The 288,358-nt window shown below is 35.5% G+C and overlaps 4 protein-coding genes and 1 pseudogene across 8 annotated transcripts; 3 read left to right on the plus strand and 2 right to left on the minus strand.

The window, feature by feature from the left end:
* Positions 1–33,274: 33,274 nt before the first annotated feature.
* On the minus strand, positions 33,275–195,914 carry LOC149786937 (uncharacterized). 2 transcript variants are annotated; one of them, XM_089977467.1, is made up of 18 exons: positions 195,666–195,914; positions 189,819–189,918; positions 187,632–187,739; positions 181,277–181,379; positions 172,135–172,227; positions 170,478–170,737; positions 169,181–169,451; positions 164,379–164,447; positions 156,855–156,908; positions 128,337–128,403; positions 124,467–124,620; positions 97,836–97,967; positions 78,982–79,114; positions 76,504–76,656; positions 75,805–76,022; positions 68,208–68,331; positions 53,748–53,917; positions 33,275–41,185 (listed from the first exon to the last, which is right to left on the minus strand). In XM_089977467.1, the coding sequence occupies exons 1-18, from the start codon at positions 195,683–195,685 to the stop codon at positions 40,778–40,780; spliced, it is 2,637 nt and encodes an 878-aa protein (XP_089833593.1). In that variant the 5' UTR covers positions 195,686–195,914; the 3' UTR covers positions 33,275–40,777. The 2 variants fall into 2 exon arrangements, with proteins under 2 accessions (XP_089833593.1, XP_089833594.1); XM_089977468.1 differs by lacking the exon at positions 187,632–187,739.
* LOC149786938 (uncharacterized) lies at positions 93,312–95,320 on the minus strand (annotated as a pseudogene).
* On the plus strand, positions 195,443–230,183 carry LOC149786939 (uncharacterized). 3 transcript variants are annotated; one of them, XM_089977470.1, is made up of 5 exons: positions 195,443–195,610; positions 201,660–201,774; positions 226,435–226,597; positions 228,626–228,795; positions 229,251–230,183. In XM_089977470.1, the coding sequence occupies exons 3-5, from the start codon at positions 226,472–226,474 to the stop codon at positions 229,300–229,302; spliced, it is 348 nt and encodes a 115-aa protein (XP_089833596.1). In that variant the 5' UTR covers positions 195,443–195,610; positions 201,660–201,774; positions 226,435–226,471; the 3' UTR covers positions 229,303–230,183. The 3 variants fall into 3 exon arrangements, with proteins under 3 accessions (XP_089833596.1, XP_089833597.1, XP_089833595.1); XM_089977471.1 differs by lacking the exon at positions 201,660–201,774; XM_089977469.1 differs by lacking the exons at positions 195,443–195,610; positions 201,660–201,774 and having other exon boundaries at positions 225,002–226,597.
* A 28,552-nt stretch (positions 230,184–258,735) lies between these two features.
* LOC149786940 (uncharacterized) lies at positions 258,736–264,348 on the plus strand. Of its 2 annotated transcripts, XR_016425237.1 has the most exons (3): positions 258,736–259,028; positions 259,475–259,652; positions 261,866–264,348. XR_016425237.1 is itself a non-coding variant. In XM_089978301.1 (2 exons), the coding sequence occupies exons 1-2, from the start codon at positions 260,989–260,991 to the stop codon at positions 262,076–262,078; spliced, it is 348 nt and encodes a 115-aa protein (XP_089834427.1). In that variant the 5' UTR covers positions 260,486–260,988; the 3' UTR covers positions 262,079–264,348. The 2 variants fall into 2 exon arrangements, 1 of the variants encoding a protein (XP_089834427.1); XM_089978301.1 differs by lacking the exons at positions 258,736–259,028; positions 259,475–259,652 and adding an exon at positions 260,486–261,123.
* A 10,440-nt stretch (positions 264,349–274,788) lies between these two features.
* Positions 274,789–277,884, plus strand: LOC149786941 (uncharacterized). The gene is made up of 3 exons (XM_089976000.1): positions 274,789–275,400; positions 275,578–277,124; positions 277,762–277,884. Exons 1-3 carry the CDS (start codon positions 274,789–274,791, stop codon positions 277,778–277,780), a joined length of 2,178 nt encoding a protein of 725 aa, XP_089832126.1. The 3' UTR covers positions 277,781–277,884.
* Positions 277,885–288,358: the final 10,474 nt, after the last annotated feature.

Below are 288,358 nucleotides of genomic sequence, written 5' to 3' on the forward strand. Positions count from 1 at the left end.
AGCCTATCATCAGATAACGGCTATTAATTTTCTTCGGTCACGCATTCATTTACATTGAAATACTAGTACGTACTTGTATGGTGACACAACGTCGCAAGAAAAGCACGGTATCAATTGTTTCTCATACCTACATTATTAAATTGCATCACGGAGTATATATTCCTAATCACATCATACTAAACAATATCACATCAGTCAGATGCATTTCTTTATATTTCAAATCATACACAGTACACAGATATTTAAATGTCCATGCTCTTATATATCCATACATCCATATTAACTAATCTTACGCAGTTCAACCATTTTCCAGATTCACAATTCAAGTATGTGTAAAATCTAACATATCACATGAATAAATGCACTAGATTGCCACGAAGTAACCTTATAGCGAATTACAAAATTATTCTGACCACAAGCTAACAATCTACATAATTCTCTACATAATACTGAAGCTCATTTCTCAAATACGCATGTAAATTAAACACTACAAAGGTAATTCGAAGTACTAAACGATCCTAGTAATTAAGTATACATACTACACATAATTACAATTACAATGCCGTAATACTCTGCAAAAATTGAGCAAATAACTTACTGACCTTTACGAAGCATTTTCTTTCCTTAGAATCTCCTCTCTAAGTTTTATTGCCAAATTATGAGTGGCTTCCTCGGAGTAACCCTATACTGATCATCAATCTTCCTAGGCGAGACTACATCTTCGCTTTGCTAGTTAGAACTTATAATTCGTATCGAAATTGTTATCACACCCTCTATCTCAATTCCGATTGGGTGTCGCTTTGACCAGATCCAATAAAACTTATAGGACAATGTCCTTATCATTTTATGTCCACGTGGGGACGGATTTAGAACACGCCCCGGTCCATCGTGGGTTCCTTTGATCTTAGGACTGATCTGTAACACATAGGTGGGAATTTGTGCGATCCAACGCCTGTGCCGATTCAAGATGTCGGGTCTTCTCTCTGGTCACGGTAACCTTGCGTAAGAGATTAATTCTAGCTTGCGACAATGTTTATACATAAAACCATGGCTTGTAATGATACTTTAGTTTATACACGACTTACTAACTGGGGCTGACGAAACGTGACACCTACATACACATACATCACGCTTAGTGTGTGTACATGCTGCAACGGAGTCATCTGGATTACTAGCGTGGATACCATTCTTATGTTCAGGCGGTGAATACATTTCATGTATCCAATTTAATTGATTGTCTGTAACGATAACAACGTAAACGAGATGGGTGGGGATGGGGTGTCGCTTCCTTTGGGGCGAGTGCCACTTGCTATTTTTGTACAAAGATGGTACCCCATTTTACGTGGCTCCCGTTACTTTAACTCTGTTTTGGGTAAGGGGAAAATTTTACTTCATAACCTGCATAAAGGGAACCATTTGGCTTCTCTTTTAAACTATACATTATGAAATAGGGAATGAATAACAGAACAGATCTGTATCTACATTTTCTGTAAACTCTTGTGGGCCAAATATGTCGCAGGAGGAGATGGAGTCGCTTGACATTCAAAGATAGTGTATTTCAGCAATGTTTGCCTAGATGAATGTACAAAATCTGACACTGACAGTTTGGCAGTTAAAAAAACTTAGAACTGTCACACCTTCGTTTACATTTTCATATTAATGAATGAATGCATGAATCATTTCTTAGATTCATGCTTTAAAAATATCATTAACTATCTATGCATCTGTTGCTATAATCATTATTCTCCTATTCTATAAAAACACTCATTACGGTAGTATTTCTTCAGAAGTAACTTACAGAGTTGCACTAATAGATTTCTTTACATACTGGCAAGGGCAGAAAAGTTGGTACGGAACCACATTTTACAGTACGCATGTTAATCAGCTAATCTCATCAGTGCAAAGTTTATCACTTTTAAATAGAGTGGAGAAAAGTATAATTGTAAGCAATACGTTAGGGTAAGAGAATTAAAAATGAATGAAATTCTGCCCTTTACAGGATCTGCATTTGCAATGGACAGCGTCACAAGTGAACACCATGACACTATAGTTTGTTTCATACAGCATCACTAATTTTATCCTATCTGTAACTCAGCAAACTATTAAGTCAGCATGATTAATTGTGGCTAAAAGGACCTAATTCATTTCACACAAAGCATTTAAAATGAATTCAGTGATGGCTTCATTTAATGAAGCTGACCTGAAAATCTACTGATTTTACTGAATAAAACTTGCGGTCCTATGTGGATTCCATTTCGTCAGTTTCAATCAGCAACGTAATCAATACATAGCTACCAACTTTGGTTTGGAGTTAACTCATAAAGTACAGTTCAAGTGTTTCCATGCACCACACGGAATGTTTAGTTTTAATGGCTTGGCGTGAGTGAAAGCTTCCTACTTCGGCATGGCTAGATCACATGATTTACAGTCATCTACAAGGAGAAACCTGCAAAATCCAAACCAAGCCAAACACGAAAATGTGTTTATTAATTTATTTTGAACAAGCAGAAATAAAAGCACCAATGAGATAAAAAGAAACAAAACCCTAAACTCCATAATGAAGAAATATTTTGATATTTAGCATTTATACCACAACTCAAAGGTGGTTTTTATGCCCCAGTGCAACAGATTAAGTGTCAGTGCCGACACATGGAATTGAAATATGTAATTGCTTATTGAAGTGAAAACCACTGATTTCTTAAGTTCTTTGCACTAGTTTGTGATTTCTGCATGCTTGAATATTGAATTATGTGCCTTAGAAGGCGTTATAGCCTTTGAAGAGTAATCCTTTGAAACAGGAACGTTATGTTTGTCTTCATCTGCAGAACTTGTACTTGGACCTGGGATAAATTTATCATTCATATTTTTCTAATTAAAAAATGAACTTATCAGCTGCAACACCATGATTATAGATTCTACGAAGCAAACGGAATGAAGATGACAGTGACTGTTTGGATTAACGTATATGAAACAGAGGAGTGCTTTAATAGCATTGTGTTATCTTAAAACAAATATCAATCCCTTGCAAATCGATCAAGAATTACCATATATATATGCAAGTTGAGTCTAAATGGAAATTACACAGACCCAGATCCGACCTTGCTTATTGACCCAGCAGACCAGGGTGTCTGTTGTTTGCTCTTCTGACAACTTCTAATCAAATGTATGGACTCCGCGCATTCTGGGATGGCATATCTTGGTACAGATGGCAGTTAGACTCGCCTCGAGTCAGAATGTATGACAGCATGCACAGAGGCGTATAATATATTCATTGCAACCATTATATCAGTTTTACATACTACGTAACGTACTTAAAACCTCTGTAATGAACCTCTCTGTACCAGTGTTCAGTGTTTTGAACTCGTGACTGAAAGAGAGCCGGTTCAAATTCTAACATCGGATTATCCTGGGTTGACTACTGTGTTGTGTTATCGGACAAAACACTTGATTTGATTGTCCTGGTGGTATTTAATGCACACATTGTAAAAATCAATACGAGCCACTATTAACATCATATTAAACAGCAACGAAATGACAACAAAAAAGTGTATGGCATCTCAATTACTAGACTATCAGATTATTTAAGGACATGGTAACACTGTAACATCGGTGTATATGAGGTATTCAAATGACACTTTGCAGCAAGTTATTTTTCTGACATTACACTCTCCTCAAGAGACAGATGGAATATATATATATATATATATATATATATATATATATATATATATATATATATATATATATATATATATAAGTAATGAACCTAGTGCGTTGGCTACGATGTCACATATACTATAGAACCTGTCTAGACTTGGTGTGGTTCTGAATACAAATCCCAATTTTGGTGTGAATATTATACCTGTGACAAGCACATATCAAAAGCTCTATCTGCACTACCTAAGCAGTGTTGGGGCATATGTGTCCTGCATTTGCATCAAAATTTGCACAAACGTATACATTCTTGAGGTTGTATTCAATTTAATTTATCTTTTCTTGAATATTCTTGCATTGCTTTGACTTTCATTTATAAGAATACTGGTATGACATTTGCCCACCAGGCCTCACATTGGTTAAATTGATTCTAACCTGTCAAGTGGATTTTAAGTCTATGTAATAAAGTAGAGGAAGAGAGTATGCATTTCGATGAGATTGCAAAAGGTGTGCTTCTTCAAGTCTTTGAATATTACCTCCCACCTGACTGCCTAACGCAAAACAGAATTCTCCTTGTATTTACTATTTATTGTGTTTTCAGATTCAGAACAGGTGTCTCAACTGCGGTGCCATGTTAGAGTCCTGGATGAGAAACAGTCAACATGGGGCAAGGTTCCTGATGAGGAACTCCTTGTGCTTCTTCCACAAGGAGACACAACTGATAGCATAATCTCTCCACATGAATACATAAATTTTAAGAATGATTTAGATACACATACGAAACAAGACTTTGTCCAAGATGTTTCATTTACTCCTAGACAAAAAGAAGAATCCACGTCGGATTTAGATCAGAGAAAGCTCATCTAGTCTAAAACAAACATCTTTCCAATGTTACAATTGTTACAATTGTTACAAGAAAATGATAATAAGTTAAAACAAGATTCGGGCAAAGTTGCAAAACTGACAATGTGGAAATTTGCAGGGCAGTATGCCTTTTATACAACACACCAGCCATATACCTCTTGCTTTCAGATGTCAGCAAACAGCTTACTGATCTTGTTGCTGATGAATGTTATTTTGATAGCAAAGGGATAATAAAGTGCAAAGTTCATGGTGAGCTTTGATCATTTACAACTCTGACAAAATAAAATAATACACTGCTTATTATTTCTTACTGATACAATAAGACACAGTAAGAACAGCTTTATTCCCCAGAGGAAAGAAGAGATAAGAGAAGATAAAACATGGCAATTATAAACCATTCTTTGTCATACCTGCTTTTGCTGCACCTTGACATGGCAATTACCTTAGCATTAATGTGCATAAATGTAAGGCCTTCCATATCCATGATTAACCTCGACATTTCTTTTTACTTACGTTTCATTCAGTACTTTTTAGAATTGACTGATGTTGCAGCATCCGCCTATCTTTATCCATGTCATGTTTAAGTGCAGAGGCTAGATTGACATCCAGGGTCATGGTCAACTTCTTGTTTCAAGAAAGAATTATGCAATGTAACTATGAACATGACTAACATACTGCATTTTTGCCTGCTTAATAAACTGTCTGTCAGCTCTATTGACTTGTATAGCACTAAGGTTGACACTATAGAATTTGAAATCATTTAAAGGTATTTTCCTGAAATATATTCAAATATTTCAAGAACATATGTTGTGTCAAAGGTATAGACACCTATTTGACTATTAGAGAAACTTGTAAGGTTAATTTATATGCGCCCACTATAAGGTGGAGTGTACCTTGACATCGTGCTGTCTGACAATCTTTATGTTTTCAGCTTGTTTTCCACGTATTAAATTGAGTTGTTCATCACCTACATTTCCCAACTTCGGTCATGGCATGCATTTTGGCAAGACCGAATACAAATGGTTTCCACGAATGTACTTAAGTTCTGCAGCATATACAGTTACTAGGCTTTCCCTGTACCTGTAGTAAGAAAGACAGCTTTAATAATTTTAAGCTGAAGAGATTAAAAGGGAAAGTCAATGTGACGAAAATATAAAATAAATAGTTTTCCTCAAAATAATTTGCATTTTTCATCATCTATAGTTACCAAACATGAACTGGTAATAATCCTATTAATTTGACGTCAGATGCGAAAGACTAATGTCACTGTGATTGAAAGAATAAGAATGGTTTCTATACAATTATATTTGATTTTACATTATGTACCTCAATCAGATTTTGTGAAAGGCTTATCTTTGGGGTAATGAAAACAACTGTCAGATTTTGAGTTAATGTCAAAGTCAATCCACTCTGAAAACAAAAAAGAACCCTGGCAATATTGGCATTAGAACAATCAAATTTAAAGGTTTTGCTACTGAAAGAAGAACATTTATTTCTGCACACAAAAATATAATTTATCTGCACAGAAAGTTTTTTAATATGAACCGGGTGTATACTGTGCCATTCACACGATTCTGGTTTGTGCATTATTTTCAGAACTGATTGAGGTTTGGCGCTCTCCATACATTCTTGTGCACCATCTCCTAAAGCCAGTATCCCTCCAGTAATTTTGGTTGGAACACATGTGGATAAAATGTTACAGGTAAAAATTAAGGTCACTAACATCAAATGTTTTGCCAAGTTTTCCTGTATTTTTGTTAGCATTTGATAGGAAATTTATGTGTGATGTATGTGCTTTTCATACTTGTAAAGTTCCACATCTATAAAAAATCTCGTGAAAGCTCAATAGAACTTGAACATAGATCATTTTTAAAATACAATATATGAAAATATTTCCTGGAAAACGTTTCTAATAAATGAACATAAATATTTTTTTTCAGCTTTCATGCTTCTAAGCGTTAATTCATAATTAATGAAAACTGAACATTATTTTGTTTGGTATCATTGACACTTCATACGACATATTGACTGTATTGTTCCACGGAAATGTGAATGAAAAGCGACAGCCGACTTTGTGGGGCCCTTGAATTGCGAGTTATACAATTTTGCTACCTTGACTCCTTATTGCTGGGCAAGATTACAATGGCTGAGTCTCACACTTCCGAGACACTCATTAAAGTTATTGATAAACATGAAATTCTAAAATAAGGTGACTCAGTATCAAACTTTGTGTGATAACTAATGCCAGAAATCAATGGCAAAGTTGTTGGCTTTGGCTAAAGTGTCAAGGAATTTCTATATACGGTTGACTGGCATGATGACTGCTTAGTAGCAACATGTTTTCTGGAATCTTTAAGAGTTATTTTGGACATGCTATTATTTTAACAAAGAGCATATAGCACATTTTATGTTTCAATAATATGTATATATTACAAAACCTTTATTTCTTGGTGAGTAGTTATTCCTGTAAAACTAGTTTTCAAGGCGATGCAGGACGGAAACTATGATAATTCTGAGCTACTATTCATCTGCATATATATTGTTTCAAAATCATTCCATATATATATATATATATATATATATATATATATATATATGGAATGATTTTGAAACAAAATTCTCTAGACAGGCTGAACAGTATTTAATAATACCTGATTGCAGCATTAAGCTTATAGCACACTGCTATTTCAAGGCAAATATGCCAATCAAATACCTTTTTGTACCATTATTTTACTGATTTTATATTATATAACCATACCTGATGATATGATACATATCGTAATACTTTGGTGTTGATACAGTGCATACCTTAGTATCATATGTAGTTAGCAGGTTATACAATACACATTGAGTTTGTATGTAAATGTTATGCTGCTATGATGACCTTATAATCATATGCCAAGGCCATTCCTATTATATGAATGTATTAATCATTTTGGAATGGTTGATTGTAGGAATATTTAGCTCTTAAAAGCGAAGATAATTTGAGATGGGAGCCATAAAACAGGAGAGCAGTTATGTTTGTGAAAAGCATTATCCGATCACACTTTTGTCGGCATAGACATTTAGTATACAAGGTTTTATACTTGAATTAGTAAATTTAAAATAATTGTTTGAATTTATTTGTCACTTTACATATCAATATCTTACTGAACCTTGTTATGATGTTTTCTCCGAGGGAAGCAGTCAACTACTCCCGATAAAAGGTACATTAATCAAGTACCAAAACTAGTTAAAAAATCATGAAAAATCATACTTAAGTTTCTTTTGAAATTCCTGTTACGGGTGACATCATAAAAGAGCATTTGTTCAAATTAGTTGGAACAAGTCTGACCATGTATTAATTGTACAGTAATGATTCAAAATGGACTGATAGCAAATGAAATATTTTTAACGGTACATGACTTCTCTCTGCTGCACTTACCCATTTGTTCTAAAACTATTTATAAGATTAGGTCACAGCTAAAAGTAGTATAGGGGGACGATATACGGACAAGATTTATACGGACAATGGTAATTAACATTGCATTACTCCCTGGGACGATATACGGACAAAGAATATACGGACAAAAGGTTGGGACTGTATACGGACAAGGAAAAGTGGGGTTGTTGTATAGGGACAATAGGAATGGTACAGGTGAGGTGACGTCACGATACAGAAGATTGATAACAATGTTGCAATAATGTCGGAACAGGTGAGGTGACGTCAATCTGACCAGAGAGCGGGAGGAAAAAACTAGAACGCTTGATGGGAACGGGACTGGCGGGACATATACATATATAACACATACAACATATAGACATAGATGGATGAACATTAATCTATCACATAAACAACTATACAACCAACTAAAAAATTGTAGGCATGAAGGCAGATCTTTTCGAGGCATGAGTGGCCCTGAAATGGCCTTCGGTTTTATGGCAACATCATTCCGTTAACATAGAGGGCATTGCATATGTCTTCTTCTCTTCCTCAAACTTCTTCTGACTTCTACACAGTAGATGAGGACACTCTTTAAACAGCACTGTCTCTCCACATGGAATCTTTTTTTTTTTTTTTTTTTTTTTTTTTTTATAAACGCTCGTATCGGTGATCCGGATAATTGTCCATGACGATTTGACATACACGGGTAAGCCAGTACGGAAAAGCATCGACGATACGAGAGTAGATGATTCAACATTATTCCACATCTTGTAACGAGAACAGGTGAAGGGAATGAAATGAACCGCTGTTATTTATAGTGAAAGAGCGGATCAAACGGATTGAGTGTTTTCACCAATCCAAACACGTGTTACAATATTCAGTCATCGTGCGGAGACTGTCTTCCAATCTGAAGAGAGCTGACTTTGGAGTCACCTTCCCTATATAGATTTGCTAGCGTCTGTGAGCAGTGAATCCATGCGACAGAGTTTTCAAACATGACGGAAACAAAGCAGACGATGAATTGGGGTGCACCGGCCGTGGAAATGAGAAGCGATGTTATAGCAACGGCTACCAAAGTTAACACAGTCTTACTTTCAGAAGAGACTAATTTTAATTGAGATTTAGTCGATTTTCTTTCTTCTTGGCAAGAATTTGTTCCGGTACCAGTACCTTCGCCACTTTCTCCTTCTTTACCACACGTCGATGATTTTCAACAGAGACAGAAAGGAGAATTGGAAAAAATTTTCAACAGCAGAAAGAAATAGAACAAGATTTTCTCTTTCAACAGCAACAGCGAGAAGAAGAAGAGGTAAGAAGAAAACGAAAGGAAGAAGCAGCAGAGAAGAAACAATATCTAAGAGAGAAGGAGGACAGTGAAAGTCAAACGGTGACGGTACTCTTAGATATTTTGGCAGAGTAAAGGAGTCTGACACAAATGTATCAGACTTCTTTATTACTACCCAAGAGAAAAACAGCCTAACCCTGTTGCTACACATGAGACACCACCCCTAGTGATTTCTACCAAATCATTGACAGGAGCAAGTCCAGAGGTAGGCCTTGGCCGTGGCAAAGAATTAGGGCAGTTAAAGCGGATTACTTCCCGTTCCTGAGTTGTTATTTTTTTTTTAAAAAAGCACTCAACGGTCCTTTATCGGGCCACCCACTTCTCTAGAAAAGAGATGCCATTCATTTTGTCAAAATCAGTTAAAACTCAAAATCCCTTTATCGCCCCATGATGTACGTGTGTTAATCCGTGAATGTAGGTCCATATTCTAGGAATCAAAACTAAGAGACACTTACGTATTCCATCTGGTTTATTCTGGTACAAATTTTACAATCCAATTCACAACACAACACTTTAGAAAGATCATAGACTTGTTCTGTGTCTTTGATCACTCTCTGTTTTTTTTTTTTTTTTTTTTTTTGTTTTTTTTTTGTTTTTGTTCTTTTATATATTTTTTTATATATTTTTTAATTTTTTTTGAATTTCTTCACATTAACAGGTGTTTATTCTTTTTCTTCCTCAATTTTTCCTCGTCCTCTTTTCTTCCCTTTTTTCTTTTTCTTTTTCTGCACGTGTCTGGGTTCTTCTTTTGGGGAGGGTCCCTCTTCTTCCTGTTCTGATCCGCTCTCTTCTTTTTGCTCCTGATGTTTTTAGAGCATTCTGAAGACCAATGTCCTTTCTCTTGACAATGATAATATATATCTTGACTTTTATCTCTTTTGACAACTGTCTTGCTTTTCTCAATGTCTGGACACTCTGTAGCCCAATGCCCTTTCTTCTTACAGATATAGCAAGTATCTTGACTTTTATCTCGAAGGGGGGGGGGGAGTAGTCCGTCGGCTTGTCTGAAGAAAACTTTCGTATGATACACAGTTCGATCTGTGTGGGCTCTTCCATCGTTCTGGTCGGTTTGTTTATATATACGCTGGTCTGACATGGATATAAAGGGACGCATGGCGTTTAAAATGTAATCATTTGACTTTTTCAGTCAAGATGAAACGATCGCATCATTTCGTAGAGAAAGGAGAAGAAAGTAAGAGGCAGAAACGTGATTTATCGCCTCGCACAGTAGCTGAAGTCTTGGCTCAAATTAATGCCAGCGATTTTGAAGATGACATGAGTGAGTCAGAATCCGGACCCAGAGAGTCTACACCCAACCAAAGTCCACCACCATTAACCCATCAAAACTAGTACCACTAAACAAACAATCCTCATGCCGAAAACTGCTTATCGAAAGGAAACTCACTAGCTGGAAGCATGTATACATATGTGTGTGTTTGTGTGTATGTGTGTGTGTGTGTTGATCGCTAACATAGGCTCGCCAATCTTCGTACATCCCTCTGTGGAAAGTTCGTTTCTCCAATCACAGGAGTAGTTAGAAAGCATAGGGTTTTGACTTTTCGAAACCATTTTGGGCACTTCCAACCGGATGAGACCTTACCTAACATGACTGGCTCACTCGCGTCACAGGTGCGCAAACACCCCTGCGGAGAAAATTAAAAGCGATCAACAGACAACGCTCGCGTGTGGACTAAATTTTCATGGGGAGTTGAGATGAGTGCAGGTGTTTCTGGAGTTGGTGTCTGGATTTGGTTTTCCTATTTTAGTCTTTGTGTTTAGGATTTTTGGATGTGGTTACTGCACCCTCGCGGACAAAGTTAAAAGTGATGAACATGCTTGTTCGTGTGTGGATTTGTGTTCGTGGACCTGTTGTCAATCTGGTAGTAACAAGAAAATCGGCAGTTTCATGCTACTCCATCTTAGCATTTTGAATGCTGGATAATGGAAAATGTGAAACGTATCTTTCTTGTATGTCTAATAAATACGTATTCTCTTCACAAACTAGCAATGTTTTATATCATCCTTTTTTCAAAACGACGTACTTTTGTCATTGTCATTTTTCTAACATATTTTCTTGTCCTCTCCATTTTATTCTCTCTCTCTCTCTCTCTCTCTCTCTCTCTCTCTCTCTCTCTCTCTCTCTCTTCATCCATTGGGTTAAACCTATTCATTTGGAAAAATTTTGAATAAGCTTTGTTGTTGTTATACACCCATATTTTCTTTTTCTATGTTCATTTATATTTTCTTCGGAAATTGCGTACATGGATAATCTTTCATATTTTTATTCTGTGAGAATTGAAAAATTCTCCTAAAATCAAATGGATTGTATCTTCGTTGGTTACATGTCATGCGTTGTTGTGCAAGCAAAGTATAATTTGATTTAGTCCTCATTATTATTATTAGTATTATTTTGAAGTGCCTTTGTTGAGTCTTTGTTGAAGTGGGTGCACTTTTTTCTAAATTAGCATTGTACCGTGTGCGAGACGCAGTTATCTGCAAAAGTTAACCAGCTCAGTGGGAGGCATGCTAGTGCTTGGGTTTTTGACTTTAATTTGATTTATTTTGGTATATAATTTGTTATGGCCAAGGCATTGGAAAGGGACTAAATAGTGAATGTATGAATTGGTGAACAGGTGTGGCATTGGATAGATATGTGTTGAATGGTGGGTAGTTGATATTTTCTATTGATGCTATACAAATTAGTATAATAAATATTCAGCATGCCAAAAGTCGTCAGATCACTTTACTGAGATGCAAATATGTTTCGTTATAAGTTTTGTGTGTTTTCTTTCCTCATTGGATGTAGAAAAGGAAAACTAAAAAATAAACATTTACTTTTTATGTAGTTGTCTACCTATTTTCTGTTTGTTCCATTGTTCTTGCCATTATGCATTACTTTTGTTGCGGATGATAGTATTTATTATATTTCTTAACGCAGTAGGCAATGTTTTTGCAAGGGGTTCATTAAGATTCTTTCTCGCCTCTGTGTCTGCTTTTTCGTTACGCGGAATTATAGGAGAGAATGGATCCATACAAATTTTATTTTTTTATTAATTTTCCATATTTATTTGAATAGATATTTTGCTTGGTTTCTCATGGTAGGTCTACACTTTGATTGGTTGGATACCAAGGATAGGAGGACACTGTGCAGGTCTCTCAGAAATACTGTTTCAGTTATTGTGTTGGTTTTGATGCAATTTGTTTTATTTTGTTTTCTGGGTGGGGCGCACCAGATAGATGAGCCCCATTTTAAAAAAATATAAAAAAGTATTTTATGTTTGTGTGTTTCCCCTCAGATGTGTTGTACGTTTTATTTTTTTTTTAAATTTGTATCAAAGTTTTAATTTGAATTTTTGATGGGGTATTTATTTTCCCTAGTGATAATCTATAAGGTTGTTCGTCTGAGCCTGGATTTATTCACCTTGTTCGATGTCCCTTCCCTTGATAATGTTGTGACCTTTGCTAGAGGTCTCCTAAGTCTCAGTGTTTGATATGTGTATTAGTGCTATATTGTGTGTATGCTATATTTTCTTTCTGTTTGAGACAGTAAGTATAAATCATTTTTTTTCTTCTTCTCCCAGTTGTCTTATTTCAATTCTTTGGATTTAAAACCCATTATAATATATTTTATGTTATTTGTCCGTTAATTTATTCTCGTATTTTGGCGATCGGAACGGTGTCCTATATGAGGTTATGAGAAAAGGGTCTATTGTTTTATTCGAGTGCTAATCTGTGTCGTTCCTTGCACTAAATTATATAATTAGAAATAGGTAGGCTGTGTTCGATTCAAGATCCACACTTTTTTTTATTCTCCTTGTACTTATCCTGGATCGAATTTGGCCTCCTTTTATTATTTCAACTATTTCTTTAGAAATTTCCAAATTCGTTTATATCCCTACAAGATTGTAGGTTGGTCAACCATACAGTACGGGAGCTGTATTGTTGTAGAAAAAGAAACGAGTCAGTGGGGTTGTACTATGTATTATACTCTGTATTTGTGTTTGTGTTTTGTCTGTTTATGTTCTATATAGGGTGTTTTTCCATGACTCTTTCATAGGCCTGTCCACTTCGCGTAGCGCCATGTCGCGTAGCCCCACGATGTCATCGCCTTGTACTTTCCCCATATATATTCCCTGTGGATTCCCTGTAGTATTTCATATAAGAATATTTTAGAATTTTCCAATATGTAGCGTCATAGGAATCTTTAGGAAGTTCAAATGATATTTGAGATTCACAATAAGTTTGGGTTTTTATAAAAGCCTTATTTTAATTTAGGATTTTTTAAATTATACATACTTTTTGAAATTTTCAATTTTTCAGATTATTAAAAAAATGTACAATTCAATTTATATGTAATTTATATTAGATTGGGATTCCTATTTAATTATTATTTTAATTTAAGATTAAAAAGACCTATCTTGATATTTGGAAGCTTGAAATTGGATCATAGGGTTTGGTGGAGCTCATGTCTGGGTCGGGGGATGAGTTGGAGGCTCTGGCCTGCGCTCTGACAGTATCACACCCCTAGTGGATAGCCAACCAAAGCGCTTCCTCCCATCCCCCTCCACTTTATGTTTACCCCTCACCCAATTACCAATTTCTTAACAAGTTATTTCATAGTTATCTACCTATCACTATCATTTGCCCACAGGCCCTCATTGTTCCAACAATATAATCCATAATTTTATAAAGTGTATTTTTGTCAAATTTCCCATCTAAAAATAAAATGTTTTCTCTTTTGTATTTGTCCTTTTTGCATGGTTCCCCAATTAGCTTTAGACTTTCTTCTTTTTTTCTTTTCACATTGCGTCATGGTATGGTATTTACTAAAAGGGGCGTTTTTACACAGTGGACATTTTGTCCATACGCTGATCATGTGCCGTCTCACTGCCACCTCTCCTGTCAACCATGCATTGTGCATGTATTTGAAATAGAGGCTCTGAATTTTAAGTGATCCTAATTTGTTCCAGTGCTTCCAGGCTCTTTCCCAATTTACTCTTAAATTTTCTTGTTCTACTTTACTCCTACTTTTTTGTTGTTGTACCTTCTCTTGCCCATTGGTATGTACCTTTTTCATCCTTCTCCCATAACTGTGTTTTATCGCGATATTTAATTAGTAATTCTTTAATATGCCTGAACTTTCTGGGTATTTCTAATTTTTTTTAAATTTAATATTTTGATATATTTCCCTCCTATTCGTCATCGTAATGCAGTACCAGTATATATATATATATATATATATATATATATATATATATATATATATATATATATATATATATATCCCTTCCAACGGTAGGGGTTGGGTTCCGATTTTAATCTTTTAAATCTATTTAAAATGTTGGCATATTTAATTAAAATAGGATTAAGTAATGCTAATATCCCTCCCCCCTTCTCTCGCTCTATATTACGTTTCTTTATTTATGTAGTAGATTTTATAATCCCATATATAATTAATAATATCATTTTCTATTTTTTTTAATGCGTCATTTTCAATATCTGTAGATTTTATGATATAGTTTATGTTAGAGTACATGTATGTTTTGGCCACCTGGGCCCGTTCCATAATTCATAATGGCGTTAGAGCCCAGATATTCACATGTTCTTCTATTTTCCTAGTCATGTTTTTACAGTTTTCCTGTTCATCTCTTCTCCCGAAGTATTCTCCCAATGCTTTAAACCGATCTTTGATTAGATTGGGTGGCTGTCCGGGGTGGTTGCACCACCAGTTCCCTAGTTTTAATATTTCTGATTTTTCGTGGTTGATTTTAGACCTTGAAGCCTTACCAAATTTTTCAGATTCCTTTTCCAGGTGTTTGAAGGAGTTTGGGTCTTTTATAAAGTTAGTATGTTTTAGCATCTTAATTTCATCCTTTATATTTGGAACTTTTATACCTTCAATTTTACTGTTAAGTCTTATTCTTATACTTAGGATCTCAATTGATATTACATATAATAGCATGGATAGTGGGCATCCTTTCCTCAATGATCTTTGGATGTCAAATTTTCCCGTGTTCGCACCATTGACCTGTACACTTGATGTTATTTTGTTGTACAAGATTTTAGTCCACTTTTGAAAGTTATTGCCAAATCCAAATATTTCTAAAACATTTTGCATATAGTTGTATTCTAATCTGTCAAATGCTTTTTCCTGGTCAAAAAGTACCATAGCACCTTTTAGCCCACATTCCTGTATATAATCTATAATTGTTTTGATACTTAAAATGTTATTCTGAATGTCCCTCCCCTTGGCCCCACATGTTTGATTTATGTTTATGATTTTATTCATTCCCTTTTTAATTCTTTCTGCTAATATTTTACTTAATAATTTATAATCCGTATTTAGGAGGGAGATGGTCCTCCAATTTGTTAGATCTTCCCTATCTCCCTTCCCTTTGTATATTAGTGTTATAATCCCTTCCCTCACGCTTTCTGTCATAGTATCATTTCTCAAATGATTATTGTTGTATAGCCAGTCCAAGAATTGGCGATAACTCGCCGCGGAATTTCATATAAACATCCGCGGTGAGTCCATCTCTACCTGGGGATTTTCGTTTAGTCAAATTATTTATAATATTTAAAATTTCTTCTCTTGAGATGAAATCATCACACAAGTTCTTGTGTTCTGATGATATCATCTCGCATTCTATTCCTTGTAAGTACTCCTATATAGTGCTATTATTAATTTGCTGTGATGTATACAACTTATAAAAGTCTTCAAATGTTTTAAAATTTGTTTTTTGTCGGATACCTTTCCCTCATTAATTTTTTAAGTTTCAATACATTTTTCACCCCCTCCTTAATTCTCTTCTTTTATATAGGCCCTCTGATTTTTTTATATATTGTGGTAAATTTTCCCTTCCCTTATTTCTCTCCCTTTGTTTTCTTCATCTAACATCTGATTTAATTTCCTTTTAAGTATTTTTTCTCTCTCATTTGTATTAATGTTTTCTAGCTGTCTTTTAATCGCGTCTTTTTCCATTTTTTTTGTTTTTCCTTCCTAGTTATTCAATATTTAATAGCTTTCTTTTTAAATAAAGTTTTTAATTTATCCCATTCTTTTAAAATATCTATGTTCCCCTTTTCTATATATTTTTTTATTTCTAATGTAATTTCTTCGATAAAACCTTTCTCATCTAAAATCTTGTTATTCAGTTTCCAGTTTCCTTTACCCCATTTACATTTATTTTTCAATTCTATTTCTAAATATACTAACTTGTGATCTGAAACTTTAAAATCCGTAATACCTGCTTCTTTATATATCTATTTTTTTTTCATAATTGGAACAATACAATTTATCTAATCTACTCCCTTTGTTTATTTTGTATGCATACGTGTATTCCCTCCTAAGTAAATTTAATTTCCTTTATACGTCTACCATTTTGTGTTTGTTTAAGAAAACCTCCAGCTCTGGTTTAAATCTTACGTTATTTGTAGTTAATCCCCCACTCTATTTATATATTCCCCCACCCAGTTAAAATCTCCCACTAGAATTAAATTTTCCGTGGTAAATTTGTCCATGTATTTGGATGGATTTTATAGGAAGTGTTGCTTATGGTATTTGTTGGCAGGCATGTGTACATTTAAAAAGAGCATATCTTCTATTATAACATGGATCATTCTCCCTTTAAAAAATTCCCCTTCATTTTCCCTTTTCCAGTGTACTCCCCTTTTATTTTTAAAAATGTTGCTAACCCCACCCCCACATCTTTCCCCTTAAGATCACTTAATATCAGCACTCCATTCATTTTCTCCTCACATAATGGCATTAACTCTTTACTGAAACCATTATATGCTTCTTATATAAATAGAATGTCATTATTGGTTTCATTACATAATTTAATTAGTTTATCCTTATTAATCCCATTTACATTTATAGATGAAACACGGAAGTTTTTTCCTTCCATTTTTAATGATCCTTCCATGTTGCCGCATTTCGGTTATACAATGAGTATTATTTAAAATACAGTTATAAATGTATAATAATTATTTTGGTTAATTAAAAAATTAATTTGTGACTGTTTGAGGGGGCACTGGATCCCCCCTGTAGTACTATATGTTGGAGTAACTTCCTCCGTTGTGTTATTTTCTGTCATGTCTATACTCGTTTGGTTTGTTGTGTTTTCTGTGTCCATTTCCGTTTCATTGTCATTTTCCGTTTCTTTTGAGTCAGTTCTGTTTTCCGTTCCTGTCATAAAGTCGTTCTCACTTTTCTCCGTCTCTGGCACTGTCCTTGTCATTGTCTCTGTTGCTTTGGTCTTCACTGTCACTTCAATGTTAGTGTCTTAATTTTTTCTTTCCCCCAATCTTATCTTCATTGTTTTCATATATTGTATGTGGAGTGTCGTTCTCCTTGTCACTATTGCCTCTCTCCGGGGACGAACTCGACCTGGATAGGGCTTTCCTTTTCTTAAGTCTCATACTTGGTAAGGGAGTAGAGGTCAGGTGCTTTAGTCTCACCTCTGACTCCTCACCTTCCGTTTTTTCTTCCTCCTCTCCCAAGCAGTTTTCCTCCTCTTGTAGGTGAGAAAATATATTAGTCAGTGTGACTGGGTTCCTCTCCTTATAAGGAGTTTGTAATTTTCGTTGTATCTGGGCCTAGAATTTTCTCCCATTCTAGGGTTGGTGAGCTATCTCTTGTCTCTGTCACATCTATCTCTGGCAGCGTCGTAAGTTCGTTATTGACTGAGTTTTCAATTTTATCTTCCCTTAATTTCCATCTTTCCTTATCTCTTGTATTAGTTTGCTTAACTGAGTAAATATGTCACTGTTTGGGCTTGGTACATTGCTAGCTACTTTGTTAGCATATGTTGTTGTTACTGTTGGTGCGTGCTGGTTTGTGCATTATTTGGGGCTGTGCCCTGTCTGTTCAAATTTATGGCACTTCCTGTATGTCTCACACCCCCTAAACCAGCTTTTTAGCCTGAACCCCATAACATAAAAGAATGTTGGGATTTTTGGGGCGTCCTCTTTTGCCACAAGGAGGATTCGTACTCCTGTTTTAACATTTCCGAATCCCCATCTGTGGTCATTTTTGTTGTACTGACTTTTGTTTTTAATTTCCACTCTACTTTGTTAACTACTTCAATAGTCTCTACTTCCAGAGGGAGGCCTGAGATGAAAACATCTATTATCTTGGCCTCTATCTCTCTGGATAAAGGCGCATTTTTGTTTACGATTGCCTTAATCCCCTTTACTTCAATGTCTCTTGCATCTATCAACGGTGTATCATAATCTTTTGGGTAGATGGCATATTTATTGAAACCTGCATTATGCATGCCATTTACTTTCTCTATGTCAATCCCCATTACTTTTAGGGCTGTCAATATCTCAGCTTGCCTAGGTGCGCTGGCCACCTGTCCGAAATCTAGTGTTTGACACCCGGGGGGTGGGGGTGGAATGCTATGAGCACCCTGTCTTCTACTTTAGTCTTTAAATAAGTACTTAGTTTGGTCCCACCGGGCTGCACATAATTTGGCACCATTTCTGTTGCTACTTCCATTTTTGAACTGAGCAAATTTTACTAAATCTCCGATCTATATTTGGGTCTCACGTCACTATTAACAAATAGCTACAAATTTATTAATAATTTCTACCAAAACAAGGCGGTGATTACTATTCCAAAATGTGTGCAGTTTTTATGGTAAATTGAATAAAGTGAATTTCCCTACTGGGACAAAAGCCAAATGAAAAAGGAAAAGGTAAATTCAATGCAATTGCACTGAGACAGTAGTGTTTATACCTGATGTGTCGTGAGTAATCCTCAACTTGATTGTTTGTGCGGCATTGTACTGTGCTGTAATGTGCTGTACTGTATTACACTATTGAATGTAATTTAGCGCTGCTTGTATCGCACTGAATTCTTCAGTGCATACTGCACATTCGTCCAATACTCTTTCCCCAAACGAGGTACTACTTCTGGTTTAGTCTTTTGTATACGCCAGTGGCAACAATCGTTCGAAGTGTTTTGAGTAAATCGGTTGAAATAAGTATCATCTACATGTTGTTGCTCTATATCACTTTCGCAGATCATTGTTTATAACAAAATTAAGCCATCATAGAAAATATGTTTCATTCCAGGCAACTTTTTCTTCCATTACTGTGTTATACAGGGTCATGTAGAATGAAGTAGTTTGGATGTTTCATTGCTACTGTGTAATCAAATGTGTCGGAATTTTCTGAACTCATTTATTGCTTACCTCCCCGTTTATATTCCAGCTCGACAGGAATATAAAATTAATTAGCTTTCATCACAAAAGCGTGACTTAAACCAGTAGTTCCCAAACTTGATTGAGCCACCTCGGTCATCTTGATTGAGCCACCTTTGTCATCTTTAGTGCCTCCTACCTTAACCCGTAAAATGCATTATCTCGCATTAGCACCCCCCTTTGGCGGTACCGCCCACTTTGAGAACCACTGATATAAACTCATTCACATAAAAGGCCCTGACCATAATCCACATTATTTTCGTATGAAGACTCTATGTTTGCTGTCTAGGTCTAGGGTTTCATTCTCAAATGGAATATGTGCTACACTTCAAATCCATCCGTTCGTCGACCTACTGATTCACATATACGTCAGTTCATATATCTTTCCATTCATCGATCCATCCATGCATTTGTCCTCTCATCTGCTGGTCACGTCATAATATACATATCTTGACAATATCTACCCTAACGGTACGGATGGAGCTGCATTAGCCCTTACAAAGTTCTTCGTGGTGTTGTGTACAAGAGAGAAATATACAAAACTCATCTTTCTTTGTGTGTGTAACGCTTGCAAAAAAAAGAGGTCGCGAGTCCGAAATTAGCGGCGGCAGCCTAAATCTTTTGTATATTCTTTTTGTATTTTTATCTTCAAACTTTCTTTTCATCTTGTAATCCCATTTATTATACTTTTTCTAATTCTCGTCCTAGGACTGGCAATTAACCTAGTATTCAAAATAAAAGACATTCTATGGTATAACGTGCATCTTGTTGAGACGATTTACTTTAGCAGATAATTAAGTTGTGTATGTATTAGAACGATATGTAAATACTCAGTTACACTCGATTTAAGCGTGTATCATTCATAACAGGAAAGAGTTGAATGTATTCGAAAAGAAATTATAATGTAAATCTGAGCAAATTGCCTTAAGTAAATAACATAAACCCTGGTGTTTGAATTATGTTGAATTTGAAATCAATTTTTGACATCAATTGGTGATAGACATGCTTTTGATATTATCGATATTGAATGAGTTTCACGAAAGCAAGTCATAATTTCCACATACTACATATTTTATTTTAACTAACGACCCATACACTAAGGATTAATTTTCGAAATATGTGTTTCACATAACACACTATAACTTGCTATTATTGAACTATCACGTTTTGGAACTCTTCTTAGATAGAAATAATTAAAAACAGAAGGAAAAGAAATATGAAAATATTCAACGAAAATTATGACTAGATAAGAACATAAAGCCAGTCAATCTCTCTTTCTCTCCCTCTCATATTTGATCTGATGAGAGAGAGAGAGAGAGAGAGAGAGAGAGAGAGAGAGAGAGAGAACCTAAAGAAGGAATAGAAAGAAAACATTGTCGGAAATACATGAAATATATCTATCTGGAGAAAGGCAGAAAAAAAAAGCTGTTTCAAATAATGAATACGAGTCTATCGCCGTGTAAAGAGGTTAGTTTGGATATAAAGCTGGTCTTCACTATGTGAGTAGTGACACAGTCGTGTACTGGTTCCGTGTTCCATGATTCTTTCATCGGCTTCTGCATACGTAATGGTAAAGTGGCTGATCATCCAAGGTTGGAAGTTTCCTTTGGGTTCTATGGCTTCCTCCACCACAAAAAAAGAACAACGTTCGCCCTATGATCCGTCAATAATGCTTAGTATGCTGTTACAACTCAGTCGTCTTAAACTCTTGCTTAGTATATATGCTGTGAAAATAAATCGTAAAGTACATTTGCTTATAAAGTTGAAACATGCGAGGAATTTAACGGGTTAATAGATTATGCGTATTCTCTATAGAATTTGGCGACTCGCTAGGCTATCACAATCAATGATTTGTTGATTCGTACTGCAACAACAATAAATAATTTATTATATATTGTCTGCAAGAGTAGGCATACTTTCACGCATTGTTTTATGCACAAAAGTTCTTACGCAGAAGATATGTGGCTGCAGACACAAAATAAAAAGTTCTCATGTGCAAATTATAACCATTGTGTTACCATTGTTGTGTATACCGTATACACCAATACTTATTAGTTGGTCTAACATATAAAAGACTATATAAATGATAATCTTATTTATATATTAATTTCATTACATATTCTGGAGTTTAGGCTTCATTGCCTTAAAGTAAAGCTGTACCGATGTCACTTTTTGCCGATTATGCCGATACCACGTATAGCCGATCATTAAAATTGTAGATACTGATTATGAGACCGATTATTTCATTATTGTTTTATGATAATGACTGGTTCAGAAACATAAACCTTTTAGTGTATTGCAAGCAGGTATTTTGTTGTGTGAGTTAGAACAAGGTTGTTTATGCGGCAAGTGAATCTAAACATAATTCATATGAAGTGTACAAAATAACAGAAAAATCCTGATTGGGTCCCTGGTGATCTTTTGGCTATTAGCTAAACATACGTTCAAAGACCAGATAAAATGACACGTAAAAAATGCGTTTGTAAACTTTTAGTTTTGTTTTTTCTTCTTCTACTTCGTAAATTATTCATCTATTATTGAAAACTCGTAATTTGCGAAACAGGTCCATGTGACGGTTCTGTAAAGTTATGACTATTCTTTAAGCAAAGAATTCAGTCAAAGAAAACCTGGAGTTCCGAATGTTAGCATCATAATAATATTTTCACTTATCTCCTGTGTCACAATTTATCCGATACTTTGTAGAAAATGCATATTAAATACATAAATCCATCAAATAAGAATGCAGCATGTATAGGGTGGAAATAAGGATCGATCTCAGGACCATTAACACCAAATTCAGGCACTATGACCAAGAAATTAATAGATCTCGACTAGTTCGGTTTGTGATTTTACATAAAGTGACCACTCTACTTTCGCACCTAACAACCTTAACATCCAGCCCCAAAATGTAGTGTGGCTTGTATTCACTGTTTGTGGAAATATAAAACATTCAGCCCTAAAATATATGGAGTTTTGGTTGCATTTACTAGCAGTGGTAGCAGAAGACGAAGTTGATAGCAGTAGCAATAATAGAAGTAAAACATTTGGTTTTGATGTCATCAGTAGCATTCTTAGCAGCAGCAATAGTAGAAGACATTCTTAGTAACGGTAGTAATATAAGAAATAATGCCACTAATAATAATCATTGTAGTAGTAGCCGATTAATTTAAAGTTAGTGGCAGCAATAATATTTAAAAACAATGTTGCTAGTAGTAATAGTAGTATCAGCAGGAATAGTGGAAGTAGAAGACAAAGAAGTTGGTAGTAGTAGTAATAGTAGTAGCAGTAGAAGCAATAACACTAGTAGTAGCAACAGCATTAGCACTAGCAGTAGCTGAAAAAGATAATGTTATTTGTTGTGATAATAGTAGAATTAATAGCCATAGTAGTAAAGCAGTAGTGACATCATCATCATCGGTAGTAGTAGAACCGGTGTAAGGACAAGTACCAGTAAAAAATTAGGTAGACGAAGTAATTATATTTGTTAACCTGGAAGCAGCGCCAGAGCGACAGATGTACAGTTTGGATGACATTTATGGAGGCATTGAGATTTAACATCACAGTAATGTATCGTTTATGTTTCTCAGTAAGGTCTACCCATCTGAATTATAATGTAATAGGCTAATCACATAAACTAGATGCACCTCTTTTAGGCTAACACTTTACGTTTGCTCAAAACGTCCTCCACTACTAAGACTAAAATCTGACTGGGATAGATCAAGATTATTCTGTTTTTTCTCTAACACAACTAGTTCCTATGTATTTACAAATGCTGTGCAGTGATCGGTCATTGTATTTATAACAAGGCGACATTTTGTCGATTTAGCTACGTCATGTGTTCTTGCAAAGGTTTACGCAGTAGTTAGTCGTTGTGTTTATCTAACATAAGACCCTATCTAGGCAAATAAGATAAGTAGCTCTACATCGAAGGGAGTACACAAATTAATTCGAGAAGCTAACATTTTAAGGGATTTATATAAATTTTATAAGTATCCGTTTTCTATATAGTTTTACAACCTAGTATTATATGGCATATTTGTAAAACTTATGCATTTTGTATTACATGTACACACATATGAATTAAAACTGAAGTGACTTTCTACTTAGTAGGTACAGCCAAACCTGAAATTCTGCAGACAGAAGAAAATGTTGTATTATCTAAATTCCATATAAGATGTGCATCCTTATTTAACAAAATAACAGTTGTAATGAGGCTTTGTGATCTGGCAATGCTTATCCTGCCACGACCAAACCAGGAGGCTGTCTTTGTGCGTCTCTAAGTGAAATAACATGTGTTTGTGACAACAAATTAGTGCTTTGTATTGTATCAGTGGCAGATAAAACAGACTGCCGACTTCACTTAGCTAAACACGGCTGCGGTGGACTAAGTGGTTAGAGCGTCCGAGTTGGATGTGGGAGAACACGGGTTAGAAACCCCTTCCGAGACATATCAAAAACTTATAAAAGTGGTAATAACATCTCCCTCGTTAGGCGTTCAGTGTTAAGGGATTAGTGTTAGGACTGGTTGGTCTGGTATCAGGATAATGTGACTGTGGGACATGATGCTCTATATCTACAGCATGTTGACCCAGTGCTAGACATCACTATAAACTGCCACACCGCAGATATAGTAGCTATATGACCACAAAATTGTTAAATCTACATTAAAAATCCATCTCTCTCTCTCTCTCTCTCTCTCTCTCTCTCACACACACACACACACACACACACACACTTAGCTAAACACCAGCCAGCATTGCCCTTGATTAATTGAGAATGGAATAACATTGCATTTAACATTAACCGGATAAATACATTTTGTTATGCTGCTAATGTCATCTTGTCAATTCTTGCACGAATTAGTGTCACGTTGCCTGACCGCGATTACATAAGTCAAGAACAAAGGAACTGGTTAGAAGCCATGTGTATATGTTAGACCCCGCGGCTATACTGGTCCTGTTCTGAATTGTTACGAGAGCCCAGCTTGTTGGGTGTCAAAAATCACACGTGGACGTTGAAAGCTTTGTTCAAGAACAAAGGACCCTTATTGGCATCGTAAATCTCACCACGTTGACAGACGGCCGGAGCATTGTCTGCTAAGTTGAATAGAACAGGGTAGAATCGATATCCAGTCGGAACTGAGAGAGTGTATGGTCACCATTTCAACCCGAATTTAACTGAATACGGTAGACTAGATACCCTATAGTCATTGTGAAACATCGTGCTGAGAAGTTGTAGCAATAACTCCGGGAAGCCACCCGTGAATTGGCGGGACAGCTTAGGAAATTCAACGGAAAGACAAAGCTTCGTAAAGGAAGCTTTATGGGGACGGACTTCCGGTGTGGTTAGTCCCGAGTCTCTAGGAGAGAGACGGAATAGAGACTAGCGGAGAAGTCGATTGCGAATAAAAGCTAGTCGGAGGTGACCTCCTCTTCATCCAACTGAGAGAGCTTGCAGGTCTGATAGGAGACTTCAATCGAGCTGTTTCTACCTCAAATTCCTAATAGTCAACAAAGATAGATAATGCATAATCACATACAGACATGATTTTAGTCCCCCATAAGAAAAATCTGATGGGAGATTTGGGGGTCCACCTCCAAGAGGGTTTTGAGGGGCAATGCTGCTGATCCTGAGGTCCAGTGGATCAAAGGCCCCCAGCCAAAAATGCATTTTGCATTCATAAAAAAAGACTTATAGTAGACCTTATCGTTAGTATTAAACAAAATAATCATTTGAAAATTTCACCAACTTACCAAAATTTTCAACTTTACTTGAAATATATCACAATATTCATTGTCACATCAAACTGTTTTTCAATAATATTGGTGTTAAAATTATTCCATGTGCATGTCTCACATAGTAATTCAGCCACAATCATTGGTCAATTTTTGCAGCAAATATTATATTACATTTTTCCTATTTTCAAAAAAACATATAATATAAGCACCCACAAATAATCAATTATATTACAAATAATTACATATATTCAATTGTCCCTTCCCCAATGGACAAAATATGTTGATATTATTATGCTAGCCCTTGCACTTTTTTTTAGCCTTGATGGAAATTTATTTTGCATTCCTTGTTGTCACCACTTATATTTTTGGCGCAGTGTTCACTCTTTTCTTGTTTTTCTCAACATATGTTTGTTTTTTTTCCTTTCAAACACCTCTATGCATTGACTATAACTTGTGCTTCTGATTTTCAATATGCAGCTTCTCTTGACTGCTGCCTGTTACTAGTATTAGTACCCTTAATACTACCACATTGAGGCTGCGACACTGTAACAAGCTGGTGCTCCAGTATTTAAAAACCACAAGTAACGTAATTCAAATCTTTCTCGCAAAGATCACAAACTTTCAGTTCTTATGAACTCACCAACTACATTTGCATCAAATTTCCTTTTGAGCTATTCCCATTTCAACACATTTTTCAAAACCTTTATACAAACATTTTGGAGTCCTGTTTTAACTCAAAATGCGAGATACAATGTTTTGCAAGCACGCTTCCTTCTTTTTATTTCCATCAGTTTCCATCTCACAAAGAGTCATTCAATGAGTCTAAACTTTTGACCAATCAGATTAGTATTTACAATGATCATTTTACAAGATATGGAATGAATATTTAACAAGGATCATTGCGGAATGGCACCGGATATGACCTAAAAATGGACTACATTGAGAATTTCATTTTTCTCATCAGCAGAAAAGTGGGAATTCCTCTTTAAAACAGAAAAAGTCATGTCTCCTTCTAGAAAACACCAAGCAGGGATGTGGCTGGATAGCACTATATCCTTCAAAAGGAGTGACACAGGAGCACACTGTGCCATTTTCCATACTTGTTCATCATGATGAGTAGAGGCTTTATGTGTTCTACAAGTTCCTGTCTTTTGTGGCTGATGATATGCCTCCAGCCTTCCTGGTATATTCAACCTGATGATTAGGCAATGGCAAGACATGAGCCGAGGTATCAGGCAATGGCAAGACATGAGCTGAGGTATTGCTTCTACTCTGAATCCAAGGTCCAGTAGGCAAAGGAAGTATAAGGGACAAATTATCCTGTGACTGAGGGCATCATGTCCCATATGAATTTACTGGAATGATAGGAAACTAGCAGATACAGATCTCGTCCCCTTTCCATGACTGGACAAGTAGGGCAGACTCTCAATACCTCAATCATCTATAGGGTATGATGGTTGATTGGGCAGAGGGGGAATCTTAGTATGATCCTTATCGCTCTATCATGAGGCCCCTGTGTGATCAGTGTAAAATCAAGAACCAGCAAGAAATGACTGGTGGTCAGTGACCGGTATGACGTGATCTGACAATGACATGTGACTGGTCACCAGTTTGCAACCAGACATATGTCAGAGCCTTGTTTGTCTTTATCTCTCAAGGTGTGGTGCTGCTCATCACATTTGGGAGGTGCAGATCTTCCCCCTCTGTAGGGTACAAGACACTACCCTGAGATGAGTAGTGTACTTCCTTTCTCGAGGAAGGCAGCATCACAATACGGTGACTGTCAAGATGTTTTCAATGTCTCCCTTTTCGGAAGAAGCAATCTACTCCTTGAACATTCACTCCCTCCTACAAAAACGGCCTTACCTAGATCTGATGAGACTGATCCCACAAGCTGTTAGGACCCCAGAGTGTTCTTCCAAGCTGAAAAGCTAGTCTTTATGCATTGTGTTCCTTCGTGAGGCTCTGTAAGAGAAAAACCTGAAAATTCAGATGAGGAGGATTGAAGTTTCTCCCAACCTTCAAACACATGTCTTGAATCAGTTAGATTCCAGATCTGATTGGTCCATGTGGCGCAAAAGGAGCAATTCTTACTTGACTAGACCATTCCATTACTAACTACTGAAAAAGAACAGGGGTTGCCAGTATAAGAACAGATCAGATGGATGAATGAAGCATTAAACGAAATTTAACTGAAGCTAGAACCTGAGGCTTAAACTTGCTACATTGAAAAGGCAATTTTTCCTGGTCAGAATCTTCAAAGAACCATTAACATGGCATCCTGGAAAAAGATGACCGTTTCGGCACAATGAATAAAAGCGTGAACCTTGACTTACTCACAAATCTCCACTGTGTGAGAGGATGTATTCATATTAAATAGACAAGATATTTCAACACCAAAAATTATTGAGCCAGGGTTCATACAGAATTTTAAAGGATAAATTCAAAGGCTTTTCCCAAAAAGACCACAAACATAGATTTCCAAGACCTATTTTCACTAACAATTTGTATTCAATTTATGTTATATGAGAAAACAATGAATGCAGAATACTACAATATTGTTTAATGATGAAATTTAAACTAGAATTAATTTCCTTAAATTGCTTTATAATGATCTGGAAATAGGTTAACATATATTGTTATTTCAGAAATATTTAACTTATGCATAAGATTTAATACAAAATAAATTGTTCTCTTAACAGACATCACCACTGCTTGAAAAGCATTATTATAGTTGCCGTTTTTTTCTCTTCAATCATTTTGGAAAGAGAAGCTACCGCTGTCACCTTTGCCTCTTCTTTTCTCATATGAGCATTTGACTGTGACAAGCACAATGAGTCATTTTAACTCTGCTTCTCCTGCCTTATGAACTGAGAAAGAATGTAATCTGGCAATGACAGCTTCAAGACATAGCTTTTTGGTTTTAATTTCTTCCACTTCACCCATGACTAACTCCTGTTTCTTTCCTTTTCTGATTTTCTCCTCATGCTCCGCCTTTGCTTTCTTCTTATCCAGATAGGCATGGTAGTTATGTCTTGCAGAGGAGGCGTATGTCATCATTTCAATGCTAATGATGATTTCCAATGGTCCGCCTGATTTTCTCATTGTGTCCATGATTAGCCTTTGAGCTTTGAGGCATTGTCTCCTGAGGTTCTCAACAGATATGTGTATGTTGACAGCAAATCCTCTCTCCACTGTTGCCTGCCATGTGATATTTTCTGAAGAACATTCCAAAGTTCAACATACTCCGTTCTTTTGGAAAGGACGGAATAAAACGCTTCATCAAGGTTGTCATTTGTTCTACTGGCGCATTTCAAGGTATGATTGTCTGAGTGGATAACCTCATCCACTAATTTTCCATACTGAGTAAATATTAAATCAAACACAATTCTGAGGACCCTACATAGTTTTGCGTGTCCCTTTCCCTTATCTGATTCTGATTGCATAAGTCTAGGATCAGCCCAGGACATGTTTTTCACCAAGGGATATTTCAGAGGTGATTTCTCAAACAGCTTCTTTAACATTGCAATCATCAAGTCTCTGCAAACTGTTCTGAAAGCAAATATATCCCTGTCTGAAGCTCCTGCCTTTAACAATGCTTGTGAAGCTGAAATGCCAGCATTACTGAAAACGTACATCGACTGAACAAATTTTGAATCATCGAGCGTGTGTTACTTTCACCAACTTTCTACATAGAGTGAGCGAATGTTCAATGTAAACAATGTATAGCTTACAGAAGCTTCAGAGTTAGGTGTTGCATTCTTAAACAACCCTGGAACACTTTTTGTTAAAACAAGCCTTGGATGAGACATTAAAATTCAGTGGACTTTGGTGAATAAAAATAATAATTAGTAAATGTAATTGTTATACTATTCTCCCTTGAACCCTCAGTATGAAACAATTATTTTAAAGGTGAGAACAATTACAAGAAAAAAGAGATAAAAAAATAGTAAATCATGCTTAAATGCATTAAGTATAAATGCACAAGAAGTATATGAAATGCATCAACATAATGATTTAGTTTACATGCGTTTCAAAATTTTAAATGTCTTTCAAGATAGTCATGTGATTTTGCTTTCAACACATTTAGCTTTGTATTTTTGGAACTGATTCCACATAATAGCACTGGATTAAGGAAATGATTTTGTGAAAGTATTTGTTTTTGGAAATGTGTTTTGCAATGGTCATTTGTTACTGAAGGCTGTTCCATTAAAACAAGCATGTGACCCAGAGAAGGCACTTTTAGAAACATATATGCCATATTAGTTTGGTTTCAAAATTCCTTCTGTCCCAGATTGTTTATTCAATAAAATCACTTCAACAGGTGGTTGAAATAACTGGCTCTGGAGGTTTGTCTAAAGGTGCAAGCTAAACGTAATAAAAAGCAGCCAATTTAATATAGACATCCCATTATCAAATTTTATTTGGTTATGTCTGCTGTATTTCCATTTCAATTACATGGATTGGCCATAGATTATACAACGTTCTCATTGATCAGCTATTAATAGGTTGGGGAAAGACTACCACATGACGCTACATTTATAGTTTTACTAATCATAAAAAAGTGACAATCTATGCCATTATTTTCTTAACCATAAGGAAAACTATCAGATTTCTGAATAAATCCACTTACAAAGTGAAAGTATAAATTCTGCAGCCACATTAATGTTTGTCTTGTGAGTCTTGGTATGCATCTTTTGGGTCCGATACAATGCATGCTGCGAAAATAACCGAAAGTAGCTGGATTGTGAAAGTGATGGTATGGTCTAGTTCCCTGCTTCGTATGCCTTGCATTGTACTCTCTTATATGGAATCAGGCTACAAATAATAGTTTTGGTTCAGTACCCATGAATATAGTCCCAGTCTGTTTTTAGAGCATTTTTTCTGGTCTCCTTTTGTTGTTGATACAAGAGTTAGATTTAGGCATTCTTGGTATTGATTTAAAGGCAATTATTTCTTCTTTAGAATATGAGCGTATGGTGTGGTTGTCTGTGTGGGTTTCAGCGGCAGTGTACAGTGAGTAATAAGGTCTTGATGATGATCCGGAAGTGAAATTTGTGTTCCACTGCACGCTGGTTTACAGTCCAGCCTTTCAAAAAAATGATGGTGTACCTTTTTTTCACAGGAACTTCATCGTGAAGTCATATTTGAAGGTATTTTTTATTAACATAGGATTTGTATTGATTATCACGCAGTGGAATGTTCAGTACTGAGAAACAAACATAGAAAATATATAGTAAAATTAATTGTGTTCTATGTTCATGCTAGGTCAGGTGAGCACTGACGCCATATTGTCATGTGATCAAAACAAGTGGCCTGGTATGGAGAGATATAGTTAATGCAACCATGGCACATCTATTCATTTCATATTATTTTTGTTAGTGACACAATCTGAACTTTACTAATATTTTTGATCTGAACTATAGCAGTCGTCATATTGTGTTCAAGCTTAACCACCAATAATTCGGTCATGTAATTATTTTTACAAATATTGTTACTACTAGGCAAAGATGACGGAAAAGGTTACACACAACGATATTTTGTTAATATAGCACACACAGCATTATCTCAAAAATTAATTCTCCAATCGATTTCTTGATACATTTTACATCAAAACTGATATGAGGTGATGTACGACAGATTAAATACAGCCAAAGATTCAGACGAAAATATCACCCCTCTTTTACAAGGGAGTGAGGGTAACGATTGTTTTGCATATATTGCACATTTCAAACCACGTCATCTAAAATACTGTAGTCGCAATACATTCCATCATCAATTTTATATCGATAATGATATCTCGTTGTGCATGACACCTCAGGTTTTTCCAAACATTAGGATCGACACAGTAACCCTATTCCACGAAGGGGTAAATATGAAAGTATCAGTAATGTTCATATTGTGTCACTAACTAACATAATATTAAGGAATAAATGTGCCACAGTTAGATTAACTAGCTCTCTCCATACAAGGCCACATGTTCTGATCACGTGACAATATGGCATCGGCGTCCAACTGACTTCGTATTGTGTAGTGCAATGCAGGGATCATACAAAGCAGCGAACCGGATTATTGATGGAGATGAGACATAGTTCTGACCATGGAATAGGTCAGTATTTGGTTGAGAAAGCACAGCCTAGAGAAATATTTGACCACCTTAGAGGTCAGTTCTGTTATCTGTTTAGCAAGCTGATCAAGAAGTGGTAAAAGACTAGTAAAATTCCATTTATTCAATCATTACGAAGGTTGTTGTCATAGCGACTCGTTTCTGGCAGTCAAAAACAATTATAACAACATGTACTGCTCTTCATCCAATCAATTCAAGATGATCGACACACACAGAAGCGAGGGGACAGATTTCACTTTAGTTACCATGTGTTAATTGGCTGAAGTGGTGTTTGTCCGTTTTTTGGTGTTTTTTGTTTCTTTTTTTGTTTTCTTTGTTTCTGACAGAAACGAATGCCTACATGTAATGGAGTATCCATTGCTGTTTTTAACTCCAACATGCAATCATTCCAAGTCCAGTTCCATTAGATAATTCCAATGTTTTTGAATACAGCTTCACAAAATGTGACTCTAATGGTTATCCAAGGAAAAATCTGACAGGTGCTTCAAGTTGGAATGGAAGAAGTGCAGAGCATAATACCATTGGCATTACAATGGTATGTTTGTATTAAGTATCTTATGTGACACTTTAAATGAACTAGTTGGATTCAGCTGCATTGATTTTGTTTAATTATTGTGACAGTTTACATGAAATCTTGGAACTATTGTAATAAATGGCAGAATATGGAAAGGAAGTTAAAGTCATAGAACACAGTTAAGAAAATTATCTCGAAACCATTGAGTTGGTGAATAATAAATCATTGTTCACTCAATCTTCCAATAATTTTTGCATAGGAAAGATAATATACATACCTAATTAAAAAGTAACTTTGGGTGATCGAAGTCAAAATGTGTTGGGGGGTTTTCAGTGATGTTTCAGATTCTTAATAGGTAACAGTTCTTATTTTCATTGGTGGTGGTCATAACCAGTGTTGCCACTCCTTGGTTTTTCCACCTAGATGTAGGTTTTTTTGGCACAATCTAGGTGTCTAGGTTTTTTATGTTATAATCTAGGGTTTTTTAATCGAAATCATGTTTGAATTTTTTAACAACTGTAAAATAGCTTCATCGTTTTCATTTAGTAGGTTCGAACTGTACAAATGATAAATTTTGTGCAGCTTCAAATTATATATTATTATTCACCTAAATTTTTCATGTTTGGACTATGATTACATCGGCTTTTTACTATTTTGGGCTTCTTTTACTTCTCAGCCATGGCAACCGACTGGTTTGGCACTTTGGCGTGTGGGCCGTGTGGCAGTCTGGCAGTGGCCATTTTTATTTTAGTGTATTGTGTTGCTAAGTGCTAAAATTGGCTATTATATTAGACTTATTAATGCATTTTGTAGGCCTAATAATATCATGCACTATGTATTATTACACAACAGTCTACAGGATTTAAAACAATTTATTATGTATACGTGTATGGCATACCCAATTAAACGTGTGACGCATCTAGGTTTTTTTTTTTGGTGAATGGTCTAGGTTTCTCCAAAACGTTAGAGTGGCAACACTGGTCATAACCATGCAAGTATTTAGTAAGAACATGGTCAGTTGTGGCTTATATACAAAATTTAAATACATACAGCGGTCAAACTAGTCCAAGGTTCCTCTGACCAATGCCACCCCATTTGGACACTTATGATGGTGTGTAGGATGTGAGTCCACTCCCTATCGAAAAATTGGAATTCACCAACACCAAATGGTGTCGGCATAGGATATATGTTTTCTAGCCTGCTTAGCAAACTTAAAAGACTTTTCATTGAGATATACCTGCATGAAATCGATGGGAATACGATTTATTTTCTCAAAACTCTTGATCATAGCATTCGTCATGTCTTTAATCCGCTTGTCACACAAGACAAAAGTACATTGTTGCTGAAATTTGCCCTGGATCTCGCCATTTGCATTCTAGGTTACATGACTACAAATCTCGCAATAAGCAATACTTTATTTTCAAGTTGAAAAATCTGTTATATTTTTATTACCAATGCATGTTGTATGTGTATGAAAATTATTATATTCATACCCATTGTATGCATACTTGTAGTCATATATGTATGTTTGGATTAATGGTAAATGCAGTGTATTTTGGCCATATGACTTAAAAAAACACAGCAGAAACTACATTTTAGTTAATTTTAACTTATAGAAGTAACAAGATTAGAGTCTCGTAATTGCAAGTCGGTAAAAATGTTTTTTTAACCTTCCAGTTGATTTTTTAAAATTCTATTTTCTTAAAGTTTCGTGTAAATTTGCTGTCAAAAGATTCATTGAAACAACTCATAAAACATATATACACAAGTGACTTCAAACAATACCCTTCGTCTTGATTTCATTGTTCCCAATAAAACACTGCTGTAACTATTCATAGCAAACACTGGAGCATTAAAGTCAATATATTATTGAACTAGACCCTTTTGCCAACCAAACAAATTCAAGAACACATATAGTGCCATGTGTGAACATTTTTAGAAAGAAGGATTTTCTAAATATAACCACTCATTTTCTAGCTTAGTTACAAAAATCCATTAATATGATTGCATATTTATGGTTTTATTTTTGCCTACATATTGGTAGTAACAAAATGCATTGGTTAAATAGTATTTGCTTCTGTATATTTTTTGCAATTTCATGAAAATGAATGGATTCAGAAAACCGTGACTTTACAGCATTTTTTCGAATTCCACAACAGAGACTATTAACACTGTCCAATGACTGATCTACATAGTTAAATATTTTGGCTAAATCTTCTAACATATAATATGTAAACTCTGTTTTCATTGAATTATATATTTTCCTTAATCTATTTGCCCAATTATTTACGAATACAGACAATCTTATGAAGTCGTATTTAATAGATGCAGCAATGTCTTATGGTTTCAAACTGACATTATAAAGAAAATAACACAAACACAGCAGTTAAAATCTCCATTTAAAAAAAATATATTAGAAAATGCACTTCATCAATTATATCGAAAAACAAGTATATAAAACAAAATGTTAGTCAGAAACTGTACAAGAATTTTGCCTCATTTGTAATGCTATAAATTTGATAATGGGTAATCCCTTGCAGTATTTATTTAATCACTATACATGTCCTCACACCAAGCTGTTATGTCTCTGGCACACACACACACACACACACACGAATATATACATATGTGTGTGTATATATATATATATATTACTTGAGGTTAAGTTAAAAGTCCTTTACCCCACCCCACCCATGCCAACATGGGCAAGGCGCTTTATTACAATGTCCTGGTGCTAAATCAATAAATAACCAAACAGTTTCACTACTCAGAAGTGAAATAGAAGAAATAGTTTTAGATTCTTAGAAATTGTTATTGGTCAGTAGAGTTGGCTTCTCTTTGAAAGACATTTTCAAAACTTTCAAAATATAGCTGCTCCTTCCGTCTTAACTTAGATGATATTTTATTGCTTTTTTATTCAGATATATCCAATAAAGTGTCAGTACTCTCATATCAAGCAACATTGCGGTGGACAAATTGGTGACTTGACTACAAACCAAATTCTAATCATGTTGACAAATAAGATACAGAAGTTGAACTTAGGGTTACTGAGGAAGAAACTTTCATTAACGATGCAAGTGCAGCTCTTGAAAAAGGCCATCAAATAGAGTTCAGTACTTGATGTAGAATAGAGTAATACAGAAATTAGCCAATATGTACAAACAGTGGATGTTTTATTTAGGTGATATTAATAAATTGTACAAAATATCACAAGTTTTCTTTTGAAGGGTTTCCTGTTAAAAATTTAAAATAAAAAATGGTATTTGTATACATCTCAACAAAAGTCTGTATAGTGTTAGTCTGATTACACTACAAATCCAGTTAATGAGGGGATTCATTTTTATAATACAAAGGTGTTCACATAGTTTCCTTCAACAGCAGGTAGATTTAAAGCCAAGCAGCTTGTACATTTACATGTTATGTCACATGTAGATAAATTGCAATGAAGTGTACGTTATTTGACATATATTTTAGTATCTCATTCACTTCTGCTGAAATGTGGGGGTCCCATTTTGATATCACAACATAAAATACATAGTTACAACACTGGTAACCATTATAGAGCACTGACTGATCAGAATTTAAGTATGTGTGTCTTGGGGTTATCTCATTTAGTTTAAATTTTTAATAGTACTTAAACCAGTTATTTTCTTATTTTCCAGGTATCAACATCTGTATTCAAAGGTTGAAGTTTAATTTTCATGGCCGAATTCCTAATTGTTATATATTCCAAAGTCTTTGCTTTAATTTCCTTTGTTACCAGTTTTAATTGGTTTTGAGTTTGTGTGGTCCATTAGAGACAATAAGCTCAAATTATAATATTTTTATCACCTGACATGTCCAAACCAGGTAAACAATGATCCATCCAAATAAATAAAGGATACATTTTCTTGTCATAAATGTACTGAACAGAGATGTTTCGACACAAAAGTAATTATTATGACACACCAGCTTGTACATATACATGTATGTTGACACTTTCAGCAGATAATAAAACTTGGTGGCTTATAGTATTATTCATAATGACCTTTTTGAAAAATATTTGAAAATTAAATTACAATTACAAATTTAAAAAAAAAAAACTACAAAGGAATAAAGTGTTTAATACATGATATATAAAGTCAGCAAGACAGAGATGTACAAAATTTTGTGAAAAATAAATATTAAATTGTAAGATAATCTGGTAATCTTTTCTCAACCGTAATGTTATAAAGCAATCCACATTTTCACTGAATCATTTATAAATAATAATAATAATAATAATAATAATAATAATATTATTATTATTATTATTAATAATGCTTTATTTATAGAGGGTGACTCATTAGTCAAGGACTATTTTCCCTTGAGCCCCTCTTAAGGAGAGTATAACAATGCCAATTATATGAAGATGGCAATAATTACTGTATATTTTAACATGTTTAGTACTAAAATACTAAATCCCATTATCTATTAGAAGCACATACATGCTCATGATATCTCTTTCTAAATACTGAAATACTTTCAGCAGATTTTACATGTAGTGGAAGCGTGTTCCACAGAACTGTACCAGAATATTGGAAGCTCTTTCTATATTGCTCTGTTCTTGGTTTTGGTGCTAGAAGGTTTCCATGTGATATTAATTTCAACTGCCAGTGTGTTGAAAAAGGCCTTAACAAGCTATGATGCAGTTCCCTGAAGACATTTATATAAAAAAAACTGCCCTGTGAAAATCTATCCTGTTATATCTTGTGACCCACCTGAGTTTTGTAAACAATGCTTTTGAGGGATGATCAATACATGCATCTAAAATTATGCTTGCTGCTAGTTTCTGAAGTTTATAAATCCTGTCAAACTCAGATTTAGCACAGTTTCCCCAGACATTTGAACAATAATCCACTGTTGGAAGAATATATGATTTGTAGTATTGATTGTATTGTATTTTACTGATTGCATGTTTCATAGGTAAACATTTCTTGATTCTGCTGAGTACGGCAATTTTGGATGACAGTGTTTTACAAAGCTTGTCAATATGGTCGTCCCATAATAAATTATCTATGGACACACCTACAAGCTTTTCATGTTTGACATTATTTAACGGATGATTGTTTATTGCAAGAGATAGTTCTGGGTTCCTGGATTTGTGTAGCTTTTGTGATGTCCCCAAAATCATACATTTTGTTTTACCTTCATTAATTACCATCCTATTTTGTTGTGCCCAGTTTTGGACTAAGTTCCAAGTTTAATCTCATTTGGACAACTTCAGTATCACAACTAGATGTAAGGTTGCATAATCTGCAAACAAATGTGTAATTTTGTGGATTCATTATTTAATGTAGATCATTGATATAGACAAGGGAGAGGATGGCCTAAAACTGAGTCTTGAGGGACATTTGAATGAATAGTGCAAGTCTGAGAGCTAATATTGCCAATGCCTACTTGTTGAGACCTTTGGTTTAGGTATGATTAAAACCAGTTTAAAGAAGGATTGTCAAGCCTGTAACAGTTCAACGTTTGCAGCACAATTTCATGTCAAAAAAGGAGTGCAAACAATTTTGACCTGACAACTTAAATTCCACAACATAGCACTGACCCATTTGTTGCGACCTACATTACATAATTTCAGTACTATGCTAAATCATGAATAACATAGCATTTAGACTTTGCTTTCTATGCGTTGAATATTTTCCTTAATATATTTGCCCAAATTTTTACGAAAAAAGACAAACTAACAGACTATAATTTCCATAGCAATGTCCACCATTTCGAAACACAAATTTGTATGTTTTTATCATCAAATGAATTCAGCCAATGATAGTTGCTATAACCAGAGACATATAGGACCTATCGTATATCTCTGCCATCACTTCCTTGGTAAAGGGTTTATGGTCAATCAGTAACACTGGAAATAACTGGCTACGGCAAGGGAGCATCTCAAATTGACAGTCACTCAATATACATCCAAAAAATCAGAGGGCTATGTCTTTGTCACTTTCCTAAAGGAAACAGGTAAATTTTCATTTTTTTATGCAACTAGGTTACACATTTGACCTGGTAGCATGATCCCTGTAATATATATATATATATATATATATATATATATATATATATATATATATATATATATATATATATATATATATATATATATATATATATATATATATATATATATATATGTATGTATATATAGTAATAAATCTGGAGTATGCGCATCTGGTTATAGCGCCCGTTTTAAGGAATTCTTAGATTGTTGTGATTACTTGTCTGATTATTGGAATTTGCTGCAATAGAGATATTCCTTTGCCTAAAATAATTAGCCAATTATTAAGAGCAAACATAAAATGTTAGTAAGTTTCCACGATGCCATGGTTCACTAGTAGTGAATTCAGGTCCAAACCGAATGAGTGTCCATGGAATAATACAGTCCCTACTAAAATCTAGTGTTCACTGGTGGTGTAACGGCAATGGCAGTATTTACGGTAGGAAACTGGTAAATTACACAATGAAATCATTAGGAAGGGACTTGACAGACACCGTTTATGTCGCAATGGTGGCAAATGTTGTACAGTTATACTGTCAGAAAGTGCATGGAAACCATAGTTTGGCCTAAGGTGGTGTAGTTAAAAGTTTTTTGTATTAAGGGACACTTGCATAGTTTCTATGGCGAGAACTGATGGCAGTACGGAAACCTAACAAAGAGAGACTGTGTGGATGTGCAGATGGGGGATATTTGGCAGGTTGTGAGATCTGTGATCTTGCATTGATTAGAGTAAAAGTTATGTATATGAGATATGTGAATAGTTATGTGATTGGGTTGAAAGTAATTTGTTTTTATTATGTATAGAACAGACTATTCCTTTGCAATTTGAAAAGAAAGACGTGTCCTATAAAATTACAAAATAATATTAATGATACAGCACCTTTAAATTTTGCATTTTAGTTTTGCGACATTTAGTCTGCGAAAGTAGATATATTTATTTGCTCTTAAGAAAATATTTCATTTGACTGCTTTATGTCCATTCAAGACTGAATATTTATCTCGGATGTAAAATACACCCTTAATATGGAGAAGAAAGTGAAATTGATGAGAGTAGCACACAGATGCAAAACAAAAGGTCAGAGTGAGAAGATCATGTTACATTTTGGACATGGAAAACAGAATTGTGCAAAATGATTGACAATCCTTGCCAGATAACATAGCTGGAATGATCTAACAACATCGGAATTATTGACCATGATGTCCTGGACAGGCCAGATTTATGAATTTGGTTGCATCTTTTTTTAAATTAACAAGAAAAGAATCACTAACGAATAACGCGTGTTTGATAATACACCCACCCCCCTTCCCATATTGTGTTCAGTTCATAAGCTTCATACTGAATTTGATGGAATTCCATAATGGATTTGGCAGTAAGAATAAAAACAATAACAACAACAACACCTTCACACGTTTTCTTGTGATTTGGATACGCTAAACATAAAACAGAATTTATTGAAATTCCATAACAGAATTGTCAATAACAAAAACAACAACAATAACAAAATCAAATACCTCTACATCTGTTTTAAATAGCAAGGGGCAGTTGTCAAGTTCCTTACAAAGTACAAAGTAATAGGGAATACTGAAGGGGAATTATTATAAATTATTAAAATGGCTACAGGCAGAGGTACACTTACCTCTTTAATCGATATGCTTTTACCACAGTCTGTTCATTTGGCGACTCTTGTTGCCATTGCCGCCTACTGGTGCGAGGCAGATAAAACTTGTGGATGTGGACAGTAACATCCACTTACTAGCTGTTAATGGTGAGTGCCTAGCAAGGCAGCTGTTATTACCATTTTTGTAAGTCTTTGGTATGACATGGCCGAGGTTCAAACCAATGACCTCCCTCTTCCAAGGTGGACACACTAACCCCTAGGCACCAGAGCGATTCTCTAATTTGATTCTGAGTTAGTTATGTGATAGTAGATGCTTTTCAATGTCGAAAAATTTATGGGATTGATCATGTGCAATGTTAAGTCAGGAAAATGTTTACAACTTCTTGTTTGCTGAGTAGAAGCAGATCTCCTAAATTAGAATGTTTTTTGGTTTGTGCTGTAAGAGAAGCAAAGGTCCTACCCTTAGAGTTAGCTATTAATATTAGGAGGTAAAATGATCTTAACTGTTAAGCCTTTTCCTTTAAAAATTTTGTTATTTTGTAGACAGTACTTTGCAATATGCATGTATCACCCTGAATGTACATTCATGCCGTTTGTAGCAAATATAAACCAGTTTTAAATATGAATGCTTGTTGAACATGCTCTTAATATGATTTAAGAATTGGAGTGTTATCATTGCCAATATGTTCCAATCTGTTATTTTATATAGATGAAACGTGTTTCAGTAAATGGAATGTTAATTTGTAGTTATAGAATAGTTAGAATAAAAAGGTAATAGATTGTATGTAACTCATACTGCAAGTACCTTACAAATTGTTGTACATTTAGAAATAATATATATTCTTTCATCCAAATTATTTATTTCAGCTATGTCAATTTACTGGTTAGGTTCAGCTGTGTGATGAAACAATGTTTGTCCAAGCTTAATTTTGACATATTTCATAATGATCTTAAGTCATATATAAAGAGATACTGATACAGTTACAGAACTTAAGATTGATGATCATGTGCAATCTAACTGAACAATGCATATTTTCGTTAAATTTATTCGAAAGCAATGGGTGACATTTTCAAGGTGACAAAGGTAACAGGAACATAATTTACTGTCGTTTTAGTTTGTTTATTGCTGTGTGGTAAATCTTTTCATGCCAAAAGTTAATCTCTCCTGGGGGTTGATTTTCAGGAAACCATTACTCATGTCTTGACTTCATTAGGGTTGGTGTTGGAATCATCATCATGGATGAAGATGGAAGAGAGTCGTGTTATGTCTCTTTGTTTAGTTCATCTATTGCTGCGTAGTGAATGCTATTCATGGCATTAACTAGTATTTCCTGTTGGTTGATTTCTTGGCAACCATTACCTGGGTACAGCTCATTAGTTCTGACACCTGTTGAATTATGATTAGGGCTGATGTTGGAATTATCATCTGAGCTGAAGTCTGAGAGGCAATTATAGTACTCGGTATCATAGTTCTCGGAGATGTTTGATTCGGAATCATCGTCCGAGTTTGGGTTGATGTCATCATCACCATCAGCAGACTCCAACTCATCATTGGAGTCATCTGAATGGACCACAGTATCTGCATTGAGGCCACAAGCTACATTCTCTTGATGGTCCATCTCCCAGAAGTCGGGCTCCTCCGGTAAAGTAGGTAACTTAACACGTTTACTCTGGAAAGCAACAAAAAAATAAGTTCCTATTATTAGTGAATGTATATTCCTGTAATTGTGAAATTAAATCATGTGCAACTGTTTATATGAACAAATAAACTGTAATACAACCGATGTTAAAATTATGTATGTGTTATGTGTGCTGTAATTTGATGTGTACTATGCAACCAGACCATAACAATTCAATCTAAATTACTGAGTCATTAAAAATTAAAATGGGATGATCCCTATGGCAGACCTGCCAACCCTGACGAGTCCATCTCAGTAAGCCAGTTTATTTTTTTCGCAACATTGACCAGTTTTCAGTAAGGTATAGCAAAATATCAATAACTGCTCTTGTAAAGCTGGAAAACGTAATTAAAAGTTTGACGCATCGACGATAAACATTACATTCAACTAAAAAAGTTTGTAAAGTAGGCGTAAACTTTATTTACCACTAGTACAGTTACACAGACTCTAGTTCCAAACCCTATGTAGCTCAATGGCTTGTTCCTATCTCTCAACTTGACGTAATTCTTTGAAATTCTTTACCATTTCACATGACGGCAATCATATCTCCCAAATTGAGACATACTCAAATTGGCATGTGATGTTTAATAAACGTAAATGTGTCCTTTCCAGCTTTTATTCAAAAGAATCTGAATACTCCTTTTTATTCTTCTGCGGTGATTATTAACACTTTTCTAGTAACTTATTTTTCCTTTCGTATTAAACATGCATCGTTTTTTGGACACCATTTTATACAATTCTAAAATCAACAAGAAGATCATGATGTACAATTTAAATCATCTGGATGCGGCTGTAAAGTCAGTCTGGTTACCTGACTAATTTCACTAATTCCAAGATGAAACCCGGATCCAAATAAAACACGGATGAACCAATTATCCGGATTTTTCTGCAATTTTAATTCTTCTGTTGTTTTAGCTAGTATGCCTTATGTCCATATTTTAAGTGTAATTTTCATAAGACTTACGGCAAAATTGTAAGAGTTGGCAGGTCTGCTATGGGATTGTGCACTTCACTTGTCTCATCTTTATTTTTTCCCAGACAAATCCTGCAAAAGTGACCAATACTGCCTGGTTACAACGGTTGTGCTGTATAAGTGAGGTTGGGGGGTGGTGTGTGTACTGTTTGTGCAGCTACCACTAGCCTGGTGAAATTGGGTTCTCTCCTTTGCATACCAGCCAACTGTGCCGCTGTCTTCACTGGAAACATTTCAGTTGAATGCCAGGCTAATGAAAACTGAATGCCAGGCTAATGAAAATTGCTCATAGTTTGTAAACCAAAACTTTCAAGAGCAATTCTGTTGCTGAGAAAGGTAATGAAAACTGATTGTACAGCTCCCTGTAATCAAGTGTCCAGCACTCATGGTTTCATAACTCACTTTCCAGACTTGATGGCAACCATGAAGCTAGGTTATGTCATTATGACAAATGATCGGTTGGGATGGATCTGAATGTAGTTCAGGTCCATGGAGAGAGGATGTAGCTCAATAACTCTGCATACGGAGACAAACACTATCAAAAAGTCAGTCTTATATGATAGATGATTGATGTATGTGGATGACAGGGGCTCAAGCTGGTATGAGTTAATTTAAGTCAATACCTAGGGTATATTTCATTTTGAGAATAGTGCAAATATGTGGTGGGGAATAGATCAAATTTAGCCATCAATTCAGCAAGGTCATTGTTGTGTCCAATATTGTTTTGTCCATGATCTTGGAACATGTCCATGATCATGGACCAGTATTTCTTCATTGTGATGTGGGCCTAACTTCTTGACATCAAAGAGAAAAGAAAGAAGTTGGTCAGTAAAGAATGGAAGTAGAGAGTGGTGTTATGCCTTTTTTAATGTGCAGTTATCAATTAGCAGATCTCTCTGCTCTTGCACACTGATCATAATAAAAGATGTGTGTAGACCTTACAACTCTAAATGAAGTGCTAACTATTTTTACCATAAGTTGCACCAGTTTTCGGTAAAGGTTTAATGCAAAATGAGATACTGTTATGGTTGTCTTCGAAAATTTAGCTTTTTGGGGTGTGTGTGGAAGGACACATGTTAATGATGCATTACTACTCACTATTGTATAGATTCCATTTTCCAGTATTCCCTTGTGAATGCCAGATGTAACATCCTCTTATTATAAAGAATTCTCAGAACATGTACACTGACCAAGGCAATGCCATTTGTCACATACCTATGTGAACTGGCACCTTGAACTTCTTTTTTACCATGAGTGATTATAACTATCAGCATGAAGAGGGAGCAGGGCATCTGCCAAGTATTGCCATCACTAAGATTAATTTTATTCCACCAAAAAATGCACTTAAAAATCAGCAAAAATACTGTATAGCTAAATTTGCCAGAAAAGTGGGAGGTCGATGACCTTGAAATAATAACTGTTTATTCCAATTACTCAACTCTGAGAATCCCCCTGCGGGTCCGGGGTTGTAGAATTGGCCTGACGTGCCTCACTTCTAGTTGTAAAAGGCGACTAAGTAGAGGCAATCTGTTTGCCGTGGGTTGCATCCCGTGTCGGGGGAGGAAAGGATCCTGGTAGTTGAGCAGAGGCTTTCCATGCAATACACTACTTTGGCTTCTATTTCTTCTAGACCGGTGGTTAGGATGGGCCTGGTCTCGACAAATCGGCTGGTCACGCAGAGCCCTAGGAAGTCTTTATTTACTCCCTCACCTTCTGTATCTTTCTCCCTGTATCTCTCTTGATACCACCGTTGCCCCTATAGTCTACTCCTTTATCTTTCCCTTTCCCAAGTCTTGGAAGACTTCCTAGAAGGCGGTGGCTTAACGGGTCAATCAGGAGGTAATTTTACTGACCCTAGGAGGTGGTGACTTCATGGGTCGATCAATGGTAATTTTATCAACTGAGTATGGCATCTGTGTATCCCTGGGACTTGAAAAGTGTCCCCTTGTTGGGCTCCATGATGGGCGGGGAGCATGGTTGCTGAAATTTCAATAAAACCAACATGGAAAATAAAATAACAAATCTTAACAAACGTACCAAAACTGGATCAGAGTCGGATGATTAACCATATAGTGTGGAATCCTTTCCTTGCTTCATGGTCATCCAATCAAAAGTCAAATTGAAACCACTTGCTGCACTATCGCCATTTATAGTCAAAAAACTATTCTTGGATTAGTCGGCAAGCCAAAGAGTGTCAAAAAACTAAAATCAGGTGGCCTACTTGTAGAGTGTGAGCGAAAAGCACATACTGAAAATATCCTAAAAATTAAGACCTTCCATGATACTCCAGTAACCTGTTTCTCCCACTCTACACTTAATGTATCAAAAGGCGTCATTCGTTGCTGTGACTTAGCTGGAGCCAGCTACAAAGAAATCATCGAGGGTATGAAAAATGAAGGTGTCACTGCAGTCCATAGAAATCGTATCAAACGAAACAACAATCTGCAGAACACCAACACCATTATACTCGCCTTCAACAAGCCAACAGTACCTAAAGTGGTCAAAGTTGGATTGCTACAAGTTACGGTTTGAGATACCAAATCCCCTCCAACGCTACAAAGGTCAAAAATATGGCCATCATGAAGACCGATGCTCCAGAAGCCAAATATGTGGTCGATGTGGAGACCCCTCTCATCGGGAATCCGATTGCAAAGCCACTCTGCATTGCATCAACTGTGGAAAGGAACACCATGCTAATTCAAAAGAATGCGACACATGGAATCAGGAGAAGGAGATAAAGAGGATTAAATACACATCCATCATTCCCTAACCAGAGGCCAGGAAGCTTGTACAAGCTAGAACATCACTCCCCGGCCCGTCCTTCTCAACTGTAGTGAAAAGCAACCAAAAGGCAATGAAAGATGCCCAAACCCAAACAAACCCACTTGAATCCCCTTCCAGCTCGAACATTCTGCATTGCAAACCCCTGAAAAACTTAATATCTACTCAAACAACATTCAACAACACCAAACAGTTAAAAAAGTCGCAAACAAATAGGCAGCAAAAGGGGTCTGATGACCCCATTAAGCAGCACAATATGTTTGGAGACTTTGAGGATATGGATGCAGAAGAAACTGCTCTATGTCCTCAAGGTGGCTCCAGACCTAACAATAAAAAATACACCCCTGTACTTCCTCCAGATAAATAACCAAACAGATTGCCTCTGCAAAAGGTCTAACCTAGCTCCAGAATTTTCAGTAAAAACTTGTAATGAAGAACACCATCAAACAATGGAACTGTAGAAGACTTAAAGCCAACTACAAACCTGCCAACATTGAAAAAAATCAAAATCAGGAAAATCACCATTAAAAATCAGGAGGCAGGGTAAAAAATCAGGAGGTACAAGAGTAAGGTGTATATATCATGATAACGTATATTTTTTTATTTCAGCCCACTGAATGTTGCAGATTTGCATTTCTGCAAAAGTTCATCATTTATTTGTCCTTGGGTGCCAAATTTGCTAACAAGAATAGCTTCCAGGGTTGATGCTAACAGGCTGGCTCTTTGACTAGTTCTGTTTTTTTCTGACCATTGAGAATGCTATCTCAGCATTGCTGTTGCTGTGCGGTATTGGAAGTACTGATAGCATTACTCTCCCTAGGGTTGGAAACAGTTGGCCAGATCCATCCTTTTTTTTTCCAAGAGCAACCCACTGATGATCTGCTCTTTCCATATTCAATTCTGTGTCTAAATTGTAGCTTTGGTACAGCTGAAACTCTCTATGTAGATCATCAGTGTTGATTCCTTCCATTCGTCTGGAGAAAAAGGCCAGGTCCTTAAATGATGCTAGAGATCGTTTAGCCACATCTGCAATGCTTGCATGAATGGGTAGGTAATTCTTTAATGGAAATTTTCCTTCACGTACTACAGTGATTTGATCAGAAATGCCATACAGTGCATTCTTGTCTGTAACTGTGCTTCATTATTCATCTTCTCTAAGTCTGTTGGTTGCCTCACCCAAGTTCAAGTCCTGAGAACGAGTGTACAAACTTTCATCTTTTACTTCGATTGCTGTGATGTTGTCTTATCAATAATGTACTTTGGCTTAATAACAACAGAAAGGAATTCTCAATACATAGATAGTAGAATGTCTCTTGTCTTTTGAATTAGGGGCTTGTCATGCTGTAGAGCTTGGTTAGTTCTGTCAAAACTGTTCTGAATCCAGCTTAAAAACTGGTGGATGAAAACCGGAAATAATCCAAATCAAGCCAGATATGGTAGAGTACTAAGAAACATACCAGCATACCAGACACAGAAAAACCAGATACAGAAACAGGGAAATGCAAAATGCCATTTTTGTAATCAAAAAATAGATTTTTTTTTTTTCTCGAGGAGCTGAAAAATCGGGAGTTTTTCTTAAAAATCGTGGAATCGGGAGATAGGTCCAAAAATCGGGATTTTCCCAATTTTTTTCAGTAGGGTTGGCAGGTCTGCAACTACCATGATATTCTTCTGCTTTTAAACAAACTTGATCCTGTAGTACTATGTCTTCAGGAAACATTCTACAATGGAATATAAAGAAGGGCAACTGGGCTCTATAAAACTAGGCTGAATGAGGATAGTTTTCAATGTTAATGATCCTATTCAGCATTTTACATCTATTTTAACCGAGATTGCAGAAGAAGCTATCCCCAAGTCCTCACCAAACTGTAAAAGAACCCCAAAACCTTGGATCACTAAGGAATGTAAGGAAGCCATTTGACAACGCCAAGAAGCATAAAAAAAAATTAATAATCGTCCGATGCCCGAAAATTTAAGTAAATGTCGTATTCTCCGGGCCAAAGCTCGCCGCACAATCAAAGAAAGTAAACGAGCATCATGGAAGAAATATGTTTCTTCATTAAACTCTTGTTCCTCAATTAAGAAAGTTTGGAACATGATCCGCAAAATAAACGGAAAGAGAAAACACAATTCTCTCCGACATCTGAAACGGAACAATAACAATTTTAGTTCAAAATGTGAGATAGTAAATATTCTTGCTAACACATTCTCTAAAAATTTCTCATCACCTTATTATTGAGAAGCCTTCCAAAAAATTGAAAACTCAAAAGGAAAGTCACGTTCAAAATTCACATCCAACAATTCTGAATGTTATAACCAACTGTTCTCATTATCAGAGCTTATGGAGGCTTAAGACAAGGCCCATGATACATCTGCTGGGCCTGAAGAAATACATTACCAATTTTTAAAACACCTTCCAGAATCATCATTAACATCTCTTTTGAAACTCTTCAATGATTTATGGATTACTGGTAATCTACCTAAGATACAGAAAGAAGCAACAGTAATACCAGTTTCCAGACCGGGTAAAGATAGTGAAGATCCTACCAACTATCAACCTAGTGTACTCACAAGCTGCATGTGAAAAAAATGGAACGAATGATCAATTCTCGGCTTGTATGGTACCTGGAAACTAACAATTTAATATCTTCTTTCCACAGTGGCTTTCGTTATGGGCAGAGCACCAATGATCATCTGGTTAGACTGGAAACATTTGTTCGCGACGCATTTATCAAGAAAGAACATTTAGTAGCAATTATCTTTGATTCAGAAAAGGCCTATGACACAACATGGCAGTATGGGATACTAAAATGACCTGCACAATATGGGTCTAAAAGGCTGTCTGCCCTCTTTCATATCCAACTTTCTCTCAGACAGAATTCAAGGTACGAGTGGGCTCTACTCTCAGATCTGCATGAACAAGAGATGGGTGTGCCCTGGGGCAGTACTTTATCTGTGATGCTTTTCAATATCAAAACCAATGGCATCACCAAGTGTTTGACTCCTGGAGTGGATTGCTCGCTATATGTTGATGATTTTCTAATATGTTATCGATCAAAGCACATGCATACACTTGAACAACAACTACAGCAAAATATAAACAAGATTCAAAATTGGGCTAGTACGAACAGCTTCAAATTCTCGAAATCAAAAACGATACGTATGCATTTCTGTCAGTTACGATGACACAACAATGAACCTAAACTCACGCTGGGCTGAACACCTATTCCAGTTGTTGAGGTAACAAAATTTTTAGGCATTATCTTTGACAGAAAACTTACTTTTATTCCACACCTAGAAAACTTGAAAGCTAAATGCTTAAAAGCACCTGACCTACTTCAAGTAGTAGCACACACTGACTGGGGTGCTGATAGGAAAGTCATCCTGAATTTATAAAGAACGTTTATTTGCTCCAAACTGGACTATGGTTGCGTTGTGTATGGTTCAGCCAGAAAGTCTTATCTTATAGTGCTTGATCCAGTTCATAATCAGGGAATAAGGCTGGCTCTGGGAGCGTTTAAAACATCTCCGTGTGAAAGCCAACTAGCTGAAGCGAACGAACCACAGTTATTACATCGTAGAGAAATGCTTTCCACACAGTATGCTCTCAAATTAAAATCAAACTCTCTGAATCCTGCTTTTTTGGCTGTTTTTTTAACCCAATTACAAAACCTCATATGAAAATAAACCAACGCCATACCTTCCTTTGGCATTAGAATATCATTCAGCCTTGACAGTACAAAAATAGATCTTTCTAAAATTCAGAAAACGTCCATCTCCGAAACATCACCCTGGCTACTTAAACAAACAAAAGTACTTTTTATGCTACACGATGGAAAAAATCCGAGACAAATCCTTCTGTCTTCCACAACTCTTACCATGAACTCCTCACCTAATTTAAAAACTACACAAGAATTTACACCGATGGATCAAAGGATGAGGAAAAGGCTGCTGCAGCCTTCGTTTGTGGAAATCACACAAAGCAAGTTCGCTTACCAAATGGCACATCAATTTTTTCAGCCGATATCAGAGCAATAGACCTTGCTCTGCAACATACAGAAAACCAACGTATTTTAAACAGCATCATTTTCTCTGACTCACTATCAGTACTTAAGTCACTACAAAATAGAAAACTGGAGAATTAATTACTGAAAAACATACTCGTTAAAAATACCAAACTGAGTGTCTCCCACAATATAATATACTGTTGGTTACCTAGCCATATTGGTATTAAAGGTAACGAAAAAGAAGATTGCACTGCTAAAATGGCCCTTACTCAAGAACCATGTGATTTTAAAATACTGTATACTCATTTTAAACCCAGTGTTAGAAAGTCCTTACATCAGAAGTGTCAGGCACCATGGAATGTTGCAGTGAATAACAAACTTCATGCAGCCAAGAGAATGGACTCCTTCCTACGGAACCATGCGTAGGGAGGAGGTAGTCATTGCAAGAATCTGAATTGGTCATACATTAATTACACGTATTTGGACACCAATTTTTGATCTCGGACGCAGAAAATCACTGAGGCGGGTATCTTCCGTACGCATGTAATACGTGCGAGGGAAAATTCAAACATTTGTCGGTCCTGTTTCAGACACCTGCTTTGTGGGAAAATGTGTTGGTCATTTGACTGCGCTGATATTTACAATGACAGAAATCAGTGACTGAAAGGCTCTGTGATGTACTGTTGCCATTTTATAAAAAAAAAAAAAAAGAAATGATGCAACAGCTAGGCGGCTAGTTCAAAGGCTTTGACTGGCGGCCGAGTGAGAAAAGGTACTGATATTTAGTGATTGAATTCAGAGGCAGAAAGACCCAGTTTTAAAATCCTAGCGAGACCTCTGTTTAAAGATATCATATATTATGTAAGTTTTTGTGATAAATAGTTGTCAGCATACTGTAAACAAACAGTCTGGTGAAATTGCAATCAATGAAAACTTCTGGTAAATGCTAACAGGTGGCAACAGAGAATGAAATAAACACCAATTAAACATCTTCCTGTCTGAAAGTCACATTCTAATCCTTTAATTCCATTTCAGTGTAAACGTTATAATCACAACATATTCTGTTCATTGAAAACATGAAAAGAGTCAATTGACCGTCACATCGAAACCTTTGAGTACTTCTGTGAGAACCTAATTACATGTACATGCCGGCTTTGTTTTGATCAACACCTTGGGGAAGTGTTTGTTGCATTAAAAAAAATCGATTACAAGAGACCTGGGGTGCTGGATTAATGGTCTTGGAGCTGCCTTTGACGTAAAGCAAAACAGTAACAGAGGCAACGACGATGATAGTGACTTCGAATGTTTCAGTGAAACTGATGTCATTAATGCCGAGGCTGTTTTGGAGAAATTTGTACAAACTCATGGTCCTGAGATGGGCATTTCTCTTGATGATATGGAGGAGTGGATTTGTACTGACAATGATTGCCCCACAGCCGAAACTATAATTAATTATATAACGAACAAATTTGCAGCAGAAGACGATTCTAACTGGAGTAATACAAGTGTTGAAAGTGATGCAGACGCAGATGTTGCACCCCCACTCCTCTGCACAGGAAGCAATCAAATATTTTGATATTGCCATAAGGTGGCTGGAGACCCAAAATGTTGATTACGTAAAGCTCATGCAGTTGAGAAATCTGAGGGATTTTGCTCGGCAGCAGAGAAACCAAGAAGTAACACACACAAAAAAGATTAACTGATTTTTTCAAAAAGTGAATTGATATTTGTCAAGCGTGGCACAAACGGCAACTATTAACTTGTTCTAATTTACGTTGTTTTAAATTTGTAGACCAATTAAATATGTTAGTACTGATTAGCCCTTGTTTTTTTTGTTATCCATTTTACTTCTATCGCATTCAAATCTATCGTTCGATCGACAGTTTCTCGAAGAGAATCGATCTTTTTGTATATAAAAAACGTCTAATTTGGATCAAACAATAACACTAGAATGTATCCAATTCAACATAAAAATTAGTGACGTAGTACACATGTGTGAAGTGGTACACATGTTAAGCGAACGGAAACCACGTGGAATGTTTTCGATGATCGCCTCAATATTCTGTAATTTATCTTGAAATTAATGTTGTCCTATGAGGAAATAATAAAGTACACCGTTATGAAGAGATATTTATTCACAGTTAATCTCAGAATGATTATAAAGTGAGTATTCAACAGTATAATCTGCCTACCCCCCCCCCCCTTATTTTTCCGTTATGTCGTCAATCACTTTATTGGTTTTGGGCTTATTTTATAGGTCCCTCGATAACTCGCGCCTCACTTATAGTGCGGTCGATGTTTCTGGAGGGAGTGGTGTATTTATATCACCCATTCCACATACATACCCACCAGAGTGTGTTTCTTGCAATGAACCTTTCACTGTTAAGCACTTTTTGATAGTGTTTTGACCTGCAACATATGCACACTCAGTATTACAATGTGCATGACATGAAGGAACTTTTTGATACTATAAACATCACTCGTTTTGTAGAGTTCCTGAAAGCAGTGAATATTTACTCTAAACTTTTATGCTATCACCTTGTGCAGTGTTATGCAATATATATACCGTCCCTTTTTTAATACCTTTTCATCATTCTTCATTAACATACACCATTTACATCCCCTGTTGATCGGAAAGCCTTATTTTTCACCGTTACCATCTTATCGTTTTAATTTCAACTATTTGTTTTTTATATTGCTGGTCGATATGAGACTTCTTATAATTTTTAAAAGATTATACATATAACATTTTGTTTGGCGCTCAATCGCCTGACAGTGCTGATGCGCTGTTAAAATACAAATAAACAAACAAACAAACTCTGTGAACAGCCACTCTGCTACTAATGCAAAACAATATACTGGGTTACTGATATAACACTATCAGAACCATACTCTTGCTCTGAGGTAAAGAAAGGTCATATGAGACAGCTACACTGTTGCTTTCAAAATATCATTTAAAGATGAATAAATGAAATATGCCCTAACTTCATAGGCTTTAGTTTCATAAAGGAAAGGCCACTCTCCATGAGGGGTAAGCTCTCCTAACAAGTACAATCCATCTAGAAATAGCTGGTGCTGAAATATCAACCAAACAAGGAGACATAACTTACCCTTCCACCAAACTTTTGAAGATGCTAAATAGAATGCAAGTGCCCAAACTCCAAACTGGACTAAAAAATCTATGTTGATTGTTCCTAACACAGATTCATCTAAGATCAGGGATTTGTTTGTTTTTTTCAGGGATGGAATATGAGAGGTGAAGTTGGTCTTTTGATGTAAGAGGGAAACCAAAAATCTTAATTCCCATTACACCTTAAACATCCCTCATTGAAAGAAATGACAAGTACCTCACTACAACTTACAGTTGAAACTAAGCCTAGTAGGAACACACAATTACATGTATGATTTTCAAAAGGAGACCTTGCTCAAAGATTTATAAGGGGATTTTGCAACAAAGAACGCACACAAAAATATAAATTCTTTACATCAGAAAGTGAGACACAGCATTTGAAGCTCAAAATAATTTATGATATATGCTAAATGACCATTGAAGCCAAGGGATGAACCACTTGAAAATTAAGTGTTCAAAATTGCTGACCTATAACCTTTGATAGTAGAGACCAACCATAAAATCTCCACAACAATAACAGAAGATTCTCCACAAGGCATCACATACCTTGAAATTAGACCATCTCCAAGCATAGAATATACAGTCTGCAATCTCTGTTATAGAACTGCATGGCTGATGGATCACTTGATATGAATCAAAAGTGAAGGTCAAGAATCTGAAGGTTTTTATGAAGAGGTGTCCCCCTGTGTTGTGACAAAAGATTCTTAAATTGACATTGCAAGATCTATCAATAGGTGGTTGAACCATAACTGTTGAGGCCACAAGGGTGCTATCAGAATGAGTCTTGAAGGCTGTGGATGACTGAACATTTTTAAGCACTCACAGAATCAGCCTGAAGGGTGGGAACAGCCAACAGTGAATCTGTGACAGCATAATGATGGCTGCTGTCTAGTGTCCATTATATTGGTAAGCAAGGATCGAGAACAATGACAAAATCCCAGTGTATGGTGATTGGTGCAAAGAATGGCTTCTAGTGGATATTGCTCAATGGAAGGTAAATGGTACCCTCTAACAAGTGGCAGGTCCATGACTGGCCACCTGAACCCAAAGGTGAAGTAGATTTAGGAAATAATATCTCACCAGAGTCACCAGAGCTGGAATGTTGCATGTCCCTCTTGAGGTTACACAAAGCACTCAACACTGTCAATGGGTTTCAGGTACTTAGAAAATATTAGGTAGAGGAAGCAGGAGTGTGGTGAACTCGATCCCAGCACTGAGCCTTATCCCTGTCATTAAATCTAGGTTAGTGTTTCTGTACCCTCTTGTATGCAGAAGAGCAAGTTCAATTTCAATATTAAACTAAGACTTAACTGTTTCTAATTATTTCAGGGGAGGTTATATCCTTTCCTCTTGTAATCGTGGGAATGCACTCAATCCAAAATGAAGATTTCCCCTAGATGCAGATGGAGCAGAATGAATTTCTCTTCTCCATTTGTAAGTTTATTTTTTTCCCCCATTAAGTCCCATCTATTATCCAACCATAAACAACAGGTAGTACAAACATCCAGAGCAACCGAATGTTCAAATAACAATGCTGTTTAATAACTAGTTGTGCTATCACTATTGGTTATTCTGCTAAAACATACAAGTGTAGACTCATGACTAATCTTGGCTTTTGTTCACCACTGGTACAGTAAAAAAATAGAAATCTGTAAAACATACCTCTACTAAACACAGTATATATTCCATAGCTGCCTCATGATACTTGTACTTTTCCAGAGCTTCATTAAATTCTTTATCTGTTGGACAGTAATGTCTCAAACATTTCATCAGAACTTTTAAATCTGGATTCAGCATCGGTATTATCATCTTCAACTTATCCGTCTGTACCGCTGAAGCAGAAAAAATATTCAAATGATATTACAAGTATTTTTTTATATATGTTTTCAAAGGTGAACAGCATCAAGAAGTTTCTATTCCAAAGTAACAAAGAGCCACACTGAGATTAATGATTCCTTATTATAGACATATACAAACTGTTATCTCCCAGTTAAATGCATAATGGTAAACTAATAAAATGCAGTCATTTTTATAAGTCGTATTTTACAGCTGCTAATGACTCACGTCCCAATTTTATTCGAAAATGAAGCCCTATACTGTCCACATCTTAAAAATGTCAAATGTATTTGCACAGCAAATTGTTACATACAATTGTTAAACAACAAAGCGGCTTAATGACACTTTTAATTTAATTACCATATGTTATGTCAAAAAACGTGGAAGATTTGATCCCAGTGTGTTCATTTAACTATTAACACCCCCGTCGGCGACTAGCTAAAACAGGTATTGTTTATACAATCGCTGGTTACAATATGGTCATGCTACTTAGTTATTGATAGTGGCCATAGATTCTCAAGGGCTTCACTACTGTGTTTTATGTATTATTCTTCTGATTGTATTTTCACATACGATTTTTCGAATTTTCTTATTTTTGGACAGATTATTTCCGGATTATCGAGACAAGTTTTAATGTAATTTTACACTTTGGTCCCCAATTTTGATTTCCGGATCCGGAACTAGGATTTCTTGAGCAAATTAACGTTTAGGAATTCCGTTCCCGTTGAATTATGTCCGGATAGCGAGGTTTCCGGATAAACGGAGTCCGGATTAACATGGCTCCACTGTATATAACTGAGTCTTTAACTTTAAAGCATTAATACAACAAGAATTCCTATGAACCCCAGGTGGAGAATTGGTTTAAGGTGCTCAGTTGTACAGATCACTGACATCCCACCACTGTCCTCCTGGGTTGGAGTCTTAGGCTTAGGCAGCATGAGTATATCAGAAAGCTGGTCAATAGATTCCCTTGGGACTGTGTTTCTTCTTCCACCATACATACTGTTATGTATAGCTATCATGAGCTGAAAAATGGCCTTAAACCCAACAAATCAGCAAGAGTTCCTAGATGGGACCAATGCCCTATTGGTTGAAAAGAATTTCCAAACAATCAAGACAATTTATTACTATTTTTAACATGTGTATGCTTTGAATGATGCAAACGTGGTTTTGCATCATTTCATTCATGCTGCAGTATGGTGGCCAGGTAATCAGTGAATATCATTATTCATTCAACTAAATACTTAAATGCTTTTGTTAAAGCCTCACTGTGACTGAAGCTTTTAAATATTGTATAATTTGTTGAAAATACTTAAGAGTGTTCTGCATACAAATAAAATGCTAGTAATTCTAATTATGTAAATACTGTAAACAATTTTAAATGGATCCAGTTTATTTGAGTTCATTGGAGTCACACAGGATGGTATTCACAATGTGGAAGTAAATTCTTACATAATAGTGATATCACATTTTATCCACATCAAAAATGATGAACACAGTATCCTTATCCATGTCAGGAACACATCATCACTGAACAAATTAATTTCCAACTCTACAAATACTCAAAACAACATGGGTAGATGTCAAAAATTGCTACATCACATTAAGTTATGGCAACTGCGATTCTATTCCAAGGCACTGGATGCTTGGCTTATAATACATTTCTTGAACATAAAGAAAGATCTAACAGCAGCACTGTGTCACAACAGCCATCCTCAGCTTGGCCCATAACCTGCACTCCTATCAGTGCCTGCCAGGCAAGGCCACAATTAATTACAAACTTCAACATTGTACATTAGAAACCAGCCATTGGAACAAAACTGAAATTATATCTTTCTTGAAGTGTAAATTCTCAGTCAGGCTAAAATCCTAATATGCTGATTAAAATGCACACTGGTATGATTGCATCTAATTTTGTTTTATTTTCACTTCTGGCTATGTGTGTATGTAGAATGCATAATATCTGAGATGAAAAGGAAATAACTGAAACAAGTTATTGTTTAAAAGCAGTCCCTATGAAAATACTTTGGTTAAATGATGTGACATCTTAAAAGTAATTATTGTTGAAGAAGGGATTAAACAGAAAAGATGGTTACTGATTTTAGTTAAATTTAAAAGTTATAACGCCATATATAAAAATTATGGACATGTTGCAGAAAAGGAAGTTACTTTATCAAATTTAAAATTTCTCTCAACCTTGATCAGCTGATTTAAAGACTAGTATTTTTTAACAATTTTGGTGCAGTATACATGTTGAATGCATCCTAACAACTGAGTTAAAAAATCGGATGAAATAGGTTATTTTTTAAAAGCAGGCCGTCTGAATTTAATTTGGCTGAATGCATATCTGAGATCTTTAAATTAACTGAAGTAATGTTTAAAATAGGGATTAGAACTACTTTGTAATAAAAAGTTAGTAATTCATTTAATTAAATTTCAAATTAAATATCATTTGTTAGATTAAAATAGTGTTGTAAAAAAACTTTCAAGATACAGTAGATGTGATGTGATTTTTCATTTTAAACGTAGCTTTAATAATTTTTCAGTCATATTGCTACGATGTCTGCAATGTGGCAGTTTATAGTGATGTCTAGCACTGGGGCATCATGCCGCAGACATGTAGCATGATGTCCCACCCGGTCACATTATCCTGACACCAGGCCGACCAGTCCTAACTCTAACCTCTTAATGCTGAATGCCAAGCGAGGCAGCTGTTAGTACCATTTTTTAAAGTCTCTGGTATGACTCGGCCGGGGATCGAACCCACGACCTCCCGCATCCGAGGCGGACGCTCTAACCACTAGGCCACCGGAGCGGTTAGATACAGTAGAACCCAGCCATTACAAGAAGAAAGGAAGTTATATGTTTTATCAAGTGCAGAATTCGCAGAATCAGGCTATAATCCTAATCAGTTGATTAAAAAATGCAGACTGATATGTTTTCATTTTTTTTTTCTTCTTCTGGCAATGTGTATATTTGGAATTCATATTATCAGACTGAAATGAAAATAAAAGTTATTTTTGAAAATCAGTCCTTCTGAAAATAATTTGGTTAAGAAAAAATATGGCATCAAAAAAATAATTAATGTTGAAGATGGGATTAGAACTATCTTGCAAAATAAAGATGGTTACTGGCTTTAATTAAATTAAAACTTAAGAACAACATATATTAAGAATCTGTCCATGTTACAACAAAAAGAAATTGTATTTTATGCATTTAATTTTTTTCTCAACTTTCGCAGTTGATTGAAAGCAGACAAATATTTTCTTTTAACTTGTGGTAGAGTATACATGCTGAATACATGGCAAAAAGACTGAAGAAAAGGTAACTGGAATTGATTATTTTTTAAAAGCAGACCCTTTGAATATAATATGGTTGAGTGCAGCTCTGAGATCTTTAAATTAATTGAAGTAATGTTTCCAGAAGGATTAGAACTAAGTTGCAACAAAAGGTCAGAAATTAATTACATTTCAAATTTCAAAATAATACAATAGATGTGAACAGTGTTGTACCAAAACTTTCAACATCATACATTAGAAGCATGGTACTGGAACAAAAAGGAAGTTATATGCTTTATCAAGTGCAGAATTCTCAGAACCAGGATAGAATCCTTATCAGTTGATTGAAATGCAGACTGATATGTTTTCATCTTTTTGTGTTTCTTTTTATTGATAGAACTATGCTGCATGAGAAAAATTAAGTGTAAAATGTATATTAAAATCACTTTAGAATCTTGATCTGCTGATTGAAATGCAGACTGGTATGTTTAAGGATTTCCTATTTACTTCTGGCAATCTGTACATGCAGAATGCATCCATCAGACTGTAAACAAAAACATAACTGGTGTTATGTTTGAAAAGCAGTTATCTGAGAGTAACTTGGTTAAAAAGAGATCTAATATCTTAAAATAAATTCAAGCATTGTTCCAAGCAGAGGGCTAGCAATATGTTGGATTAGAAAAGAAGTTTAAATTTTACATTAAAAGTGTGATCATGTTGTAAGAAAAGGATGTTATATTTTAATATAATTTTTAACGTATCTCAAAAAAAGCTAGAATATTGATTAGCTGATTAAAATGCAGGCTGGCTTAATCTTTTTATAAATTAGGGCAAAGTCTATATATAGATCGCACTTAGCAGATTTGAAAAAAAATATAACTTAAGTATGTTATTTTTCAATAAGGTCATTGAAAGTTTTAACTTAGTTAAGAAAAGATATGACACTTAAAATAAATTCAAGCTATATTTGAAAAGGAAGTAGACTATGTTGCATGAGGTAATTTAATATTATTAAATTTAAAATCATACAATAAATTCTAATCATGTTGCAACAAAAAGATCTTATACTTTTTATGAAATTTTAAAGTTATCAAAAATCAGAATATAATGAAGATCAGCTGATTCAGACACATTTTCTAAATTCATATAAAGTGTACATGTAGAATGTATCTAAGCAGAATCAGAAAAGATAAAAGGAACTAAAAAAATATATTTCTGAAATGAACACCCTTTTAAATTAAGTAGGTTCAGTCCAGCTTTGAGATGATCGAAGTAATGTTTGAAAAATGATTAGAAGCAAAGATCTGACATCTTAAAATTAATTAACATTTGATAAAGGGGTTAGAAAAAAAGTAATATTTTTTAATTAAATCTAAAATTTAAATGCCATACAATAAAAATCTGGCCATGTTGCAATAAAAAGAAGTTATTTTTAATGCAATTTAAAAACTGTCATTATCTGCTGGTTGAAAGCAGACAAGCAATTTTTTAAAATAATTTATGGTACAGTATCTATCATGTGAATGCTGAATTCACCATAACAAACAGAGAACATAACTGAAATAGGTTATATTTGAAAAGCAGATGCTTTGAACAACTGAATATATATTAGTTGAGTGTAGTTCCAAGATGTACAAGTTAACTTTTTTTAAAGAATGGACTAGTACTATATTATAAACAATTTGGAAATTCGGTTAATTAAATTTCAAATTTTAAAATCATACGTTAGAATCAAATCGAATAGTATTGTAACAAAGGTTTAAACACTGTCCATTATAACCCTGGCTGTTGTGGAGCAAAAAAAATAAATCATTTTTTATGAAGAGTAAAAGTTATCACAAAATCAGGTTAGAATCCTTATCAACTGCTTGAAATGATGATGTATGGTTTCATTGTATTTCTTTTAATTCTGGCATTGTGTGCATTTAGAATGCATCTTATCACAAAAGAAAGATTACTCAAAACAGTTATTTTTGAAAAGCAGCCCATTTAAAAATAACTTGGGAACAGAACTATGTTTCATGAAAAGTAGGTTTGATTTATTAAATCTATTATTAGTACATGATAGGCCATAAATGAAGGACAGCATATTTGGAAAAACTCCAGCAACATCAATGGAAGAACCATCAGCCCACAGGAAGCTACTGGCAAGCATTCTAACATGCCCATGTTGGCAAACCTAAGACAAAGGTGAGATGAAGTGATCTTTAAAGGTGAGCACCACAGACCATTCAATCACCCTGGACCCCAAATGAAAACAGGATGGTAGTTTTGTTCAAACTTTTCCTTAGATTGTTTCTTAAATATTTTCTGAACAATGAAAATGATATATCTGCATTTGCACCTCCACCACCACCAATAAAAGCAAGATTGTGTTGCTATGCTTATGGCATATACATATGGGACTGACAATTTCATCCTCTAACTAGTCTCTTTTTAATTTTAAATTTATACCTTTTATCAATCCAACTGACCAATATCATGGATAGACATACTGTAATTGCACACCAGATGATTTTTGAAAGCTATGTGGTACTTGTATAGTTTTTGACCAAAGGAATTACCAAACCCTACCTCACAAAACTGCCTGATCATAACTATAGTAACTAAAGTATGAACAAATAAATATAAATCCCCCTTAAATGAGTTTCAAAGAGTCAATCTGTTCATATGTCAACCAGGAATTATTTGAGTTTTGCAGGTCTGTACTCCATTTACAGATAGTTCTATCCCTGGATGAAAGCTGCAGTTGAACATTTCTCTTGAGCTCTGAAATCTCTCTTGTACTAAAACACTGACAAAATAATAATGTGTCATATATGCACTGCACTTCTACAAGAAAAATAAAAGCAAAGAACATTGGCACTGATTGCATAGCCAATAACGTTTGAAAAAAAACAAACATCTTAAACATTTTTGTTCGAGGCAGCGATGTGTAACTAATTTTGTTTCAACAGCACACACACAAATAATAACACTATATTTTTAGTGTGACCCTACTTCAGATACTAAAAGGAATGTTGCTACTAATTGCAAAATAACCAAAAACATTATTGCGAAAAATACGTATGTGAAAAAAAAAATACCCCTCTACCAAGTTTCATAAAATCAAACTCCATTAACAGGTCTCTATTCAATTTTGAAATTTCTTGTCTACTTTATCTGATGAAATAAAAATTTTGTACATATGTCATGCACTAAAAGAAAAAAACAAAGAATCAAAGAAGGTTGCCGCTGATCACAAAATAATGAGTTTATAAAAGATGTCTCAACATTTTCTTTCACGGTAGCGATGTGTAACAAATTTTACTTCTACAAGACACGTATTGTCCATTTACATACAGTATTTACCTAACATCAAATGAACTTGTCTACCTTTACCTATGTAAATTAACATAATGGGCTATTCCTAAACAATTATTGAATTATTTGTGATCTGATAATACAAAGCATTCAGCTACACTATTGACTGCCTGCACACTCGAATGTCCACACAAGACTATAAGATCAGATTTTGCCAGTCTGTGTCAAGATAGTTATAAAATTAGCACCATACCGACAATTATGTGCCAAGGAGCTATTATACACTAATACAAAGGAATGCATTTACAAACCCATATACAATTATATGTAAAACTGCCCAGTGGTCTTCTTTTCTATGATCACTAATTTATATAAGCTACACGCACATACTGTGGTGCCAATAACTCCTCTCTCTCCCTCTCCATCTGTTTTTATCTGATATGCAGTGAAAATTTATCCAATATCGATATTCAGGCAGCAGATAAATCATTTGCAGACTTGCCAAATTAAGGTAAGGATGTCAGAGTTGAAGTAGCTTTGCATGATACTGTGCAGGATAAGATCGTAAAGAACATATATTATTTTTAAAAGATCCCTGTGCAAATAAAGCCACATGTGCCTCAATTCAATCTCAATGCACCCATGTAGGAATGGTTGAAATGGAAACTGGGAACACCAGTTTTTCTTTTACCCTTATTTGCGCTTCAGAGACCCCCACATTTTTAATTTGACCCCCAGTTTTGATACCAAAGTTTGTTTTTTACTCAGTCTGACCCCCAGTTTTGACACCAAGGAGATTTTTTACTCTCACTGCACCCCTAGAGGATACACTGAACACTGAAGTGCTTGGAAAAATGTGTATTTCTGCACGAAAAATCTCTCCTCTTTTACAAATCCCAATTAACATCGTAAATTTTAACCATACAAAGTAGGTGAAATAATGACCCAAAAAGTGAAATGAACTTGTATTTTCTCCTTCTTCCTGTTAAATGTTCTCTGGTGAGAAATAGCAAATTACCTTTGTGTTATGAGGTCCATGTGGCATAATCAATGTGGGAAGTACACAAAAATGGCACAATAACGTTGGTTTTGAAATGGTAGAAATAACATCAATAAGGTATTTTGAAAGTTACTTGATGTCTGTTGAAATAATGTGAAGAAGTTATTTTAAAAATCACTTGCTCATGTTAGACCCTTGATTGTCTGAGGATAACATACAAACTTGTATTGCATTTCAAAATTTAAACAATAGTATGTAAATAATAAATTGTATATAATATGAAGAAAAAATCAGTGATCGGAATGATTGTATTGAAAATGATAAATAATTACGGATTTACTTTGGTTTCCATAGCAACCAAAAATGATGTTACTGTTTGAAAGGTTTAAAAGACTTTTAAAATAATCTTGTTGGCAGAATCTTTTATCCAACTAAATACAGCACTCATTTTTCAAAGAACTCAATGTGATCAAGCTGCTTTAATTATGATGGTAAAGTACTAGTTATCATAATGTCAAGAAAAGTAGAACAATTATATTTCACGTTTTAGTGTACAACAAATACTGTTTATGCAATGTAGTCAAATTAATGGAAAACAAGTTTTCTCACTTGAAAATTGTTGAAAGGCAGATGTCTTAAAAAGATGTTTATGTAAACACATATATAAGCAATTTCTATTGCTTGCACAAATAAATTTGACGAATACAACTCTATGCATGTGACAACTGACACAAAATCCATCTGAAGGATTCATCACATCAAGTAAAATGAAACAAATAATTTTTTCAAAATAAAAAATACTGATGAAAAAGTTAGGAATTCATTCATGGATTAACAACTTTTAAGCCTATTTCTAGACTTGTACAACATAAATTTTTATTTTTTCCAGCTTCACTACATCTTATGCATGTCTTAACTTTCCTTTACTATCTATTACCATGCAAACTATCTACACCACTCCCTCGATAACTCGCGCACATCGGGGTCCAGAAACATCGACCGCACTATAAGCGAGGAGCGAGTTATCGAGGGACCTATAAAATAAGCCCAAAACCAATAAAGTAATTGACGACATAACGGAAAAATAAGGGGGGGGGGTAGGCAGATTATACTGTTGAATACTCACTTTATAATCGTTCTGAAATTAACTGTTAATAAATATCTCTTCATAACGGTGTACTTTATTATTTTCTCATAGGACAACATTAAAAATTTCAGGATAAATTACAGTATATTGAGGCGATCATCGAAAACATTATTCCACGTGGTTTCCGTTCGCTGAACATGTGTACCACTTCACACACTGTGTACTACGTCACTAAGTTTTATGTTGAATTGTATACATTCTAGTTTTATTGTTTCAGCCAAATTAGAAGTTTTTTATACACAAAAGATCGACTCTTTTCGAGAAACAGTGTCGATCGAACGATAGATAGATAGATTTGAATGCGATAGAAGTAAAATGGAAAACAAAAAAACAAGAGTTAATCAATACTGACATATTTAATTGGTCTACAAATTTAAAACAACGTAAATTAGAACAAGTTAATACTTGCCGTTTGTGCCACGCTTGACAAATATCAATTCACCTTTTGAAAAAATCAGTTAATTTTTTTGTGTGTGTTACTCCTTGGTTTCTCTGCCGCCGAGCAAAATCCCTCAGATTTCTCAACTGCATGAGCTTTTACGTAGTCAACATTTTGGGTCTCTAGCCACCTTATGGCAATATCAAAATATTTGCTTCCTGTGTAGAGGGGTGGGGGTGCAACATCTGTGTCTGCATCACTTTCAACACTTGTGTTACTCCAGTTAGAATCGTCCTCTGCTGCAAATTTGTTCGCTATAGAAATAATTATAGTTTCATCTGACATGTATTCGGCTGTAGGGCAATCATTGTCAGCACAAATCCACTCCTCCATCAAGAGAAACGCCCATCTCAGGACCATGAGTCTGTACTAATTTCTCCCAAACAGCCTCGGCATTAATGGCATCAGTTTCACTGAAACATTCGAAGTCACTATCGTCGTCGTTGTCTCTGTTACTGTTTTGCTTTACGTCAAAGGCAGCTCCAAGACCCTTAATCCAGCACCCGAGGTCTCTTGTAATCGATTTTTTTGTTTAATGCAACAAACACTTCCCCAAGTTGTTGATCAAAACAAAGCCGGCATGTACATGTAATTAGGTTCTCACAGAAGTACTCACGGGTTTCGATGTGACGGTCGATCGACTCTTTTCATGTTTTCAATTAACAGACTATGTTGTGATTATAATGTTTACAATGAAACGGAATTAAAGGATTAGAACGTGACTTTCACACAGGAAGTCGTTTAATTGGTGTTTATTTCATTCTCTGTTGCCACCTGTTAACATTTACCAGAAGTTTTTTTTCATTGATCGCTATTTCACCAGACTGTTTATTTACAGTATAATGACAACTATTTATCCTAAAAACTTACATAATATATGATATCTTTAAACAGAGGTCTCGCTAGGATTTTAAATCACTAAATAACAGTATATTTTCTCACTCGGCCACCAAGTCAAAGCCTTTGAACTAGCCGCCTAGCTGTTGCATCATGTTCTTTTTTTTTTTAATGTACTCTTATGAAATAGCAACAGTACATCAAAGAGTCTTTCAGTCACTGAATTCTGTCATTGTAAATATCAGCACAGTAAACTGATCAACACATCTTCCCACAAAGCAGGTGGCTGAAACAGGACCGGCAAATCTTTGAATTTTCCCGCGCACCTATTACATGCGTACGGAGGACTCCCGCCTCAGTGATTTTCTGCGTCCCAGGTCAGAAATTGGCGTCCAAATACGCGTAATTAAGCGTTTTCGAGATCTCTGAAATTAATTCTTCTCTAGAACTTGCAAATTGCAAAATATGGATTATATTTTTACGGGCATTAATCACCATTTTCGGTGATAAAACGAGCAATGTATCAAGGTTTAATTTATCAATTCTTATCGTAATTTTTTTCATGTTCAGCATATTTTAAAGATATTTTAAATACATTTTGTCTGGAAAAAATCGGGAGCCAAGACGGACACCGCGTTATAAGCGGGATCGCGAGTTATCCGGGCGCGAGTTATCGAGGGAGCGGTGTATTATCATGCAAACTGAATGTGTATCATTAGCATCGATTATGTTATATCTTTGATTTCTTTGAATAGCTTTTATAATTAATGTGTTCTTTAATATATAACAGTACATATAGTTTTAAACCACTGTGTTTACAACTTAAGTTGCTTTAAAATCTTATTTTTAATACATGTTCTGATGTTCAGCATGTTTGAGCACAACTGTCAATGGCCTATCAAATAGACATATTTAATTATATGTCTACATCTGAATGACTTTAATGTTTTATCATCAGGTAGGGCAATATTATCACAGCCATTAGTTTGGGTCTTCTCTCAACACAATCGACTAATGTACTATTTTTCTGTTATATATTGTATGAAACATCATCTGAGAAATGGTACAAGTGTTACCCAGCCAAGTGAGCTCTTTGTTTTTTTACTGCGAAGTGTGGCAGAAACAAACAACAGTATGAACACTGAGATGTGAGTTTACAACTTTGTATGTGAGCTCTTGTGTCCAGTACAAATGTATGATAGTGACATTGGTTGTCAGGTATTATTGTGAGCGGAATTGTGGATTTGAGAGGCCTGAAAGTCATTATTACCAAAATTTAACAAATATTTCTCACTGATTATAAATTACAGAGCAAACGTTGTGAGGTTTTCAGTGATAATTAATAATTGCAACTTGCCAAAAATATATGAAATAAAATAGATTTCTCAGCAACACTCTTAACATATTATAAAGTCTAAGTTGTTAAACGTTTGAGGAAAAAAAAAATAACCACCAGAAAAAAAAGGTATATATGTTCACTGAACTAACTCTGATGCTAACTCTATACAAACCCAAACAAAACGAAACTGATGAAGAAGAAAGGAAAGAAAGATTTCAACCAGGTTTAAAGTTCAGCAATTAGTTTCACACAGTCACATACATTGCACATTGCTGTCATAGGAGTGGGTTAATTAAGAAATATCTTTCTATCTCTCTTTCTTCCATTTCCTTTCAACTTGTCTGTTGAGAGAGAGAGGGAAGCAGAGCAAAATTAACTTTATAGTACAAGAAGAGCATCATGCATTGCATTATTAAAAAAAAAGAAAGAATTTTTTTTAAAAAGTCTGATAGGCAAGGAAAGGAATTCCTTGGTGTCAATATCTGACTCTCCCGATGGCCCTTCAAGCTGATACAGATCTCACCCTTGATACCAAGTATCCCCCAATATAAGAAAAAGCTCTGTACATGACAGACTCGTATATAAACTTGTCCACTAGCTTAAGTTCGATTTAGTGGAACTTAAAGCTATTACTGTATTGTATGGCCATGTCACAGCTCTTGTATATCAACACGTGATAATGTTGGTCAGTGAGCACTTTCATATCAACATGTGGTGTATTCCTGCAGAAAATTAATTCTCAAATTTGGAAAACTCTGCAAATTGCAATTTATTCCTCAACACTTTCACACAAAGCCCTAATGAACTTTATTGTAATTTGGACTATAACATACATACATATGGTAAATAGCAGCAACTGGCTATAAGACAGCTGCGAGACTGCAACTTCTTCACAGCTACCATATTGTTTACATCAACGTCCACTGCTGACAACAGACTTTCCTGGGCAAATAAGTCTGTTTGAGTATTTGTTTCACTGATGTTCTGTTATAGTGATGCAGAGCCGTGATCTTTGAGACAATTACATATGCTATCTCCCTGTTATTATTATCACACAATTAACGACTGGCCTCGATTGGGCGTCCGTAGACATCACTGTCCTATCCCATAAAAATATGGTATCTGCACACAGAGCTAGGTGACGTCTGACCATAAATATATGTTGTTGTTGTTCTAGGGTTTAATGCCATTTTTCAGCACAAGATAGGCTATACATGGCGGCCAGTAGAACTGGTGGAGGAAGAACCCTGGAAAACCCAGGGAAGAAAAACCGACCCACGAGAAGCTCCTGGCAGGCTTTCCCACGTACCCACGCTAGCCGAGCCTTGGACTCGAACCCACGCAGACAGAGGTGAGATGGCAGTGATCCGGAACGGTCAGCGCTTAAGACCACTCGGCCACTCGGGGCCCCTGACCATAAATATAAGGTTCCCGCATGCAAAGCCAGGTGATGTCATCCATAAATATATGGCTCCCATACTACCAGGGCTAAGGTGAAACCTGCTAGAATTCTATGGATGCCTTCAACAAAATGTTTCAGTGAAGCATGTGATTATGCACTTAATTGATGGATTGCCATTCAACAGTTCACCATTCATAATTTACATCATGCCTGAAAAAAAACCATCATATTTAGCCTGATTTTTGAGTGCTAAATTCATATTCTAATGATAAAATTTATTAATTATGTACAATAAACAAGATCAAGTAGTCTTGAAAGTATTTTAACAGTCAAGTGATCATTATGCCTCAAGTCTATTTAAGAATTAGGAATATCCAACTGGACTTACAAGTTGGGTGGTAGTACTAATATTAGTACTCTTACTCTTACCTCGTGGACTGGGTACTAACATGAGCATATATGTGTCAATGGAGCAAGCTCTTTTAGCCTGATATCAACAATTTGAACTTATTCCTTGTATACAATCCAATAAATTGAGTAGTCCTCTTATTTAATACCGGAAGTATCGAAAATCTTTGTTGAAACTTTTGTAAAATCTCCTTTACCTTTTTAATCCGACATTTTTATTGAAATTGTCCGCCATATTAGTTCAAATAATAATAACTTCCATTCTCAGCCTCGTTTGTTTGTGTGCCATGTAATGACATTGAGGCCTTATTTGGAAACATAAACAAATTGTAGTAAAAATATGGCATGGTTAAAGTCAGAAATTCTGCACATTAAAAGTAAACATGGTTTATCAGCAACTTTGAAATTCCACCAAGAAGCCATTATTCGCCACCTGATTGATAATATCATAGTGTAGAATATCCAAATATGGTCTGGCAAGCCTTACGTAGAAAAGGGGCCATGGCGAGTGTCTTGTGTGATCTGTCATGGTGGACACGGTGAGGTTAGTGTAAACATGCCAATTTATTTTATTGTGTTAGGGCATAATAAAATCAAAATAAGCCAAACTTTTTTCACAACATGATTATCCTTATGTAGTAGATTTCTACACTGTTTGTTTTTCTGACTTTGTGATGATTTTATTTGCTCCATTACATGATATGGGGTCAGTTCGTAGCCTCAACCCCAACAAATCAAGTTGAGGCTACGACATCGCAGAAAGTTGGGTGGAAACACTTTTAGTGTTATCATCAATATTATGTCTTGAGACTTTTGAAACAGACAATGGTTCGGCAATAAGATTTTTATATCTGCGATCTTACAATGTTCTTAAGAGGCTAAATAAAAATTTTGCATCTATTTAAGATTTTAAAATAAGAATAATGTCTGTTTTATTGATTGATGTGTATAATATATTTTAACATTATTCATGTGTATAACGGTATATGTTCACAATACTGATTTATATATTACATTTTCACAATAGAAATAATAATTTTTAAATTTCCTATGAGGTGAAACTCTTGTATAGGCCTGTAATTACAATAAGCAGCATTTGCTTTTTCATAAATTAAGACTCAGTTTTATCATACCTTTTTTACATGCTTCCTTTATTGCTCGGCGAAAGTTTTTAATATCTTCAGGGTCATTGATATTAAGAACTTTGTTAACATGGGCACAGATGTTATCTTTAGCAACTTGATCGTCTCCTTTCATCTGAAAGTACAAAACATATTGGGTACTTTATACTGCTTTCTCAAAACTACATAAAATGGATCAATTATAATAGCAGACCTGCCAAATCTAATGCCTTCTCAATATGGTAGTTTATTTTCTTCAGTAAGTTGGACCACCTTTCAAAAAGGTATAACACCATGTCACAAACTGCTATTGTCACACTGGAAGAAAAACATGCATTTGAAAGTCCACTAGTATGATTCAAAACTCAGGTAGCTACAACAAACATTGTTTTCAACCCAAAAGTATCTCAAGTTTATTTGAACCTTATTTACCCCCAGCAATGTTTCACAAATTGTCATTCTGAACCCTACTGAGCTCAATGGCTACTTGTAATCTCTCAAATTGATGTGGTCCTTTAAAACAATCACATGGACCATGCAGTCATACAATGTAAGACACCACATATTTTTGTGTAGGGGGGCTCAGACCTCCAGCAAAAATATCAGGCAAGGTGCCATACATTGCAGGACAGATGGGCTAAGGCAATGGAAATAATATTTCCAACCATGTGACAAACCCAAGCCAAAACATATTCACTATACCTAATTGGTGCAGTTCCTGGCTTTTCCCCAACAATCTCAACATTCCATTTTATTCTTCTATATTATTAAAACATTTAAAAGGTATACTGTTCCTTTTGTCCTGACATGTCATCTGTTGGATGCCATTAAAAGAAAACCAACAGTTTGATGATGCAGATGCATTGCATTACAGAATACACACAGTGCAGTCATTATCTACAGTTTTTGCACAAAAACCCAACATCTTCAGTAAAGCTTGTGCGAATGCTCAGAATCTCATGTATCGCAGCAGACCTACCAACCCTAACAAAGACAGTCAATTTTTTTTTCCATTAAGATGGACAAGTTTTCAGTAAGATCTAACAAATAATCATGTACTGCTGTTGTCCAGCTGGAAAAGGTGCATTTAGAAAGTCCAAAAGTATGATTCAAGACTGATACACCAGAAGAAAGTATTGTGTTTAACTCAAAAGTTTGTAAAATTTACCTTCATGTACAGTTTCACAAACTGCAATTTCAAATCCTATGGAGCTCAACTTGAGGGATTCCTTAAGAAAACCAATTCATGTAGGCTGTGGTGATGGCAATCATTTTTATGATCATGTGACATACTAAAATCAACACATGATGTCCACTTGGAAGCCATTTAAATAAAAAGCAACAGCTTGATCATGCAGCTCTTTTGCATCACACGATATGTGTAGTTTAAAGAGCCAGGTGTTCTAGTAAAGTTAGTCTGGGTCACTGAAAAATTCCACTGAGTCCAACATGAAACCTCCATCCAAAAAATACAGAGAAGCCAGTATCCAAATTTGACCACAAACAACCATATTTCCATAATTTGTGCTTTTATTCTGGAAATCCATACTTTAAACGTCTTTTCCATCGGACTTCCAGCAAAATCATAAGGGTTGGAAGGTCTGTCATGGTGGGGGACTTCATCCGACCGCGTTTGCTCCACAAAGCAATAAATACCTAAAGATCATCACCGTGCCTCAACTGGCATGCGACCATCATCTCCACTGTAGAGGGGCTTGGGAACTTTATGAATTAACATTTGAACAGCCAATGAATGAAGACGATCTATGGAAACATCAAGATGTCATGAATAATTTACGATCAGATACCATTTCAACAATCAGTGATCTTATTTAGCTTATATATATCGACAATAACAAATAGTTCAAAAGTCATATATTCAGTACATTTAGAAAATGTTGACTTCTTTTACAAGAAGTTAATACCTTTGCTGTATTCAAATAAACCTAAACAAACACACACTGATTTGATGTGAGACACAACTTACTGAGCTTCACTTGAACAGCATAAATTTATTCTACTGATCAGACATGAAAAGTAATCCTCTGAATTAAATTCTTGATAGTAACTGATTCTGTTTAAAAATAAAAACAACAAAACAAAATCACTCAATTTACACTTAAATGTGAACCACTTGTTTAATCCATAAGAAGTCTTTGTTCAAGAATTCTGTATGAGCACTCAAATATTTCCAGGAAAAAGCAGTGTTCAGACTTTTGTTGCATTTTTTTTTTTTTTTAATTTCATCCTGACAAAGTTATAAAGACTGGTATTTCGAATATTTTGATAATTTTCATGTGGAATCAACATAAAGGCATAGATTGATTTAAAGCTACCAACCATGTGACCTGCACCCTTTAAATTATGTGTACTTCTTGCATTCAGACAATTGCTATGTATAGTATAGAGTTGCCAATGGCATTTGATGCTCCAGTAACATGGACAGTTGCAGGAAAGGGTGTGAAAACAGTTGCAGTTATATATGTATTCTGATTTATAACCTGTACAAATTTTCATGCTGGTTGGAAAAATAATGTTAAAAATTTAATTTGCATCACCCCACTGTTAAATGTAATGCATCTGTCTGGTTACATGATGATCAATGACTTGCCCTGTCATAATAATTTCACTAAATAGATGTTCATTGTGGATTCATTTAATATTGTAGTCAAATTTAGAAATTCTTTCTTGATAAAAACAAATGTGAACTAGAATCATCTTAGTCACAGTGTTATTTACATGAAAGCTTCAAGATAGCTCTTGGACAAGTCTACAAAACTATTTAGTGGCTCTCTCTTCTGGTGCAATTTTATGCCGTAACTGGCCCTGCACTGTATACATTCTGTTATAGATATGATGTTCAAATAAAGAAAACTTAAATTCTTTTACATATATTCAATATCTGACAAATTTATGAATTTATAGACAAACTGTCATGTCTGTCTACATTCACCATTATGTGAGTAAATTTTTAGGTTATATCTTTTACGAAACCCCAAACACTTACATGACATTCATTATTCACATGGCCCCTATGCTATCCTGTTGTGAAACACCATCATGGAACCGATCAGAGGATGTTTACAGTTGTCAAGGATGCTTGCTAATGATGTCCATAAAGATGTTACATGACCGTTTTATGAACTGACATGTCACATGATATGTGACAAAATAAGAGCATTCTTTAAACAGATAGCAAATATACTTTATATAAATTGTAGGACCTGCACTAACAGGTAAAAGGGCAACAAAATCGCCAGAAAAATATAAAGTTTCACCTGCTTCTGTTAGGAAAGCAAAAACGACTTCAGCTTCATATTTTTTAGATGTACAATGACAGTAGTTTAGAACCTTTGAGATGCTACCTCGCTGTGGCCAGGATTTTCTGACAGTGTTTTGTTTGCATGTGTGTGTGTGTGATTTGGATTCTTAACATAGCTTTAGCAATTTCTCAGTCATATCACCATGATGTCTGCAGTGTGCCAGTTTATAGAAATGTGTAGCATTGGACCATCATGCCGCAGACATGCAGCATAATGTCCCACACAGGACATAATCCTGATGCCAGGCCAACCAGTCCTAACATAACCTCTTAATGCTGAGTGCCTAGCAAGGCAACTGTCAGTACTATTTTTAGAAGTCTTTGTATGACTTGACCAGGGTTCAAGCCCATGAGCTCCTGCATCCAATGCGGATGCTCTAATCACTAGGCCACTCGAGTGGTTTGATGTTTGTAGCTGAATGCAAAATGTATAGCATGCAACGCCGATACCAATGATGTCAACAAACTCTTGCAGGTTTGCATGCCTGTTTTAATATCTAACTAACCATTAACCCTTTCCCGAGCAAAATATCACTGCTTGATTCCTAAAGTTAGGACTAGTGTACTATTTGGCAATTAAAAAGTACCAATGTCTGTTTCAAAGTTAAAACATCAAAATGTAAATAGTAATTTTTTCAAAGTATATAATCGGTACAGAAACCATTCTTATTTTTTTATATAATTAAAATGAAGATTTTAACTGCCACATTTGCATTATTTTTGTATTAAATCAATTTGAAATCATAAGTGAACCTGCAATGATGGACATCAATGTGTCAATGAAACAGCACATAAATTATGTTTTCAAAAATAATTAGGCAAAAAGATTAAAGATATAAAATTCAAAGAAAACAATTCTAAATATTATGTGATAGCACATTTAGCCTAAATATATAATCATGTACATCAGTAACATATTGAAAAATCCTATGTTGTAGAATTCGAAAAACTGCTGTTACGGTCAAGGTTGTTTTCTTATGTCATTCAATTTTGTGAAAATATGAAAAAGACAGTGAAACAGATATTATTTAACCAGCGTAGGTTGTTATTACCAATATGTAAGCAAAAAAAACCCATAATTTTGCAATCCTATCAATGGAATGTTGTAACGAAAATTCAGTGGTTATACAAACAAAATCACTCCTTCTAAAAACAGATGCATTCACATTGTGCAATACATGTTCTTGGTGATGTTGATTTGGTTGGAAAGAAGGGTCTAGTTCAGTCCAACAGGGACACCAGAAAAAATTCAAACTAAATATGGATAATAAAACTGAATGAATTATATATGACCATTTCAATCTGCATATATGAATATTGTCAGTTGAAAGCAGACTGCTGATCAAAATGGCTGATCCCATATACTCAAAAATAATTAAAGAATATTAACTTAAGTAGTTTTTAAAATGGGTTAACACATTTTATCTGAGAATGCAAAATCAGCTTCTTAAAGTGCAATAAATTATTTGGATGCTAAAAGATTAATTCTTTTTCTTAGAAATATCTGAGTACTCATAAAGAATTATAGAACAAAGACATTTATTTAAATTTTATTCTGAAATTCAAACATTGGAAATATTACTGACTGTGGAATAACAAAGGACTGTACACATCAACTCTATACTGATTACATTATACGTCACCGCCTTCCATCTTGGATTCTTCATCGGGATTCAAACTTGAATTCATTAGAACATTTCATTATTTGCACTGCAACATTTTATTTGTGGATTATTCTTGGATTATTTTTGGATTTGATTCTTAAAACTAAGTTCTTTATTTTTTCAACTTTTACAGTGATTTTTCAAGGGAAATAAATTGCTTGTTAAATTTTTTAAAGCTTGTTGTTTTCACTCTTTGTTACTGTTTATTTGAGCCTAAACATGTAATAATTCCTTGAAGCAACTGATGCTCTAATTGATTAAAAGTCAAGAGCATTTCTTCCTTTTAATGCCTCAGTATTGGAACCATCACTCAAGTGATAAAACGAATTTAAATTAGCTGCTGTGTATATAATGGATGTTAGATTGTCATTGTTTTCATTTATGATCAACAAGACATCATAAAACGTCTACTGGTGGAAACCCCATTTTAATCTGACTACTTGTTTTGAAGAAGTTACGATAACAAGAATTTCAAAATGGGTGCCATGGTGGCCATATTGGATATCAGATTGGCCCTATTTCCAATCGGTATCAACTAGATATCAAATTAGTCTTTTCATAAGAGCACTATGTTAAATGTCACTCTAACATTCCTTTCTATGACAGTGTGTGAGATGCATGCTGAAGCAGAACAGAAGGTATATTTATTCACCAAAGAATAGCAATGAGGTCCCATGGCCATACCTTTTCGATCAGAAGGAATAATGATAAGATTTTCAAGATGGCCACATTTGACATCAGATCAACACTATTTTTGTTTAGAACCAACTAGACGCTATAAGAATTCTTCTGAGGAAAACCCCACAGTAATATTACTTTTCATACAGGTGGAGTAGTTATAAGAAGTTCAACTTGGAAACTCTAGTAGCAATCAGATTAGCAGATATATCATACAAGACCAACTAGACCTTATCAGAAGTCTTCTGGTGAAAACTCCAAGTCAATACAACTTTATATTCTGGAGCAGTAGATATAACATATTTATCAAGGTGGCCACTGTGGTGGCCATACTGGATGTCCAAGCATCACCATTTTCTTTCTGGATAAACCATGGGATAAATATAGGTGTAAAGATTTATGGCAATTCTCTAAGTAGTTTAGAAGTAGTTGTTGTTGTAGGGTTTACCGCCATTTTTCAGCACACAATAGGCTATGCATGGCGGCCGGTATTAATGGTGGAGGAAGAACCTGGGAAAACCACGGAAAGAACCACCGACCCACAAGAAGCTACTGGCAAGCTTTCTCACATACCCACATTGGCTGAATCCGAGACTCGAACCCACGCAGACAGAGGTGAGATGGCAGTGATCCGTAATGGACAGCGCTTTAGACCACTCGGGGCCCCCAGTTTAGACGTAGTTACCTTGGGCTAACAGATGGATGAAAGAGAACGGGGGGTGGGGGCGGGACCAACCAACAGTCCACAATCTCTTCTGGTCTATAACCAGTAGACTGAAAAAAAGTGTGGTTAGGTCACAAGCCCAATGCAAAAACTAAACCTAAGCCACTAAAATGTGAAATATAGGTAACTGTGATTCTCATTTTTGGTATAAGTGTGGTACCGAGAGCGATAGATACAATTATCTAGTCTGACCATTCTACCATGAATAAATGTTTGGAAATAAATTTAAAAAAAAAAATCCTTCCCTAATGTCTCTTAAGTATGAAATATTGGTCAATCACCATTTTTCGTATGTGTAGTACAAGCACAGATGTGCAGAATCATCAAGCAAAATGAATCAAGCACAAACAATAAAAAAGCTGCATTGAACCAATGTTAGTGAAATATTAACCATGGGCTAAATGACCTATGTTTGTGACAAGTTTCATCAATCTATGTGTAACAGTCCATGGTACAAAAATACTTTTTAATGCGCTAAATGGAATAATTTAACCTAAGCCACCAAAATGTAAAATGTATGTCACACCAAAAGTTCAAGTATCCTTTGACCACGTGAGCTGAAAATGATGTAATTCAAACAAGACTACAGTGAAGCACATTATATAACCATTCCACTTTTAACAGCCATACATGAATTCTTGTGCAGAAAATATTTTTCTTCTTTCAGTCACAATGATTTTGACCTTGGACCTTTTTAGTTCCAAACTCAACATGGTTCTTCTTTGCACTAAGAGCTAACTCTCCACAAAGTATGATACCTGTAGATGGTGAAGAACTAAAGGTATTGTGCAGAAAACATATTTTCAGTCTTTTCTGCCCTTTGACCTTTCCACTCTGAAACTAATAGGATTCTTCCTTATCCTAAGTGGAAGCTACCCACCAAATTTTGTAACTACAGACAAAAGCAAATATGTGGAAACCATTTGTTTCTATTTCAATTACAGAGACCTTTACCACTGAGTGTGTGAGCCTGAAACCATTAGATTCTTCCTTACCCCCAAGTGCAATAATCCACAATAGGTGTTAACTGTATACTGTACATAAACCACAGTTATTGTGAGGAAACCAAACTGGTAACATATGGACAGAACGATGGATGGGTGGACACCACAAAATAGCTTGATTAACCTTATGGTAGGCATAGTGAAAGGAATATGGTGCTATAGTTCTAAATTATTTTCAAGTTTTGTTCCTTTGGAACACAACATATACTCAACTTACCTGTGGCAAATCTCTCTCCCAACCACTTACTAATCTGGCAGGATCATCACCAAAAGTGTTATCACAGAGCATGTCAATGGCAACAATCATACACATAAGATAATCATTTTTTTCATCTTCAAAGTTGTGATCTCCTTGAATTCTGATAGCTGAACCAAAATCGATAATGTGGATACTGAAACTGCCATCTTTTTCAACCTGCATAAGCAAATTGTTTCCTGCAGAAAGAAAATTTCTCTATTTGCTTTCATATTTTATGTTATCTGTTATCCATTTTGGGTCACTCAACTCATTTTACTGCTTTTGTTTTAAACAAAAAAATTCCCATTACCATTTCATAACTGCCTCCAATAAACACCACCAATTGATCTGCTCCATTTAGTGGATATTCTAAAGCCAGTTTGTCCAAAGCATTATCACTAGTTAGGTACCTCTACAATTTCAACATAATGAAAAGAACTACAGAAAGGGAAAGATATAAATGACTCAACAAATTTTAAAGTATTAAAGACATGCAAACATCTTAACACTTACTAAATCTATAAAAATGTCAAATCACTTTTTAAAACAACTGGCAACTTGTCATATTACACTTTTAATAAAAGTGGAAGCAGTTTTTATTTCTTTAATATGTGATAGGCAATCAACAATAGTGCAATATAAATAGGATTTGTGCATGTAAATATTATAATTACCTACCATATAGATCTCTATGTGCCCATCCTTCTCCATGCATTATTGTCACAACTCTTAAGAGGTCAGGCACAATAAAATTAGCAGTGTATGGCCTATATGTTGTAAATAATTTGGCTTGTTTCACATTGCTGTTCAATAAATCCGTAAAAGTAATTCCTGAAAGGAGAAAAATCCAGAATTTAGAAAACAGGCTGTTTTCATTTTTTTATATGTGTTGATGAAACATTGTAGCATTTTGTTTATTGTCTCTTCAAGTTAATATATCAGCTGAGTGCAAGATGTCCTAATATGTTTTGTCTGTATCAACAAGCCTGAAGTGATCTTGTTGTCAGAAAGCAAGTATTTTCAAAATACAGGGGTAAGGAAGGCATAAATAACAGTTAAAAAAATTAATCAATCAAAGTCTGTTATTTAATTTCTTTGATTATATATATTAAAATTTTCACGGGTGGTAAATCCTGTCAAGCTTATTAATAGAGTAAACCTATATAGAGAAACTAACCCTTCTGCCAACAAAAAATGGTCTCTCAAGACACGTGGTCTCTCAAAACAGGTTTGTAAAACAAAAAAGAAGACATTTCCAAGGTCAAATTTGAGCAGAATTTAAAGAAAAATATCCACAATCACTGTACACATTTTTAATGTTATTGCTAAAATATTATATGCATTAATCTGAAAATAGAATTAATTCTATAAACAAAGGGTGTAACTGGTCGCACCAACTTGAAATAACGATGGCTTCGTGTGAGGGATGTAATCACCGTAAAATCTGGGGGACAAAAAGCAACAAACAACACAAGCCTTTAACACTATCAATCATATACAGAACAATTCATACAAAAGTCTCATTCACATGACCCCCAAAGTCAATACAGATGAAGGAAAAACACTGTATGCAACCACTACCTTGACTTCACTACAAGAGCAATCCACAACATGTACATTAACCTGGCTTACAGTCAATAACATATGTCACAATGTCACTTGACTTGCCAAATTTGCAAACTGTTTGCCAGACTGCTTTTTGTTAATCTCTTGTATGGCTGTTTATCTTTTTTTATCAGAACAGCCTTACATCTTCAAGTGGTAATTGATACATATGATTAAATAAAGGTCAATATTGTCCACCTCTGTTCTTGAGATACAGCAATTCATAGTGCTGGATAGACTGGTCTCATGTTCTACTTATACATATAAACAGTAGCTACAGACTGGCTGAGAACCATGCTAAGTGCTGGAACAATCTGCATGAATTTAAGTCTGGTTCAAATCTACCATATATTTCACTACATCAGGGGTGCACAACCTTTTACGGCCAAGGGCCAGATTGCATTTTCTAAGACCACTCGAGGGCCGCAAATACATTTTTAAAAAATATGATTACTGTTTATGGGCCAGATTTCTGTGCACCCATGCCCTACATGCCTGACCTATACAATTTCAGAAATCGGTTCCAGCCTTTGTTTTTAGAACAGTATAAGTGCTCATTATTACAAAGATAGTTAAAGCAATTTTTGCTATGTAGTCATTCATTGCAGTGTCAAAATGCATATTTTGACAAGACATCATGGTCGCTGGTCGCGTTTAGCAGGTGAATGTTCACAACAGTATGTTTATATAATAAAATCAATCCATGCATAATGACTGTGGTTGTAAAATACATGTGGTCACTCATAGCAGAGGTTGCTCATAACAGGTTTTACTGTGTTCTTGAGTTTTTTTAAATCATGGATGAGAATAAATATATTTAAAAAGTTTAATATCTCTTTTATGACAAACTGCAAATTTGTTTCATAACTGAACTTAAAAAAACATAATGCATCGTAATGGAGATATTTTAAGCTCATTATTAAATTTTGTAAGCAGTTCTTATTTTTAGATGTTATTACCAAATTGATCTTCAAGGAAACAAAAATTTGAATTTTTATTAATTTCATAAAACAGAAGTACATTAATCTTATTTTGGAGTTAATATATTGTAAGATAAGACAAAGACAGTTGCTTTTTTACCTTTATATAATATCCAAATTGTTAAATATCAGCTTATCAGACTTCATCAAAATCAGGAAAATATAACAAGTATAAAAAAAGGTTAACTCATTTAACACATTTTATAAATGCTCATAGCTACAAAACTACTTGACAGAGTTTGATAAAGTTTTCACAGCACTTTATCATAATATGTCATCTTCATTTTTTGTTTGCTTATTTCTATAGTTCGGTATCACATTAACCCTTGTTTTGCAAATTTGAAAAAGAACCAATAATAGGTTAAGACATTGTGCACTACATTTTTTTTATTAAACATCTCTTTCAAAACCTTTCTTGGCAAGTCATGCATACTGGCAATAAGACATGTACTGATTAATATCATTCAACGCTAAATATAAAAGCGATAAATGTGTGACACTTTTGTACATTCTGCATAGACCTTGCTTCTTCAATTTATTTTGTTTCAAATACTGACTTCGTAAAACTTACCATTTATTTTTCTCATAAATATATATACATTATTTTCATCAGCAATTACGGCATAGAGGGCAGGTGACAATCCTTTGCGTGAGCAATCATAATGTGCCATCACTTCATCTCTCTTGAACGTCATACGTAGTCTCTGAAACATAAGAAATTCTAAAAGTTCCTTATTATATTGTTAGACTCAATTACGGCATACCAATTATAACCCCATATGGTAGAAATTTTAATTATACTTTCTTATATTCCATTGTATGTACTTGCACCAATCAAAACTGGTTATTTAGACAACAATATGAAATAAAATGATTTAAGCCAGTGTGCAAAACTCTTCAAAAAACCTTCATATCCACAAGACCAGTAACCTGAAAAGCCTACTGGTGCTGTCAGTAACGAACTGGACCTACATTTTATCATACAAGATGACAAAATGTATAAAATGACTCAATGGACAATTCAGGTAGACATGAATATAAGCCCTTTGTAAGATTATTTATCTAATGAAGCAAGTAACAAAGTAAAATAAACAGCAAGATATGTATATCATATATCAACTTTATAAACTTTATTTAAATTCAGCATAACGTCACCACTACTTACTGACCAGGAAAATGATTCTCACTGTCTAGCTGATTCAGATCTATAAATACCTCATCTTGAGGCTGTGTATTATAACTTATTAAGTGAGGAACATTCTGATAAGAACCAGGATCCTCAACCACTGATTTGTCATTGATAACAGTACCAGTATTAGACACATCCACCAGAGATGAGAGTATCAGAACTAGACACTGACCAGAAATAGACAGAGCACCAGATATTAAGTTTGTGGAAAGAAGAGTTCCGGCAGTGGATTACTGGAATTGGCACTGGATCAAATTCATAAACATCAGTAGAATGCATCTGAACAATCACAGTTTGGTGAGTTTTAAACTAATTTACATTTTTTATTTATCGTATGATTGCTATATAATTTGTCTAATAAGCAGACCATGTCATTTTTACTTGTGTGATGTGACGGCTCCCATAACTTCTGTGCCCTGTATCACAAATCAGCTCCACCAAAATTCCAGGGCAACTTGGTTGATTACATGTGCACAGACCAGTCTTTTTAAGGATATACTGAACAAGTATTGTAGCACTGTATGTTAATATAAATGGTGTTGAAATCATTCATGCATGAAATGAATTTCATAGTTTGGGCTACATTATCAACCATATTTTTGACCACCCTAACATTGCACCCATCCTTGATTTGTGCATCATGTTTCTCACTACCTCTTGCACTTGTTTTGAGATTCCGATGTCACTAACCAGAGACATAACTGTCATTGATTATGACAGTAAGTGCTGATTACAAAATTTCAGATCAATAAATTGAAATATAAACTACAATTCAAATGAAATAAAACAATGGAAATGTCCAATTTAACTAATGACATATTTGCCACAAGTATGTGGCCCTATTAGATGTTCAAGCCAAGTCTACGGTTCACATGATGGTTTCCTTTACCTTTTTATTAGCAGTAAACCCGTGGCCGAGATTTTTGGTGATGACAAAGACAATGTAAAAGCCATGTTACTAATGTTAGGAAAAACTAATTGTGCCATTCCAATCATACATCACATGGCATTTATTTCAGGGGCACAAACCAGGGATGTACTTCCGGATATATATATATTTTGATATGCTTATAAAGGACTTTTGAGATTTTATACACCTTTTTCTAATATGAATAAATTAAGCAGATATAGTTGAACATTTTCTATGACAAGTTTAACAGTTTCATGTAATATTATAACCATTACAACTCGCATTATAGGTATGAACCATGGCAGGTCAAAGATAATAGTACAGTCATGGTATTAGCATGTATCCTGTTTCCATATTTCAAATGAATTCTCTAACCCAACTATTGTTTTCATTCGATAGTGTCATGTTCCTTTTGAATAGTTCTATTTTCCTTAACTTATATTGTTTATGAGTCTCTTATGGATTAAAGGCATCCAAATACCTCCACATACTAACATTGGGAATCGGAAATAGTGTAATAAATACTTAATCTGCATAGTTTGCTTGTTAGTATTTTGATATTTTTATTTCATTATATGCTTTTGTAATGTAACATTGTATGTAGGACTTGACGTTGTCCAAAATCAAGTTCATTTTTCAGATGACCAGAATCAATGATTTTTAAACAAAATGCTGTAAACAACTAAATCATAGCTAAAATATTCTCTAGTTGTATGGGTTTAATATTTAATCATTATTTATAGAAGTAAATATGTTTATTTGGGTCTGGGTCTAGGTTATTTGGATTCTCCTGGCATATCTGACATGGTCCAGGTTATATATTATAATTTAAGTTAAAGACTTTCTAATTATAACTAACATTTTATTTGTAAACATTAATCCGTTTCTAGAAGGTTATTTTCCATAAGGTATTAGTTTCTTTTATAAAATGCTAATTGTGACCTGAGGTCTGGTAGAGAACTATATCATCTTGTCACTGTTAAACATATTCATTTGTGCTTTAAGATCTTGTAGAATCAATTGTATTGTGTTGTCCAGCAATTCATTTGAGCTGGAATTTATTTCTTCAAATTAGTTAATACAAGTGATTTATCTCTGGATATAGAGACTGTCATGAAAATATAATATTCTTGGATAGAGACATTCTCTTGGATTTATAGTGAAGTCAAACCTGGAATTATATTACTGTGTTTTAACAAAAGCCTGTTGGCACATCAACATCTTTTATAAGCTGCCCATCAACATTTTCAGTACTGGAATTAATCTGGGTTTCCACTAAGTTTATTAGGAACTTTAATTATTAGAACTTGTGTCTGTAATTCTAGTAATTATGGATTTAAATTGCAATACCATAAGATCTTTTTTAAAGTCACTCTGTATTCTAGGGAAATAAATTATCTGATGAATTTTACAAAGCGGGTTGCTTTTCAATATTTTGTAATATTTATTTTAAGAGAACAGATCATGAACGGTAGCATGTATCATCCTACATTGTATAAATGCAGATGTCTTTATTTGAAGCTTGGTTTATTCTGAGTAAGCACAAATTATTTATCTTGTCATAAAACCCATATTCACTTGTGGTAATAAGAAACAATTGAGAATTATATATTTTCACTTGGTCTTTAATATTTATTGTATTACCACAAAAATATAAAATTTGAACATCAGATTTACTCCTTATGCCTAAATATCAAATTGGCCAGATAGACCAGCTACTCATATTTTTTGCCCCCAGTCAGCCGTGAAATTGATTGGTATTGGACCAGCGGGCCAGAGGTAGTTTTGTATGCTGATTAATGCACTAAAGGACTATACTGAATAAGGACCATTTTCTGCCCCCTCTCCAAATGTCCTTATATGTATAATGTACATATGAAGTGGTTAACAGTATTTCTGACATCAGTTTTGTGTTCACGTGTCCGTTGCCATGGTTACAGAGTGTCAAAACACTATCAGAAAATACAAGAAAAGCAGTCATCTTTTCCATTTACTTCTCATCGATACTGCTTTTCCATGAGCTATTCATTCAGTTTCAAATTTCAATATGCATTTTTATTATCTTAGAGGTTATAAAGCTATATATATATATATATATATATATATATATATATATAAAATTTAGTTTCTAAAACTATTCCAAAATGGTCCATCGTAGACAAAAATAGAATATCGAACTTACACGTCAACTGAAAACTTTCTAAAATACGTTGACAAAAAGGTACTTAATCGTACTATACATAAACTGCTCCTCAATAAAATATTGTTTAATATTATTGAATTATTTAAATGATTGTTTGATATTATTGAATATAATGGTAAAGGAGGCGTTAATAGGGGCCTGTATATTCACTTCTTCGCCGAATACATGGGTTTCTTACCTTCGATGGAAATGACAAGTATTCTTTATGTATTTATGTAACTGTGTTCCTATTTTTAGAAGAAAAAATCAATAAATTGTCTCCCACACCCCTTGAGGTTGTCTATGGTCAAACTGTAATCTAGTTATAAACTATATATTCATCTGTAACGATATAATATGGACATTAATAAGTAAAAGAAAAAACTATTGGTTCAGCACTTTTAATGAAATTCTGAAAACTGTGAAATATGTTTTAGAAGTAATGGTATTGGAGAGTACAAGAAAGAAACAGACTATAGGTTTTGTACTCTCTAGACCTTTTGCGTCTATTTTTTAAACCAGCGCGGGAATACTGCATTACTCTGACTGCATGCTGTCGTCTGTGAAATGAGCGGATGTACATGTTTATAAAGAACATATACCTATAACGAACAAATGGAAACACGATCATTTTATTATTCGTTTTGCAAATGCTATTTGCCAGCGCTTAGAGTCTGCAAAGATGGTGATTTACATCGTGCAAGATTCGGGGATTCATAGAATGAATGCAGCTTTAAAGGATTATTTAGGGACAAGTTTGCACTTAAACTTCGATAAAAACGAGTCAAAGTAAGTATTTTTCTACCTTTTCATCATTTAAAATAACTATATATGACTATAACCGACTATAGCCTCTCTCTCTCTCCCCTCCTCCTATGCACATGTATGCCTATATTCAATTTTTTGAGGACTCAAAACTGGGGCCCTCGGTGGGGGCAATGAAGAAATTCAAAAACGTATTAAAACATTTTAACGAATAAAATAACGTTACATGAATATGTGTTCATATATACCATTAAAGGAAAGACAGTCACATTATCTCATTGACTTTTATAAGTTTACAATGGTTTCAAAGGCAATTTTTTTGGCTAAATATTGTTAAGTACTATAATACATGTAGGCCGACGTGTTTCTCCATATTCCTACTAAAAAAATTGCGAATATCTCTCCATAAGGCTTTCTATATAACTGGAGGTTCAGGGATGTGTTAAAAAAAATCTATGCAAGCAAGAGATGACGAAACATCGGATAAAAGAAATGCACTCACTAAACACATTACCAAATGGTAGCAGTTAACCAAAACTAATAGAAAATCCTATCTAACTTTATGTTGCTGCAGAGAGCCCAAGTTAGATGGGCCAGACACATCTATCCATTGCCATGGTTACAGGTTGTAAAAACACTTTATAAAAAGACATGAAAATTAGTCATCGTTTCCATTTACTTCTCATAGATACTGCTTTGTCAAGAACTATTCACTCAGTTTTAAATATTGCAATATGCATTTTTATTATTTTTGGGTTATAAAGCTCTGTAAATAAAATTTTATTTCTAAAACTATTCCATATGGATTTATCTTAGCCAAAATCATATATATATATATATATATATATATATATATATATATATATATATATATATATATATATATATAACGTCCACTGAATACTACACCTAAATTACATTGACAAAAAAGGTGCTTAACCATAAAATACTAAAAGATGTTCCAACATGAAATACTGATTAAAATTATTGAACGACGTTTCAGGTTATTGATTTATTTGAATTATTGTTTAATATTATTGAATGCTATGAATATATTTAGGCATTAACAGGGACCAATAGGTTCGCTTTTTCAACGAATATATTGGTTTGTTACCCTCACTGGAAATGACAAGTGTTCTTTATGTATTTTTATCTTTATACTTTCATGGCAATATAACACACACACACGCACACATTCTTGTATTTGGTGGATATAGAGGACTTGTGTATGGAACCGCGTACCGAGGACATTTGTTCTGGTGATGTTAGAGCAAAATCAAATACTGTTTGAGGCAGTACATTAATAGGAAATGGTGACGTATCAAGGAGGGAGCTGTATTATCAATTCTAAGGAATATGAAATTTAGCAATGCAAGTGAGGACGCACACGTATACACAAATTTTCTGTTTAATCCATACAAACTAAGGATGCACACTATTTGACAAAATCACGAAGACCGTGGACATTCGTACATTATGATCCACAAGGACATATTTGCACATCTAATCCAGTCTTAACAATCAGTACGACCGCTGTGGTGGCCTTGTGGTTTGAGCGTCCGCCTCAGATGCGGGAGGTTGCGGGTTAGAACCCAGGCAGAGCCATAACAAAGACATGACAATGGTACTAACAGCTGCCTCGCTAGTCGCTCAGCATTAGGAGGTTAGTGTTATGACTTAGTCGGCCTGGTGTAAAAATAATGTGACTACGTGTGACATCAGGCTACATGCATGTGGCGTAATGCCCCAATGATATACATCACTATAAACTGCCACACTGCAGACAACGTAGCGATATGACTGAAAGATTGTTAAAGCTACGTTAAACTCAAATCTAAATCACATATTATTATTACGTAACTGTAACCTCTATAAGGGTTTCGACTACAACTGGTCTTTAGGCCAATTCCAATATTTTTTGAATATATATCTTGTTGTTATTGACGGACTGATGAATTTATTGATTTACTGATTGTCCTGCAATTAGACTTTGGTACGACATAACAAACTTCGGACTAATCCATCGCTTTGGAGATCATCTCGTAATAAATTTGGAGTATGCGCATTTGGTTGTAGCATCCGTTTTAAGGAATTCTTAGATTTGTGTGATTACTTGTTTGATTATTGGAACTCGATGCAATGGACACATTCCTTGGCCTAAATTACTAGCCATTGAGTAGGAGCAAATGTCAAGGAGTGAAGCATTAGTGAGTTTCCATGATGCCATGGTTGACTTTTAGTGAATTCAGGTCAGAACCGCATGGGTGTCCCTGGAGTAATATAGTCCCTATTAAAACCTAATGGTGTACATTGGTTGTGTGACTGCAGTGGCAGTATTTACGGCAGAAGATCGGTAAATTACACAAGAGAATAAACAAGAAGGGACTCGGCAGATACCGTTTATGTCGCCATGGTGGCAAATGTGACGCAGTTGTACTGGCAAAATGTGCCTTGAAACCATGAATTGACTGGCCTAAGGTGGCGCAGGAAAAATAGTTCCCTGTGTTAGAGGATAGTTGTATAGTTTCTACGGAGTGAACTGCTGACGGTACGGAAAGTTGATGAAGAGAAACCATGCAGATGTGCGGTTGATATATATTTGGCAAATTTTGATATCTGTGTTCTTGCACTGATTAGCGAAAAATTTATGTATAGAATGGACACGTCGGGCTTTCTAATTTATAACCGAAGTTGTAGAGAAGTCTTTGGAAATTTGGGGTAAACTTAACTTCTAAAATAACCATGCCAGGGATTGATACTGCTCATTCAAGCAAATACCCCTGGATAATAGCAGTACTATTTGGCTGGATTAGATCATTTATGGCAGGAAACTCGCCTTATTGGCAATGACTATTCGCTTTTTGACAAAATATAGTAATATCTTTGTTGCATAATACGCGTACAAATCTTCTCTCTTTCTTTCTTTCTCTCTCTCTCTCTCTCTCTCTCTCTCTCTCTCTCGGGCATGTGCAGATATAAAGTTGAAAATAAGAACTTATGTTTGTGTTAGCCATATTGTGTATTTCACAAAGACCTTTTATTTTTCAAGTAACTTTGGTTGAATAAATCGATGATCCATACATTATTTCTGTTGTAATCTGTATGTTTTATCTCAACCTCAACACAAAGAATAATGATAGACTAAAACATCGACAACAACAACAACAACAACAAAAACTTATCTATGTTAACTGAATCGAAACCTCTTAAAATGCTTTAAATTTCAGTAATTGCAGAGGCGAAGAACAATGTTCTATGAGAGCAGATGTATGCATACATTTAGTGGATGGGAATACTTGTCTAATACCTTTTTACAAACAGTTTATTCTGGTTTTTTTTGTTTGTTTTGGAGCCATGAATGAACAAGAATATACGTTAATGGTACAACACTCTTGGTTCACCTTCAGAATCATTTAGTTTATACATTTGCTAATTCAGTGTATCACGTAAAGGTGTTTTGTGTCGCTGATTGGAAGTTTTAAACAGTTTTTTTTTCCCGCATCGCCTTCTGTATTAAACATACTGAATAAAATACCAAATGAGTAAGAATATTACAGTCTGATGCAGCTCTAAGTAAATGTCCTGTTAAGTTATAAATACAAGTTCGTCCTGTAGAACATCCTGAGCGTTTTGGCTATTGTTAAAAACCTCTTTAAATCTGGGAAAGCAATATAGATTGACGTCTTGTATTTATATGTTGTGTGTTGTTTTAATAAGACTTTGTTTACAACAGAAATAGCCATACAATAATTCATGATATGTTCAGCAAAGTCATCCAATCACCAACGGAAGCAAGTAAATACATTTAAAAGAACATTTAATGCATTCAACAGTGTATGGTTGCGTGCACGTTTAGTCGCAGGTCTTAAGAGCGTGATAATGAAAAACATATTCCTGTAATTAAATGTTTCATTTTGGGACTGATCATCTTGATGATAAATGTTTGACCTCTGTATAATACATTTATCTTTCTATATATTTACTAAAGTTCTGTGCATGTAACTTCCAAATTCGGTTAGTGATAATTCGATTTCATCGTGACAGGATTTTTTTTTACTTGAATCACACATGTTATATCTTGTTTGAATATTAAATAGGCAAATTATGAAATAGGGGAGGATATAGCTCATTTAATAATCACAAAATAAATTTTGCATATCAAGGATGTCTTTTCAATATCTTAACTTGTGTAAAATCTCGCCGCACACAGGACATTTTAACTTTACAGATGGGTCGGATAAATTAGCAGTTTCATTCCAACTCTACAATGAATTCATGCGTATTTCTAATAGCATTCTGATGTACTTATTTTGTACATGTCATAGATTGAACGTGTGTGGTATGAATGTATCCTGAGTTTCCCAACACTATTGTATAACATGCATGAAATATTAATACAAATACCAGGGACTGTTATATGCATCTTTTTATAGTTTAGCTTAGTAGTTTGTATCGGATGCTTGGATCTAAAGGGAGATAATACGTTTTTGCAACGTGTAATTTGATAGTGGAGATCTCTCTACAAGTTTTCCACCGGGCAATCGAGAACATGGTTTCGGGCGTGTGTATCACCAACTTAGGAGGATAGATACACTCCAAAATCGCGAACAAGTACCATGCGTGTAAACGGGGACCTTCCTACAAATCATGATTTTACGTTATTCTAGGCTAAAATAGTTGGGAGAAGCAAGATTTGACCATTTTACCAACCGAGGACGTCCTCGGTAGGAGGTGTGTTCTCGGTACGTTGGTGTGTAATCTCACTAATGTCCTCGGTTTACACCAAATACAAACGCACACACACACACATACACGTTTTAATCTATAGCAGAAATAAATATAAATACCCTGACTTCCATGCCCCTTGATGTAGCCTGTATTCAATATATGATCTGTTGATGAACTATATATTTGTCCACATATTAATGCGAATGTCAAGCAATATTTAATATCCCTTTCACCAACACTTTTGTAATTTCTGCATACTTTTGTAAAACATGAATGGAAATGGGTAAATGGGCCACCCCCACCCCACCCCAAAAATGCATCTTATTATGTTTTAGCTGTGAAATCTATAATGGCGAGAACACACTGTATTAATATGCCAATGAAGCACAATAGTAGATTTCAAATGAAATGCCCTGCATAAATAATTTGTACTTAGTAACAGTAGTTAAACACAATTAATCGCAAATCCTGATGCTTCTAACATCTACATCAATCCAACCACAACATTACATAATAAGAGTGATATACATCTGCTATCATAAGGGTGAGATTAGTATCTGTTTCTGTACTTGCCATTTAACCTTTGACCCCTCATAGAGACACCAGGGGAGGTGGCCAAAAATTAAACAGTAACACTATTTCCAATGCTTATTATACAGGCAACACATAAGAAGAAACTTTGATGCAGTCAGCTACACCTTTGCCATTTTCTATAGACCAAACCTACCATGACTAAAGAGTCATCAAAGATAAAAAGTATTGAAAAACAAACTAGTCAGTAAAACACAGACATAAAAGGCAAAATAACTGAAGAGTATGAAAAGGCAATATGTTGTTTATTTTTATGCAAAAAGAAAGAAAAAATAATTTTAAATTATTCATGCCATTTCTTTTTAAATTGAGAACTTGTTCTGCAGTGAATAAAATGTACTTTATCTTTGAAGTAATACTTGTGAGAGCCTAAAAATTTAACAAATCTGTTATATATGAGTAAATACAAATTATGAAAAGGAGATATGCATGAATGATTTTTCCCCAAAGATCTAAATATTTCAAATGTTAAAAATTAGATACTACCAAACTGAAAAACATGAATCTCAGAATGGTGCAAAGAGAAGAATACAGAGGTTGATCTGAAGTCAGCTGAGCCTGCACATTTGGCCCAAATGTTAGCCATATTTTATGCCGAAGCAGACCCCAAAGTCACCGCAACAAGAAAGAGGATGCTCCCTGAAGCCCAAGCTGAGGAATACCATAAAAACATCTATAACATGTCTGGGCTGCTATTAATTGCTACATTCTGGTTGAATGTGATCGTCCAATCAATATTGTTACAGACCCTGAGTTTAGAAAAGCAACTGACATGTTAAATGGAAAATTAAAGTTTAACACAAAGAATGGCTTATCAAGATCAACTCAACACAAACCAATTATTCCTCCATCAGACATGTATGCAATCAATCAGTACCTGATGCAAGATAGTCCTATCACACTCAGATACAGGATTTGGTTATACTTCTCCATCAACTATGTTACAATTCTACAGCCAATTAACACCTACCAGTCTTGAAATCAGGTTTGATGAAATGGGCTGAATATGTCATTCTGACCCATCAAACTATGCTAAAGAAGTCATCAGGGAGACTTAAATGCTAAGGAGGCAATTTCTGACAAGAGAATGTATGCATCTGGTGATCAAAGCTGCCCAGTCAGGTCAGTAAAATACTACCTCACACGCATAAATCCAAATGCTTAATCACTGTTTTGTCTCATTGATAAAAATGCTTTTGCAAATCCTAAGTTCTGTCAAATATGGTACACCACAAGATGTGTTGGACAGAGACAATTTAGCAACTTTATGCCTGACATATGTAAAAATGCCCATATATCTGCAAGATATACTGCTCACTCTCTTCGTGCCACATCTTTGAATGCAATGACAGATGCCAACCTTCCTGCTAGGCACCATAGTCTTTGTCTGACCACTCCAATGAACTATCATTGAAACCATACACGAGGTCCAGCACTCAATATAAACAACAAATGAGTTACATTCTTTCCAATGTATGTTCAAATGTAGCATTGTCTGCTCAAGACTCTTCAGCAATGCTATCTCATGCAACTGTAAATGTTCAAATGACCCCAACAAACTCAAGCAGTACTACTCAAGACAATGTTCAAATGACCCCTACAAACCCAAGCAGTACAAATCAAGTAAGTGTTAGTACTGAATCTGCTCAAAATCCCTACAAGCACTGTCACATAATACAATGAACTCTATGACAGGTTTCATTACACGATCCACCTGTCATTTCAATAAATGCACCTTCCAGTTTAGTTCCAATGTAAAAGAATAAGTGCAAACAACTTAAGGAAATATATGATTTTAAAGTTAAGTACCCCATCTCAACTATCCAGGCTAGAATAATAATTTACAAAACATCATATACAACTCCTGGTTTTTATTATATGGCAATTTCCAATGAATAATTAAAGACAAATTAAGAAAATGCATAACAAATAGTTAGAAACAAGTACAAATATTAAAGTAGTAAATACATGAATGTGTCGTACAATTTTTCAGTTTTATAGTGATATTACATTGCTGTATTGTAATTATTATTACACTATACTTAGAAAAGTGTGTAAACAATAAACACAAAATTCAACAAATTAAATTGTCTTCCTGTTTTGACACCCCCCCCCCGAGTTAAAAACTCATAACTTCTTCCACCAAGAGCATTCTATATTACTGGAGTCCAAAACTGGGCACAACAAAATAGGATGGTAATTAATGAAGGTAAAACTAAATGTATGATTTTGGGGACATCACAAAAGCTACACAAGTCAGGGAACCTAAAACTATCTCTTGCAATAAATAATCATCCATTAGAAAATGTCAAACATGAAAGGCTTGTAGGTGTGTCTGTAGATAATAATTTATTATGGAATGACCATATTGATAAGCTTTGTAAAACACTGTCATCCAAAATTGCCCTTCTCAGAAAAATCAAGAAATATTTACCTATGGAAACTCGCAATCTATACTACAAGTCATATATTCTTCCAACAATGGGTTATTGTTCTAATGTATGGGGAAACTGTGCCAAATCTGAGCTTGACAGGATTTATAAATTTCAGAAACGAGCAGCACGTGTAATTTTAGATGCATCTGTTGATCATCCCTCAAAAGCATTATTTACAGAACTCAAATGGTTCACACTATATGACAGGATAGATTTTCACAAGGCAGTTCTTTTATGTACATATCTGCATGAAACTGCATCAGAGTATCTTCAGGACTTATTCAGGCCTTTTTCAACACAATACCAGTTGAGATCAATATCACATGGAAACCTTCTAATACCAAAAAAAAAAGAACAGAACAATTTAAAAAGAGTTTTCAATACTCTGGTACAGTTCTGTGGAATAAGCTTCCACTACATGTAAAATCTGCTGAAAATATTAGAGTATTTAAGAAAAGATATCATGAACATGTGTGTGTTTCTAATAGGTAATGGAATTTAGTATTTTAATACTAAACTTGTTAAAATAAACAGTAATTATTGCCATCTTCATATAATGCGCATTGTTATACTCTCCTTAAGAGGGCCTCGAGTAAGAATAGTCCTTGACTAATGAGTACCCCTCTATAAATAAAGCATTATTATTATTATTATCAGCATCTGCCTCTGTTTGCATCTGTCAGTCTATTTTCTACACTGATGTCAAACATCATGAAACATCATTATGAACCATTGTCACTAAACAAATCATGGAATAACTAGAAGGATAAAATAAGTACTCAGTTATTTTAGATCTGTGTGTGTATGCATATGTCTGAACTAACAAAACTGATCACACACTTTCTATAACCTAACCTCATACACCTACATGTATTAGTCCAGCCTGTTTATAAACATGAAAATAGGTTTTGAAGAGTGATCACTCACGTGTCAGAACAGTGATGAACCTGCCAAATAACATTCAGTCAGTCTACAAACGCATACATTCTTACAGCCATGACATCGTGACTTTAAATATTGAGCTCTCACTTTGAATACACGTGTCCATTAAGGCAAAATATAAAAATCATGGTTGCATTGTTCAAATTCCTTACATGGGCTTCCATTGGTTGAAGGACTGGTATTATGATGACCTTATTACGATCAAGCAGGCCAATCCCAACTGCTATGATGGCGCTCTACAGTTTCGTATTTTGCATAGGATTTAAAAGAAAAAGAATTTCCCCGGTTTTCCTCACTGGTTATACTGGCTATTTAAAAATAACCTTGTATATCTTAGATATAATTCAAAGAACCTTTAATTCCCTTTATTTTGGTGTATGATTGATGGGTGTACTATGGGTTATAAAGTATTCAGCTTGGCCCTACTCCAGATGTGCACCTTTCAAAAAAGTGCAAGCTCCACTTGATCATTTTCACTTCCTGAACTTCAGAGGTAAATTGTATAAAAAAGAGCTGATAACTTTTTTTTTTTTACATTTTATATATTTGGTAATTCATTTATTCCAATTTCAAAAGCTGGTATTGTCTAGTCTAGCAAAATTCATTTTCCCTATTTTAATAGCTGCTATAGATAGCTGCTATAGATAGTGTACTATAGACTAATTCAGGCTGATTTTTAAGCACAAGGGAGCAGTCATTTTAGTTAGCAGTGTGTTTAAATAATGTACAATTTCCCAAAGAACAATATTCAAAGAAATATCATCCACACTACATTAATGTAGCATAGAGGCATGCCAACATTCTCTCCATTGTACATGTTTTAAATGCAAACAACTTCACCTTACATACATCACTCTCTCAAAAGTACGTAATAATTGGTGAGCGCCCCCTATAAATAGCTACATAACAGAAAAATCCAAACATGTATTACTACGTTCAATTAAGATTTTTGTTTTTTAATGATGTAAACAAAATAACATAACGAATAATTGAAATTTCAATTATAAGACTTTAACATTTGGGTGTTATTTGCCATGTGAGACGGCAACTGACAGTTTATACCGTAATAAACTCAGTAAAAAAAACCGTTAAACTCATATATATAAAAACAAACGGAATCAGATGATTATTGATGAAGGTAGTTGTCACATTGTAGCAATCACACCTCAGCTGATGCATCCTTAAGATGACAAGTTAGTGATTTTCTCTTTGTCAACTCATCATTTTCCCATCTTTTGCAGCCCAGAAACAACATGACACTTGACAAGTGTGCACAAAACCCTACAACCTGAGCACCAACCTTGCAGGTACAGTACTATCCTTTGATGGAATCCGTGTAATCGTTAGGCTTGTATTGGATCCACAGTGAATGTGTTTTCTCTTTGGAGTGGCAAGACTGGATTTTTGCATGTAACAGGCCTGGAAAATCAATGCATACCATAACATCATAAAGCCCATCATCTGTGAGATGTTCATTTGTATAGCTTGGAGCCTGTTTGACTTGATAAATACCCATAGTGATGTAACGCAGGTAATCAACTGATAGCCTGGGGAAATCAGTCAGTTCATCAGTGGATGCATCCATCTTAAAGTAGATTTTGCACTTATTCAGCATGTTGTTCTCTTGAACCAGGATTTGAACAATGTTCGGTTCCTTTGCATTTTCAACCATCCTTCTTGTGGTCTCATCAGTTGATGGATCCATGTTGGCCAGGGGTGGTCGACATTTAATCATTAATGCACAGATAATTCTAAGGAAGTCAGCTATATGAGGAACAAGTGTATTTGGCACTACTTCATCAAAAAACTTCCACTGTTTTACTTGTGCGTTAACGCTCTCTACTACCCATCTTACTTTTGTGACCAGTCTTGAAGTGTTGGCATCTTCTGTTGAATGCTGTTCTATCCATTATGTAGAAAAACTGGCATTTGAACTTTAAATCCATGTTCCTGTAGGAAATCGACAGTCGCGGAACCCCTTGTCTACAACAAAAACATCACCCTCCTGTAACCAATTTGTAAGATCTTCAACATTTGTTCTTACAATGTGTTTAGTTATGCTTGCATCATTGTTATAATGATCAGCTAAATATGGGCCTAGAACAGTTAAAATATAACCATCACTTCCCACAACCATTATTGGCTTAACTAATGGTCGATTTTTATGTAAACTGTAAGAACGTCGTTGGAAGTTATAGTCAGAGCTCTTTTGTATATACATGTGTATATATATGTACAATCAAGGACAAGGACTGCCTTTACGCTTCCATGATTAAATATCTCCCTTGCCATTGGAGCAGTGTGGAAAAATGAGAATACATCAGGTGTGATGTGTTTAAAACCAAGGTGTTGCCCAACAAAGTAAACCATAAGGTACTCCAGCACTGTCTTAATTATTCTTTGCCTTTGTGATGTTGTTAGATGGAAAAATTTGGATAAAATGGTGTTTGGAAGGCCTACCGGCAGCTTTGTTAGAAAAACACCCAGGCATGTCAGTGGAGATCTACCATGAGAATTACGCAGTGTATTCAAGGAAGAAGACGCTTCCAGGAATTGATCTCTTTTCAAGCCAGTAAGATGGAAATAGTCATCATCAGACAGGGAAGAAGGAACATCAAAGTTAAAATATGATTTTGTTTTAATCAACTCACACACATTTTGTAGAAGTGAGGTAATGTCTGTTCTTAAAAAATCTTCAAACTCTTTTGTTGCACTGATAGATTGTAAGGCTTTATTACTAAAGTATGAGCTTTCCAAATGAAATTTGCAACATCTGCTATATGAATTTATAAATATACCACACTCTACAAAAGACTGGGTAATGGCACATATTGGGACTTTAACAAGATGATTTCGATGCCCATATGGTTTTTTACATACAACACAACGTCTGTGTGATCTTGGTGATGATGGAATTTGAAGTTGAATTGTTTGTGGGCTTCTTAAGGCAGCACTTGAAGTAGTTGGTAGCTGAAAATCTGGATTATGATGTGGACTGGGTGAACATGTGACTGTCAGATTTCTGTAATATTTACTACGGCAACTAGCACAAACAATATCATCTTGAGTTACAGGCCTTTGCAATAATTCCACTGTATGCTTTCTAGAATGCCTGTAATTACTTTTGTTCTGGCTGATGGTTTTACCCTTTTGTAGCACCAGGAACATTGATATGCTTTAGGCATTTCAGATTTTTGTAGAAATTAATTGAACATTTTGATTTTAGACCATTTAATAAACTGTCACATATGACAAAAAGTCTTATATAACACTCATTTATGGTTACTTTTCATTATTTTGCAACTATTCACTTAGGCAATCATATTTATTATATATTGGTACTCGAAGCCTGCAACTTCCACCCCCACAGTTCTTCAAGTGATGTAGCCTGAATCTGATTGTATGTAGAGTATATAAAAATAAACAACTCCGCTTATTATGTATCAATTGTCATAATTCATGTTTTATATAATAGTTTTATTGTGTAATCAGTTATGACATAATAGAGGTCAAAATTTTGTATTTCTAAATCACTTTGGTCAGAATATATTTTATGCAATATGTTTTATGGTTGGTAAGTAACCCCCTCATTGTTTATTTCCCGTACAAATAAGGTATGTGGGCTACATTTTGGTATTATTTTAATACTGCTGTTATGATTTATTATTACTAGTAGTAGTATTAGTGATATTACTTTTATTCAAGCAAGTTTCACTTTGAATAAAAGATTTTCACCTGTACATTTTATGGCATTATAATTTTTTTGTTTTATTTTACCTGATTAGTAAGTTTAGAAGATTCTAAGGTGCTCTTTTAATGAAATAAAGACAATAAATATGCAGTAATTAGATAAGTAGACTGAACTAATAGGTTTTTGGCGTAGAAGTAATGCAAATATTATTTTCAGTTACAAAATCATAATTACTTGGCTTCCATCAGGACTGTGGACATTGTTCCCATTGTTTGGACAGTTTAAAATTTTAGCAATTGTTATTTTTCTTTTAGCAATTGTTAAAAACATTATTGTGTAGTAAGCAAGTTAAAAATTTTTGTCATTCTTTAAACGATTATTCTTGTTATGGATGAGTGTATCTGAAAATGTGATAAAAATTCAGTAAGAAAAAATTTAATATAAATATTCTTGTATGAAAGTTATACAATCTAATTATGGAAGAATAACCGCTTCACAACATGGGTTCTACTACCATTATTTTCTGAGGCAGACATGATTGGCCACCCTTGTAATGTTCGATTTAGATGAATAACTTGTTGATAAAAATGTTAACTTGCTTGAAATAAAATTTATAGTGATTTTTCAATTGTGCATTTATTTTTTGTTGGTTTTGCTGAGCTGTTAATCATTTTATTTCAAAATAAATTCACAGCTGTTGATATTATGAATATTAATTCTTAAAAAACAAAAAAATCGGAGTGTAGGGGATTCGAACGAGGTGCGATAGGTTTCCAGAATAAATGCTCAACCATTTGAGCTATTAAAACTTTCGAAGTATTATATGTATATCATGCAGATGGCATTTCTTCCAAGCTGCTTTATATAACTGCTGACTATTACTTGTTGTTTGCACCTTTAATAATAGAATTTTAAAGAATTGTTATTGTATGAAGAAAGACACAGTTAACAAAATTTAATAACAAGTACACAGGTTGTAAACGTTATTTCCATCAGAAAACAGACAGATTCATTTAGCTGACATGTACGGAATTGCGCTGTAATAGTGAATTAAACATAGCAAATGGTATCATGATGGAACTGAAGAAAAATCCATGTCATTAATGAATAAAATAATATAAATAATATATATGTACTTACCCTATTATTTAAAGCATCCTTTTGCCAAAAACTGGCAACGTAAAAATACAATTTCATTTAATGTTAAATCCACCTATTCTTTTTTATATAGAGTTCCAAATGCCCCTTCAGCGCCTCTTCGAAAAATCTTGTTCCCAATGCAATTTAGATAGAATGAAGTATGAGAGAAAGAATGGAAACATTATTTTTAAAATATATGAATCGTTATTATTCCCCGAATTTTTCTAACATAATAATGAAGGAAATAATATAGTGCACTCTAGAAATGTGGGTCTAATTGCTCACGCATAGCGATACTTCGGCATGTACGGTGCAACAGGGAAAACGACATTGATATATAGACAGTAAAATTCAAGAATTTTTTAATTTTTAGTGATTAGCGCAAACGTGAACACGAGTTAATATGAAAACCTAAAAATTTTAATAAAAATTAATCAGTGTAAATACCTTGTTTGATCAAGCCTGCGCTTATATCTTATTTCAAGTTGCTCAAATGTAGCATTCTCTCTTAAATTTCTCATGCCAGACCATGTTCAAAGGTCGTGTTTTGGTATGAAAAAGAAAGTTATTGCATATTTAATGCAGAATACGGTGATTTATACATCGAATAATACAGCAAGGCACAGAGTTGTGATATTTACAAGAATTTTTTTTCTCCATAAAAACGGGGACAGAATATGGTCCTTATTCAGTATAGTCCTTTGGGATTCATTGTTATCAGTGAGATGACAGTATATCTGGTATATACTTTACAAATGCTTTTTTATGTATGTTACACCTTTCCTTATAAAAAATAATAATGAAATTGTTTTGAAAAGAGTAAATACTATTTAAAAAAGAAGTACAACTTACAGATTTCATAGCACATTCTTCATATGTCACAAGGTCAACAACTGTATGAACCACACCTGATGTACCCCTTCCTAGTTCAATTTTTTTTATGTAATGAAATTCCTCTATGTACTGCCCACCTTCAGCATGAATCTGAAAGGTAGAACAAGAGACATTAAAAAGATGGGGTTAAACAATTCACTGATATATCAATGACTGATACATTTGTTGTACAAATACAAGATAAGGATAATAATAAAAACCAAAATACTTACCATATGCAAGTCATTTAAGTCTTCATCAGTCACGAATAATTGTCATTTACCTTGTTATTTTTTACAGTGAGAACTCAAATGAGACTGCTTTTGCAGGCACAAACACTCATTTTGGTTATAAAAAAAACTGAAGCAGATTATGGAGAACACACACTCACCTTCAATAGCCTACTACAAAAGTGACAGGTTTCATAATTTGGCCTCATTGCCCCCAACACTTCCAATCCACCATCTAACCAACAATCAGAATCTAATGTAGCCATTTCCTGCATGACAAACAGGAAGAACTGGCAAAGCAACAGACAGACTTTGCACAAAAGTGATCAATAATTGATCTGTAAAGTACTTAAATAAAAATGCTGCCACGGTGAGCGATTGTGCAAATATTGCATGATTTCAAGACCACTGATGCATGAGAACTCCAAATTAGTTAATGGGTGCAGATCTGACATGCACTCAAATCAGTATATAATTTTCATACAACAGTTCATCCTTAACGTTCTTTTAGTAACACAAGCCATGCCAACAGATGTACCATACTACTGGTCACAACAAATGCCTTTCAGGTAGGCAACGATTTACAATCTGGGTTATTCATCTTTATATGAATGGTTATTAAACATTGTGTGACAGTTGTTGTTGTTGTTGTTGTAGGGTTTAACGCCATTTTTCAGCACACGATAGGCTATACATGGCGGCCAGTATTAATGGTGGAGGAAGAACCCTGAAAAACCCAGGGAAGAACCACCGTTGTGTGACAGAACAAGCATTATATCGTTGTTGAACCTTGCATCAAGGAATGTTTTACAAAGATATGTTTAAAATACTGAAGTTTCAGGTAAAAATTGAACTAATGCTGTTTCCTCATCCCTTCGTATTTTCTATTCCCGTCTTATTTAGAGACAAGATGAGAGCTATCCCCATTAGATAAAATTCTGGCAGCATTGTGTACAAAGATAAAAGAATTGGAAAGTCTCTTTTTATTCTGAGATATTTAATCAGTAGCTAAATGTGCCAACAGTATAAATAAAATTAGTAGAGTAGGTGAAGGGGCAGATGGCAAACCACATCAGTGTGTTATCTTGAGTACATTTTAAGTTTTTTTAATAGAATGGTGTGGATGTTGTCAATAGTTCTCATTCTTCACTAACAAAAGCAACTACCTGTGGCTATGATAGTTTTTTACATCTTCAGGAAGTACATTGAGATATATTTGTTGGTATTTATCCCCACTTCTAGCTGAGATTTTCTCTGCACAAGGAAATGGCAATACTTACTCTTCCCTACTTATACATGTAGCTTATTACTTTTTCATGTCTAAAAATGTCCTCCATTCCATGTGAATAATCCTCCCCAGAGTGGAGAATGGTCAATATGACAGAGTCTACTCATGTCTTCCCCATGCCTGTGCATAAAATATATCTTTTTTGATAGATTATAGTATGCCAGGACATCAGAACTGGGTGAGTGGAAGACATATGGTGATAGTGATGGGTAAGTATTGTGTAATTAAAATTTGTTTCACCCTGCCCTTTTGTTGTCCTAATGAGTGATTGCCAAAATGCTGCCTTCATGTGGCTCCTCCAAGGATGAGTGACTTAGTAAGGCCCACAAGACAACAGCAGCTCAATTCTCATGGTCTTTCAGTTTCAGTTAAAAATTAGGGTTAACATGGAGAGAAATGGACTAATTCCAATTAAATGGAAGTCAGGTGGTGTAAACAGATAATGCATGAATTTCACTGTGCCTTCTTGCATAAGCCAAAGTGAGTAAAAACACTGACTATGAGGCCTTGAAAGGAAGACTCACTCAGGGATTTAAAGTGGGATTTGATTAAGGACCATGAAACCAGTGTTTCCCTTTACACACATTTGTGCGTCACGGACGCATGCTGGCGAAAACTGACGCACACATTTTGTTACCGTGTGTTTTTTCGACGTAAAGGATATTCATAATATGATCAGGATTTATTTATTATTCAATGCATTGGACGATGTATGGCATTGTACATACTTCGCGTATAGGCATTGACTGGTTCCCCGCTTTGTTTGCTCCCTGCCTTGCTCTCGTCTATTCGTATAGCAAAGTGCAACGCAGGGAACATAAAAAACAATGAACCAGACTAGCATAGGCAATATTATGACAGAGTAGCTTCCCCTAATCTTGCGAGCTTCTCGCGATTTTCATCTAGCTCAATAAGCTGTTCTAGATATTTAACATCAAGGCTCGTTGCACTAGAAAGTGATCGCCAGATTAAAACATCATGCACTAAAAAGCATTAGTGAAGAAAGTGAAAGAAGCAGAACACAAAAGATTAACTGTGGATCTAACTTTAATGAAAAATTGAGAAAATTATTCCCTTGACTGGAATATTCATTATGATTACTGGTGTACTTCTGATCGCGTGATTGCAAAGACTGCAAAAGTGAATAATCCTTTCGTGACAGGATTTTAGAGTTTTTAAAAATAGGCCCTCGTTTGCCATAAGATATCTGGAGAACACATTATAACCTAAGATATTATTTCACAACATAGAAATCAGTAAACTTGCAAAGACAAATGCGTTATTTGGATTACAAAGTCAGTGGGTCATTGCAGATTTGGTTGGTTTTTAACTATTACTGCAATAAAACAAAGATCTTAAAGTTCAACTGTAACTTATTAGAAAGAAGATGAATCAGTATCCTCCTTGATATTTGGATAAATGTGTTCTAGGACGAAGTACGATGAAACCTATGATAGTACACATTTGATTAAAGGCAGTAAAAGAGAGAGAGAGAGAGTAGTGCCAGTTGCAATATCCTATTTCAAGCTGAAAAAGGACGAGTCGTATGAAAATGTGTCAGTACATTTTTGACCCCCACATTTTTATTTGACCCCCAGTTTTGACACCAAAGGGTTTTTTGTACCCTCAATTTTACACCCCTGGGGGATACACTGTGAAACACAAGAAAGATTCCACCTGGGCAGAAGACAGCAGGTGACTGTTCTCTGCAGCTCAAACTATTTAATGAGATCAGCAAGGTGCGTATCTAAACCTACTGCTGAGCAATGAGTGAATTTAAATGTGTTGAAAATGGCAGATCTATAGCTACTGATAGTTGATACTGTACATCTTTTGTTAGGAAATTAGTAACATAAGTTACATTGAGACAGCTAGGATGAACATGTTTCCTTCTGCACCAATCACAGATGACTCTCGACCTGACACCATAAGTCTTGAATGCAAAAGTTCTCCTGGCTTGAATGAGGCAACATACAAACTGGACTGAATTTTTTTTTCTGGCTGATAGATTGCTTGATACAAACCAAGCATGAATGTGGAGGATGTGTGGATTGTTATGTAGGAAGGAGCCCCAGTGTGAGGTAGAGACTTGGGTTCATCTATCATAAGGTCTAGAAGATAGCTGAACAACGAACATTGCAGCCACGATGGAGCCATGACAATAATAGAAGCAAAGTAAGTTCCGACATTTTGTAGAACTTGAGGTACCATTCAAACTGGTGGGAAGGAGGACATGAACAGATAATCCTACTGGAAGCTGAATGTATCCTCTGCCCATGCTCTCTGGTCTGGGACTGGAGTTGTAAAAGGGAACTCTGTTGCTGAGTCTGGTCCCAAACAAGTCTACTGAAGCTTTCCTCGCAGTAATAAAAGGGAATCCATTATAGAGCGGTGAAGTGTCCATTCCATGAGAGCTGTTTTGCTAGACCTGGACAGACTATCCACCAAAAACATTCCTCCCTGGAATGTGGCAAACTCGGAGGGTAATGTTCTCCGAGATGTCCCAATGAAGGCAGTTCCAAACCTCTAAACAAACAGAATGGGGCATATGTGCCTCCTTGACATCAGATATAAGCTATGATGTGTTGTCAGAGGACACCATGACATACTGACCACAAACTCTGTGAAGCAACCTTGCAGCACTAGAAATATGGCTTTAAGTTCATGATTGCTGATGGAGGGATAATTCTTTCGGAGTGCAATGACCATGGAGAAAATGCCTTCCAGCTCTAACTGAGCACTCCAACTGAAATATCATGCATTGGCAAACAGATAGGAGTGGGTGTCAGGTGTGTGCATGGGGAAACCAGTCAGGAATCTGGATTCATCCATGAGTTCAAATGGTAATTGAAGTCTGGTCCTAGATGAATCAGAACTGATAGAGGATCTTTGCGTGGTTTCCACCTTGCAAGAAAGATATGTAACAGTAGAGGGCTCAGATAAAGACATCCTAGGGGAACCATATTCACAGTGGCATTCAAGTTTCCAAAGGGCAAGCAGATAATGGTTATTCACAGTGGCATTCAAGTTTCCTAAGGGCATACAGATAATATTTTATGCATAGCGCCATTACAAGTGCTAGGAATCAATTTATCTCATGCAGAGTAATCCGATCTTAGTTCTGGTTTGTGAGGAAACTCGTCCCCATGTAAACAAAGTAATGAGGAGGAACGAGGTCCAACTTTAAGATTTGGTAAAAGACCCACCAAAATAATGAGGGAGGAACTGACAGAACCAAAATATTGTGGATCAGCCAGTCATTAAAATACTAGAGAATCTGGGTTCCCTTGCAGACAGACTCTACTACAGCATCACTTCGGGTCAAGACTAGGTGTGGAAGAAATTCTGAATGGCAGAACCAGAACTGAAATAGAATAGGAAAGAAAGGTGGGTTGGAAAACTTCCTCTCTAGAGACCCTTTCACGATTTCAAGCCTGAGGACTGACTGATGAGGTCTCACAAGTTTGTACATTAGGCTTGGGCTGCATCCAATATAAGAATTTAGTGGGTGGCTCTATGGGGATGATTTGCATTAAAACATTTCCTGGCTGACTGCAATGATCCAGGAGCAGTTGTAAATGATTTATGTTGATAATCCTTCAAATCATGGAAGCAATGGTAGGGATGAATCCTAAAAAGAGTGACTGGTCTTCCAAGGGAGCAGAGGGGCCACTCAGAGAATGTACCTGGTAACTAGAGGCAGAAAACAAAGGTCTTGAAGTAGAGAGATGAACAGACCACCCTCTCTACTTTAGAGTATATTCTTGACCTGTGGGTAACCTGTGTGATATTAACTCAATTGTTGAGGAATGCAGAAGGCAGGTGATCTAGTTGTGGTTGCATCACTGACATCTTTTTCAAAATGATTTACATATGGCTTTGTGTATGGGTAGCATGTGGTAAGACCAGGTCACCTCCTCTTCATCCAACTGAGAGAGCTTGCAGGTCTGATAGGAGACTTCAATCGAGCTGTTTCTACCTCAAATTCCTAATAGTCAACAAAGATAGATAATGCATAATCACATACAGACATGATTTTAGTCCCCCATAAGAAAAATCTGACGGGAGATTTGGGGGTCCACCTCCAAGAGGGTTTTGAGGGGCGGTGCTGCTGATCCTGAGGTCCAGTGGATCAAAGGCCCCCAGCCAAAAATGCATTTTGCATTCATAAAAAAAAGACTTATAGTAGACCTTATCGTTAGTATTAAACAAAATAATCATTTGAAAATTTCACCAACTTACCAAAATTTTCAACTTTACTTGAAATATATCACAATATTCATTGTCACATCAAACTGTTTTTCAATAATATTGGTGTTAAAATTATTCCATGTGCATGTCTCACATAGTAATTCAGCCACAATCATTGGTCAATTTTTGCAGCAAATATTATATTACACTTTTCCTATTTTCAAAAAAACATATAATATAAGCACCCACAAATAATCAATTATATTACAAATAATTACATATATTCAATTGTCCCTTCCCCAATGGACAAAATATGTTGATATTATTATGCCAGCCCTTGCACTTTTTTAGCCTTGATGGAAATTTATTTTGCATTCCTTGTTGTCACCACGGATATTTTTGGTGCAGTGTTCACTCTTTTCTTGTTTTCTCAACATACGTTTTTGGTTTTTTTTTCCCTTTCATACACCTCTATGCAATGACTGCAACTTGTGCTTCCGATTTTCAATATGCAGCTTCTCTTGACTGCTGCTCTGTTACTAGTATTAGTACCCTTAATACTACCATATTGAGGCTGCGACACTGTAACAAGCTGGTGCTCAAATATTTAAAAACCACAAGTAGCGTAATTCAAATCTTTCTCGCAAAGATCACAAACTGTCAGTTCTTGCATCAAATTTCCTTTTCAGCCATTCCCATTTCAACACATTTTTCAAAACCTTTATGCAAACATTTTGGAGTCCTCTTCTCTCTCAAAATGCAAGATACCATGTTTTGCAAGCATGCTTCCTTCTTTCTATTTCCATCAGTTTCCATCTCAAAAGGAGTCATTCAATGAGTCTAAACTTTTGACCAATCAGATTAGTATTTACAATGATCATGTGTTAAGATATGGAATGTATATTTAACAAGGATCATTGCAGAATAGGACTGGATGTACCATTATTATAAAACGGATCGGATATGACCTAAAAAATGGACTACATTGAGAATCTCAATTTTCTCATCAGCAGAAATGTGGGAATTCCTCTTTAAAATAGAAAAATAATCATGTCTCCAATTAGAAAACTCCAAGCAGGGATGTGGCTGGTCATCACTATATCCTTCAAGAGTGACATAGGAGCACACTGTGCCATTTTCCATACTTGTTTCATCATGATGAGTAGAGGCTTCATGTGTTCTACAAGTTCCTGTCTTGTGTGGCTGATGATATGCCTCCAGCAACCTGATGATTAGGCAATGGCAAGACATGAGCCGAGGTATTGCCTCTACTCTAAATCCAAGGTCCAGTAGCCATGACTGGACAAGTAGGGCAGACTCTCAATACCTCAATCATCTACAGGGTATGATAATTGAGTGGGGAGAGGGGGAATCTTAGTATGATCCTTATCGCTCTATCATGAGGCCCCTGACTGGTCACCAGTTGGCAAACAGCCACCAGTCAGATGACATATGTCTTTAAAGAACCATTAACATGGCATCCTGGAAAAAGATGACTATTTCAGCACAAGCACAATGAATAAAAGCGTGAACCTTGACTTACTCACAAATCTCCACTGTGTGAGAGGATGTATTCATATTGAACAGACAAGACATTTCAACATCAAAAATTATTGAGCCAGGGTTCATACAGAATTCTGAATGATAAATTCAAAGACTTTTCCAAAACTTTAAAAGACCACAGACATAGATTTCCAAGACCTATTTTCACTAACATTTTGTATTAAATTTATGTTATATGAGGAAACAATGAATGCAGAATAATGCAATACTGTTTAATGATGAAATTCAAACTGTAATTTCCTAAAATTGCTTTATAATGATCCGGAAGACAGGTTAACATTCATTGTTATTTCAGAAATATGTAACTCATCCATCAGATTTAATACAAAATAAATTGTTCTCTTAACAGACATCAACACTGCTTTAAATGCATTCTTACAGTTGCTGTTCTTTCTCTTCAATCATTGTGGAAAGAGAAGCCACTGCTGTCACCTTTTCCTCTTTTCTCATACGAGCATTTGACTTTGACGAGCACAATTAGTCCTTTTTTAACTCTGCTTCTCCTGCCTTATGAAATGAGGAAGTATGTAATCTGGCAATGACAGCTTCAAGACATAGCTTTTTGGCTTTAATTTCTTCCACTTCATCCATGGCTAACTCCTGTTTCTTCCTTTTCTGATTTTCTCATGCTCCTCCTTTACTTTCTTCTTATCCACATAGGCATGTTAGTTATGTCTTGTAGAGGAGGTGTATGTTATCATTTCAATGCTAATGATGATTTCCAAAGGTCCACCTCATTTTCTCATTGTGCCAATGATTAGCCTTTGAGCTCTGAGGCATTGTCTGCTGAGGTTCTCAACAGATGTGTGTCTGTTGACAGAAAGTCCTCTCTCCACTGTTGCCTGCCATGTGACAACAACATTTTCTAGAGAACATTCCCAAGTTCAACATACTCCTTTCTTTTGTAAAGGATGGAATAAAACACTTCATAAGGCTGTCATCTGTTCCATTGGTGCATTTCAAGGGATGATTGAGTGGATAACTTCATCCACTAATTTTCCATCCTGAGTCAATCACACATAATTCTGAGGACCCTACAGAGTTTTGCTTGTCCCTTTCCCTTATCTGATTCTGGCTGCACAAGTCCAGGATCAGACCAGGACATGTTTTACACCAAGGGATATTCCAGAGGTGATTTCTCTAACAGCTTCTTTAACACTGCAACTATCAAGTCTCTGCTGTTCTGAAAGCAAATGTATCCCTGTCTGAAGCTCCTGCCTTTAACAATGTCTGTGAAGCTGAAATGCCAGCATTATTGAAGACGTAATCGACTGAACAAAATTTGAATCTTCGAGCGTGTGTTACTTTCACCAACTTTCTACATTGAGTGAGCGAATGTTCAATGTAAACAAAATTCAACTGGGTGAACAGTCTTGTTTAAAACAATCATGAATTAGTGTAATGAACATTTCGACTGGCCAAGACTGATGGACTTTACGATCAAACTGAATGATTCATCAAAAGAAAGAAGCCAGGAACACTACTAAATCTGAAACTAACCACCTTAGGCAATTTTATTTGTGATAGTAATAACAATAATAATAACAATAATGATAATAATAATGAAGACTTGTATAGGGCATGGTCTTTAGAAACTCTAAGCGCTTTACAACATTAGATAACACCTAAAAACATATACATGTATAATGATATGATTAAGAAAAACAAACACCATGAAATTAAAAAACATAATACATGCTGAAAATAGTTCTGGTGTTGACTTCCTTTGATGAAAGGTGCGTTGTTTTTATTGAAGAATGTAGCCGGCTTGCTTTAATGAAGAGTGCATGTGTTAATGTAGTCACCGCCAAGGCCAACTTTTGATGGCCAAACAAATGCTCATTTGTTATTGCAGCAGCAATGAAAATGAATGGGTCATCAAAAGAAACAAACCAGGAAAACTCTACTACATCCGAATCTAAAAATCTTGGACAATTTTATTTGTGATTATGGAAAGAAATTAAAATGTTTTGGTTTATTTCAATTTTCAAAGACTTTTAATGACCTCGGGGTAATCTGCTCGATTTTCCCAAACTTTCAAGGCCTTGAAAATACTACCTCATTTTTCCCAAACTGTCAAAGACTTTCAAAGACTACGAACCCTGTAAGCTATGTTATAGCAATGGGTAAGGTAATGCTATTAAATATGGTATTGCAGCATACAGAGGTTTCAGAATTAGATGTTCGATTCTTAAACAACTCTGAAACACTTTTTTTAAACCAGGCCTTGGATGAGACATTAAAATTCAATGGACTCTGGTGAATAATAATAATAATTAGTAAATGTAATTGAGTTACACTATTCTCCCTTTAACCCTCAGTATGAAAAAAATATTTTAAAGGTGAGAACAATTAAAAGATAAAAAATAGTAAAGCATGCTTAAATGCATTAAGTATAAATGCACAAGAAGTATATGAAATGCATCAACATAATAATTTAGTTTACATGAATTTCAAAATTTTAAATGAAAACCATATTTCCAGATAGTCATGTGATTTTGCTTTCAACACATTTAGCTTTGTATTTTTGAGAACTGATTCCACATAATAGCACTGGATTAAGGAAATGATTTTTTGAAAGTATTTGTTTTTGGAAATGTATTTTGCAATGATCATTTGTTACTGAGGGCTTTTCCATTCAAACCTGCATGGGACCTGGAAATGGCACTTTTAGAAATATATGTGCTGTATCACTAACAAACAGAATATAAAGGAATAAATGTGTCGCAGTTAGATTAACTAGCTCTCTCCATATGAGGCCATTTGTTCTCATCATGTGACTATATGGCATCGGCGTCCACCTGACTTTGTATAGTGTAGTGCAATGCAGGGAGCATACAAAGCTGGGAACCAGACTAGTGATGGAGGTGAAACATGATTTTGACCATGGAAGAGGTTAGTATTTGCTTGAGAAAGCACAGCCTAGAGAAATAATTGACCACCATAGAAATAAGTTCTGTTATTTCTTTTAGCAAGCTGGTCAAAAAGTGGTAAAAAAACAAGTGAAATTCCATTTATTCAATCATTATGAAGGTTGTTGTCATAGCTACTCGTTTCATTCAGTCAAAAACAATTATAACAACATGAACTGCTCTTCATCCAATTAATTCAAGATGACTGACACGCACAGAAGCGAGGGGATAGATTTCGCTTTAGTTACCATGTGTTAACTGGTTGAAGTGGTGTTTGTTAGTTTTCTTTCTTCTTTATGTTTTCTTTGTTTTCCGACAGAAACGAATGCTTGTGTGTAATAGAGTATCCATTGTAGCTTTTAACTCCAACATCCAATCATTCCAAGTCCAGTTCCAATAGATAATTCCAATGTTTTGGAATACAGCTTCACAAAATGTGACTCTTTAACGGTTATCCGAGGAAAAATCTGACAGGTGCTTTAAGCTGGAATGGAGGAAGTGCGGAACATAATACCACTGGCATTACAAGTGTATGTTTGTATGGAGTATCTTAGGTGACACTTTAAATGAACTAGTTGGATTCAGGTGCATTGATTTTGTTTAATTATTGTGACAGTTTACATGAAATCTTGGAACTATTGTAATAAATGGCAAAATATAGAAAGGAAGTTAAGGTTATAGAACAAAATTAAGAAAATTATCTCAAAACCATTGAGTTGGTGAGTAATAAATCATTGTTCACTCAATCTTCCAATTATTTCTGCATAGGAAATGCATACCTAATTAAAAAGTAACTTTGTTTCATCTAAGTCAAAATGTGTTGGGGAGTTTCCACTGGTGCTTTAGATTCTTAATAGGTAACAGTTATTTTCATTAGTGGTGGTCATAACCATGCAAGTATTTAGTAAGAACATGGTCAGTTGTGGCTTGTATACAAGCAGATGATTTTAACAATCTTCTGCATAGTATCTTGCCATTTAATTTTCTCCACAAAATTTAAATACAATGATACCATACAAGGGTCAAGCTAGACGGAGTTTCCTCTGACCACTGTCATCCGATTATTTTTATTCGGACACTTATGTTGGGGTGTAGGGTCAGAGTCCACTGCCTATCGTAAAGTTGGAATTCGCCGATACCAAATGGTGTCGGCATAGGGTAGCTGTTTTCTAGCCGGCTTAGCAAACTTAAACAATTTTTCATTGAGATATACCTGCATGAAATCGATGGGAATATAATTTATTTTCTAAAAAATCTTGAGCATAGCATTCATCATGTGTTTAATCCACTTGTCACACAAGACAAAAGTACATTGTTGCTGAAATTTGCCCTGGATCTCACCATTTGCATTCTGAGTTACATGACTATACAAATCTTGCAATAAACAAAACTTTATTTTCAAGTTGAAAAATCTGTTATATTTGTATTATCAATGCATGTTGTATGTGTATGAAAATTATTATATTCATACCCATTGTATGCATACTTGTAGTCATATATTATGTTTGGATTAATGGTAAATGCAGTGTAATTTGGCCATATGACGTAACAAAATAGTTTCAGCACTCAGCAGTGAAATAGAAGAACTAGTTTTATCTTAGATTCAAGAAATTCTTATTGGTCAGTAGAGTGTGCTTTCCTTTGAAAGACATTTTCAAAACTTTCAAAATATAGCTGTTCCTTCTGTCTTAACCTATATGACATTTTATTGCTTTTTTATTCAGACATATCCAATAAAGTGTCAGTACTCTCATATCAAGCAACATTGCGGTGGACAAACTGGTGACTTGACGACAAACCAACTTCTAATCATGTTGACAAATAAGATACAGAAGTTGAACTTTGGGTTACTAAGGAAGAAACTGCCAATAATGATGCAAGTGCTACTCTTGAAAAAGGCCATCAAATAGAGTTCAGTACTTGATGCAGAATGGAGTAATCCAGAAATTAGCCAATATGTACAAACAGTGGATGTTTTATTTAGGTGATATTAATAAATTTTAAAAAATGTCGCAAGTTTTCTTTTGAAGGGTTTCCTGTTAAAAATTTAAAATAAAAACTGTTATGTGTATACATCTCAACAAAAGTCTGCATGGTGCTATTCTGATTGCAATACCAATCCAACTGATGAGGGGATTCATGTTTATAATACAAAGGTGTTGACTGAGTTTCCTTCAACAGCAGGTAGTTTTAAAGCCATGCAGCTTGTACATTTACAAGTTATGTCACATGTTGATAAATTACAATGAAGAGTATGTTATTATATTTTAGTATCTCATTCACTTTTCCTGAAATGTGGGGGTCACATTTTGATATCACAACATCAAACACAGTTACAACATTGGTAACCATAATAGAGCACCGACTGATTATGCTCAGAGTTTAAGTATGTGTGTCTTGGCGTTATCTCATTTCGTTTCAATTTTTAATAGTACTTAAACAAGCTCATTCTTATTTTCCAGATATCTACCTATGTGTTGGAAGGTTCAAGTTTAATTTTCATGGCCGAATTCCTAATTGTTATATATTCCAAAGTCTTTGCTGTAATTTCAGTTTTACCAGTTTTAATTGGTTTTGAGTTTGAGAGGTCTGTAGTAGGGACTTTTATATGATTTAACTGTTTTCCAATTTTCTAGTCTGGTACATAGTCATGTTGAATAGAATTCACATCCTCCAAAACAATACAAGCAGATTCTTTACAGTACACTCACCCCATGGCCTTATGCACATTAATCATTTGGTTTAACAGGTCTAGCTCTATGGTCTATGTAAGTGAGAACAGGCATTTGTGTTTATCCAAATTAATTAAATGATTATTTACAAGACTTACAATTAGTTTTAGATTTTGAAAATGCTGATGATATTAGATTAAGTTTATCTAATTAGCAAGAGTATCTCATATATAGATTTTAAAGAAATAGATATTTTATACTTGAACTCTGACATTCCTTGCCAACCTTTACACTTGAACTACATTTATTTAACATTTGTATTTTGAGGAAGAGGTTAAAAGTGAGTGTGAGTCTGATCAGATATATTATGATCATTTTTATGCTTTTAAATCAACTTCTAGACAACTCATTAGCGAGATATCAACTGTTTAGTTAACTGTAGGAAACACTGATCTATGTACCAGAAACAATTCAAGCCAGTTACAGAAATATGATATCAGGATGTCTCCTGTGAAGTCTGCTCTAGGCTGATATATATACCAGAGGCAGAACTGGTTAGGAGAGCTTTTGAATTTGAATTAAAGAAATATGTAACATAGATGTTTGTTTGTTGGCTCTACCAGCTAATTCCCCAATGTAGCTGCCACCTACCCCCCAAGTCAGCTACAACAGGTCCATCAGAGATAATAAGCTCAAATTATAATATTTTTATCACCTGACATGTCCAAGCCAGGTAAACAATGGCAGTTTAAATATCAAAGGCATGATCAACACCTTATCCATAATCATTTAGAAATCTCAGGTTGCTGACTCGGTGCAATTAAAGCATGAAAAGAAAAATTGTTTTGTATGAATAATTGAGTACATCTCAGATTGACACACCAGACTTTCTTTATGAGTTTTTGCATGTCATTCAAAAACATGAAAACATGACTATTGACACTTTTGATCAATCCAAATAAATAAAGGATAAATCTTCCGGTCATAAATTTACTGAAAAAAGAGATGTTTACACACAAAAGTAATTATTATGACACACCAGCTTGTACGTATACATGTATGTTGACACTTTCAGCAGATAATAAAACTTGGTGGCTTATAGTATTTTTCATAATGACTTTTTTGAAAAAATGTTTGAAAATTAAATTACAATTACAAATTTTTAAAAAAACTCTGAGTAATCATACCAGTATAGTGTTCAATACACGATATATAAAGTCCGCAACACAGAGATATACAAAATTTTGTGAAAAATAAACAATAAATTGTAATATAATCTGGTAATCTTTTCTGAGCTGTGATGTTATAAAACAATCCCCATTTTCATTGAATCATTTATAAATAATAATAATAATAATAACAATAATGCTTTATTTTTATATATATATATATTTATTTATTTACATTTACTTATAGAGGGTGACTCATTAGTCAAGGACTATTTTCCCTTGAGCCCCTCTTAAGGAGAGTATAACAATGCCAATTATATGAAGATGGCAATAATTACTGTATATTTTAACATGTTTAGTACTAAAATACTAAATCCCATTATCTATTAGAAGCACATACATGCTCATGATATCTTTTCTTAAATACTGTAATACTTTCATCAGATTCTATTTGTAGTGGAAGTGTGTTCCACATAACTGTACCAGAGTATTGGAAGCTCTTTCTACATTGCTCTTTTCTTGGTTTTGGTGCTACAAGGTTTCCATGTGATAATAATTCCAATTTTTATAAATGAAACAGATTTTCTGCAATACGATTCGCTGTAATTGGTCACATGACACTGATCTGGAATTTTTTACACATCGATAAATTCTGGGACTACTTTCGGTTTTTGTACTGTTTGCAATATAAATAAACATTGCAGACACGTCATTGTGAAATGATTGTTTCATCTTTAAAATATTTTTCAATTCAGCAAATAAATATAAATTATACCCTTTTTATACTTTTTCAAGTATTATTTGATTGAAATGCACAGTTCACAATTTGGCATCTGTCTGCTACATAGCTGCGCAAAATGGCCGACTATGGTAATTTTCCACTGCAATTTTCTACGGAGCTTTTTGAAGAATTAGATGACAAGGGGTTAAAAGAAATAATAGCAGCGATTGAAGTGGATGAAGATGGATTTGACTATAATGTAATGGATGTTACAAACTATGAAAATGAAACAGAACAACAGAGATTGATAAATTCCGTCACACAGCACACAATGACCTCAGTCACCCTAGCCATACTCAACAACAATGATAGCATGAGAACTGGTCTGTCAATTTTGAAGCCACTGGGAGATATAAACCAAGAATTGAGAAATTATCTGAGGAGGACTTAAAAGTGATTGAAATAAACAATATTCAGAGGCTACTAAACGAAACACAAAATGGGGTATTGATGTTTTCAATGGAGTTTTACACAAAAAAAAATTAATTTTATTTGCTCATTTAAAAAACATGAAACGTGTGGATGTTGGTGGTGGGTGAAAAATGACCACTTACACAAAAATAAAATCAAATATTTATGAGACCATTATTCAAAGACTGAAAAACGTTTTAAAATGGTAAAACTACCACCTATGCCAATGTGACTTAACACCACTGAAAAATGTATATAATAATCCATAAAGGTGATTGTTTTGCTAATTTAAATTATTTTGGATGTATAGTCATTAATTCCTTCCAGCACTCCAGTACTCAATTATGCAACCAAACAAAACACATGGCCGGTTTTGTGAGCAACTCTACATTTAACAACTGCACATTTAATTTCAGATTAGATAACTGAAAGGGTCTTGTTAAGTATTACCGCTGACGAAAAAGATATAAAATGGTATTCCTGTATAGGACATACTATAATAAAGAAAGGAATGTTATTTTTTATATGAAAATAAATGTGCTGACACCACGGATAGTCACTGCCTAATATGTTAAGCATGAAGTTGACGAATAAACGTAACTGTGACAGTAGTTACATTTCATCTGACATTTGATCACTGAACGGGTCTTCACAGGTCTTAACGCTTTTGGGAATGATATACTGTTACCTTTATGCTAGTAAGGGACAGCATCATCTTGTTCATATTTCAATGTTGTTCACTGATAAAATCCATCATGATTTAAGGTTTGATTAGAAATATAATCTAGCTCACTAGTACATTCCATATCAGTTGTTATTATGTAAGGTCATGGTCATCTGACGTAGCAGATGGGACTGACTAAAATTGAACAAGAATGTTGTAAATGAACTAAACGTGCTGAAACCATTGGTAGCCATTGCATAAGATGTCAAGCATGAAGTTTCTGAATAAACCTAACTGACAGTAGTCAATATGTTTGTGTGATTCTGTACAGGTTATGTTTTATGGGGCGATGTGAATTGGCAATGAAAGAAAAGTACGCGCTACTTAAACTGGAATGCAATGCTGATGGAATAAGTTGATTCGACGAAGAAAGGACGAAATTGGAATTATAAGGATTAAATGATCATGGTTGGGTATTTATTGATGTGTAGATTTTACCTAATCACTTACAAAGTTCAGACTTTATTTACTTTGTGAGTGATTAGGTAAAATTTACACATCGATAAATACCCAACCATGATTATTTAATCCTTATAATTCCAATTTCATCCTTTCTTTAATCCTATATTAATCTCAACTGGTGTTGTGTTGAAAAAGGCCTGAAGATACTCTGATGCAGTTCGATGTACATATTTATATAAAAGATCTGCCTTGTGAAAATCTATCCTGTTATATCTTGTGACCCACTTGAGTTCTGTAAATAATGCTTTTGAGGGATGATCAATAATAGATGCATCTAAAATTATGCATGCTGCTCGTTTCTGAAGTTTATAAATCTTGTCAAGCTTAGATTTAGCAGTTTCCCCATACATTTGAACAATAATCCACTGTTGGAAGAATATATGATTTGCAGTATTGATTGTATTTATTGTCTTGATTGCGTGTTTCTATAGGTAAATATTTCTTGATTCTGCTGAGTAGGGCAATTTTGGATGACAGTGTTTTACCAAGCTTGTCAATATGGTCATCCCCTATTAAATCATTATCTACGGAGACAACTATAAGCTTTTTATGTTTGACATTTTCAGACGGATGATTATTTATTGCAAGAGATACTTCTTGGTTCCCTGACTTGTGTAGCTTTTGTGATGTCTCCAAAATCATACATTTTGTTTTAACTTCATTAATTACCATCCTATTTTTGTTGTGCCCTGTTTTGGACTCTAATAAGGTCCAAGTTTAATCTCATTTGGATAACTTCAGTATCAGAACTAGATGTACACAAGGTTGCATCATCTGCAAACAAATCTGTATTTGTGGATTCATTACTTAATGGTAGATCAATGATATAGATAAGGAAAAGAGGAGGGCCTAAAACTGAGCCTTGAGGGACATTTGAATGAATAGTGCAGGTCTGAGAGCTAATATTGCCAATGTCTAATTGTTGAGACCTTTGGTGTGGGTATGATCTAAACTAGTTTAAAGAAGGATTGTCAAACCTCTAACAGTTCAACTTTTGCAGCAGAATTTCATGTCAAAAAAAGGAGTGCAAACAAAATTTTGACCTGACAACTCTTCTTAAATTCACAACATAGCACTGACCCATATGTTGGGACCAACATAATTGCAGTTCTATCCTAAATCTTGAATAACACAGCATTTAGAGGTTGCTTTCTATGCATTAAATATTTTTCTTAATATATTTGCCCAAATTGTTTTATGAAAACAGACAATCTAACAGACTAGTATTTTCCAGAAACAGTGACTAAGTTACGAAACACAAATTTGTATGTTTTTATCATCAAATGAAATCGGACAGTGATAGTTGCTATAACCAGAGACATGCAGGCCCTATCGCACATCTCTGCCATCACTTACTTGGGAATGGGTTAATGGTCAATCAGCAACACTGGAAATAACTGGCTATGGCAAGGGAGTATCTCAAATTAACAGTCACTCAATATACATCTAAAAAATCATAGGGCTAAGTCACTGTCACTTTCCTAAGAGAAACAGGCAAAGTTTACATTTTTTCATTTTTTAGGTGACTAGGTCATGCACTTCATCTGGTATCATGACCCCTGTATATACTGTAATAAATATGGAGTATGTGCATTTGAGTGCCCAGTTTTAAGGAACAGTTAGACTTTTGTGATTACTTGTCTGATTATTGGAATTCGGTGCAATAGAGATATTCCTTTGCCTGAAACAATTAGCCAGTTACCAGGAGCAAACGTAATGGAGTAAAGTGTTAGTGAGTTTCCATAATGCCATGGTTCACTAGTAGTGAATTCAGGTCCAAACCGAATGAGTGTCCATGGAATAATAAAGTCCCTACTAAAATCTAGTGTTCACTGGTGGTGTAACTGCAATGGCAGTATTTACGGTAGGAAACTGGTAAATTACACAATGAAATCAATAGGAAGGGACTTGACAGACACCGTTTATGTCGCAATGGTGGCAAATGTTGTACAGTTATACTGTCAGAAAGTGCATGGAAACCATAGTTTGACTGGCCTAAAGTGTCGTAGTTAAAACAGTTCTCTGTGTTAAGAGACAGTTGCATAATTTCTATGGCGAGAACTGCTGGCAGTACGGAAACCTGATGAAGACAGGCCATGCGGGTGTGCGGTAAGTGGATATTTGGCAGGTTGTGAGATTTGTGATCTTGCATTGATTAGAGTAAAAGTTATGTACAGAATGGACACGTAGAACTTTGCAATTTACAACTGAAGATGTATGGAAATCTTTGGAAATTTGGGGTAAACTTATGATTTCTAGCGAGAATTGTGCGAGGGTTTGACCTGCTCCGTCAAGTCAAGACCCCTGGCTTGTAACAAGAAAATTTATGGTGGCTAGCGATGAGATATGTGAATAGTTATGTGATTGGGTTGAAAGTGATTTGTTTTTATTATGTATAGAACAGACTACTCCTTTGAATTTGGAAAGAAAGACATGTCCTATAAAATTAAAAATAAATAATGATACAGCGCCTTTACAATTTGCATTTTGGTTTCGCGACATTTAGTCTGAGAAAGTAGATATATTTATCTGCTCTTAAGAAAATATTTCATTTGACTGCATTATGTTCAGTCAAGACTGAATATTTTATCTCGGATGTAAAATACACTGTTAATACAGATAAGAAACTGAAATTGATGACAGGGCACACAGATACAAAAGAAAAGGTCAGAGTGAGAAGATCATGTTATATTGTGGACGTGGAAAACAGAATTGGGCAAAATGACTGACAATCCTCGCCAGATAGCTAAACTGGAATGATCTAACAACATCGGAATTACTAACCATGAAGTCCTGGGCAGGCCAGATTTATGAATTTGGTTGCATATTTGTGTTAATTAACAAGAGAAGAATCACTAATAAATAACGTGTGTTTGATAATACAACCCCCACTATACTGTGTTCAGTTCATAAGCTTTATACTGAATTTATTGGAATTCCGTAACGGATTTGGCAGTAAGAATAAAATCAATAACAATTAAAACAACAACACCTTCACATGTTTTTTTTTTGTGATTTGGATACACTAAACTTAATACAGAATTTATTAAAATTCCGTAACAGATTTGTCAATAAGAAAAATAACAACAATAATAAAAATAACAACAAATACCTTTACATCTGTTTTAAATAGCAAATAAATTCAGCAAATAGTTGGTAGTTGGCAAGTTTCTTACAAAGTAAATCATGACAGGCTAATAGGAAATACTAAAGGGGAATTATTATAAATTATTATAATGGCTACTGGCAGAGGTACACCTACCTCTTTAATCAATACGTCTTTACCACAGTCTGTTCATTTGGCGACTCTTGTCGCCATTGCCACCTATTGATACGAGGCAGAGAAAACTTGTGGCCATAGACAGTAACATTCAGTTCCTACTGACCTCGACTCCATGCGAGGCCAATAAATTAGATGGCAATGCACGTGCATTTGGGGGCAGGTCTGATGATCTGAGGTTCGAAGCTATAAAAGAGGGTGTGCCTGAGAACATGAGGTCTGACAGTTACAATCGAACCACGTATTGAGTATCCAAGAGTATGATTAGTTCGCCTACTGATAATCTGCTCGAGACTATAGATACCCTCGTTCAAATAAGTTCGAAAATTAGGCACAACCATGGACCATTTATTTGTTAAGAGAAAGATTGTCTGGGGGCCGCAGTGAGATAGAAAATGGAAACATGAAAATTTGATATCGAGCACATTTGCCTAGCCGACAAAAGTGGCAATATAAATTTTTACGGGAGGGTAATAATTGTTTCCCCGTGAATATTAATTGGTTGGGTATAGGACAAATAGTCAAACTGGTTGAAATACAAAAGCTGTGCAGTAAGGATCATATTAATCTGCACCCATTGGCTGTGTAAATAGCGTGATTCTAGTGAATTAATTATGTGATGACAGATGGCTAATGTTTTTTTTTTATGTTCTTGTGGATAAATTGTGTATATTGATTGTGTGCAGTGTTAATTCAGAATAGTTTTAGAAGTAGTTTGCTGCTTGAATCCAGAGTTTGGCAAATTAGATATACTTGTTTGGGTTGAAGTGCTTGGAGTGAAGCAGAACTAAATTGAGAAGGGAAGGTGGTGGTATTATGTATGATTGTTTGGAGGTTAGTGGACTGTTTATTTTATCCCTGTAGAACTTAGTACTCGTGGTGAACAGTGACTGAGGCAGTGTCATGCCTAGTGTTGGTCTGTGGGTGACAATGTGTCGCGCCAGTTGGGCACTGAAGTCATGGTTGACTTGTTTTTGAGGTTTGTAAGAGATGTGTTATTCTCTGCAGAACGCATTCTCTAACCTCGTTGTAACAGGAAGGGTCTTGTGTTATCTTGTCATTGACCTGCTAGCAACTTGCCAATTGGAAATTGCATCGTACAGTGTATTTTAAAAATTGTTCGCTAGCATCTTGACAATCATAATGGTTCAGTGTGGTTTCCATCATGCATAGTTTGATTGGTCTGCTTAGATGGAAGTGTCCATCTGGGAAGTTCCTAAAGGAAAATTCATAGCACATAATAGTTAATTCGCAGCATGAAGTAATGGTATTGCACACCACAGTATAGTTAAATCATTTATGTGATGGTGTTCCAAACTTTTGCTTTTGGCAGTGGGTTTTCTTATGGCTATGTTCGGTCACTGAAGCATTGGTCCATTAATAGTGAGTTAGTTGTAAGAGAGGATCGGCTGACAAAGACCGAGTCGAAAACTATTTTGTGTACAGGCATACTAAGGTCTATTGGGAGATGTGTATCCTGGTGGAAACGCAAACTCCAGACCTGAGTTTTTTTGGGGGGTAAACAGGAATAGTCCTGTGTTACATCTGTTGCCTTGTTGTTAGAGAACTATGTGTAGAAAAGTTTTTCCTGCAGCGAGTTCCAAAGATTGTTTTGAGAGAGTCTAAGCCTGAATAACTTGTTGGAACATTTTCATGTTGGATTCAGCTTGGTTAATTAGTGTTTATTTTTGACATTCAGTTTGCTTATAAGCAATTATTGATTCAAAAGAGAAGAAAAAAGTTTAGTTGCAGATGTTGAGTGACGGGCTAATAGGGACAAGTCCATTGATTCAGAGTTTGTCTTAATCATCTGAGGGAATCATTAATCAGGTTGGTGGTTGATTTTGGGGAAAGTCATCAACTTTGATTAGAACACATAAGTTTGATGTTTGTGTCACTTGAGGTTGAGTGATCTTTTTGAAGGTGGGGCTTGTCTGATTATTGGAATTCGGTGCAAGAGAGATATTCCTTTGCCCGAAATCTAGTAGTGTACATTGATGGTGCGACTGCAATGGCAGTATTTACGGTAGGAAACCGGTAAATTACACAATCAAATCAATAATTATGGACTCTGTAGATACCGTTTATGTCACCATGGTGGCAAATGTAGTGCAGTTATACTGTCGGCAAGTGCCTGAAAACCATAGATTGACTGGCCTAAGGAAGCATAGTTAAAATAATTCTCTGTGTTAAGGGACAGTTGCATAGTTTCTACGGCGAGAACTGCTGGCGGTACGGAAATCTAACGAAGAGAGGCTGTGCAGGTGTGCAATTGGTGGATATTTGGCAGGTTGTGAGATCTTATGACTTCTAGCAGAAATCGCGCCAGGGTTTTACACCTCTCGGTCAAGTAAAGCCCCCTGGCTTGTTACAATATATTCTAATGGTGGGTCATTTTATTGTTCAATAAATTATGTCAGTGGTTCTGAAAAGTCTTAATCACATCTAAGGGTGGCTACCCAATTTCAAAACTGCCTTCCCCTGGCCCCATGCATGTTTTAATGGAACAGCCCTAATCTCAATTTAGGTCCTTGGTACAGTTCTTCTTACTGCAAATTAAACACTCGATGAAGATACTGTGGACAAAGTTCATTCTTTGCTCTGTACTTGAATATGGACGTTTAGTACTCCAATTTTTTTTCATTTCAATTTCCAGAATAGAATTCTTGATCCTGATTTGACTTTGGACCCATTTTATAAACATACGTTTCATTCTAAAACTTGACCAAGGCACAGCGTTCACACAATAATGAGATGTGCTTAAAGTTTGGAGGTTACCTCAATAAGTCATTGAATCTGAGTCTGGCTTCAAAACGTGCTGGAAAAGTGCTTCAAAATTCTCTAGTTCTTCATAAGGGAATGAATTTCAAGATGAGTGGATTTCTTTTAAAAATATTTATTTACTGAATACATAAGAAGAAAAAATTAAGATCTGCTAAAAATAAGTTAGAAACCTGATTTTTCTAGAATCTTACTAACATATTGGGTCACTTGCATATTCAGTATGATTTCTACATGCTTGTTAATACTGGTGCTTGGTATCATTTGTGATTGTAACTACTGTACTATTAACTGATGCTAATGTTCTTGTATTGAGACCCTAGACAATCTGCAAGACAAAAACATGAAAAATCTAAAGAAGAGAGGGAGGGAGGGACATATCTTCAGCCCTGTTATGTGCATCGGGAACAGGTCATAATTCAGATTTCAGTTTGACCATAATTTACAAATTGCACACTGGTTTTTCATGTGCATTTTGAATAAGTGAGGCAGTCGTGGTGAATGTCCCATGGGCCCTTCTTTGATAAAACCCCCATGATGATACAATCATCCTGTGAGGAGTAGCAATTACAAGATTCCAAAGAAGGGAAAAAATACTATTTTAAAGGCCGTCTAGTCTACCACGCAAACAGTATTATAGTTACAATCAATTTCGAAAAATAAAATTAATAATAATTTTTACGACAATAAGAATCAGTATATGGGTGCATATTCTGTCCATATTACAGGAATTAGTCTACTGGAGACTGTAAATGTTACAGCAGTACAGTGATGTGTGGTGTGTGTGGCATGTGTGTGATTTGGATTTGTAATGTAGCTTTAACAATGTTTCAGTCATATCACTACGATATCTGCCATGTGACTGTTTATAGTGATGTCTAGCACTGGCGCATCATGCCGCAGACATACAGCATCACGTTCCACCCAGTCTCATTATCCTGACACCAGGCTGACCAGTCCTAACACTAACCTCTTAATGCTGAGCACCAAGAGAGGCAGCTGCATGTATCATTTTGTAAGTCTTCTGTATGACTCGGCCAGGGTTTGACCTCCCACATCTGAGGATGCTCTAACCACATGGCCACAGGAGTGGTTGTGATGTGTGGTAATTAGGTTATGAGGACTGATATGTATGCAAAAAGCTGTTTATTGATTACCTGTTTTTAATCTGGACAGTATAAGGCCAAATGTGGGATGCTTAATGAGGTGTTATACATAAAAAAGATTAAAAGTGGTCCATAGTGTCTTTTAAGTCTTTATGTTAAAAAAGGGTGACCTTTGATTTGTTTTGTTGACATGCTCTTGCATTGCTCACAATGTTTATAGAGGAATACATAAGGGAAGTTGATACATGTTTAGTTTAATTTAAGTCAAAATGCCAAAACAAACTTTCTCCTAAATCTCACGAGAGCTAATGAGAGCTTGTTAAGTGTGAAAGTTAACAATCACAATTAATGATCAGTGATTACCAGTCAGTAATCTTTGAAATGAAACTAAAATGCTTGTGGATTTTAAAAACTATGTGCAGTAAACTACAAGATACTTCTTTCTACTTCATTGAACTTCATACAATGGCTCATATTAATTAATCAGGATGACTCAAGAAGAATATATTCTTTCATGTCTCATACTCAGAAATAACCTGTCAATAATGACCATTCCAAGTCACAGACTTCAAAGAAATAAAAATTTTAAGAAATCTTTAAGCATCAGTTCCGAATTACTGTACAAGTGTTTCCCTTAAGAAATCTTAATCACAAATTTTACACAAAAAATAGCACAATCCCAGCAAGGAGATCATAACCAAATATCAAATGACTCTTGAGATTTCAGCTTTTGACTCTTTTAAATTTTTGTTTTGACTCTTAAGATTTTGGTGCCAAGGGTCAAATGACTCTTCAGTTTTGAAATCTACTGAAATCCCTGAGATGCAACATTTCTTAGTCACAGTATTTGAAGAGTTGAAGAATTGTTGTATAAATATGCAATTTAACAGGAACATAAACAAGTGGGAATATTTTATTACTCTTATTAATGAATCATAATAAAACAGGGGGAAGTGTATGCTAGTCTCTCTATAGAAACATTATTAAAATTTAATTGTGTGCAATGTCCAATTGTAAATTGTGTTGTGTATAATGGCAGCCAAGAATTTTGTTTAAAAAATCTTCATTTTAAATGTTCTTCAAACAAGCAGATGTCACTTTTAGATTGCTTTCTTGTTTTAACTGATGATACCTATTTATTTTTATCTAAGGACCATAGAGTCTGCATGAAACAAGTTTTATTATGAGCCATTTTAAATAACACACAATACATAGGTTCAATATATTATAAACATAAATAATCTTTGGCATAATGGGGGCAAATCCCGTCACAGCACACTGCACCAGCCGAGCTCTGAAATGTTTCTTTAGGAATACTGCAGGAAGAGAGACTTGGGTTGTGAAGAGTGTCCAACACCTGTATGTGGAGCCACAAAGGGCTGATATGAGGTATATAGGGACAATGATAACCGAAACTTAATAAGTCTGAACCTGAGGACTGCTACGATAACAAACTTCAGCCGATACTCCATACATGCACCGTAGGAAGCAGGTATGAAGTATATGGGCATAATAGTTGAGTACATTTAAGTACTGACACAAATAGGGGGTCAAAAGCAAAGATGTAAATGCAAGAAACTTGGCAAAAAATTAAATGCAACATCTGCCCTGAAAGGAATGCATTTCTACAGGTGTATCAGTTATATGAATGATGCCTAGCTGACAATGTTTGATCACATGCTTCAACTCAGTCATCTGATTGGTTCAGTATGACAGCGTATCTAAATTTAGTTACTAGCTTATTAACATATATTGGCTGCAATGACACCATGTTTGGGCAGAGAACAATAGTAGACAAAGAGGGGCCCAGCAAGGAACCAGAGAAGGATGCACTGTGTATTACTTAAACTACATTTAAACAATTAAATTATTATTTAAAATATCATCATCATCTAATGATCTACAGCAAGAATGTTTTTCCTTCAATTAATTAATGACAAATGCCATTACCATAAGAAATGGAACTGCTGATAATGTCACATGTAAACAAGTCGAAAAAATGTATGTAATAAATAATGATTATGGAAATGACCTTTAAGACTACTGGATTAGATTTTTTATTTTACTTGTATCAATATATTATCTATTTCATCAGATGCAATACCTCTCTGAATATCAGCACTTACTGACCATAGCATTATGTTTAGGGGCTTATAAATTCAATTTTCTGCCATGTTCTATGCCAGAATTGCAGTAAATTTAATGTCTCACTTGCTTATGCTCTTGAGGTTAATAAACAATATAAAAAAGCATCTTTGTGCATTATGAACATTCACAGGTTATATCATACAGAAATTGTAAAAATTTGTTTCAAAATAGCTTTGTTGGAGAAAAACCCATTATACAGTATATATTTAATTTGGAATGGTAGATAGCATCTCAAAATAACTTTCTTTCTGACTCCCTCTTCACTCTTTATGAAAAAACTTTGCACTCTGCCTGTGAGTTGAAGTAAAGTTACATACAGTTTAAAGGAAACATACAAACAAACACATACACAATACTTAGTGAAATATCTGTTCACATATGAATGTCTCATCTAAAATCTTGCAAAAATCAAACAAGTACAATGTTTTGTGAAATGGTTCCCTAAACACCATCATTTTAATTTCGGATGAACTAGGCATGATAAGAAGTCTATTAGTGAAAATCCCATGTACATATCATATTCAGTAGAAACAATACAAAAATATTCAACATCATTGGTATGTCAGACATAATTGATATTTCTACAGCACCATTTTCATTTAGGATCAACTAAACCATGTAATGAATGAGTTTGTTAAGTTCCAAAGTGCTCCACAAAGTAGTTTAGGAGGAATATCAACAACAAACTTGTGCTAATAGATGGACAACATACCATAACATAAGCTCACCTTGTCTATCACCAGCAGAGCCAAAAACTGCACTTTTAACATGCATACAATGTTGTGAATGAAATGTTTCTTTGGATAACCGTGTGCATCATCCATGCAAGCAGATGGACATACAAATCTATGGGGCAATAACAGTAAAAAGACAAGAGCTAATGCATTCTTACCTTGTCTGAATCCAAAACTACACCTATCATGCCTTTAGGAAATTTACGTTCTTTATCAGCAAGAAATGATAAAAGCCGATCCAATAGTGAGCTGGCTTGTGAAGACTCTGGAGTTATAATTCCATTAGCGAACAAGTCATCATCATTTACTGGCCTAAGGAGTACAGATGAAAGAGTTGAATTAGTTACTAACACAGTATTTTGAAGTAATTGCTTCTATGACAAGTGGGTTTTCTTGCACTGGATAGATTAATAAAAGTTCAAATGTTCAAAGTTACAGTGCACAGTAATTGTCAACTTTTCTATTGCACAACATAAACAGTGGTCCAAGCATAACAGAAAATACAAAAACTCAACAAATGCTAAATGTCAATACATTTTATACATTTACTTGATATACTGTAATGTTTGATATTTGAAAAATGCATTTAATTTTGATTCAATTTGTAAACAAAATCTAAATATTCTACCTAGGGATAACATCTGTTGAATTGCTTAATATATAGTGATTACTCTTGATTATTAAATAAATGTATCACTGCCTAATGGATACTGCATCAATATAACGTATTAGATTATACAACTGACTTAGCTGCATAAACTCTCTCATTATAATTATTGTATTTCTTTGACATTCAGCCTCCCATATTTAACTCCTTAAGTAAATAATAATTTTCTACACTGTTGATTTTCTACTGCAAAATTGCATTTAAGAGACTTTGTTTTTCTTCAACACAGCCTTTTCAGGGTATGAAACTGTCCTTGTTCACTTCAGGAACCAATTAACCTTTTTCTTGACTGCATCTCAATTTTGAGGAACTGACTCAGTGGGCTTCAATCACTTTTGGTAATTTAGCTTTTACTCTAATTTATAACAAATTCATACAACTATACTCATATAACAATAGTCAGGGTCCATAAACACCAACTGTACCAGGCACCAAACAGAGGTATGACAAAATTATCAAAAAATATAAGAGCGAGTGCATTTGTATGTTGCAGGGTGAGTAAACAAAACACATGTCAAATGTATGCTAATACTGTCAGTTTGTGTACGTCTTTATTGCTATTACATGGAAGTCTCCAGCTGAGTCTTAATAATACATTAACATCTTTATATTTTGGATGTCCACTGTCAAAAGCATACACTGCACAACACAGATTTAACAGTCCTTCAAGGTTATGACTTTTCCTGTAGTTTCATGCTTAGCCTCTTAGACATGCCCAATTTTTCCTCTGCTTTTGTGCCTAAGCAAGTTGGAATTGGCAACATGATAATTTCCCCTCCTTTTCAATCTTCACACCATAGTCATTGGTAGAGTTATTTTGAGCTTTGACATCTACCTTGGCTTATTTATACTGTCTCTTTAATTGATCAATGTCCTACAATAATTGCTCTATTTTTCTTTTCTGCATATCAGCTTTCTTCTTTTCTCTTTCCTGGGTTAAATATGTTTCGTATCTAACTTTATGTTGTTTTCAGTGGATTTATATGAGCTATGTGTGGCAATTGTTTGTATTGTCCACAAATTTTCCACTATATCATTTTTTACAAAAAATCCTACAATACTATATATGCTGCTGGAAGAGGCATTAGGGTTGGCTGGCAGAGTGTGTGGTTGTTTAAGTGCACAGAATGAGTCAAACTTGACACTGCATTTGCACGCATTGTACGATGGGCCATACTGGAGCCTACCATTTCCACTGCTACTGAATTAGATTTTGTTCTTACAAAGAAAACATTTCCAACAGTTTGAGATTCAAACATCTCACTGACATGAGTGTTTTGTTTCTTGCTTTTTAAATGAAACTTCTGCACACTTTCACCCATTTTCCCCAAGATATACATTCTTATCACATCAAACACATTATGCCTTTAACTACCCTGATACAAGGGTGGTCAGACAGCCACTCCCTATTAAACACATACCTTCCAGGCATGATAAAGCAGAATATTTTCTCATCTATGCATGTCAGCTATTTGCACTGCTAATCGAAAATTCAAATCGCGCCACATCAGAATTTGTTTTTCAACAAATCAGAATGTCTGTATTGTTACTCGGAAAATTAAATGGTCATTTGGTCACGTCAATTGCTTTTTCTCACCTAATCGATACATCACTCTGCTGCAGAAATAGTAGTTCTTTGCGCATTGTGACTTGCTAGTTCTATGGCAATCACTGTACATATTTCTTTATTTCAGACCAAAAATTCATTGATTTTTATTTTTCTTAAATACTACCTTAAATGTAATTACTTTTTGCACAATGTAGCTCTGATCATGTGAAATTCAAGGACTTTACAAATCATGTGTAACAAGTGCTCCAAGCAATGTCAAGTCATTTTAGTAAATAAAATATCTTCAACTCAAAACACAGTTTCATATGCTGATTATCATTGGTGTGTGTGTGTGATTTGGAGTTTTAACATATCTATAAGCAATTTTCAGTGATATGATGTCTGCAGTGTGACAGTTTATAATAATGTCTAGCACTCGGGCATCATGCCAAAGACATGCAGCATGATGTTCCACCCAGTCAAATTATCCTGACACCAGGCCAACTGGTCCTAACACTAACCTCTTAAACCTGAGCACCTAGCAAGGCAGCTATTAGTACTATTTTCATAAGTCTTTGGTATGACTAGGCCGGGGTTTGTACCCGCAACCTCCAGATCTGAGGCAGACGCTCTAATCACTTGGCTACCAGAGCAGTGATTACTATCTGAATGATGCCACATCATGTGAATCGTGCTTTTAGCAATTCAAAAACATGAATAACAAAAATAACACAATAAAACTTACAGTACATCCATACATGCATGTAATCATTTTAAAATCCAATAATGTCCAAAGTAAACACATCTGATCATAAAACATAGTAAATCAAATAGAATAAACACTGTTATATCATATGATGTTTATGCATGCAAGTTTTTCATGATTTAATGTTGTCTGAGACCTGATTATTCTTGTTCTTTATGCAAAGCAATTGATATTTCACAACTGCATAATCTTCAAAGGCTCAATATCATGGCCTCCTAGCCTCTCTTGAATGCATATATGACAATGGAGACAGCAGGGGGTGCTTCATAATGTCCTTATTACTATCAGTAGAAGATCCCACTTCCTGTTGATCTGGATTTAATTTAGTTTTGTTTTGGTACTTCAGAAAAACTGAATGAATAAACCAGGTGTGAAAAATGCTATCCAAATCTGTGTTCTTTGCTAATCTAGCTTGTTTGTATTTTAGTCCAGCATCCGCATCAAAACCAGTATTATAAAGTTTTCCTCATCTTTCTTCCAACCACAAAAAGTTTACTCTGGTGCACCATACTCCTTAACAACTTTTCTTATCAATTTGCCAGACTGAAGTTTCTTTAAAACTTCCAATTTATCCTTGAAAGAATGAGCTTTATTTTGCTCCACTGAAATTATTCACTATTTATGCACATCATTTAACTGAAGTGTTCTGTTGCAATTCACTTATAAATACTGGTAATAATTAACTCAGTGTTAACTATAATTGATTTCTTAAGAAAATGACACTTAATTCCTTTAACAGACCTTATTTGTAGCTATATACATAATTCAAATGAGCATCATTCAGTGCATGACTGTTACTTTCTCTCATGTGATTGGACAATACATTCTGGACTGTACTACAACAGATCACAGAAAGCAGTAGCAGGTAAAACAAGCCACCACTAATCCCTTCTGTCACATGATGCTGTATATCGAAAACAAAATTATTTTCATTTTTGTTATGGGGTCCATAGCATTACCTTGTTATATTCGGAACAGCCTTAGAGTGAAGCATGTTATATTGGAGGATACCTTTTATCTTCATACCGCTTTTAAACTTTACATACCTGTGTTCTTCATTCGTTTTCTCCTCAAGAACCTGAAGTTTTCCTGTTTTGTCCAGCTGAAGTGAAACTGAAAAAATAAATTAATATTCTAATCCATTTGGACAATATAACTAACATTCATTGTGCCATAAACATTAATACTAATTTAGTAAAACTTTCAAGACTGACATACTGCAATTCCACTTTTCCCATTACAGAAAAATAGTAATTCTGCAGCAAGAGGCTAAATAAATTCTGAACATAGCCAGCTTGCTCTTCAGCAAAGTAACTGATTCTTTTTTCTCTTTAGTATTAGCTATACAGAAAGATATACGGGCTAATGATTGGATTTTGTGATTCTTTAATCTATCAAATGATTGATCCATTATCCAGACCTAATGTCTGAACTTACATGAACTAACATAAAGGTAAAATGTCATATGAGTTGAAGATCCATCTGATGAGATTTATGACCCTGAAATTCAATTTATGTATTTCCTACACATGATCTGCTACTGCTACTTTACCAGCACATACAATCAAATTAATAAAATCAGCATGGGTCAAATGGCCATGCACTTCATCCCGACTATGCTGCTTGATAAGCTATTCTGACCATCTGATACATTAGACGGTATATAGAGTGCACGTAAATGACTATAGGGCACTTTCAAGTCTACCGAGGTTTCTTTACCTGAGGTGTCAAGCCAACAGCTTAGACCCTAATTGTGTGTGTGTAATTTGGATTTTTAACATAACTTTTAACAATTGTTCAGTCATATGGCTATGATGTCTGCAGTGTGGCAGTGGGGCATCATGCCGCAGACATGTAGTATGATGTCCACCCAGTCACATTATCCTGACACCAGGCCAACCAGTCCTAACACTAACCTTTTAATGATGAATGCCTAATGAGACAGCTCTAAATACCATTTTTATAAGTCTCTGGTATGACTCGGCCGGGGTTCAAACCCACAACCTCCTGCAACCAAGGCAGATGCTTTAACCACTAGGCCATTAGGAGAAGAAAAATGTGTAGTATTCATGGCATGCCTATGGCCCTATCTTTCATGCTGTAAATGAAAGATCATTAAAACACTACAAAGACGATAGATTAGGTAGGCCTCCTGTTCCTCCCCCACCCCATCACAACATCCAACCACCAGACTTTGTCTCTTAGACACTGTTTAGGCGTTAAAGCATGAAAAACAGGAAAAAATATATGAACACTGACAATTTTGGGATGAATTAGCTCTGCCAGCTCAATATTTAAAGCAATCTCAAGCCATTTCTTAAGGGCACCCAATGAGAAAGCTATAGGATATGGCGATTTTTCCCTACTGGAATCCTTTCTTGTTCAATCCAGTGGTTATTATACACATAAACAATATTTCTGACCATAATAACAACCAGCTTCCAAATCTCAAACCATTTAGTACAGAAGGTTTAAAACTTCCTTGTAAATGTGTACAAGATTTGAGTTGATATTTTTATCCAAAACCAATTTTCCTTTCAAAATCATACTGTCTGTAGTATTGTGCAATTTGCATTAGACTACTTAAAAGGTCTCTTGGAATTAATATTAACCAATCTGGAAGTCAATGGTGCTGTTATTGATGTGAATTAATGCTATTCCTTGGCAAATAACGAAAAATGTCCAATTAAGCAATAACACAGCATTATAATATTTTTAAAAAATCAGTGAAATCTTAATATACTTGCATATAATTAACATTAAATATGTGGATTTAGAATTGGGAGTAGTTTTCAGTTTTCAATACTGTGTTGCTTTACAGCTTATGGACTGGCAGTGTAAATATAACACAAACCAGCATGACATGACATAGCTGTTATTATTATTTTATCTTTCAATGAACTGGAGTGAATAAAAGAGATGTAACAAGAAAAAATTCATAAAAGAGAAGAAAGAAGACAGTGAAGGTTCAAATCAGGGAAAAAGAAGAAACATATGTTTCATTCACTTTGCAGAGTCCTTAGGAATCATTCACATTCTGTCCCAAACAAACGATCCAGAATAAATATAGAAAAAGTTTACAAGACAGGATGTAAAGGTTGATTAAACTGGGAAGTTCTGGGCAAATGATAGAGGATTCTTGTGAGCAAGTACATGATGGAAACAAAGGAGCACAGATACCTCCATTACTATTACAGGGTTCAAACAGAATTCTGAATGATAAATTCAAAGACATTTCCCAAACCTTCAAAGACAACAAACATAGATTCCCAAGAGCTATTTTTGCTAAAATGTAGTATACAAGTTATGTTATATAAGAAAAGAATGAAAGCAAAATGCTGCAATATTGTTTAATGATGAAATGAAACTGAATGGGTCATCAAAATAAAGAAGCCAGGAAAACTCGCCTACATCCGAATCTAACAACCTTGGACAATATTATTTGGCATCATGGAAAGAAATTAAGATGTTGGGTTTATCTAACTTTTCAAAGACTTTTAAAGACCTCGTAGGGGGGGCCCCGAGTGGCCGAGTGGTCTAAAGCGCTCTCCGTTACGGATCACTGCCATCTCACCTCTGTCGGCGTGGGTTCGAGTCCAGGATTTGGCCAATGTGGGTATGTGAGAAAGCTTGCCAGTAGCTTCACGGGGGTCGGTGGTTCTTTTCGGGGTTTTCCCGGGTTCTTCCTCCACCATTAATACTGGCCACCATGCACAGCCTATCATGTGCGGAAAATGGCATTAAACCCAACAACAACAACAACAATAAAGACCTCAGGGTAATCTGTTTGATTTTCCCAAACTTTCACGGCCTTGAAAATGCTACCTCATTTTTCCCAAACTGTCAAAGACCATTGAATTGATATATCCACCAATCTTGTAAGAACCAGGAAAAGGTGCACAATGAACTTCATCCTAATCTTCCAATGATTCTGATCATTCCAGTGGCCAAAGTTCGTAGAGTTCTTAAGAGTATCCACCTCAGATGCAAGAGGTCACAGGTTCAAACCCTAGCTGAATCATACCAAAGACTTATAAAAATGGTATAAACAGCTGCTCCACCGATATGCTTATGAAGCTACTTTGCACAATACAAAAAGCCCCAGGGTACAGGGGAGAAAACTTGTGGTTAGAGAAGACGACATCTACAGGCAAAAGTTGTCTTGTATAAAATTCTAAAACAAGTAATGATCTAGCCTTCAATTCTGCCTAAGGACTTGCCACAACTGACATGGTTGCAAGAGGCTGTTATGTACATGCATAAGAAAACTACTGAAGTCTTTTGGAAATTTTGTCAACCTACTCTGGCCTCCAACTGCAGATTATGTAAATAATGTGAATTAAATTCCAGTTCAGCTTCAGAAATTTTTGTACAATATTTCTTATGTCTCTTAAGTCGTATGGCCACACAACTAGGTAAAAATAGTTTAATGTATTGGTCAGGATATTTGTAGAGCAGTCACAAATGTTCAGTGGAAGCTTCCAATGAAAATATGTTTCTGCATGACCCTTCAATATTTCTCCAAACTTACTGAATTATTCACTCATCAACAGTCATGGGCACTCCATGAATTACTCATTATCTTTGGAACTTGAAGAAGTGTCATTTATAAGAAAAGGAAGATATTGTTCTTTACTGCTGAAAATCTCTCTGAGTGTTTTGTTACACACAATAAAAGCCCAGATTTCAAATTTGTCCTGGTGTTGCAGAGACACTCAATACAGCAAACAGAGGATACAGCAGCAATTGTCCTTCAAAATCTACATCAGATAAAAAATCGAGTTGTCATCCTCCTTGTCTGCCAGGTATCCATATAATATTATTTCAATTTAATTTTGCTAGATGATCAAATAATTAAGATATTAACATGCCATTAAAAGATTTATAAAAATCTAAACAACCTTCAAGCCATGATGTTATCTATCAAAATGGTTTAATTATGTTCAACTGATTATGAAACCAGGTAAAAACTAGCAACTGTAAATGGACAACACACAACTGATGAAGGACCACTGGCAAATTTAGCCTTCAACTCCAGTGAAAAACAAATACGTGCAAGCCACCAATTTGATACCTAGTTAGGTAAGAGAAATATCCACAGCTGTACTCGTGCAAGATCCCCTCACTACATATCTAAATGAAAATACTAAATGGAAAGTAATGAATGGTGTCAGTATCAGGTACATATCAGCTCACAATAAGTTTTGATGTATGAAACAGAAAATTACAATACCAGTGTGCAATCAAGACCATTAAACATTATTATTAGGTAAGATTTTGAAAATCATATGTGCTTCCAAATAGTTTTATGAGACACAGGTACATGTTCAGAAATAAAAACTACTTGTCCAATACAAACTAAAACGTACATGTGCTACTGACATTTAAACTTGCTCAAATACTGGTTAGAATACACTGATAGCTCTATACAATTATGAAACATCACACAGAAAGAAGACATCAGAAACAGCATAAGATAATAACGTATTACACAATACTATCCATTTTCTAGCATGGAAATCAATTATTCCACAAAGACACACAATCCATAATTATCCATGTATTGTTATATGCATATGTAAACAAGTCCAAATAAAAAGGACTTCTGTACACAAAATGATTTAGGGCTGTTCCAGTAAAACATACACACCCCTGGGGGAAGGCATTTTCAAATATTACCAATCCACAAAAGAAGCAATTAAAAAAAATTATGATCCACCATCAGATATGTTTTAATCAAAAAACACTGCCCCCTACAGAAGCATACTTTTTTAGGCAATTTCTGGCTATGGGTTAGTGGACAGTAGAAGTGATTTTAATATTGGGTTGGGGACAAAAGCGATTTAAATGACAGCTGGCTGGAGGTAATCTACTGAATGCTTATAGATCATATAATCTACAGCATGTTTTTTATCTGTATTCATTTATTATAATCAATCTTTTGTCCTTGTGTTTGTTGGTCTGTCAGCCATGTATGTATCTTATACTGTGAAATCACAAATTTTCATGGTGGCCTATAATTTGTATATGTCATTGATCAATTCCTTAATACCTATTAATTTAATGTCCACAAATATAGATTTTATAATAGGGATTTCTAATACAGAAATCATGAATTTGTATCCTTACTAAGCTGTGTGTTTACTAGAGTGATCACTATATTTTGCTATTTTTCTTTGTTCTCAGGCATGCTGCTTTTGATCAAAATAATAGTTAAATCTTGTATTGCTTTAAATGTGTACTCAGATGGTATGATTCCTTGTTATTATTTTTTTCAATAAGTGTTTTGGTAAACTTATAATTCATGATTTGTCTGAAAAAACACCATTGCTGCCTGTGGAAGTGATGTTGCATTATTTCTGCCTACTTTTACACTATATCATTTCTTGTAAGAACATATATTTCAGTTACCGATGTCTTATTTTTATGCTTGTGGCAATACTAATATAAAGTTTACAAAAGCAAAAGGAATATAGCAAGTCAAACATTTTCATATCATTGACTTGAATTTTAAAAAACAGATGAAAATCAGGGAATTATTTTTCCCAGAGTACTCGTAAAATCAATATCATTGCAGTTAAGTGTATTGTCAACAGTATCATCATCATCACTGATGGCCTAGCAGTAATATTCTCCACTTTCAATCCAGTTGTCACAGGTTCTATCTCCCACTTCTAGTCTTTCATATGAGACTTATTATACCTATGGCCTGTGGAGCTTTCATGGCAGAATAGTATAAGATGCTTATCCTGTGATACAGATCTGAGGGGCTTCCATGGCTAAGTGGTACAAGATGCTTGTCATGTGATTACTTGCCTCCGATGTGTAAATGAGAACGTTGTCAGTTACTTGTGGAATGTCACTGGTTCTACGTCTGACTCAGTGGTGTTTGGTGTCTCAAAAGGAATTGGATTTTCTTCAGCAGTAACACTGGCTGCCATATATAGATTCTCTTCATCTGAAAATGGTGTAAAGGCCATACTGATCTACCGAGATCTCATCTAAATGACTTCGGCTGTTGGAGATAAACATCAAATCAAAGGAGGCTCCATGTTCCTACGTGTACTAAGGTGCTTGCCTTTACATCACTTGCACATCTCACAGAGTGAGCTTTTGTCACAGATCAACCAATCTGGGTTGGTGGTCTTTTGGGCTTCTTCCTCCACCTAATATATTGTTACCCCCCCCAAAAAAAAAAACCCAAACTAAATCAACCAACTAATCAACTGTGGCAACATCAGCAAAGATACTAGTCCATCATTTTTGCCACAGCTGTATGTGTTTATAATTTTGACTCTAGTAATTTTTGTAGACCTTTGAATATCGTCAATTATGCCTTTCTGACAGTTACCAGAAAGTCATCATCAGTTTGTACAAATGGATTTTTCATGGCAAGCATATGAGAAGTCTTAAGCAATCCTGCATCATGCACTGACAAAAAGTTTACATTTTAGCTCACTTAAAGTTTCTCTAACAATGTCCATTGTTCCAACTAGAATTGTTATAACTTATTCAAGCTATATTCACCAACATCTGTAGATATGCATCTGTAATAAATATTTGTAACAAAGTATGAGAATGCATCAATGATTTTCAGTGATACATTTGATCTGTGCATCAACCAGGATCAACAAACAAAGAATTAAAATTATTCACATCTCCCAGGCCAAAGTTTTGTCCAACCATACTGATTTGGTGGACATAATCACCAGAATGGACAGAAACAGACCAGAAGGTTAAAATTGATTTGATATATTATTTAAGTAGTAGAAGCAGAGAGGGTGAACAGACCATAGAATTCCGACAAAACAAATAAAACAAACAAATAAAATCATCTCGTAGAAAGGTCAAGATTTTACAAATGAACTTTTCCTTGAGATGTTTTATTTCTGTAATGGACGATTGTACTAATAAAACCTCAGTTCGAAATAGTATCTGAAAAAATAAAGTACTCTACGCGTTTATTTATTTCTTGTTTATTTTTTTGACGACCAACGTTGGTAGGCACCCTCTCTGCTGCTCCTCTTCTGCTGATATTAATTAAATTATTATGTTATAATAAAATGATACATCCAGAATCTCATACTGCAAGAACAGCTCGAGAACGATTAGAAGCAATTAAAAAATTTCTTCCTGTCAAAGACTCATTTAGAAAAAATCTACAAGCGCAGCAAGAAGCACAAGTTGAGTATGAAGAAGAAACTAAAAAACTATTTAAACCCGTCACTGCAGCTACTGAGAAAGTTACAACTGTCATCAAAGAAGATCTTCTTCCAGTATCAAAACAAACCGCGGCGCAGGCTGAAAAAATAGCAAGAAGAACTAAACAGGCAAAGAAGATTTTACGAGATCTTCCACCTGGCATAGCCAGGGAAATAGCTGCGGCTCAGCCTCCACCTGTTGGTGAGGAAATACTTGAAGAAATTGGACAACTTCGTGCTGAGATAGGTGATATGAAAGATGATGAAGGAAGAACGATTATGCTGAGCAATAAATTTACCAAGGTGGGTATCAAATTCATAAAAAAAATTAAGGATATTAATACGTTATCAAAACTTGCAGTAGAAAGTTTTAATAAAAAAGAAGAACTTTTAAGACCTGAATATAGTTCCACTCGTATTAGTGATCCTGAAATCTGGTATAAATGGATATATCGTATATATTACAATAAAGATAGAGTTTACTCTAGTGATGAGGTATATAATGATTATCGCAGAAACATAGACATGTATCTTGCACAAAAAGGATCAGAAGTATCACAATCTCTCAGAACAATAAGTGAGGAAGAAGAAGAAGAAGTATCACCCTCAAGACTATTTAAGAAAACAACGGAAAAAAGATCACCCTTAAGACTATTTAAGAAATCAGAAGAAGAAGGAGCTACTGGCAGTGGTCTGGGAAATAATTTTATTTGTCCTGATAATATCCTCAATGACGTGTCACGGTTAGAAGTTCTCATAGGAGGAAAACGTGCCGGAAATAATTCACCAGAAATAACCAATGAAGCAGCTGATATTTGTCGGCGACTATTTCAAGGTGGTATCATGGATATTGGCGTTTACCGAGAACTTATCGATGAGCTCGTTGATGATTAGTTGTTAGATAAATGGTAAATAAAATAAGATGATTGTGCATAATAATCATCGTAAACCCACACAGGTTAGAGCGGTAAACTCACGATTACCAATCTATAGTGTTATTTACGGAAATGGACTTGGTGATGTTATTAAGGGATTATTTACAAGGATAGCTCCAAAAGTAGCACCTGTAGCAAAACAATTATCGATGAAGGCTATTGATATTGTTCGTGATAAAGCTCCTGGTGCAATTGTCAATGTTGCTGGTAAGGCGTTCTCGGCGATCAAAGAAAGATTAGCACGATTATTGCGACGAAAACAACAATCACCGGTGAAACTGGCAAGTACTGAGGTGATGCCCGCAGACGTAAGTAAAATAATAAATCAGGCTGCAAATCAAAAACTAGCGGCGATATCTGAAGAAGCAGAAAAAAATATAACAGCAAATTTAATAGCAGGGAGCGGTCTTCGTCGACGATGATCATCATTTGAAAAATGGTAACTATAATAAAAATGTTCAGGCGTGAATCAGACCCAGCATTTGATATGGAGGCACCTGTCCTTAAGTACGAGTCGGTACGTGATTATCAATTTTATTCTTATGACGCAAGACTACCAAATCAGCGGGGGAGAATCGAATTACAGGTTCATGATACAAGTAGATATTTCTTGCCCGCTGAAGCGTTTATTGAAGTAGAAGGTAGACTTGTAACGAATGTTATAGCTAATACGCCATATGCTGCTAATTTGCGTGTTGGTTTTGTCAACAACGGGATTATGGCATTATTTACTGGCGCCACATACATGATTGATGGAAAAAATATTGAATCAGTTCAGAATGATGTCGACGTTGCTACAACAATAATTGGTCTGGCGAGATATTCTGACGACTTTACAAGATCGGCTGGTCCAACAATGATGTTTGCTAAGGATATTACCAACAACGCTGATCATGTTCAGTATACCAAAATACGGACACCACAAGATACTGCATCTGATCCACAGCCAGTTGACTTTGAACACGCAGCCAGACCAGCTGCTGCTTTTGATATTATAGGAACCGTTAATGCGACTTACAACCTAGGATTTGCAACACGCCGGGCGGCGCTGTCGGGAGATGATAGAAATTTTTCGTGTGCAATTCCATTATCTCACATCTTTGGATTTTGCAGAAATGTTAGAAAAGTCATCTTTGGAGCTAAACACACAATTGTGCTCGTAAGAAAAGGTGATGATAATGATGCAATCTGGCGAGGTGATGGTGTTGCTGATGGTAAAGTAAATATATCAAAACTTTCACTGTGGATGCCAGTAATGACTCCATCTATTACTGAGGAACAAAAATTACTATCTTTTATGGATCAAGGCGGTAAATCATTGCTATCATGGTTAACAGTAACCACAGATGCTGCTCAAAGTAATGTTAATGGTTTATTTACATGGCATATAGCATCACAGCAAGGTGTTTCTGCACCACGACATATTTTTATTGCACTACAAGATAATGCTAGGATAAATGATCAAGAACGTTCACATATGATATTTGACAACCTTGGAGTTAATGAAGTTTCCTTACGGATAAATGGACATCAAGAACCGGCTGAGGATATATTGTTAAATTTTGATCAAAATCATGTAGCGCGCGCATATCATCGTTTAATGTCATTCATGGGACGTGATCAAAATATAGATACCGGTTTGCAAATATCACAACTAGATTTTAGAGGTCTATATCCGATTTATTATTTTTCACTAGAACACCTTGATTTATCCAAACAATCTGTTGTTGATATACACTTTCGAGCTCATGTTACTAACCCACCACCTGGTGGTGCCTTTTACAGAGCGATCGCGGTCATACTTAGCGACAAAGCCATGTTACTTGAAGGTGGTAGTGGTCGAATGAGGGTCGTTGATGCACCGGTGGAAAATCTTTAATTATTCAGAAAAAATATTATTTATATAAAAATGTCGTATAGTCATGTTAATGTTACTCTGACTCCCGGTCAGGTAAAAAAGCTTCAATCAAGAACCGCCAACAAATGCGGAACTAAAATATCACTAAAACGAGATCATATTAGTGGTGGTCCAAACAAATTATCGTTGACAAATAATCAGATTACACATTTCAATAAAGCCCTAGAATCAAAAACTGGAGTTCAATTCCATCTCTCCCCGAGCGCCATCAAAGACATGGTTAAAACGGGTGGTATATTTCCACTACTTGCGGCCATTCCGGCATTAATAGCTGCAGCTGCTCCAGCCGTAGCAAAAGCGGCCGCGTTAGGTGCTGTTGGAACAGCCGCTGGAATGGCACTAAAGAAAGCAACAGGGCAAGGATACAAAAAAAAGGGGCGCGGCTTAAGATTGCCAGGATCTCGTTGGGGGAGAGGCCTAAGGCTTCCAGGATCACTTTGTTAGACGTTCCAGCATCAAATTTTGATTTACTTAATGCCGCTAAAAAATTAAAAATATCTGCCTTTAGAGGTGTTTTTATGCGAGATCAATTACCGAAACAACCAAACAAACTAGAAACAGGTATTATTAATCTCGATGAACGTTCTGGACCTGGTACTCATTGGGTGTCATACACGGTTGACCCGCGTGGAATTGTTTATTTTGATTTGTACGGGTTAGCTCCACCTGTTGAATTTATCAAGTATGTCGCACCACTCCACGCAACAACTAGAGGTTCCAAAGTTTGGTATTCAACGCTACCCACACAAACAATGACAGATCCACCAATATGCGGCCGTGAAGTAATTAATGTACTCGACGCTATATCAAAATCATCCAGGCCGCCACATAAAGTCGTGCACGATTATACAAGCAACCGATTTGTTGCGCGTAAAGCATTTTAAACAACGGGTCTTATTATAATGGTTGACATTTACGGAAGATCTTCTTCACGCGTTAAGAAAAAGTCCGGCGACGTTGATCTGTCGAAGTATGTGACTAAGGATGACCTCGCTGATATCATGAACCTGGCTGGAGTTGACCCAGATGAAGTTGTTATTTTTCAGGATCGATATGGTAAACTAAAAACCAGCAATATCAAATGGAATGATATAGTCCGGCGAGTACTCGGTGCAGTTACGGATAATATTCCCGTGTTTACTGACGGTGGTAGAATCAGAGATTCAAGTATGTCACTTAAAACCATCAGAGATGAAATTGCAAAAAGTGTTGCTAATCGTATGAAAAACACCGGTGACACAATGATGGGTGAACTTAGCATGAACGGGAACAAAATAGTAGTTTTAAGAGATCCAACATCTGACGAAGACGCAGCAACAAAAAAATACGTCGATGTCAACTATGGCACCGTAGACGGTAAATTATCCACGTTACGGGCTGAATATGACGTTCACGCAGGCGCTTTTGGAAGATTTCGAAGAAATTTTCAAAAAACCGATGATGCCATAGATAAATTCTTCGGTACTCCACGCGCCATTGACATGAAACTTTCTGATATCAAAACTGACCTAGGCACGATCAAACAAAAACAGCAAGACATCGTAGCGGGAATTCCTGAGATTATCAATAAAACCAGTCTGATTAAAATTCCAGCTGAAATAACTCCCGGGCATATCACAAACATCGTATGCACGGTATCATCGGGATTTGCAACATGGTCGCAGCAAAATAATACTATCAAATATACCGCAACAGTCACTGGCGTGTACAGGTTGTCCGTGTTCAGTGCTGCAAAATTTGAAATATTTACAACGTTTCCATGGCGTCATTCCACCGACAGGTTTTCCGGGGTTGTATCTGTTGTATTAAATAACGGAACCGAAGAAATATTTATTCTGGAAGCAGATGATAAGAAATTAACCGCAACATCCTTCTGGTGGTGTTTGGAATTTGTAGCTGAAACACCTCAATTGGTTACTGCATAAAAATATATATGGACGGTGCACAATACAGGTACAATCAAGCGCGTGAATGGCAGACAGCGCTAAAAGATCAAGTTGATCAATATACAGTAAAAGTAAAAAAATATCAACGACGATTGGTTATCGTTGATGTGATTGTTTATTCAGTATCCGCTGTTGTTGCTGAAACCAGTGTAATATTATCAGCGTTGACAACAATGGCACCAGTAGCTGTAACTATTTGTATTTCAGCAGCAACAACTATTGCAGGTGTGCTTAATATCATGACAAAAAAAATATGTACTTGTACGAACGAAAAATTATCCGATTACAAAATAAAATTACATACAGCGACGGTAGCATACTCGAAATTATCCTCATTGTTATCAGCGAGTCTCAGTGATGGAATTATATCTGATTTCGAATTTTCAATGATAACCAAAATATACGACGAAGGTATTAAAGATACAAGTATCAATAATGACAGAATTACTCCAGCAGATCGTGACCAACACAACTCCGCCAAAGATAACGATGATCTCGGTAAGTTCAATTAATCCTGAATTTAGTGTTAATTTTCCTACTGCAATTCCAGTAAAAGAAATAGCACTAGCACAATTACGAGTATATTACAGCTGGCCAAATATCAGATCAAAATCATTTAATGGTACACCAGCAAATAATTCGCTCGTATTTGCTAACAACAACAAACCGGATGAACACCTGACTGGGTTGTTGTTGGAATACCAACCGGCAGTTACGAGATTGAAGAGATCAGTGAGGAATTTGCGCGTAGAATAAAATCAATAACGGGAAAAGAATCAAAAATATCAATTAATGTTCATGAACCCACCCTGTCCTCGACGATTGAAATAAACTCGCCTGATTATGCCGTTGATATTTATCAATCCACAATAAGATCCGTACTAGGTTGGCCTGAAATATCACCACCGATAACACCGATACCACCAGAACCGAAAAAGTCTGATTATGTCACGGATAGGCAATCATATCATGAAATTAATCCATCATACGGGGAAGAACTACGTATTTTAAAAAATAAATCGATGCTCAGCAGGTTTTTCGTTTTCAGTTATGATGAGTTATGGGCTTTTAACAATTCCGGGGAAAAAGCAAATAGTTTTAGTCTTCATCGGAGTGATATTATTAAATATTTTCAGGAAATCAATCAAGAATGTAAAAAACAACTAGATCAACTGAATCAATATTTTAACGAACATATTTTTGACATATCAGCGTCATCGCGTGAAAAAATCATCACGCGTGTGGAAATATTAAATCAGCTTATATCAGATATGGAATATATTAATAACCGAATAGTTCAGGCGATGCTTAGTTTAGAATCATTTGAAGGATATGATGCAAAAAGATGGTTAGAAAAATATAAATTAACAGAAGCCGATGTACCAAATTATAAATTTCCCCGGTATAGTGTAACCGAGTTAAGAAAATCTGTCAGTGATGTCATTGATGAGTTTTTTCCTAAAATACTCGATGCATGGAGAAAATTAATTCCACCAGCAGTTGTTCTTAGACATGATAATGATCCACAAGGCGGCGGAAGACACGTATCTCCGGGGATCGTTAATATAACACCGACGGTCGCGGTCAATCTGGTTTGTGACGTAATCGATGGCAGCTATCAAATAGATCTCGGAAGATCAAATCAGGCTCAACAAGGATACATCCTGTACACGTTCACACCACAAGTTCCCCCTGGAAGTTTAATCGTGCAAGAACCAACTAATCCTGTGTATTTACGGTGTCACAATAATGTGTTAACACGAATCAATTTTAAGCTCACAGACCACCTTAATCGCTTAATTGACATACGTGAAGAAGAGCTTGTAATAAATCTGTATGTGAAATCTTAAGGATTTCTGTCCTAAGGATTTCTGTCCTAAGGACTTTGATCGTAGATCTTCATGTAATGGAGGGTTTTTACACACGAGAATTTCTTAACAGTTAGAAGAACATTTGTAACAGAGATCAGACTCAAATTCGATCAACTTAAAAAAATAAATAAAAAAATATTTTATTATTACTGGCACAAATTAATCGGCCTAGGCAACTAAAAAAGCTGGTCGATGAAAGTAAAAATTAAAATTTCTATCACAAAAAAAAATAAGATTTATTAATTTTCCTGATTTTTATTATTTTTTTACTGAAATTGTACGAATTACTTGATTTTGACTACCAACTACCCCCTCAGAAACATAAAAATGTACGAATTACTTGATTTTGACTACCAACTACCCCGTCAGAAACATAAAAATGTACGAATTACTTGATTTTGACTACCAACTACCCCGTCAGAAATAAGAAATTCTAACTTTGTCAAATTGTTCCTAATAAATTTTATTTATTATAAATTAATTTTATTTATTAATATTATTTTTACTGAGATTTTTATTTTTTTTTACTAAAATACAACGAAATTGCTCAATTTTCCTGATTTTGACTACCAACTACCCCGTCAGAAATCAAGTAATTCGTGCATTTTTCTTTGATTTTGACTACCAACTACCCCGTCAGAATCAAGTAATTCGTGCATTTTTCTTGATTTTAGTATAAAAAAAATAAATCCTCAGTAAAAATAATATTATTAATAAATAAATAAAATTTATAATAAAATTAATTTATAATAAATAAAATTTATAATAAATAACATTTATAATAAATAAAATTTATAATAAATAAAATTTATTAGGAACAATTTGACAAGGTTAGAATTTTCTTGATTTTGACTACCAATACACGTGGTCAGCGTTGACATGGACCCCAGTTACCAAAACTTTCATTTTCATTATCACCAGTAACGAAGTTACTCTGGATCGTTTCACCAGTAACGAAGTTACTCTGGATCGTTTCACGATCTAACATTATTTTTCTTAATAGTCTTATACGGGTACTAATCGTTTTCTTTGCCTCGTACTCGTGGGATAATAACGATTTAATTCTTTCTACGGCGGCAGAGAGAGGAACGAACTCCTTCACATGATCATCTTCTACGGTAGCTAGCGACTGAAACATTGCCGCCTGAATCCGTTTCATGAGCCTGTATTCAGATGATAGTGTGTGTGTCCCCTGGGTTTTACGTTCTTGTAAAATCTCAAAGTCAGAAACTATTTTTTCAGGATTAAGTTCATCAGATATATTAATTCCATCTTTTTTCAATTTTTTAATAGCAACAATTACATCATTGATATTTTCATGGTTCATTATATAATACATAAATCTTCAAAATAAAAAAAAATATCCCTAGAACACCTATCGAGTGTATTAGCGAGTTCGTCGGGATGTTTCAGGGACAGCACAACCAAGAACTCGTAGCTTGCCACCGCAATCTACCAAGTTCATTAGGCAAATATTCCCTCTACGAGAGCCCCTAACCCGCCAAACAACGGTCTAGAAGGCCCAAGAGGGAGGACAGCACAATCCTCATTAAACTCGTAGCTTGCCACCGCAATCTACCAAGTTTAGAGGATATACACATAACATATAACTAACTAAGGACGGCACAAGGACAGCACAATCCTCATTAAACTCGTAGCTTGCCACCGCAATCTACCAAGTTTAGAGGATATACACATAACATATAACTAACTAAGGACGGCACAATCCTCATTAAACTCGTAGCTTGCCACCGCAATCTACCAAGTTTAGAGGATATACACATAACATATAACTAACTAAGGACAGCACAATCATCATTAAACTCGTAGCTTGCCACCGCAATCTACCAAGTTTAGAGGATATACACATAACATATATACAATGAAATGGTTATATACAATGAATGAAGAGCCCCTATCGAGTGTATTAGCGAGCTCAGATTATGAATGAAGAGCCCCTATCGAGTGTATTAGCGAGCTCAGATTATGCATTGGACGGCACAAACATATAACTTAACTAAGGACAGTACAAACATACACGCTCAGCAAAAACCCACCCACAATAATTAATCCAGTGGGTGATACGAAAATATGTATCACCCACAAGTCAATATTGTGGGTGGGAATTTTGCTGAGCGGGGGGGGTTTGCGGTTCCCCCCACTATTATAAAAATCGCAATTATGCGTACACCACCGACAAATTGTCAGCCATGGGGGTTTGATCCTGGACCGCGAGCGTCACAGTCCAATACCATACTGATTGAGCTATCAAACCTTGTTACGAACATATGTTTTGCAAGTTAATATATAGTTAAGCTATATAGCTAAGGAACCAATATTTACACTAAACAGCGGTTTCTGAATAATAACAGTTTCTGTATTTATAACAGTTTCTGAATAATAACAGTTTCTGTATTTATAACAGTTTCTGAATAACAACAGTTTCTGAATAATAACAGTTTCTGTATTTATAACAGTTTCTGAATAACAACAGTTTCTGAATAACAACAGTTTCTGTATTTATAACAACAGTTTCTGAATAACAACAGTTTCTGTATTTATAACAACAGTTTCTGAATAATAACAGTTTCTGAATAATAACAGTTTCTGTATTTATAACAGCATTTTTCCTAAGCAGGCTGCGAATCAATAATAACGGTGGCATGAACACACCTGCAGATCGATTACCATGACAACGGTTTCTGTTCTACACACAGCTTCCTGCGGATCAATAACATTGTCATGATCTCTCGTAATGTTGTATGATGGGAAATATTTAAAAAACATAAATAATACTTCTACGAGTAATTAATTACGATGTAATTAATTACAATGTAATTAGTTAAATTGACTAATTACGATCATAAAAAATAAAAAATCTACGAAGAAAACTATATTACAAAGTAATCTCCCCCTTATATAATCAAAAATTCAGTAGTGTATGGAGGACCTACTGTGACATAAATTAAAAAAATTAATTCAATGTGGTGATGATAGTTATTGATACTGAAAGACGACTTTCTGCTTATATTTTTTCGAGAAAGCTGTTTTATATATATTTTCTGACACTCTTTGTACTGATTGCGAGTGAATATCAAAATATTTTGCAGCTGAATGCATTGAACGAAATATTATTTCTTCACCAGTTTCTATGTTTGTGGAAATTACTACCCTCTTTCCGATTGTCTTACATCTTCCTGTATTTCCACGTGTATTATTCTCGCTGTGAGAGATAGCTTGTAAATTGGATAAATTATTGTTTTGAGTATCCCCGTCAATATGATCAATAACAAGACCGTCATTGATCATCCCATTATGACATTCATACGTAAATCTATGACATATATAATGTTTCTTTCCAACTGTAAATCTAAGATAACCAAAATTATTAATATAACCAACTTGTCTCTTCAACTTGCAGTGTCTGATGATACCATTAATATTTGATTCATAGTTTGTTATGACAGGATGTGGGACAAATATATTTTGCTCCATTATAATAATATTATACGTTTAAATCATTGTTTGTCTGAAATCTTGATATATAATCCCTCACGGATTTTATAGCGTTTTCACCGCTATTATTTTTTTTGTCATAATATCTTTTAAGTTCTCTGAACCGTTTTCCGCCGCACTTTCCACATAATTCTGTTTTTCCTCGCACTCCAATACCACACCGTAGACATGGTATTGGTCCTAGACTTCCTCGTCGTATGTTTTGTGAGTGCATCCAACAAAATTCCTTTCTGCAGGATTTGTTGCATCGATTTACTGAGCCGATCATCAACCATCTGCATTAAGACATTGTATATATATATATATATATATATATATATATATATATATATATATATATATATAATTTTCTTTATTTAAATATTTGTTTTAATTATATGAACGAGTTTGAGAGATTATCCCAAACTAGGCCTGTTAAATATAAATTCAACCTTGACAGATTATCTTCTGACTTGCCAGTACGAGATCTGGTTGATCCGAAAAATAAAAGTTTGATCTCGAAAATTCACGACGCCAAGAAAGAATTTTACACGGATGGTGCATCTCATACATGGTAAACGTTCAAGATTATACGCAACACTGTCACGGACGCCACAATGAATGACAAGCGAGCGGCAACTATCATTAACTACATCGCTGAATACGAGGGCAATCAAAAATATTTCTTCAGAGTAAAATTTATTGTATTAACAGAAACAGGTAGTTGGATTATCCGTGACAAATATGATCCTGTCCTTGGCAATAATAAAACTATCATATTAAGTAAAAATTCCAGACCAGGTCTACTGACGGGTATTGACAAACCGTATTATGAGCGAGCATATCCTGTAACAGCGGTTATTTATGGAATCTATGAGATAAATAAAAAAACCAACGTTGATAAACTAGCGCCGATGAAATTTTCAAGGTTAAATTGTGTAGCCGAACAAGTAATAGAACACTTTACAAACGTGATGCGTGGAAATGGATTAACTGATTTAAGGCGTGAAAAAATAAACTCGTGGGCTGATTCAGTTAAGGATACCGGTGCTACAATAAAAGATGTTGCTGAGTTAGGAAAAATATCAAAATTTCCAATAACTGTGGCGACAATAACGGGAGAAGTACTGTACCAGTCGAAATACAAATCGAAGGGAGCTCCAATAAATATTATCGATCATAACGCGCACGCATGGACTAACGCGGTAACAATATTTCCACGTGATCGAACTGTTAGATTTTACCCCACAGATATGTTTGATTTTATTAAAGAAATAAGTAAAACCGATCCTGTATCGGTATGGTTATTTAAAAGTAATGAGGAGGGTGAATTTGATCAGTTTGTCAAACCAAACGGTGAAATATATCGAGCAGAATCCCTCCATGACGAGATGAAAAATCTTGCGACGTTTTAACAGTGCAAGCACGCGGAAAATACTGACAAATTACTAACTAATTGTTTTACCGTTCCATCTGTTGCGGCTCATTTCGCCAGAGAACGAAATTCAAGGAAACCAACACGATTTGATTTACTCGAGGACGTACGCGCAAGTTGCGTCGAATATGGACATGGCGGATTATGGAATACCAAATATAATTACAATGATGTTATTTCGGTTGATATGGTTGCATGTTATCCAGGAAGTTTTCTGGGATACGGAGATTGTTCTGTGTACTTTGAAAGATTTGGTCACCCTACAAACGAGATGACGCGAGTGGCAATTAATGGACCATTACCTGATTTTGATCTGACTGGATTCGCCTGTATTGAGTCATTCGAGTTTAACGAAAATCTTCACAAGATTTGTTATGTTTGGTTTGGTAGACATTTTTGTGAAAAACGTTGGGCACCTGTAGTTTTATTACGATACATGCTAGATTGTATGATACTGACATCGTTGGTGGTCAGTGTGGCAATTATATCATATCATGCACAGACCAAAGTTTGGTTGCCCATGTCAGATTCTGAAGTTATCAGCGAGTTTAAGGAAAAATGTCCTGATGTTTCCGAAGATGATATTCCTAATAAACTCAAAACCGCAAAACATCTCGGTAGAAAAATTATAGGTAAATTTACTAAAGGTGGTGCATATGATTATAAAAGACATCACGCACGATTAATTCTAGATGATGCCGAGTACGATTTTATAATCGCTGACACAACGGCGAAAAATATATTTGTAAATCGAGAGAGTGTTTATTTATCCGACGGAACAAAATTAGGTACGATCGTTAGTTACATAAATGACGTCTCCCCGCAATATACTCATCTAAGATCTTCCATGTTGGCTTATGTTTCTATAAATTTATTATCGATGATTAATAGATTTCCTGAGACCGCAGTCAGAGTCGCAACGGATTCGTTTTATATTTCAAGTAAATATTTAGAACCTGTTATGAAATTTACAAGTAATGATGAACGATGGGGTTCGTGGAGAATAAAAAAGGAACTATTACACAATTATGTAGAATCAGCAGATGTTCCAATGAGAGATTTTTATTGAGGGAGTAATAAAATATCAGAAATGTCGAAAGCACCATCGTTGAGTGATCCAATAACCAGATATAAGACAGTATATCTCAATGGACCTGGTGGATGCGGCAAAACAACTCGAACGATTAATGTTTTTAGAAATTCAGATATAATCGTGCTGACACCCACACAAAGACTTGCACTTGAGATGAAACAGCGGCAAGTACAATCGTGTACGTATCATAGTTTCTTTCGGTGGCGCGGAGATACATGGACTCATGAACGGATGGGAGAAAAATATATACCTAAAATAATTATTTGGGATGAGATATGCACGGTCTCATTGGATACATTAAAAATGTTTCTTGATTGGTTGTTGACGAAAAATACCGCCATAATAATGTGTGGCGATCATGGTCAACCGCCGCCCTTTGTTGGACCATCTCCACATGATTGGTTAAAAAATTTTGTCGCTTATTACGAAGAAATAGATGACGATCATAGAGCTCTTGATGCAAATTTGAAGGAGTTTAAAAAATTAATCAGATTACAATCAAACAAAATTCAGTGTGAAATAATACGTGGAGTGATCTCAGAGACATCAATGAGTGATTTTTTGAAATTATGGAGACCCACCGATTTGATCGTAGCAAGTAGAAAAATAATCAGAGACGCTTTACAACAGCAGTTATTTCAACTACATAAAGAAAAATACTCAGAATTACCCGTACCGTTGTGTTATAGACCATCAGATACACGAAAACAGAATATTAATGTTGATATTCCAGGGCAGACTGAGAATCAAAATCTCGTATTAAATGATATTGTCGCCGTTGATATCAGTGTGGTTGAAGATGCATTACGCGCTGACAAATCTCCATGGGTGTTGGGATACGCTATGACAATCCACTCGTCTCAGGGATTAACTATTTCTGACACACGAGTCTGGATTGTAGACGATCGCATCGAGTGGTCAAATTTAGTTTATTTGGCAGTATCGAGGGTCAGAAATATATCTCAATTACGTAGAATCATAATTCCTGAAATCGTTGATAAATTTAACATCATCGATGATGATATAATAAGAAAAAAATTAATCGGATACAAACAATCTGATAAAAAAAATAAACGTGACTTTGATCTTGATGTTGAATTTATTATTGAGTTAAAACAGCAGCAGAATAATCATTGCACCAGTTGTAATTGTATAATGTTATGGCGGTATTCGAGTAATGATTCAAGACAATTTACCGTAGATAGAAAAGATAATAGTCGCGGTCATACACGAGAAAATACCATGTTAACATGTCTTGAGTGTAATCGACGTAGAGGCGCTGGCAACCTTGGCGCTAGTGCTAGTTAAGTGATCGAAATCACCGGAGTGATTTTGGTGGTAGTTGTGTATCCGCGGGAATTATTTGTAGTTGTTCACGTGTAAATCCACGTTGAGGAGCGGCCGAATCTAATCTGTAGATTGCAGGTCTGGAAACGCCTACGTTTCTGCCGGTGGATCTTGTCACGGTAGATATTTTGTGTGTGGTAACACTCCAAATAGGATCAGTCGCTCTCGCTTTACCACCTTCAAGTTCACCAGGCTCATATAAATATCTGACTGTGACATCACCTAATATTTTTTGTTTTCCAACATCTTTTCGTTGTGTTGGTATATTTTTTTTTTGTGACCGCGCTAATGGGTTTCATGTTGGTTGTTCGTGTGATCTCATTATTTAATGCAGCTATCACGCCTGGTAATCTTGCAACCCATTCACGAGATCTTTTATCCTGAATAAATTCCCTCGCGTATTGATATCCAAATAACCGCTCAGCAAGTGTTCGATTAAATCGCTCAACAATTGCTTGATCACGGTGAATTGCAATATGTCCTCGTCGTATTTTGGTATTATGTTGTTTCATCAACGATGATACTGGACCAAGAAATTCCTTACCAGGATCAACCTGTAGTAGCTGTGGCCATCGCAGACCACCTTGTGGTCCGAGTCCTCGTTGATAAATTCGTTCAAACGCATCGGCTACTTCAGATGATGTTTTTGCTGATAGCGGCTCTGCCTCTTTATATCTACTTGCAACATCAACTACAGTTAACGCGTACTTGTACGTTTTTCCACGCACAGTATCGTGCGGTAAAAACAGAATGTCAGCTTGATGAACTTCATTAGGAACACTGACATCGAAATACGCGTACTGAATTTGTTCAGGACGTGGCAGATAAATTTGCCATATTGCCTGCCTGGACAACCACGCTTTAGCAGTAGAATGTTTAACCGCCGCTGCATCAGCGAGTTTACCAATTGCTGCTTTGCCTCTCCAGTATCCTCTCGGTGAATAATAAATTGATTCCATTATTAATTACCAGCCCCAATCGCTAATTTACCTTTCATCGAGGATCTTACTAACCAATTAGCTAATGATTCTCTAATATTTTTATTTTTTATAGAATTTAATGAATGAATTAATTTTACATTTGCAATATGCCTATCTTGTAGATTTTGACTTTTATAAGCTACATCATGAGCATGACAAGCTCGATCAATAGCGTTTACTGGTTCCTCGCCTGGTTTTGGTTGATCCTGATTATCAAGCCTGATATCGAGTCGAGTACCAGGACCGCAATAATTATATCCTGGTAGATGTTTTTCCCCACTGTATTTAGCCCATGGAGCACCTGGAAACTTTGACATCAAATTAGCAATATCACCACCGCGCCTATTAGGTAAAAACGAAAATTTCTTTCTACCGCATATAGAACATTTTCCACCGTACGCTCTTTTTTTGTTTTTTGTTATAACTGTAGCTAAATCAGTAGTTGGAGTTTTAACTCTACAGCGTAAACAATATAGATTCATGTTATAATATATATGGATATAATTGATTTCTCAGCAACTCGGCAGTGAGAGCCAGTTAAACACCATCCTGCGCTACCGAACTCCATCAGAATGATTATCATAGGACCATCTGGATCGGGTAAGACGCAATTATTACTTAATCTGATAATGAGATGGCTGAAATGGGATAAATTATATTTAGTAGCACCATCCGTTGATGATCAACGATGTTATGATGTACTTAAAGATTTCAATGAAAATGCACGATTACTGGATGAAGATAATGATGTTATAGAGTTTATAACCGATATTGATGAAGCACCATCCGTAGATTCCATAGACGGATTTATTAATAATTTAGTTGTATACGACGATGTGATGCTAGATAAACAATCAAATCCAGCCAGAATTTTTTCCCGAGGTAGACACAAAAATACAGACGTGATCTATGTTACTCAACGATATACACAAATTCTGAAGGTGATCAGAGACAACTGCAACATTTTAGTTGCGTTTAATGGCGTAGACACACACACGTTGCGAAATATTCATCAAACCTGGTGTGGTGGTGACATGGATATAATTAAATTCAAAAATTTCTTCTCACGAGCGCAAGCTACCCCACATGGATTTATAACAATAAATTTACATGATCCAAGAACAAGATATCGTGTGGGTCTTGATAAAATATTTGGGTAACAGGGGTGATGATAAAATTAAATTTAATTAAACAGATATCATTAATATAATGAACAACTGTGCGTGGTTACATCAAGGAACCACTAACAATTGTAATAAAAAATGCCGTGGAGAATATTGCAAGAAACATAATTATCTTATAAAGAAAAATCCTCATGCTGGTCCACGAAGTTGTGTTGGTTGTAACAACGGCGTTAGAGGATTATATCAGATTTGCAAAAATTGCGGTGGAGATCGATACAGAAGTTTGATGATATATTATAAACACAGAAAGAACATAAATCCCAAAATAGAAAAACCACCATCAGAACTTGAATATTACTTGAAACATAGAACAAATTCCCATGATTCAGATGAAGATGAAACAGATGAGGAAAAACGACAGCGAGAACGCGTTGAAAAATATTCATCAGACTTGGTATGGTGGTAAATTAATAGCAGCAGAGAGGGTGCCTACCAACGTTGGTCGTCAAAAAAATAAACAAGAAATAAATAAACACGTAGAGTACTTTATTTTTTCAGATACTATTTCGAACTGAGGTTTTATTAGTACAATCGTCCATTACAGAAATAAAACATCTCAAGGAAAAGTTCATTTGTAAAATCTTGACCTTTCTACGAGATGATTTTATTTGTTTGTTTTATTTGTTTTGTCGGAATTCTATGGTCTGTTCACCCTCTCTGCTGCTGTAGCAAAATTCACATTGGTTTAGTTAGCTGTACATCCTTTAATGTCTTCCCTTTGATATAATTTCTTACTGAAGCTGAGAAAATAATGTTGCACACATAAAAAGAGACACACTTCTACTCATTATTGTTTTTATTATACTTCTCTATTCCAGCCTGTTCTTCTGATCTTGTCCCCCCCCCCCGATATACTGTTTGTCTTATTTATGATAAGTATCTAACTTTGACAATTACTTTTCCTACTACTATACTAAATGTTTGTGAAAATGCATATCAATTTGACATGCAATGGGGAGACTAAATCTTAGATTGAAAACATCAACATTTCTTGATGTATTCTGCTCGGATTCCATGTTTCTGTACAAAACTCAAGAATTCAGGACTCGCTTTACTAATTCAGTTCCCACTGTAAACTTCTGCAAACACCATGATATAAAAATTTAATAACTTGAAATTTTGAGTGCTCATAATCAAATTTGTATCAGTATACACACATCTATGATGACAGCTTTTGTGAAAAGAAAACCATAACAGCTGCAGCATTTTCTAGACCTACACAAATTTGAAATGTGTGCTTTCAATACTGCACCAAAGAGTCAGCTGCTGATTTCAGTGAAGAGTCTTCCAAACTCAAGTCTGTAAAGCGACAGAAATTATGTTAATAAAACAATGTCACTCACTTTTTCAGTTACAAGTAGGACAAGCTCTCAAAAGATTCTTTTTACTAAAATCTTACAGTCATTATCAACCAATCAGGGACAGTCGAACCCATATTTGCTCTATTTTATCTTCACTGATTTAGAGTATGGTTCTCATGATTTCATATCTATATAAATGTGATTCCTTCAGCAACTCATAATGGTTGCAAGCCTTTTTTAACCATGCTGACTGGACATACTGTAAGATAATGTTCAAGTAACAAAAATACCATGGGATAACCAGAGACCAATAAAATCAAATATAAGTCAAGTTATCTCCCCTGCAAGGATGCTGCCAGGATTTCAGGAGGTTTTGTGAGTGTGTGTGTGTGTGTGTGATCTCCAATGAGGAAGTGGTGGTGGGAGGAATAGCCATTGTTAAATATCTCCCGTACACTTAAATCTCTGCCATTCTTTCTTACTGTTCCACTCTGTTAAGGCTCTACTGAAATCAAAATACTCAGAGAGATGTCATCCCTAGTTGTATAGCGATTATTACTGTGATGTCATTGGGAATGGTCACGTGGTTGTGGTGGGGTCTTGGTTGGGATGGCAGAAAGACCAGAGGCTTACGCCATATTTGACAGCTAATTACGATGTTATCAAAAGAATTACAAAATTTCTAACAATTCAGTTGGAATTGGATTATATACTTGAATCACAGTCAAAGAACAGGTTCTAAAACTGATGTGTTTATTTTGGAGCCATGTTCCTCCATCACATTCAAGATTTCAATATACCAAAGGTGAAATCAGTACAGTTGCATCCTAAATTTATATCATGGCTAATTCAAATGTTATTTAATGTGAGACTTTAATTACAGAACTCATAGCTTCAGTAATTTTTGTGTTAGAAAATGAATTTCTTCTCAAACAACTCCATTTGGTGCAGATTACATTGTTTTTAATGATACTGTGAGAATTCTTGATGTGTAAAAATTGCACAAGAAACGAATAACATCAGATCAGAAAATTAATACCACTGGGAAAATACTGATAGCAATATGCAGAAATAATGATATTACTATTTAAATGGAATATGTGGTGACAGTATGAGTGTTGGTTATACAACTTTGCAATAATTGGCAATAATTTCTGCAAGCATAAAGTTGACCCACTTTGTACTTTAGTCCCTTGCTAATTAATAGTTTTAGATTTTACAACAAAACTAAGCACATTTTACATTTTGACAATAATACATGATTACAAATATTTAGATTGCAAGAAAATAGAAGTTACAATTTTATTAAAAATACTGGTACCAGTAAAACTAAAGGAGATGGTAAAAAATAATCAGGATGAACAGATTAGTAGTGTAGTAAAGAATCCATATATCAAAATGATATCAGGTATTTTTTTCATCAATTTCATCATTAATGACACTGTTTGAAAATGTTGTGTACTAGATAATAGTAATCCATTTTTAATACAAATACCAAATAATGGCTTGGAATGTAATGCCAAAAAGCTCTGCATAAAATATCACCATGATCAAAATATACATAGGAAGATGGAACCGAATAGAAACAGGATAAATTTTATCCATCTTGCTTTGAGTTTACACAGATCAGTCAGTCTCTTATGTTTAATGTCATTTAAGTTTTGCACATAGACAGCATGGACTTATTTGGTAACACATCTGCAAGATATAAAAGTTTGTCACGTTATTATTTTGTTGCCATATGGGTTCTGCCAACTAGAGATCTACACACACTTAATCATGTTGTATGGGGATTCTCTGATGTTCCCTATGAGCATTAATCTGTTAATTGTTTCTGAATATAATATGATCATCCTCTTCTGTGCATGAATATTATTCTGCGTTGAGAACTCCTTTCATTGCCTGCTGTCTAAAACACACATGCATAACTAGCTTGAACAAGTTACTGTTCTTTATGGTTGTGTGATTTTCAACATCTCGCAGGCATGGCCCCATGGGTATTTTCTCTTAGATATCTGTTTCAAAAAGAAAAGTTTTCCAGAGGTCTCACTAGGATTTTAAAACTAGAAGTCCAGACTCCCATTATGGTAAAAATAAGAGTCCCACTAGCAAAGGTTGCAGTCCCCTCCCAGACAATTTTGTCAATCCAAGGAAGGTTTTATTCAAAACACTCAGCTAGGCATCACATACTTTCTTACACTTGGCTACTGTCCCATCCAAACTATCAGTTCTGTCAACTTTAGCACTCTTCTGAATCTTGTTACATTATTATTTAGTTTGCCGCTGAACCGCAAAATACTCATTCAAGTCAAAGTCTCAACATGTCATGTTTCCGAGGTCACGAACACTGCTTATTCCGCTATACTCGGAAATGAACACAATACTTTAAGCTAAAGTTATTTATTTGATGTACTGTTATAAATGACCACATGTACATCTCTGGGTCTTTCTGCCTCTGAATTCAAGCACTGTAAATATCAGTAGATTTTCCCACCCAGCTGCCAGTCAAAACCTTTGATCTTGCCGCCCAGCTATTGCAACATATTCCTTTGATACACTCATATTGGATACATGTACATGGAAGGGGTTCAGCCACTAAATTTTGTCATTGTAAATATCAGCACAGCTAATCGATCTACACATTTTCCCACTAAGCAGGTTGCTGAAGCAGGACTGGAAAGTCTTTGACCTTTGCTGCCCAACTATTACATGCGTACAGAGGACTCTAGCCTATCTGATTTTATGCATCCCCAATAAAAAATTGGCATCCAAATACACCTGACTAAGCATTTACGAGACCCGAGTTTTCACTAACATGATCTCTGCCCAAGATTCACTTCCTTGTATGAGTGCTTTGCTGCCTCTTATGCCAGATTTTTTCTCTTCCATAATGCTGTATTAGGGTTTTAAGTCCAACATTCCCATAGTCTGCTTGTTCAGACATGGTTATCTTGAATAAATATAACCGGCATATTGTCCATCCAACTCATACATGGGACTCGCACTCAACATCAATTTTGGGCTCAAATCACACATTGGTATTTCCAGTGACATTTTCCCAGTGTCCAACAGACTGATATACATGAAATTCATTGTCATCAAAGCTATCACCAGCCAGACAAACCCTGTTATTCAGCCATTTTGGTTTCCTGTGTGGCATCTGTAAAACTTCCATGATGAAAATAAGGTTAAAGTGTCCATAATATGATAGTTCCAGAGCCCAATGAACCAATCAATTTAGTTTAACAGCCATTCATGTCGAAATGAAGTATCCAGCTATCTGGATGTCACATAAGTGCTGCGAGACCGCTATTGGCAGCACGAATTACGTTGCGAAATGCACTTTTAAAGTTAAAAAGTTTAATAAAAATTGCATACTGCACAAAGCAAAGGTTTTATATCTGCAACAATGTAATTTGCAGAATGCGTATCACTGCTTTAAAAGTATGCGAATTCGTACAAATTACATGCACTTATGTGTACTGGCATCATTTTCTAACACAATTTTTTGTTTATGTTAGACCACTAGGAGGGAGTTAGATGTGATTTTAAATATATATTCTTTTTTTTTTCTTCTGACAACCCCACCAGCGATTTCTCATTTTGTTAACACAACCCACAACTGAAGTGAATTCCCTAACCAACTTTCCACTGTCAGAATCAAAATAGTTTGAAACACGACCTCCTACGGAAGTTTTTTTGAAGTTCCGTCCCCTTGGGCAATATATGTTTTACTGGAACAACCCTTATTTCATATTCATTTATTATGTTTAAATTAAGACGTGGTGTACACACACACTTACTTTGTATTCATTTATCATTTTTAACTTAAAAATCTTGGGCTACACAAAAACTTACTTTTTCCACCCTTTAGAATTGTGTTCATGATGAAGGGAATCTTTTCATGTAGCTCTGAAAAGAAAAAAATGTTCATGTTATAGTGGCCTATATCAGTGATTCATAATACTACTGGCATGATAAAAATCAAAGTAAGAAAGAGTTATATGCTGCTGAATGCAGAAAACATAAAATGACATCTGAATATCTGTACTGTGCCTTTGTTTTTGGTGCATTAGATTGCAATGAGCTATAAACAGGAATTAGCAAGATTTAAAATCAATCCTAATGGTGTACCTGTTGAGAGATTTGGGGTAATTTCCTATTATTAGACTGTTGAGTCTGGTTTATACTGTTGCAGTAGGCTGTATGGGATGTACTGTTAAATATGTCATGTAGGAGATACTGCAACTGATCAAGTAGGAAAATGTTGAGCTGTGGAATGTACATCAAGCATTGGACAAATATTACATTTCTAGTGTCCCATGTTTTAATGAGGTTTTAGATATAATTTGAGGAACCATTTGTTTCGATTATTCATTAGAATAACAAAGTGCTCATATAACTGGACTAAAACAACATTTCAGGATTAATGTGAATTCTTTCAAAGGATTTTTGAACAATGCTATTGTGATACATCAAGACTATGGGCACTTTAACACATTCCAGATTACTGGTATGTCAACATATTCAAGACCTGAAATTCATTCAGATCACTAGATTCTTTTGGAATTTTGTAGATCTGTGCAAGATTGCTTCGGATTTAATTAACAATACCATAAGTTCCTGTTAAACTGTCTTGGAGAAGTAACTTATTTATTAAGTTTTACAATTTTTGTTGTTTTTGCTTTTTTATGCAACTTTGTTTATGACCACAGAATCATTACAATATATATAATATATATGATGAATGTAGACTGCCTTTACTGATGGGTGAGAAGAGCCAGGGAACTTGAAGAGAGGTGGTGCCACACCAGCCTGTTCTGTATGAAACTCATGCACATTCATGATAAAAAGGATGTTTTCATCATACTCTCTCTCCTGCTATGTATGATTATATCACCAAGTATCTCTTCCTCTGAACCTAATTGGCTGTCCAAAGCAAATGACTGAACAGGTAGGTAAGAGCAACTCTCTACCCTCCCAGAGCGCTTGGGGTTATTTGATCCACCCCACTCCCTCTTGTACAACCCAAGATCGCAAGATACTGGTGCACAGTCCAAAGCAACAGCCTTACACCCATGTGGCAAGGACCAGAACTCCATGGCTGCATGCAGGGAAAGGGTAAATCATTTCTCTGTTATGGAAGGCCAGAGATTCGTAGAAATTTTTAGGGATAATATGGAAAGGGGATTTGATAGACTTAGATCTGAGCTCAAACATAATGTCAACAACAGGCCTTAGAGGCCTGAAAGGGTACTGACATAGGGGTGTGACTCAATTTTAGCCCAAACCATGCTGTGGTGAATTATGGGTGCTGCTCCCTCATCAAGGAGGGGATGTGGATAAAGGGTAAAGCTGTATCGATGTCACCTCTTGCTGATTATGCTGATACCACGTATAGCCAATTATTAAATTTGCCGATATCGATTATGAGACCAATTACTTCATTATTATTTTTTTATAACAATGACTAGTTCTGAAACATAAACCTATTAGTATAAAAGTATTCTGTTGTTGAGTTATAACAAGGTTGTTTATGCAGCAAGTAAATTTGAACTTCTATGCAAAAATAAACAGAAACCGGATAAGAAGTACATTGCAATTTATAGAAAACACCGATCACACAAACAGAAAACTTGAAAAACTTTAAAGCTAACACTGATAAAACTTATGATTATCCAATTCAAGATATAAATGAATGAAAATGTATTAAGCTAGTCTTTTAACTTATGTTCAGTGATGTAGGTACCATTACTAGATTTCAATAAATAACTAAATAATGAATAAAATATGTTAATAACAATAGCCCAATAATAATCAAAATTAATAATATGCATGCTTTAATACTAAAGTTAGACATCACTGCACACTGGCTGCAGCTAATACTAAAAGAATAGTTGAGGTAGGTTGTATTTAAGCAACAGTAACATTTCTCCCTTCTTGCCAAGTAACGATCCGAAACAATCCGTAAAAATCTGGCCTGCGCCACTAAATAGCTGCTCGCTCGGAATGCTTGAAGCAGGTGCAGACAAATACCGTCAAACTAATTTGGCCAAGAAAGGTAACTGAAACCTGTGAGCGCTCCACCAGCAGTATATGTCTTCTTCTCATGGCGACAGTGGGCAGGCCAGATACAATTCAAGCATCACGTTAATGGCGTCATCCAAGTGGGTTGTTTTCTTGACAGTATGGACAGGTTCATAACAGGCCACAGAAAACAAATCCCGGAGATGCAACATTGATGGTCCAATTGTGTTTGGTTCCATTTCAGTTATTTGGTTCCTCCTGCTTGTCATCTAACACAGGTGATGTTTGAATCATGGATCCAAGATGGTGGCCGAGACAAGCTTCTTATTGCTGGCAATGTCAGCAAAGTGTGTGTTTAGTGATCTCAATATATCTCGGCACATTGTCAGAATACCTTGACTCGCTTCATGCTCTCGAGCCAGCAACATTCGGAAGATTTTCAGCATAGGAAGAATGACAGATACTGATATTTGGCTATCACTTACTTCCTTGGTAACGTCCACGAATGGGCCTAACATGTCCACAATATAGTTAATCAAGACCAACTGTTGAGCTGTTAGGCTAGGCAGGTCATAGAGAGTAGCGTTAGCCCCCAAGACTAGGTTTTTGTTCATGTAACGAAACCAACATATTGCATGTAGAATTTCAGCGTCTCTGGACATCCTGGACGAGTTTCTTATGGGCAATGCCAAATTTTTCTGCTGCTTTTGTGCCATAATGTAGTGCCAGAACTTGCTGACTATGGATCGCGAAATCCCCAAGACATCTTTGACAGTTCACTGCGACAGAATACCATCAATGACAATGAGATGCAGATTGTGTGCAAAACAGCTGTTGCTGTCGATTTCAGCCAGACGCATTGCTTTAACCATGTTTGCACCTCCGTCACGCAGAAGAACATGGATCTGTGTTTTGGGAATGTTGTATTCCTCGCATAATTTGTCCAGTTTGCTCGCCAAATATTCTCCTGTGTGTGATTCATCGAGAGGTGTTGCTGCTAAAATTACCTGTTTCCACTGAAAGTCTTTCGTCAGCCAGTATGCCGTAAAAGTCAACAAGGCTACACCGATGAACGGGTCTGACCAAGCATCAGAGGTCAAACTAAGGCAAGATTGGGCAGAAACTAAATCATGCACCTTGCTTTGTATCGCCTTATGCATGTCATGTATCAAAGATGTGGAAAAAAACTTCCGTCTTGGAATTTTATAGCGCGGTTCTGCCTTGGCCATCATACGTCAAAATCCAATGTTTTCAACAACGGAACATGGTTGCACTTCTACTGCCATGAGCTCTGCAATAGCTTTGTGCCAAGTAATAGCTCTCGGGTCATCAAATGCAAATGCAGCTTGCGGTTCAGCATGGAGTCAATAGTTCGAGTATAAGGAGTTGCTGCAGCTATTGAGGTTAACTGCACTGCATACTTTTTTTAATCTATATCAATATCTCTATAGCTATAAATAGGTTGATGCAGTCACACTTGACTATTAAGCAACGGGTGGTACGTGGTCAAAGATAAAGTAAAGATGGAAGAGATAGGAGAGTCAGAAGAGTAATGATAGGAAAGGCAGAAATAAGCAAAAGTGTCTCAGTGTACGTTTTCGGCCCTTCATACTCAGACCAATCCAGCTACTGTAGCGGCAATGAGATAAGGAACCTCAACTGGCATAGCCCTAAGAATCACTAGGTCTTACTTGTAGTAGACTAGTTAATTAAAACGTGATTTTGGAAAGCTCCTGCTTGTGTGATACCAAGTCAGGAGCTTCTGCAATTATTGATGGTAATTTGTTCCAAGTCCCTATTGTACATGGGAAGAAGCTGAACTTGAAACAATTTGTCAGGCCATGTTCGATGATGTGTATGCAGCGCAAGTGCTAGACAAGATTTGATGTTATATAGCTTTTAGAATCCTTTCCACCTCTGGAAATGCATGCTTTGCAAAGTGTACAATTTGATTTGGACTCGTCAACTGTATTTACTTTGAAGCAATTCCAGACTAAACTGTTTCGAGTTGGAAATTATGCATAATCTTGGTAGTATATTTAATAGTGTTCAACTGCTAGTTAATGTTAATAATCCAATCAATTTGCTCTCTTGAAACAATGCTTTAAATCAAGCAAAATACTACTAAGTTCTCCATGTGGCTGGATGGATGCATGTACCATGCTGCAAGCTGCACGCTGCAGCAGCTCAGCACCTGGGGTATCCAGGGGTAACATCGCTGGTGATGGCATGACAATATCAATGCTGCATCATATTCGTTTGCGTTCAGCTGCTTCAGCATCCAGCCGCTATTCATTGATTAGTAGCATTGCAGGACTGGCTGAAGAACAGATTAACTATAGCAAGTCATAGTTTCGTAGCAGTTGGAAATTTCCCTAGCTATCTAATCTGCCTAGCTATCTGCTAATGTGTTGCTGGAAGTTCAACAGCCACATGAGGCCTCATTGGCTGCTGTGATTGGGATGAATGCATGAATGGTATTGATAATTTGATACGTGCAGACAACAAGCAGTAGTTTACAGCAAGTGTGTTAAAAAGTATTTACTTTTAAGAATATATTGCCTTTCAATTCACCCCCAAAACAAATGTTCATTCCTTAATTTCCACTATTTAATTCTGATTTAAAATTCAAGCTGTCAAGATGAATGTTATGATAAATTTATATTTTGGAAATTTGTTTACATTGGCACTGATTATTTCTGCCAATACCTATTATGCTGACTGAATTGTCCCAATTATGAGTATGGCTGATTAATTTGTACAGCTTTAATGGAGGGCAGCTTCCTCTATGCCCTACTGCTCAAAAAAAGGATGCTGATCTTCCCTGTGGGAATGTTACGAATCATATAATTAGAGATGCTGCCAGAATTTTGTCTAAAATGTCTTTAAATAGCCATTATAACCATTGAGGCAAACATGGGGGATTCTTTTTCTTGAAAAAATCTAGCCAAATGAAAAACATTAAATTGTGGAGCACCAGTGACCATCATAAATGTACAGTACACCACTCCCTCAATACCTCATGAACCCACTTATAATGCGAGGTCAGGAGTGGACCCCATTTTCTTAAACCAGAAAATATCAAGAAAAATTTATCCCTATTTCTTTAACTTGAAAACAAATTGGAATCAATATTAGTAATTGAAATGATACATCGCTTGTTTTATGGTCGAAAGTGGTAGATATGACCTGGAAATTTTATCCAACATTTTGAAACTATCCACTTTTAATAAGAAGTCATAACTGGTTACATTTTCTTTCCACACGATTTTCTTGGTTCATATTAATTAAAGATATTCTAGCTAATTTTGATCAATGAAAATGTCACGCCTACTGTAGGCAGTACATTCATAATCAAATGCCAATTAAATAATTTTTATCAAGTACAATTTTTTTTACAATTCTATCTTTAAGTCCTCTTAAGTGTAATCATCATAAATCCAATGTATATTTAAACGTAAAATGTGTTAATCTACCGTAACAAATATGTCCTCAAGCGTGTGTCAGAGAACCTAATTAAGTGTCAACCATGTTTAGATAACTGCCTTGCAGAACTATTCGTTGTACTGTTGCACTGAATTAAAAGCTGGCCTCCTTTGGATTATCCAGTTAATTGTGTATTTTGAATCAAATAAAGGAGATGGAATAAAAAAAAACCAGTTAAAAGGCATGCAAATTCTACATATTACTTAAAATCTATCAGCCCCAGTATGTCGGGTGAACTGACTTCAGTGGATCAATCGAACACTGTTATAAATGTTATTGTGTCTGTAACATAAACTGCCTTAAATATACCGACTCATTCATAACTGTGATGAAAGATAGCAAGGCAACCAAGCGAAATGAATACTTTGTAAAATAAGAGCTTGGTTTCACAGAATTATATGCATCACTGTGTGCAAGCAATTTTCAGAAAATTGCTGATCTGGCCCTAAGAGATCCTCAAATATGGTAAGAAGTTTCACTATTTCTTTCAATGAAATCATGACATCAATATTGTACTAATTGAATGATATAAAATTTAGCTTTGACATAGGTGATTGACTCAAGAAATAAATGTTTCTAGTCTTTTAAAAAGAGGAATCTTGTTTGGTGGTGTATCAACAGTTTGTCTAGTTCCCAGCTACTTCAACTCCTGACTTGGTAGTATACTATTAAAGACCAATCTCGGAACCAGACTAATCAACAAACTGCAGCGATATAATACACAGATGTTTTTGCATACATGTGATCGTTGTTCGAACATCTTTCACATGTTGGACATGTTGAAAATAAATGTTATTTATACAGAATAATGAACAAATGCATTAAAAAAGCACGTTATTAACAATTATCTACGTGATTGTGAAATGAGGATTCAGTCATTAAACAGCTCAGTTCCCTAACCCACCCACCCTATGGTTTTCTCGATGTATAAGTGGATTTTTTCAAATTTTAGAGGTCCCTCAGTAACTAGCGCCCTTGCTAAATGTGCGGTCTACATCCGTGGACCATGTTGCACACAAGTTATCGAGAGAACATATTTTCAGTGTGACTCAAAAAGAGCATTCTTCCTCCTTTGACAGTGACTGAAAGTACACTTAGGACATTATGGCTATGACAAGCTTTATTTTCATTACAATCCAACCAGACATCAAAAGAGTAAACAATCTGCTTTCATGACAATCCATTCAGGGGAAGTAGCAATAACAAGACAGACGCCAAATTTGTGTATATATGATATTGCATCAGCAATAGTTTGTTTTAGGGTCAATGATATGATAATTCTTTTTGTGAAAGACCCACACTGATATGACCTTCCATTAAGGAATAATGAAAACAATATGTATAAAGATGGCCACAGCGGACAATTTCAGTTAATACAGCTATATGAACCACTATTTCATAAGCTCTTTGGTCTATTCTCAGTATAGCTAAACATAGTCTTAAAATGGAATCTGCGGGAATGCATTTCACTTATATTTCTTCATTTTTGTTAAATTAAAGAATATATCTAAACCTAAAGAATAAAAAATATAGTTCATTTACCACATTAGTGTTACTAAGTTTTTCTGGGATTTTTCTGTGGTGCAGTAATCCACCATCTGTACTTTGATGTCAATTTTCCAAGTAGTCATGGAGAAGCAATAATAACTGTGTGCTAATTTATGATGGACAACAGGTAATGCACAAGCTATTCTGGTCTATGGCCAGCATAAACAAAATTTTTAGCTACAGCATTATCATCCCAATATAATGAAAATATTCACACCTAACTTGTACAAGTATTTTCTTTTGTTTCTTTTATAGTGGTGAAGAGAGGAAATATACCATACTTTAACTAACAGAACTTCTCCCTTGTATCCAAAAACGCACCTGCAAGCAACCCGTCATTTTGAGATTTCTCTTGAACACCACCTGATGCAGGCTCAGAAGAAATGGCTTCTGAAAAAGCAAGTATTTATGGAATATGTACAGTTATGTTATTATGTTATTTACTTCTTATATATCAGTAGCATATAAAATAAAATGTAGTGGGGTAGATGGGGAAGTAAGTTTCATTACTTAATATTTACTTTCCAACATTGTATTGCATTCATTATCTGGAACACAAATCCACACATCCAAGCCAAAATAATTCCATCTTCCCATTAATATGGAATGTTCCAGAACACTAGTAAGACCAGAAGGAATATAGTTTTAGTCTGACCCATACACTCACAAAGCATTCTCCAACTTTTGACAGTGACTGAAAGTGCACTTAGGACATCATGGCACTGACAAGAATTATTTTCATTAAGAACCAACCAGATATCACAAGAGTAAAGAATCTGCTTTTATGACAGTCCATTCAGATGGAGTAGCAATAACAAGATTTTCAAGATAGATGACAAGTTGGCTCTATATGATTTTGCATCAGCAACAGTTTATTTTAGGGTCAATTATATGATAATTCTTTTATGAAAGCCCCACATTGATATTACCTTCCATTAAGGAAAAGCAAAATCAATACGTACAAAGATGGCCACAGTGGACAATTAACTTCAATTAAAATACAGCTATATGAACCACTATCACATAAGCTCTTCTGGTCTATTTTCAGTATAGCTAAACATAGTCTTAAAATGGAATCTGTGGTAACGCATTTCACCGATATCTCTTCATTTTTGTTAAATTAAAAAATATATCTAAACCTAATGGATATAAAAATTAAAGTTCATTTACCACATAAGTTTCTCTATTTTTCCAGAGGTCCAGAAATCCATTGTTTGTATTGTCCAAATTGGAAATTTGTACTTACTGATGAGCAACTTTTGCAAAGTAACTTGTCCATGGACTTGAATGGGTAGTAGTTCCCATTTTGTCTTAGTAATGTTTATGTAAATGCTGTTCATACTTACCAGCAAGTACCATGCAGGTATGTTGTATATTTGCATAGTGTATGATGAAATTAATAGATCAGGACTGAAATCAGATGCAGATTCGATAGATACAACCAATGGAAACAGATGGTACTCGCTTAGTTAATATATTTTGCTGGTAAAAAGCTGTGAGAAAAAGTCAACAAAACTGGATTTTATCAGGGAATACAAAAAAGAAAAGAAAATGGGAGTTAAAAGATTCTTGGCTGCAGGAGTTTCCTTGACTTGATGCCAACAAGGATTGAACAATCACATCTATAATCCTATTTGTAAGTAGCAAGGTGAGGATAGTTCTAATATGCTTTTGGAAGTTAACAACATACCCGGAGATCAAAACAGGTAATTTTTTAACCTTACCCTGTGCTCATCCGATTATGTTTTGCATGGAATTATGAGTAATTATGCAAAGCAGAATCCCCAAATCTTGCAAAACTGGCCTCATAATTTTAGCATGAATTTGAAGGTGATTAAAAGAGCAATGAAACCTTCAAATTACATTTAATCCTCTTAATCTGTGAAATACATTCTGCACTTATTGTATAATTTTAAAAGAGCAACATTTTAAAACCTATTTCAACATCTTTTAAATTTTTAAATTTTGATCCTTGCTTGAAATTGAATTTTCAAATAATTGCATAAGACTGTTATTCAAGGTGGAAGATGATATGGCAGACAAGATACCAAAAGTACCCAATATATTAACACTGCACAATCCCCACTAAGGACACGCCTGAAAAAGTGAATTTTGGTATTAACATGTATTTATCTTTTGCAGAACATGAATCTAATGTTGAAGAAAATAGAAAAGTCCATTGTTTCTTGTTTTATTGCCAACTTTTCACAAGAAAAGAATGCCATGCCTGATTATGAAGTGTACCAGCATTATGGACATTTTCATCCCAGATCTGGTGCCTATTCAAAACTAGTCTTCACACATCCTTTAAAATGGTTCTTGAAACACTAATAAGCTGCCTCAAAAACTTACATTTCCAATGTAAATGATAATTACATTTATTTTTAAGTTACAAGTTCCTTAAGTTCTTACAGAAAATAAAAATTCCAGTTAGTGATGTCATTCTTATAAAATTATAGACTCGAAAGTAAGTTGCATTTTAACAGCATATAAACTTTTGACCCAAAATTAGCATACCTCAAAACAATTTTTAACTTTTCAATCACCAGATATATGATTTTAAAATAACAGATCGCTAGTTTAAGAGTCACAAGATTCTTGGCTGCTACTTCGGTAGTTGTTAGAACCACCATACAGAATAATATATATGATTTAACTCCTTGGCCATCTTGTCAAAGTGTCACTAAGTTTAGTGTTATGACTCTATGGTCTTACACAGAGTAACAGAAAAGAGCGAAACAATCAAGGTTTATAAAATTCAACAATTGTTGTATATCACTAGTAAACAAACTGAAAATATAAAAACAACTTAGAGTACATGTATTTGTGAATTAAATCACAAAAATAATCCTAGAATTTCTAAAACAATTCCTAATGAATCAGGTTCAATGTTAGTGGTATCCCAATAATATTGACAGCGCTGTGTGGATGCATCTTTCTTATGGGCCATCAATATCTTTTTGAAACATCTGTGCAAAAATGCACAGCAGACTGCACAGATCAGTCACAAACCATTCAGCATAGATACAGGAAACTCGAATCCCATTCTTGTCCATTTCAAATTCTCCGCTCTGTCACATTTGTGTTTCTAAATGCATATGCTGATTGCTTACAGCATCCACAAAAGACCAAACATTTAGTTAACTTGAAAGAAATATACCCGTTTACATAACTGTCCCCAAATTAACTAAAATACAGAGAATCTGGATAGGTGTTCAAATAGTGTTTTAAGATGAAATACTATTTTGTGGCATTTTAGTGCACAGTATATGCTAAAAGAAATCATGACAGGTATTCATAGTGTTTGAAGATGGAATATTACTTTGGCATTTTGAACAGTATTCATGTGATAATGTTCGAAGAGGAGGTACTACTTTGGTCTTTTGAACAGGTATTTATGTCATAATGTTAGAAGATGGGACATTACTTTTGGTACAAAGTATATGCTAATTTAATATCATTACGAGGAGATGGTACAAATACTACTTTGAACTTTTGCTTACAGAGATCTGGACAGGTATTCATTGCAAGTTTTCGAAGATGGAAGACTATTTTGGCCTTTCAGACAGGTATTCATGTCACAGTTTTCCAAGATGGGATACTACCTTCGCCTTTTGGACAGTCAGTCATGTCAGTATTTGACGATGGCACAATTATTCATCTAACAATGTATAAAGATGGGATGATACTTTTGGCCTCTAGGTGCATAGTATATGTTAATTCATTTATCTAAAAAAAACACAGAGATTGGAAGAGTTAAATTATCATGAAATATTCAATATTTCATTTGGAAGAAAGGGTTATCATATTGAACGCAATGAAAGCACATACTGTGTCCAGTTAGTTATGATCTAGAATCCATCATGATTATGGGAAAGTATGGTTCTTTACCTAAATTGTTTACAATGAAGGCATAACTATCTCCATGTTTCGGGTTCTACAGATGAAACCACCCTAGATCAATTCACCAGTCTTATTCAGCAGATAATGATTGCTAAATCAACACACGTATTTTTTTTAGTCATTATGACACTTGGGTTTAGACAAACACTATAGGAATGGTAAAGTCAATGATTTATCCATGCTTCTAAGAATTAAAAAAAAATCTAAATCATGGCTGTCATATATTTGCATTGAGCTTTGATAATGTGTGTTTGTGATGTTAGGATTTTGAATGTAGCTCTAAAATATTTAGCAATATCGCTACAATGTGGTAATTTATAGTGATTTCTATTACTGGGACATCATGCTGCAGACATGTAAATTCATGTCCGAACTACTCACATTATCCTGACACCAGGCCAACCAGTCCTAACATTAAAATCTTAATGCTGAATGCCAAGCAAGACAGCTGACAGTACCATCTTTAAACACACAAACACAAGGCCATCATTGTATTCACTGATGCATGCAAACAAAATACAGTTTACTTAATGTATTATCTGATGACCTTGCTGGGCACAAGACATATGCTCTTGCTTGCTGCTAAACAGCCGATATACAAATAATATGGCTGGCAGCAGTTGATATTAGAATACTTACTGACAAATGTTTTCTCTTTTAAATGCTTTACATCACTCAGTTATGTGCAATATGATTCATGATCTCTATGCATGTATTGAGTACCGTATAAAACATGTTCTATACGACAGACTGCATGTCTAGAGTACACTATAAAATGATCTCCATAACAGACTGCATATCTTGAGTACAATATGAAATGATCTCGATGATAGACTGCATGCCTTGAGTAAAGCATGGAATGATCTCCATGATAGTCTGCATGCCTTGAGTATAACATGAAATGATCTCCATGATAAATTGCACGCCTTAAGTACAGTATGAAATTATCTCCATGATGGACTACAGGTTTTTAATACAGTATGATATATGATATATATGATGGACTACATGTCTTTAATACAGTATGAGACACAAGCTCAATGACAGATTGCACGTTTTGAGAGACCATTTTCTGCTGGCAGATTTAGGTGGTCTTCCGTCAACATGAGTTTAGTTGTAGTTCAATGAAGTGTGAAAACAAATCATTATTATTAGGATCAAATATGAAATTACACAAATTTATCATGTTACTTAACTACTACTACTATTTTTAAACTTACCTATGGGTTGTAATGACTGGTAATGAGATTCAGAGACATGTCCTAGAAGAATGGGATCCCCCTGAAATGCGTTTTGTCCAACAACCCAAACAATGCTCTCTTCAGGATCTGATGAGCTAGTTACAATCATAATATCGATTTGTAACATCCTAGCCATTGCAACCACCACCACATGGTCTGCCCATTCGCCATTCCTGGCTATTCGTGTACAGTAATCATCGAACGACTCATTGTAGATGAAATTATCCAATTGTATGGTGCCTTCAGATGCCTGAATAGATTAGAAACATTCAGTTGAGTAATAGGTTAGTTAACAAAACTCGATGTTAAATTCATCACAATAAGACAAGGATGCTAATCTTTTATTACCCAACCTCTAAGTTGTCAATGTGGGTCAGATGAAAACACCATTTTAACATAAAGTCACTAAATATTTTTCATATTTGCTATATCATGTACTTATATGAAACTAAAATGGAACGATTGGTCATTGACTGCATGGTGTGTTGTCTGAGAATGCTGAAAATGCACTGCTCAGTAAGTTTCACACTAGCAGAAGGCAAGTTCACTGCCTCACATAAAATTATGGTATAGAATGATACAGTCAGTAATACATTTCACTGGGATCAGCCCAAGTGCCTAACATAATCGTATCTGCTTTAATATTTGTATTTCATATACTTCAAGAAATTTGTTTTTTAAGTCCAGTACTTAACAGATACAGCAGAAATTCAAAAAGAAACATTTTCAGATTGTATACGTGTCCCTCTACTTGGGGACCCTGAGTGGCCAAGTTGTTAAAACGCTCACCATTCCGGATCACTGCTATCTCACCTCTGTCTGCATGGGTTTAAGTGTCAGGCTTGGCTAACGTGGGTATGTGAAAAAGCTTGCCAGTGGATTATTGTGGGTCAGTGGTTCTTCCCGGGTTTTCAAGGGTTCTTCCTCCACCAGTTATACTGGCTGCCATGTATAGCCTATCTTGGCTGAAAAATGGCGTAAAACCCCTACAACAACAATGCTCTCTACACATATATATATGGGGGTATTATTTTTTTTATTAGATACAGTTTATGGATAAATTTCCGTGAGATGATAGATACATTCACAAAAGAAGCAACTTGCTTAGGACTGCCTATAATGCTGATAGTTTCTATTAATCAAGCCATTAACGTACATCTGGAAAAAAGGTCAAAAATGACCTTTCAGCTTCCCCTTTGTGGTTCATCTGGGAAAAGATCGAAAAATGCCCTTTATATTCCCCTTGTTGGTTTAGACAGCATACAATTTTACTTACCTGTAGCACTCTATTATTCTTCATGAATGCAACTACTTCTTGGCGTAGCTGTTCCGAAGATTTTTGTACATTACAATTTAATCGCTGAAGCTGACTGGAGACAGCGTCAAAAAAGCAGTTCCCATCAATACGAGTTTCACTATAAAGTTCCAGCCTCAATGATTGACAGTTTGCTTTCAGTATAGACTGGTCGGAAGAATCAGCTTGATCTGACCTGTACAGAATCTGCTTCAACAATGTCGGGTTTGAACAAAGCACTCCTGCAAACAGAATTGTAAATAACTGTGAACATTAGAATCTGGTACAATAAATTTGGGACTGAACAAGGGACTACTGCAAACACAACTGTACATATTCTTCCACACTAGAATCTGACACAAGAATTAAGGGTCTGAACAAAGCACTACTGCACATGTGCTTACTTATTTGATCTGGATTACACAGAACCATGAGTTTCTATAGTTAAAATTCAAAATTGCATTTTATTGCAACATCACTCTAAACACCTATCATAATGTTGTATCCAAATGAAAATATGCTTGTAAATTTAGTTGCCATTACAAATTTTAGGTCACTGAAGCCTAATAATCTGGTCACTGCCAATGACAAATGGAAGACACAAATGAGGGCAGAATTAATATTAGATGGAAACGTCTTAATTTTCTATAAAAGGCAATTTCAAAAGTAAATTATATAAAAAGCAGAAGGTTATTTCAATAATATAGATCTTATCAGTATAACTGTCACCAGTCATTATTGACTTCAACCTTTGGCCAGACACTGAAATTTACTATCTGGAGCTTGCTAAACAATGTCTTGACATATTATAATATCCATAACATACTAGCAGACCTGTAATGGTAAAGCACAACTAAACCTAATGTTGTGGTATGTAAACCACACAGTGCTCAACATGAATAGAAAAATGTGATAGCAATGCAAGCTGCATAAAACAAAAGCACCAAGTGGGCCTGATATCACCCACTGCAAAAATAAACAACAGCTTTCCATTTCATAAGCAGGGTTTTGAAATAAAGTAAAATCACAATTTAGGTCACTATCTCTCAAACTTGGTGACACGGTGAATAACTCATCATGCACAATATTTGTAAACACTCAGGGAAATAAGTCTTGATGACTGAGAGGGGCATACTTATTTACAATCAATAACCTGTCTGTTGCAAGTCATATTATCTTCGCTAGCTATGAATCGATTGGTTATATAATTGGATGTGCCAATTGAAAAAAGCACTTGAAAGACTGGCTCACTGTGTATGTCATGCATACTGAGCAAAACATAAACAACCTCTTATCACTAATCTCAACCCATAAACAAGCTTTTTTCCCCATGCTCCTGGAAGGCTGAATGTTTATTTTTTATCATAACTTGAATCCATTTTGGACCTGGGACATTTGAAGACCTGCAGTGCCACCAGTCTTATATGCAAGATGGACAGCACACAACCCACTATGGGCACAGAACCATGACCAACACAATGCCATAAAACCAGATGTATTATGGACAGTACATGACCCGCAATGAAAACAGGACTACACCATCAATCCAGATGCATGATGGACAGCACACGATCCAATATGGACCCAGGACAATTACATAAGACCATACAAACTAATTAGATGTGTAAGAAATTCTTACTTTTAGACTGATAAAGATTACTTGGAAAGCTCTTTGTTTTGGCTCTCACATCATGGGCTTGAGGCAGGACCTGGTCTTCGATATCTGTGTTTCCTGGATTAAGAAAGCGATGTCTTACACACAAATCTATCTATCCAAATAACAAGCTAGACAGTTAAAGACAGATGAAATTGATGTCTTACAGAAAGTGATCAATTTATCCACACAACAATCTAGACCAGGGGTCGGCAACCTAAGGCACGTTGCCACAAGTGGCACGTCAAAAGGTTTTTTTTTTGTGGCACGCAAAGGGCAGTCAAAAATCTCAATTTTAACAGTGTTACTTTTTTACTGGTGGCACGCGTTTGTTCATTTTGTAATTTATAAGGAAAAAAGTGGCACACTATGTAAAAAAGGTTGCTGACCACTGATCTAGACAGCTATATCAATTTAAGAAAGTGATATATTACACAAAAAAGATCTATCTATCGATACAGCAAGCTATTTAGCTACCAACTGACGAAAGCAATGTATTACACAAAAAAAATATATATACACACGCAACAAGCTTGCCAGATATAGATTGTAGAATTAGGCATCTTACAATGAAGATTTAACAAGTAATTTCAGGGAATTTTTGTCCCATGCCTGCTGTGATGATGTCACCAAATTATACAACAGTGAAATCGGATTGTGCCTTTGTAACAGTTGTGTAGAGCTGCTAGTCGGATATTAAAGAGAGGAATGGACAGCTTGGTGGAAAACTTCACAATACTGACCTTTCACGATGACCTTAAATATGAAATCCCCAATTGAGTACACCAGATAATCTTGACTGATGATATATAAATACTAAGTTTCATCACTAAAGCCGAAATGGTCTAAAACTGCTGAATAGAAAAAAACTGTGATGGAAAACAAATTATCTGACTCAAGACCATTGAGGCAGGGACCACTCCAGTGGCCTAGTGGTTAGAGCATTTGTCTAGGATGCGGGAGGTCATGGATTCCATCCCCGCTTGGTGCTCAGCATTAAGAGGTTAGTGGTAGGACTGATTGTCCTGGTGTCAGGATAATGTGACTGGGTGGGACATCATGTCTGCGGCATGATACCCAGTGCTAGACATCACAATAAACTGCCACACTGCAGATATCGTAGCGATATGACTGACACATTGTTAAAGCTATGTAAAAAATCCAAATCACACACACACCCATTAAGGTAGGTCACCAAAATAGAATACAACAGTAAATGAGGATACAGATGTATGACCGAAAGCAAAATACACTCACAACTATAATGACTGGACACCTATGTAAGGATAAACACTAAATGATGATACAGACGTGAGAAGGAAAACAAATTAAAGACTTATAACCATAAAGATGACACCAATGTAAGATACAACACTAAATGATGATACGTAAGTATGATATGCTTATCTATAAAACCTCTATACAGCTTTAAAGTAATAGACTGGAATGGAAAGTGTGATGATAAACATAAAACACTTGCACTTCACCTTAAAAAACAACTCCAAAATTTGGTAGTTTCATAAAAAAATTGAATTGGGAATATAGCTTTAAGATCAGAAAAAATATCAGCTAATAAGATTTAGATAATCCCAATAGTTGTGTGTGGATCTCACTGATTATCAATTTTGTCTTCAGATTTTTATGAGGCACACAGGCAACATGTAGTCTACAAGTGGTAGTCAATTAGAACTCACTCTATTAATACAAATACATCACACTCATTAAAAAACTCATCTGAGGTTTTCATTATATAAACAAACATTCTGAGTTTTATTGCAATTGAATCAGAAATATTGAATCCGGAATAGTAAAATGCAATTATTGATGATGGATGATGTGTAACACATGGTGCACAACTGATGCAGACACACACCATACACAACTGATACAGACACACACCATACAGAACTGATGCAGATACATACCATACACAACCGATACAGACACATACCACACACAACTGATACAGACACACAACATACACAACTGATGCAGATACATGCCATACACAACTGATACACACACCATACACAACTGATGCAGATACATGCCATACACAACTGATGCACATACATACCATACAAAACTGATGCAGACACATACCATACACAATTGATGCAGATACATGCCATACACAACTGATGCAGATACATACCATACACAACTGATACAGACACATACCATACACAACTGATGCAGATACATGCCATAAACAACTGATGCAGATACATCCCAGACACAACTGATTCAGATACATACCATACACAACTGATGCAGACACATACCACACACAACTGATGCAGATACATGCCATACACAACTCATGCAGATACATACCATACAAAACTGATGCAGACACATACCATACACAACTAATGCAGATACATGCCATACACAACTGATGCAGATACATACCTTACACAACTGATACAGACACATACCATACACAACTGATGCAGATACATGCCATACACAACTGATGCAGATACATACCATAAACAACTGATGCAGGGACATAACATGCACAACTGATACAGACACATACCAAACACAACTGATATAGATACATGCCATACACAACTGATACAGACACACACCATGCACAACTGATGCAGATACATGCCATACACAACTGATGCAGATACATACCATACACAACTGATAGAGACACATACCATACACAACTGATGCAGATGCATGCCATACACAACTGATGCAGATACATACCATAAACAACTGATGCAGGGACATAACATGCACAACTGATACAGACACATAACAAACACAACTGATACAGATACATGCCATACACAACTGATACAGACACACACCGTGCACAATTGATACAGGTACATGCCATACACAACTGATGCAGATACATGAAATACACAACTGATGCAGATACATACCATACACAACTGATACAGACACATACCATACACAACTGATGCAGACACATGCCAGACACAACTGATGCAGATACATACCATACAAAACTGATGCAGACACATACCATACACAACTGATGCAGATACATGCCATACACAACTGATGCAGATACATACCATACACAACTGATAGAGACACATACCATACACAACTGATGCAGATGCATGCCATACACAACTGATGCAGATACATACCATACACAACTGATGCAGGGACATAACATGCACAACTGATACAGACACACAACATATACAACTGATGCAGATACATACCATACACAACTGATACAGAGACAAACCAAACACAACTGATACAGACACACACCATACACAACTGATACAGACACACAACATACACAACTGATACAGACACATACCAAACACAGCTGATACAGATACATGCCAAACACAACTGATACAGACACATACCATACACAAATGATGCAGATACATGCCATACACAACTCATGCAGATACATACCATACACAACTGATGCAGGGACATAACATGCACAACTGATACAGACACATACCATACACAACTGAGGCAGATACATGCCATAAACAACTGATGCAGATACAAACCATGCACAAACAATATACAACTGATGCAGATACATACCAGACACAACTGATACAGACACATACCATACACAACTGATACAGACACATATACATCTGATACAGACACATACCAAACACAACTGATGCAGACACACACCATACATAACTGATACAGACTCATACCATACACAACTGATGCAGATACATGCCATACACAACTGATACAGACACATACAAAACTGATACAGGCACATACCATACACAACTGACACAGACACATACCAAACACAACTGATACAGACACACACCATACACAACTGATGCAGACACATACCATACACAAATGAGGCAGATATATGCCATAAACAACTGATGCAGATACAAACCATACACAACTGATGCAGGGACATAACATGCACAACTGACACAGACACATACCATACAAAACTGATACAGACACATATACAACTGATACAAACACATATCAAACACAACTGATACAGACACACACCATACATAATTGATACAGACTCATACCATACACAACTGATGCAGATACATGCCATACACAACTGATGCAGGGACATAACATGCACAACTGATACAGACACACATCATACACAACTGATGCAGATACATACCATACACAACTGATACAGACATACACAACTGATACAGACACATACCAAACAAAACTGATACAGACACATAAACAACTGATACAGACACATACCATACACAACTGATACAGATTCACCATAAACAACTGATACAGACACATACCAAACACAACTGATACAGACACACACCATACACAACTGATACAGACACACACCATACACAACTGATACAGACACGTACCAAACACAGCTGATACAGATACATGCCAAACACAACTGATACAGACACATACCATACACAACTGATGCAGATACATGCCATACACAACTGATGCAGATACATACCATACACAGCTGATGCAGGGACATAGCATGCACAACTGATACAGACACATACCAAACACAACTGATACAGACACACACCATACACAACCGATACAGACACATACCAAACACAACTGATACAGACACACACCATACACAACTGATACAGATGCACAACATACACAACTGATACATATACATGCCATACACAACTGATGCAGGGACATAACATGCACAACTGATACAGACACACAACATACACAACCGATGCAGATACATACCACACATAACTGATGCAGGTACGTATCATACACAACTGATACAGATACATAATATACACAACTGATGCAGATACATACCATACACAACTGATATAGATACATACCATACACAACTGATGCAGATACATAAAATAGAAAATTGATAAACACATACACCATACAAAACTGTTACAGACACATACCATACACAAGTAGTACTGACACATACCGTGCACAACTGATACAGATACATACCATACACAACTGGTACAGACACATACCGTACACAATTGATACAGATACACACCATACAAAACTGATGCAGACACCATACACAACTAAATCATACAAACACATACCATACACAACTGAATCAGACAGACACATACGATACACAACTGATACAGTCACATACCATACACAACTGATAGACACATACCATACACAACTGATGCAGATACATACCATACAAAAATGATGCAGACACATACCATACACAACTGATGCAGACACATACCATACACAGCTGAGGCAGATACATACCATACCAAACTGATGCAGACACATACCATACACAACTGGTACAGACAGACACCATACGCAACTGATACAGACACACACCATACACAACTGGTACAAACACATACCATACACAACTGAATCAGACAGACACATACCATACACAACTGATACAGATACATGCCATACACAACTGATACAGACACATGATACCATACACAACTGATGCAGACACATACCATACACAAGTGATGCAGATACAAACCATACACGACTGATACAGACACATACCATACACATCTGATGCAGATACATATCATAAACTAATATAGACACACTCCACACACAACTGATACAGACACATACCATACACAACTGAAACAGACACACACCATACACAACTGATGCAGACACATACCATACAAAACTAATGCAGATACATACCATACAAAACTGATGCAGACACACACCATACACAACTGATACAGACACATACCATACACAACTTATAGAAACACACACCATACAAAACTGATGCAGACACCATACACAACTGAATCATACAAACACATACCATACACAACTGAATCATACAGACACACACCATACACAACTGATACAGACACACACCATACACAACTGATGCAGATACATACCATACACAACTGATACAGACACATACATAACTGATACAGACACATACCAAACACAACTGATACAGACACACACCATACACACTGATACAGAAACGCACCATACACAACTGATGCAGATACATACCATTTACAACTAATGCAGATACATGCCATACACAACTGATGCAGATACATACCATACACAACTGATGCATGGACATAACATGCACCACTGATACAGACACATACCATACACAACTGATACAGGCACATATACAACTGATACAGACACATACCAAACACAACTGATACAGACACACACCATACATAACTGATACAGACTCATACCATACACAACTGATGCAGATACATACCATACACAGCTGATGCAGATACATACCATAAACAACTGATGCAGTTACATAACATGCACAACTGATACAGACACACACCATACACAACTGATGCAGATACATACCAAACACAACTGATACAGACACATACCAAACACAACTGATACAGACACACACCATACACAACTGATACAGACGTACACACAACTGATACAGACACATACCAAACACAACTGATACAGACACACACCATACACAACTGATACAGACACACACACAACTGATACAGACACATACCAAACACAACTGATACAGACACACACCATACACAACTGATACAGACACATACCAAACACAACTGATACAGACACACACCATACACAACTGATGCAGATACATACCATACACAATTGGTACAGACACATACCACACACAACTGATGCAGATACATGCCATACACAGCTGAGGCAGATACATACCATACACAACTGATGCAGATACATACCATACACAACTGATACAGACACATACATAACTGATACAGACACATACCAAACACAACTGATACAGACACACACCATACACACTGATACAGAAACGCACCATACACAACTGATGCAGATACATACCATTTACAACTAATGCAGATACATGCCATACACAACTGATGCAGATACATACCATACACAACTGATGCATGGACATAACATGCACCACTGATACAGACACATACCATACACAACTGATACAGGCACATATACAACTGATACAGACACATACCAAACACAACTGATACAGACACACACCATACATAACTGATACAGACTCATACCATACACAACTGATGCAGATACATACCATACACAGCTGATGCAGATACATATCATAAACAACTGATGCAGTTACATAACATGCACAACTGATACAGACACACACCATACACAACTGATGCAGATACATACCAAACACAACTGATACAGACACATACCAGACACAACTGATACAGACACACACCATACACAACTGATACAGACACACACACAACTGATACAGACACACACACAACTGATACAGACACATACCAAACACAACTGATACAGACACACACCATACACAACTGATACAGACACACACACAACTGATACAGACACATACCAAACACAACTGATACAGACACACACCATACACAACTGATACAGACACATACCAAACACAACTGATACAGACACACACCATACACAACTGATGCAGATACATACCATACACAATTGGTACAGACACATACCACACACAACTGATGCAGATACATGCCATACACAGCTGAGGCAGATACATACCATACACAACTGATGCAGGGACATAAAGTGCACAACTGATAGACACACACCATACACATCTGACACAGACACATACACAACTGATACAGATACATACCAAACACAACTGATACAGACACACAGCATACACAACTGATGCAGATACATACCATACACAACTGATTTAGATACATACCATACACAACTGATTTAGATACATACCATACAAAACTGATACTGACATACACCATACAAAACTGATACAGACACATACCATACACAAGTGATACAGACACATACCATACACAACTGATGCAGATACATACCATACAAAACTGATACTGACATACACCATACAAAACTGATACAGACACATACCATACACAAGTGATACAGACACATACCATACACAAGTGATACAGACACATACCATGCACAACTGATACAGATACATACCATACACACCTGGTACAGACACATACCATACACAATTGATACAGACACACACCATACAAAACTGAAGCGGATACCATACACAATTGAATCATACAAACACATAGCATACACAACTGAATCATACAGACACATACCATACACAACTGATGCAGATACATACCATACAAAACTGATGCAAACACATACCATACACAATTGATACAGACACACACCATACACAACTGATACAGACACATACCATACACAACTGATGCAGACACATACCATACACAACTGATACAGACACACATCATACACAACTGATACAGATACATGCCACACACAACTGATGCAGATACATGCCATACACAACTCATACAGACACATATGATACCATACACAACTGATACAGACACATACCATACACAACTGATGCAGATACATACCATACACAACTGATGCAGACCAATACCATACACAACTGATGCATATACATACCATACACAACTGATACAGACACTTACCACACACAACTGATACAGACACACACCATAGCCTCTCATGACCTTATGGGGAGATAAACATGCAAGAGTAGGTGTCTTCACAATATTTTCAAGAAACACTGCATCCAGCTGAAAACCAAGAAAGGCATTAACTCTTAGCTGTCAACTATATAACAGAGACTGTTTAGGAAATTAATAATAATAATGATAATAATAATAATAATAATAATAATAATAATAATAAACCCATTAAATCCATCTCATACAAATCAACGGGTGCATCGCGGTTTAGAACTATATTTCTTATTCCATCATCAGAAGACTAATTATCTGGCTATAAAACAATTGCTGATATGACACCTACATATCGTATTAAGTTATAAGACAAAAATGGCAATAACACAGAAATTTAAGGAGCTAGCTGATTTGTCAGACTGCACATCTTTAGTTGATTACCAGTATATTTAAGAACTTTCGCAGCAATCCATCAATACAACAGGACTAGTTGTGCTAACTCTATTTCATACCAGAGAGACAGACAAGAGAATATGATCCATCAAATACAACAGGACCAGGTGTGCTAACAATATTGCACGCCAGACAGACACACAGACAAGAAAATATGCCTAACCAAAATCTTTTAGACATACCTTTCTCAATGGGTGCAGAGGGTACTCCATCCATTGAAGCAACCTCTCCTTTTATGGACACTTTCGTTTCATATGCCCCACTGTCTTCAATGGCAGTCTGTCTCTGTTCAAAATGGTTAAATATTTGTTAACAGAAAAAGGTAAGCATCCAGCTCATATAAATGATGATTGAACAAAGTAATTATTATGACCATTTCTATCAGGTTACTGTACAGTACTTTTATCCAACACATTCTAAATAGCTATGATTTTAATTTCCAGTCAATGTGCATTTCTGGACAATAGGAATCATTAAGCAAGAATATAATGGCTTAATGCTTAACACACTGCTGTAGGTTTTAAAGTGTAGCTAAAGGTACTACAATATTCAAATTTAAGTACAACAATATGCAATACTGTAAGCTTCAACATGCTGCTATTCGTAATACAGTATTCTGATTCAAGTACAACTAGAAAGTGATCACCAGATTAAAATGGCTTGGACTAAGAATCATTAGCAGAGAAAGTGATAGAAGCATAACAGAAAAGAGTAAATGTGGATCTAACTTTAATGAAAAATGGAGAAAATAATTCCCTTGACTGGAATATGGCACATCTATTAGGATTACCAATGTGACTTCTGATCGAATGATTGCGAAGGCTGCAAAACTGGATAATCCTTTTGTGACAGGGTTTAAGAATTTTTAAGCAATCTGCCCTTGTTCGCCACAAGATCTCTGGAAAACACATTATTGCCCAAGACATTCTTTCACAACAAAGAAATCTGTAAACTTGCTGAGACAAATGCGTTATTTGGATTACAAAGTCAGGGGGTCATTGCAGATTTTGTTGGTTTTGAACTTGCTGCAATAAAATAAATATCTTATAGTTCAAGTGTAACATATTAGAAATAAGATTAATCATTTGCCTTTTTGATTTTTGGATAAATATATTCTAGGACAAAGTACAATGAAACCAACAATAGTACACATTTTATGACAGGCAGTACATTAACTACCATTTGGTGAAAAAGATTTAATTGGCCTTTTGTAGTGGCTTATATGTAATGTGCTGGTCAATAATATTGCTAAAAAAAGATTATAGGGAGACTGTTAAAAGTACGACTTTAAACTAAAGGAAAAATGAACTAATAAACGTATTCTTTGAATGGACAATGCATTTCTTTGTTAATTGTGCATGTAGGTTTATTTGTATTTTTAGAGAGAGAGAGAGAGAAAATGTTGTGCAAATTGCAACATCCTATTTCAAGCTGAAAAAGTATGGGTGAGATGAAAATTTGTCAGTACATTTTTGACCCCCACATTTTTTATTTACCCCCAGTTTTGACACCAAGGTATTTTTTAACCCTCAATTTTACACCCCTGGGGGATACACTGCTCTGCAGTCTCAGCACTCAGTTTACTCCTGAACTTTGATATTTTTCTCACTAGGGAGAAAACGTGCTCATAGTGTGCAGATGAATAAGGTATTGCCATTATGTAAGCATTATTTTTGGCAATATTTTGAAGACTGCTGTTCCATCGATTCTATTTCTCAGATATGAATGAATATATGTGGATTGATATTGTGCCACTTCCAATTTCACATCTGAAAATCGTTCAAAGAAATAATCTAAAGATGCCAATTTAGCTTCCAGTTGCAATGCTGGACCCAAAATTACAGCATGCTTTAATATATCATCTTTAAGGGGCAACTTGTCTCTAAAGTATTTTGCTGATGTTTCAAACAACTTTTTTGCCCCATAATAAAAATCTTGCAGCCTCTGTTCTCTCAGGTGGACCTCAACTTTTCTAGCAATAAAATCTGCTGCAGGCTGTCCAATCAAAATATCTTTATCCTCTTTCAGATGGTGTTTAACTTGAAACTGATATTCTGTTACAGACTGAAAAAGCATAGCTGAAGGCGCCACAAACTTCAAAAGAATGGTTTTAAGAAGCTTTTCAAGACGTCTTTTTAGCACATGTATTAATGGTGCATCACACTGTAGATCTGTATTCATATCATCAAATGGTTTGAAACCATCTGCCAAGAAAAGACATACAAGGCAATTGGTTGGAGAAGAGAAGGTGAGTCTCAGCTTATTTACACTTTCTTTTAAAGATTTGGATGATGCAGACTTCTCTTGCTCTTTGAAAAATTCATGAAGAGGCTCCCAGCTGTCCAGAAATCTTTGTAAGCACCTGCTGATGCTTAGTGATCTATGTTTTAGAATTTTATTTGCTTTTGTATCGTGTACAATTGGCATATCTTTGAACACTGCTTGCTGTTTACTGCTTTTGTCCAAATAATAATATACATCAATGAAAAGCTGGTCAACATTAGGTGGCAGGAATGCAACACCCTTTTCTGCCGCTATATGTATCAGGTGACGCACATTGCCTGAAAGATACAAATTTGGCTGCTGTTTAATCATAAACCCATGGACTCATCTGTCGTTCCCAAGCATCATAGGGACATTGTCAGACCCATGAGCCAGGCAGTTCTTCCAAGGAGTGTCATGAAATTCATTCTGTATAAGATTGAATATTTCTTCACCTGTTGCAGAGCCTTCACAAATAGGGATTGAGAGAGTGACTGATGTTACTGATGATGATATTGGATCAACATTTCTGATAATAAGAGGTAAGATCTTGAAGTTTCCCTTATCATTGCTTCCATCTGTAGAAACAGTGAATGGGTAATTCCGCATTCTTTCAGCTAATTTCAATGTAGTACTGGCCACTATTTCTTTAACAATAGCAGTTCCTGTTGATCTACCACAATGAAATTGTTTAGCAACATCAGTCGCTAAACATAATTTTAAAAGCCTTTGAAAATTTATCAAGTGCACTCATAGACAGATTGAGTTCATTAATACTATCTGCTAATATAACTTCATCTCTACTTACATCAGAGTTAGGCATAGAAGACGAAGTCGCACTAGATACAGCCGATAATGAAAAAAATCTAACTATTCTTTTAGAGCATTTAACTTATCTTACAAGGTTGGAATGCCTTGTTCCTGAAATGTGTCTGCGTGTTATATCGACCATTCCTCCTGACTTTATTGAAAATTCACAACTACAGATGTTACAGAATGACTTTGTGTCTGCATTTGTTCCTGGCTTTATGAATTAATACTGCTCAGTGTATTCTTTATGAAAACATTGCGAGCATTTTTATGTAAGTTTTAAATTACTTTCAATGATATCCAATTGCTTTTTAGAAGCCATGACCTTTTTGTCCAGACTCAAAAACAACTCATTGTAAACAGTATGTAAAACATACTGTGAATGTAATTTTTTTATTAGAACTGCCTCAGAACACACGAGTTTGCAATGGCTATTTTAAACCATCGCTCATGCGCAGTTTTGATAATTTCCTGTTCTGGTCGGTAATAGCATATTTTATGACGTGGATTTTTTTATCCCCACTTTTGCGGGTTTTCAACACTAAATGCAGTACAGTAGGCATGTCTGCTTCTGTATTGTAAGGGTAATTTTCTCAAGACTTATGCCAAAATAATAAGGGTTGGCAGGTCCAAGTGAAAGAAGAAATACAGCAGCTAGTGTCCAAAAGAGATTATTGATGCTAAATTTTGCTTCAAATAACAGTCACCTTTTCAATATATCCTACTTCAACAGAAAATACTCAGTTACAATAGACAGAGAATCATACAAGTATCAAATGATTCTGATCCAGGTTACAGGTGTCTGAACTTGAAATATGTATATATTTATCTCAGTCAAAATCAACAAGAGTCCTTCACAGCAACAGATGCTACAATCAGAAATGCCAACTATATGATGACCTCGGTAAGAAAGTCAATGCTTTTCCCACAAGTTTGACAGTTTCAGGAAGGAGAAACAAAATATCATGTACTGTCATTGTCATGGTGGAAAACATACATGAACAGGGCATAAGTGTGGTTCAAGACAGATGTCGGTGAATATTGTGTTCACCTCAAAAGTTTGTAAAGTTTACTTGAACCTCACTTACCTCAGTACAGTTTCACAAACTGCAATTTCAAACCCTACAGAGCTGAACGTAATCCTTAAAACAATGTGGGCAGTAGCAGCGGTGATCATCTTTTCTGCCACGTGAGATAATCAAATCAACATATGTGAACTAAATGTAATTAATCTTTAAAAAGAAAATACTAATTGTAAACGATGACATGAGCCTGTCTGTGTGGCACATTACTCCATCCAATGACGGGAAAATAATTTTCAAAATTCCTCACAATTGTTGGCACATATAGACATCTTTCAATAAATTAAAGTCTAGTTGCTTTAGTCGGACTATCTTATTATTGTCTATTTCCTAATAGATTCAAATTCTGACAAGAAAATAGAAGAGATGTCAAGTTCACCAACATTTATTTCAGTGGGTTGAAATGTAATGTGAGCCAATGAATATCGAAGTCAGTTAATGTTGAAGTCTGTTTCTTTAATGAAATGAATATAATATATCAGTATTAAGGAAATTGATAATTTGGCTTCATTTACTTGAAGATGCTTATCATCTCCTGAACAGTTTTGAAATTCACTGCGTTCCTCGCATTCCACAAGTGAAAATCCAGGAATTAATATTCGTTGAAACGAATCGAATTCATTCTAGGTCTCCGACCAAATCAGAATAGTTGGCATCGCATGATGATCGCTGTATATCGCGTAGAACTTATGCGATGGATATGTTACAGTAGGTGGTGCAGAAAATTTCTTTATGAAGTTGAACACAATGCCATTTAATATTTATTCACACACCCAACACAAATTGCATTCACAAACAGGTATTGCACGAGAAAAAGAGAAAAATCTTCATTATGTATTCCTTTAAGAATATGTAGGAACTTCATAAAAAAGTTTATGATCTTAAATTGACTGAAAGACTTTGGATGTTGGATCGGAAAGATTTATTTACGACAAGCTAGACCAGTCTTTCACTGACAGCCCATGTTTTAGGACCATCAATTCACAAGACGTACCAACAAGTATTTGAGGCCATATTTGACATCAGATCAACAACATTTCAACCTAGCACCAAATATACATCACAAGTATTGTGTTGATACAACTATCCATGAGTATCTATAACAATATTTTCAAGATGGCTGACATACTGATGTCAGATCTGCACAATTTCATTTAGGACCAAACAGTCATTACTTGAAGTCTTTTAATGAAAATCCAATATTCATGGGTCCATCCTTGTAGTAGTAGTACTAATAACAAACTTTTAAAGATTGCTTTGTGGCACCCAAATTTAAGCAAGTAGTTTAAGACAACTGATAAACGTTTCATAATAAACAATCAAACGACACAAAAGAGACCATACAGTACGCTAATTGGGTCTATGACCAGTACAGACCTGCCAGCCCTAAAAAGATCGTCTCAGTAAGGCAGCTGATTTTTTCCTTAATTTTTGACCAGTTGTCAGTAAGGTTTAACAAAGTATCATGTACTGTCACAGTTAAGTTGGAAAACGTGTATATATAAAGTTCAGTGTTTCAAACTGATGCATCAATGGTCAGGATTATGTTCATATGAAAAGTTTGTAAGGTATACATAGAAGTTATTAACCGCTAGTACAGCTGCACAAACTTCAGTCCCAAACCCTAAGCAGCCTAGTGTCATGTTGCCATATCTCAGCCTGATGTAATTCTTCAATAATTTTTCTTCATTTCACATGAAAGCAATCATATCTCCTGCCATGCGACAAATCCAAATGACACATGATATCCAATAAATGTGTCCCTTCCTGCTTTTATTCAGAACAATCTGAAGATTCCTTTTTATTCTTCTGTACTGTTTATTAAAACATTTTTCAAAATCTTACTTTTCCTGTTCGTCTGTTATATGTATAGGTAGCTAGGGGCCATTTTAAAAAATATGTAATCAATAATTTGATCATGTAAATGCTTGCATGGAAAATTATGTGCAGTTTAAAGTGTCTGAGGTACAAGAATGAAGTTAGTTTGGTTCTATAATTCTGCTAAGAATAATTTGAAACTTGGATCCAACTCAAACCTGGACAAACCAATTATCCAGATTTTAACAATCATTTCCCAGTAATTTTCCTTTTATTCCACACGTCCATTCTGTAAGGGACATTTTTGTAAGAATTGCGGTAAAATCAAAAGGGTTGGCAGGTCTGCCAGCATAGTGAACTCAAAAATAAAATTAGTAATAATAAAAATGTTAACGAGAGTTTTTTCTGCAGCTAAAAATGATACTCATGGTCACTTTTCGTCCAATTTTAATGGCCATGACTAGCAATAACTACATAGGGTTACAATTAACAGACTGAATATTAGCATCAGAGAAGACAATGGGAAAACAACTAAATTTTTCAGGGTAACAAAAATAACAGCTACCTCCTTTTCTATGTCAAAGGAGGGAAGAAAATCATCTGTCTGGTCTGAAATGGAATCTTCAGTTGGGCTTGAGACAAGTGTGTCATGGTCGCAGTTTGCGAAGGGTAACTGGAATGCAAAAATGAAATGGTATTCTTTGTATATTGTATCAATGCATTGACATATTTTGATAATACGATATAAAACACCTAAATTGGTCATTTTAAGTCATATTGGTCACTTTATAAGCTATCAATACAGTTATGCACTTCAATAAATGGCGTGAACGAGGTCTTTGCAGTGTTCATCATATCAACAAGTAACGGATTTTTCCATAAAGTAGGTTTTTAAATATTTGTTTCAACTTCCAAAGAGTTTAGCCATTATCTGAATATAGGCAGATGCTAGCGGCGAAGTTGCCAGGGTAAATCCTCAGATGCAGACCTAATGACAATGCTATCTTTGTATCCATTCCAGATGATTAATGAAAGCATGAATTATGAATGACTGTGATAATTAAAACACAAGTATTGTTAATCTAGATATATGTCTGACATTTTCTGCCAGAAGGACTGGTACATTTCTAAATCTACTAGTTCTTCTAGATACAAGGGAATACTTTTTAATTTCTAGGCCTGCAAGAACAAAAAAATTAACGTCTTGTAAGGTGGTCTCCAAGGTTATGGCAATTAAGGGAGATGATACCTATCCAGAATAAAACAAAAAACAAATATGAATAAAAGTACACACCACCCATACTGGTGTGCGAGTGTGTTTGTGAATGCCTTAGATTTTAAAAAAAATGTTTGATGAATTCATAGCAGCTGATCAGTGAAAAGCATCTGACCTATTTGATATGGATATTCTTGTCAATAACTAAATATTTTTCAATGTGAAAATTTTACGAAATATTGGTTGACAACATATTTAACAAAGAGAAAACTTGAAACAAATGCAGCTTTCCTAAAGGACCAATCAAATATGGCGCATCATGGGGATCAATCATGAGCCTTTCAGGTTTGTAAATGATCTGCCACTAAAAATAAAGAACCATATTTATCTACCAGCCAACAAGCAGATGCCACCACTAACAGATTTCAAATATTTCAAATCAGTGTCCCTTTTGAAAGCCTTCCTTGGATTACATTCTTAATGTAAGGAAACAGGCCTGAAAATATACACATATGAGACCATGTACATTCCTACACAAATATATTGACTTCACTTGTGTAGACAAACCATCAAAATGCAAAAAGACAAGGAATAGCTTTAAATTTTGTCGACTATTTCTAGAAATACTCATTATTTCTAGATATGACATTTATTTGATATTGAAATATCTGTTTCAGAACATTTTCATTTTGAAGTGCGAGATCATAATTTAAAGCTCGAATTCCATTTTAAAATGTTACCGATTTCTCCTCTCTCTCTTTTTGCTGATTACTGTACTGAACTAGTACACATTTACATTGATTACCATTAGGCATTTAATTTTGTATTTACACCACCAGATGCAAAATTAGGCGATTCTCATACTGAATGACAGTCAAGATACGGAAGATGCCACACAAAGACTAAGGATGCACACATGCATACTAAAACAAACATGTTTGGTATCTGCTAATAGCTATCTAAGTGCAGTTTTAGCCACGGATGAGAATAGTGAGAGAAGAATAGGACTTCCTTCCCCTCCTACCACATAGGTCAATCCTCAAAGATTATGTGCAGTTTCAAGACAATTTAACCCAAGACAGCACAATCAATGATGATTGGTCGAGACTACTATTGCAGATTCCAGAGAAGATTATGCACAAGGAAAGTGATATTAAGAGTGACACAACTTGTGATGAAGTGATAAACAGTCAGCTAAATAAAATTATAATACGAACTGTATGGTTGCATTTCTCGAAACTAATGGATTATGGCTGTACAGAAAATAATGCTGAACATGATCACAAAATCAAAGAACATTCAAAACAAAGACAGAAGAAAAGCATTAGCCAAAACGAAATTCAAAAACAAGTCCAAGAAATCTAAAGGCTTATTTCAATTTGTTCACTGGTAATGTGATCATTATTGTAATACAAGACAGAAACAACATACAAGTAAGCATGCAGGGTTGTTTCAACAGTTTGTAACACTGATTTAATAACATGCATGTGAATTGACAATAAAAAAATGCAACTTTCTTATGTAATTATTACTCACACAATGAATGTTGATCTCAACTCTTGCTTCGCCCACCTCCACCATGGGTGTTGAGGGCCCCGCATGGTAGTAATCACTGCAATCGACTGTGTCAGGGTTTCTGAAATGAAAAATATAGTTAAATTGTACATTTGAGGAATTTGGTATTTAAGCTGCAATCTTTCATACAATAACAGTGTTGTTAAAACAAAGGGACACAAGTCTGAATTGCAGTAAAAGTGCATTTCAGAGTTGTGATCTTTAACCTTTTAAGCTGGCTAACAGCTCTTTTATAATTACACATTTGTTGAATGATATGTTGTGAAATTGTTGCATTGTGCCAGTTTTGGTCCAAAAGATGATGTTCACTGAAAGTGCAACTTTTTTAGAGCATGCAAGAACAAAATCAACAACTGGAAATTTTTTTCAAAGAACTTCAGGATTAATAAATTTAATTACCTTTTAATTTGGAGAAGTTCCTGAGGCAGCTTGTTGTTTATTCAAGAACTTATTTATTCCAGGACAATCTTAAATGATATGTGATGACTAGTTTTGAACAGGAGCCAATTTGGAATGGAAATGTCCCTGGTGAAGTCTTAGGCAGCATTCCACAGTTTCATATTTTGCATAGGGTTAGATTTTTTAAAGCAAAAGTATTTTCCAGGATTTCCTCACTGGTTATACTGGCTATTTAATAAAGACTCTGTATATCTTGCAATTGTGGGTATTTATGCAAAGCAGATATCCCAAAATCTTCCACATATGCCTTCCTATAAGTTTCAAAACTGCCTGGGATACACCCATGACCTGTCTGACAAAGGACTGTCCATTGTACTATAAAAGAGAACAGGGTAAATAACTTCTAAAACCTTCGTTCCTTATCTGACTTTTGAAGCCACACAACCATAATCTATGGCTTATTTTACTCCTGATATACATTTCTATTCACAAAGACATCACTGACTTTTTTGTGTTGCAACAATACTGATGTTACAGACTCTGAAACATAAATATAATTCTTTTCCTGCTGGGACAAAGTTGCACTAGAGTGCAACCTGCTTTGTTTACTTAGTGTATTTGTATACAATACATACCTTCATCAATCTGAGAAAAGAGGTAAACAAAAAATGAAGTTCCTATTATCATTAACTCGATTCAACTTTAGGAATCCGGATCCAAGGGGGAAGTCCACATAGTTCATATACAAGATAGCAGAATATGACTGGCTCAAAACGTAAAATCATGAACCTGATCAGCCAATCACATTCTGCAATTAAAGTGTGGCTTAGAGTGTCTGGGGGCATCCGAGGTGATTTGTTAACTTGGTACTAATTTTTCTTCAGGATATTGCTGTTTTTCAACATCAAGCTTGCGTCAGTCATATGGGGTTTCAGGGTTAGCAAAAGATTGATGAAATCTTCAAATTTTATCCTTTTAATGGGTGAAATGTCTTGGGTGTGTGTTTAAATATTAAATGACATTGTGAGCAATATTTAAACCATATTAACATTTTTGAATATTGTATCTGTTGACCCCTATTGCGATTGAACTTTAAACTGAGTGCACAAGAACACCTTCAAGGTGGAAAAGGCAGTGTGTGTGTGATTTGTATTTTGTTTCATAGCTTTAAAAAAATTTCAAAACACATCATTATGATGTCTGCAGTGTGACAGTTTTATTGTGGGACATCATGCTCCAGACACGTGGCATGATGTCCCACCCAGACACATTATCCTGATACCAGGCCGACCAGTCCTAACACTAACCTCTTAATGCTGAGCGCCAAGCGAGGTAGCTGTTAGTACCATTTTTGTAAGTCTTTGGTATGACACGGCTGGGGATCGAACCCAAAACCTCCTGCATCCGAGGCGGATGCTCTAACCACTAGGCCACCGAAGCGGTGAAAAGGCAGTGACAGACAACATACCAAAGTAGTACCTGCATATGTTAGTGCTAAACAATCGCTGCCAAGGATGAGTTGAAAATAGTGAATTTGGTGCATCGGGTATGTATTTGGATGTGAAAAGGAAACAAATATTGAAGAAAATGGCCAAGTCCATTTTTTTATTTCAAAGTTACCAGTGCCAAATTTCGACATTAAAAATGCCATGTCTGATTACATAGTGTAACAAAGTAGCTGTGTACCTACATCCATTTGTTCTCTTGTTTGAATTATGCCCTATATTTCCTAGTCTGCATATTTGCTTTTAACGTTGTCTTTAAGCAATACTTTAGAAAATTGTCTGAGTTGTATACATGTACCAGATACACATTTGGTATGTATATAAAAATTATATTCATGTACTTTCACCAAACGTATAGGAATGATCACTGGGTATGTCGAAGAAAAAAGTTTTGATATGGTCAAATGTCAATTTCCCAAAACATGTAGGAGATATCCATACATTACTTGCACTATGAATTTTACTTTCACTTTTCTTTGCAGACTCTAGTTATTGTCCCCCTTTTTACTATAAACAAGTGTATCCCACTACCAAAAGTTGAAAACAAAAAGCATCAATAATATAAAAAAACTGCAAACACATAAGTCATTTCATTGATGTATGAATTCTAACCCGATTGTTGCCAAGGTGTCCCAAACATTGCTGACTTGTTGGCGCCACTTTTAAACGGGGGCTTCTTTTGAAAAAAGATTGCCAAATTTTCTTGATCCAGTCCTTGTAATCAAACAACAGATGTGATGTTGACCATCACCGATAATCTCAATAAGTCTGGAAATTTTATAGTTATAACTTGTATGTTGTTGAACACGTGTATGGGAGGTTTCCTTTAATTGTTCAGTTTGCTTTAGAAATATGATAAGTACACAATTGGATGCAGATGACAGCTTTTACTGATATAGACTATTCCAGAAACAAGAAATGGACACTGATCACTCTCTCTCTCTGTTAACATCCGGATATTCAGTTTGCACTGAAACATGATTAATCTGATAGTGTTAGGGACCAATTGATGAGAGATCCAACCTTTTCTTTTTACCGAAACAACCAGGAACAAACCAAAAATTCCAAAATAAAAAAAGCTGAAAATACAATATTATTGTTTTCTGACATACATTATGCTTGATCTCTAAGGAGTTTGACGTGTTGTATGATTCAGTTATAAGATGTATAAATGCATAACAAAACTGTCACCAGGTCCACAAGATTTGTTTTCAAGGAAAATAAAATTCCATATAATGACAGAGGTCTCGGAAACGCTTAATCATGCGTATTTGGATGCCAATTTTTTATATGGGATGCAAAAAATCACTTAATCACTTATTCGGGAGCCCTCCATACTCATGTACTAGGTGGGAGCCAAAATTCAAAGACTTGTCAGTCCTGCTTCAGCCACCTGCTTAGTGGGAAAATGTGGTGATCAATTAGCTGTGCTGATATTTACAATGACAGAATTCAGTAGCTGAAAGACCCCATTGATGTACAAGTTGCCATTATAAGAGTATATCAAAAGAACTTGATGCAATAGCTGGGCAGCAAGTTCAAAGACTTCTTAAATATCCATTTTGCCTGTCTTAAATTCTGAGATGAAGAGCAATACAAATCTGCTTATTGTAATAGACCATGTTTTCATTCATACACAAGAAAATGAGCCGAGTGGTTAAACAATAATAACAGCTTATGGGCACTATTGCCAACAATCATAATATTCCAAGTTGCACTGACTGATCAATCCGTTGTTTTCATGTGATGTCACAAAACGTGTGCACTTCCATATCCGCCATATTGATTCCTTAGCCATGCAAACCGACACATAAAAACATTGGACTAAAAATGTAATTATGAAGGCATGTATAATTATGCACATAAATCTATCTTAATACACCACAATCTATTGTATATGTCAAATCTTTGAGACCGCATTCATGACTTTGTCCATAATTTCTTCAATTAAACAGTGACATTTCAGTCATCTTTGCTATTATTTCATAAACAAATAGATCCATCAATAAACAGTTGCATAAACAAATGGAGACACAAACAAGTACAAAATGTAATGAATTTCAATTTTCATGGGCTGAAATCAGTAATTTCCTTATTGTTCAAGTTAAAAATTCAATCATTAATATGTAATTTCATATTTCTAAAAGCATTTCAAGAATACTCGATTTTGACATTCGACACAAAATCGTGTTCCATTAGGCACATGCTTCATTTTAATACCATGGTTCCTGCCCAAGTAAGAAAAAGATTTAAAACCTTTTCCAAAACATAAAATAAATAATTCCATACCTAACCGTGTGACAAGTTTATTAACCTAAGCAGTAATGATAGCAACAGGGGATGACATTTTCAGAGTACGAGGACCTGGCACAAAGTTCTCACGAAACATATGATTATTTTATTTTTTAAATCAAGTGATATTTACTGATCGACTGTTTGTACTTTATAATGTCAATATTCAGAATAGATTCATATTCACAATATATGCCATGAATTCGTTTTATTTTCTTCAAATAATTTAGATTTAACCTTTTTCTGCATATACTAAACAGTAAATTTTTAACCTAAATAGGCCGACCAATGCCTTTAGATATCACGAGTCATTTGTAAATACAAGTCCGATACTAACCTCGAAAATACATTACACAAAAAACTTTACCCAACGTTTTTAAAACATTTAGTAAAATAAAAACACGTGTCTCATTCCTTGGTATAAATGTTCACTTTGCCATAAAATGTGTATATAAACTCAATTAATGCCGTATTATTGCCATTATTTACATTTTTACAGACCCACCTGCCGGGAAGAGTTACTGTTCTTGCTAGCAAAAAGATAGTCCAAGAATACCAACTCAAGGGGTCGTCCGTTAATTATGTCAACAAAATGGGGGGGGGGGAAGAGAAGGGGTTTAAAGAAGTTTGACAAGTGTTGACATGTGGGAGGGGGGAGTTCAAGATAAATTGACGTCAACGTTATTTTTTAAAATAAATTTAATAAATCAAAAAATAGGAAATTAGTCGGTGCGTTGGTTTGGTAGACACTCGCTCGCCCGTCAACAGCCCATCTGTTAGACCAGCAAGTTGTTGGTCTACCCATCAGTTTAATCCTAAACCGGTTGAGCTCTTGCCAAGGAAGTCATAATCTTGCATCATCATATCTTGTTTTCATTCAAAGTGTTACAGTCAATTTGAAATCTGTTAAACAAGTAAACAAAATGTATTAAAATTTATTTGTAGACCTTTAAATTTCCATAATTCTATTTTTAGCATAAAAGCCAGCCGTATAAATTATTATTTTTTTAAGGAAGGTAAAATTTGAAAGATTGTTATCATACTTTTGATTATCAAAATTTTTTAAGGAAGGTAAAATTTTATGGGGGGGTCATTGAAAGTTTGACAGGGGGGAGGAGGTAAAAAATTGCCTAAAATTTTTTGACACAATTAATGGACGTACCCCAAATAGAAACCAATGAAATTAAAATGAATACTCACTAAAACAACACAAAACTTAAATTACAGAAATAATCCATGAAATGGAAACTATATATTAATCATCAAGTCAGCAAACACCAGTGTCAGAATTCCGTGGCCTTCTTATACGAATCAATTGGCAATACTCCGTATCTCGCCTCAAGATGTTGCGTTCTAAACGTTAGACTAAAGTAAAGACCGGAGCGCAGTCACATTTCCGGAACAACAGATATTTATGACTTTTTCCAGGCTTTGTGGATATTTTAAAATCTATCCAGACCTTTTCAAGGCCTGGAAAAGTAATTTTCAAATTTAACACTTGTTTCCAGAATTCCAGACCCGTGCTAGAACCCTGTAATACATCAAACACACAGGCTGGTGAGTTAACATTTTAAACCAAACTATATTCTAGCCACCAGTTCATACTTCTTACCTTTCTTTTGATCTGGACATTCTAGAACATTTCTGTTGTGCATGGTACCTTATATAGGCCTGAACCACGTGAGAACTGACGTGATTTACTATATTTGGTGACAGACTGGTTTGTAGAATCTTCTCGAGTATTTACATTAAAGAAAGGAGGAAAGCTTACCTTTTGTGTTACAAAGAGAATGGGCAGGAAGTCTTACATGTAAGACCTGACGCCGATGTTTTGTGGGCGTCCCAATTCACCCATGTGAAGTTAAATAATAGCTACGATGTCGTAGCCTCAACTTGATTTGTTGTGGTTGAGGTACGAGTAAGGGTACTAATATTAGTACTAGTTAAATAAGTGCTGATATGAGTAAGATACAACTCATAGATAAAAGAATTCATTTTATTTCAAAAGATGATTTTGCTAGTGAAGCAAAAGTATGAAAACAATCTTTCAAACAGCTCAATGACATTTCTATACATTTTAATAATAATAATAATAATAATGCTTTATTTATAGAGGGTGACTCATTAGTCAACGTCTATTCTCCCTCGAGGCCCTCTTAAGGAGAGTATAACAATGCACATGATATGAAGATGGCAATAATTACTGTTTATTTTAACAAGTTTAATATTAAAATTCAAAATTCCATTATCTATTAGAAACACATAGAAACACATACATGCTCATGATATCTCTTCTTAAATACTCTAATATTTTCAGCATATTTTACATGTAGTGGAAGCTTATTCCACAGAAATGTACCAGAGTATTGGAAACTCTTTTTAAATTGCACTGTTCTTGGTTTTGGTGCTAGAAGGCTTCCATGTGATATTGATCTCAACTGGTGTTGAAAAAGGCCTGATTAAAGGAGACCAGAAACCAATGGAAATATAGAATAATAATAAAAGTACTATAGCAGAAAACCTTATTTTGAAGTATCATCTGCGACTGTAATGCCAATATTTAAATATTGGCCTATCTTCTAGGAGCTGAATTTCCGTGACCTCGTATGCAAAATTTCCGCGCCTATTCGGTTACTTTCGGGATGTGACGTCATAGTAGCGACTCCAGCAACCCAAGTGGGAGTTGCCAGAGTAAAAGACAATACCGTTTTGCGTTGCTTACGGGTGTAATAGAACATTAAGAAAAGCCTGCGAACATATTTTTTTTCTTTTCCGAAAGATAAAGGCATCATGAAAGAATGGGTACATTATTACAAACGAGTCGATTTCAAAGCAACACCATACAGCACTATGTGCACGTTACATTTCTCAAAGGAATGTTACGAGAGGGATTATGAAAAAATAGCAGCTCAAAGATACGCAAATGCTAGGCCTAGACTAAAAGTTGGCGCTGTTCCAGACATACCTTTGAACATTTTAAATCCTGGGAAAAGCGTTAAACGTGTGAGCTACGAAAATGGGCAGAAGGACGAGTAAGTGACCACAAAATGCAACAATCAATCCACATATCTTTTATCTAAAACAGCAGTGCTAAAAACAAATCTGATAGCCCGACACCCTGGGCCCCTTCTGGTTTTAGTTCCGGCCCATCCTGTATTCAAAGTGAGGTGCCCGTCAGGCTTGTCGAAACAAAAAGTGTTTGCCTGAGGAAACTTTGATCGCGCTGGTGAAATGAGTAAATGTATTTTCAAGATGTTGACATACATGCCTTAACACGGCACAATCTAAATCAAATCACCACTGTCGTAGGTGAAATTTAGATTTGATTTTAATCAAATCGAAGCTTTGCTAAAAATAAGATTCTAAACCTGTCGTGTTTCAAGAAAACACAATTTTCAGTAATCTTATAAAAATTAAATTTAAAAAAAAATGCATTGTATACATGTAGCATGCATAAACGGTAATCTGTATTAATTGGAACTGATATAAAACTATTCCTTGGGCAGTTTAAAAAGGAGCGATTAAAAAAAAAGGTCAAAGTTTCACATTAACTGTCTGACAATAGAACGGGGGAGGGACTATTGACCCCCCCCCCCTTGCCCCAATGTGCGACCGCCCATTTGACGTGCCTTTTCTCGCTGTGATACGCCTTATTATTCCCCCATGACAAGCCCCTTTTGCATACTCTGGTCAGTTCTGGCTAAATTGCAAAATAGCTAAAGTTTTGATTTAAGTACGCAAACAATAAAGCCTGTGTTACTAATGAACAGAATCCTTGTCCTTACATTGATCTTGTGAAAAGGACTGCCCTTCGGACATACTTCCAAGAAACCATGTTCGACAGTGTGTATGTATAAGCACCAGCAATTGATTACCAAATAAACGATGCCTATTTTGTTGTTACTTACGATGCCATGGACTTCATTTTAACAGTTCAAATCTGCAGTCACAAGTTACCGTACATCTGGCAACTGTTTTTCTCAAGTTTTATGCCCCACCTTATTTTCTTAGGTTTAAGTCTTAATGCATTTAACACTGTTTGCTGATTAAAATATTTATTCAGAATTAGTTCTTTAGGGCCACATATACTGCATGGTATATTTTGTTTTATTCCTTGTAATTTAATCATGGTAATTAAACTTTTCATATACGGTAGAGGAATGTCAGGTGTTAACTGGCCGAGTTTCTTTGGCGGAAATGGAGATGCGATTTTGTTTGCAGAGAAAATTTCAACGTGATCATTCATTTAAGCTAATTGGTGACAATTTTATTCTTTTAATTATTTTTTTTACTATAGTACTGTTGTAGTTGTTTAAAAAATCTGAAATTTACTTGAATAATGTTTAATCTTCACGTTCTATTTATTGAAGAAGAAAAAAAGAAGAAAAAAGCTGTTGTATGATATTAATTATTTCGTCCAGTGCCGGGTTTAGACGTGTGTGCGTGTGATTTGAATTTTTACCGTAGCTTTAACAATTTTTCAGTCATATCGCTACGATGTCAGCAGTGTGGCAGTTTAGCCTGTGGATTGCATACGTTATATTTAAAAATGGTTTGGGGTTGTTTTTTTTTTCTTCTGACAAATGAAAATTGACAGACATAATGTAATAATCGGGACTTCGCTGCGCAAAATTGAGAGATATTACGAGATCGGGATGTAGATGAGGAAATACCCCCAAAATCGGGAGGTTTTTCTCCCGGCTTGAGAGTTGACAGGTATGAACTGTCCGGGCTTGTGGAATTTCATTCAGGACTTTAGTTTATTTAAGTCACCAGCCCGGGGCCTGTGCCTAACAAATTTATTTTAGTACTTATCAGTACAGTACATAAACTGTTATATCAGACTGCAGATTCAACTTTTGAATGTGCAACCCAAATGTGGTCTTCTGTCTGCCTCGCTCGCCAATGTTTATGTTTGTATTCGAGGACTCGCTAGTATAGCGTCACGGTACCACGTGATCTGTCGTCTCATTAAAACTCGGAAAAACTCGGCAATTTACGGAATCGTGGTATCTTCCACGCAATATAATCACTACCCGCTTACGATATTTCATTTATAAACATTGCAGTCGAATTAAAATCTGTAGAGAATTACATACGTAAAAGGAAAATTTTGATTTCTAGTCTCCTTTAAGTCCTGAAGATACTCTGATGCAGTTCCATGGAGACATTTATATAAAATAATTGCCTTGTGAAAATCTATCCTGTCATATTTTGTGAACCATTTGAGTTCTGTAATTAATGCTTTTGAGGGATGATCAACATATGCATGTAATATTACACCTGCTGCTCATTTCTGAAGTTTATAAACACATTCATATAAGACATAGCTGTCCTTAGACTTGTTGGGCCCTGCCCCATATATTTGTCCAAGATAAGGTTATAAAACTTTCACTTCTCATTTTTTGCATTGCTTATTTTGCCTCCTTTAATTCTTTTATCATAAGCTACCTCTCCCTTTTAGATAAACACTTTCCTCCTGTGTTTAACTCGATTTGACGCGCTATACTTAGTGTTTATATTTGACATTTTACTATATTTTATTCCCCTAATTTTACCCCCAAATCCAACATAATCACATAGAAGCTGTGAGTTACTGTATTTGTTGACTGATTGATTCAATTTTATTCATATTACGTAGGAGGAAAGCTTTGTATTTGTGTTGCAAAGAGGATGGGCAGGTAGACCTTTGTGTGAGGACTGGTGGTTAGTGACCTCATGTATCTGCAGACAGTGTTAAGTGTTCAAAGCTTATACTTTATAATAAGATTGGGTCATGTCCACCTGTCTCTCATGTTAAGTTCTGCACCTACCAAACAAATATAAATTCCTTTCTTTTAGGTGAACTGTACATTTTGAAGTAGGACAGGTACATACTATTTGGTACATTGACCTTTGACCTAGTTATTACATAATATGACATAATGTGATTTATCCCATATCACCTATGTGAAGTTCAGTAAGTGCTGATATGAATAAGATACAACTCGTAGTTGAAAGTATTCATTTTATTTCAAAAGATGATGTTGATGGTGAAGCAAAAGTATGAAAACAATAGTTCAAACAGCTCAATGACATTTCTATACACATTCATATAAGACATAGCTTAGTACCTCATAATATTGTTTTTCACAAGTGAGACTAAGTATATTTGTTACTTATACAGTCCCAAACTATTTCACAGACTATTGAAAAAATTCAGGTTTGCTAAAGGGAAGAATAGCCTCGCAGTGTATCCATAGAAATGAATACATGTGGGCAGCATTTATGAACTTTACTAGTTTGATGTGGGAAATCAAATGGGTGCTGAACGGTTTTTGTTAAATATTGAAAGTTCTTTAAGAATAAAATGTATGAAATCATTAGAAAGTAGCACAAGTTGGCTTTGGATGGGGACTTTTGATAACTATAGCTATGATATATATAGATTTGTGTTGCCTGATGCCTTATGTATGTGCTGTTACCTCCTAGTTTGGAATACATACAACAAGATAAGTTATGTAAACATAATATAGTTGATTTTGGCCAAATATTGTCTATTTTACCTGCAAAAGATGATAGATCACTTGTACCATGCAGGGTGTTCTGGCATGATTAATTTTAGGTAATTTATTAAAGATATGGTATTCCTTCCCACTTTGATTTAAATTGTCCTGCTCTAATTGTTCGTTGTTTTTTTTTTTTTTTACACTTTCCTGCTTTAAAATTGTTGATGCAGTTAGTTCAGTTCTCTTGCATTCCCTTTTGTTGATGTAGCTGTGAATACCAACAAACAAGAACAGTTTCTTTAAGTCAGCATCTCCCACTGACACTTGCATAAGTCCAATTATAATCTACTATAGACTTTCAATTAATTCTATTTCTTTCTGTCCAGCTGTTCTTGTGGAATTTCCATATTAAAACCAACATTATTGAATGATAACCATTTTAGTTACACAGTGCGTATTCATTCCATTCAAATCCACAGTTCTTGAAACTTTGCATCCCATTGCAAGAATACAAATTGGCATGAGATCATATCTGCATGGTTATGGAAGGCTGCACTCTATATGCCGGCATTGTAGAAAATATGAACTATGTGATATGAAAGAGCCACGCCATCTTAGAAATTAAAATTACATGACTCTTGAGGTCTCCACTATATAGCATTCTAAATGTTAGGTTCTCACTTCATCAATAATGTATTTTGGGATACATGTAATTTAATTGCAATGAAGATAATACAGGTTGTTCATGAACTCATCTATATTACATGGATAATATATTCGAGGTTACCACACCTTATGTATATCATTCAGTAATCTCCCTACCAGTCATAACATTTCAAGGAAATAAAATCTCACATTTTCAGTGACTAGTTATGAAAATAAAGAGAAGATGTATGAAGTATTATATTAGCCCTCAATCTTGATGCAGATGTAAGTAGAAGCAATTTAATAATTTCTCACAGTAAAGTTTACAAGTTTAAAAACTGATAAGGTATGTTCTGTTTGGTTCTGAGATAAGTCCATCTCTATCTTAGGTCAATTATTATTAATTTCTTATGTAGAAGAAGTATACTTTATACGTATCTATATTGTCTAAATTTTTCACCCTTTTATATTAGATGGAAATGAACACAACTTCACCTGAAATTTGGGTACCTGTAAGGGATGTTATAGCACAGTTCCCTTTGGGCTGTCCTAGGACCTGTTGGGCCCTGCCCCATATATTTGACCAAGGTAAGGTCATCAAACTTTCACTTGTCATTTTTTGCGTTGCTGATTTTGCCTTCTTTAATTCCTTTATCATAAGCTACCTGTCCCTTTTAGATAAAAACTTTCCTCCTGTTTTTACCTCCATTTGACGTGCTATGCTTAGTGTTCATATTTGGCATTTTTCTGTATTTTATTCCCCTAATTTCACCCCCCCACCCAATCCAACACAACCACTTAGAAGCTGTGTGTCATATTTACCCCGACCCAGAGTAGCCCAGTTTGAAACATGTATAATCAAGGTAATTCTGACGGTCATTGTTTGATGTCGAACATTGCTGAAGGCTAGCACTAATCCGTTACGTAAGATTGTTGTGGCTAGAATCGACGGACTGGACATTGGAGTTGCGAAGTCACAGGCAGCCAATTATCACCTAGGTGTCGAAATGTTTCCAAGATCAAAAGAAATTGCCTGAAGAAGTGGGAGTGTCCTAACTTCTTTCCCCTGCAAACAGACAGACAGGTTGAACTGGCCGCTAAGATGAATGGACAGGGACACAGCGCCACCCAATCAGAATCGAGATGGGGGGAGACCTTGATTTGGGTAGAATGATATCCCTGCGTTTTCCGGCAAAAGTTAGTTCGCTGAGAGAAATTACCCAGAGAAGAGGTTAGCGTAACTCCGAATAGCCATTCATTATTGGCGGGAAAATCTTAGAGCGGGAAGGTCTAAGTACAGAAAGCTTCAAACGGTCAGTAGATATTTGTTCGGTCTTTGTGGAATGCGACTGCATTTTAATTGTAGGTCGTATGTATACTTTATTAGTACTAGAATCGTAGTACGAAGAATTACTTTGTTTTGTTAATATGTTTGCATATTTTGAAGAAATGAGTTGATATTTGTAAAGAATTATATAGCTTGCCAGCCGTCGTAAGAGTTAATATTGTAATTTACTATGTGGGTATTTTATAGTAGACTAACACATATGATTATAGATTTTGCCATTGTTGAATATTTGTAATGTACAGACATGCATCTGATTTTGTCAGATTGTAGTACGATGAGATTAAATATATATGTGTATATACTGACGTGATGCAATGTATTGATGTCTGTATAACAATTCGCTGATACTGTGTTATTACGCCATTGTTTACCCAGCAAGAAGTGTGTGGGAATTTCGATGTGTATACATGCGTGGCCGAAACAGTGACAGCTATCTGATGGTTAATTGTCGTTATAGTGTGAGGTGAGGTTCGATAAAACATTTGTTAATGCCTTGTGGTTTTTCACAGGAAGCTTTGAGGGACAGATCAGTTAAAGTTGGTCCCGTTGTCTCGGATAGAGAGACGGAGGAAAGGAGGGAAGAAGAGGGAGAAGTTGAAGTCTGGGAGCGGAATTGGAGGAGGAGATAATAGAGAGGGAAAGGAGAAGTTGAAGTCTGGAGCGAAGCTGGAGGAGATAGTAGAGAGGAAACAGAGACAAAGAAGGAGTTAGAGGAACGGAAAGAAGGAAGGAATCAGCGGGAAGAAATAGATGAGTAGATGCAAGGACAGGGGGAAAATCGAACTCACACTGTAAATCATGGGATGAATTAGGCTGTCACTTGGTCGAGGGAAAGACGAGTGATTGGAAGTTATCGTTTTTAAATTATCACATTTATTAAATTGTTATTGATTGAATTTCATCTTCGTGTTCTCTATAATTTAACCGTCGGCATTGCTGACTGGGGGCTCAGAGCTGTAAATCTACATCATCACTAATTTAACTTTCTAACCTAACGAGCCAGGGTGGAACTTTCAATTTAATTTAATTAAATTATATTGGGAGAACCCCACCCCAATACGACAGAACGCCACACTGTGATTTACTATATTTGTTGACTGACTGGCTTATTGAAACAATTTTATTCACATTACAAAGGAGGAAAGCTTACTATACTATGTGGTACATTTACCTTTGACCTAGTTATTACATAATGTGACATAATGTGATTTATCCCATACCACCCATGTGAAGTTTAATAAGTGCTGATATGAATAAGATACAACTCATAGTTAAAAGAATTCATTTTATTTCAAAAGATGATTTTATTAGTGAAGCAAAAGTATGAAAACAATAGTTCAAACAGCTCAATGACATTTCTATACACATTCATATAAGACATAGCTTAGTACCTCATAATATTGTTTTTCACAAGTGAGACTAAGTATATTTGTTACTTATACAGTCCCAAACTATTTCACAGATTATTGGCAAAATTACGGTCTGCTATTGGTCCAGGTGGGCGGAGCTTAAGGTGTAGGGAACATTGTATTCAGAATTAAAGAACAACCCTAGCTGTGATTGGTGCATTATGTAAGAGTTGTACTTTCTGTTTGGCTTTAAAAAAAGTTGAGCCTCTTGGCAACATGTGAGTTTGTGTTAATTTCTCTCTGGATCATATTTTGTATTTTTTATGATTTTTTTAAATATGGTACACATGGCTGAAAATGTGCTTGTTGTGACTAGATAACTCTTACCCCTGTCTAGTTCCAGTAGAGTTATCTCTCTTAAATGCACTGTAGTACCTGGTTATGTCATTGTCAAATTGACGATCTAGCATTGTTCTCTATGACAGTGTGTGACATGCATGCTCAGGTAGGATAGAAAGTATATTTATTTCACAAAACATTAGCATTGAGGTATTTGGAAAAACAATTGGTACCGTGATACCTACAAGTCTGAATGCTACCATCTAAGCTACAGTGTCTTAATACAAATACCAGCATACCAAGAAATAAAAGAGAAAGTAGTAATTCAATTAAGAGGAATATTTTAGTATAAAATAAGATGAAAAGGAAGAAATTTAAAATGCTTACTTTCACTGATTTCACACAGTATAATATTTTCCAAATGTTTTCGTATAATTACTTCTGATATTTTACTGAAAACTCCTGTATGACATAATTACACTTTTATTTTGGGTAAGTAAAATAAACAATACATTGACTTTATCTGAAATTGTATTCTGTTATTTTATTCTCAGTTAATAATTCAAAGACATAGTAGTGACTCCATACATCTTTATTATTTAACTTGAACTGTTACTTCTCTCTTACATGTTTTATAAGTTGGATGTTATTGTTATGAAATTCAAACTGACAGTCCAAAACATATCAAAACAAGCTATAATGCATCTCTGAATGTAAAACTCTTCCTGATTGGTGGAATGTCAAAAGTACAATAAAACTGAATGTAACACTCTTCCTGACTGATGGAATGTCAAAACTTTTACATATTGCGAATGTAACATTATTTCTGCTTGGTAAGATGACAAAAAAAAATGTTCAGCAGTACAATCCACATTATGCAATGAGAAAATGACATGACTGACATCATGACCCTCCATATGACTTGTTGCCTGTGACAATTACATTATCAACCTGTTTTGGCATATATTTCAGAATTATAGACATGAAAATAAAATCATTTGTAGGATGCTTAAATTGAAAATCAAAAGAAGAAACAAAGAAAATATATAACCATCAGAAACCATGAACTATGGTGCAATTAAAGGGCAAAGTTCAAAGTCAACAGGGACCTTGACCTTTTCATTTTTGCTGTAATACAGTAAAACTCAGACATGACATGGTTTCTTAATTAGGCTTCATACCAAATTTAGCTGAAATTAATAAATTGCTTCCATATGTTACTGAGCGAAGTTAAAAGGCAAAGTTCTGGTATACAGAGAGACATAACTATGTTATATAAAGCCTCATACCAAATTTGTTTGAACTAATTAAGTGCTTTAAAATGTTGGTGAGTGGAACTTGAGGAGCAAAGTTCTAATTCAAAGAGGGGCCATAACTGTGTTCACCTTCATAAAAAAGGAATATTAAGTTTGTCTTGGGTCTTAATGTAAAGCATCATAACCACTTTGCTATCCATAAAGTATAAAGTGTTTCAAAGGTTGCCAGGTGTAAATTTAAGGGTAAAGTTAAAAGTCAAACATAGGCCATAGCTTTGTTTGCCTTTAGCATAAAATGGTGACAGGTAAGCTGGTCCTGGCTCTTCCTAACATAAAGCATCATACCTAATTTGACTGCAATCCATAATGTCCTTCAAAAGCTACCAAGTGTAAATTTAAAGGCAAAATTCAAAGTCAAACACACAAACCATAACTTGGGAATGTTTTGTCAGAACACGATGAAAATCAGGCTGGTCCAGTGCAATCCTAATGTAACTCCATATACCAGTCATGACTTCAATGTCTAAAGAACATCAAAAGGATCTCAGCAGAAATTAAATTGAACGGAAAAGTCCTACATGAAAGAGGGGCAATAACTCTATCAACTTTTGCCAGACAAAATTCAAATTACATCTTGTTAATGTAAACCATCATTCCAAACTTTTGTAACATCCCATCAAGTAATTCAAAAAGTTATTGAGCAGAAACAAAATTCACCACAGACATGGCATACTGGGATGGGGTGGAATGACATGCACAAAAATGGCATAATATATTGGGATAGCATGACATGCACAGACATGGCATAATGTGAAAGGATGGCAGGAGATGCACAAACTTGGTATAATGTGAAGGGATTGCAGGAGACACATATACATGTCATAATGTGAAGGGATGGCAGGAGATTCACAGCCTTGGCATAATGTGATAGAGTGGCATGACAGGATGTACAGACATAGCATTATGTGAAGGGATGGCAGAAGATGTACAGTACAATATGCCACTTTCACTGATATACCAAGCGCATACAAGTTTTCAAAAGAAATATTAACATTCAAGAGTTTTATTTTTACATGCAATGAAATTATCAGATGACCTACAATGTTTTTCCTTACTAGATTTACAAAAATGTCTTTGCACCATAGTTACTATTTTTTATTTTAATAATTAGATGATGTCTGCCACATCAATGTTCTTTATATGACAAAGATACAAAGAAAAAAATAGAAATTACGTACAGGCCTATATAAATAGCCACACTACTTTGACAAAGTACATAATCAAAGTCAATATATTGTAATAACAATTTACTGTGAGCCTCAATCTTGAACAAGTAATACAACTGCATTACCTTTAAACTTGTATAAGTGGACACCTTCTACCATTTTTCCCAGTTTATGATGTTTGACAAGGAACATCCACCCTCAAAATTCTCTGCATCACAAATTGTATTACCAGATGAGAACATCTTGGTTGCTGGGAACCCCTGAATTTGAAAAGAGATGTTAAACAAGGTCACAGAAGGATTAAGTATTTACCAACATGTTTTCTATTGTTGTCATATGCACTATTGCAAATGCATCATACTAAACCTATGAAATTGTTGACGATGCCTGAATGTTTCAGAATTACAAATCAAATGCAACATGTAGAGATTACCCCACATGACCAAACCTGTGCCATTGTACTGATAAAAAAACTGACTACAGGACTTACTACACATTGTTTGATAAAATATGTGAAATATATAAAAGGACCAGTCAAGTTGTCAGTACATTTATTTATCTCATGTCTTACAAGGGACTGCTCTGGTGGCCTAGTGGTTAGAGCGTCCGCCTCGGATGCGGGAGGTCGTGGGTTTGATCCCCGGCCGAGTCATACCAAAGACTTACAGAAATGGTACTAACAGCTGCCTCGCTTGGCGCTCAGCATTAAGAGGTTAGTGTTAGGACTGGTCGGCCCGGTGTCAGGATAATGTGACTGGGTGGGACATCATGCTACATGTCTGCGGCATGATGCCCCAGTGCTAGACATCACTATAAACTGCCACATTGCAGACATCGTAGCGATATGACTGAAAAATTGTTACAGCTACGTTAAAAATCAAAATCACATCACGTCTTACAAGGACCAGCCAAGTTGTCACTACATTATCTCATGTCCTACAAGGACCAGCCAAGTTGTCACAGCATTATATCATGTCTTACAAGTACCAGACAAGTTGTCTTTACTCATTTCTTATATTTCCTAATCAATAATGGCTTGAAATATGTATTCTTGAATTTCTATGATTTCAATCTGTCAAGTCCCTCTAAAGTAACTCATCAAAAATGAAACTGAATGAAACACATGTACCTGATAATTATCATATTCATAAACCATTGTGAAACAGATATGTACATGATAAGTATCATATTCATAAACTTTTGTGAAATAGACATATGCCTGATAATTATCATATTCATAAACTATCATGAAACTGAAATATACCTGATACTTATCATATTAAAAAATTATCATATTCATAAACTATTCTGAAACCGATGTGTTGTTGTTGTTGTTGTGGGGTTTAATGCCATTTTTCAGCACACGATAGGCTATGTATGGCGGCCAGTATTAATGGTGGAGAAGAACCCTGGAAAACCCTGAGAAGAACCACCGACCCACGAGAAGTTACTGGCAAGCTTTCTCACATACCCACATTGGCCGAATCCTGGACTCGAACCCACGCAGACAGAGGTGAGATGGCAGTGATCTGTAACGGAGAGCGCTTTAGACCACTCGGCCACTCGGGGCCCCGAAACCGATGTGTACCTGATAATTATCATAACCATAAACTTTTATGAAACAGACATATACCTGATAATTATCATATTCATAAGCTATCATATTCATAAACTATTCTGAAACCGATGTGTACCTGATAATTATCATAACCAAAAACTATCATGAAACGTACATGTACCTGATAATTATTATAGTCATAAACTGTTATGAAATGACATGTACCTGATAATTATCAGTCATAAACTACTGTGAAACAGACATTTACCTGATAATTGAATAGTTTAAATGGTGCCTAATATGACTAAAACAAACACCTGTACAATTAAAAAAAACAATTTGATATAATTCTATCATAGCAACATCCTACCATTTTTTTTGAGGTGGCACTTTCTCCATATCAACTATCAAACTCTTGGCTGACTGTGGCATCCAGGACACCAAGTGTTATTTTCCCCAGCATTTCTGTGGCCAGAGCACTATAATATGGACTGAGGTTCTAAATACAGGTGCTCAGTAGAGCAAAGAACACTATCTTCCATTGTTCTTCCTGTCCTTAGACCATATATTGGAACTGTGATCAGTCAACTCTATCACATTTTCTGGATTTTAATACTGAAAGAAAACTATAACAATTAACAAGAAAACCAGTCTTGAATGTAATAAAAAACATCAAGTCCTTGCTGCTGGATATAAACTTAAGTCTAACTCTCAGTACATGTATTTAGATAGGATAAAATTTGAGTGTAACTTCAGTCTGACAATCGAGTGATTAAACAATGGTCACATTTTAGTGTAACTTCAGTCAGACAATCAAGTGATTAAACAATGTTCACATTTTAGTGTAACTTCAGTTTTAAATTTTTTGAGTAACTTCAACATAACTTTATCAGTAAAATAAATGCGGAACATAAGTTGGCCAACTTTGACACAAAGCATCCTGTCAAAGGGACCTTTCAATATAGAACAAACAATGTCAATGTGCAATCAAACAGTGATGCTGATAAAAAGCTGGACAAACACTGAAATGCCTGTTTTCTTAATTTTTGGAATCGATACCACTAGAAATATTGGAACAGAAAGTATTCATTTGGCCAAGATTTATGGCCAACTGCTTTTGCATTTGGCTCTTAGGCAGGTATCAATTAATGTTGCACCTCTTGTTAATCTGTTTTTCCAGGGCCAATTGGTGGACAAATCCTTGGTTTCAGTGCACAAGGAAATCCAGTCTCAGTGAGACCTCAAGGTCATTTAGGGCCCTGGAGGGAGTCATGATGCTGAGAAGGAAGATGATGAAAAGGCATTGGTGAATGAGAATAACATAATTGTGCTTATGGAATTTGGGAAACTAATGAGTTTTTGACTTATGGATTTGTTCTCTATCCTTGATAATGATGGCAACAAGTCTCTGGATTAGGATGATCAATTAATGTTGCACCTCTTGTTAGTCTATTTTTTTTCCCAGGCCAATTGGTGGCAAAAGTCCTTTGATTCAATGTTCAGTGAAATCAAGTCTCAGGGAGATATCATGGTCATTTATGGTCCTGTAAGGGTTCAAGATTTTGTGAAGGAATTTGATGGGAAGCCATTGGTGGATGAATATCCAATAATTGTGCTGATAGAATTGGTACATTAATGGGTTTTTGAATCATATATTTATTTTCTATCCTGGATAAAGATGACGCTGCAAGACTCTGGAGTATGATGAAAATACGCATGGCCTTAGAGAAAGTAAGATACATATGATGTCTGAACAAAATTAAAGAATTATGTTTTGTAGCAGAGGCAAAACTGAAGCTGAAATTTGTTTTGCTTGTCTGACGTTTTTGTTCAACAAATCATTTATAAAATTACTGTTATCGCCTTTTCTAACGGGTACCTACTTTATAGGGGCCCCAAGTGGCCGAGTGGTCTAAAGCGTTCTCCGTTACGGATCACGGCCATCTCACCTCTGCCTGCGTGGGTTCGAGTCTCGGATTCTGCCAATGTGGGTACATGAGAAAGCTTGCCAGTAGCTTCTCGTGGGTCGGTGGTTCGTTTCCGGGGTTTTACCGGGTTCTTCCTCCACCATTAATACTGGCAGCCATGTATAGCCTATCATGTGCTGAAAAATGGCGTTAAACCCTACAACAACAACAACAACAATCTACTTTATAGATTTTATGGTTGTTACAGTTTATCAACTTAAAACTATGCTTAAGAAAACACAGAAGTACCCCTTCCAATTGATAAATTTAAGTATGGACAAAAAAAGGTCTTTTATTTTGCAATGTATGAAAATTGAGAACCAGAAAAAAGTTTATTCACCTGGTTGTTGGGTATATCCAGTGTTTTCAATGGCAGCAGTTTGTATTGACTAGTCTGCTTGAGTTTATCTAAATATCACAAATATGAAAAGAAAACAAATGTAATCTCTGAACTTTTTTCAGTACCATCCACATCACTTGTAGTTGAATCAGAAATCTAATACCAGCTAGTTTTTGCCAGAACACCTCAACCGGAAGGATGTATAATATATATATATATATATATATATATATATATATATATATATATATATATATATATATATGGCAGCATAATCCTGGCTCATTAGCACCAAGTAAATGTAGGTATTCTAAACTTCTAAACTAGAGTCCCAAGTGGGCATGACATTATTCACATGGCTTAAATAACTTTATGTTAATATTGTAGTGCACATGATTGTGGAACTCATGCTAATTTAAAAAAAGCAACAAAAAAACATACCAGATACTCAGAATGCATAAATATCACCTATCATAACTGCAATCACTGCCTGTAGAACTTTGTAATTATCTCTGTATTTAGAGAATTGCTTGGGATTTATTTCCAAACTAACAGGGAATGTGCAGCCTAAATTTTCGGTTTTAGAATAGATTAGCACTAAGAACACAACCTATGTAAACTATCTTACAAATTTAATTTGATTTGACATATTTTACTGCAATAGCTCAGTGGTTAGCATGCTGGACCCATGACCAAAAGGGTGTGAGTTCAAACCCTACCGTCTGAAAAGCCTGTGTTATCTTCTGTGGTGTGACCTTAGATAAAGCACTTTGCTTCTATTGCCTCAGCATTAATTAACCTTTTTTAGTTGCTGCGCTAAAAAGCACCAAATCAAAACCTGTATTAAAAACTTCTTTCTAATGATAAAGGTAGAATTAACATGCATAGCCTCTTGTGCAAAATCAAAACCCACCTATTTTATAATCTTATATACTGACACTGATAACAATTGTATGAGAAATTATCTTCAATATCTTGAGAGGTAACAAGGTCAGCAAATGAGATTGATAGTATTCATTAATATATACAAATCACACTTTTATAGAACCTGTCTTTGACACTAATAATAATATAAGCTTGTTTACTAAGGAGGAGAAAAATCTTGCTGGAATTCAGTCTCTAGATGGGCAACAAGTTTAGTGAATCAGATAAGAAATACCCTCATTTATATGCTCACCTAATTTTCATATACATACTCTTCCAAAATTTTGATAATATGTAACTTTTTCACAAGCTGTTTCAGAATTTGTACACAAATATAGATGTTTAAGTGTTGACAACTTCAGCCAATCAGGTGCAAGGTCATATAATTAATATACATGCATTTCACTCATATTCATGCTTAAATATGATCATGATAACAAAAGCCTATTTACCAAGTTTGATCAAAATCCTATTGAAAAAATACAGTTTCAAGAGTTCCAAAACAATTAAGCCAATCAGCTGCAAGTCCAAGTCCTAAATAAAACTAGGACTGGCTCATAATAAAAAATAATCAATACCTTGATGATATTATAATTTTCCAAGTTTGATTAAAACCATATCCAAAATATAGTCTCAAGTGGTGTGAAGTTCAACTGATCATGTGCAGTATCACTTTATTAATATGTTGTGATCTTGCTTATAATAAAACATTCTAAATCTGAATGATATAAACCTATTTACCAAAAATAAAAATATGATTAGAAATAAAGTCTCTAAAGTGTTAACAAGCTCTTTCAATAACATGCAAAATGACCTTGTTAATATCACTGGACAACAAATTTTTACAAAAGTCATGTTACTGAAATAAAATTAGTCAATTCTTATCAATTTTTATGTGCTGAACACGAATATGACAGTCAAATTGCAAAATTGGCTCTAGTTTTTTTGTAATCTGCAAGAAATTAATGTTTACATAACGAAATGCATTCCAATAGTAAAAGGTCAACTGTAATAGCCTACCTATAAAAAATCAAGTCATTGACTACATCTTAGATTTCTTCGCCTGTCTCTTGTACAGCTGTTCGGGAGCATCTCTGAGGAGTGTCCAGCAGTAGTCAGCCAGCATTGTAGTGGACCATTTTCCCTGGTATCTTTGTTCCATTGTTGCGATATCTTGATGAAAACGTTCGCCGTGTTCATCACTAACAATACCACAGTTGCGAGGAAAGAAATCCAAATGGGAATGAAGGAAGTGAATCTTTAGAGACATATTGCAGCCAAGTTTCTTATACTTCATCAACATGTCTTCTACTAGTTCCTTATAGTTTTCTGCCCTAACATTTCCGAGGAAGTTTGTAGAAACTAGGCGAAAAGCATTCCATGCTTGTTTCGCGTCACCTTCCAGCAAGTTGTTGAACCGGTCATCTTTGAAAAGCTCTCGAATCTGAGGACCCACAAAAACTCCCTCTTTAATCTTTGCTTCGCTGAGTCGAGGGAATTTTTCATGCAGGTATCGGAATGCTGGCAAAGTCCGGTCAATGGCTTTCACGAAGTTCTTCATCAAACCTAGTTTGATGTGAAGGGGTGGTAGCAAGATTTTCTGAGCCTCAACCAGAGCTGGGTGTTGGATATTCTTCTCTCCAATGGCTACATTCTGCCTGTGAGTCCATTCCTTCCTCATGTAGTGCATTTCCCTTGCTCGGCTATCCCACTCGCATAAGAAACACATGTATTTTGTATATCCTTGCTGCAGTCCCATTAAAAGGGCAACTACCTTCAAATCACCACAGAGGTGCCAGCTGTACTTGTTATACTCAATGGAATTCAGTAGCTGCCTTAAGTTATCGTATGTCTCTTTCATGTGGACAGCATACGCTACTGGAATAGATGGAAGAATGTTTCCATTGTGCAAAAGCACAGCCTTGAGACTCAGTTTCGAAGAGTCCACAAATAGTCTCCATTCTTGTGGGTCATGAGTGATTTTTAAAGCATTCATGAGGCCCTCAATATCGGAACAGAATATCAGATTACTTTCCTTTCTGAAGAAAGGCTCCAATTGCTGGTGGCGCTTTCGATATGCGGTAATTGTGACATCTTCTTCTAGAAGATTCCATTGTTGGAGTCTTGATCCTAGCAATTCTGCCTTGTTCTTTGATAAGTCCAAATCACGAATCAGGTCATTTAGTTCTTCCTGTGTTATTCTGTATGGGGTTGATGATGCACCACAGTGAAAATCTGGATCACTGCATGCTGATGGACCAGGAGAAGAACAGGTCGACTCACCTTTGTCTTCGTCAGATGAATCAAGAGAATATTCTGCTGGAGGTTCTGGAATAGGAAGTCCCTCACCATGTGGAACTGGTCTCAATGCAGACGGAATGTTTGGGTAGACTATTCTCGACTTCTTTCGCTTCGTTGTTCCGCCGGAAAGAGGAGGAACCAAGCAGAAGTAACAGTCATTTAGGTGGTTGCTTGGCTCTCTCCACACCATTGGGACTGCAAACGGCATTGATGACCTTTTGCAATTCAACCACTGTGAAAGCTGTGTTGTACATGTAGCACAGCATATATGCGGAGCCCAAGGCTTGTCTTGGTCACCAACCTTGCATCCGAAGTAAAGATGATATGCCTTCTTCACTTGAGAATTGATACTTTTCTTCTGGTTGGCAAATGTCACTTCCCCACAAATATAGCAAAAATTGTCCGCGGTATTAACACACTTTCGAGGCATTACTGTTCTTTATTGTACGTAAATGGATAAAATAATAAGTTTTATGTAACAGTAGCTTGAACTGTCTCGCACAACGTCTAAAATATTTTAAATGCTGAACCTATCTGATTGGGCTTTATATAGTACACTGCTTACATCAGCTTCAGCAGCCGCCTGGCATTAGTATAATAGGCCTACACATGTATAGTACACTGCTGACGTCAACTTACTTCAGCAGCCGCATGGCATTAGTATTGCATTGCATCAGAAAATGATGCAATCAACTGTGGATGATGTGAGCATGATGGTATTATGCAATGTTACATCATTATTCCGGATGTTGCTGCAGTCCTACTGGAGAAATTTACACAGTGAAACATAGAAAATGAGGTATATGAATATCTTCAAAACGAGAGCCAATACAAATTTTTCACGGTTATATTCGTGTTCGGCACACCAAAATACTACAGATTAGGGCCTTTTCAAGTCAGTAATGATTTCACTGTTGACCAGTGTATTCATCGATCCTGCTCATCAGTGTACTCATCCAGGATGTAAAAGATTTAAGCCTATTCATCAAAATTGATCAAAACTATATCATTTGCACAAATGTGTGTATTCTGATCGACAGACATATAAATACAAATAAATAAATGAATATTATTGTTCTTATTTAAGGGGACTAGCAAAAGTAACATGAAAACAGGTTTTGAAATAATAAACATTTTCTACAGCATGGAAAATTTACTGCACCTAACCTAAGCTATTGCCGCATTAATCTAAGGTTACTTTAATCTAACAGTAGAGAATCAACAGAATGATATTTACCTAACAGGAACATGCTAGGAAATGTAGACGATATATACTTGGACTCGGTGTACTTGAATAAAGGCGGGGGGGGGGGGGGGGGCAGAGAATTGCCATCTCTTTTTAATATACAAAATAATATTGACCTACTTTTATTTATGTAATGTATGCTTGTCTCTCAATTCTATACCAGGTGAGAAAGGTAAATTCAGTTTAGCAAAATGCTAACAGTTATTATTATAATTATTATTATTATTGATTATTATTTACAGTGTAGGAACAGTCAGTTCAGTGTTTACTATGTCTAACTTATCACAAAAAGGGAGAGGTTTGAATCCTATCAGTGATTCAGCCCACATCATCTAATGTGGTGTGTCCTTGGGCACTTTACTCCAATTGACCTTGCACCATATAAATTACTTTTGCTTCTGTCACAAAACACTAAACCAAAATCATTTATGATGAAAAACTCTATCCAACACTAAGGCTGGGTGATGCCTACTGTACATACTCACATACAAGTCAAGTCCAACTGCAAACTTCAGAGCCCCAGATCTGCCATCGCATATTGAACCAGCAGATCTGGAACTGTGTAAATTGTTCGGAGTAATCAGTTGAACAAACAACACTGACCCTGAACAGCAAGTGAATTATGCTATACCAGATCAGGATCTTTGTTGTTTGTAGCTTGACTCAACTTGTAGTATATATATATATATATATATATATATATATATATATATATATATATATATATATATATATAAAGAACTGTCAATTATCAATATGCATCATATAGTGCTAGCACATTTCATATACTGCTATTAAAGCACATATAATAAAAATTTACTCGATTATAAGTAAAGTCAAATTACAGGCAACAAAGATCTGATCTGCTGTAGCATAATGCACCTGCAGATTAGGGCCTACTTGGTATATGTATATTTGATACATGTATACGTGTTATATGTACATAACTTGCTGTTGTATTTTCGGCTTACTGAGCTAATGTCAGTTGACACAATAGCACACAATAGGCTATAGCTGCTTTTATATACTGCCAGTAGAACACACACACACATGTGTGTGTTTGTGTATATATATATATATATATATATATATATATATATATATATATATATATATATATAATGCTGATATATTATTACTTGCTGATTTCCTGTCAGTTCACATAAAAGCACACAATAGGCTATAACTGCTTTTATATACTGCCAGCAGAGCACACACACATATGTATGTATATGTGATGTGATGTGATTTTGATTTTTAATGTAGCTTTAACAATTTTTCAGTCATATCGCTACAATGTCTGCAATGTGGCAGTTTATAGTGATGTCTAGCACTGGGGCATCATGTCGCAGACATGTAGCATGATGTCCCACCCAGTCACATTATCCTGACACTGGGCCGACCAGTCCTAACACTAGCCTTTTAATGCTGAGCGCCAAGCGAGGCAGCTGTTAGTACCATTTTTGTAAGTCTTTGGTATGATTCGGTCGGGGATCGAACCCACGACCTCCCGCATCCGAGGCGGACGCTCTAACCACTAGTCCACCGGAGCAGTGTATGTATATGTGTGTGTGTGTGTGTGTGTGTATATATATATATATATATATATATATATATATATATATATATATATATATATAATGCTGATATATTATTACTTGCTGATTTCCTGTCAGTTCACATATAAGCACCCAGTAGGCTATAACTGCTTTCATATACTGCCAGTAAAGCACATATATATGGGAATAACTTAAAAATTCTGATGTATTATGTGCTTGCAGATTTCCTGTCAGTTAAAATAATAGCACACAGTCGGTTGTAACTGTTTTCTAGCAGAATCATGTAGGACATACTTTTGAATGCACATGCTTGGGTCACCGGCACAGTTATTGTACAAGTATATTTTAGCGACTTTGTATTTCTCTTGTCTCAGATGAGTTCATGACTCCAAATATCCAATAGACATTCATAGCATATAAACTTGTAAGGTCTGTCACTTCTGAAAGTTGTATAGTAGGGCTATTTCCATCTTACAGTTAAGTGTGGGTTAACGAGGAGGGTGGGTAATTTTCCCCAACAACCAATGAAGAACCATCTATTTTGACCTTAGTACAGGTCAAAGGCAGATTTAATGGAACAATTAAATAGAGGTATTCCTTTTGGTATAAACATTTTCTGGAGTTATTTTTCATTTTAACTTTTCTATCTCATATTTTTCTTTACTCTTTTAATCCAGAATAGCTATTTATGAGCATTTCAACTTCATCACAGGTTTCATCCTTAAGTGTCCAATCTGGTGAAAAGATCTTAAAAGGCTCTGCATCTGAATTTTCTTTCCGAACTTTCTATTGAATATTTTTTTTAAGGCTGGGTAGGGTTCACTTGGAAATTATGTCATTTATAATTAAAAATCAAATAAACTTGTCAATGGTGGCAAACATTAAAAATGTGTAGACACTTACTGGTAAAATGTATATGCTGATTTTCCACACATTAAAATGTATTGATATTTACTGGTAAAATGAATATGGCTGATTTTCCACACATTAAATAGTATTCATAATGGTGACATATCATTTCGAATGGCCATGGCCCTAGTGAACATGAATCAAGCTATGCAAGCCATATGACATATTAGATTTACAAGTTATGCATTAAAAAGTAAAAAATCCAATATTTTAGTTTTTAGTCCTGATAAAAAAATAAAATGCATGAACTAACAAGTTTTTAATTACACTGGTTTTTAAGTTACCTGTTGCCTGTCTACTTTTCAATCTGTACTGCTCTGTGTGATCATCTTAAAATGTCAAATTTAATATTCTAAAAAGATAAATTAGTTTGTTTTTAAACAAGGAAATAAATGAGGACGTCTGACAATGATACATTCAACATGTAAATTACCATACTAAATTTATTTAAATCTTTTGAGTGTTACAGGTTATATATATATATATATATATATATATATATATATATATATATATATATATATATATATATATATATATATATGAATGCATACCTATACCTCAGTACATGTATGCACATACTTATGTTTCCAACAACAGTTGTGGGCACAAGTATGCAAATATGGTGGAAAAAGATATATATATATATATATATATATATATATATATATATATATATATATATATATTTGGGAGTAGCTCGTCCACCTTTGATCCCCACCAAGCGCTCAGCTCTCACCTGTAGCTCCAAGCAGCTGTAGCATGCACAGTGGCCAGACCATGGGCAATGGCTTGGACTGGCCGGCTAAACTAGGTTGAGGGTAACCAACGGGCCTCAAACCCTGAATGACTTAGGAGCTTGCCTATCCTTGCATGCAAAGCCAGCTTCGACAGACTGGGTGGAAGAGATCAACCGAGTGATCCAATAGCCACGAAGGCAAATCTGCAGACGCTTTGTGGAGAGCACAGTGCATGACAAGGCACTGAAGACGTCATGGCCATCCAATGCGTCTGAAGTAGTCCACAGCCATGACGAATCTTCATACCACTGAGTTCCAGTTACAAAGGCCATGAGAGTGAGGCTATCTCTGTGCAAAGGTTGCTTCATCTTAATCTCCTTTACGCACAGGTTATGTTGTGATAGATTCATCCTCATCACACTCATCATTCATTATCTGCACCTACCAAAGTCCTACGGCGACTGCGAATGGTGATGCAATAGGTGGAGATGACCACTGGGAGTTGCAGTCATAGCCCTGCATGTAGATGGTGCTTGGAAAAGTGGTTGCTTTGCTCTGTATCCAGGTCAGCAGAACAGTTCGGCAGCATCCAGGGCGACTGAGCAGACCTTTTCAGGACAGTGCTGCTCACCTTGCATAGGGAGGGGCCTCGGGAAGGTGGCCTAAAAGTAGCCTGCCCTTCAAAATCTGGCCAGCTTGCCACAGCTGGCAAGATCATCCATATCGGCAGTCAAAACTATCAAAGACAAATAGTATTGGATCATGGAACATCCATACTCTCATGGACAAAAAGAACTTAGCAAGACCTCACAGGAGAACAGCCCTAGTTGCTAAGGAGCTTTCACACTACAATATCGACAGTGCAGCCTTGAGTGAAACCAGGAATGCAGAGGAAGGTTCTCTGACTGAGCTAGCATGTGGCTAAACATTCTTCTGGAAAGGAAAATCCCAAAATGAGGACAGGATCCATGGAGTCGGCCTGGCTAACAAATCAAGTCTTCTGGAGCAGCTTCCAGACCTGCCTATTGGTATCAATGAGAGGCTAATGAAACTGCGATTACCTATCAGCCACAAACGCCACGAACAATCATCAGCGCCTATGCCCCTACCCTCTCGAGCCCAGTGGAAACCACTGAGCAGTTCTATATGGACCTCAGCTCTGTACTGTTCTCAGTTCCAGCTGATGACAAGATCATACTACCGGAAGACTTCAGCGCCCATGTTGGCTGCAGGTATGGTCGATGGAAAGGTGTGCTTGGAAAGCACGGTGTTGGCAAGATGAAAAACAACAGCCTGCTCCTACTCAGCAAGTGTGCATAATTTGACCTCCTAATCACAAATTCAATGTTCAAAATGGCAAACAATCACAATAACATCTAGATGCACCCCAGAACTCAACAATGGCACTTAATCAACTATATTATGGTCCGCCAATACAATGCCCAGGATGTCCTCATTACCAAGGCCATGCGAGGAGCAGAATGATGGACAAACCACAAACTTGTCCAAACTACCCCAAAGCTGTGCATCGCCCCACATCACCCAATGCGTCCTAAGCTTGTGCGCACAGCCTTCTACATTGTCAAACTCCAGCAGCCTTCCATCCAGCTAAATTTCCAGAAGAGCCTAGATGACAAGCTGTCCACCAACGGACCTATACGTGGAAATGCCTCCAAGAAATGAAACAAGCTCAGGGCCATGATAAGAGAAACAGCTATGGCGACTCTGTGTCCCAAGAAATGAACTCATCAAGACTGGTTCTACGAGAACAATGGTACCATTGAAGATCTGCTTGCCAGAAAGAACAAAGCATTCATGAGATGGCAGAATGACACAAACTCCATCCTCAAAAAAGACCGCTTCAAATGGTATCAAGCTGAAGCTCAGGGAGAAATCAGCAAGATTCATGACCATTCGTTGGAAAGGAAAGCTGATGAAGTGCAACGCTCTGCCGACACTAACAACTCTGAAGCATTCTACAATGCCATTAAGTCAATCTTCAGCCCTTCAGAGTCTGGTTCTGCCCCCTTGCTTGCTGCAGATGGCAGTACACTAATAAAGGACAAGGCTGGCATTAAGGACAGTTGGAAACAACACTTTAGTCAGCTCCTAAACCTGTCCTCGTCGGTCAGCCAATCTGTTCTTGAACAAATACCCCAACAGCCAACGCACGACCAACTGGATGTTCCTCCAACGAATATAGGAGTTATGGGTGGCCATTTAAAAAATGAACTATGGCAGGGCACCTGGAAAGGATGGTATCCCAGCAGAGGTGTACAAGGCTCTCAATGAACAGACTCTGAGGGTATTCCACAAAGTGCTAATCAGCATCTGGATGGAAGAGATGCCAGATGACCTCTTCGATGAATCAGTTGTGATAATCTATAAGAATAAAGGCACACGTGTGGACTACAATAACTACAGAGGCATCTCATTGCTCTCCATAGCTTGCAGAATACTTGCTCGCATCATTCTCAACAGACTTATTGCGGCAGTGTCAGAAGATAACGAGTCTCAGTGTGGTTTTTGCCCAGACCGCAGCACCGTTGCCATGGTCATAGCAGTTAGACAAATCCAGGAGAAGTGCCTTGAGCAGAACATGAATATGTATGCCGTCCGCGTGTACCTGACAAATGCTTTAGAGACAGTCAACAGAGACGGACAGTGGGTAGTACTCAAGAAGCTTGGATGTACTTAGAAGTTTACCAATCTCATCTGGTTCTTCCACGATGACATGACTGGAGAGATTCTCTCAGACGGCGAACCATCTGATGAATTCCCCATATCTAATGGTGTCAAACAGGGATGTGTACTTGCTCCGGTACTCTTCAACCTCTTCTTCACACGGGTACTGCTCCATGCCACCAATGACCTTGACCTTGGTATCTACATTATATATTGCCTGGATGGATCAGTGTTTGATCTCCGACGCCTAGCTTCAACAGCAAAGACGCTAGAAAGACTCATCACTGAAGCACTCGTTGCAGATGAATGTGCCATCATGGCCCATGAAGAGATTCACCTACAGGCAATCATAGACAGGTTCGCTCAAGCCTACAACCTATTAGGACTCACAATTAGCCTAGGAAAAATAGAAGTCCTCTTCCAAATCTATCCATAAACACTGTCCAATCACAACCCTGCATCACCATTGGCGACACGCAGCTGAAGAATGTGGACAGTTTCAAATACCTTGGCAGCACAATATCCAGTGATGGCTCACTGGACAAAGATCACTGTGAGGATCCAAAAAGTCAGTCAAGCACTCGGACGACTGCAAACTAAGGTCTTGCAGCACAAGGAGATACGCCTGTCAATAAAGATGAAAGTGTACAATACAGTTGTCCTCACATCTCTCTTGTATGACTGTAAAACATGGACTCTATCAAAGGCATGTCAGTCAGAAGCAACAATTCCACCAGCGCTTCCTGAGATCCATCATGCGGATCAAGTGGCAGGACCGGATTACCAACTAGGAAGTCCTTGATAGAGCCAGCACAACAAGCATCGAAGTTAAACTAATTCAGGCCCAGCTTCGTTGGACTGGCCATGTCATCCGCTTGGATCAAGACAGAATCCTAAAGCTGCTGTTCTTTGACGAGCTACCCCAGGGCAACCGAAACTATCGCAGGAGGTACAAAGACAATCTCACATCAAATAGACAGACATTCAACCCCACCAGCTCGAGCTCACTGCCTCAGACAAAAGCCAATGGTGACCCTGGACCAAAAAAGCCTGTCCTACCTTCAAGGTTGATAGCCACCAGCATCTTGCTGCAGCTCGTGAGATACGTCACAGATCTGTATCCCAGCCTCCCCCAACCACCGGTGTCCCATGCCCCACCTACAACCGCCTGTTTTCATCTGAATTTGGACTCCAGAGCCACATTCGTGTCCATCGTAGATGAGATCGCACAACTTGTCTTCCTCGGCTCAAGAGACTACCAAGACACACACACACACACACACACACACACACATATATATATAGATCCACGAGAAACTACTGGCAAGCTTTTTCACATATCATCACTGGCCAAGTCAGAGACTCAAATGGAGTTGCTATTGCAGTAATTAGGGCCCCTTTGTATGTATGTATGTATGTTTGTATGCATGTATGCATGCATGTACGTACTTATGTGTGCATGCGTGCATGCATGTATGTATGTTTGTATGTGTGTGTGCGTGCGTGTATGTATGTATGTATGTATGTATGTATGTATGTATGTATGTTGGATGAATCACAGTATAGAGAGATGGTATGGAATGTTCTTCAAGTCCATGCGTTGGACTGAAGTGTTTGCATAATTGTGAACTATGCGGAATAATAATTTACTGCTGACTCAACTGACGGGTGGAAATTTTCCAAACGGCAAAATGATTATTTTAGATATGAGTTTTAGAATTATTACGCCCGCTAATTCTGATTTTAAAAGAAAATAGTTTGCTAGATCCATTAAATAGCTTGTGCTAAAAATGACTGAAATAAATAAAGGTTTTTAAAAATTATATTTGCAGTATCTCAGGCTATCTTGGAGAGAACAGGTTTAGTGGGAGCCTATTATAAGTTATATAACTGATGATCCGCTATAAATCAGTTCATAAAAAAAATCCTTTTGTGAATAGGACTGAGATATGATACCATTGTATATTTAGTCTGAAATCACTTTTTGTCCTTCATATTATGGCAAGCATGACCGCTTTTTTTTATTTTCTATGGGTAACAATGGTATATTGATGAAGGACTAATAATTATATATTTTGACTTGATTATATGGGACGTTACCCCTTAAATCTTGCCCTTTACAACTGTAATCTCCTCTACACATACACGCTCAGTTATGTATTTAATTTAGAACTCCTCGTTTACTTCTTGTTCTTATACCAGAATTAAGGTCATGGAATCTGTTTATCATTTGCTACATCATGTCTGGCACACATGAGGTCTGTTTATCCTTGGTTACATCATGTCCAGCACACATGAGGTCTGTTTATCCTTGGTTACATCGTGTCCGGCACACATGAGGTCTGTTTATCCTTGGTTACATCATGTCCAGCACACATGGAGTCTGTTTATCCTTGGTTACATCATGCCCAGCACACATGAGGTCTCTTTATCCTTGGTTACATCATGTCTGGCACACATGAGTTCTGTTTATCCTTGGTTACAGCATGTCCAGCACACATGAGGTCTGTTTATCCTTGGTTACAGCATGTCCAGAACACATGAGGTCTGTTTATCCTTGGTTACATCATGTCCAGCACACATGGAATCTGTTTATCCTTGGTTACATCATGCCTCGCACACATGAGGTCTGTTTAGCCTTGGTTACAGCATGTCCGGCACACTTGAGGTCTGTTTAGCCTTGGTTACATCATGTCCAATATACATGGAATCTGTTTATCCTTGGTTTCATCTTGTCCAGCTCACATGGGATATATTTACCCTTGGTGAAATCATGTCCAACACACATGGATTCTGTTTATCCTTGGTTACATCATGTCTGGCACACATGAGGTATGTTTATCCTTGGTTACATCGTGTCCAGCACACATGGATTCTGTTTATCTTTGGTTACATCTTGTCCAGCTCACATGGGATATATTTATCCTTGGTTACATCATGTCCAACACACATGGGATCTGTTTATCCATGGTTACATCTTGTCCAACACATATGAGGTCTGCTCATCCATGGTTACATCATGTCCAGCACACATGAGGTTTGTTTATCCTTGGTTACAGCATGTCCAGCACACATGAGGTCTGTTTATGCTTGGTTACATCATGTCCTGCACACATGAGGTATGTTTATCCTTAGTTACATCATGTCCAGCACACATGAGGTTTGTTTATCCTTGGTTACAGCATGTCCAGCACACATGAGGTCTGTTTATGCTTGGTTACATCATGTCCTGCACACATGAGGTATGTTTATCCTTAGTTACATCATGTCCAGCACACATGGAATCTGTTTATCCTTGGTTACATCATGTCTGGCACACATGAGGTCTGTTTAGCCTTGGTTACAGCATGTCCGGCACACATGAGGTCTGTTTAGCCTTGGTTACATCATGTCCAGTATACATGGAATCTGTTTATCCTTGGTTTCATTTTGTCCAGCTCACATGGGATCTATTCACCCTTGGTGAAATCATGTCCAACGCACATGGATTCTGTTTATCCTTGGTTACATCATGTCCTGCACACATGAGGTATGTTTATCCTTAGTTACATCATGTCCGGCACACATGGAATCTGTTTATCCTTGGTTACATCATGTCTGGCACACACAAGGTATGTTTATCCTTGATTACATTATGTCCAGCACACATGGATTCTGTTTATCTTTGGTTACATCTTGTCCAGCTCACATGGGATATATTTATCCTTGGTTACATCATGTCCAACACACATGGGATCTGTTTATCCATGGTTACATCTTGTCCAACACACATGAGGTCTGCTCATCCATGGTTACTTCATGTCCAGCACACATGAGGTCTGTTTATCCTTGGTTACATCATGTCCTGCACACATGAGGTATTTTTATCCTTGGTTACATCATATCCAGCACACATGGAATATATTCATCCTTGGTTACATCATGTCCAACACACATGGATTCTGTTTATCCTTGGTTACTTTATGTTCAGGGCTGGAAAATCCTAAAAGAATTGTGTCCAATTTCATGATGTTAATGAAAACCATAATTTCTACTTCATATTCTGTAAAATAATGTGGGCAAAAGAAAGTTTTACTTGCCCAGCAAAATGTTTAACTTGCCTTGGACTGTCAGCATTGTTTTTTTTCCTCTGTTGATTGTTTATCTTCTATCTGTGTGTGTGTGTGTGTGTGTGTGTGTGTGTGTGTATGTATGCATGTATGTATGTGCATATATATATATCTCACATTGTTTACATATCCATTCATGATTTGTTCTATTGTTTATGAAATTTACCTTTTAGGTCATTTAAAGTGTTTTATTCAACCAGTAATTGAGTTGTGCTGGTTCGTTTGGCAGAACATTGGACTTTTAACCAAGTTTCTTTGGTTTGATACCCATCCAGGCCAACTGTCATGGCATGTTCATGGGAAAGGCACATAGGTCCCTACGCCTGATTTAACCATTAATGTGTTGAAAGTTCTGCTAAAGACCAACCAACATCATATTCAGCAATTGCATCTCCATGAAAAATGATCATTCACAGTTTACTGTGAAAACACAATTTTCTGAATTTTCCCCACACATTTATATCCCCCAGACTCATACTCTTCTTCTGTGACCTGTTTGTATAGCTGTGGTAGATCAGTTGGTAGAACATCAGACTTCAATCCAGTGGTCTTGGGTTCAGCACCCACCCAAGCCAGCCTGGGTACTAAACTGTATAGCTGTCTCCTTGGAAATGGCATTTAACACCCATTTTCTGGGTATGATATAGCAAATAATGTGTTGAATATGCCGTTAAAATCGACGTCCATTCACTCCACAGCAGTCACTAATGTTACAGATGAGCTTCCTCAACTTTACAAATTCATTTTAAGGAAGTCAATTCAGAATTAAATAGTGAATCTTCTGTAATGTAATTTTTTGGTGAAGTTTTTAAATCAATTGATTTAAATTGCCTGTTCTAGTGACATTTGATAAACTACTTATAACTATTTGTAATTAAAAAACAGTAATTTATTATGCTTTTTTTGTAATTACAATGGTGTTATTTATTATGCTTTACTTTAATTACAATGATATTATTTATTATGCCTTTTTGTAATTTAATAATGTAATTTAGCTACTCATTTCATTTAAAATTAATTACAGTGTGTAATTTATAATGTGCTCATATGAGGTCATAATGCCCAAAGACAAGGTACATAAGCCAAGAATTGAACACATACCTTAGTAAGGGATCAAACATTTAACAACATCAAAACTTCAGCATTTCATTGCTGCTGATAAAACATTACTTTAGCTCTTTGTCAATGATAAATGAGCTGACAATAACATTTCCTGATTTGAGAAATTTTCATTGCTCACATGCAACTTCATTTTGTCATTTCAGCAAGTACATTTTGTAACCCATAATGATCAATTTAGAACTCGAGAGAAAGTGCATGTCTTTATCATTTAATGTTTATAATGATCTAATATGAAGTAGTTACCTCATATATACAGATTATGTTTTTCAGAAAACATGCTAGTTTGTGTGAATTTAACAAAAAAGTGATGGATGCTCTACAGATGTACCACAACTTAATGAAGGAGACACCATTACCATATGGCTACAAGAGTCAAATGACCTTTAACCTCCAAATGGGAATGGGAATTGCACCACAATCAATGATGAACAAGGTAACAATTTATACATGTTGTCTTGACCCAAACTTTTGATCAGGATATCATACTGTTTGATGATGCCATTGTACTGTTTGACAAGGCTATAATACAGTTTAATGAGGCCATGATAATGTTTCATGAGGCTGTTGTACTGTTTGATGATGCCATTGTACTGTTTGACAAGGCCATAATACTGTTTAATGAGGCCATGATAATGTTTCATGAGGCTGTTGTACTGTTTGATAATGCCATTGTACTGTTTGACAAGGCTATAATACAGTTTAATGAGGCCATGATAATGTTTCATGAGGCTGTTGTACTGTTTGATGATGCCATTGTACTGTTTGACAAGGCCATAATACTGTTTAATGAGGCCATGATAATGTTTCATGAGGCTGTTGTACTGTTTGATAATGCCATTGTACTGTTTGACAAGGCTATAATACAGTTTAATGAGGCCATGATAATGTTTCATGAGGCTGTTGTACTGTTTGATGATGCCATTGTACTGTTTGACAAGGCCATAATACTGTTTAATGAGGCCATGATAATGTTTCATGAGGCTGTTGTACTGTTTGATAATGCCATTGTACTGTTTGACAAGGCTATAATACAGTTTAATGAGGCCATGATAATGTTTCATGAGGCTGTTGTACTGTTTGATGATGCCATTGTACTGTTTGACAAGGCCATAATACTGTTTAATGAGGCCATGATAATGTTTCATGAGGCTGTTGTACTGTTTGATAATGCCATTGTACTGTTTGACAAGGCTATAATACAGTTTAATGAGGCCATGATAATGTTTCATGAAGCTGTTGTACTGTTTGATGATGCCATTGTACTGTTTGACAAGGCCATAATACTGTTTAATGAGGCCATGATAATGTTTCATGAGGCTGTTGTACTGTTTGATGATGCCATTGTACTGTTTGACAAGGCCATAATACTGTTTAATGAGGCCATGATAATGTTTCATGAGGCTGTAGTTTTGCTTGATGATGATGTTGTACTGTTTGATGAAAATACTGTACTAATTAATGAGGGTGTAACTTTCAATGGTTTTGCAAAAACTTAATGGCTAATATTTCTTATAATAAATTTATGGATTTGAAAATTGTGCACTATTTTCTCTGCAGATAGATTTTGCATTTGGACATTATGTACTGTTTGTTCCACAAATAGATGATGGGAAATTGTGCTCTGTTGTCTCCACAGTTAGATCATCAATTTAGACATTATGTACTTTTGTCTCCATGGAGATAAATCACAGATTTGGAAATTGTGCACTATTGTCTCCACAGATCAGGGATTTGGAAATTGTGTACTGTTGTCTCCATGGATAGTTCATGGATTAAGACATTGTGTACCATCGTCTCCATGGATAGATCATCGATTTATAAATTGTGTACCATTATCTCCATGGATAGATCATGGATTTACAAATTGTGTACCATTGTCTCCATGGATAGATCATGGATTTAGACATTGTGTTCCATCGTCTCCATGGATAGATCATGGATTTATAAATTGTGTAACATTATATCCATGGATAGATCATGGATTTACAAATTGTGTACCATTGTCTCCATGGATAGATCATGGATTTAGACATTGTGTTCCATCGTCTCCATGGATAGATCATGGATTTATAAATTGTGTAACATTATATCCATGGATAGATCATGGATTTACAAATTGTGTACCATTGTCTCCATGGATAGATCATGAATTTAGACCTTGTGTACCATTGTCTCCATGGATAGATCATGGATTTATAAATTGTGTACCATTGTCTCCTTGGATAGATTATGGATTTATAAATTGTATATTGTTTTCTCAACAGGTGGATCATTATTTGGTCTTTATATTTTTTGTTGCAGGAATGTATATGAGAGTTTTCATGATGTGATTGCTTTTAATGCATAATAACTACTAATTGTTTTAAATTTGTTTATATAGTTATTCTTTATCATTGTTGTCATTATCAGTTATTTATTTTATTAATGCCATTGTTTATTATTATTATTATTATTATTCTAGCAACCAATGTACAATGGCCAGCAACAGTACATAATGCCAGGTCAAGGTCAGATGCCTTCAGTAAATCAAGGTCCAGGTGCGACGATGCCCCCTCCTTCAATTCAGCAAGGTCCTCAGCAGCCACAAGTACAACAAATGAACAGTGGATCATATCAAAACTTCACAAATAAGTAAGTTCATTTTTTATTTGTCTGTCATTAGAAAGGTATTTGTGAAATCCTGTACTCTGCAGATGTATGGATGGATGCCATGAATAATTTAGTTCTTGGAATGAATGCTTGTGTTGTTCGAACTGTAATTTTATGTCATTGTTTATTTTGCTCTTTAAAAGATTTAATGTATTATGAAAATTATCGGTATATAAAATAAGACTTAATGCATAATGAAACCAATAATATTTAACTAGTTGGTTATACATCTTTAGTAATGAAATCTTAGAAAGCACAAATTAAAATTTGGGTGAAGAGAGCAAGAGACAAGGAGAGAAAATATTTGATTGGATAAAGTATATTTTCAAGACCCAAAAAAATATGCATTACAAGAGTGACATATATGAATCTAAGATGTGGGAATAGGAATGGTGTCCAGTATTATAATACATGCTAATGGTGGTTACTTTTTTCAGCATACCAGGGCCATCTGGTTATCTCTTCCACATACCAAGAATCCAAGTGTGAGTCAGACTGTGCCACCAGTGTCACAGAACATGTTGCCCCAGTCTACATCGCACAGTATACCTGTTACAAGTTTACCTAGTGACTATGGGGCCTACAGTATGATTATTGGGGGTCAACAGCCTGTGTATCAACCCTAGATGCAGCAACAGCCTTTGTGAATAAACGTGGCAGTGTGTTCAGGATGATTCTTCATTGTGGTGATTGTGATTAGGACAGTGAGAATCAAGAGTCAGAGAGAAACAGAAGAGAATTGAAGTCGTCTCTTAAATAATTTGGATGTATATCAGAACGAGTCTGCCAGGAAGTGTTTATCTCATCTCACCCCACCCCATAATGGTGGTTAATTGTTTAGCAGAGAAAGAGAGAATATAATGTTCTGTTTAGGACTGTGTGTATGTATGCTAATAGATGATGCTGTTTGTCTAAGCAGAGCTTAATTTGAAGAGCTTGTTTTTCTGTTTTGTAATGATTGTGATGATTGATACTGGTTATATTTTTACAGATATTCGTCATTAAGCTAGATTTGTTGTCGTGTGTAAATTTGTGTCAGGCAATACTAGTATTACAGTGTTTATTGGCAATCATAAAACCAAAATCTTGTGCACCAGCCAGAAGTGCAGTCGGTGTTTTCTGATGGTGCATGTAATCAGTGTAAACTGCTTTTGGTAAAAGTTCTGGGTGTTTTGTGCTTTTTTGAATTGGTCATTCAGTGGATTCCACTTATTTGCATATATTTGATATTTGAATACAGTTACTAGGCATCAATCCTTTTCTTATTGATAATAAAATATGACCGTTTGTATGCATGCTTGTTATTTGGATATTTAAACCTTCAGTAATGTGCAACAGTCTTGTTCTGAATCTGTAACTGGAGTTACAAAGTGGAATTTTTTTCTCTGAAGAATCACAAATAGAAAAAAACATTAATTCAGGCTGTATATCACCTCAAAATTGTCACTTTTTCCCGTAGCAGAAGACATATATTTCATTTTCGTTTACATATGTGTTATATTATTTGCATCATTTATATCTAATTGTTTAGGACATATTTACAACAGAATGAAAAGAACTGTTAAAAAGCAAGTTGTAAATTTCACACAGAATTTATTAAATGGGTGTGTGATTTTTTTATGCCCAGATGCAATCGTGGTATGAATATATCATGTTAATTGGAACTCTAGAGAAACATTATTCTAAGTACACAAAACAACTTAATTTTATACTTTTTGATTACAATCTTGCATAAGAGTTGTCTCCCATGCCAAGTGCATATCAACAACATAACTCAAATGTTTAAGGTCACTGCCCTACAGAAGAGTGATCAAGAAAATAGAACAAGACATTATAATTTGTTCTCATGTATTTGAATGTACTAAGTGATTATCTGGTTATCTCAATAATTAAGATTTTAGTTTCTCTTTTTATAGTCAATGAATTTATCAGCAAACTTGCTCTGTATACGAAGCGATTTTAAATAAATCCTTCTTAATTTATTGTTACCCTTATGATTACCTCATGTAGCATTCAATGATGGTCATGCTTGCTTGAGATCTTGTTCCTCGGGGAGGGAATCAAGAATACAAAATTAAGTTATTAAAAGGTATTTACCCTATGACTCCATTTTGTAAATTTATGCATTCATTGTTTTAAAAAATTCATCTGGATTTATACAGATTGATGGAACATTACATATTTAAATACTTGATTAGGATGCTTGGCTATGATAGTCCACCATTGCCTTTGGTATATTGTCATGGGCCTTGCATCCTAAACCTTGCATTTGAGTAATGATATAATGCAATAACCGGCATTATCTTAATTAGCAATTGTGGAACTTTTCAATTCTTCCCATCATAAGCAAAGTCAGTGTTTTGTGATGGTCTATTTGATCATTAAAAACTACACTCACTGTTCATTTCAGGTTATTGTACAGTGGACATTACTTATTTGCTTGTCTTGGATATTGTGTACAGTTAAAATGCACCAATCCTTTTCTTCTATATTATGATAAAATTTGACAGCTTATAATGCATACTTGTTACTTGCACATGTTAGAAAGGCAAGGTCGTGCTGCTTGCTGTGATGTATGATATATTGCGATGTATTAGCATAGTTTGTCTTGTAATTATCTGTTATCATCAATAATGGATGGACTCTAAATTCAAAGAGTTATTAGAGTGATTGAGAGATTTTATTTATTTTTGTGTGTCATGGGCCTGAGTTTATAGCTCCACTGATCATTGACCAGAAGAGCTTATGGGATGGTCTTTTTCCATCATCTGTCCATTGTCCATCCATCCATTAGTATATGCGTAAAGACGAATTTCGCGAATATGTCCATATCTTTAATTATTACACAATAATAGCTCAAAACGTTATACCATACCATGGGCCAATATTCAAAACTGTCCCTCCGCCACCTAAAGCGGAGTCTAACATTCTGCTTGAGTGGTTCCTGTGACAGCCTTGAAAGGTTTTGTGTACATTTGCAATAACTTCAGATTGCAATCATTATATGTTTACCTGTATGTGTGTGTACGTCTGTGTGCCTATACGAGTAGACAACTACAAGTACTAACAGTGTAATGGAATATGTCTTAAAGTGACTGAGGACTCTACCACGAAATTTCATTAACAGTAAGACTTATAGTTAGACTATTAATCTTGTTTTAATTTAGACAGTTCATATGTAGAAATTCAATGTATGATGGTGAAATGAGTGACACATGGTGCTTACCAGTAGAAGGTATGTAAAAATTAGTGTGTGTATGCATCTGATGATTGATACATTATATCAAAGATTGGTATGACGTGTACTCTCTCTCTCTCTCTCGCAATCTATATTTTCTCTTGCAATTTTAAGTTCTTCGATGAAGAATGAGGTCAGCGTTGGTTGCCATTTTAATTAAACGTACAGGAAAAATATTTTTGAGCGCGGGCACATATTTACATTCAAGGTAGCGGTGAATATTTTTACTTAACTCCAGGCAATAACATTGGGTATTGACCCGCAGCAACAATATTGAACTAATGGGACTATTTATGAAGTATACAATAAGCATGTATTTATCCATGTGCTTTCCTACATTGGATTCTATTGTGTCAAATATGTCATGTTAAGGGAAAGAGTTAATACCCCCCTCTCTCTCTCTCTCTCTCTCTCTCTCTCTCTCTATATATATATATATATATATATATATAGAGAGAGAGAGAGAGAGAGAGAGAGAGAGAGAGAGACTATTGGCGATTTAGTGACATTTGTCTTTTTGGTAACTAGTTATCTAGGTTGTTTGGTGTATTTACAGTGGTAAAATCAATTTTATCGTTGTACAGCCTAGTCCATTTCGAAGTCATGTTCTACATAAACGGGACAAATTAGACCAAAGTCACATTTCTTACAGTTTGCCTTAAACCCATTACTAGGATACCAAGAAAGTGGTTACACAGTTTAAGTCAGTATCAATTAACTAATATAGTATACAAAAATGAATTACCAATTGTGGAGCAATACATATATAGATATGCATCATGTACAGACAGAAATGTGAGCAGAGAACATGAAAATAGTTCAAATTGTTAATTTAGGGATTATCATAATGTTTGGGACTAAACGTTGTGTTATTAGTTTTATTATCATAAAACATAGAGAGTTTCTGTTATTGTCTTAACCATAACATTGTGCAATTAGTATTATTACCATAGTACATGGAGAGTTTGTGTTATTGTAGTCATCATAAGATTGTATAATTACTTTTATTACCATAGTACATGGAGAGTTTCTGTTATTGGCGTCATCATAACATGCTGATTATGGACCATGCTAGCCTTGTCTTAGGACATACTGTCAAGGTTATACAGGACATTCCATAATCCATGTTATTTGCAAACAGTTCGTACAGAAACGCATGCTCAGTTTCACCAACTGTGTCCGTAACATTTCATTTTCACTACATACAGACTGACTAACCCTGTACATTGCACCAAAGTATGTGGATAAAAATGTATCAACTGTTTCTTTCTATAAGTTATTCTTTCACATACTCACTAATACTTGTTGCATGTTCTTACTAGAAGAAATGGGATATCACTATTAACATAATCTGTAGCCCTTTCTTGACAATCAGTGTGCCATTCCCCACCATCCTGTACAGAATTATTAAATCTGTAATGAGAAACCAATCCCTCCTGCCTCATTTCCAAAGTGCTCAACAAACCAATACAGTACTTTGTGGAATATATGTTTTGTGTAGAAAACCTTTGGGTCATGTGGATTCAAGATTACACTTATGAGTGGCTCTCCAGCCTTAACTAGCTTAGAATGGACATGTTTATTGACATTTTCATAGTAATAATGTACAAACAATGGATGTTCCAATTTTGCAATGTATCGTCATGCTCTGCCTCAAAGGAGATCAGACATATAGTGCTTCCCTTGTCCGTCCGTCCATCTGTCGGACACCTTTCCTAAATTTTACGTTGACGTTATTTGAAGCACTATGGCGGGGCAACCATTTTGCATGAGAGTATTTATTGATACGTATTTGGGTGTCACCTGATAAGCTTCTGCCAAAGTGATTGTCACGATTTTATTCAGTACCTATCTACGATGAGGTTGATTATGAAAGGTTGGCTTGATTTTCACACACTGTTGATGGAAATAGTCGAACATATTAAAAGAGTAAACACTGCAGAGGAAATGTTTGTCATGTGAATCCATTTTTTCATAATTTACTCCTCACTCTTACAAATATGTTATGGAATTGTAGAATTGTAACATATTGCAGTCGGTGAGCTTTCATCTGACGTGGTAGATGATGATACATGGACCTTGCGTAGCACATTGTTGAGGGTTATAAAATAAATATAAACATTGTGTCAGGTTTATGATGGCACATGGGACTTGTCAATTATACTGTTTGGTGCTAGATAAAAAGTAAAACCACGGTGTATGGTGGCACATTGGCCTTGTCCATAATATTGTTTGGTGCCAGGTAAAAAAGTGTAACCACGGTGTATGAGGCACGTATACATTGTCCATGATACTGTATGGTGCTAGGTATATAAGGTGTAATTACGGTGTATGATGGCACATGGAAATTGGCATATATGTGGTTTAGTGCTAGCTAAATATGAAATGTGAAAATATGAAATGATCGTACATAGACATTGTTCCTAATATCGTTTGTCGCTAAATAGATTGTAACAACGGTTCATGATGTCACGGAGACTTTGTTCATGATACCTTTTAGATCAAATTCTATAAGATATATGAAACAAGTTATAACTTTTCCTTTTGGCCTATTTATGTATAAACATGGTTGTCGAATATAAGAATAACCTGTTAATGTTTTTCTTGACCCGAAAGTGGAAGAACGACATATTGCATTGGATTTTATTTGGTGTGATATGGTTTTCTTTTATTCCACGATTTCATTCACAGATAGGTCGTTTTATGTTAGTTCTTAAATTCTCATTTTCTAAAAACAAATTATATATACCTGACACTTTCAAGTTATATTACAAAGAAAAATAATTATTACGCTGAAGGAGATTGGCATACATATCATAGTGTGCACAATACCGTACACTTGACAGAATGTCTTTTATGTTATGTACTCCCTAAACTTCAAACACATACAATACCGTACACTTGACATAATGTCTTTTATGTTATGTACTCCCTAAATTTCAAACACATACAATACCGCACACTTGACAGAATGTCTTTTATGTTATGTACTCCCTAAACTTCAAACACATACAATACCGTACACTTGACAGAATGTATTTTATGTTATGTACTCCTTAAACTTCATTCCCATACAATACCATAATTCGGCAATTGATCTTTTATGTTATGTGCTCCCTAAACTTCATTCCCATACAATACCGTAATTCGGCAATTGATCTTTTATGTTATGTGCTCCAAAATCTGCAATCACATACGAAGTTTTGATAGACAAAGTATGATATCAGTCAATACATATTAAAAGAATAAGCCTTGCGCGCGAGGTCTCAGTCATTGTTTCTGTAGGGGATTCTTTTCAATCATAATAAAATATTGTCTTTTATTACTCAGCTGTAGAAAGAATACAGACACATGGTTCGTCAATGACATAAAGCAATACCACAGAAATCGTTTCTGCAAGTGCCTTTTTTGTTTGTTTGGAATTGTTTTGACCTATACCGAAAACAACAGAACGCATATAAATGACGAATTAAAACAAAGAATAAGAAACGAAACATTAGGTTATGATTTCAAAGGTGTCAGTCCTTTAGAATTCCCAAAGCATAAGAAGAATGCTTCTGGGAAAGAGACCAGGTAACTTGTAATCCTATGTGGGATGATTCATTCAGTTTGGTGTATGACATTCTATTGGGAAGCATTCAGTACTATTGCCGGAGCTTGGACAGTAGTTTTAGGGGACTGTATGGAGTCTCCGTTAAACAGTATGACACTTGGGGATCATAATTAAATTAACAGTAGCCATTGACGTAAAAAATGTGAAACTATGCGATCTCAATAAGAATTAGAATAATAAAGGATGTTGTATTTAGGTCCTTTGGGAAATCGATGCTAAATGTGTATAGGTTTTAACCTAGAATATGGTATGCAGGTGATTTCATATTATGGGGTACAATGGGGATATATAGTAATTTTGACATTGGGTTGAGGAGGTGTGAAGACGTAAGGGACTTATAAGTACTAGGCCACTTCTGGAATGTATGACAATTTAGTATCTGTGGTTTGAAACGGTATGGGACTAAGAATATCACTACAGAGTTTGTATGAATACAACATGAAGTAATGTATATACACATACTTGCTATTGAACTCACTGTTTCGTATACATAAAGGAAAACCAGTGGATAACTCATATACTTTGGGGTGGAAGTTGTCTGTTTGGTTTGGCTATCGTTATATATGAGATAGCTTACCACGGTGTTATTGCGCATATCGATAAAACTAGAAGTAAAATATGCAGTTAAGGGATGGAATAACAGTGCTGAACAGATATGGAAAAGAATAACACGAGCACCCATGCGTAAAATACAACAATTAGTCTATTACATAAAAGAATGACATGTGAATGACGTAAACACAGATGCACATACACATAAACGTACTCCAAAAATGACAGTAATAACAATAATATAGACAAACATACGTGTACACAAAAGATGACAATCATGACCAAAATTCTTTTAATGAAGTGACTTTGAAAGGAACGTTGTGGAAAAGTGAAAAGGAAAAAAAAACTTGTAAGAAAAGTATGCATCTGTAACGATTGTGTTGGTGGTATCAGCAGAGAAAAACAAACATGAAAAATAAAAATTGAATCGGTTTTTCTTTGCATATCAAAGAGGTGCTAATGACAACAGGGGCCGTAGAGGCTGTATAAAAATAACGTACATTACATATTCGAGAGTAAGACTTAAAAAGACAGCATTAACAGTAGTATTGTTCCTGATAGTAATTGTTATGAGAAGTTGAGTTCTGATTTTATTGTAGTGGTAGCAACAGCGGCAATAGTGGTAGTATCTGCAGTAGTATTCGTTGTTGTTGTAGTGATGGTGGTTGTGGTGGTGGTGGTGGTCTCATTAGTACGAGATGGAAAATAAGACAAAAAGGAGGAGGATTTCAATTCATAGCAGTAGTATCTGCCAGATGGGCAACTAGAAAGATAGATGAGTAAATATGTAGATAGACAGACAAAGAGACAGACATATATAAATAGGCAGACATACATACAAATACATATGTAGTAGGTAGATAGATATTTAAATATATTAGAGAGAGGTGTATGCAAACAGGGAAGTTTTATTGTCATAATTTGAGTCTAGTTCATTCTTTTATGTTATTGTATTGTTACTGCCTTCATGTTTGAACAAATCACAAACGACTAGGCAATGCATTTGATCCCTGGAATGTCCTTGAACTAGTAGTTCCCAACGGCACAATCAGCCAGGTACGATGTAGTCTGTTTGTTACCTGGCCTGCTGCTACATGCTTGAGAAATTCTCCGCGTTGATTGCTGGGCCTTGAACACATTATCATGATGCTAAGAAAATGGTTAGAAATTTAAACTCAATATTTTTAATTAACACCGTTTAGAACATTTAATTACTTATTGTCGAACAATAGATAAAGAGATTTACATCATGTACATACAGAAACGTGAGCAGAGAATATGAAACTATCCCATATTGTTTATGTTTGGGATCATCGTAATGTTTGTGACTGAAACTTGAGTACTTATTATTATTATTATTATTACCACAATACATGGAGAACTCTTTTATTGTCTTCATCATAGAATGCTGCTTATTGCAAATACAGGCCTTCCTACCTGTTTTAGGAACTACGGTCAAGGTTGTTTATGACTGCCTAGAATCAATTTTATTTGGAAACAGTATGTGCAGAATCACAGTTCACGTTCAATTTCCATTAAAAAAATATATTTTTCCTTGCCAGTAAATGAATTATTCATAGGTGTCAGTGGCATTTCATTTTCTCTACATACATGCTCCATATTGCTGTAAGTTGTATCAAAATATGTGGATAAATAGGTAATGAATGATAAATTATTATTTCAAGCACTCACTGTTAAATGTTGCAGGGTCCCTACTGAAAGAAATGGGACATCAGTATTGCCATAATTTGTGGCCATTTCTTCACTATCAGATTACCATACCCCACCCACCTACACTGAATTGTACATTATCGATAGCACTTAAATCTATGCTAATATACCACGACCACATCCATCATTTCTAAAGTGAGTAACAAACCAGTACAATGACTTGCTGAATATACATTAGGTGCAATAAAACATCTTTATCATTTGGATTCAAGATCGCAGTTATAATGACCAGCTGTCCATCCATAACTAGATTGGACCGGGCACCTGCTTTGAGATTTTCTCGCAATGAAACAAATAATGGATGGCCCCACCTTTGTATCTTCATGCTGTACCACAAAGTATGTAAGGCACATGGTGCTTCCCTTTTCCTTCCGTCCATCAGTCGGTCTCACCTTTCTTAAATGTTGTGATTAAATCATTCAAAACAATGTGTTTTAGTCTTCCGTTTTCCATGTACGTATTTCTTGATACGTACTTGGGTCTCGCTTGAAAAGCTTCTACTAAAGTGATCTGCACGATTTTTCTTAGATTCTTTTCTGAAGGAGATAGTTGAGAATATTTCAAGAGTAAACAATCCAGGGATAATCTATAATCCATGATAATCTATTCGTTCATCCCCATTCTTACAAATATATCACAGAGTTGCAGAAATGTGACAGATTGCTGTCGGTTACCTTTCATCTGATTATGAGACATGGACCTTGCCCATGGTAATGTTCGTTGCTAGTTAAATGAAGTGTAACCATGGTGTATGATGGTTCATGGACCTTGTCCATTTAGATCACGTGAACTTTGTCCATGAAATGATAGCATGTGAGCCTTGCACATGATACTGTTTGGAGCTAATTAAATAATGTGTAACTGGTGCTTGATGGTTCATGTTTCTTAGCCTTGGTGCTGTTTACAGCTAAGTAAAAAGGAAGCGTAGCGTTGATTGATGATAATGCATGTACCTTCGCCATGATACTTTTTGTTACTAGCTCAATAGAGTGTAACATTGGTGCATGTCACGTGGACTTTGTTCATGATACTTGTTCTGCTAGCTTAATTGAGTGTAACACTGGTGCATGTCACATGGACTTTGTCCATGATACTATTTAGATCAAGCTATATAGAGTATATCGTAAACAGTGTAAATGTTTCTTTTGATGTGTTTATATTTAACAATGTCTGTCGAATGTAAGACTAACACGTCAAACTGTATATACACCAAAATCCGGAAGAGCGGATTCCATTCGTGCTGTGTTATGAAAGTTACCTTTTCTGCGATTTCATTTTGAGATTAAGTCATTTAATGTCATTTTCTAAATTCTGCTATTTTTCATACACCATACGACACGTGTATATGATTGATTGCTTTTGACATTTAAAGGTGATATTACAAAAAAATAATTACACTACAACATGTATGCATACCTATACGGGTGTGAACAATACAGTACACACGATAATGCTATGTGCTCCCTAAACCAAACTTACATACAATGTTTTGACAGACAAAGAGCAAGGTCAGTCAATACATTTTTAGAGGAATAAGCCATAAGGTTCCAGTCGTTATCTTAGTAGGGATTGTTTTGAATAATAACGAAATATTGTCTTTGGGGAGTCATCTGTAGAGAAAATACAATCACATGGTTTGTCACTAATACAAAACAATACCACAGTAATAAATTCAGCTAGTCTTCCTCTGTTTGGAATTGATTCGACCCGTGCTGCAAACAACGCAATGCACATGAATGGAAAGAAAGGCAACGAAGTATAAATGAACTAATAGGTTATTTTCAATGGCTTCACTACTTTAGAACTCCCCACGCATAGGAAAATGTGTCGGGAAACAGACCGGGTAACTATAATACCGTACAATATTTAATTTAATATACTAAAGGTAGTACACATCAAACTATGCTACCATACCCGAATTTAATATAATATACTACAGACAGTGCCCATCAATTTATACTATCATATATCACATTTAATTTAATATACCCCCGGTAGTACACATTAGGTTATAATACCATACAACATGTAATATACCACAGACAGTACACATCCATTTACACTTCCATAGCACATTTCAAGTAATATATATCACAGGCAGTACACATCAATTTGCACTACCATATCAAATTTAATTTAATATACGACAGGCAGTACACATAAACTTACATTATGAAAAAAATATCAGTAGAAACAACAGATAATCTTACCAGGTGGAACCTCTAGAAAATCAAACACATTGGTAGAATGGGCTACTTCCGTCTGGTTGATTCTAACAGAAAGGGTTTGTGACCGTAATGGTCAAAATAAAGGTTAATTCGGTGGATTGGATTCATGACAAGATCGTCCGAGAGTTATGCGTACGTCACTGTCTTTTGAATGTATATATTTAGTTTTTCAGTCTTCTTGCATTTCTGAAGCGATAAAACGCGTGAAAAAAGTCGAATCGATCGTAGGGTTGTGGTGATGCTTGCACTCCTTGTGTTCATTTATATTACCGATAAGGTGATTTCATGTTGTCTGAGATTTCACCGTACTATATTGATAAAATGTCAGACTCCTGTGCATGTACGCACCACTACCACCTAAAATAAATTACGTCTACAACAATATTCAACAGACACATTCGTGGTTTTATATCCTGTTTTTTCAGAAGACTATGCAGCACTTCTGAACACAAAACAGAAATAATAAACAAAATACAGGTAAACTAAAATGATTTGCATATCGAACATAACTAACGCTACTGTACTGTTACTAAGCAATTGTTTTCACCTCCGCAATATGGCGGAAAGTACGTCGCTAATTTTTAAGGTAGAAGGCATGAACCAAATTATCTTAAGCCTAGCAATTATAAATTCACACATAAGCTAAATCTATAAGGTGGTTTAGATTTACTTTGAGTTAGGCTTGGAAATAGGTTGGCTTGTTGGTGACTGCCTGTCATAGTTAGATTTGCATTGGAATCAAATGCGTAACTTGGGCTGCGAATGAGCTGTCGACTTGGCTTACGTATTTATGTGTGTCTGCTACAGAGGTAAATATCTAAAAATCTAGGTGGTTGAGGGGTGATGAAAAGTATGCTAATTTGTTATAGTATTATATACTTGCTATATACTGTCCTGTACGAAAGTTCTCCTTGCTATATATTGTACTGTACGAAAGATGTCCTTGTTATATACTGTCCTGTACGAACGTTCTCCTTGCTATATACTGTCCTGTACGAAAGTTCTCCTTGCTATAAGCTGTCCTGTACCAAAGATCTCCTTGCTATATGCTGTCCTGTACGAACGTTCGTCTTGCTATATACTGTCCTGTACGAACTTATGAAGTGATAAAATTGTATTTCCCATTTCAATCGGATAAAAAATACACTATGACATTTAAAGAAAATACTATATTTAGTTAAACATTGCAGGAATAATTTTTACAAAAGTTATATTTTCGATAGCTCCATAGCAATCAGGTAGAAATACAGGTTTTGATAGCTCCCGTCAAATTACACTGGTAACATTTTTATTAAAGTATTGGACGAAATATTTAGTATGTAATAATCGACAAACAAATGTAAGTATTAATGTTTTCATGAGAGTTAGGTGAGAAACATATTGTTCGTATATTCAAAATTACTTCAATGGCCCCGGGTGGTCGAGTGTTCTATGGTGCTCGTCTTTACGGATCACTGCCGTCTCACCTCTCTGCGTGGGTTCGAGTATCGGGGTCGGCCAATGTAAATATGTGAGAAAGCTGCCAGTAGCTTCACGTGGGTCAGTGGTTGTTACTGGGATTTACCGGGTTCTTCCTCCGCCGCTTATACCGGCAGCCATATATAGCCTGGCTTGAGCTGAGAAATGGCGTTAAACCCCAAAACAACAAGAACAGTTTCATTTAATATTGTGAAAATATCAAGAAATGTTCCAATGTAACATGTTTTAGTTAATGTTGTTTGGAATGCTCCCATAGCAATCAAGCATCTTCGACATCAGGTTTTATTATTTTTAAAATTTAAAATGGCAAGTTAAGTCAAACTTGAGAGAGAGAGAGAGAGAGAGAGAGAGAGAGATCTTTTAGAAAATATACATTCTACTAAGGGACGAACCAATTATCTTGGCTAGGAGGAAGGCAGACCTTGGATTTACTTTCAGATCAAAATTGTTTGTCTCTTTACCTCCAACTAGTTCAGTTTTTAACTACTATAACTGGATATAATAAGCTTTTTTTCCACAACTTAGAGCGAGGTGTTTCTAACGATACCTGTAGGATAGAAATTTATACTTATGGTGTTAAAATATCGCCCCCCCACACACACACACACACTAAATGGGCAGTCCTGGAGTTTGTTGCCAAAAAGGAAAAAAGTCTCTAAACCAAATTGAACCTAAAGATTACTATTTAATTTACTGTGTTTTTTTTTTCTTCAAACCAAGCCTAGTGTTCAATACTTGCTTCTTATACATATTTTTCGTTTAGCCCTACCCCCATGGTTATTCTCTATATTTTTTTTTAAAGGAATAAAGAGTTACGATCTTTTTATAAAAGTTATGTTTATAATGTCATGACATTATGTTGGAGGTAAATGGAATTTGCTTTGTCCATCTATCTCTGTCGATCCGTCGGTCTTAATATTCCTGTAAATCTTCACATATTAACATTAAACTTGCACTGTGTGTGAATTCAAGATAAGTATTTTTGTTGTTGTTTTTTTTTTATTTCGAGAGAGAGAGAGAGAGAGAGAGATAATTTTACAACTTGCACATCCAGTCAGTAACTTTTTTAAGATGACCCCATGATGACATTAAGCACCAAACGACTTGCTTTATCCACTGCTCTTAAACAGCATAATAAAACTGCTATTCATAAAGGACAGCACGTTTCTGCGTGTTACATCTATTTCATCCTATATGCGACACCAGTACGTAATCTTTTATTATCACATACATTAATCTGAAAGCATCAACCGCCATACTTGTGCCGTAGATTACTATAGTTGGATTTGTCACGTGATCATATTAGCGTAGTTAAGCTCTATTTTTAGACGGGTAACTTCCAACGTACGTCGAAGTTTGGCAGTCTTTACATGTGATTTTCAGTCATATTAGATTTAATATGAACTTAATTTTAATATGTTTCGACATCGAATCAAACAGAGAAAATAAAAGCATGGTTAATTTGGGAAAATGTATGCCGTAGAGTCCCATTAAGAGGTTCGTGTTTGGACTGGGCAGTTTGGTGTCAGGATATCGGGACTTTTAGAACTGGTCGGCCTGGTGTCAGGATAATGGGACTGGGTGGGACTAGTTCAATAAATCAACCTCCGTTACTGATGGAGGATATGTGGGTCTTATGTCACCTGTTCATTAAACTTTGAAATTGTGCAGCATGCAAATCTTTCCGGAACAAACCTGCGTACGCTTTAAACACATCCTGTAATTAGTAACAGTCATGTGCAGCGCGAAATTCAAAAGGGCCACATGACAGGATTATGCTATACCACGTGGAGTTAAAAGTCACAAGGCATAAGATTTGCTCCGTAAATGTAATGTACATACTAACAGAAGACCTTGTCAGCCGACGGTAGCTCCACGGCTGCGAGGAATACCGGTAAGTGTATAAATTGTAGGTTGGACTACCGGCTGCTCGCTAGTAATTAATAAATGTATTTTGATCTGTGCATGCAGATTGCAAATCCTTCAAAACAATTCGCATATTTTTAGAAATTTTTGTCAGAATAGAATTTCTGTATATCATCGTCGGTTAACCTTTTACTAAATCTAAATTAATTTATATTACCGATAAGGTGATTTCGTGTTGTCAGAGATTTCACCGTACTTTATTAATAAAACGTCTGACTTTTGTGCTGGAAGGCAGCATCGTCCCACCAAAGTAAGAGTTACGAGTGGAAACCAATCTAGCGAGGATTGTATCACCTTCTTATTAGGTACTCCGCGCGCTACGCATACCTTGGTCGATGATGCCTTCCGCGCATGCTACCTACCATTGGTGGAATTACTTGTTTGATGTTTACTTAGCTATTAATATCTTGATGGAGACTCCCCTGTTCGATAAATACCCACGTAGCGGACGCCTTTAACAAGAAATCGTACGCTTACATTAGGCTATAAAACTGATAGGAAATATCATCAGAAAAGCAAAATAAAAAGTATTAATCAAATTATAATGATTTGCAATTATAAGGATTCAAGATTATTTCTTTAATTGACTTTATCGTGGTATAAGCTATCAGTTACCGACTCAAACAGCTTACATTATGCCCTGGGGCATTGTTTGCTGTGATTCGGCATATTAGTTTATGCCACGATATAGGCCAATAAATCAGCCACACACCTGTGATGATACTAACTGAAGGTTTATGTGATGATCTCACCATAGGATTAAATGATCAGTTTTAGATGGTAAACCTTCGTTGCAATTATACGTTTTGCTACTTTGCTAAGAGCAAGCGTTCGACGACGTTTGCAATAGCAAACATGGTACAGGTCATGTAAGCGTCCATCACCGATTATTGCAGTAATGGGTGTAATATTTTAGAATTGGATTACACATGCATTCAAATGTCAATTATTCACTTTATTTGGATCTCAATATCCCGTTGGAAGGGCATTATTTACACGCCCCAAGAAGTAAGCACGGCAAAATCAATGTATCTGGAACATTTTTAGATGAATCGTTCTAAAGGGGTGATCCATTACAATCCGGATTGAATGTCGCGCGCTGTAATGTCACAGTGAAGGCTACATTGTTGTTACTGTTGTGGGGTTTAACGCCATTTTTCAGCACACGATAGGTTATGCATGGTGGCCAGTATTAATGGTGGAGGAAGAACCCTGGAAACCCCTGGGGAAGAACCACCCACCCACGAGAAGCTACTTGCAAGCTTTCTCACATACCCACATTGGCCGAATCCTAGACTCGAGCCCACGCAGACAGAGGTGAGATGGCAGTGATCCGTAACGGAAAGCGCTTTAGACCACTCGGGGCCCCAAGGCTACATTGAAGTATTAACAAATTAGTACTACTGTATATTGTGACGATTACACTTGGCGTGCTCTTTTTCTTCACAAAGCTTAGTACATGACAACCCTTGTAAACGTCCATAGCGATCGATAATTTTCCTCTGTAAGTTTATAGATAACAGTTAATGTGCAGATCATTCGATATTCAGGACTGAATAGACTTTGGTTGGGTAAATTTAGTACTAGATTATATAAACAACAATTTATTCTTAAATTAAGATGAGCAAATGCGCATACACGACCTATATGACTTTCATTATAAGATCAAGTGTTCCTAGCATGTGATTTACTCTTCGAACATTACGATCCGAACAGCTCTCGGCCATTTCCCTTTATTCGTGAATGTTATTTCTCGACTTTAGTGAAAAGACCGAGGATGTTCCGCTTATGAACGTCACTGATGTAGACCACATGAAAAGGAAAGTTCGCATGAGCTCGAAGCAAAATAAACACATGTAAATAAATAACTCGAATTATCCACAATTACGCATTACAAGTGAACTCAAGGCGATAAAAAGACATTGATTGGCTAAGCAAAGTTAAGCATGATTTAAATTATCAAGCATGACCAGCACTGGCTTGGATACTCATTAATTTCGACAACTGTACCTTAAGACCAGACCTTAAAATATAGTATATCAAGAGAGGGTGCTAAATAGGTACCCAAATGTAGAAATAGTGGAGTTGGAATAACAATATTAATATAATCGCTTTCTTTGCATCACCACCACAATCATCATCACCAAGATCGCCGCCGTCACTACCACAGCCAGTGAACGTCTAAATTGGCAACGTTGTAATGGTCCTCGTTAGGAAACACAACGGGATCAGTGTCTACAACGCTGACCCACGTTACAGATATATTTAATCAATCTCTACAACGCCATAATGGCCCACGTTAGCAAACACATTGGCGTAATGTCTGCAACGCTGTAATGGCCCACTCCAGCAAACCAAACGGGGTCATTGCCGACAATGCTGTTATGGCCCTCGTTAACAAACACAACGGAGTCAATGTCACTAGGGCTCTAATGGCTCACGTTAGCAAAGGTAACAAGGTTAATGTCGCGAATGCTGTAATAATTCACGCTAGTAAGCACAGGGGGTGAATGTCGCCACCGGTGTAATGGCCCACGTTAGTAAGTACAGCGGGGTGAATGTTGCCAACGCTGTAATGACCCACGTTAGTAAGCACAGCGGGGTGAATGTCACCAATGCCGTAATGGCCCACATTAGTAAGCACAGCGGAGTGAATGTCACCAACGCTGTAATGGCCCACGTTAGTGAGCACAGCGGGGTGAATGTCGTCAACGCTGTGATGGCTCGTGTTAACAAGCACAGCGGGACATGAGGATTATGCACTAGGCAGGTGGGTATATTCGTATAATTTTGTTTCATACTACTTTGCTGTAAGACCGTCCTGAACGCCGCAATTTCAAATGGATTAAGTAATATCTTAGGCCCAATGTGTCATGTGAGCATATCTATTTATAGTATATATGATGCTGTTCGTATTTTGAAAGTGATGAAATAACTAGAGCAGATGCAGCAACTCTGGTGATTTTATTGGTGGATTTTAGGTGGATTTTAGGTGGATTTTATTGGTGGATTTTATTGGTGGATTTTATTGGTGGATTTTATTTTATCGATCAGTAAGAATCTGCAGCAGCTTTGCTGGTGTCAACAACACAAAAGAAGAGCAAAGACGTAAAAGAAAAAATTGAAACGGTGGCGTTTGTATGAATATCAACGAGGTGTTAATAGCGACAGCAAGCAGAGAGGTTGTATAAAACATAGCATACAGTTAATTTAGGAGTAAAAGCAATAAATACATCATTAGCAGTAGCAGTGTTTCCAATAATATTTTTTGAGGAGATGATAAGTGCTGATGTCATTATAGTGGGAGAGGAAAGCTGTAGTAGCAGCCTTATATGGGCAGCCGTCGCCGCCAAAATTACATTAATCAAATGATCTAGTATGAAATCAAATGATTTAACCTAGCAAATGAAATGATCAATCCAGATTCCAAATGATGTGTTGTCACATGAAATGATTTAACGAACAAAACCGAATGATGCATTTAGATTTCAAATGACGTGGTATTAAGTGAAATGATGTAGAGTGAAATGAAATCATTTAACCCATCAGACGGAATGATGAATTCAGATTCCAAATGATGTTGTGCGATATGAAATGATGTAGCATGAAATGAAATGATTGAACCCCAAAAATGAAATAATGAATTCAGATTTCAAATGATATGGCGTTAAATGAAATGATCTGGCATTAAATAAAATGATTTAAAGAACAAAACGGAATGATGATATATGCTTCCAAATGACGTGCTATTAAATAAAATGATGTAGTCTAAAATTAAATGATTTAACTCAACAAATGAAATCATGAATTTAAATTCCAAATGATCTGGTATTAAATAAAATGATTTAAAGAACAAAACGGATTGATGAAATCTGCTTCCAAATGACGTATTATTGAATGAAATTACGTAGTATGAAATGAAATGATTTAACTCAACAAATGAAATGATGAATTCAGATTCCAATTGATGTGGTATTAAATTAAATGATTTAAAGAACAAAACGGATTGATGAAATCTGCTTCCAAATGACGTAGTATTAAATTAAATTATGTAGTCTAGAATTAAATGATTTAACCCAAAAAATGTAATGATGTATTCAGATTCCAAATGATCTGGCATTAGTTGAAATGGTCTGAAGAACAGATTGAAATGATCAGCTCATATTCCAAATGATGTGGTATTAAATGAAATGTATGGAATGTAAACGGTCTGATCAAAGTGTAAATCAGCTAGCGTAAATCCAAACAAACACAGGGGGGACGCTGTTAGGCAGACTTACAATCGACAGGCGTATTTACAGAATTCGGCTGAGATTTTTGCAGACGACATTTAACAGCTAAGGTTAGTGTTTCTTCTCATTTGATATAAACAAGAACAATGTTCTCCAATCAGAATAAAGTGACTATCCACATTAATGAATGTCTGTGTATTTTATTTTATAATCTGCCTTGTACTGCACGAGTTTTCAATGCGTCATCTCAGCTAGATTATCAGCTAAGGAGATTAAATCTTCATCGTATTTGATCAATAGTAATTACCAGGTTTAATGACTTAACGTAGCATACGCACTAAACCAACAATTTGTTGTCCGCAACTTTTTGTATGTCTTATGTTACCGGTCATACGTACATAGACATTATTCGTCCAAGTTCTGTATGTAAGAAATCTTCTTTTTCCTCCATTTAATCTAGTTTGCATTAACATATTACTGTTGTGTTTTTTTTTTTCCTTTTAGTTTTCCTCTGGGAGATCGAATATAATTTTATTAGAAATCATGATTCGCGACTCTTAGTGCATTTGAAACACCACACTCCTTTCCAAATGTATTGAAAATGGGGAGGGGGGCTTAGTCATACATTTTGAAAGACTAATACGTGAACAATAAACAGTTGCCTTCTTGGAGTGTTTATGGCGAAGAAGAAGCACAGATCATGCTTGAATAAACCTGAAATTTAGCTAATGATGTATGAAATTAACAACGAAAGGTGATGGATTCTATCAAATTTTTAAAAATAACATAAAACAGCATCACCGATTTGTAAGTGATACCCTTAGGGTAATACATCAACGTTAATAAATCGTCATATGTGTGTTCTAGTATAGATCAAAACTTTCGTTGCTTTCTCCCCGAAAAGGGATTGAAATTTTCCATCAGGCGGACGTGATGGAAAAAATGTTTGTTAAAGTGGATATTGTCATCAGTCTGTCGTCATGTCCATATTGAGATCGTCTAGAGGAAGAGATGTCATTTTTGTTTATTTATTGTCATTAGTTCTCAAATGGACGGTTGCAGAATTCTTTCATTAAATCTCATTGGCGTGTCACTTCTGAGTGGCTTGTTCACTGTAGAGTCCTGCTTCCGTTTACTATTATGTCACAAATTGTTTTATTTCTTTATTTCTATATTTTACCATTTTTTTTCTATTGTATTACAGTTGCAAGACTCTAACTTTCGGGGAGTCCTGCTCCTGATTTTCCATTTTTCAAATATTTTGTTCGGTATGTAGTTATATATGAGCCAAAGTGACCACGATGACATTGTTATTAATTACATCAACTCATGTGGGTTCTATTTAGATAGCAAGCTTCGGTTGCTTTTGCCCTGGGATGGGATTGAAATTTTTCCGTCACGCGGACGTGATGGAAAATATGCAGATCAAAAGAGTCTCTGGTGTAATTTTACTAGGCACCTAAGATGGCTTTTCGGAGACAATATGATTTTTTGGTTTGTTTCTTTGTAGGCATGGTAAGGAAAACAATTTGGCTAAGTTTCATTAGCTCTTGTTTTGCCTGTATTTAATAATTATTTTGTATTTTTTTGCCTCTATTTCCTGGTCATTTACTGCTAATTCTCCCCTGTGGTATTTACTATGAATCACTCGTATGTGTCCTTATGTTAGTTCCTTCTGTGTTAACCGTTTCTCATTACGTTGCAGGTTTATGTGGGCACGCTTTTTCGGTCTTGTTTGGTAATTTAATCACCGCCTGCTGTCTTCTGTCATCAGCTGGCGGGATTTCGGTCCAGTTTCTCCCGCACTTTGTTTTAGAGGAACGGTAAATCTCTCTGTCAGAAATTAATTTCTAATAGTCTGGTTTAACGAGTCTATTTCGGCGACATTTGTTTCAAATGCCGAAGTCGGGTCTTTGTCTGTTGGTTGGGGGTGGGGGTGCGAGGTATGTCGGTGTCCTTATAGCAAGCTCATTATAAGTGGCTTTTCCGGGGGCAATTTTCTCAGTTAGTTTGTTTTTCTGATGGAGTTTTTGCTAGCCGCTTATAGGCTTTCCAGAGTATATAATTCAGTAATCCAAAGCTGTTATCTTCTATATAGCATTATAAATGAAGCCTATCACTTCTCTGTACAAAAGTTTGTCTGTTATTTTATGGGTATAAGGAAGATTTTTTGGGCTCAAAATTGCCCAATTTGCTTATACTTTTAGTTTTTATATTTGTCTTTGTTTATTTAAGGATCTGTAGTATAAAATTATGTTTTTTGCTATGTGGTCCCTTGCACATGGGACAAGGAGGGATGTTTGAGATAAGGTGTCTCTTGTGGGCATTTTCACCTGTCCACCCTACATCATGTAGATATTGGTAAATGTTCGTTTGTTTGCTTATCTCTTTTATTTTTTTTCCAATGATTTTCATACTATGTTCAAGTCAATCTCTAAATTTAGTGTTTCCACCTTGTTTGGCTTTACTTTTGTATTGTGTTTTATCATATTTTCCAATTCATTCTTATTAAACATGGTCCAATATTCTTTGCTTGTTTTGTAATTTTGCATTGTTTGTGTTATTCTTTACGCTATTTTGGGGTGCACTTGCAATTTTGTCATGCTATTATTCCTATAAATTTCAGGCTTACTGGATAGAAGAAAGCCAAACCAGTAAAGGTATATGCCCTGCCAGTGATATTCTGGATTTTCCTGACATTTATTAAATCTGGAAGTATAATTTACTACTTATTTAACTCAAGTCCATGAGATTGAGTCCTTCTTTTTTCCTATCTTTTTATAATGTGTATTTTGGAAATTTTGGATCCCATTCCGTATAAATTTTATTATTAACGATTCAAATGTATTTAGATATATAAATTCAAAGTCCGATACGTCAAATTCGTACCAAATCGAGTTGCATAAATACAATTTCGCAATTTGTATTTTTCCAAATAAATTTATTTGCCTATAATTCCATATTATAGCATGTTTCTCTAATTTTTTCCTAATTTGTAAAAAATTTAGCATTTTACTGACTTTCTCTAGATTTATTCCTAGTCCTTTAACTTGATTTCTTATGAGTTCTGTAGGGAGCGCTTGATAATTCTCCTTTCATTTGCCTATAAGTAGTATTTCGGTTTTAATTCGGTTTATCTTTGAACCCGAGGCTAATCCAAAAAGGTTGTACTGCTGCATTAAATACTTATACCATTGCTTTGAAGTTATGAAGTTGGAGCAATCGTCCTCATGTTGGAAGGTTTTACACTCCTCCCTCATGTTAGTTACTCTTACTCCTCGGATTCTTTTATGATTTTGGATTGCATTATGTAGTGCCTCTATCCCTGTTTCGTACATTAACATAGATAGTGGAAAACCCCTGTCTTACAGAACCGTTTACTGAGAACGGATTGGTTTTTGCACCATTGGTCTGTACCAATGATTTTATATTCTTATAAAGTGTTTTGATCCAGTTTTGGAATACATTTCCAAATCCAAATTTATGCATTATCTGCAAAATATAACTCATTTCTACCCTATCAAACACCTTCTCCTGATCAATGAGGATTAAAGCGCCATCAATATTAGATGTTTCCATATAATCTATTATTGTCTTTATTGAAAGTATATTATTCTGTATATTTCTGCCTTCTTCACCATACGTTTGGTTTGGATATTTTATGTACCCTTATTATTGGTTTAACTCTATTTGCTAAATATTTACTGAGTATTTTGCAATCAATATTAAGTAACGAGACTGGTCTCCAATAGTTTAGGTCTGAAGTCTAGCCTTTGTTTGTGAAGATGAGTGTAATAACTCCTGTTTTCATACCTTCTATCATTTCTTGATTTTTTTAATAAATGGTATTGTTGAGAATTTTCGTTATTGGAATTAAAATTTTTTTGAACTTTTGATAAAACTCGGGCGTTATCCAATCTAACCCAGGACCTTTATTCCTAGTTAATTGGTAAATCGCTTTATCTATTTCTAATTCTGTTATGCTTCTTCTTCTTCTTCTTCTTCTTCTTCTTCTAATAATAATAATAATAATAATAATAATGTTATTATTATTATTATTATTAGTCGTGGTAGCTCCTAACTTTGCTATACGTATTTTGCTGTACTATATGTACACATTATTTTGCTCTACTGTATGTACATCTTATTGTGCTGTACTATATGTACAACTTGTTGTGCTGTACTATATGTACACTTTGTTGTGCTGTACTATATGTACATCTTGTTGTGCTGTACTCTATGTACACCTTATTGTGCTGTACTATATGTACACCTTATTGTGCTGTACTATATGTACACCTTATTGTGCTGTACTGTATCTACACCTTATTGTGCATTACTGTATGTACACCTTATTGTGCTGTACTATATCTACACCTTATTGTGCTGTATTGTATCTACGCCTCATTGTGCTGTAGTATATCTACACCTTATTGTGCTGCACTGAATCTACACCTTATTGTACTGTACTGTATCTACACCTTATTGTGCTGTCACGTATCTACACCTTATTGTGCTGTACTATATCTACACCTTATTGTGCTGTACTGTGTGTACACCTTATTGTGCTGTACTATATCTACACCTTATTGTGCTGTACTATATGTACATCTTATTATGCTGCACTGTATCTGCACGTTATTGTGTTGCACTGTATCTACACCTTATTGTGCTGTACTGTATCTACACCTTATTGTGCTGTAACGTATCTACACTTTATTGTGCTGTACTGTATCTACACCTTATTGTGCTGTACTGTGTGTACACCTTATTGTGCTGTACTATATCTACACCTTATTGTGCTGTACTATATCTACATCTTATTATGCTGCACTGTATCTACACGTTATTGTGTTGTACTGTATCTACACCTTATTGTGCTGTACTGGATATACACCGTATTGTGCTGTACTATATGTACACCTTATTGTGCTGCACCATATATAGGAATACTAATCATATTCGAGTTTGTATTAACATACTTACGAAAGCAAAACATATTTAATTTTACTATGAATAGTCCAGCAGGTAAGTGTGGACATCTGCGCTTCGCAAGCACAAAATGTTATTTGAAATTTTTTACTGAAACTTCATCTGATGTTGTGGGTGAGGGCAACGTTCCCTCTGAGATAATGCTGTTTGGGTAGATTAAGTGTGTTGAGGCAATTTGGATAGTAATTCTTTTCCAATTTTAGCTTTGTTCTATATTATGTTTCTTTCTTCTTTTTTCTAGCTGGTCAAATTGAGAGTGTAAGGTAAATTGTGATAGTAGTTCCTTTCCAAGTCATAGCTAGGTGGTTTTTGATGGCTGTTGGATTGCTGTTAATTACTTGGGGGGGGGGGGAGGGGGACCAGACAGATGCCCCCCCCCCCAGTTCCAAAAAACTGAAAAGGTTTATGTTTTTGTGTTTCCCCCTCAGATATGTAGTATGTTTTATTTTAAAATAGAATTTTATATAAAAAATTTAGTCTTAGAATTTTTGATGGGGTATTTATGTTTCCTTAATGTTATCTAAATGGTTGTTCGTCCAAGCCTGTGTTTTTTCACCTTGTTCGAAGTTCCTTCTCTTGTATTTTTTGTGACCTTTGCTCGAGGTCGCCTAGGTCTCAGTATCTGCTATATGTAGTGATGCTGTATTGTGTGTATGCTATTTTATATATATGTTTGAGACCGCAATTTTAGATTCAGTGTTATTTTTCCCAGTTGTATTTCTTTTCTACTAATTTGGCTTTAGGATCCGATGTATTCTATTATGTTATATTCGATTAAATAGTTTTGGTTTTTGAATTTTGACGATGGAACGGTGTACTATATTTTTTTCCATTTTTTTCCCCCTTGTTTTTTGTTGGGAATTTTTTTCTATTGCTTTAATCTAATTTAATGTGTCGTTCCTCGCGGTAGCTCTAGTAGTATCACTCAATAGGTAGGTTACGCTCGAGGCAAGGTCCTCACTTCTTTATTTTCATTGTGTTTCTCCTGAGTCGAGTTAGGCCTCCTTTTATTAATATATCTAAATATTTTATTAGAAAGAATCCAAAATTGTTTATTTTCCACATGTGGGTTGGTCAGACCATACAGTACGGGAGCTGTATGGTTTTAAGATAGATAAAGAGTAAGTACAATTTTAAACTATGAATTAGCCCCTGTTTGTATTTTATGTCTGAGTTTGGTCTGTTTATGCTCTTCATGGAGAATTTTTTCAAAACTCTTTCATGGGCCTGTCCACTTCGCGTAGCGCCATGTGACTTAGCCCCATGAAATCATAGTCTTTACTTTCCCCATGTAGGTTCCCTGTATCTTTGTATATTGTGTCATTACGTTTTCTAAGTTAGGTAAGAATTATATATATATATATATATATATATATATATATATATATATATATATATATATATATATATATATATATAAAGAAAGAAAAAAACAATCCACAAAAGATAGAAAGAAAATCACTTTTTTCCCTTATACTTCTCTTTATCTCTTTATCACAATTATTTGCCCACAGGCCATCATGGTGTCTGCTATGTACTCTGTAATTTTGTATAAAGTTTTTTTATTGAAGTCTCCATCCATATATATTTGCCTTTTGATATCTCCCCCCTTTGTTTTTTTCTTCTATCAATTTCAATTTACATGTTTTCCTGCTCTCGTACTGTATCATTGTGCGTAGTTTACTAAAAGGGGCTTTTTTACACAGTGGACATTTTGGCGATACTCTGACCATGTCGCGTCTCACTGCTACCTCTCCTATCAACCATGCATTGTGCATGCATTTGAAGCAGAGGCTTTGTATTTTTAGGGAGCATATTTGGTCCAGTGCCCCCATGCTCTTTTCCAGTTAATCTCTATGTTCTCCTGTTCTACTTTACTTTTAGTTTTTCTTTTGTTATTTCCTCTCAAATGTATCTATATGTTAGTTTTCCTCCTGGTCCCATAAACTTTTTATATCCCTATATTTGGTTAGTATTTCTTTGATATATCTAAATTTTATTGGTATTTCTAGTTTTTTTTACAAGTTTATTATTTTTATAAATGTCCCCCCTGTTTCTCATTGTGAACCCAAACCAGTAGACGTATATTCCCTCCCATGGTGATGTTGGTATTGCTTTAATCTTTTTAAATATATTTATAATATTTGCAGTCTTTATCCAAATGGGGTTGGAGAGTGCTAGTTCCCCCTCTCTTGTGCTCTATGGAAAGTTTCCCTCTTGACGTAGTGGGTCTTAAAATCCCATATGTAATTAATAATCTCCTTATCTAGTTTTTCTAAATTTGTATTTTCTATGTCAATAGACTTGGTAATAAAATTTATATTCGCGTACGTGTACGTTTTGGCCACTTGGGCCCATTCCATTAGACATAATGGCGTAAGTGCCCATGTGTTCACATTCGTTTCTAATTTCTGTTTCATATTTTTATAGTTTTCTTGTTCTTCTCTTATCCCAAAATAAATGCCCAATGCATTCACTCTTTCTTTAATTAGGCGTGGTGGTAATCCTGAGTGATTTCCTCTCTAGCTCCCTATTTTCAGTATTTCAGTCTTTTCATGATTTATTTATGACCCAGAGGCCTTACCAAATTGTTCTAATTCCTTCTCTAGGTGTTTAAAGGAATTTTGTCTATAATAAAGTTTGTACAATCGTCTGCATGCTGTAGCATTTTTATTTCGTCTTTTACATTTGGAACTGTAATACCTTCAATCTTCCTATTTAGTCTTATTCTTATACTTAGAATTTCAATTGCTGTTACGTATAATAGCATAGATAGCATTCCACATAGGCTGGAGTTATGTTTTCAACAATCTCGTGATTTAAAAGTGATATTTTGAAAATAACATACGAAAGTGATTAAATATGTTGAATTGGAAATAACACCGTAATATTTAGCATTTCTCACAATTATTCACTCGTTGGTCCAGGAAAAACGCTTTATCCACATGTAATAGCTTCACTACTTGCGATGAATGTGTGATTTTATAACTATTGAAACATTTATCACTTTCAGTTCATTGCCTCTTCAAATCAACACAATTCCATTGCCTGAAATGACAAATGGACGCAATCGACTCTAAAGAAAGTTTTGCCATTCTTGATAATGGGGTACTTTTGAATTCCATTTCACTATGATGATATGTTACCACAAAAATGTATTCTGGCTCAACATGATTAGTGTCGATAGTAAACTTTATCATGGAAGAATTGAGAAAGTGTAAAGAGCGCATGTCAAATAGGATGGAAGCAGAGAACATTATAAGGACTCAGGTACGTGGAATTGAGATTTTAAAGGAGGACTCCCTGCAGGATGTATCAGTGCCTGTCGAAGTGATTGAGCTACTTGGACAAGCTCGTTGTATCCTTGACAAAACCGATATCAATTCTATGCCAGTCAGCGAAGACCACCGGTACAGGGCCTCGCAAGTCTATACTGGGCATGGGGCAGACCTCTTTATGACATAAGAAAGGAACAACTACAATTGTTCATCGGTAATTTCTTAACTGACACACTAACATGCTGTATATTATATTTACATGTTCCATTGTTATCCCTTAACACATAAGCAGTGTTTACTGCTTCCAACTTCTTTATTTTTCTGATGTTCATGCACAATATTTGATAATGCTTCCGTATGCAAGCAAATCATAGAGGTGTCATTTTTAAGCGTTGATAGTTTTCAATATTGTAAGACATGACATTCTTTCTTGAGTATCATTATCTGTCCGTCTGGCTAAATGATTTCGTTATCCTGAATATTATAAGGTATCGGGATTTAAGCTGTTTATGCAACAACACTTAGGAAATGATAAATGGTAAATATCAGTTAGGTAATGCCACTGAGTATATTATTCGCACACCAGCCCGTTTGTTTGTACCCCGTTACAAATTTTGCAATAAAAAAGTATCAAGGACGTAAAGATGCACGAAATTAAGTAATTTCATTCACTGATTTATAATTTCTAACTTACAGTTGATAATAGTTCCCTAACACTGCGGACCTATTGGCATTTCAAATCAAACGGACGCTCTCGATCTAAACAAGCGACAGATTGCTCACTGACCTTTTCTGGTTAATAGAACAGTCCATTTCATTAAAAATGTCTATGTTTAATATTTCGTGACCAAACTGAGCAAATGAAAAGGACAACTCTTGTATACACATGCTAGAGACATGTAACACCAAAAATTTCCGGAATTAATAAAATTATCAAAGACGGTGAACTACATTACCCATGTTGCTTAAAAACATAGACTTGCCTATGCAAATATGGCGACTATGTTACTTACAAAACTCCCGTTTGATTCGAAACGCCAACAAAATGACAGTGCATGGCACTCTTTGGAGACAATCAGGTTAGAAATTATGAATTAAATGACTAAGTTTTGCGATTTTTGTTTATATCCTTGATGCATTTTCGTTTTAACATCGGTGTGTGTGTGTGTGTGTGTGTGTGTTGGCAGGTTTGCAAATAAATGGGAGCATGTACGAATATTTTAGTCCTTAAAGAACCATGTATTGAAATTTAATATATAGTACTGCCAGACTTCACATGCTATTCTACAATCGATACTTTTACCACCGTACATTATAAGAGAAATTGGGTTTTCTTTGGTTTGTTTGCATGATTCTTTATTCCACATGATATATATATATATATATATATATATATATATATATATATATATATATATATATATATAGTCATGTAGTGCATTTTTTCAAAATAATTGAATTATTTCATAACGCAAAACTTTCCTCAAGCAGAAAGTATAAAAAGATAGGATATTATTAGAAACATATATCCTATGCGTCTCAAAATAACCATTGCTTTTATTTTCGTTTTAATTAAATAACATTTTTATTACCAAATGCTGTAAAACATTATTTCTTTTAAAAAAATCTGTCTGACAGTTTATATTCATATGGTGTTTGCATCACTCTATAAAACGTCACACGTGATTGGCCAATCTCAGCGTGCTTTGACCTCATGTCTTTTTATTGACGTCATCTGTTTTCATGCATCAGAATTACACGCGCTGTTTGAACATTATTATTCTCTTTTCCTGTTTGAAACTTCATTAGTTGGGTATTTGGAATAGAAGTTAAGTGGCTAAGACTTGATCGTGTAAGAATAACTATACTATATACCTTATGATGTTTGCACACGTTTGCCCAAGAACTCAGATGATTTTGAACCATCGTGATCGCGCTTCGGCTCAAAACGTCTTCCTGGTGCAAATTTTGTATTATCATACACATATAATTAAAATGTGTCTATAGTGACTCTTAATGCTTTTTATACGCTGAAATTTTGTGTTTTCGATATTACTAACCGATCTATATTCTCTCTATTACATCCACATAACATAAACCTTTATATGGAAAATCTTTCTCGTGTTTTGGAAAATTATTTGTAATCACGTATGTATTAATTTTTCTCCAGAAAATTAGTTTACATCAGGAGATATGGCAAGTTTGCTTGGGGTAAGCAGGAGAACTGTAGAGCGGAGACTAGCAAACTTCCGCTTGACTCATGGGATACGATTCAGTGATATAAGTGACAACGAGCTCATATCGATGGTGCGTTCAATAATCAACAACTTTCCTCGTTCAGGTAAGAGTTCTTTTTCTTCAACTAAATGACTTCTCTGTTTACAGTAAAATAGTTGTTATTTATGTTCATTGATGTGTATATTGTTATATCAGTTTTGAAATTTTAATTGGGGATGGGGCTTTGCTTTTCCGCAACTGTTTTTAAAGATCAATTAACGACTCTAACTTTGTAGTGACTCCTGGTCATTTTTCCATACAGCGACTTTGCCCAACATAGCCCAAGTGCCGACTAAAAGATATTTCGGCATGGGGCTATAATAACTGACGTGTGTTAAAAACTCTCATTTTTATTTGCAACAAGAATGGTATTTAAACAGACGAAAACATGATCAGTGCTTTCATAAACTGTGCCGATATCGTTAAACTGCCGGTGATTGTCATAGACTAACAAGTGCAGTTCGATTTGCATGTAAAATGAAATCTTTGTGGGAAAGCTTAAAGGCATTTGAAAGGATTGGTCCGAAGTTAATCAGATTCAACAAACAAGCGATCTTGCATACATTTATCCTATCAAATTTCAAATTCAGTCCAGTGGCCTGCTACTTCTGCAGCGACCTGAACACTACTAAGCTTGAAAAATACAACAACAAAAGCGTGCTTATAGGTGTGAGTATGATTATTTACACAAGCATTTATCATTAACTCTTAAAGCAAAACTGACAACCCTGAAAGTGTGCACCTTAGGTCATGAATTTAGAGACTTTCAAATTCTGAATAAGTGTGCGCTTCCCAATGTTTGGATAATTGTATATGTTATAAGAATATAATAAATATTTGTTTATAAATACAATTTTAGATAGTGAATTATGTTAATTGCCCCAACAATGAAAACCCCATTGTATGGCAAACAAATAGCTTATGTATGCAACTGTCATTCTGTGGAATCAGCAACCGAATCACCTAAGAGACCAATCACATTTTAATTCATTTAGATCCTTAATTATATCCTGGAATGGTACAGACTGTAAATGTTATATCTGCAAATAAATAAATAATGGTTTTTTTTATGAATTCAATGTTTGTAGTCATGTTTTAAATACTTGTTTCTTTAGGTTTAAAGACAATCGAATGTCATCTCATTTCACAAGGTATCCATGTACAAAGAGAGAGAATAAGGAGAGCAGTTAGAAATGTAGATCCGGTTGGACAACAATTGAGGCAGCGAAGGGTTTATTCAGTTCCGTCCCCTCTTGCCCTGTGACATATTGATGGCAATCACAAACTGATACGGTAGTGTTCCACTCAGTTATATTACATGTGCGGACAATAAAGTTGTGTGTAATCTCTAATTCTCAGTACCCAAAGTTTTGTTAATTTAATTTCCTAGGCTCCGAAATCCTAAAATTAAAAGACACATAGTTTTACTCCAGATTTTCTATATCTTAGCATCTCCAAGATAAAACCTTTCAATTCTGAACACATTTTATTGGAAGGAAAAAAATTACAGCATAAAAAATTCAATCAGTTCTCTTAAATAGTTCGGACGTATAACACGAAAATTCGGCAAAGACATCATAACATCAGATCCATCAATGGCAGTTAGTTACTTGTTAATGTAAGTATTATTAACGATATTCATTCAGTACATGTTAATCTTGGACGTTAATGATGATTAGAAAAGGGTAAATTTGGTGCTTATTTTCCCGATTTTTACAAGTCTATCATGTTGGAAATGACATATAGTAGTGGGTCAAGTTGATGAAATAACGCATATACAAATAATTTCTCAGACATGTTTTGTTCCTCATGTGATCTTGTCGTGTTATATGATATTCGTATTAATTGCTTAATGTGCCCAGATGATTTGATAATATATGCATCTAAATGTAATGGCTTGCAAAATGCCGACGTAGACGGTGTCTAACTCTTTAACACTAACACAATTTGAGGTAATATTTCATGCAGTTGGTAAACTTATCAATAATTGGCAATTAAAATAAAATTAATTGTACTGACGTTAGCAGAACATAATAATTGTTTAATGCTCTGGTACGCTTGAATATTTTTGTCGAAGTAAAAAGTAGCCATCGCAGACAAATGCGAAGGTAGGGGGATACATTTATAAACTCTATTCTTCAACCTATTACAACTTACGATCATGAAATTTGACATAATCGACTCTGGTTGATGTAAAGAGGTTAAATGACATGAATGTTTATGACTAACTATTTATTAGGATTTTGACATTTTGTTTTGGACATTAAAACGTTTAGTAGCATCGAGTTAGGGGAGTATTTCCATCTCATATGCAATGTTGAACACATAATACCGGGTACATCTATCGGAACACCCAAAGGACTCCCTTGTCCTTCAAATGTGCACATGAAAACACAAAACAGTGACAGGACTATATAGTGCAAGATTCTAACAATCTTAATCAGATATTTAGGATCTGAACATGTTTGTGAGATAAATATTAATAATCTTGGAACAGAAACAGCTTCAAACATTGGTACAGTTGAAACTCGCGGTTTTCTTACAGCTATTATTCCAAGATTCGGAGAAACATGTCTTCTGCTTGCATTATGTGTACAGAAATGTGATAAACGACACACTATTCCAGCTTATGAATTCATGGAACAATCATAAATTGAGAACTGAGAACAACAAGACTACCTGCCAGCTATTTATACTTGGACTGCAGCGTATATTTAACGAGAATCAATTAATTGCTAACGAATACTTCGAAGAATTAGATCAGGTGAGAAGCTTGTCTCGTTTTAAGCAATGTGGCCTATTGGTAAAGAAAGAAACCAGAAAGACTGAAGAGATTTGAAACTGGGCACTATCCAATCTGCACGTTCCTTAAAATACCTACCATTATTTTATCAATGTCTGTGTTTGTGTGTGTGCTTCTAATTAGCAGTGTATGTGATTACCAAAGTCATAACAAATGACTACAACTTCACAGTGTGCTACTTCGTTAAGTGGAAAGTACCTGTATTTTCGAAATATATTCTATCAAGCTCATAAAACATAGCAAATTTACAATCAGCGAAACATTACAATAACAATATAAAGCAAAATTCCCTGCATGTCAATATAAATAGCATTTAAAGGACATCTGATTGTAACATTTCTGCTTTATATAACTTAACAGACAGTATTCGACAAAAGTTTTAGAATTTCAGAAAACTGTTTGTCCAATATCGAGGAACAATTTCTTTTAGCACGAAAAACTTTCATGAGTTTACCATGCAGAGACCAAATTACAAATTTGTTTATTGCCGGTTCTGCAAGACAGTATATGCTATTCTCTTAGCCTAACATTTGTTGGTGATATTTGGAAGTTAGAACTGAGCCACCGTAGCTCATTCTCTTAAACGAATTCATTTCTTAAGAGCCAAACTTAATTGTGTCTTTGAATAATTTTTTTTTAACTATAAAAAATGAATGAATACATTGCAGACAAAATTATTATTAGTATTATTTTCTTCATTTAGGACGCTCTACCAGAGTATGGAATGGATCCAGATGCACCGTTACCTGAGCCAAGTGATGAAGACAATATCGACGTGCCATCAATAGAGCTACTTAATGAAGAACAGTTGCATTATTTCAATGCCAAAATGAGTGGAATTCACGTAGCTGACCTTTCTGACATTGAACCATATTTGCATGCTTTAGATTCTGTTGATGAGATTTTGGAAGTTTGAAGTCGATAATTCATGTACTCTACTACATTTCCGTTGATTATATGGGGCGATTTTACTTTCTGCAATTGCTCAAAGCAGTATCTTGTCATCAGTGGCAACTTTCTTTCATTCCTCCATTTGTAATTAAATTCATCTTAAATCCCTATTTGTAAGATTACAAATGTATTAATAACATAATCTTTGTTCCTTATTAAATAGACTGTGATCCAGTACAGCTCTATGTTTAAAATAATAAATGAATAACTTGCGCAAGACTTCGTCAACTGAAATCTGAGTATCAAATCTACTCCTAATAGGTATGTCCGACTGTACTAAAATCTAATTAATAGTGTTGATAGTTTTTGTATTATAAAAATCCAATAACCGGTAATAGAACATGTGTTTGATTGAATTCAACTGAAATCTCCGCAGAGTACGCATCTTACCTGTATTTATTCGTATTTATACAAATTCTGTCAGTATTATCAAGCATTTTTCTGTGTAATTCAGGGATAGCACTTTCAGTTCTGTTTGGTGTATATTTGTAATCCTCCATAATTGATTATATGTACCCTGATATTTGTCTAAGTTAATTTCAATCAATGAAAATGTCATTTACGCCGCGTGGAGACAGTACTTAAAAAAAATAAATACAAATTAAATAATTTATTTATCAACTGAAAGTTGTGTTCTAGTTCTATCTTTTAGTTTCTTTTAAGTGTAATCATCATAAATGCAATGTGTCCTCTTGTAACTAAACGTAAAATGCGTCAATCTTTCTTAACAGCTATATCCGCACGCGTTTCTCCGAGAACCTAATTAAGTGCCGACCGTGTTTTGATAACTGACTTGTGGAAGTATTTGTTGTATTATTGCACTGAACGAAAAGCTGGACTCCTTTGTATTATCACGTTAATTATGTCTTTTGAATCAAATAAAGGAGGTGGAATAAAAGAAAAGTTAAAAGGCACAAAAATCTTATAAACTTAAAATCTAGTGATCCCGGTCGTATGTCGTGTGAACTCGCTTCATTTGAATAATCGAACACTGTTATAAATGGTATCGTGTACTCTTTCATAACTGTTATCAAAGATAGCAATGCAGCCGAGCGAAATGAATACTTCGTAAAATAAAGAGCTTGTTTTCACAGATACGGACCATTGTGGGCAAGCGAGTTTCAGAGAATTTTTGAACTGGCACTTAGAGATATCCTCAAGGATGATAAGAAGTTTCATTAATACTTCCAAAGAAATCACGACATCAATATTGTACTAAGTGAACAATACAAAAAATGAGTTTCGACATAGAAGATCGTTTCATGAAATAAATGTCGCCCTTTTTGTTTTTGTTTTTTAAAAAAGGATTCTTGTTTCGGGGTATATCAACATTTAGTCTAGTTCCCTGCTCTGTGGACTTCCGATTTGGCAGGATACTATTAAACACCACTATGGGAATTAGACTCATCAATAAAATAAAAAGCATTGACGTGTTACACAGATTTTTCGCGCACATGTGATGGTTGTTGAAACCAGTTGGAACGATCTTTTACAACTTCATTAGAAAAAGCAATTTATTAAAAATTGTTATCGACGTGATTGTAAAATGAGGATTCAGTCAGTAAACAGCCCAATTCCCTAACGCCTCCCCCTCCCTCGGTTTTCTCGATGTCAAAGCGAATTTTCAGTTTTTGGAGGTACCTCGGTAACTCGCGCCCTCGCTTATAATGCGGTCTTGTGGACACTGTTGTGTACGAGTTATCGAGGGAGAGGTATATATATATATATATATATATATATATATATATATATATATATATATATATATATATTGCTATGCCCGTCTCACATTAAATAATACCTATATTGGTACGTATATATTGTTTTTTCCTTTTTGGTGCATTACTTAAGATTGCAATGAAGGTACCTTAATATGTGTTGACTCATTTCAAAATCAATATTAATAAAGAACCTGTTTACAAGTTTGGGGTAATTTCACATTTGATGATTAAGCCTGATGAGTTCTGTCGCAGTGAGAGGTATCGTGAAACATGTGAAATGGGAGGTGTTGATAGATAGATCTATATCGAATAGGAAATTAATGCAACGTAGAGCCTTAAAGTGTATACAAGGTATATGAGTTGAACAATGAATTCATTCCGATTTTTCTATGTTCTTATTTAATGTTATTCTGCAGATATATTTAATGTTTTGTTTAGATATAATTTGAGAGTTGGATTACTCATCAAAATTACAAAGAGCTCATTGACTTTTCAATAAAATATTATTCTGTGATTATTGTTATTATTGTGAATTCATTCAAAAGAGTTCTAGACAATGCCATTGTTATACATTAATAATGTTAGTACATCAGCACATTCAGGATATGGAATTCATATGAAACATATTCTTTTGGACTTGGAATATAATGTTTAGTATTTGTAACGTTTCCCTCTTAGTAAGAGGGGTGGTTAATTGGATTTGGCTGGAGTTATCTAGAGGATGACCTCCCTCGATATTATAACCCGGCGGGAGTGAAAGAAGAATATAATTTCAACAGAGAACTGAGCGAGAATACCTGGAAGAAATAAAACAATACGAGCCCCCTTTGACAAGAAAATAACACATTTAATTAGAACAAATTAATAACGCCAATTCCAATTCAAGTTAGATTATATCAATATAATTCAACAGGCGCGTCCAATTTGTATTTATTTCATCATCATAATAAAAGGTGAAAAGAGCGCAATGTCCACGACTGATTTGCATCATCACCTTCCTATCTTGACAGTATATCCACGTCTCCTAGTTCATCCTCGCTAAGCTGTGTGCTTTGGCCATTCATGGACTTACTGGTCCTTTTATTCTGACTTCGTCATTCTTTTTCTCAGACTTCTGTCTTCAGACTGTCCAGTCTCTATCCCATAAAGATATTCCTTAAAGGACAAAATTACCCCTAAATTTCTGTATACCCCACCCTCTAGACGTACATAAAATTCCCTCACGTTACTCAGAGCATGTTGGCTATCCACACACTGTGTAAATTTAGTATGGTTGGACAGTGACCTTGCTTCCAGTGGCAGGTCTTAAATTACCACGCGAGCGTCTATTGAATATTGCCGTATTCTTTTACATATGCAACTACATGTTCGATTGATATTGCATGAAATTCACAAATTGTAACTCGCAGCAATCCTTAACCTACAAGATTATACAAACATTACAAAATCAGATATAATTAGGTAAGTATTGTCCTAACAAAGGAAGTTATTGCAAATAATCCTTTGAAATCCTACATATATGAACATTTGGATCGTATGCAATCAATTCTACCAATGAACTAATAACTGTAAAATTGAAAGGTAAATTGCATAACAATTCTAGCATAAACACTTTCCATGAAAATGAATAAAAATTAAATCGCATAATATCTCTAGCATCAACACTTTCCATGAAATTGAATAACATAAATTGCACAAAAACTCTAGCATCAACACATTTCCATGAAATTGAATAAACGATACATATATGGAAACCTAATCATAGAAAACACATTTGTATAAAACAAGCAATCAAATAATAGAATATTACGTGAAACTAAATTTGCGTACCTTGTTGATGTTCTCTTTCAGAACATACGCTTCCGAGCATTAAAACCTGTCTTTCTTTTACAAGACGGTCTCCTGGTCCTTTTCTTGTTTAACAAGGAGAGCAATATTGTCTTTAGGCCTCCTCCGAAGTCCAGACTCCTCTTTCAGGAAATTTCAGACTTATCAATTTTGGCTAAGGTCGTCACTTTAAAGTCTGATTGCTTCTAAAGTGTACGCCTTAATTTATTCTGCCCAATCGTAGGCAGCGGTCCCTAATTTTTCCCAAAGAAATAATTCCTTTCATCAGGTTTAGACAGGTCGGAATCTGTGAACGACGGTGCGTAACTATTTCCCTTTGAAAATGACAAGTGGACATAGGTTCCTACCAAGCGGTTAGGGTTGTTTGCTCAAATGTTTACTTTGTAAGGGCCGTGTTAAGATAGCCCGGTGAATTTCACTTAGTTTGAATGCTGCCCCTTTGAAGTTTACACGGACATGGGCGGAGATGAACGAAGAAAGGTCGAAGTGATCCCTCATAACCACTTTTCTGGCTTAAACGCGATAAAATGTTCATGACCAACACATTCAACTTTAAAGTTCACTGCAATTCAAACTTCGACACTTCACAGTGTTATTTTCGATTGAATTCATAATACTTTAAGTTCCTCTTAAAGTTTCATTTCATAACTTATAGAACTAAATTATTTGTAAATTGTACAAAACTTAACGGTGTTGCTACATTAGGCTCATTACTTTCAGACCACAGAATCGTAACAATGTTTTATTTTGAAATTTTACAATAGTCTTATATGTATCTCATTTCCGCTGTTTACACTTTCTTGAGACGGTACCTTATCGAAACCTGCTTTGGACGGCATTCAGTATGTATAATTGCGTAAACATTGGTCAAAACAAAATTCTACGAAATACTACTGATAAATATATGTAAGTAACGAAATGTCTGTTATATTTCTTTAATAACATTAATAAATTTGATTTGACATGATGTTCTTATTTCTTAGTCAGCCAAATTTTAGATTTTCATATTTTCATTTGCCAGGATTTCATATAAGTAGGCAATACATAGTATTCGATTGTACCATGATAATCAGTGGCGTAACTACCTTAGTAGCAGGTACAGCCGTGCTGTGGGGCCCGGAAGTGTTTTGGGTACGGCCCAACCAGAAAAAAAAATCATTTAAAGTGACAGTAAGGGGGGAGGGGGGATGGCGGTGTAAAAAGTTGTATGTGTGGTCCGTGGTCAGATATAGCTACGCCACTGATGATAATGTAACAATATTATTCATTTACCAAATAATATTGATAAGAAAATCTTATTTCTAGGTGTGCATGAAATTGTGATGCATTGTGAAAGTCTTATTTTATGAAGTTTGTTCTATCCTAATGAATTAAAATCATTATCGCTATATATAGATGACATTGATAATATGCAAATAATAGACTAAACTGCACACATCCACATACACACACACCACAAATATATATATATATATATATATATATATATATATATATATATATATATATTCAAATATATGATCTTAAACCAAGTGAGAGAAAAACGCCAAAACCAGCAAGTTTTGTAAACAACTAATTTACTTCCCTAGAATACGAAACGAAAATTTAAAAAAGAAAATTGCAGTATAGTGAAATGGATGCCAAATAGTCATAAATGTTTTATCACAAGGCCAAAGATATAGACTAATCGGAGTGAATTCCAGTTTTGAATGTGCTGATGTACCAATAGCCGCTCGCTGATACTGAATGCCGTTCACAGTGCGGTGAATACAAAAATAAGGGATGGTGGTTGCGTGCTGAAGAGTGATTCTTCTAGCATTCTGTTCAGGAGTAGGTTTCATACAATAAACATAAGAGCAAGTTTGTTATTTAATAAAATTAAAATGTTGTTTTCATGTGTTAATGCCGAATATATTTCATGTGAAACAAAAAGCAATATATTTTATATTTGAACATGTGAAGCTTGCTGAAATGGAAATGTCACGTTTTTTATACTACACAATGATATATATATATATATATATATATATATATATATATATATATATATATATATATATATATATATATATATATCTGTGTTTGTGTGTGTGTTTATCGTTTATGTCGGATGCGGGAGGTCGTGGGTTCGATCCCCGGCCGAGTCATACCAAAGGCTTACAAAAACGGTACTAACAGCTGCCTCGCTTGGCGCTCAGCATTAAGAGGTTAGTGTTAGGACTGGTCGGCCCGGTGTCAGGATAATGTGACTGGGTGGGACATCATACTACATGTCTGCGGCATGATGCCCCAGTGCTAGACATCACTATAAACTGCCACATTGCAGACATCGTAGCGATATGACTGAAAAATTGTTAAAGCTACGTTAAAAATCCAATTCACATCACATCACATCGTTTATGCAAACCTAGCTAGCTGCCACAAAGAAGGACTGAACATACTGTTTTACAATAAGTCGTAGAAATGTGAATGTAAAAGAAGAAAATGTCCACCTCTCTTTAGAGGCTATATAAACCTTTCGCATCGAACGTCTCTCAAAATGTGTATATATTGGAGTCCTAGTAATCATGCTAATCTAACACAACATAGGTACAACGAACTGAACACAGATACAATTTAGATAGTATGGAGTAATTCAGGAGTAAATATGTAATATCATTATATTAATAATAATCTTTAAGAAACTAGTTCAATTATAACCATGACGCAAACGAAAAACATTTACCACATATTTCATTTTGATAAATGTATATCTATAATCTATGAAATCAGAGCTACCTCTTTCTTGTTATCTTTACAGATGTTATATATTTACCTGAAACTTCTTTAAGGTATGCTATGAATTTTTTATATGTACCATCCTCCTTCAATCTTCTGTTAGATCCGATATCTGAGAATACTGGTTTTAGGACATGGATCAATTTTCTCTGTGTCAGAGTTGACCTTGCAGAAGGCCTGAAGAGATATTTAATACACGGCTTTCGGCGCATTAACTGAAAAGTAACATTTCAATACATAAAAAAGTTGCAATTGACCCAAACTGTTTCATTGGCAAGGTTGCAATAACAAAATGGACTTTGTACCATAACGTCTATTTGCACATAAGACTTTATTATCAGTTTGATTTTTATCTAGTTATGCGCATCTTCAGTTTACTTCTCAAGAATTGGAAAATACGATGGGTACTAAATTTAGAAAGCTTGATGAGATTAGCTGATATTCACATAATCTAATACATGATCAACTTATGCTTTTAAAATAACCTTAACAATGTTTACAATCCTTGTTTAATAAACAAGCTATATTGTATATTATGGTCCCAAAATCACTGCCAAGATTTTTAGTGTATAATAATAACAGGTTACAAGAGATTTATAGGTCCGGGTTACAGCTGCAGGTTTGGGAAAGTTTAGATACTCATTTGTGCTTACATCAACAAAACCAAGCCGATTTAAGCCATCTCTAAATTGTGCCTGGACTGGTGTTAAGTTTTGGGACAGGAATATTTCCAATTCTTCTTCTGTTAGGAAACATGGTTGAGGCCCGTTCTGCATCAATGACAAACCTAAAAATATTGTTAACAAGAATAGAATGGGTACTTTAGAAAGTACCAAAGATGACGCGCGTGTGATATTAAATGAAAGATATATTTAAAACAAATGAATTATTTTTCTGTTTCACGCTTATTAACTCCAAAAACGAAGCAAAGCCTGTTAAGCAAGAAATGTGGGTCATCGCAATCACATCTTACTAGGTGTTGAAATACGCGTGACACATGAGTGCCACGCCAAAAATAGTAATGTATTGACCATGCCTGCAACAATGTCGTGTAAACTGAAACTGAGGTATAGGACTTAAAGAATGTCAGAAATATTTTTGCTAAAACAGTTAAGATCGCTTTTTATGTCAAGAGAGAGAGAGAGAGAGTATACTTTCGTTCAATAACAGAATGAAAGACCTATACCATTAATTTACGCGACAAACGATTTGCTTTATCGATTGCTTACCAAATTGCAGACCAAAGCTATTTACCACAAAAATTAACATGAAAGCATATTGTGCTCTGCCTAATTTTCACATCGCAAATATGTTGTCCATTGATAGCCGAATTATGACCAGCATAGTAAAAATTAAATCTACAGCAAGTAACGAAAATATAACACTTACCACAAACTAGTCCTGCACCAAAATAGTATTTCCTTTCAAGTCCACCGGAGTCATCTTTCAGTGTGTATGCACCCTCCTCAGTCATTTCAAAAAGTCTACATTCTTCTTGTATTATCTCTTGCATCATATGAGTGAGGAACTCCTTCCTTGGTCCCCCTTGGTCGGAAGCCACTTCTCCATAAAATGTCACCTCAAGGGGTACCAGAAGGTTGGGCGCTTCCAGGATCTCCTCCATTCCTGTTGCAAACATGTTCATCCGCGACACATAGATGGTTTTAACTTCTAGGACAGTCCCCAGGTCTGAATCTCTCTAGATTTTGATGCTTGCCTGCCAGTGTTTGCTTTATATGTCATCACCTTGTTATCAGCAAGTGTGACTTTCACTCATGTCAAATATAATTGCTTTTAGACTCCCAGCTAACTGTCCAGTTATAATGCCCCTGTTTCAGTTCCCTGTGTTTGAAAGCTAGCATTAAATATGGGATTTCAATATTGTATGGGGCATAATAGATGGTAGGTCTATATTATGTACCAAAATAAGATTAGCTGACTGTTGTTGTGATGTATTTGATTGACAGATGCTTCAAATACACTGTCTAAATAGTTTTGTGACTTTTTACAAGAATACTTACAATTTTATCTTGAAGACACGGAGTATGTAATATCATCACGAATTTGAAGAGGAAGAAATAGTAAGAATTCTATATTACTTGCATTCAGTAATTTGTATTATCACTTAGTGTATCACATACATACACTTTCTATTGCGAGTTTCTATTTGAGATACTTATATATATATATATATATATATATATATATATATATATATATATATATATATATATATATATATATATTGGATTGTAGAAATATAACAGCTTTATACCACAGTCATTTGCAAATGTTTATAGAATTAATTATCAATTCAGTTTAAGTTCATTGACAGTTCAATAATAATAAGTTAAGTTCAATAACTGTGCTCTCTCCAAACTCCACAAATCAAGAAATCCAGAGTTCATGTCGCTTTAATTCTCATGCTGGTCATTTATTTGTCTAATTGCAGCAAGAAGTAATTAAGGTATACCAATGTCTATGTCGGTATATTGGAAGTGTATCATCATTAGATAGTAGTACTTTTTTGCCCAATGTATATTATAAGTAGCATAGATAGAGACTATGGTAATTAGCATATATGTTTGTAAATGATCATGGAAGTTTATAAAGCATTTAATCTTACATTGGATCATAACTGACACCAGCCTTGTGTAAATAGCATTCAGGCAACAAATTGAAGCAATTGATATAATGGTCATATGTGTTTGTAGTTTATATTTCTATCCATCTCTCATATCATTGATCAGTCATACTTGTAATCTTTTATCTTCCAATACATAAAATCTAGTACCAAAATTCTAACTTTATATTTTATTATCTAGTTTGACAGAATTGTTGACATCAGATAGTTAAATAATTTCATTCTTCAACAGGTTTCCATCTGTATACCATCACTCGAGTCTCTACCTTTCAATAAAATCGAAGATGGAACTTTCATAGCCATAGATGATCTTGTAAAGTTCCTTAAATCTAACCATTCGATTCATAACAAGAAAAAAATTGTGAAGAAAGAAAATATTGTTCAAGAATTACAGAGACATGATACTGGGATAATCCAGAGAGAAGAAAAGAATTTGGTTTCGTTGTCGTCTTTCTTTCGATATATGTTCTATCACTATGATGACTTCCAGGTTTGCAAAGTGCTATGTGACGAACTCTTAGAAAAACAAACACAGTCTATATCTTCAAACAAATGGAATAAATCAACATGGAACCTTTATCAACAACTGGCGTCTGTTGAAATTTTAAGTTTGGGTCTGTATGAAAAAACAATTAATAAGCTACAACTTGAAGGGCTGAAGATTCCATCTTTAATTATTGATTATAAAACACAGTTCACCGACAGCGAATGGAATAAAATTCAATTGTTTGAATGGCATTATAGTTCCTTTTGTAAGAAAGAAGCGTCAGACTATGAAGATGAGCAGGAAAGTAAATGGGAATTCTTTAGATTATGTAAAGAGTTGGCAGAAAAAGGACAAGAACTCAATCAGTTGTGCTTGAAGGAATGTCAACGGAATGTTGCTCGAAAGTTTGCTGCTGATGCAATAAATGGAATTACTATCCATCTTGAAAGTATCCATCGACCTGAGAAAATAGAAGCCGACACAGAAAATGCTCTAAGAGACATATCTGCTCCTCAGTTTCAGAATATCATTTGTTTTGTGTGCACATAAAGCAGGAGTACACATTGGTATCGAATTGCAGGAATTACAACATAATGTTGAAATGTATGACGATATGTCTCTGATAGTTCGTGCCTCTCTGAAGAAAAGACACAAAGTTTATGTGCCTGTCATACTCTTCTTTCCCAAAGGCTGCCTTCCGCGTGGTGAGCATTTTCTTGCAAGAAGTCATCTAAAATCTGGAAAACTCCAACCCCATTATGTATCCCTTTCATCTTGTCTGGATGACCAAGATCTCCCAGAGAAATATAGAATTCTTGACTCCTTTTGCTTTCAATGTTATAAAGAGGAGAAACATTGGCTTGCTGACCCCTTAGATATGAACCACTTTCAAATAATGAGAGAATGGTGCTTGCACGTTCCTTTACCATTCCAGTGTTTATTAGAACAAACACTACTGAACAAAGACAGCCTCAGGCGTCGATCGTCAGATGATTTCTACACATCAAAACTGTCTTCTTTATATTGTCATTTTGATTCATAACTGAAATACTTAACATAAATTACAGTGGTCTCATACCAGATATTATAACAGATGAGTTGTTCATCAACTACTATAATGTTACATCTGTTTTTTCCATCACATCAGCTGCGAAATGGATACGTCTCACAAAAGCAGCAGTTCCAGAACTTTGTCACTTTAAAATATTACTGAAACCATATCAACATTACTATATAAAAACCATATCAACATTACTATATAAAAGCAAGTGACATCTTATCTTCTGAACATTTGATTTGTCTTAGAGTCTGCCATCTTGTATTTGTCATTGACAATCTTGTCCACCTCACCATAAAAATAGCTACCAATCAGCTACCAATGTGAGTCAAAGTCTGCGAAATGGAGACAGACGTCTTAAGAAAGCTGCAGATCAAGAACTTTGTCACTTAAAACGTATCTGAAACCATATCCACTTTGCTATATAAAAGCAAGTGATGTCTCATCTTCTGAACATTTGGTTTGTCTCAGAGACTGCCATCTTATATTTTTCATGGACAATCTGGTCCAGCTCACCATGAAAACTGACCCACAACCTGGTGAAAGGAGAATAAATCAACTATGCACCCTGCCCATTACAATCAAAGGCATTCCAAAGGATTCAAACAATGTATTAACATGGCATCTTCCACTGTGTGAAGAAAAAGAAGATTGTGCATGCAAGGAAGCACCACCTCTGAAAAAAGAAGATCTAGAATGGGTTCTACTAAAGATGACCTCTGATGAAGAGTGTGCTTTTGAACGTTTTCAGCAGCAAGCCAAATGGGGCCTGAAATACATATGGACAAGACTTACATCATTACAGCGCTTCACAAACATTATAGACAAAGCGGCTTCGATGGAAAATTCAGAATTTCAGGAAGAAAACATGGATCTAGATGAAAGCTTTTCATCCTTGGCCATTCTTGATTTGGAGAAAATGGATAAAGTTAGTAATAATGATAGAAATGAAAACTTCCCACTAAACATCTCCACTGAAGATATAGAGAGCATTAATGGAGCCATTACCTCCATTACATCAGTTGACAGTAATGGGGATACAATCGAGGATATGAAAAACATCCAGGATGATCCAAGTGTATCTTGTGATTTGTTACCATATATTGATATCAGTGATACAGATGAGGAGGATGTACATCCAATTTATAAAGATAACATGAATGAAAAAAAGAGGAAAAGAAGAGGAAGAGGAGGAGGAAGAATATTCAGATATTAGGATAAAAGTTGATGCTAATAAAGATATTCTCCAAGATGTTCAAGCCCTCCTTGAAGAAATACAGATACCATTTATGACAAACAAAGATGAAACTGTTGTCTGCGGTACTGATAGTAGCATACTAGAGTATCAAGATCTAAACAACACACCATCACCGCCACTATTATGCCGCCATCCTCCACCCTCCAGTGGTAGAGATGACGACATAACCACATTGAATGTGGTTCTCGATGATTTTTTGGAGAAGGCTGAACTGAGTGAAACAAATGATAAGGTTCTGTTTGCACCTGACTACAAGATTGCCAGAAATCTTTTTAAGCTTATAGATGGGAACAAATGTATGCAACATTTCTTCCAGAATTTCCAGTACTGCACTTGAGAAAGTCTAAACTCATGAATTTAATATCAGCTTATGAAATATCAGGCATAATTCATATACTGAAATATATGAGAGCTGATGATATTGAAAAAGACTGCAGTAAATTGGTAAGTATCGAGAACATCGAGACAGCCACGCGAAATGTTTGGCAATTGTCAGCAGCTTTGCATATCTCGGTTATCATCACGTTCATCAACTCGCTACCACATTCACATGCAGAGGAGCTCGAAAAAAAATTTGTGTGATCAGGAGTTATCCGTCAGCCAGCTTGAATTGAGATGGGGACAAATGTTGAAAGAATTCACTAAGAAAACATCCACTGAGAATAAAACGTTTTCCCTGCATACTGATATAATGAGGCATTGTGACGAAATTGTAGCCATCGCCGTTGCTGAAAGACTAAGAGGAAAGATGGATACAACTTACTACTGGCCGGTGTGAAGTCTTCACTTCCGTTCTCGTTCTTAAATGGAGCTTCCAGTTATGCTGGATTTTGCACACGGCTTTTGACAGAACATTACAAATCAAGTCACTTTCACAGACAAATGAAACATGCTCTATTCAGTACCTCTCACAATGGTAGTATTGTCAGGTTTGGATTAGACGCTGCTCGAGAGATTGACCACAGAGATGCAAAGAAATGCATTCAACCGGGGGCCACACTAAGCAATGCAATGATAAGGATGTCCACAGTAGACGAGCAGAGACAAGTCCATAAAGTAATCCAGTCTGTCATCTCAGGAGAGGATGCTTCGAAGATTAAGCAAGATGAGACAAAAGACAAAGAGATAGCATCCAAAATTTCAGAAAGGTACATGGGAAGAAAAGCCAGTGATAATGACTTGGGCCATTTTGTAAGAACAGTTTGTCTGATACATCGAAGAAAGGGAATGTCATCAAGTTTTGATCCCATTCTAAGAAATGTATATCACAAGGAGAATCCAGAGGTTCAGCAAGAGATGTTAGATTCAACCACACAACAAATAGGAACATTCATGATTCACAGATATGCAGCAAGAGAGTGTCTATTGGGTATGACACTTAGTGATTGTCCTAACACCGAATTGATAAAAGGACCCAAACATCTCATTAAAAGAATGAAAGGATCAAAAGGGTCAACAATCAAGAGGACTAAAGGCGTACCAAAAATACATCATGTAAGAGCATGAAAGAAAAAAGCGAGGAGAAAAGAAAAAGGCCAGTAAAGAAGATGACAACGATTGTGGACTGTCTAAGCTCTTCCATGAATACTTGTCAGTCAATCTTTAAGCCAGATGGGACAAAATCATCCACTAATAAATCAGCTGGTGTGAAAAGAGCTCTTCTCGATAAAGAAAATATCTGATACTAGAGCTACAAGTGAGAAAAATGAAGATTTGCCAGACTTAGATGAGTTCATCCTAAGAGATTTCAAAGCTGTTCCACAGACCATAAAGAAACAAACGAAAGCTTCAGTTGTAGAATTTGCCGGTGTGAAGTTCAAGACATCAGCTTCGACTGGAGACCAGTACTTTGAGTACGTATCAAAGGCAATTCTTCACAAGCTGATAGGACACCTTCCAAATTTACGTCACATTGTTATATGTGAGGAAAAATATTCCTTCACACCAGACACACTAAAAGCACATACAAGAAAAAGGCGGGATTCTAAAGGAAAAATATCTATCTTACATTTGAAGGAGGAAAAAGAGGTGATCAATGAAGATAAATTTCACAAGCCCTCTGTCGTGGGAACAGCGACCGGCAATAAACTTGTAAGTTCCTATTTAGGCAATAACATTGATCAGCTTCTTCTTAAGCAAAATATTATACTGGATATAGACAGTGAAGCTCTGCTGACAGCATGTCATTGCCAAGAGGTCCCCTGCACATGTTGTCCTTTCACAACACCACTGAGAGTTCGATTTACTTCCGGATCAGGAATTGTTGGTACGGAGAAGCTGTCTAACATCAGGCAGAGAAAGGGAGAAGCAGAAATGGCTCAACTTGATTGGATGAAGGAGCTTGATGCTGAGTTGTCTGATGGAGATTCTGTTGTCAACTTTGTATCATCAGCTGATATCGACACAGTCCTAATTCACCTATTTGGTATCAGTCTCCACTGGAAAAGAAACCAAACTGGAACCTTTACACGCCCTGTTTATGTTTGGTTACAGAAACAAAAGCCTGAGCTGTACAACATCTCCAAAATCATAGAAAGTATTGAACGATACTTCAATAAGAAGTATTCGGCGGCTCTGATTGCCATCATTTTGTGCATGGGAGGAAATGACTTTTTGCCACAACATTATGGAATTTCACACGAAAAGATTTTAATGAAAGCCATTGACAATCAAGGTCTTGAGCTTTTCAAACTCTTTCACATGGAAATCCATGAGACAGATGAGTCAGTTTCATCCATAATGCTAAATATTGATGCATACATTTCCTTTTTAAACAATTTGTACTGTCCAAAGATCTACAATGCAGCTGCATTGTCCTTTGAAGAAGTAAGGCAAATGACGATCAAAATGCCTGGGAAAGAATTCCGACATCCACAAACATGGATGCCCCCGGAAAGTACCCTGAGGAATTTAGGAAGCCTTATTCAAGTTCAGATAGATTATTTAGTGACTATATGGTGTCACGAGGCCGCTTTGCCAGATCTTCTTCGATACTGTTGTATTTCCATGTGTCCAGACGGTGAAGTTTATTACAGTTTTGGAGATGATGTTCATGTATCTGACAAAGAACAATTATTATCAATACCAGAGGAGCTACTCCAGGAGAAAATTAATTGTGCGAAACAAACTATAGTACGAACATCAAAGAAACGTGCCTTGCATGATACACCATGCAAACAGAATCCGAGAAAACGACAGCCTCTAATGTCAACTCCAAGGTAAGCATACAAACATTTTTAACTCAACAAATTTCTTTTTTTTTTCTCTTTCTTTTTGGGTTATCTTTGAACAAGCTGTGCAGTTGAATTTGAATTGTAATTAAGCACACCACACATACATACATGTACATTGCCGTTATACACAGTTTAAATTATTCTATTTGATTAAAAAATGCTTCAGTAAGGTTTATCAGATAGCTATTCATAAAATAAACAAAATTATTTTTAGACCATTTTAAATGTATAGCTACTTCTCATAGATTTCTGCTTCTCATTTTTCTTGGCAACATCTCTGAAAGAAAAACTGTTAACTTTGCAGCTAAATATGAGGAAAATTTGTACTGGACTGTTTTGGTCAAACGTCACATATCAAATGTCCAATTGTAGATCAATTTACATTTTGTCAACATCAGTACTTGTTTTCCTAAGTAGATACATTCTTCTTGGGACAAAACTTTGCATGCATCTATGTGTTAATTATCCGTATTAAAATGATTTACATACATTACCGTGGTGCATCTATATATACATTTTTAAGGAACCCATAAATCGTATTCCATCAAGATCTATTTTTGAATCTAAGTTTCATTGTTTACCATACAGCAGTGTCCTTGGATAAATTTGTGTTCTTTTCCAGAAAGATGAAGTTTTCCTAGTGATCAGCAACCAGACGTTGTAAATCACAACCAATAATATACTACAGGACTTAGAAAGGAATGATGAAAATATCGAATGGCCATTAAAGTCCAATGCAATTCAGATAGGATAACGACTCGTACCTTCAAAAGGAATTCATTTGAAATGGAAATACCACATAATGTGGACAGTGTACCCCATAGGGCAGCATTTGGAACAGTTGTAAATACTATGCTGAAATAATTCTAGGATTTTGTAATAAGCATGGATAGACGCACAGTTGATATTTTACCATAGATGTTACCTCTGATATGTTCTGTTTCGGATGTACGAAATGTTTATGTAAACTTTGACAATACTTTTAATTTACATATCATCATTTGGAAAATAAATATCAAGTTCGTTCATTGGACTTTATAAATTTACAGTTCAGTCTGCAATAGATGTTGAACATATTTTGTACAAAAGTGTTCCAGTAGAAGAGTCATATGTAACAATGGGGCATAGCAAATGATTTTTTTATAAGTTCATGTGTTTACCATCTTAGAATTTCTAAAAGTATTATGTGATATTTTTTTGTTTTTAAAATGCACGTTCATTGAAATTAGAAAAGCAGGTGCATTATTCTTTGAGACCGACAAATTACAATGTGGGATGTAACAACATTTATATGGACTATTCATAAATTCATCTAGAATGTTTCTATGTGGCTGGAAGAAAAAAATCACATGAAGTAATAAGCTTTTATAGTAATGAAATGCATATAAAACGACACTCATTATATTGTCCAAACACTTGCTTCAATTGCATGTTTGGAGGTCTGTGAACTAATAACCGGGTGCATACAGTAGTTTACACCAGCCTGGAAGAACTCATCAGGCTCACACAGACATGGGCTTGGGATGTTAATAGCAGAGAGCCACTCAGCTGGGGTGTCATATTACCTTGGATAGAAACTATCCAAATTTTTGGGGCCTGTCCTATGAGTAGATTGGGTTTCACCCTCCAGCGGTTCTGTTAATGATGTTTGGTCTAATTGTCTTCCAGTCATTACAGATTTTTGAAAATAGCGCAAGACAGCTACTGGGTCATGAATGTCCTTGCTGTGGCAACAAAAAGGAGGATGTCAAGGTACTTAAATTACTGAATTCAGGTGGAATTTTGTAAACTAAGAAGGCGTCAATATATGCTGAAACAAGAGAAAAGAAAAGCAACGGAGTCTAAGAATCTTAAAATTTGTCAGTTGTATCTAACTTTCCTAATTCAAAGGGCAAACACTCATTCATGTGCATGTGGCAGTGAGAAATAAAGATATTCACTGTAAACATGTAATTGAAGCCAAGCTATATACATGAATTAATATATTTTACTTGGATAACAAAGCAGAAGATATCCAACAAGATTAACTAGTTAATAGATATATTAGCAATCGGTGCTTATCGGTGTGCGTGTGTTTGTGTTAAACCAGTCTTTAATATTAAGAAAATAGTTACCTTTTTGCAGATGGAAACATAAACAGGTCACTTGGCACAAAAATACATAGTCCAGCAATGTAAAATGAACTAATTAGAGTTAGCTGCATCTTATTATGCGTTATTATGACTCATCTAGACAAAAGAATTTCCACTATCTCATATAAAGCAGTGTATCGCTGAAAAGGCACAGATTTTTCCTCAAGAAGGAAATTTTGTTTTTCATATACTTTGATCAAAGACTATTGATCGATTTTTTGTCTAAGCATGAATGCATACAGCAACCATACAACATGGCATCTCATAATTGGATCTTTCCGAAAAATATTTTTTAAAACATCTTACACTTCTTCCAAAATCACAGCCATGTTGTCAACTAAACAAGAAGACCTGTAATTTGTCATTACAGTATGATGCAGATCACCAATGTTGGGATGTTCGGTTACATCATTATGAGGTTCAGTGTTTCTTGATCCAGTACCATGCTCTTCACTGGTACGTTGTACTATTGCTACTATACCAGCATGCTCGCTAGTCCCTGAGTTGGGAAACATGGCCACGACATTATCCTGTTGTCTGATAGTTGGAACTGTGGGTACATTACTGTACATTGCACCAGTGTTGAGAGGTGGGTCTACAGTACTGGTGTTGTTGTGTGTTGTTACAACACTATGCTGTTCACTAACGTTAGCTGGATCATCGCTGATATATATTGTAAATATATTAACAACATTTGACAAATCAGATGCTTATAGATCAATTCAGATTTATGTCGTCCTGTAAGTTTCATAACAAGCATATGCATTCTACAAGACATACATTTTAGATAAGAACTGTACTGTAATAGTTGAAATATATGTAGGACACAACTGGAATGACTATAAAGTGGCATATTTATTAATCAAGGATGATTAAATTCCATCATCAGACTCTGTAACATGCAAGAGAATTGACAATGAAGCAAAACATCGCGTAAAAATCCACCAATAGGACATTTAGTTAGTTTACATGGGTAGACAAGTGGACTGAGTAAAGGGGACAATGTATAACGCATGATCAATCTGCACTGGAGCCTCGCTTTCTTTTTCACTAAAGTGATGCTCTATTGTGATGTTTAGTGGATTCCATACATTTATATGCAGTCTACTTCCAGTAAATCACATATCAAGTTTGCAGGAACTGTACGAATGTATCAGTTGTACATGCAACTATACTATATTCTACACAAATATGAATCATTTATCAAATGTACAGGGAGTTAGTTAAACACTCTACACAAATATGTATCATTTATCAAATGTACAGGGAGTTAGTTACACACTCCACACAAATATGAATCATTTATCAAATGTACAGGGAGTTAGTTACACACTCTACACAAATATGAATCATTTAAGGCAAATAATCAAGTATTGAAGGATGGACAGAAGACCGTCACACAAATTGTCTAGTCCTGAGTCAAGTAGATCTAAAACCTAGGTTCAAAAACATACAACTTACTTGAAAATTTCAATGCAATCTGCATCTTCTCCTGATTTCTGAAAATCATAAAAAATATGTGGGTACGTTTTTAGCAATAACACTCTCAATCCCCAACATTACGTAAATACTCTGCACACATGATACCATCGCATAAATTTAGTGATCTAAACAACAGGCACTTTCTAACCAAACGAAACGCATACCTTTTGATTATGTCTAGGTATCAGTAAAGTTTGTAAAAAAAAATACTCTCAACAGAAAAGCAAAGCAAAACTTCATTTACACAGCACTTCATCTTCGCTAGCCAAGCTTCCGATATGATAATCCTATCTACACCTTGGCGGATCGAACATATATACTGGTGCTTTGTCCTAGCGACATCCAATGGATTTCCTGAACTGCCTCCCATCGTACATAATGCCAAGTAACCAATAGCGTGGTGCATTCTACATTGGCCGAAAATAATGGAGGCAATTGACCTAAAAGGATACTTTGGATGTTTAACCTCGAAAGTATGACTATGTACCAGAGAGAAGTAATTACAGGTGTGTTTGAGAGAAAGGAAATTGTGCAAACATGGACTGGGACTAGAAAATTGCTTACTTATCAGTCCATTCTAGCTGTGTGCTCCCCTTGTCCCAATCATGTAGGAACAGTGTTCACATTTGAACAACTTAATTTTGATTGGATGCGGTGGCTTTCCGTTGCATCCAGTGAAATTCATAGACATGAAACACAGAAATATCTGCCCGATACGCTGAGGCGGTGATAGGTTATCATATCGGAACCTTGCCGTGCGAAGATGACAGCTCTTAGAAATTGCACTTTTGTCTAATATACATGAATTGTATATAAACGGAGGTAACATACTGTTGGATTAATGTTAAAGCTTTAACATGAGCAAAATACCTGATACAATTAATTGATAGTCAGACTACCTTACCTGACAAGTTTGCATGTGTTCTTTCGCTATAGGTACCATGCTTGAACAAGACAAACACATATGCGACCTGTACCGAACTCCCTAATGTCTTCTGCACTGCATCTTCCGTGACTTACTGTGGTTAAAACTTTTTTGGAGTTGCTTTTAAGCGTTAACAGCTCAAAACCACCACACTGATCTAAAGCTGGAAAAGAGCTGGAAAACAGATAATGAATATTACATTTTTTTATTTTCGAGTACGGATAACAGTTTTATATCAATGTTCACTTTTAAACTCAATTTTAAGACAATTATGTAATGTGTTTGATTGGCGTTAGTTTTCCAGGAATAAAGATATGGTTAAATTTATTTAGAAGGTTGGTTCAAGCTGGAAATGTTGAATGGATGATGTTGAGTACTGAGAGGAATCGTCATCGAGTCTTATATTTCATTAATTTCTTAAATATCATTTAATTATTTTTACTCAGATAATATTGTTTTGTGAACGTATCGAAAATTTGGTTTATACTTTTACTTGATTTTGACAAGTAAACCGTAGGACATAGCTCGTTCAACCAAATCTTACTTGCCCGCATAAACGTTAAGAAAATCACCTGGTCTTACAAGTACAGTATTAAAACTAATCGCAAAAAGGGATACAGTTAAGTCTATAAATAAAATAGACAATATCTACTGAATCTGTACATTTCAAATTTTACATAGTGTTTCTGAACTTTTATTTTGTGGAATATTCTAATTAAAAATGCAATAGGAGCTTAACGCATAATTTATGGACCAACAAATATTAGCTTCCACCACTCCCACTCACACATAAGCTTGATGGTTTAGCAATAAGTACTTAATTGTTTGATTTACCAAGAAACAATATTCTAAGTAAACATTAGAGAAAAACATTTCCAGCCGGAATATTCTTTTCATGTTGAGGCTTGGAACAACTTGAAGATGGGACTTTGTACATGTTCGCATTGTTGAGAGGAAGTTAAGTTATATGACTCAACAAATCTGTATATTGTGAAATAGAAGTGCACACAGAGATACAATTTGAAAGAGACATTTGCATCAAGAAAAACAGTAGATATAACTCACATCAACAAGCGATGGTGTATCTTCTCTATTATGACTTCAACTGTAACTAGATGAGCAACCTAGAGGCGGAAACCGAATTGCACAGTGCCTACCTGCTATTGCTTTTTTTTACAGTTCATTCTCTATAGATTTAGAACGTAACATACAAGCATTTATTCATATGTACTTCACTCGTTTCCTTCATTCCAAAAATTTGCCGATCTCCTTTTATTACTTTTTCTAAAACATAATTACCTTAGTATGGCCTGTCTCACTTGGTCATGCAAAGCATCAGCAGGAATAATGACTTTCTTTTCCCCAAGGCCATTTTTACGTAGGATTCTCCTTTCTTCCAGAGATGAAATAGTAGTAGAAGTATTGGAACTCAGACAAACAAAAGATCGAGTCATAGTGCGACCTAAAATAGAAATATGTATCACCGCAGTTTACTTGTTTTGGTGACTAGAATCAGGACATAAAAATGAGCAATATTTCCTAGAACTTTATATAAGTTTATGTTGCATGAGTGAAGCAGCTAGGTATGTGTTTGTGAGACATGGATGCCCACACGTTCCTATTGAACAAAAATTCAAGTAAGAAATAAATATGCATGTATTTATAAATCATACTTAGGTTTCATATTCTCTGTTGCAATTGTGTGTGAAAAAATGTGATAAATTCCATTTTGTAAATTTTAAATGTAGGCATTTCATCAAAATTGAACAATGTAAATTTGTGAATCGTCAAACACACTAACGAAAAGACATAACAGAACAAAAACAACAACAACATAAGAGGGGAGAAACAAACACATATTAACATTTGTGCATCGTAAGACAGACACACATCACGCAGACAGTCAATACAATAGTTGGGGTACTTATTTTATATTCAAAATAATACTAGTACAGAATATTCAAAAAGAAACAAACATTGTGCCTTGTTCTAGTGGTTAACTTGAATAGTGAAGTGATGTGGTGCTGGTTTCACATCAAGACAATAAAGGCTATATACTGACTATATATATATATGGGATAACCTATCTGTGTGAAAGTATTTGTGTGTCTGTGTGTACACGTTAAATCTGATGCATTGTATGAAATGTATTTTTCCATTCATAAGTGTTGTCTTGGGTGCTTAACATGGCAAAAAACAAAACAAAACAGAAATAAAGCAACTATATAAAATAGTGATATATAGTGATAATGAAAGGTACCTTTTCTTCTACCATCAATCCTGACCAAGTTGTTATCAGTCCTACCAGTTCTTGACCTATATGGATTTAATCTCTGTGCAAAACAAAAAGAACATGTGACAAGTCTAAATGTACAGAAAAAAAGATGATGTGGGTTTTTCTCATATAACAAAAGATGATGCCTACGTCATTATATTTTGGGGGAAATCAATAACATTTCATGGTGATATTCGTTTACTCTTCTATTGAAAGAAGACCTATTTGATACACTAGGCTTCTATGAATGTTATAGGGCTTATGTGTATGGAAACACACTTTATGAATCATAACGTTTAATTAAAGTTTAGCGGATATTATATTTTTACACATTAGCAATAGGACATTAGCAAGTTACGGAAAGGCAAAACTATAAATTAGTCGGTGTTAATAGTTTCATTGTTTTTCGCATAGCATTTAATTCAGTTTAATGGCTGTTGAATCCACTAAACTTAATTAAACTGATTAAATGGGACAGTTGCATAAAATTAAGTTAAAATTCAATTTTAAAATCTTCGTGGCATCAACAACTCAGGATGACAGACAGAAAGACGAAACACCGTGATGACAATAATGTAGCTCATGGAATTAAACAGTGCAAAAGGAGAAGTTTGTTGAAATTATATACCATTGTTCTACTAAACAAGCGTCTGTGTTCCTCCGATAACAATGAAGATGATGTCTGACTCGCAGATGAACCAGATGCAGAGGATGCAAGTGATGATGAGGTGGAGGAAATCTGGTCTGCGACCCTCCTCAAGATAGATATGGCATCATCAAGGTTTGTATTCATGTCTGAATTAAGAACAAAATTGGTAATAGTTATGGAACGCCATAAACAGTACTTGCGTGCAAGCTGCTTGTATGAATCATTTTCTGTTCTGTAATATCAATGAATTGGTTGTCACAATGAGGAATACGTGTGTGTGTGTGTGTGTGTGTGTGTGTGTGTGTGTGTGTGTGTGTGTGTGTGTGTATGCATGTGTGTATGAATGTAAGTATGTTTAAATTTGCATTGTTTGCTTGTTAGTTTTGTTTTAGAATTTGTATTTCACTTTATACTATTGTCATGTAATATTGTATGTTTGACTTAACCCTGTAAAAATTCAAGTTCGTTTTATATTCGACTTTAATTACTGATTTTATTTTAAATACTGTGAACAAGTAATATATGGCTAAAACATTTCTCTTCGTGTATGGGGTTGATATTAAAATCACTATCAATAGAAGTAGACATGTTTATTTGGGTCTGGGTCTAGTTTATTGGAAATTCCCCATAAATTGCCAGGTTTTCCTGTTGCTTACTACATTTTGTATTATAATTTTAGAAATAGTTATAAATAATTACAACTAAGATTTTATTTTGTAAACATTAGGAGCCTTCTGTAAGGGTTTGTATGACAAAATGCTAATTGTGACCGGAGGTCAACTTGTCAAGTAGTGGGCTATATAATATTGTCACTGGAAAAATTATTCATTTGTGATTTAAAATCTTAGTAGAATTATTCTGTATTATTGTTGTGACCAGTAGTTCATATGGGCTGGAATTTTAGTTATTCCAGTTATTTCTTCCCTGGAAATACAAAGGTGCTCTGATAACATTCTTGGAAATAGCGACTTGGATTTATAGTGAAATATAAAAAAGGACATAATCTCGGATTGTATTATTGTAATCCAACAAAAGACTTGACAAAACAACACTTTACATGCCATCGCAGGCACATCAAGCCTTTCAGCGTTGGATTTAATTTGGATTTGCACTAAAGTTTATTCATACCTCTTATCATCGGAACTTTTGTCTGCAATTCTATGATTATTTTGGGATTTAATTCGCAATACCATAAAGTTCTTTCTCTTTATTTTCACTTTGTAATCAAGGGAAATAAAATATCTGTTGCTTCTCACACTTTTCTATTACATATTTAAAACGACAGAGTCGTAATAATGTATGTATGTATGTATATATGTATGCATGTATGCATGTGTGTGTATGTATGCATGTATGTATGTATGTGTGTGTGTGTGCGTGCGTGCGTGCGTGCGTGCGAGTGTGTGTAGCGTCATGTCTATCAAATCTGATAGTAAATGCGTAGAATAGTGTAGAAAAAGTGTCAAAAACGGAGTGCTCATGGCTAGAAACGTGAGGTCTTGGAAGTGGGGAATCTGTAGGTAACTGAGTAACTGTAGTGAACAAAATGGCATCGACTTTATGTATGTATATATGTATGTATGTATGTATGTATGTGTGTGTGTGTGTGTGTGTGTCGCGTCATGTCTATCAAATCGGATAGTAAATACGTAGAATAGTATCTGTAGCGAACAAAATGGCATCGACTGTATGTATGTATGTATGTATGTATGTAAGTGTGTGTGTGTGTGCGCGTGTGTGCGTGCGTGCGTGCGTGCGTGCATGCATGCATGCGTGTGTGTGTGTGTGTGTGTGTGTGTGTGTAGCGTCATGTCTATCAAATCGGATAGTAAATACGTAGAATAGTATCTGTAGTGAACAAAATGGCATCGACTTTCGACGATTGAGGAGACCAGGATATAAATGCTTTACATAATGAATAAAGCTCCTGAAGACAGTTACACAAAGGCACATATGAACTATCTTGTGTAAATGCTGTCTAACCCTAAGGCATAATGTAATGATGCGGACAAGTTGTAGCGTTGTCTGATACAATGCACAGAGTAAAGGCATCGGCGACTTTTGATTTGTTTTACTAAGATTCTTCCTATAAAACATGTTAGTCGGGTCTTGATGCTGAAATTATGCATAATTAGACGTGGACACGAAGGATTTAAACTTTATAAGAAAGACTGTTGGTCAACTGCATACAGTAAATCGCATACATAAGAAAGTCGGGAATATTATCCTTCACTTAGTAATGAAAGTTTAATTCCTAGCCCTGTTAATTATAGTTTTCTTATTTATTAAATTACGGCAAATTGTTCCTTGTAAACAAGTTGGTATTGAAAGAAATCGACACATTCTACATGTATGTATGTATGTATGTATGTATGTATGTATGTACAACACATATACAAATAATGACAAGAATGCTGAAAAAAGACAGACGATCCTTACAAAACTATTTTGACATTATCGTGCAACATCATTACTGAATGGATACTGCCCTGCTGAATTACTACTGATCGGAAGAAAAATACTTTTTTTTGGGGGGGGGGGGGGGGCACCAGACAGATGCCCCCCCCCCCACTTAACCAAAGAGGAAATTGTTTATGTGTTTGTGTTTCCCCCAATAGATGTGTTGTATCTATTATTGTTTTTGAAGGAATTTAAACATTAAAATCAAAGTTTGAATTTAGAAATTTTGATCGGGCTATTTCTAAAATGGCCCTAGTGTATTTATAAGGTTGTACGTCCGAATAAGGTTTCTGTCACCTTTTCCGGATTTCCTCCCTTAGTTCTTTTTAAGTGACCTTTGCTACAGGTCCCCTATGTCCCATGAGTGCTATATGTTGGTGCTATTTGTTTTGTTTGCTATATTTGTTTACGTGTTGGGACTTAGCTCTAAATCGTCTTTATAACCCAGTTGTTCTATTTCTCCCTTGATGGGATTTTTGTTTTTGTTTTTGAATTTTGTCGAGAATGCGGTGTGTTACTCTATAAGTTTAAAACCTTAGTGGTTTGGGTGTATGTTATATATACCGCTCTCGTAGGTCAGAGATAAGTAACTGTGCTCGAGATGGGGTCCATACTTTATTTATTTGGTGTATTTCTCTCATCTCGAGCAGGTTATCTTGTATTTATTTATTAGCCAAAATTTCCGAGACATTTTTTGATGAAAGAGTGGAAGGAAGCAAAGCAAGGTAGAAGAATAGTAAGTATTTAAAATGAGTATAGGATTTTTTTTTTTTTAATAGAAACGAGTGTTCTGGCAGGAGAACGTCCGTTATTCTTTCCCAATTTTTATTATTTGTCCACATGATCTCATTGTGTTCACTATGTAATCCGTCACTGTATATAAAGTCGTTTTGTCAAAATTCCCTTCCAAGTATAGCAGATTTTGTGTCTTATATGTAGTTGTCTGTCTAATCTCGTCGATTACTTTTTGTCTTCTAGTTTGTCTTTGTTCACACTGTAGTACTGTATGTGTCTTACTGAAGTTATATTTTTTACACAGTGGGCATTTAGGCGATACTCTGATCATATGCCGCCGCACTGCAACCTCTCCTGTTAACCACACATTATGCATGTATTTAAAGCAGAGGCTCTGTATTTTTAAAGATCCTAACTTAATCCAATTCCCCCATGCTAGTTTCCAATTTACGTATCTATTTTCCAACTCTACTTGGCTCATTACTTTTTCTGTTGCATTTTCCCTAATCCACCAGTATGTTTTTTTTTCCTTTCCTATACCCCATAAATCTACTTTGTCTC

Source organism: Sinohyriopsis cumingii, chromosome 12, assembly GCF_028554795.1.
Source record: "Sinohyriopsis cumingii isolate HCF-2022 chromosome 12, ASM2855479v2, whole genome shotgun sequence".
In the NCBI taxonomy this organism is placed as follows: Eukaryota; Metazoa; Mollusca; class Bivalvia; order Unionida; family Unionidae; genus Sinohyriopsis; species Sinohyriopsis cumingii.

Coding starts and splice junctions, on each gene's coding strand:
- LOC149786937 (XM_089977467.1), bottom strand. CDS start 195,685: ATGTCCAGATCAAAAGAAAG. Junction 170,738..172,134: donor TAATCTTTATCAGTCTAAAA/GTAAGAATTTCT, acceptor TTCTGTTTGCAG/GAGTGCTTTGTTCAAACCCG. Junction 41,186..53,747: donor ATATACTGTGTTTAGTAGAG/GTATGTTTTACA, acceptor GTTGCTTTCCAG/AGTAAACGTGTTAAGTTACC.
- LOC149786939 (XM_089977469.1), top strand. CDS start 226,424: ATGTTTTTCAGAAAACATGCTAGTTTGTGTGAATTTAACAAAAAAGTG. Junction 226,598..228,625: donor CACAATCAATGATGAACAAG/GTAACAATTTAT, acceptor TTATTATTCTAG/CAACCAATGTACAATGGCCA. Junction 228,796..229,250: donor TATCAAAACTTCACAAATAA/GTAAGTTCATTT, acceptor TACTTTTTTCAG/CATACCAGGGCCATCTGGTT.
- LOC149786940 (XM_089978301.1), top strand. CDS start 260,989: ATGAATTCATGGAACAATCATAAATTGAGAACTGAGAACAACAAGACT. Junction 261,124..261,865: donor ACTTCGAAGAATTAGATCAG/GTGAGAAGCTTG, acceptor TTCTTCATTTAG/GACGCTCTACCAGAGTATGG.
- LOC149786941 (XM_089976000.1), top strand. CDS start 274,789: ATGAAACATGCTCTATTCAGTACCTCTCACAATGGTAGTATTGTCAGG. Junction 275,401..275,577: donor GCGTACCAAAAATACATCAT/GTAAGAGCATGA, acceptor TTCTCGATAAAG/AAAATATCTGATACTAGAGC.